The 244,509-nt window shown below is 40.9% G+C and overlaps 6 protein-coding genes across 9 annotated transcripts in view; 1 reads left to right on the forward strand and 5 right to left on the reverse strand.

Annotated features, from left to right (window-relative positions):
• The window catches only part of LOC116324082, a 3,055-nt gene extending 318 nt beyond the window's left edge, over positions 1-2,737 (reverse strand). The window contains exons 1-10 of the mRNA XM_039617275.1: positions 2,656-2,737; positions 2,440-2,574; positions 2,206-2,283; positions 1,876-2,024; positions 1,526-1,662; positions 1,354-1,447; positions 899-1,231; positions 640-820; positions 323-450; positions 1-221 (exon numbers count right to left, since the gene is read on the reverse strand). The exon at positions 1-221 is cut by the window's left edge and continues 318 nt beyond it. Coding sequence (XP_039473209.1) covers positions 1-221; positions 323-450; positions 640-820; positions 899-1,231; positions 1,354-1,447; positions 1,526-1,662; positions 1,876-2,024; positions 2,206-2,283; positions 2,440-2,574; positions 2,656-2,737 — 1,538 coding nt within the window. The remainder of the gene's footprint in view (positions 222-322; positions 451-639; positions 821-898; positions 1,232-1,353; positions 1,448-1,525; positions 1,663-1,875; positions 2,025-2,205; positions 2,284-2,439; positions 2,575-2,655) is intronic.
• A 13,818-nt stretch (positions 2,738-16,555) lies between these two features.
• Positions 16,556-164,943, reverse strand: ptprn2 (protein tyrosine phosphatase receptor type N2). The gene is made up of 22 exons (XM_039617623.1): positions 164,625-164,943; positions 144,539-144,589; positions 133,303-133,416; positions 126,855-127,111; positions 123,816-124,269; positions 123,405-123,701; positions 123,103-123,143; positions 122,142-122,566; positions 117,674-117,760; positions 110,689-110,768; positions 73,589-73,653; positions 45,702-45,917; positions 42,649-42,852; positions 36,910-37,057; positions 33,925-33,998; positions 30,069-30,146; positions 26,899-27,018; positions 25,663-25,829; positions 23,122-23,175; positions 22,042-22,106; positions 20,019-20,092; positions 16,556-18,000 (listed from the first exon to the last, which is right to left on the reverse strand). Exons 1-22 carry the CDS (start codon positions 164,734-164,736, stop codon positions 17,929-17,931), a joined length of 3,255 nt encoding a protein of 1,084 aa, XP_039473557.1. The 5' UTR covers positions 164,737-164,943; the 3' UTR covers positions 16,556-17,928.
• Positions 164,944-166,623: 1,680 nt separating this feature from the next.
• Positions 166,624-179,828, reverse strand: ncapg2 (non-SMC condensin II complex, subunit G2). 2 transcript variants are annotated; one of them, XM_039617622.1, is made up of 27 exons: positions 179,425-179,828; positions 177,456-177,559; positions 175,988-176,170; positions 175,684-175,798; positions 175,134-175,291; positions 174,851-174,985; positions 174,634-174,728; positions 174,400-174,556; positions 174,205-174,297; positions 173,865-173,990; positions 173,375-173,554; positions 173,054-173,206; positions 172,634-172,856; positions 172,440-172,537; positions 171,386-171,559; positions 171,228-171,298; positions 170,962-171,112; positions 170,273-170,446; positions 170,054-170,170; positions 169,409-169,561; positions 168,559-168,658; positions 168,014-168,213; positions 167,788-167,922; positions 167,552-167,655; positions 167,371-167,471; positions 167,181-167,280; positions 166,624-167,087 (listed from the first exon to the last, which is right to left on the reverse strand). In XM_039617622.1, the coding sequence occupies exons 3-27, from the start codon at positions 176,123-176,125 to the stop codon at positions 167,036-167,038; spliced, it is 3,303 nt and encodes a 1,100-aa protein (XP_039473556.1). In that variant the 5' UTR covers positions 176,126-176,170; positions 177,456-177,559; positions 179,425-179,828; the 3' UTR covers positions 166,624-167,035. The 2 variants fall into 2 exon arrangements, with proteins under 2 accessions (XP_039473556.1, XP_039473555.1); XM_039617621.1 differs by lacking the exon at positions 177,456-177,559.
• A 228-nt stretch (positions 179,829-180,056) lies between these two features.
• Positions 180,057-219,229, reverse strand: esyt2b (extended synaptotagmin-like protein 2b). The gene is made up of 22 exons (XM_039617549.1): positions 218,152-219,229; positions 212,300-212,341; positions 211,652-211,786; positions 211,339-211,415; positions 210,871-210,943; positions 208,367-208,456; positions 203,185-203,240; positions 198,479-198,599; positions 196,846-197,022; positions 196,556-196,638; positions 196,121-196,169; positions 195,027-195,116; positions 194,833-194,928; positions 189,036-189,110; positions 187,550-187,636; positions 187,291-187,440; positions 184,733-185,085; positions 184,367-184,465; positions 184,015-184,146; positions 181,897-182,002; positions 181,732-181,781; positions 180,057-181,619 (listed from the first exon to the last, which is right to left on the reverse strand). Exons 1-22 carry the CDS (start codon positions 218,551-218,553, stop codon positions 181,550-181,552), a joined length of 2,613 nt encoding a protein of 870 aa, XP_039473483.1. The 5' UTR covers positions 218,554-219,229; the 3' UTR covers positions 180,057-181,549.
• A 139-nt stretch (positions 219,230-219,368) lies between these two features.
• On the forward strand, positions 219,369-229,424 carry dync2i1 (dynein 2 intermediate chain 1). Of its 3 annotated transcripts, none has more exons than XM_031732418.2 (23): positions 219,369-219,486; positions 219,715-219,768; positions 219,870-220,536; positions 220,613-220,680; positions 220,779-221,057; positions 221,165-221,230; positions 222,060-222,113; positions 222,357-222,591; positions 222,730-222,832; positions 222,986-223,115; positions 223,210-223,321; positions 223,400-223,494; positions 223,579-223,708; positions 223,868-224,040; positions 225,336-225,498; positions 225,799-225,912; positions 226,622-226,683; positions 227,202-227,253; positions 227,362-227,422; positions 227,850-227,955; positions 228,058-228,189; positions 228,631-228,854; positions 228,946-229,424. In XM_031732418.2, the coding sequence occupies exons 1-23, from the start codon at positions 219,472-219,474 to the stop codon at positions 229,118-229,120; spliced, it is 3,270 nt and encodes a 1,089-aa protein (XP_031588278.2). In that variant the 5' UTR covers positions 219,369-219,471; the 3' UTR covers positions 229,121-229,424. The 3 variants fall into 3 exon arrangements, with proteins under 3 accessions (XP_031588278.2, XP_039473480.1, XP_039473481.1); XM_039617546.1 differs by having other exon boundaries at positions 227,856-227,955; XM_039617547.1 differs by lacking the exon at positions 221,165-221,230.
• Positions 229,425-233,959: 4,535 nt separating this feature from the next.
• On the reverse strand, positions 233,960-237,644 carry si:ch73-174h16.4 (leucine-rich repeat-containing protein 14). Its single transcript, XM_031732546.2, has 3 exons — positions 236,960-237,644; positions 236,033-236,881; positions 233,960-235,717 (listed from the first exon to the last, which is right to left on the reverse strand). The coding sequence occupies exons 1-3, from the start codon at positions 237,235-237,237 to the stop codon at positions 235,150-235,152; spliced, it is 1,695 nt and encodes a 564-aa protein (XP_031588406.2). The 5' UTR covers positions 237,238-237,644; the 3' UTR covers positions 233,960-235,149.
• Positions 237,645-244,509: the final 6,865 nt, after the last annotated feature.

Raw genomic sequence — 244,509 nt, forward strand, 5'->3', positions numbered from 1 at the left:
AGGCTGGACAGAGCGTCTTCATATTTCACACTGAAAATGAAGTGACACTTGAACAGCTCATCAAATGCACCCAGTGATGTGCATGACTGACATGGAAGAAGCTTTCGATCCAAGACTATGTAGAAGCTGAAAACCTGTGCTTTTGAAGTCCCTGTGGCCAGGAGATATGGCTGAGGGTTTCCTTCATTGTTCATGAGGTGATCCTCAAGGCTCTGGCAGGACTGAAACACAGTAAAAAGCATCACTTTATAAACCCTTAGGTTAACAAAAAGTGTTCCATGAACCACAGTATCTGGAACTGGATCACATTATCTTGACAAACCTTGTGAAATTTAACCAGATGATCTATTGCCTCTCCAACACTCATCTTCTTTGGCCGTTTCCTTCCAGCTGGTTGTGGTGTGAGAAGGTGCAGCAGAACAAGAAGAGAAGCCATGTCGCTGTCCCACTCTGCAGACAGTGTTAAGGAGTTAATGGGGAGATAGAACTGAACTTCACTAACATATAACAACTAGTTGAGGGTATGAGCAGAAAAGAAGTGATCCATACACACATTATGCACACTGCTGCTTTTTTGATAACTTTTAAAAATGAAAACTAAAATTACTACACTAATAAAGTGTTACTTTAGGACACTACCTGGCTCATCAGCATCATCCATTTCTTCGTTCAAGGCAGATTTCAGCAATCTTTTCAGAAGACAAGTCTCTTTAAGGTCTCTGGCTTCCCTGGCAACCTTGTCTTTAAAAGTGGTGTTCCATTTTTCCAGGAACCTGGAAGCCGTCTCTACTCCAAACATCATTGCAAAGTCCTGCAAAATCTAACAAAGGAGAAGTATGTCCATTAAAATCTATTTTTTTAAGTCAAGTATTTTTCAGATTCCCATTTGTTCACCTACCAGTCCTTTAGTGTCCAAAAAACGAGGAAACATCTGAAGAATGTTTGCTGATTCTTGTGGGTCATGCAGTATCTGCTGACGATAGTAGAATGTCTCTCTCATCTTCTGGAAGACTATATCTTGGTCAGTGGTGTGATGAAGAAGAGACATGGCTTCCATACATTGATCTCTTGTTTGCTGGTCATTAGTTAAACCAAACGTTCTTCGTGATGTGGGCCCTCCTTTCAGTTCCACTCTGTTCTGTGATGCAGTGGGGGTTTTGAGTTGACGTTGCACAGTCTTGATACGCCACTCAAGAAAACCTTTGTTGCTCTGAATGTCATAGAAATGCTCCTACAGAAAGAAAGAAATTGCATACATTGTAGAGTGTGTATATATTTATATATATATGTGTAGGGAGAGAGACAGAGAGAGAGCAAGTCTTATTACACACTACAGTTGCAGAGCAAACTCACATATCCCTTTTTGGAGTACGGATCCTTCAAAGATGGGAAGAGTGACACGATTCCAAGCGCATGAAACTCCTTTGTTGCTTTACTTACAGTTCTCCTGCAAAAGCAGAAGTGTTTTTGTGATAGGATCCTTGCAAGTTTTAAAAATGAACAGAATAAACATCATTCCTCTTACCCTTCTTTTTCACGCATGTGAGCTACAATGATGTTCACCATTAATCGCCTGGTGGAATCTTTCAAACTCCCAGTTTTTTCATACTCATGGATGACAGTCACCCCTGCTGGTTTGGAAGTCAGAATCTGCTCCACTGTCTAAACACATTTGATACAAAGAACAAAACAATTGACAAAAAATGAGACAATTTTAACCCAAACAACGATTTCAATCTGTGGATTATACATATGAAATACAAGAAATACTATATCAAATTATTTTTCTCTTATCTGTTTTATCTTCATGTTTAAGCTTTTTCAAGTACTGACAACTAAAGAGTCAAGTATAAGTCTATTAAGTAATGTATCTACATTTCTTGCATGTATGCTCTCCAATAGAGGCTGAACCAGTCCGGCATCACTTGTGTCACTGCCCTGACTGCTGGTGGTTGAGACAGACAATGTATCTGTTAGACTTGGAGAGGAGGGCTCTTCCACATGTTGCTTCCGGACAGTCAAATCTGAGGGTGACAAACAAAAATATTAGAATATAAGGCATATACGATCAAAAATCAACCACAACAAAGCTACCATTTACACACATAGGGCCAGTAAACTGTATGCTTTGATTAAATTATACTTTTTCCCAGGAGAACAGATGGTTATTTTGTATTTTATTATGGTAATATACAATTTACATACCACAAGGTGTGAGTGTCACATAGTGTGTTAGGTCTGAGCAGTCACGCAGCTTCTTGGATGATTCTGTTTCCAGGATGTCTGAAATGCATGTGATAAATCCAACTTACTGTTGAGCCATGAAAGCAGCATTTTGTGATTGTTACCACAGGATATTAAACTAATTAAAAATGTTTATTTAGAAGTAACTGTACAAATCAAATCCTACAAAATCTATCAGAGCATATATTTACTTACCTTCAGCTGTATAGATGACAAAACACACCTCTTTGACTCCTGCAAGTTCAGGAAAGACATCCTCATCCACCTCTATACCCTGCTCATCCGTGACTTTCAGTGCTGCAGTTTCTGGTATGAGAAACTTCTGCTGTACTGAAGTAAAATCATCACTTAGTTAATAACAACATTATCCTTTCCTCTTTAATGACTTATTACGAACCATGTATAACTTACCTGCACTCATAAAATCTGTGAAGCTGACTTCTTCCAATTTGACATATTTCTTTATCTCTCTGTGTTTTACTTTTATCAACATCTTGGCCACCTACAGAAAAAAAAAAAAACCTTTACTAATATGAAACACAACATGTGGAAGAAGAAGAGGCTGTTTATGGTAACTTTATGTGAACTGTGTATAACTTAATCTATAAACACTTTCTTACATTGAGTTAGCCTGTCCACACAAGCTACTGCTTAAAATCTATTTAGCTAGGCTAGGTTTAGCAGACAATGTGACCGCATGTTTGCCGTGTACTTGTCTTTTCAGGTCTGGCGACAGGGTTGCGTGCATATCTCAGTGTGAAGCAAGACTAACTGATGTTCATTGACAACGTGAAATGTGTATCTTCAAATACAGTAAGATAAGTTAGTTAGCTAACTTTTAACTAATGTTAGCCTAGCTGCTATCACCGAATCAGCATAACATGCAGAAAACACGTGTAGTGATAGTTAGTTAACTTAATATTTTACTTATGCATCCATGTAACCAAATATATACAAATAACGTCACACCACACACAGAAAACCCCAAAGTAAATAAAGTATTTTTACCTCCTACATGTCGGTGTCCAAGAAACAAGCACAGATAGGCGGGGTAACGGTCGACAGACAAACAACACCAGCAACGTGTTGAATTAGACTCCTTAGCACTCAGTGAATGAACACCTAAATATTACACCGCTTGAGAGTACTCCCCAACACTGACTGTAGTATAAGGTGAAAAATAAACTCCTGGAATGTAACTCTTGCGCACTTTTATACCTAACTCCAGAATATTTAACTCCAGAGATTTGCTGTGTAGTGAGATTACTCAAAAGTGGAGAGGAAGACATCAGCTTGATGTATTATCACACTGAATATTATCAGAGCATTTGGACCTGCTTAGAGTATGTCCCTTTGAAGTGAAGATCAGGCCTATCTGACATCAGATGATGGTGGAAGCGCTCTTTGAAAAATGATGCCTGATTACAGTGAAGCAGGTGAACAAACATCCCACACTTTTGGATCATTTACATGTGAGAGGAGTCTGTTGTAAATCAACACCATCATCATTATGTTGCATGTGGGCAGCCTAAGAGACATTTGTAACAAAGTAGAAAAGACACAAAGACTTTTTTAAAAAATGTGCATGCACTGAATGAAAATAAGAGAGGTCTTTTTTTAGCTGGGCTAATCAAATAAGATCACCTTTTCCTCAGAGACTAACGATATAATCACCACAAAATGTCTGTGGAACAAAGGCAATTGTGTGTTTGTATGATTACATCAGGCAGTTAGCATACAGCCAGTGCATGCACGTTTATATAAGGTTTGTGAACATGAGAGCGACTTGAACTCCTCCACTCGGGGCAGCAACTTGGGCTTGGAGGTGCGATGAGGCTGCAAATGAAGGGCCAGTGTGAGGAGACTACTTCTCAGTGAAGCCAACAGAATCACATCATCTGCAAAAAGTGAAGACTTGACCCTGAAGCCACTAAACCAGACACCCTCCTCCCTTGGCTACTATAAATTTTGTCAATAAAAGTTATGAACAGAACTGGTGGTAGAATCCAGTGCTAACTGGGAATATGTCTGAATTACTGATGGTGTTGCAGACCGTCACCAAGCAAGCAATATATAATTCTCTGTCAAGATGAAACCGCACTGATTCAGTAATGCTGAGCTCCAGGCTCTGGGGAGGCCAATCCATGACTGATAGTTTTCTATTGTGTGCTTTTCTATCCAGGTATGCTTTTACTGTATTGGTGGTGTGTTTGGAATCCCCGTCGTTCTGAAAAATTAAACCGTTGCCGATCAGATGCTTTACAAAGATCAAAATGAGTGCTGTCAGCATTAGTCACGTTAAAATGACGTATTAACGTGACAAATCTCCGTTAGCGAGTTAACACGGATCGCTCCGTGCGTGGGGCTGCACGGCGCTAACTTGTTAACGAGCTAACTGCGCTAATGCGTTGACGCCGTACAGCCCTCGCACGGGGCGATCTGCGTTAACTCGCTAACAGAGATTTGCTGCGTTAATGTGGTTATGGCGTTAGCATCATTTTAGCGAGACAGCACTAATCAAAATATGACTGTACTTTTCTGTGTTCACAATTCCATTAACTTTGATCCCCAACGCCATTGGCTAAAATGGAGACCCAAAGCATGACAGAGACTCCACCGTGTTTTAAAGACGGATGTAGAGACTCAGTGTTGTACATTTATCCTGACCACATATATCAACAATTATTTGAACCAAAAATGTCAAATCTGGATTTATCATACCATAAGACATGTTGCCACTGATTTTCAGTCCAGTCCATACCTTAGCCTTTTCGCTCTCTTTCCCTTCCCTAAGAATGGTTTCATGACAGCCCCCCTTGTTAGTATTACAAATATACTATTTTATGCCCATCAAATAGTGTTATCTTTGCCAGTGTTCATAGATTGAACTAAAGAAATGGTAACAAATTGTGTTTTTGTGACAGGCTGCTACTATTGCTCAAGTTTGGGTCCTTGGAAGCAAAAAAATAAAGAAACATGAGGTGGCTCAAGACATTTTGCACAGCACTGTGCTGTAACTGCGACGACTACTGCACAGAAACTTCAGAAAATGCTTCTAAAACACCATCACATAAGTGAGGATTTTAGTATCACACATATAAGTTTTACAAACACACCCCAGTCTCACCAGCTGCACAAGGAAATGCATCATCATGCTTTCCCAGTGCCCTCCCCTTTTCATTGGCTAAATTTTGATCAGGCATCAAAGTTCCTGATTGGCTGCTGCGGTGGTGGAGAGTTGTTGCTGTTGCTAGGATCCTGTTGCTAGGACAGTTGCCATCGCAGAGGCTCAGCAGGAAACATGTAATGAATCATGGATGGTTGATTTTTCTCTAAGCGCCCTAATTTGTGATGCAGATGAGCCCAAAGCTTGCCTCCCCCGACTCCACCTCTCAAATGCGTACCCACCCACCCTCGCTCCCCCACCTCTGGTTGGGTTCATAAAAAAAAACAAGTTTGGGTTTCAAGGGCTGACATTTGAGGTTGCCATAGTGGGGTTGTGGAATACTGATGTCAATTCTCATGCAAAAACGAAAGGGCAAAGGTCATTACCAGTTTATTTGTTGAAGGAAAGCCAGAAGGGAGACCACCGACGACCCTGCCTGACCCCCGAGATTATTCTCCAAGCTGTGACTTGCTGTGAAGTTTGGACAGGCTCTTGAAAAGGGGGCAGACAGGTGCAAACAGCTGACGTGTTAACTACAACACCAAGAGTGCAACTTGGCCACTGTTTCGATGCATCACATCGTTTTAATTGCAGTCAGAAAAATAAGAGAAACGGAGCTAAAGTGTGCAGCCAAAGACTCCACAGAAAACTGTGATTTACTTTTCCGCTGCTCACATTTTTCACGCGGCTGTTATTATTCTACACTCCACCGTATGTTTTGCTTTTGAAACTCGTGAAAAAGCCTCGTTAAGATTTACCAAAAGGTCATCCATCGTGGTGCAAATGCGCCGCTGTGACTTAACAATCGCTGTGGGCATTTTTAATATCATGCTATTAGACTGTGCGGAGGGTATACAGGCCTGTGTTTAGCAGAGAACGCAGGGAGGGCATTTCAACCCCCAACTGAACCGTAGCTTGCTTGACTTATTTATTTCTGTCCCGTAAAAAGAGTGCAGCTGTTTCATATAAAGTGGCAAACAGTTAAACTATTCACACGAAACACTTCTCGTATAGACGATGAACATTATCCACAGAGAGTAAGACAGTGTAAAAAGTGGTAATTACCGACAACAGATGACAGACAATATGGGCCCGCTGCTTTAATGGTACACAGCAGAAATGCTGCAATGAGCAGCTACAGTGACTCTGCTGTATGTAAACATCTTGTGTTGTTCACCACTGTGGATTTTCCTTCTACTGGAGCAATATTTTCTTTGATGTAATTATATGTTATATTTCAGGCTCCGCTCCTCATCCTGCATCCTGCTGCTCCACCACTAAACTTAAGTCCTTCGGGTACTCTCTTCACATCTGACTGCTATTTGTTTTTTTGCTTTCTTCCCTTTATATATTGACAACACTTTTAATTAGCCCCTTTTCAAACAACACTTTAAAATACAAAACAACATCACTACCTCTATATTTTCCATCTTTGGTCTTGTTCCTTTATGCAAAAGACTGACAGTCTTTTCCCAAGACCACCCTCTGCCCTCATCTTTCCTCACGTCATGTCACTGAAGGGATCCTTTAGAATCTAGTTGTATACTTGATGCTAATACCTTCTGACACATTTGTTCGCCGTCTCTTTATCATTAATAATTATGCAAAGGAGATGCGTCCTCAGTCGAGCAAAAGAAAGCAATCTTAGTATGCAAATGGTTAAGGTCCCTGCGGAGTGTGGCGATTAGATGTGTGTTGATAAACTCACTTATGATGAGTGACAGTGAGCAGGATTGAAGTCGTGCTGGTCATCTCCGCTGCAGACACTGATATAAAAAAAAAATAAAGCACTGCAGCCAAATGCCAGGGTATCCCCAGATGCATGATGGGACAGGGATTAAACTGTGTAAAATGTCATTGTGGCTGCTGTACATTCATTAATAGCCACAGAGAAGGAAGCAATGAGGGCAATAAAAGGAGATTTGCTTCCTGATTGTCTTTGCATTTTCTACTCGGGCAGACGTTGACTGTGACTGTTCACCTTCATCTCAGAACCTTTTCCAAAATCTCTTTAAATGTTACGACTGGTCCATGAATCCTTTAAAGCACCCATCTGCCCCTGCTACACCTGGACTGAGTTGCACGAGCAATTTCTTTCACTTAACGCATTTGATTTGGTAACAAATGAAGCCAAACGTGCAAAAGTGCAGAAAACTGTGACCACTTGAAGCTGACGCCAAAAGTGAATCAATCCCTATAGACCCCCATCTTGAAAAGTCTAGATTTACAGTGGAGATAAACATGTTTACAGCCCACCCCTGTCTGCCCATAACAACTATGCAGGGTTGATTTCTTTTTATAACTTACTAGTTCATATATTATTGAGGCCTAAGGATGACTTTAGTGTTTATAGAGACTCATGTCTATGTAGGTTCCCAGTCATCCAGGTCATGGTAGTCATAGTTCCTTGAATTGATGGCAACTGGACTTTTTAACTGGAAATTTTGGGAGAATTTCTGGAGAAACCAGGGACAAGGCTGAAAATCTATATTGGCTGATGATCTCTTGACCCTCATGTGGCACTGCACTAAAAACAGGCACAACTCTGTCATGGAAATCACAGCAGGGGCTCTGAAACACTTAAAAAAAACAGTGCCTGTGAACACATGTCATTGTGCCATCCGCAAATGCAGGTTAAAGCTCTATCATGCAAGAAGAAGTCACATGTGAAGGTGAAAGATCTTCTCTAAGTCAAACCTCATTTAAAATGGACTGAGGCAAAGTGGAAAACTGTTCCTTGGTCTGATGACCTGAAATTCTTTTTGGGAAAACATGGACCTCTGGACTAAACCATCGGTCTTGTTATTCATGCTTCATACTTCAAAAGTCGGCATCTCTGATGTATGAGGGTGCATTAGTGCCTATGTATTTGGCAGCCCACACATCTGAAAAGGCACCATCATTACAAAAAGATATATGCAGATGTTAGAGCAATGATGCTCCTATTAGAAGAGGTTTTTTTCAGGTGAGGCGTTTGCATATTTCAGCAACAAAATGCTAAACTATTACAGTATGGTAATAAGTATAGTAGGAGAGAATTCGCCTTCATGCAGTTTACCAACTGTAAACGGTCCCAACATTTTTGAAATGCATTACTACCATTAAATTCAAAATGAGCTCATAATTTTCATTAAATAGCATCATGTCACTGATTATTCATTAGATATTTCCTCTCTTCTCCTGTCAATAAAATATGGCTTCATGAAATCACTGAGTTCTGTTTTTGTTTAATTTGTTTACATTTTACAAAACCTCCAAACTTCATGCAGTTACCGAAGTTTACCCCTCAAATGCATTTGTGGCGTAGCTTCTTCTTTAACATTTGTAATGCAATTACCTGACAAACAAAACCACTCAGGCTGCGGTTATTTAACTAACAGCACATTCAAGTAGCCTGCGCTCCATTTTTGGCACGTGAGTGACACTTGGCATGTAAGTGGATGCATCTTGCTAATAAAGTTTGCCAGTACTACCTGATATTTTAAGCCCCTTTTCCGTTAGTACCTACTTGGATTGACTCACCACTGATCGCCACGATTCGACTCGGATCAACTGGTTTTCCGTTGCAATCCAGTACTACCTGCTCGGATCGCTTGGAACCGTGCCAAGTCGATCCGAGTAGCACTCCTAGTAAATTAATGAGTCACTGCACAGTCTCACAGTAACCCTGATAACATACGTGGTTAAGAAAACAGATGGATGACATTTAATAAGTCAGATTGCATCATTATAACCTAATAAAAAAAAGAGGAGTTAAAAACAGAACAAAACATATTCCTTTAAAGATTTAGCCTGAAGCTACAGCACACTACTGCAGTGTTAAGATGTAATAAAATCAGATCTGTTTCCATCTCACTTTATGTGCATTGCTGCCAAACATCACACTTAATAAGGTTTTTAGCATTCATATACACTAAAAAAAAAGCTTGTGTGACCCGGTGGGGGTCCACATTTTAGACCACAATTTCGTGCATGCGTTAACTATTGGTGGAAGATGAGTTTTCTTAGACTCAGCAATTTGAGGAGCAGCAAAAGTAGAAGAGGAGAGTCACTAGCCGGCAGTGCCAAGTTAAAAAGCTTGTTTGTTTCTTAAGAAGATCAAAGGTATTGAGGCCTTGGACAGACATGAGAAGAACAGCCTCTGCAATCTGCTCTCCATTCACTCCCAACAACACCAGCAAAGAAAAACAAGGCTTTTCTCTTTGGAGAAATCTTGGAAAGCATCCCAGACAGTGTTTCAAACAAGCAAACGCTCTGGGACTTCCCAACCTCTCTCCATGGGGAAATGACATGTTGGTCAGCATGTTGTTTGCTATCACTCAAAACTCCAGTAATCTGCAGGTGTGGTTTTTGGAGTCAGGAAAGCTAAATTAGCTTCCAAGCCTTGCACCCCAAAACTGATATTTAAAAAGTATGCTGCCTCAATATCCATTTGTCCATTGAGCCCATCAGAGCTAATATAACAAGTCCGAACTTCAAAGCATCCGATGCAGCCGTTCCCAATACATTTCTGTAACCAGTTTGGATTTGCATCACTACCACTTAGGCTGGCAAGTGTTTCATTTCATACGTTCATATAGTGTGCTCATTTTTATGCAGTCATCAGCTTTACTCTTTACAAATAAAGAAGCATCTTGATGCACGTGGTAGAGGCGGAGATCAATGCAGATATCGATCATATCAATGCCAACGCACGTAACGGTACTGGATCGATACTTTCTCTCTTCTAAGTTCAGTATGTAGCTCCCTAAATTGTGTTAAATTATGGAAATGAAAAAATATACCACAAACATGCACTGTGACAGTCATGCTGACTTTATTTAGAGCTTATAGCACACTTAAAACAGAAGCCGACCCAAAGTGCTTCAGAGACAGACACATTTACGTTTCAGTTTCAAAATAGGCAAAAAGCTGAAAGGTGTGTTTTGCTGTATTAAGTAATTATTGTGGAAAGTAAATATTACAGTGGTCATTAAAACGTGTTCAGAATTTGCAAAAAGACGATGATTCATCTTATAAATCATGACACACACACACACACACAAGCTGCACTTATGAGTTAAATGTATGAGTATCAGCAATACTGGCCCTGTATTTACTTGGTATCATATGAAGACCAAAATTTGCAGCATCACAGAGGACTAGGATGCGGGGCACCAAACTAGCTGATCTTCACTTTTAAAAACAATATTTATATATATTTTTTTGGCCACTTGGGGCAACAATCAAGTAAATCACGTGAAGAAGCACCCCATCCTGGGAAATAGACAGCACACGGAAATATTCCTTGTTTTAATTAGCAAGCATGGTGGTACCAAAATAAGAAAAATAACTGAAAAATACTCATAGACAGCTTAAAATATAGCTATACAGACAACACATTAGCATATTTTTACCTTTTATGGCAGCCTGTTAAAACGGCTATTCATCTATTGGCTGTAATTTTGTTCTTCACCATCTCTTGAAAAAATCATTTGACTTTGTGCTGTTAATCTGTTCGTTTCTAACCTCTTGTGTTAAATTTGATGGCAGGTACATAATTGTTTCCATACTAGCTGTGATGTGTTAAAATGAAATACTTAAGCCTTTGAATTATGACAAGTAGAAAGATGCTTTCAAAGCTCTTCAGAGCTGAGGGAAAAATCCAGTTCAAAATCATTTGTAAGACTTTAATGTAAATAAAACAGCAAATTAAGGCCTCACATTTAACTGACGCTATGAGAGGCAACATATTGACTAAGAAATGTTCTTGTTTATGTGCTCACTTTGAATTTGACACTAGCAACACATACGTTTGAGACAGAGACAACAGAAGACTGGAAGACTTTAAAAAAAAGCACAACTACTGGAACAGATCAGAGCTAATTAAGTGTAACTGGAAACAGGTCAGTAACATGATCGGAAGGAGGGTTCACCACTCTTAAAAATAATTCAGCATTTTAAAAATACCTTTTTTTTCCTCATCATCAGATTGGTAAGAGTTGGTTTTCAGTAGTTCCTGTTTTTTGGTATTTGTTTTGAAATAATACATTCAAAATGTCTCATTACAAAATACGTCCATCTCACTTGAAACATTTTGTTATTTATTAACATTTGACACACCAGCTGCCCGTGTGTCTCAGTGCTTACACACTACAATATTAATTACTGTTAGGATATTATTGGTTATAGTTACAAACTACAGTGTTGGATGTGTTTGTTTACTGTGAATAGCTTCTTGATAAGTACATTCTGAGTAACTGGTGCAAAAATGCTTAAAAGTTTAAATGTTAAAAAAAGCTCAGTTTCTTGGACAACAGTCTGTCCCCCACTCCAGATTTAAACTCAGAGGAGACTGAGCACTCTCTGTAACTGTGAAACAACATTCCCTTCACATTCAAATCTGATCCTTTCACAAAGTCCTTTAAAACTAGACTTAAAATGTATTTTTATTCATTGGCACATTGGTCTGATTTGCTTACCGTGTCTCCTTCTTTTTTGACCATGACTGTACATGTTTAGCACTTACTTTCACGTTCTTTCCTTATTTCTTAAGTATTCCCTTACTTATTTATTTGCTCGACTTCTTATACATTGGTGACAGATGTGCTAAAGTTAGCTACAGGTCCTGCGCTATATTTAGCTTTCAGGCTATCAAATGGAGACTGTGCTTCTTCTAGTCATAATTTGTGTTTGATCAGGTGTTTCCTAGCATCAATTGATTTAGTTTGAACCAGTGCTTAGTAGCAAAGAGGTAATTTATCTGGTGCTTTAGAAAGTAGTGCATTCGGTAGCCAACCCTAATCACCAGTTCAAGGCACTTTGACATCTGTGAAGGGACCATTAATGCTGAAGGATGAACAAACTTGCTTGCAATATTTCCCCCCACCCAAAATGACATCCATCCATCCACCCACCAGTTTTCTTCCACTTATCCTGCTTATCGTGACCCTTTATGTAAGGTTCTCGTTCTTTCTTTCACTACCCAGAGTTTGTGAGCTCAGGTGATGGTAGGGGCGTAGATTGACCAGTAAATCGAGAGCTTCGCTTTTACACTCAGCTCGCTTTTCAACACAACAGAGGAGGAATTTAAGTATCTCGGGGTCAATGACTATCTGGGTCATTTAACAAAGACAAATCCAAACTACAAGGATTGGTGGTAAGAGTCCAGGTACAAAAGTGTGCTTCTTGCACATAGGAGGCGCTGAACTCTTTAGAATCTGTTTTGTCATTGCAGGTTGTTCCAGTGTTTTGGGAAACAGGGACCTATAAAAATGTTAATTATGTCCATTTCTGTGTCTGTAGGAAATAGAAAAGTGAGCCAGGCTTGCTGCTTATTCTTACCACAATCATACCGCCCTCATGTAATCCTTTTTTGTATAATTATTTTCTGACTGAACGTAATGTATGCATATCTAATATATCAATTATGTATAAAAGACCCACAAAAAAGTAGCTCTGTGTTGGGAATAGAGCTATCCAAAGAGAAACTGATGGTAGGACTTGCATTTTCTAAAACCCCATGAAGTGTGTCAGAAGCACTGAGAGCCAGCCGTGATTACAATAAACCACAGAGACATCATCAAAGAGTGGGCAGGAGCTGTAAGACTCGCTGAGGTCCGTGGCTGAAAAGGCCTACTCGACGTTGTTGGCGGTGTAGAGGCCCCTCCGAGGGACCGGCGCTCTGTTTTAATCTGCTCGTTTCAGGACTGAGTGATTCATCGGCTTTGAGATGGCTTCACTTCAAAAGTCTCTCCTACAATATGTGTTTCCTCATTTCATGCCTGTGACTTTTCACTTTTGTGTCATTCCTGCAGTTCGCCTTCCATCTTTTCTCTTTGGTGGCAGGAATTTAGCGTCTTGCCAGGGCGGGTATGTGAGTATTTTCTGGTGGCATCATGATTACACAGTCATTTGCCTACTTTACATACATTTATATCCCTGTGATATGCCAGCACTCTTTTACAACAGCCAGATATGCTGATTTTGACGGATCTCACTCCAAAGACTTATCCGAGCTTAAGCAGCAATTTAGAAATCCCTAAATTAAAAATCACTTTGAGTTAAACCGAGCATCCAAAGAGGCGATGCACAGTATCTAATTTTGACTTTTTCAGAACGCATTAATCCTCCCAAATGGGAGCTGACAGGATATCACAAGCTATTGTAGCACACCAGATACCTCAGGAAGCAATTACCATGAATACATTTTCTAATAAACTTGTACCCATCAGATGATAAGCAATTAAACATGCGTAATTATGGCTTCCATACAGTAATTTCTAAGCTGATTAGGTTTGTGTGCTTTACAACCTGAATGGGAGAATATTAATAGTGCTTTGGTTTGGGGTTGCTGGTTAGTGGTGGCAGCTCATCAGCGAATCATATGCAAATGAGGCCTCAGGAAGTGCATGAAGCCTCATTCCCGGCTATTAGAACTGTCAGGGGAGGGAGGGACATGTCACCGGGCAACGCACACATGCATGAATATCCATTCACACTTAAAGAACCCCACGCACCCATTGTTGAAAGGCAGGAAATTATATATTCTCTATGCATGCTTCTCTATACTTTTTGTAGGCTAATATAATCCTTATTGTACTTTCTGTCCAAGTCCTCTAGTTTTACAGTTTTTAATGGGCTGATAAGCAGCCAGTGTGTTGGCTGATTTATTATCAGCGGTTTCTTCTTGTTTTATTTTGATATTTATTTTGGCATCAGTTTCTAATAAAGTAACTTTAACAGAAAGTTCATAAACCGTGAGTAATGACTTTATTTGGATCAGTTATAAACCCTAAAGGATCCTGATCTTTAGATCATCACTTGATGCATGATTACTTATGCTCTAAATGCATGATGTCATAGTAGATTAGCACAGTCGTCTTTGGATTTTGCCTGCACTTGAACTAACCACCGAGTGGCAGTGAACCTTCCTCAAGTGATTCATCATTGGGCAGCTGCACTGAAATGATAGAACAGTTCAAATGTTTGTCTAAATGCTTGATTTCAGACAAATCTTGGCTCTGCATGATGTCAGTAAGACCTTGGATCCCTAATATGGTCATTTTAGGCACACAGCACAGAAGCCCCACCCACTTCCTGTTCAAATTTCCTCTTTGAGAGGGGCAACCAATCAAATGAGAGTTGACTCAAAGTGGACATGAGACACTACATGTGCTAAGCATGGATTCCCACCCTAAAAATTTATGACAGCTTTAACACTGTCTTTAAAATGGGTTAAAAAAGTAATTAGAGTTACATCTTTTGGAGGAAGTATATCATCACCTCATCCAAGTACAGAGTATGACGGCACTGGGTTGGTTAGCTGCTGTTAACAGTCCTAATGGTAAATGGACTAACAGTGTCTTGTACTCAATTTGAGTTTGAATTTCTACTACAAGTCTCATTTACCCACACACATTGATATGGTGCTTTTATCTATACCTAAACACTTTTATCTAACATTTACACACCGCACTCCGATTGATGCAACAATAAACTACTAGGCGTTCAGTATGTTCCCCAAGGATACTTTGACACATGGACAGGAGGAGCTGGGGATCCATTCACCGATCTTCAAATTGGTAGACAGCCCACTCCATCACCTGACCCTCCCACAGTCGTTTATACTAAGCCTCAGTCACATTGGCCTAGTGACTGGCCGTTAACACCACTGGTGACCTCAGGTGGCTGAGGAAAATGTGTACTCTCCGTCTGGCTCGTTTGCTGGAGGTTACTGACTGTTTCCGAGTGAAATCAGCCCTTCTTGTAAGTGCTTTGGTTGATAGCAGATTAGCACAGTCGTCTTTGGATTTTATCTACACTTGCTAACTAACCAGCGAGTGGCAGGTAACCTTCCTCAAGTGGTGGGTGATCAGAGGGCCTGCGTTAAAAAGGTTTTCTATGGGAACGTATTACACAACCTCAGCTTGATAAAAATCATATTAATCAGACCTCTGATAGACCAGTATCATCTGAAACCTTTGAGAGGGGCAACCAATCAAATGAGAGTTGGGCTTTAGTTAAATTTGATCCATGAAGCATTTTTAAACTATTAAAACAATCATAGTCACCCCTAGTCAACATTGCCTTTTTAGAAAGAAAGACTTTTATCTTATATTACTATTATTTAATTAAAGACTCATGAGATATACATGCTACTCATGTGTACTACATATCACGCTCTCTGTGACTTGTAACATAACACTGTTGCTGCCTCTTTAAACACACTTGTATTATTGCCAGTCCCTGTATCACTGTTTATTGTCAAAATTTAAGATGAATTCAAATGCAGTAAACAATAATTTGTAATCACGTGTACTTAAGCTACACAATAATGGATAAAATTAGCTCCTTGGTGTGTATCACTGGGGATCTCTGGGAGATGTGGCCAAAAGCTTCTGAGCACCAAGTAAGTGGAGATTTTAAAGATTTTTAATCAAGTCTGTGTCCTTTAGTTTGGCATCAAATGATTCTTGAAGGGCTCCCTTAAAGATTTAGCGTGTCACCAATTTGCGTTAATATAAGAAAGAAAACACAAATGATTGAAAATACCCCGAAAGGCACACTTACGACTGTGTGACTGTCGTATATTAGGAGCAAATTTGTCTTCACAAAAGACTCTTTGAGACAGTTTTATCAGCCATTGTTTGCAGGTGCAGCTGTTTCAAGCGATTATGGTCTAATAACAGATTGTACACCACCTCCCATTTCTAACAGCAGACAGACAAACCCCTGCAACAAGAGAAACTGCAGACGAAACACACAAAAATAAGAAAAGAGGCTGTCTGTTGTCAATTAGCTGAACGTGGCATCCTCCAGTAAACACTGATTGAGGTGGACTCTGACTGACTGAACTTTCTCCTCTCTGTAATATTGCAGGAGGACCTCAGTGGGTGAAATACATGACTGATTTCATTTCAAATCCCAGCCACTTTCTCCGCTGACAGAGCTGGTGAACCAAACATTTCATCTGTACAAACCTGCGACTCTCTCCCAGATACAAACCCTCGGGGAGCACCGTATAGCTTTTTCTCTGTGACTTTACCAAGGCCGCCATTCAATCAAGTGACTCTGGCTGTGAGGGCAGCCTTCTCGCTGCTGTTTGTGTGTGCGCGAGTGTAGCAGACGTAACATCACACACGAGGCGGCAGAGCGGTATGGTCCGTTCGGATTTATTATCAATCTGAATATTACTTCTCACACAAAATATATAGTTCTCATTGAGGCTCTCAGTATACATCTTCAATAGCACTATGTAAGTTTTCATAAAGTCTTTCGTCGTCTATACATGGAGGGATTAATCGGTCATGTTGCACAAAATGTCACAATATACCATACCAGTGATGGAGGGACAAAGAAATTTAGCAACAATCCCAATATAAGGTCTTCTTAAATATATTATTACTATCCATACAGCATGACAGTATTTCTAAATAGAAGCAATAACTATCTCAGTTAGTATATTTCACATTTACTATTAACAGAGATGTTTATGCAACAAACAGTTGGTGGCGTCAAATGTAAAAACAATACAATGAGGAATAAGAGAACAGCTGATGTGTTTCACAACAATCGTGACGTGTGGGGGGCTCGGAGTCGGAAAACCTGTGGTTTAGTATGACAGTGAGATGTCTTGACCCAAAGTACAACAACGCACACGCTTCAACATCTGTACACACGATGTAGTAGCTGATTCAGATCACAGAGGAGAAACGTGTGAGGAGCTCCAAAACGCTACATCGATTCATTTAGAGGATATAATCTGTACAATAATACGGGTTTTACAGGCAGGAAGTTCATTTACTTTACATAGCACTATAGTTTAGAGCTGCAGTGATTAGTTGGTGGAGTAAAGCCAAAAAAAAAAGAAAAGAAATGCCAATAAAACTTTCTTTCTCTGATAAAACAATGATTTATATCTCAAGATTTCAGACTGTTAGTCATATTAAAAAAATACATTTTCTTTTTTTTTATTAACATTTCCTAAACTGAACGATTAACCGGGAAAATAACTGTTAGTTGCAGCCTTATCATAGCATGTTTTAAATGTGCCGGAGATCATTTTCTAAGCTTTTTGCATCAGTTTTTTTTCTTTTTTTTTTGCTCATTTTGGAACAAAAATCTTCACTTGACATCACGTAAACATCTCGTCAGTGGCACTAGGATGGTATGTTCAAAAAAACCGACGTCACAGTTAAAGAGGACCGGGGTTCATACCGACAAAAAAAATCTCCCAGCGCGGCCGCTGATCGGACAGCACCGACTGATCGCGGCTCAGCGACCGTACGCTGAGGGAAATTTTGTGTATATGGATCCAGCTGAGATATCTGGCACGACATTCATAAGTATACAGTATATATAGAGGTGAAGAGGAGGCAGAGGGAGAAGAGGGAGAAACAGAGCGAGGAGAAGGCAGGCCAGAGAGAGATGTCAGTCTTGAGTGGGCAGAGGAAACCGGTGCTCAGCGAGCGAGAGGAAGGTATATGTGTGTATGTGTGTTGGGTGTGAGGTGGTGGGGGGAGCGGGTTGCGATGCCTTCACTGAGGAAGTGCTTTCAGGATGGCGTTCACCTCTTCTGCCACGGCTGTCAGCGCGAACTCAAACTGCTCCTGAGGAGGAGGAGGGGGAAGGAGGATGAGGAGGAGGGGGAAGGAGGAAAGGACGCAGGGAAGGAAAAGGAAGGATAAAAGTTTTACTGTGTGACCAAGTGGAATGGCATTTCAGAATGACTGGCAGCTCCCGACCCTGCCCCTGATGTGCTTGGCCACAGTCTAGAGGTGAAGGTGAGCCTCTCTGAGCTTTCAACTTAAAGTGTGTGAGCAGCCGGGACCAGCATCGATCCAGCCAGGTGTGTCTTAAAATGGAGCTTTTGAGTCAAGCTGTCTCTCAGCTTTCTCTGCTCGCCTGTGTGTATGTGCGCGCCCGTGTGTTTGAGTGTGCATTTGTTTGCGAAACCGACTCATAGTTTTCCCCGAGGAGCGCAAAAGGGGCTGATTGATGTTTGCCCCATGGACCTGGTGTTTTTATATTCCTCTCCTCTCTCCAGGCTGAGGGGCCACGGGGTCCTCTCACAGAGAAAAGGTACGTAGGAGTTTGGAGGGAACAGCCTTTAGATGTGTCAACACACAGGCTGCCATAGTCTGGCCTGAGGATAGGCTAAATCAATACAGAGGAGTCACTGGTGACCGTGCCTTTCGCTTTGCAGTGGAGATTATCTGGAGTGCTGATGTTTTCTATTTTTATGTGTCTTCTGAAGTTGTGATGGGGCCAGAAAATATGTAAGTACATCCATGTTTATCTCCATCGCAGTTACAGGTGCCCACATCTATTCCCAAGTTAGGTTTAAAGTTTTGTGCTTTGGAAGAGAAAAAAAACAAAGATACTTCTAAATATGAGGCTTTGTGCACGCTGTTCACCTTTACGCCACTGGGGGGAGATCAATCTCTGCTCGACAGATCACAAACGGATGTTAGTGAGGAAGGAAAAAAAAACGGTCACACATGTTGTAATTACTGCGTGTTGATGTCTGTCAAAAATTAGTAACCAGAATAAGGGGAGAAATTAATGCCCCTTTTGTGAGCTTTGTCCAAAAATAAAACGGCAGCATCACGAAGAGGGGGGAAAAACAAAAAAGAACACGATTGGTTGCCCAATCCTCGAAACCTAACTCTGAATTTCATACCTCATTACAATCTAATTTCTGTGTAGACCCAGTATGAAGCCACAAAGTGGAATCAACAGCAGTCTGATATAATTTCACTTAGACTCTTTTGAAGAGAAGAAAAAGCAGAGAGTGCCCGGAAAGCTTTCCTGCGCTGAGCAGAGCAGGGCCGTAAAAGCAGCATTAATGAACCATCGAGGAACACTCGAGTCTGTTAGCATAGCACTGGAGTCCATAAATATTATCACCCGGCTCTGCGTGGAGGTTCGCCTTTATTATTTTTATTATTATTATTCCTTTCCAATTACAAGACAGAAACAAAAGACACTTCCTCCCTATTATTTGCATTAGTGGATAAGAGGAAACGCTTTGTTCACAAGCTAAACTGCTCCACATAATAGTGAGAGGTGAACGACCCGCTGTGTTGGAAACTGTTTAGACTAGACAGACAGATGCTGTATGAGACGAAGACAACCTAAGAGAACAATTTTGATTATTGGTTGCCATTTTTTATGCAATATCAGCTGATTCCTCCTAAAAATGACTCAATATCTTCTCATTTATATTTTATTTGGTTGTATATTGTCCATGTTCTGGTTTTGGACTTCGTCAGACGTTCTGATGGACATTTCTTTTGACATTTGAGATGTTACATGCTCAAGTCATGAATCTTACAATGCTGCAGTTTTATAAATATTTCTATGAGATATCTTGGCCATCCTTTTATTTTTGCGGCTCGTGAAATGTGGACTTATTGTTTTACAAGACAATGTCATTCAAATCCCGACGCAGTTATCAGTTACCCCATCGTTTCCCCAGAAATGATCCCATGTGCACGTGAAGCAGACAATCCTTGGTTTTGAATGGCTGCAAACCCTCCTCCCGCTCTCCTTTCTCTGCTCTCCCCCCCTACTTCTTTCTACTCCCCCCCCACACACTTCTCTAACTCAAAGCCGGGGACCTTACCTTTGTCTGGACCATGCCAGCTCTCTGGTCTCTCAAGTGCTCCAGGGTAGCGGCAATATCAATCTCTTTAGCACCTGCAACAGACCGAAAATTGGACTGAGTTCAAAGCAGTGGAGTAATCCAGCTCACATCTGTCAATCTCTCTTTATACTGGGCTCCCTTTGGAAGAGCGCAGCGATTGAAAATTATTACATTCATCCCTCGAAAGACTTGGACAAGAGCCACTGACTGTTTCTCGATAAAATATGCAAGAGGATATTTTTGGGCCCTGGTGCAATAATGCATTCAAACACACCACACACTGGCTTCCATGTGAGAGTCGTGTTCAAAAAGCGGTTTAGATGATGTCCATGTAGGCAGTCCACTAATATCCAAGAGTGTGCACGTGCACATATCAGCAAATTAATTACAATGATTTATAGCAGATCTGCAGCAGTCATTCTGATGATTAACCCATGCAACAGTTGCCTGCCTTCAGCAGGGATCAGCTGCTGTTGAGCCTGTTTTGGCTTCACAAGTCTGTGAAGTTAATCTGGAAATCTTATTCCACTTTCAGATTTATGGATTGCGAGCAGCATGCCAGAGCTCATTTGAGGAAACTGACATAGAGAGATGTAGAGAGCAAAGCCCGAAGAGAGAAAAAGGGAGAGAGCCCCTGAACTCTCAAGATGGTTTTCAAAGTGCGGCAAAGAAAGGAAGCAAAGGAGATGGAGCAAGAGCGTGAATGTATGTATGCGTGTGGGTGAGCGAGAAAGAGACAGAAAAAGCGGGATTTAATGCGGCTGGACTTAGTACTCAAAGTGCTCCAGTGCTTTGACAAGACTTTCATGTCTTAGATGGGCTGAATTCCAAAGTTAGGCTGGAGAGAGGCTCTCAGAGAAAAGGGAAAAAAAGCTTTGGAGAGCAAGATTATGTACATTTCATATATCTGGTTCAAGAGCAGAAAAGAAAGGGTTAAAAGAGACCTAGTGGCACCTTTCATCAGCGCGGACAACAGCGAATTCATCACCGAACTACATGAACTTAGTGCTGTTTTCCAGAGACATGAGGGGAAGGTCTGCGCCCGTCTAACCTGCTCTAATGGAGCTGGATTGCAGGGGGAAGGCGAGCAGGCAGTGAGGGTAGAGGGCAGAGGTCAAAGGATAAAGGGCAGGCTAACCTACGGGGGGGCTTAAGGTACACAACAATAGATGTTTATGTCTCAAAAGAACTCAATAGACAAAGCTAACTGAGCATTTTGATCATTCATGAACACTCTCTAGTCGACTCTTCTTTTGCTGGCGTAAAGGTTCAACTAAAAACTAAAGTTTTCTTTGTCACAGCGAGATTAAAAAAAACAAATCCATCCTCAGACTCTTCCTGTTTTACATGTAATGACACATCCACACCACAAGGGTCATTTTCCTGTTGGTTTTTTTTTGCCGTTTTTAATATAAGGTACTAAGATTTGTGATTATATTAGAGACAAAAAACACAGCCTGAAGTCCAAATGACTGACACGCTGATGATGTTCACAGTTTATGGTTTACATCGGTATCAAGCGGGAACAAATGTCAACAATTCTCAGAGTGAAATTAGAGCGAAAGCCGCAGACCGCTAAGAATAAATCAAATCAAATTCAATAAGCACAATGCTGCCATTAAATATTAAATATTGATTCAAACCACTGGAGCAAATTGCAGATTCTGATTTAAAATGTATTTTGCCTTTAAACATTTTATTTCCATGCATGTGCTATCTAAATTCATGTCGCAGCTGCTGAAGCAGGTCAGCGTGGCGTGGAGGTAGCTTAAATAGATAATTACTAATGTGGGTTCCTTTCTCATTTCCCTTTTCTCTGTTTTCTCTTTGTTCTGCTCTCTCCACTCCTCTCCACGGCTTCGGTCTTCGCTGCCTTTCCAGGCCTCAGAGAAAGTCACCCTCTAATGCATCCCCAAGACCCTCTGTGGAAAATGAGAGGCTTTAGTGTTGCCGGGGCAACACTTCAAGCAGAAAGAGTGAAAGGGAAGCCATTGATCGTTACCTTTAGCCATCCTATTGAGGACCATGTCAATCAGAATGTAAGTCCCACTCCTGCCAGCTCCATCACTGCAGAGAGTCACACAGAGAGAGAGAGAGAGATCATTAAGGCGGCAGAGTGAGATGCTTTAATCTCAGAGTGTTTTTCTTATAAGGAAACAAATTGCTCATTTACATCTGCATCTGCGCGCAGACTGTCGAGTATGTTTAAGCACAAATTAGCCCGAGCACACAGACGTGCGTTTCTCCGTTCGCGCGTCACGTGGTGGATAAAAATCAAAAAGGCAAAAATCAATAATCACACTTAACATTCTTGTGAAAATACCTGAGCACATCTGAATATTTGATGATGCAATGAATGTGATTATGTTAAACCTTTGCACACAAGCGTACGTGTGGTCTTGAGAGCTGCATGGCAATTGGAGAGAGGGGACCGGGTTTTCTAAGGCACACTGGGGACAAAGGCTTTTAAATGCATGCACCTCAGGAGCAGAGGAGAGGTTGAGAGGCCAGGGGCGGTTCGAGAACAGCTTTTTGGAGAGCCTTGCTTTTCCATTACTCCAGAGATAGCCCCATGAAAAGGCTTCCTTTGTGCCCACCGGCCATTCAGCGGCTCTGCATGTTAATTGCAAACAAGGCGTGGACATCGCTCTAATAAAGGCAAAGCCAATAAAACAGGAGAGCGGCCCGAGCGCCACAGCTTCATTAATCCACTGCTAGACACTCAGTCCACTCTCCCTCCTTCAGAGGGAGAGCAGGCTTACTGGCCCCACGCATGACTTAACAGGATGTGACTATTAAAAGTGACCAGACAGATACCTGGTGTTTAATACGAACCAATCAAGGCCAGTTAACTAACTCAACCAAATGGGAAATGGGAGTGTATTCGGCTGTGCCATGTTATTTACATAAGAACACAGTGAGCGGAATAAACAGCAGCTCCGGTGGAACCAGATAGAGTGAATGGACTGAGCGGGTTTAAGTAAACAGCCTCTCTCCTCCAACACATAGGCCACGACAAACACTCTCTGTCCCAAAGCAGCAGGGTCAGCCGCTGTCACAGGGTTCAAACGGTTATACTTGCCTGCAGTGGACAATTATCGGGCAAGATCGACCTCTGTAGCACTTGTTAACCTTTCTGAAATAAAAAAAAAAAAGAGAGAAACGTTATTGTTATTGCAAGCTTGGCATTAAGCTGTCTTAAGTGCACAGGCTGCTACATCGATTCAGGAAACAATTCTTTTATTTATCTCTTTTTCTTGAATAATAACAATAATAATCAAAACAAATGTGACTCGTGAGGGACTTGGGGCGCTGTGGTCTGGACGAAATTAATGACGGCAATAATCAAAGGGCCAAACACAACCACGAAAGACGCTCCCTCCTGTCAATCAATCACGTTAATTTGAGCGCAGAGAGAGAGAAATCTGTGTCGCACCCTCGTAAATAAATTGAGCATCATTTCAGGCGGCGTTATTGTGACATGTGGGTGATGGATGTGGTGGTGCGATGTTGTGATTTGCCGACCGCCGACGCATTAACCCGAGCCAATTACGAATGTTATACACCACAGGCACGGCGAAGGCCAACGAGCCTTTTCACACCCCGCCGTTGCCATGGAAACTGACTACACCGAGAGCTTCCGCGTCTTTCCATTTCCTCTTGTTTCCCACCTTTCAGTGACAAAATGAGAAGTATCTCATGGTATCTATAGCTGATCTAAGCTTGCGTGCACTAATATGTTTCATATAGTAATTATAATGTTTTGCATGAATATAAACATTGATAGCTTGTGCTATATTTTTGTAGTTTTGCCATGTGAATGCTGTATTTTTGACCACAATTCTTAATAGTAATTAACATGTTTACCAGCATTGAAAAGCACAGGTGTGTTTGATTTAACGTCATTGTGATCGGTGCTGTTTATCTGTGAAGGTTCCAATTATAGAGGACCAAAGCAGCCAAAATTACAGCCCCCCAAAAATTAAAATTAAAATAATTAAATAAATAATTATTATTTTGATCCCCTCTTTGCCAAAGCAGTGATTTATGGAAATCTGATGAAGATTATCAACGAGTTAAAATCTGAGAAGAAGTCAAAATTGATCAAAAAACACAATATTTAATAAAATACATAAAATAACACAAATAAGTGAATAAATATGGATATTAATACAAAGGTAAAAAAATGCGCAAGAAAAGTAAAAATCTTATATGTTTAGTTTAATGCATTTAATGGCATATTTTGTTTGTTTTGGCACATTTGGTCCTCCATACTTGGTGACTGAAAGTTTATTAAAATAGATGTGCTAAAAAATTGGACATGATAGAACTCGTTGCAATATGATTTGATGCTTATTTGGGAGTTGAAGTGTTTTCTTTTTGATGCTTTTTTATTCTTTGCAGTTTTTATATGAAATCACATTGCGTACTAATGCATACGTTTTAAAAATCTTAGATCGTTTGATATCGAAAGTATGAATAAATCAGAACACGTCTTCAGTGTAACAGCATACAGAGACGGTTGGAGTTCCCATGCAAGCCAGAGGAAGGAACAGTGTGAGGCAGAGTAGGAGGAGGAGGTGGAGGAGGGAGACTGAGAGTGGAGTGAGAGAAAGACAGTTTGTGCACAGGCCTGGCTGAGGAGACACAGTTTCCAATGATCACTTTTGTGACTATGCAACTGGGCTCATATTACTAGCTGCAACATCACAAAAATGACACTGGCAACCGCAAAATACAGAGTTGGCCAAAACCACGAAACCGTGAGTGTTGAGTGCATCGTGCAGATCTGAGACCTCTGAATCGCCAGAGAGCTTTAGATTCCCAATAACCTTCAGCAGCATTATTGGAGTTCAATCACGGCAATTTAAGCGTGAGGGAGATCTCAACAGCAGGGCAAACAGTGTATATGTAATCAAAACACAAGAGAAACCATTACAGCAGTATCTTAAACGTAGCTGACTGCAAGCAGATTAATTTGGAAGAATGGCAGCAACTCTGTCGAGAGAGGATGACACGATAAAACTACGGCTCCTCTTTTTCTTTCATCTGCATAACAAACCAGAGGGACAGGCTTCCATCTACAAATCAGATGCATCTATTCTTGCGTGGAGGGCTTTTCCTATCCCTCCTGGGTATTCCCAGAGGTGCTACTGCCGCTCTTCTGCCAGAACATATTATATGGAAAACAGAGTAAGGTTATTCAGTCACTAGCTCTCCCCCTCTCTCATGTTTTTAGTGAGACAGCTCTCGTTTAATTGGGTGTTTGAATTAGGTGGTGGGTTTTTTTCTTTTCTTCCCAAGCCAAGCCAGGCAGTGCGGGGCTGTTAATTTGCTGCATCACATGTGCTGGAGGGAGGTGAGGGAAATAGGCCCAAGATGAAAGGGATAGTACAGAAACACAGTCCTTATTAGAACAACCATTCTCTAGGACACCAAAAGGCAGAGGGGCAAAAGGGAGAGGGACCAGAGAGGCGCTGACAGAATACAGAATATAAGGGAAGGTGATTAAGAACAAGCTCGGGACAAAGGCTGCTTAGAAAAAAAAAAAGGTGGAAATCTGTCTGAAATCTGCTAAGCTGCAGTGTTTTTTGAGGACCAACCGGCTGGATCTCCACTCTACCTGCGGAAGTCTAAGAGGGTCCTGGCTGAGCTGGGGATCCCACGGTCCATCCAGGACAGGAAGTGGAACTGAGTGACGGTGCGGGTCTCGTTAGTCTGCAGGTTCTTCAGGTAGAAGCTCCGTACCAGGAAGTCCTCACACCAGATGTGCTCAGACACCAAATTCACCTAAACGCAGACAAACAGAAAAGCAAAATGTGATGTTAGGTTAAGGAAGGAAATGGGGAACATAGACATCTTCTTATAGAAATGTCAGGGTTTGTTTTATACCAAATATTTCAGTTTTCATTCACTTTTTAAAGAAATTAGAGGTGCACAGGTGTAACTCAGAGACATAATAAAGATCTCAGCCTGTCAGCAAGTGGGATGGTTTGGTGTCAGTGGGCTATTTGTCATCTATTGCATCATATCGCTTCCACCCAGGCTAAATATTCAAAGATGGTGTAACGATTGATGAAGGCGGGGTTGTGATTGTGAAACATCAGTATTGGTGTCGTCTCAGAATTTCCCTAATACAAAATAATACAGGAATCACAGTTTTGTGTGCTCCCTGCTATTAAATTAGAGACATTTTGTGGTGAAATGAGATGTGACTAAGACACCAAAGCACGTGGGAATAATTTGGCCATTTTGATTGAACTGGTGCATTGTTATTGTTGGTATTATTATGATAAAATAAGAGATTATTATGTTTTATAACCCTTTATGATTTTAAGACTAAGATCCTGGAGGGACAGGCTCTCATACTGCTACCACAGTTTATAAATGCTACTGCTTAGCATGGAGTTTTAAGAATAGTATGAGTAGATGTGTCTTATTTTTAATGCTTCTCTTTACTTTTGGAGATTTTTACCCCCATAACTTGCTCTTTTTTGCCCTTTTTTGATTGCTACTCTACATACAAAGTTGACACACCAGCTTCATCTGGTGAGGAATCATACACGGCAACTTCATTTGCAACATAGGAGGGTTGACGTTTTGAACTTCCATGAGTGCCCTATGAAAGGTTAAAGAGATTTGCCACTGAGACCACTTCACTTCACTTTAGCGAAAGTAGCTGCACTGACGCTGTTCACTAAATGTCATTTTTGCAGCGCTGTTAGCACCACAAAGTAAATTATATTAAAGTGGTGCACAAACTTCAGCGCATAAAATCCAAACCTGTGTGGTTAGAAACCAGCTGAAGTGGGAAAACATGTCTTTCGTGACCCTTCTGTTTAACCTCTTTCTCAATCACCTCGTATATGTGGTAGACGTCGGATCCCTCGTCGGGCCAGTAGTGGTGGCACTGCTTCACTCCATTCTCCGACAGCGGGGTCAGCATGACGATGACGACGCAGCCGCTCTCCCACACCATCTACACGCCAGAAAAGAGACACCCATCAGTCACACCCTGAGACGACGAACCCTTTCATATGCGACGTTCCAGTGGCCCTAATGTGTAGCTAACCCGCAGCGCTGAGAGCAGCGCGTTGAGCGTTAGTGTTACACGGCAGCGTTGTATTACAGTGAAATTGATTTCTTAATCTTCATCCAGGAAGTATGAATAAATGTCACCTCTCCGTGTGTGACAAATGATAAATGTTGGGCTCGAGCAGCAGGAGGGCGCGTCATGTGTCGCCCTCTCTCTCACGCTCTCGTCTGAGCGAGATCACAACATCTATTGCTCTGATGCTCCATTTCATCTTATCACAACCTAATGTGTCCTTGGAAAAAAAAAAAAAAAAAATCCAGGCCCACGGCAGCCATTAGGAAAATGAGGAGGAAACGTGGGTTTTATGATTGCTATAAAAACACAATGGCCTTGACTATACACTAATCACAAGCTTCTGTGATCCAGCCCAGTGGACACATTACACGCCAACTGTGCCAACTGTGCCAGGATGTGATGAGATTAGGCAAGGTGATAATGTGGAGGGGGGGGGGATATTATCCATTTAGTCTTGTACAATTTAGCAAATATTTGATGGTAGAATGTAAAAGAGCATTCATATTTTCCACCTCTTATCTTCCTTTTTTTGTTTTTGTAATGGGATTAGCAATTTACAGGCTCCAAAAAAGGCATACACCAGCTACGCTTGATTTGCATAGACAAAAAACAAAAAACAAACGGAAAAAAAGCCTGAAAATGACCTGAGTTGTGCCTCTGTGAACTCATGCATGGCTTTTTTTTTTGTTTTTTGCATTCTGAGAAGGAGGGAGGAAGGCCCAGCAGAGCTAAGGTAATAGCCAGGGAGGTGGAGATAGATGGAGGAGCAACGGATGAAGGGATGGAGGAATGAGGAGTGGAGGATTAGAGCAGAGCTGCCTTTCAGAGCACTGCCTGGGGCCGGTGTGGATTAGATAGGACACAGCGAAGAGATTTGCACTCCTGCACGGTCCATTTGCATGAGAGTTGCCAGTGTTACCCCCGTTTGTTTACTTTTAATGGGGTAAAGAGTGTGTTTTTCCCTCATGCCACAATCCAAGGTTAACCATACTGAATAATGAATGGCTGCTAAGCATTCCCAGACACAGAGCTGATGTTCAGCGTGTCAATGTGTGGCTAATTTTCTATTATTTTTGCTTAATTGGGAAAGATTTAAAGATGAGTTAATGGCTAAGTAGCATTAGATAATGGAAATGGATTTATTCACCTGTACGGGAAAAAAACAAGCAAACAAACAAACTAGCAGACACACGAGAAAAAAACAAAATTATAATTAATGCCTTATTCATTTGAGGCACATTTTATTCCTATTTCAGCTGATGTGGCAATTAATGTACAATTTTCAGATAAAAGCCTCTGAGTTTTTCCTTTTTAATTAGTTTAAACACCACATGAGGGCAAAGCGTGTATGCGTCTAGGTTTAAGAAGTCATTTTACAACAAGTAAGTATTCTCTGTTTGGTGTACAGCACCAGACCATGCTAAACTTGGCTTCTCCACCCACCGCACAAATCGCGAGCAGCCTCCAACGTCTGTGCAAACACAAAGTCAGCACTATCATAATGATTCAAAATGAGTATCCGCTCAGTACAAGATGCAGAGTGCAGAGTGCAGGGCCAGCTGGTCTGTCAGGATTTATGCGCCACACTTTTACATCCTGGTCACGGCTAGCTGGAGTTGCTTCAGCATATGGAGGTGATGGGCCCACTAATTACAACAGTGCTGTCCTATTAACACATAAGACTGCCATTTGGCAACCATGCATCATTTAAGGCACACTTCCGCACAAGTTGACATGTTTTACAATAGCCTAAATCTGCTGATTGATTACAGGTTCCGCTGACATTTATGGACATGGAAAAGAATGCAAAATAGGTTTGAGGGGGAAAAAAGCCCCACTAATATGAGCAAATATCAGCATTATTTTAAATAACATTAGGTCTCCTGAGGCGTGTATAACTAGATCCTTATATAAAACCAAAAAGCTTCAGGTCTTGTGTACATATTCGGCTGCTGACACTTTTTGATTGATGAGTAGGAGCAGCAGCAGCACCATTACTTCTCTACCAAGTTTGTGCCTCTCATGAAATAACATTACATTTGAATGTAAGCATGCATTTTTCCTAAAAATATACAATTACCCTTCATCTTACCTCTGTTTGAGGGATGATTATGCTGTGCTGGAGCCATGGCTCCTATCACTCTTTCCAGTGTGTAAACAGGAAGTTTGTTTCCACAGACTGAGTGGGGTGAGAAGTGACTATGGGCTACAATTTCAGCAGCTTTCTCACCTTTATTTGCTTACATTTGGGGCAAAGTGACACCATTAAAAAGACATCAAATTAGGGATCACACTTGGATCACTTGGATGCAGATAGAAATCTGGCAAATCCAAGGAAACTTATGGGAATACAACGACCTCTTTTGCACCAACGTGGTGCCAATTCTGCACACATTTCTGCAAGTTTGAGACCCTTGGCTTACAGAATCTGCGAGCTGAATATGCCAATATTGTTGGATTTCTTGTGGCAGACCCTCACGTAGCCACTGAAGCCAGTAGTTCCAACTTTGGGCCGGTGCCAGCTTTTTGGCACCAGCACTGGTCTTTTAATAGTAAAAATGAGTGGGACCAGTTCTAGATTAAGCTCTGGCATTGTGCCAGTGGAAACAGCAAAGGAGCATCTTTTATGATTTCTAAATAAACTTAAGGATTCTAAATTATTAGCGGTAAGGATATCATTGGTAAAGTTTAAGTCACTCTAAATGCACAAACATGTGTTTAGTGTTGGTGTGTTCAGCTTGATTTCCTCGCTGATCCACCACAGTAATCTTGACACGCCTTTCTTGGACACTCACTAGTTGGAAAACCAAATAAAACCTCTGGGTCAGACACGGAGTACCTCTGCTGTGGTTCTTCCCTCACAGCTGTAGACACAAACAAATAAAAAGATGAAGGATGGACAGTTAATAGAGTTTTACCTGCCAGAAGTCCGCCACGGTGGAAGCTAGGGGACCCTGCGACGCGATGTAAGTAGGGTTGCGAGGGTCATGGTCCATCTGGGAGAGAGGGAACAGAGTGTGACATAGTGTGTGGTTGGTGACTGGTGGATGAAAACATATTGTCTGGTAAAGACTTCCATGAAATCGTCCATCTGGATGCAGAAACGAAATGAGATCAGCATCTATTGATGAAAACACTTGGCTTTCATTCCTCCTGCAAACCCTGTCGTATTCAGGATGTGAGTATTATTACTGATTAGAGGAAACTGGGACATGGAAATAACTGCATGCTGTTCGCTGGAAAAATGTGGATGTTAACACAAGCTGAACACATATTTGAAGGATAGGTTTGTAGCTAAAAAATGTTTTTAAAAAATCGTTCTTTTAAATATATTTGGACCTTGAACTTTCCTCTTTATCTGCTAGGCAACAGGCACCTCTAATGTTGAACACAACAACTCATATTCAACGATTCTCTATGCGAGCAAATAACTGAACCTCTCTTTTTAAAAGCTATATATGGTATGAAGAAAGATTCTGTAGCTTCTCAAGGGGATTAGTGAAAAATCTTATTTCCAACTACCTGAAATTTGCAAAATAACTTCAATTCACTGTCGCTATTTTTCACTCTTACAATATCGTTGTGCCCTCAAAGACTTGATGAACTGCTTTCAGAGCTCCTTTTTTTCATGCTTAGCTGTGTTTCTACATGAAACACGACACTGCTGTGGGACATAAGGACACAATTTGAGGGATGTGATTGAGATTTGAATGAAAATAAAATCAGCAATCAGATTTTACTGAATTAAGTTTCTATGGTTAACCTCTCGTGTCAGGCATACCAGTGGGGAACATGGTGACTTATTTTGAAGGGAAAGATTCACAACAATGCACTCTTAATGTATGTTTAACATCATAACGATAGATGACTCACTGCCTCCCTGCAGTAAGAAAGTTCTGGGTTCAAACCTCTTCTTGATTAGCTGGGTGAAGGTTTAAATGTGAGCATGAATGGCTTATTTCTCTCTGTTAGCCCAGACTGGTGACCAATTTAGGGTGTATCCCATCAGGCTACCCTGCTGGGATCGCCTCCTGCCCCCCTGAATTGGATAGGCGGGCGAATGGATGGTATAATTGAGTCATTGCTTAATTAATCTTCCACTGAGTGACATCCACCAATGGAACTGAGTGCTTTTTTTGCAGCACTGCCCTTAAATCTAACTGGGAGAGAGGGAGACACCTTCAAGCTGAACATCACAGTGACAGCAAGTGACAGGGTCGACTTTAATGGCGTTTTGATTTTTTTATGAAATCCCTTTTTTATGTTGAAGAACAACTTGTCAAGGACACTTGACATGGCCTTAAATGTTAAAGATCTAGTTTTCTCATTTCACATCTTTGCAAATTTCTTAAGCTCATTTGTCTCGCTCATGGACCTTGACACGCAGCCTTAAAAGGAAAAATAATTATGGAGGATTTCTCCATGGCTCTAATACTACCATGACACTTCTCTCATGCTTAATATCCTGAACGACAGGATTAATTCTTAATGCTTTGAAAAGCTGATAAAAAAAACAAGCACGCAAGTTTAGTTGAATTGTTAAGAAAAATCAACTTCTTTGTTATTAATCCGAGTGTGTTTGGAATCTATTTTTTGTCCATTTTTGGTGGGTTAAATGCGTTAAATTGTTTTGTTTATTTAAATCTACTCCCAGGCAGTGACGTAAATGTAAATCAACCTCAACAGAAGCAGCATTGTCAGATGCCAGCTGTTGAAAATCATCCTTGGTTGTGTAAATTATTATTTTGGAGATTTTGGTTTTTTGGAGTAGTGAAATACTTCACGCAGCAGATTCTCCTGGGATTCACAGTCGATGTTTATTTATGATTTATAGTTTTTATCTGTATAAGATGTCAGGCAGGGTGTCAGTTTTCATTGTATATGTAAGAAAACAACCAGCGGGGAGCAGAAATGAAGCTCGAAGCTGAACATGCTCACCAACGCACGCACACGGACCAGCTGAAATTGAAAAATGTTGACAAAAAGGACTCATCAATGAAAGAAACACTGCGTTCATTACCTGCTGTTACACGTCAATTAGCCATGTCCGCTTTCTTTTTGTCTCTTTTTTGAATTCTTCACACGGTTTGGTTGAAACAAAACAAAGCAAAAAACAAATCTCACCCGCAGAAATAAAAGGGTGATGTCGAAAGCTAGTGCCTGCACTCCGTTTAGCCAATCTCAAGGACACAGACATGCTGTAGCTGTGTGCTGACATCCCTGCATGAATACTAAAGCGCTAACATGAAAGAAAAGTCCTGCATTTCAGCTGTAGTCTCCCTGCCATTGTCGGAAGAAGATAGACTACAGTAAGAAAAAAAAGAAAGAAAGCAAAAAATGCAAAGAAGTGCTCTTTGGTTTGAGGTAAAATAGCTTGTTCGAAAATAGCTCGCACAAATATATGTTCACCGTGAAGCGCTTCAGCTTTCAACACCTCGCTGTAGTGCCTTGATCCCTTTTTTAAAAAATATAAGATTGAGAGCTCAGAAGCTAACTGCCAGCTCGAGCTCATCTGAGTTTGAAAACAAAAGCGAGGGAGAACAGGCGGGAAATCGGGAAAAGCCAGAAAAGGCCAGACTAGACAAAGACGAGCGGCCTTTGACCACTTCTTGCCGCTGCGCATTCCTTCAAACCATTCCTCGCGCTAATGATGATGTACATCTGGGAGCGCTGGTTTGTGGTCAAGCATTAACCATTAGCCGAGCTTTTCACCGAATGTGCGTGTCACCCGGTGCTTCGCAGGGAGCTCAGATCGCCCCCTTCCCTTTGCCTCTCTGACCCCGGATTCCCAGGAAGAAGCGACAGATTATTTACTCGTAGGCCACTGCCCCTGAAGCTAATGAGGAGGAAGAAGCCGCATTGACAGACATAATTATCACAGTTTTGCTGGGCTCAGCCAGGGGTCCCTTTTGTGGTGTAATTACTGTCCTTTCATCCACACACCACTGCATCTGCCATTACTGTATTTCACCCATCTTCAACATCCGCCTGCATTTCTGCTTTAAGCTGCACCAAAACAGTCTTGCAGAACTTTTTCTAATCGAAAATCTTTCCCTACCTTCTTCCTCTGATTGATCGACGTCATTGCAACATTATTCTATAAGACGTTGCACTACAGTGCTGTTTAAATAAGCTAAAAACCTCTATGAATATGCCATTAGTGAATACGGAGAAATAAATAGACCACCTAAAAGTCTCCATTGTTTGTTTCTGAAGAGTAATAGGCTTTTAGTGCAGCTGCGTGCACCCCGCCCCTCCCTCATCTATCTCCTCGGAAATTTTGGCACTGTATTTGAAATGCATAGTTTCCTGTTTCCCTTTGATGGAATCCCTTTTCAGCAGCCTCGGGGGAAATCATGACTGGCAATGTTTTGGGGGAGAGATATTTAAAAAAAATATAACCATAGCCCTCTCCAGTAGTCAGATCTTTCTGGATTTGTATGGGATACGTTTGCTTAGTCAAAAAAAATGCATAATTCTTTTTAGTGTGAATGAAAAAAAAGAAAAAGAAAGATGGGTATCTCCAGGGAGCAGCCATTTTGAAAGCAGTAAAAGTAGCAAGGCAATTCAGCAAGACACAAGAAACCCACAGAGGTTCTCAGCATGGAGAACAAAGTTAAAAAAAAGATCAATGGGCTTGGATCAATCACTACTTTTCTCTCAGAGTAAAATCCAACCACAACAGGTGCTCCTGGTACTAAAAAAGGGGTGGTTGGGCTTCAGAGATAACATATTAGCCAAAATCTAGAACCATAATGAATAAAGAATACTCACAATTGGACTGGCATTGATGTAATCAGAGTTGCTGTGGTTGTTCTCCGCTTTCAAGGTGATCCTGGAATGATCGTCTGTAATGGAGATGCATAATTCATCGGTAAATATTTCCCCCCGTTTTTACTCCCTGCACAATAACAACAGAATTTTGAGCAGCAACACAGGAATATGAAGCTGAAATGGCTGCGGGGACTGCAATTTCACCAGACTTTCATCATGCGCACGCACGCTGTTCTAAAGTCCTGAATTGCTTCACCTTAACTGAGGAATGTTCCAAGTGAAATAATAATAAACTGTTTCATCTTAAGAAGTGTGCGAGTTCTGAACTTTCAAATCCTGCTCGTTCTTTTTTCTTTTCTTTTTTTCCTAAACAAGTGAAGCTGTTGCAAGAGTCATATAATGTATTTGTAATGGCCCAGAACCCACTTTGATTTGCTTGGACTTAAAGTCCATGATTTAAAATGTTTTCTTATATTTATGAACAAAAAGGCGAAATCAAGGGAAATAAAACTTCCTTATGTGTTATTTAAAAAGAGTTTAACACTTTAAGCTGGTCAGACCCGCGCAGGTGAGGTCAGATTTGACAGTAACCAAGCAACACGCCGCCTGTCATCAGATTGCAGTTCAAATGTAGCTAAATCCTGATTGGTGCATGACACCGTGTGATACATAGCTACTGTTGCTATGCCCTGAGCCCTCTACAGAGTGTTTCCTTCCTATTTACCCCACTGCACTGAAATTGGCAGAAAGTCACCTGGAGGGTGTTTGTGAGAGATTCCCAGAGATATATATATAAATATATATATTTAAAAAAGGCACTTGGAGAATCCTGAATGGAAATTTATGAGAGAGTTGTGCAACAAGTAAGACAGTGTCAGAAATAAAGCTTTCTGACACCCAAAACCTTTTATGGGTCAAAGTCAGGAAGATTTTTCAGTGTTCAGCATCACATTTGAATGGTTGGTGTGTACATGCAGGTTTTATGTACTGGTGATTATTAGAATATATATGACTCATAATAGATTAACTTTAACTAACAGGAAAATCCCAGCAAAGCGAGCTGTGGCACAACTTTCACTGCTCTGATTTCACTCTTCAAATGAGGAGGAGTCAGTAACAGATGCTACTTATTCACATGTTAACCTCCTGTTTTGATTTAACTGCGATTCCCAGTGTTTGTAGTAGTTGTCGTTTCTCTGGCTCTCTTGCACAGTGTGTCTGTTTTTTCCCCAGTCTCACTCCCTTCACTCCCATCCTGTCGCGCTAGATAGCTGAGCCTGGTTCTTCCAGAGGTTTCTTCCTATTAAAAGGGAGTTTTTCCTTACCACCGTCGCCAAGTGCATGCTCATAAGGGGCCGTCTGATTGCTGGGGTTTGCTCTGTATTATTGTAGGGGCTTTAACTTAAAATATAAAGTGCCACGAGGTGAATGTTGTTGTGAGTTGGTGCTATATAAGTAAAATTGAATTGAATTTCAAAACTGTGCTGTCAAGGAAGGACATCGAGCTGTAAATCCTTAGCTGCCATACATCAGCACACTGCTAACAATTTATGGGCCAACTCAGCTCCCATGTAAGATAAACAAACAGACATCAGTATAATGTAATTTCAGTTTGTCTAGAAGGAGGTGTAAACAGTTAATTTTGCTGTTTGGCTCCATTCACTTCTATCTCAGGTGCATCATTTGGGTGAATTACAGCACATTTTGGTGCAGGTCTGCTTGTGTTCATTTATTTTGGTGGTCACATTATAAAGCATGATTTACATTTACTTTAATAATATTATAGGCTTTTGTACAACTGTTACAAATACTATAAACGGCCAAAGTTTCAAAAAATGACGTTGCTTTATGTGCACGTGACCCCTGTAATCCAAAAGCCCAGATTTCAGACTGCTCTGACCATTTTTTTTCTAGTCTTGGATCCGTATGACTTCAAAGAGAGAGGATATCCCTAATATGGTCATCTGAGGCACACACACAGCTGTGAACAGAGGTTGTTTGTGAGGTGCATCTAATCAGAAGAAAGCTGGCTTAAAGCGAAGGGAGCTAAAATGACTGAGATGCTGCATAAAAGCACTGCATAAGATAATACTTAATATTTATTTTGAACTGTGAATCATCCAAAAAATCTAGAGTTTAAAAAGTAAGGAGAGCAGGTCGGCTTTAAAGAAAGACTTATTCACCCTGAACTAACTGACAATCACAGTTCAGTGAGTGGAATTTCTCCACTATTGAGAAATTCTCAGCTCTGCCTAACAAACCTTTTGTCGTGTTATTGTGTCTCTTTAAAACGTGTGAACTAATGCTAAAATGTATTGGTGGGCTGAAATAAAGCAAAGCTTTCTCATGAAATAATGTTTGTGTACCGCATGGTAAAGCTAGCTAGTAATAATACTTTAATTACAAGGGATCATTGTTCATTTTAACCTTTGGATGGTTTTGATGTGTCCTTTGGATACACTTGCAAGAATTAGCCAAGAAAGCAGTTATAGTTACGTTCAAACTGCTTTAAAATCATAAAAACATCACTTCGTCCAAATTTTATGGAGCTGCTGAAGTCCCAGTAAAACTTTCAACTTTGGTGACTCCCAAACAGGTATGCATTTGTCCCCATTGAAAATCCTCTTTGGCTTTAATTGAGAGGATGCAAGAGATGCAGCAGGGAGTCTCCTCTCACTACACTGACAGACATTTATGGGGTTTCTGGAAAAAACAGTTTAAATATCGCTCTTTGGCTAGATTACTAATTACTAATTATTTGTTCATGTTTGAAGCATATTTTCCACAGTGTTGCTTTGGCATGTTTACCCAAATGGTTTTATGTTCCTCTTTGGAGCATCTGTTCACAAATACATCAACAACATTTATGAAGATACATGACCCTGCTTAGACTGTTCCAGACTTGAGAATCGTATTAACATTCCTGCAGAAAAAAACACCAAAGCAGACAAAAAAACCCAAACCAAACAACCTGAATGGACTCACATGCGACTACGGCGTCAGAGCGGTTCCTCTTGGAGTTCTGCTCGCCTTGGCCCACGCTGCAGGCGCTGGGCTCTGCCTGGTAGGAGCACAGCGCCTCCCACTCACGCTCCAGACGGTTCTTGTTCTTCAAGTGGTCCTCCATGTATGACTAGAGGAAAACAGACACCACCTCAGCCACCATTTCAAACGACAAGCCAGAACCGTGCAAAAGGAAGCGGAGTTCAGCTCGAGATATGGCTGCAACAAAGAAATCTGATTTGTTTTTGCACTGAATTTGGTTTAATTAATTAAAAATAACACAAAAAAACCCCCACTTCACCTTTACCTCACTGGAGGTTTCTGGTTAATGCTCGATGTTAATGTTTCATTGTATTTTCTAACCCATAAATAAACTAGAGCAAAAACACTAAACCTTAAACAACAGCATCCTCCTTCAAGCATTGATCAGCTGTCATGTCGCATTATTATTCTAAGCTGCTGTACAGCATGGCAGCTAAATGAGGAGGAGGCTGCTGAAGATCTAGGTGGGGAAGGTGTGCTAAGGCGTCTTTGTGTGTTTGTGTGTTTGACCGAGAAGAAACAAAAAACACACACAATTAAGACTCCCTGAAAGGTTTGTCTGCATTGGAAATACTTCAGGGGTGTTTCAATCACGTCCCTCACTGCTTGCACAGCCGCTGATAAGATTGTCTGCATTTAAGCTGTCGCTTGGAGAAGACAAAATTGAATTCGCTAGAGAGACAAAGATGGAAAAAGAGAAGGGGGAGGGGTATAGGCCTCTGTATGTGCGTGTGTGTGTATGTGTTCACCCAAACCAGGGCAAGTCTTAGGGAGCTTAGAGGCTGTAGCTGGCAAGAAGAGTCTTTTTTAGCATAGCAGTGTTGCACTTTCTCTCCTGTATCATGGCTCCCCTCTCGGCGGGGTTAAATGGTTTAGTCCGCTATTGTGTGAGACAGAAGATTACAGACTCATAAACTGATGTCAGGGATCAGCTGGCTAATACAATGAAAGTGATACCCAGATGTGCCGGGTTTTTATCCCGTATTAAAAGCAGTATAGGTAGGCCGAGCAGAGAGCCGACGCTCCATTGTCACAAATCCGACTTATTCACTTCTGCCTGTCATCGAGAATCCAAGTCTTTGCAGCATAGTATACATTAATATATATATTCATAGATGATAATCACAAATAAGCTTGTCCAAAAACATAATAGCCAATTATTCTGGTGATGAAGTCAGAAGTCGTCTGCATCCCTGAGAACAATATTAGTGCTCAAAAGAAAATTACAAATCCTGCACACAATGGAAATCAGAGTTTATTGTTGGCCACAGAAGCAAAAGGTGTTACACACGACCAGGCTGAGAACAATAAAAAAAGCAGCTCTTGTGGTTAATGCAGCTCCATAATGAGAGAAAATGGTGGCACAGTATGCCCTATCTGAACCCATTAATGACAATAAGTGATCGTCCTAAAATACTGCACTAAATTTCTACTCTTCTACTTCCCCGTCTGAATCTGCTGTTTTATGCATGCAAAAAATTCAATTATTAAAAAAAAAGTCAGTTCTGATAGCAGCCAACACATGTATATTTGCATGTGTTGAGATGTGCATCGCCTAGAACACGTGCACACACACACACACATACACATCGCTGTCTTCCCAGGAAAATGACAGCATGCCATTATGGCCACTTGACAGAGCCTGTCACCACTATGCTCTTGTCACCCTGTACAAGTACTCTCTGCTTGCCAGCCTGACAGCATTCCACCTCCCCTACCAATATTACATCTCCATGTACTTGATATATCCACTCTGAATTGCATCCCATTCTATTCAAACGATGCCCTGAATCGATTGCATTCCAAATTCATATTTTCGCAGCTTAATGCAATACAGCCAGCAGGCCCTTATCAAGCCCTCCTGCTTCTAGGGGGAGGCAGTGGACCACGGCGTATTCCAGAGACAGGGTAACGAAGGTTTAGTGAATGGGGGGATTATGTCTGCCAATCAGAGGGCTGGGATGGGAGGCCTGGGTGTCAGGGAAACAATGTCTAATCCTTCCTAAGCAGTCTCCTCAGCAGCAGAGGGTGCTGGGTGAAATCAGGATGAAGGGACGACCAGGGGAGCCAGACACAACAGGTAACACATTACTGTCAGGCTCCGCTGTCAAATTAAAACAAACAATGGCGGGAACAGTTTGTGCAGGGACCTTTATGATACGTCGAACAGCTGCGAGACGTGAAAAAGAGCATTAACGTGTACTGTGATTTGTGTGACTAATATTAGCTACATGAAAAGAACTCATTGTGTTGCTTTAAATGGGGCAGCAAATTGTCCCCGTCCCCCCCACCCAACTAAATATAAAATTGCAAAGAAAAAACCCCACAAAAACGCTGAGGGCAGAACATGTTGCACGAGTCAGTGGCTATTTTTCCTTTGCCTGAGTCTATTCTCCTGTTGAGCAAATAATTTATCATTTAAAAAAAATGAACAATAACAACTCAACATAATAATAAAAAAGGGCCTCCAGCTACTTAATTATTGATTTCTTTCCTCTCTTTTTTTCAGTTTTTTTTTTAAAGAGAGAGGTGATTAAGCCAAGGGAAAACTACAACAACAGCAACGGCATCAACATTTTGACCCTGTTGCTGCACAGCAGGAAAACCTGCTCAGAGGTGTTTTGCTGCGTTTGCAAAGGCGGGAAAACAAGTTTGGTGCCTGTGAACCCCTGTCCATGGTGCTGAAAAGCTGCAGAATCACAGAGTGGCACATGCTTCCTTGTTACACATCTCTTAACTATTTTACATACATAAAATGCAGAGGTTATGGCATCTCAGTGCAGCTGAAACAGAAGAAGAAAGCAAGTGTAAGACACCAGAGGCGTGCCAAAGCTCTGGAAAGCACAGCAGATGACTCAGCACACAGAGGCATCCAATTTCGGTTTTGAAGTTGGAAGTCGTTATGCAAGTCTTAAGGTGGGCCACACAGTGGGACACAACATCGTAGTTCATTTATCCTGACGGCACTCTCGTAGAAGTGCTGTGTGTGTGTGTGTGTGTGTGTGTGTGTGTGTGTGTGTGTGTGTGTGTGTGTGTGTGTGTGAGGTGTTTGGGGCTCAAGAAGAAAAAAAAAAGAACCCCCAGCATGTGTGCTTTGGAAAGCTGGGTATTCATCATCCTTCTCCACACGGTGTGAGCTCCAAAGAGCGGGAGCGGCGAGATGAGAGGAGAGCAGAGATCGGAAAATATAGGTCTGAGATCAGTGATAACAAGGCAATCTCACACATGGTTTCATGTGAGATGGTGGAGGAATTTTAAAGAAGAGGCCCCTATAGGACATCTCCATGTCAATCACGGCCATGAAAGAGAAGTAAAGGCCCCAGAGTGTTTTACCTTTTCACAGTGTAGTGCCTGCGTTGCTGCTGCGAAGAAACTAGGGCTAATAATAACAGCTCCTAGAAATGATTCACAGTGGCTCTTTTGTTATTTGCAAGGCTAAATGCTTTTCTATTGTCAATGTTTTCAAAAGAGGCTTCACAAACAAGCCTTGACGAGTGCAACAAAACCCATCTATTACCAGCAATACAAGGCATTACTCAGATACACTCTCATTCATTATAGCCTCCCAATATAAAAGCTAGACATGCAGTGTGATGAATGCTCTCTCCATTAATGGAAACACTGCAAGGCATCTATCCATCTCTTTTATCAAGCTTGTTTCAAATGAATGAAGCAAAAGTTGTGCAAAATCAAACCATGCATTGTGTGTTTGTGGAAGTATTGGCAACCAAGAGCTTTTTCAATCAAATGAAAAAAAAAAGAACAAAATTTCTAAAATATCCAAATGACAATCAGATGGGTAATGATATTTCACTTTTGTGCCGCTCTCATCACGCGAAACATTGTCTACCTTATTTTGCTGCGGCGGTAAGAGAAAACAGAGGCGGTAAGAGATGAAAATGACAGAGAGGAGAGAGAACGGGACGGAATGATGAAGAGGGAAAATGACACAGAAGTAGGAAGAAAAAGTTGGAGGAGGAGAAAAAAAATATAAAGACGCCAGAGCCGAGATAAAAGCAGGAGGGAGAAAACAGCAGGAAGAGTGATGAAAAAAACAAAAAACAAAGATAACAGGGTTCTGAAGGGAATGAGGTGAGAGAGGGATGAAAAACACCATCCAGACAGATAAACAGACAGAAATAAAGCTGTCGGTATTCATACAGGAAGTCTTAAAATCAGACACTAGCATATAAATTCATCAAATATATAAAAGCTAGTGACAGCAAACATTTTTCTGTACTGGATCAGCTCCAGTATGCCAGAATATTCCAAATTAGGTGCAGTACAAAATACATTACACTGGTAATCTTCATTTAACCATGCAGGCACTCTAAGGGGCGTGACGTATAACAGACATTACCTCATGGCTCCTCAAGGTGGAGCTAAAAAGCGAATGAGTGCAAGGATCTTAACTGGCTTGCAGCAATAAATGCATAGCCTGAGAAGCAGCAGGCAGCCAGGGAAAGCAAATCAGAGCGCTAACCGACTGAAGCGACACACAATGCCAACACTTGTATATTAATGCCACAATGCAGTGAGTAAATATATAATTCTCTCTTTGGGGGGTATATCGTGATGTATTGTAGATGACTGTATGGCCATTTATCGAGTATCGCAGAATCACATACATATGACATCATAAGGTACTTGAGTCAGTGTTCATTTTTTAACATTAAAATGTGATTTTTAAACCTATTAATTATATAAAAGTAGATATTTCAGTCATTGATCACTTATTTTTGTTGTTCTTTCAAAAATTCTTAAACAATTTCTTTAGTGTCAACGTATTTATTTACTTGAAAACATCATCAGACTTCATCCCACCACTTTTAGCTATCGATTTGTCTATATAATGACCCTAAATAGTATTTTTCCAAGCATTCATTAGGTACCACTAACCCTAACCCACTGGCTCTCAAACTGTGGTGAGGGACAGAAACAGGTGGATAGAGTTTGCTGATGCTATTTCACTTTCAGCTTGGATCCTTTTTATTTTTTATGACTGTTAAAAACTGTGGGGTGGGGGTGTGCGTGTGAACGTCCTTCTGAAGTGGGGTATGCCAGGAAAAACTTGAGAACTGCAGCCTGAAACCATCACTCTCAGCTAACAATTGTCACCTCTCAAGTTCTCTTGCTAGTTTTCACAACAGACTGCGTTTTGCATTTGATCACAGTTATTTCATTACACAGACATTACTAAACGATCACTCAGATCTCATTAAAGACATCCCGTGTGCACTGTTGGAGCAGGTATCTGTGGATGGCAGCTTTTTCGTGCTTTATGGATATTTCTGCCATTCCTTAGAATCAAATCCTGATTTGTACCTTTTATGATTAATGTAGCAACTGAACACTCACCATCCTCTGGTGAAGTGCAGTACCAAAGGCTGGGAATGTCTGATGTAGACTTGTGACTGTCTACTGAAAGTTGACCTTACATAGCTTAGGAGTCTCACACACTCGACTAAACCCACCCTGGCAGGTTAAGTGCATATTTATGAGACATGAAGGGATGTTTGTGCTTGTTCAGTTGAAACAGTCAGACGCTAAGAACCACAAACGCTCTCTGAGGGCTGGACAACAAGCCATGTTACCAACCAACCTCCATTTAATAACTCATCTCCTTCTTTGACCCTTTTTCCACCATTACTTAAATCAAGTCAAGGCAAAGCTTCTTACCAGTATCATGTGACCAGTGGAGATGTCCATGTTGGATGGGACTGGCTCTTCACACCAGGAGGAGGTGCTGCTGCGGGTCGACGGGCTGGCTGCGGGGCCATCGCTGAACTGAGATGACACGCTGTTGAGCCGAGAGTGGCGCAACGTCTCCGGCCGCTCGACGCGCTCCGATGTTCGTATCGCCATCCGCTGACGACACAACTCCTGTGGATTACAGGAGACGACGATGGTGAAGAAGTGGATAATGAAGAGCGCAGTTCTTCCTCTTCACAAGCTCTTGTGCATTTATCTTCTTTTCATGCACGTAACAATAGCTTTATGTGCTTATCCTTGCTGTGAGGGGCTGGTTTCTGTAAATGCACCTTGTGAAATCCTGCATCTCGGCTGAGTTGATCTGTCCTCACTTAACTGTAGATTAATGGCTTATCCTCGTGGATTATGGAGCTTATACTAATTATGTCAAAAATACATGGTTGAGGAACCCTTACAGAATAAATTCAGTATGTCACACCTTGCTGCCACACAAACAACTCCCTTCAACGCTAAAGAATGGATCTTTCACAGCATAATCACCCCACATGCACACGGTAAAGTCAAAGTCTGCACAGCAAGAAGTGCACTACTTAAAAAAGAAGAATCTTTTTTTAAAGGATATTTGTTTTGCAGAGAAGCAAAGGAGATACAAAATGAAGTGCCACTATTGCAAAATAAATGAATAAACATTTCCTGTGGCTTAAGAAGCCACCTCTATTAAGACCACAGGTCTTTGTAGTCTTAATGAGTCAGTTTTTCTCCCATCATGCCTCAGTGCAGAGACAGAGGATTAACCCTCTGAGATCTAATTTGTCATCCTAGCTCCCCAACACTTAGCCTAACTGTACCCTGATGTTTTAGTGACAAAATTAAATTAAATGACTTTTTAATGCATGTCAGTTAGAATTATTATAATAATAATAATAACTATTTGTGTTATTTCCCTTATTTTATTTTCTAAAATTACATATTCTGATGGTTAGGACCATCACTATTGGTTACTTAGACCTCAGGGGGTTAAACACTTCAAGACTGAGCATTACCTACTAAAATGACCACCACAGGGTTGCATGCCTCGGCCAACAAGCCACGTTGGAGTTTATATTCATGCCCGTTTAGACCCATGGAAGACTTTAAAAGGTGGATGCCAAAGATCAGTTCTGCATCAGTAAATTCCAGAAATACAGTCACAGTCTCTTCCTCCTTTTCCCGAGTTATGGCTGGAAAACCATTATGACTTCTGGATATAAAATGTAGCTGCATTATGTTAACTTGTTAGACATTTGTGTGAAATTCTCTCCCTAAAAGTCTCTTGTGATGTAACCTTGATCTTTGACCATCAAACTCTCACAACTTCACCCTCTACTGCATGTTTGTGCCACATGTAATGAAACTCCACCCCGTGACGACACTCTATCTCACTCAAAACACTCTGATGATAGTTTATTAAATTTGAAGAAATTCCCAGAAAGCGTTCCTGAGCTATTGTGTTCACCGAAAAAAAAGATGTACGAATAAATGGGCAACCAGAAATGATAACGCCTCTGGCCATGCCTGTTGGCAGCGCTGAAGCATAATAAAAAAATATATAAACATAAATATATTTATATAAAAGCAAGAAAATCTGCTGGATTTATGCAAGCTTACATATTACATCTGCTTCCCCACAATAAGGTGTGGCCTCACTGGATATTTCTGCGTTAAATTTATAATCTGTAAGCCCCACCATGTTTAAATTTGGGAGGCAAAGCAGTCAGCTCCACAGAATTCATTTCCATACTCAATTAATAACAGTCAGGGCAGGGCGGGCCAGTGAAAATGCCTCGTGAAAGCACATGCTATCTCATGATGAATCATAGCGATATTTCCCTCTGGAGCACAGGCCTCTCTAAGCTCTGGTCTTGGATCAGCTTTTCTGCCATCGGACTTTAATGATTAGAGGCATGAAGCAGTGCCCTGGGCCTTGGCCCCAGGGCACAGTCCAGGTCCACCTCATAATTCATCCTACTTCTCAACATCTCTGCAAAGCCCTGTGCTGTACCAGCGCTGAGAAATGGTCCCATAAGAAGGGAGTGGGATGCAGTTAGTGCCAGAGGAGAGAGACACACGGAGCCCAGGGAGAAGCACAGGTCGTGAGATTACACTCTCCCCGTTACCCCCTTCTTTCAGACAACTAATCAGAATGAAAACAGGGCCAAGGGGAAACAAAATCTACAGTCTGTGCTGCCATTTTACAATAACACCCTCCCACTGCAGACAGCTCTCCCTGAACAACTCTGTATGTCAAGCATGGAGTACACACCCACAAGACAGCAGAGTGGCTAGCAGAGGACGAACAGGTACCGAATTTCACCTTAAATCTGCACCGATTTTCATTAATTTATGATAATCAAAGAGTGAGATTCGGAATGCAGAATATTTTTACATCTATTCTTAATTTGCATATTTTTTATTTGATATCTTTTTTAATGGTCATCACCATAACACCTCAGCCTTTGGAAATCAGCCTCGTGGAAACCTGATTAAATATTGAAAATGTTAACGTGACATGCAGATAAATGTGTTCTGAGTGCCACGCTGGGCACAGCTGAGCCCCAACTCTGAAAATCAATACAGCCCAGGCTGCCTGTTGCCCTGGAGGAACTGAGGGAATAGGTCACAGTGGCGGTCTGCTCCCTGTCTCCTACGCAGACACACACAATTCACATGAAAGGGTAAGCATATCTATTGGAAAAATGCTACTGGCAAAGAAAAAGGAAAGATTTAAAAACACATGACAATGTTTTGATGTTAAACTACTAAAACATTTAATAGCACATAAAATAAAACAAAATCACTGCATCAAAAATTGGTCCCGAAAAGCAGGTGGAACAAGAGTCACTCAAACATGAGCAGACAAACTCTCACAAACCAATTGGATAATCGGCCGTATTTGAACAGAGCGTGCTTCCCTCCAATGGCAAAGCACGGGATAAGAATCCCGGCCTCTGACTGGCTCATAGCAAGGAGGCTGGTCTTACCTGATAGGTTGCAGTGGCATCAGTACTGGTGTCAGTCCCCAGACTGGCTAGCTTCTCCTTCATGTGTAGGTGCGAGCGCTGGCGCACGCAGAAGAAAGTGGCCGACACTGCCACGGCCACCAGGATGAAGAGCATGCAGAGGACGGAGAGCAGCAGAAACTGGCCCGACTCCACCCTGGTCTCCTTCACCACGGGGATCTGGGTCAGGCTGCCCCTCTGGAGGACACGCACACAAACAGAGAGAGAAATACGCTGTCAAGAGCGGTAAATGATGCCAGTCTGTCTTTTTCCCAGACTGATGCAGTCGCTTTTGATTTACAGCAACCTCCATATCAGGTCTGCAGTGCATCAATTTTCACCTGAAGGCTCGTGTTGGGGAAAAAAATGTGGATGCAGAAGTGATGCAAGTGCCTTGTCACCTTACCTCCACTTCTTCTCCCACTCTTTCCTTCCACCCACTGCCACTGTCTGACTGGCCATTCTCATTAGAGAGCTCTAACTCTGGCTTGATAATATGCATTCAGACTCAGTCAACCCCTATTACCAGCCCCTGTCCAGTCCTGTCTCCTCACTGTGCCCCACTATAGATATTTACAACCCCATTTAGTGCTGGCATGGCACGGGCTGGCACTGTGCAGCTTCAGGAGGCCTGGATACTAAAAGCTGTTGCTTAATTAGCTCCTCTGGTCCTGAGTTTGGCTGGATTAGGCCCTGGCCCAAGCTGCACAGCTAATGGCTACCAGGACTAGGGAGACACAGGCGGTGCAGACTGGACCCTCACACATACACCACTATCACCAGTTCAGTAAAAAACAAGAAAAAAAAAAGCTTTTCAAACATTCACACCAACGCTGCATGTTAATTTAGACAGTAGTTTCTACAGCAGACCAGGTTTAATGTGGTGTAATATCATCTGAGAGATTTTTATCAGTGTAGGTTAAAGAATAGGCCCTATGCGTTGATAATTGGTCCACTTGTGGCCATTTACTATAACGATAAATCCCCTGTAGGCCTCGCCGATACATATTTTGAGAGCATAACAGCGATAATTAGGAGCAATAATGCGGACGGATAATTAAAGATACCTAAAATGTAGCTGCTAATAAGACTGCCTGTGCTGATTGCATAGGCATCCTGTCAATTTGTTTTTGCTTTGAGCTCTGCAAAACAGAGGGGTGCAATTTGGCCCAGCACAATTTGCCTCACATAAATCATCCTTACTGTCCTCTGCGATTGACGTAAAAACATGGCGTTTCTGTAAAAGCCAGCTCTCTGCAGATTTTGATCTAATTTTACCAGCTGCACACATGCCAATAGCTATGCATCTGCAAAAGGGCAATATCAATAACAGTGCACGAATACATCAGCAGGCTCCTAATTGTCTGCATGCAATATTGAAAGATTGATGGGTGGAATGAATCAAATCCACAAAAAAAAAAAAAAAAAAAAAAAGGAGCCAGCCGAGCTCTGACATTTAGCCTGAGGGGTCTAATGGGCCGGCTGAAGGATGACTACATCTTGTTATACCATTTTCAAAACAAGACACTTCACCTCACACCAGTAACAATGCGGTTTGACCTTGTGGCTCGTAATTGCCAATGTTTTAGCTGTTGTGCCGATGCCCGGGTCTTTTCGATTACTGTGTTGGGCCTGACGACAGTTGCTGTTGATTGCAATTGCGGTGACTCGAGCATGTAGTTTCAATCAAGCATTAAGAGGTTGGACAACAACCGAAAGGTTTGAAGAGGCTCATATACGGTTAGAGAGGGGAGAAATGGCCTCCATCCAGTGAATTGTCTCTCGTTTTTAGTGATTCGAATGAATACACGGACAGCAGCAATGTTTTAGAAATGAAAACTATTTTCATTTGCTGGAGTACTTATCTTACCAGATGCATTCTAACATAATCACACACACACAAAAAATAAAAATATCGAAGCTTAAAAAGCCTCCTTCCACTTTGCATCCAGCATATCTGGCACCATAGGATGCTACACTGATTCAAGCCTCTGAAATCAAAGTGCCTACTGATTCAGATCTGCCTCAACCTATTTCCAGCAGTAGCACAATAATACAACTCTATCTTTTATTTTGAAAAAAATAAATAAATTAACATTTATTATAAAGTTCATCACGAACGGGGCCCTTCGTAATACGTGGCTTATTCTCGAAAATGATTTACCTGCACAGCTTGAAATGAATAAAAACGTTTGGGAGCGAACAGACTTGAAATGCAGTGTGATCTTAAAAGAGTGTTTGAAGATGGCAATCGAACTGGAAGGAAACTAAAAGAGAGACAGAAAAGGAAAAAAAGGAGGAAAAGGGGGGAGGAGATGTGCCGCGAAGAATTACCTTTTGAGTTTTGTTCCTCAGCTTTTTTTCAGCTTTTTATAAATTACATTTTGTATTAATTTATTTTTCCCCCCATGATTGGAGTCTGGTTCAACTAAAAATTGCTTCAAGATTTCCCTCATAACTAAATGAATAATTTTAACCGAAATTATTCCTTTAAAAAAAATCAAAGGCAATCACATTTAGAATTTTACCCCCTTTTGTTTTATGTGCATTTAATAAAAAGATCACCTGGTTGAAGCATCACAGAATAAATTATCAGCTTAGTTTTTTTTTTTATATCTTTTTGGAAATGTATTTGTTAAATCTCTTGAACACACACACACACAAATGATTTTAACACCATTCCTATCTCTGGTTATAACTCTGCCTCTAACAGGCTCTCTCCCTCTGCTCTCCTCTCCTCTCTGCTCACATCGCCCCTGTCTGGTGTGGTGAATTAGCCAATCTGAGAGGAGACAAGGGGCAGATGGATTTCGGTCCTCTGGATTATTCACATAATAAGAGGGAAGGTCAGGCAGAGAGGTGCTGTCGGGGCGAATGGCCATCCATTCACTCACGCCACAATACCTTTAAGAAGTACGAGAGGAAAATCCTTCCAAACACCAAAACGCCAGACCTTAAATCAAAGTCTTTTCTTTTTAAAGTTGCAGCTACTATTGCAGATTTGAATGGTATGAAATCAGCTCCATGTAAGCAGTATTCATGAGAGAACCTGTGATTAATAAAAGGAAAAAAATCTCCCAAACTAAAAGTGTCTAATGTTGTTTAAATTTGGCAACTATAAAAATAATTTTTAGACTTACTTTTATTCATTTATTTATATATACAATATATGTGATTTTTTTAAAGTCAGCCAGCCCTAAACTAGACTTAAATGATGAAAATAAATCTAGGAATGAAAAAGATATTTGTGTCACAAAACACATGATTAAAAATGAATATTTGAGCAGTCAAAGAGGGGAATTACCAGTTCCAGTTCTCAACATTTAAGAGTTGGAGCTGCCGGCACCAAAGAAGATGAACCTGCTTCGAAACTTTGTCCCCTGCAGCCAGATGTGCTCCCATCAAAGCAGCAGACTCAACACACCGTGTCCTAGGATTTCTTTTTCTTAATCTTTTTTCTTTCTTTCTGTAAGATTAGATTTATTTTTAATACACTGCAAGGCAAATGCTTTCGATGCTCGATCACATTTATGCCATCAGCTTTTGATGATTCGGTCTTCAGCAAACTATCGCGCAGAAGGAGCGAAATTAAATGTGCTCAGACTGAAACCAGAGCTCCTAAATTATTCTGCATCTCGATGAAAAACAGTTTTCGCTCACGGGCTTTCACCGCAAGTTTTTTTTTTTCTTTTGTTTTTTTTTTTTTCCAAGCCAATCTTTTCTCTCTCTTTCACCGTTAAAACTTGTACACTGATTACAGCACAAAACAGACACACGCGTTTTCAAGCCAGGAGATAATTACCCAAATCCATGTCGCCGGGCAGAGCGCACATTTCGCAGTAAACGGAAGCTGATGCTGCGTCTTGTATTCCAGAGAGCACGGATAACCACTGACGCTCGCCGCAGCTCCAAGATGCGTTTGCGCGTCCCGGCCGCCCACTCAGTCCGCTTCTCCAAAAGTTCCCCTGCGATGGTCCCATGCGTGCCCCCTCCCCAGCCCCAACAAAAGACCGCGGCTTCAACACGTAGATGAAGAAAAAAAAAGAGAAGGGGGCAAAAAAGGGAGAGTCGAAGAGAATAAGAAAAGGGAGAAGAATGTGGGATATGCCCGCCTGATTTTCCGAGCCTCGGAAGAATGTGCAGAAGCCCCACTAGTGAGTCCTTTCAGCGCCTCTGTGCCAATGAAAAGAGATGGGGAGGTGGTGGGGTTGGGTTTTTTTTTTTTTTTTTTTTTTTTTGCGATCATTTAGTTAAGGCTGAGCCCCTCCTTATATTCAGCCGCTCAGGAGTCCCCGTCCATTGCACATGTCATATCCACTGGTTGCTATAGCGATGCCTCCACATGTTGTCGACAGTGAATGTTCGAGGAGCGATGCCTGGCTAATAGGCTTGCGGGCCGAGGGGCGATATGAATGGACATAGGGCTAGTCACTCATTTGTTGAGCTACTAGGGGTCTCTGTGTTTGGTGTGTGAATTGCTGTTTTCTCAGGCTCTGCTTTTCCTCTGCTCCCTCTCCCAGGGATTCAGTTATGTGAGCAGAATAAGGGAGATGGGGTAGTCTATTCTTCAAAGTAGGCTTTTGCATTTAAAGCTGAAGTAAGCGCTATTATTGGAGGCTACCACACAGTACAGTAGTTGTAAACTATATGAATGCTGCATCGGAGATAGATTGGGTGCATTCTGGAAAAAAAAAAAAAAGCTCAACCTAAAGTAAAATTGCATATAATTGGCTGAGTCTTTTCTCCGCTTCCTTCCCAGTGCTGCCAAAATGAAGTGAAAAGGAGGTGGAAATTGCAAGTTTAACAAGTTTTAAGGATAAAACTCAATAAAATGCTATCCTAATTAGCAATCAGTCTGAAAAAAAAAGATCCAATGGAGAGCAACAGCTGCACTTAGCAGGGAGAGAGAGAGCGAGAGAGAAAGGGGGATTATGGAGAGCACAAGCAGAGAAAAGGAGAAAGCAAAAGAAAAGGGGCGGTGAAGAGAGGAGAACGGGGGTCCTGTCAAATGCAGATGACGAGTCGTGGGGAGGGGGGCTGTGTGACGGGGCGCTCTCCAGTTTATTTTTTCCATTCAGAGAGCACCCCCTCCTCTCCTCTATTGTCCCTCAGTGTGACAGCTGGAGTTGGCAATGTGAAGGGGAGAACAAAAACGAGCTTGCTGTCCAGCCTGGGTCTGTGGCCACATCGGACGCCGCCACATCTCCCCCCCACCCCAAAAAAAAGCAGGGCCAACCAGACGGGCCCCGCGGGGATGAAACCTGAAGCAGAACACACTCCGACTGACTCGACAAATTTACAGCATCCCCAAAAACTCTTAAACGCGTAATTGTACCAAGCAGGATTAGCTGCAAAACTAAAACTGTGAGTGCATTTAGCTTTCCCCTTTTCTCATGGCCACAATACGCGTGACACTTCTCACGTCGTGTTCTCTGCACACTTACGTCTGCAAATATCAGAAAATTATTCAGAACCCAGACGCTGTTTTCTCTCCTGCCTGCGAGAGGGCACGCAAATGCTCATGGCCTGCAAGGTAAATTTTTCTAACTCGCAGGATTCTGATTCAGTTTTGAGCAGATGAACTCATTCTTTCTACAGTGGCTTGCTGTTGCAGCAATGCACGACAGATGCAGAAGTAATGCATGGTGGGAGACTTTTATAACGACTGCCGGTGTGTGGGTTTTATTACTGGTAAGAAATGAATAGTGGCCTCTGAAGTTAATCCCCAGAAAATCAGTCCCTACATTAAGTCGGCGATCATATCTGTCTTGGTCTCTGGTGGATTGGAAGAGAGACCTGTTCACGCTTTTTCATACAAGACACCCTGGTCACACACCTGTCAGCCCTATCTAAACCCACATTCACCCAAACAAGAGTACTCCCTTGACGCTCAGAGGATGGAACAGCCCGTCCCTTTACCTTTTCTTTGAAGGAAAGCCTGACTTTGGCACATGCCGTTTTCCTTTACTTGAACTCTTCGTAAATGGACACATTTTCACACATGCCGTCTGCTACGTGCCGCACAGTGCCATTTCACAACTCGTGTCACATCCCCCCAGTGAGGCCAATGCTAATGGTTATCTCACCAGGGAGGTCTGACGTGCATCGATTCATTCTCTCTCTCTCTCTCTCACACACACACACAAAACCCTACAAGCAGTCAAATTCAGGATCGTACTGAAGTAAGTCGCTCTCGTGGTCACTGGTGATAATCGTAGATGCTGTCTCGCCTGCGTGTCCCTCCTGTAAGTACTTCCTCGGGGTAACACATGTTCCAACAGCCGCCTTGAGTCCTGCATGGCTTATCTGTCCTCCTCTACTCTCGCTGCTAGGCTGTTTGCCTCTGTGACACATTTCACATTTCTAATAAAGAAAAAAGACGGAAAAGCAACGAGTGTGTTTAAACAGTGGCAGACAGAGGTATGCGGCACTTCACCATGTCACCAGGAGAGAGGTGGGGATGAGAAATGTTAAACAAATGCCAGGATCAAGTGCGCTACCTGCGATGGCAGAGCACAGACATCCACTGATGCCTCTGTGTAAGTTCAGAAACGGGTTGAAGAGACAATAACTTGCTCAGGTATTATCTTTGCACCTACAGGCTGCAGACAGCTGGGCATATTGACATGTCTGTCGCAAATGCGCAGGTGTGCTTCAACAGTCCATCTAACGGTGTAGGAAGACCTTCACCTGGACACACAGAAGTCTGAGCTTTTAATATTTCTATTTTAGCAAACAGAATAGAAAGCCAGCTTGCAGAGGACAGGGAGGCAGCACATTGGTGGCGCACACGTATACCAATCACACTATAATGCTATCAGTGAGAGCTTAATGTCATTTACAGTGCTGCGCAAGAAACCAACAGCTGCAATGTGTACCTGCAGACTTAACTAATGTGAGATAGTGCTACACCAAAAATAGTTAGGGGGGTGTTCTGCTAGGCTTTTTGAAACAGGCTGCAATAAATTATTCATAATAATATGTGAGAGAAGTGGTTTCTACTGCTCAATTTGGGAAGGTGTTGGAGGATTAGCTTCAAACTGTAGCGCAGAGAGAAATGTATGCAGTACAAAATACATTTGGGTTTTGTCTTCCTTTTTTTTCCCACCCCTCTCCCAGATCCACCAGCTGTTATCGTTATTGCCGAAGTGATATTACACGATACGTGCGAGAGGGAAATCTCGAGGCTCACCTGGGCTTTTAACTCTTCTGTTTTTAAGCGTTTGATTTACACATTTACCCTTATACTTTTTGTCATGAAACAAAGCTCTCATAAAGGCAGGGGCAGAGATGCGAGGACGAAAAGTTTGGTTTGAAAGTCTGTCTGCTTGCATTCACAGTACACCGATGTCATTCTGGGATATTGTTAGTCGCTACACTGCACTTTGATTTTGCCCCCCAGACATGAAATTATACGTATACAGAGGTAGACTATAAAAGGTGGCACTTTGCGCTCTTGTCTAAGCCTCTTTTAAAATATCACTTAAGGTGCAGAAAGTTGACAGCGAGGTGAATGTCTTTAAATGCATTGTGTCTGTGTGTGTGTGAGAGAGAGAGTGCGATAGAGAGACCATGTTTTCCAATGGAAGATGTTCAAAGACCCAAAAAGGTCCCATTTCTGGGTTTTACTTAAAACATTTGAATTGCTGTGTCTCATGCTCATCACTTGCTCAGAGAGGAACCATTCAAAGCCCGTGTGTGTGTCAGCCATGTCATTCTGGCATTTTCCCCAGATGAGCTTGTTCAAATAGGCCTCTTTCTTATGTGAATCCCAGCCCAGGCTTTACCAGTGCCAAGTAGTTCAAAGCAGTAAACATCAAGGTAAATGCTATGCCTGTCATCCTGACTATATTCAAAGCATAGAGGCAAACCCACACACATGCACATCAGCGCGCACTTCAAAATGAAATAGTGTTGTGGCGTCACAGCCCGGAGTATGAAATCACAGCACATCTGTGAAATTATAGAAAGTGTTGTAATCTATTATGATATAAGCAGAGTGATACATATTATGTCTTGATTTAAATGGTTTATAAATACCGATCATGTACACATACACTACTGTACGGATTCCAATCGCTACAGGTGAGGGAGAATAAAAAAATCCTGTAACTGTTTTAGTCGAAATAATATTATAACACAGAACCGTTTCTCGTCAGTCCCCCTGCACTCAGCTTTTTAAGGTACTTGGCAGGTAGGTTATTCCAGACATCCTGGACAAGTTGACAACAATATTTGTGGATTTTGGCTGCCTCCCTGTGTCTTTCTAGACCTCCCAGACTGACTCCCGGGTCTGAGATCAGGGCTTTGTGTGGGTCATATGAACGTTGCAAGACTCCTTGTTCTTCTAACAGATGAAGATGGTCACACTGTGTCCTCATTCAGCTACTTCCCCTAGTTCTCTTCCATGAGCACTCTTCTCTGTAATCAAGTATGGAGTTGTACATTTAGCTTTAATCTTTAACCATTTATCTTTAGATTTATTTTTCGGACTTTGGCCTCTAATACAAAATACTGTTACACTAAAGGAGACAAATCAACAACCATAAACAAATCAAACTTTATTTATAAAGCACTTTAAAATACCCAGCACAGGACCAAAGTGCTGGGTATTTTATTAAAAAACACATCTGACATCAATGTTTGATTAAAAAGCAGACCACTTTGTAGGTTGTGTTGGCATTGCCATCAGTGGATACGTATCCTCCTACTGTCTGAAAATTCTTTGGTGGTCTGGCTGCTTTGGCTCCATACAGTACACTAAAAAAAACTTCAAAAGAACAAAACAAAAAAACATCTACCAAAAATGGCAACTTTAACTGATTAGCTCTTTAAAATAATGTCACATTATTAAGGTATTAGTAAGGTGTTAGCGAGTTCTTAATTCATCATTTATACAGCATTACTCCTCCTTAGTATGCCATTTATAAATACAGGCATAATATTATGACAATAATAATGATTATTACAAGCAGTGATAACATTCTTCTTGAGTCTCTCTATGCTGTCTGTCTCTATGCTTGTCTGTTATCTCTGTCTCTATGCTTGTCTGTTATTGTGAATGACTTCATGTTAACTGGGAGTTCTTCCTTCCCATTGTTGCCAATTGTCGCCAAGTTATTGCTTATAAAGGATAATCTAATTGTTGTGGGTTTCCATTCAATAGTGTAGGACCTTTACTTTACAATTTAACCTCCTGGGACCTGGCATCCACATATGTGGACATCACATTTTGGGTTATTTAGACCAAAATATTCAATTTTGCTCTACAAGGGCCTGATATCCACTTACGAGGACATTATACTGCTACTGTTCTATCAAAATATTAAACGAATATCCTCATATGTAGCTCTCATTTTTCTTAGAAACAAAAATCAGGTAAAAAAAAAAAAATCTGGTAATTCTTTGTTTTTACATTCATCGGGTCCCAATCAGCCCAAATATCAAAGAGAAATTAAAAATGCATGCCGTGGAAGAGTTCGGGCTTTAGGAGTTTAAAGCACAATGAGGCTACTTTTTTGAATAAATTAAATTAAAATCAACTGAACAGAATTGGAAATGGTAACTATTAAGGTAACTAGTGTACTCGTTTATTAGTGTATGGAAGAACATGATTTCAGATGCAGTCTGAAGCTCTGTGTTTTGGCTTGTGTGTGCTATTGTTTGTTCAATCAGCATTTAAATCTAATATTCATTAAACCTTTTGTATGTTGAGCAAAAGGCAAGTCAACATTGTGGATAATCACGATCTGATGGCACTAACTGTTTATCATACAAGTCAGATGGCAGATTACCTAAAATTGTCAGTAATCTTTGAGAAAATTGTCATTGATTTTAGAAAATGGTAAACAGAAGCAGCTTCTCCTTTCAAGGCTGCAGTCATTGATTTGTCTGCTGCAAGGACATGTGTTAATATCAGAGTTTGATTGCTGTAGTAAGCTAATTCAACTTACTATATTTTAATTATTGTATCACTAACACTGCTCTTTACAGTGTTCATATGAAAATGAAGACTCTGTAAGCTAGGTCTTAAATATGTACTTGATGACTGTATACAGAGCTTTCTTTATATTTTTGTTCCAAGGAGCCAGACTCTTGTAATTTTAAAAAAAGAGATGTTCGGTAATAGTTCCTCAGGCTTTCAGGGGTCTGTCAAAGCTTTTCTTTCCTTCCTCTGACCATTTTCAGAGGATTTTTTTTTTGTTAAACTACTTAACACTGACCTATGGATCATTCAAGCATAAAATAAGCACCTACCCCAAGAGCTGAGCCAGTGTTGTATTTACACGTCACATACAACTTAGATGTTGAATTTATGAAAACAGAAACACACCATCACATTTTGATCCACCGTGCAATACCACCTGAGAAAGATCTGATTGGTAGTCGCTTCATCTTTTATCATTTCTTTCTGCCAATGCAGTGAAACCATACAATGCAATTATCATGGATTGGCTTCCCCAGAGCTCAGATCTCTCTATTATTATCTTAACAGAGAATGGAACAAAAAGCTGCAAATATCCAAAGAAGAGCATTGCATGTCTTTCAAGAAGTTTGGATATTCTTGAACTACTACAACTTAAAGAAATTACAAGAAAGCTTGGCTAAGAGAGTTCAGGCCGAGTTGAAGACTAAAGGTGTTCATACCAAATATTTAGTTACAGAATTGCTAAAACTTTTTAGTTTTTGTGTTTATATACTGCATTTGTACATGTCTCAGTTTAAATCACTGCACATATTTCCCATTTTCCAAGCAAAATATAAATGAATGAAGGGTGGGCCAAGACTACACAGTAATGTGTTTTGTATCCTTAAAAATCAGTGCTAAAGCTGTCCATCACAGTTAGCATTCTAATTATTTAATGGCACTGAAGTAAATACACAGCTTGGTTCTTGTATGATGTTAGCTTTAACGCTAGTTAGCCTTAGAGCTACATGCTAATCATTGCAGCTTAAAGCACATACCACTATCAAATACTTTTGTTTAACCTTTGACCTTGTTTTTTGGTATAAAAAAAGGTTCCTCTCTAACCTCTAAAGTTACAATATCAATCCAGCCGTTTGTACACCAGTTTATTTCAATAGCTAATCACTGCTAAGCTATGACTAGCTAAATCTGTCTGAATGGTCTCTTAAACTGAAGTGCAGCTTTAAATTTAAGCTCTGATCTTCTTTTTAAAAAGCTGGCTTGTTAATTCCACACAAGACAAAGCTGTCAAGTGTCTGAGAAAGTTGAGCTGATTTATTTTAACTTTCTATTTTTTTAATTTGGTCAAGGTGCAGCTTTAATTCCCAACTGGTTGTAGCTGACAATAATGATCCTTTCTCCCTGCAGCTGTGATGACAATAGCAATATGTCTGACAAGGATGATTGTGTTTGCTAAAATGCCAGCCAGAATTAATTAAACAAGGTCACCAAATGGTGCTCGTTGCTAAAACTTACGAAAGTCTGCTCGGTATCAGTAAAGATGTTTGCACTGTGGCCCGAGACAAAGTAAATTATGCTCAGATTTGCATTAATCACAATGACAAGAATTATTTTCAAGATGTAATGAGCTTCTGATAGGGGATATTATAATACTGTAGGTGAAAAGTCATTAGACACCAAATAAAATGGCCATGCCCAGAGTGTGATCTGAGTTTGCTAAAACAGAAGCCAATCAGGAAAAGTAATTGAAGGTAATACTTCATTCTCTTGTGGCAAAAGATAAAACAAGAGCCACCACTAAAAATCATCCGCAGTCAAAAAACAGTGAGGAAAAAACACTGTGGTTTTAATTGTTTTGTTTGAATAGAATCCACACTACTTTTAGACTATTGTGTTCTCAGCAGGCTTTTTTTTTTTTTTTATCTTGGAGGGAGATAAAACTGCAATTAATTTTGAAAGGGGCGAAAACAGTGAGACAATACATCAAGTCACACATGAGTGGTGGCAGGCAGGGATATGTGGGCTGCAGCGGAATAACAGAGGTAGTCAAAGGTAGCATTCATAATTGAAACCCCTGTCACAAGAGACTTAGTGGGCTGGGAGCCTCTGATACTGAGACTGACAGTAAAGGGACAAAGGGAAGTGTTCAGAGGAGAGCACTGAGCGACTTCATAGGTTCAACAGGATGGGTTTCCTCCACACCTGAGTCCTCCTACTATCTTAAAGCCCCTGAAACATTTTACTGCTCTATAGCTGCTGGACCATTGCACAGTGGTGCTCAGTTTCATAGTCCAAAGAGTTAAAATTCACCCACAATCTAAAAATAAGTTGAATTGTACTTTTCAGTAGATCGCCCTTGAGCCAAAACCTGCACAACTAAACTTACTTTTCAGCCTAAATGTGTTTTCTCCCGGTAAGGTAGCATTATCGTGACTTTTGCAGTATGATGCAGTTTAAAAAGAAAGCTTACATTTGAAACACGAGGGAAATGCTGGATTTTCACAAAGGAAACTAGGGGTCAAGTCCTGTGTGGGATAGCTACTTTAAGAATGTTGTTTGGGCCAGAGGTCTTGAACATTTAGCTATTTTCAGGCTTGAGGAGACCTTGACAAAAAAACAAAAAGAAAAAAGAATAAACAGATGAACAGGTTTTTAAATGATCTATCCTTGGAGGAAGCGATTCTTTGGATTCTTTAGAGGTCAAGATAAAAAAGAAACAGCCTTGAATGTCACTTGGTGCCTTATCCTCTTAATTTCGCTGAAGGTGGTTAGCACGGATTTATACCGGTTAGTGCTGAGTGGTATAGATTTAAAATCCCAAAAAGAAGGAACATTGTGGAGGAAAATGAAGAATTTAACAGTGTGTGAAAATTACTGATATGCCTGTTCCAAAACCAGCCTGTTTCTTTTACTCTTTTTAAAGTTATTAGGGTGCTCAATACTTTAAAAAAAATTCTTATCAAAGAGAGCTACTTTCACTTTGATTCATTTGCACAAACACCCTTAGGACTCAAAGTGGCCTTCGAAGCTTTAAAGTTACAGTTTCCTAATAGTGTCCAAGATACAAAGTAACAATATGCTCAGCTCCAAATCTTTGAAGGCGTACAGGGTGCCTGGTTTTAAAGCAACAAAGAAGGGAGAGAAAGTACCACTACTCTCTGATGAATGTATCTCACTATATTTATTAAAGGCCAAGCTTCATAATTACTGTTTCCTAATAGATATTTTAGATTTTAGATAGATATGTTTTGCAGCTTTTTTAAGGTCAAATATTGCTCAAAATTTGGTGTGACACAAGATGACAGGGATAGGGTGAGATGGAGGCAGTCAATCAAAGATCAACATAAGCTACAAATATCTTTGCAGTCAACAACAAAGTGTTGGCAAAAATCAAATATGATGGCATAATTTGACATAATAACCATTTTTATTAATTTTTTCCTGGTTTCTCTATAAATATGCCTTTAATTGAGGGTGACATGCACAAAGTGGTACCATAAACTATCATAAAACTACATTTATATATACATTTATACTGAACAGTATTTGACTGTGCAAATGACCACACTATACCCATAGTTAAACAAGTGTTCACACTGTGGCCATCAGTGCACTTCAAACGAATCAAATCTGGCATGGTCTCAAACGCTACTGGGCCGCTGTTGAATATGGCGTCCCGAGCAAATGCCAGCACACTCAATGAAACCCTGGGCCTGTTTGTTTAATGGCATCCACGCCTGATAGAGCACAGACAGAGCAAACAAAGCAAGAAATAAACCAGAACAAGCATCCCAAAGTGAATAACCAGCCTTGACACTATTGGTCAGTTGAAGTGTAGGGCGTATTGGCAGGTGGTGAGAACGAGATCGGCCACCCACCCGGCCTGTGCACGTTGTGGCAATCAGCGCTTTTTTATAGTCACATTTCTGCCATTTTGCCTGTCTGAAAGCACCAAATTAAATATTGTTTATAGTAAGCAGCCTCCCTAATACAATTAGATTTTAAATTGGCCCTTTGAGAATGCCTCTCAAGACGTTAGTAGACAATTATTCCTCTAGTTTAAATCGAATGAAAACAACGCACATTTCTGATCACGTTTGATTATGTTTATTGGACAACCAAAGCCTCGTGTCGCCGCCTGAGCTGGTGCTGGTGGACCCGCAGCATATTGAGGCCGCCTGCCTGAGCATACGCCCCGATGATCAGCTACAACTTGTATAAGTGAAGATATAGATGTAGAACCACAGGAGGCAGCGCGTGATGGGCTAAGGGTCATATCCCCTGTAAATGCACAGAGCCACAGCCTCATAAATTCTCATCAGTGTCTTCATTAAACATTTTCCCCTGTTATCACCATGACAACAGCGGGCCAGCGTGTGCCCGCAGGGAGAGGCGTGTGTGTCTGTGTAACCCCGGGGGTGACTTTGGGGGGTAACTTGGCACAGACACCAACAGCCCATACCTCTCCTCTGGACTCGCTCTTAGTATAGGGACCGAGGGGGGGGGGATTGTGGAGTGGCAGACAGCCAGGAAGGCTAGAGCTGTTCCACAGCGATCACACTTGACAGGCACTGGCTGTGTCTGGACTGGAGGCAAGCGCTCTGATTTCTCTCTTTAATTACTGCTAATCGGAGGAGCCACAGCCCATGCTAATGAAGCCACACCAATCAGCTGGGGGAAGAGTCATGGGCCTGGCGCTGCAAAACAATCCTCTGCACGGAGAGAGCTGACACTGCCTGCCCAGCACCGCAGCGTCCCTGTGTGTCTCGCTGTCTGTCTGTCTCGCAGCTCCGGCAGCTTTATACGAGTAGTCTGCCCTCGAGCCAAACCAAGCAGCACCGCTCGGCAAAAGAAACCTCTGTGAATCTCTAATGAGAGCGCTGCCACAGCTGTAGTACGGTATCAGCCTCCTGTTTTCAGCTCACGTCTCCCACAGCTTCACACCAAAACCTCTGACAACAATGCGAAGTATGGCTGATCAGAAATTCTGAAGGCAAAATTAATTATGATTTATGCCAAGATTTTGATGGTTCTGTAACGTAATAATACAATTGACGGCTCATTATTATAAATGCATATAATCAATCTAGCCAATTTTCACCCACAAACATAATTACACTCTATGGCTTTTTTAGCGGGGCAGTGAGGACGTCTTTTTTCTCTTTCTTCAAAGGGAATAAAGTAATGAATAGTGACAGACATGTGATTGCATGTCTTTGCGGGCCTGACTTGCAGAGATACCTCTGCCTTTTGTTATTTCCAGCATTAAAATGTAATTCCTTCTATATGTCCTTCATATTGTTTAAGCTGTGAAAAATTACTTTGTCATGTCATATTTATTTAGAGACTTACTTTTTTTTTGTATTTGTTGTCCAAATGTCAGGTAAAATGCACAGAAATATACAGATATTAGATTAAACTCTAGGTATCTGTTATGAAAATCAAACTAGTATATAGTAATTATTATTAACTGCACATTACTGTTTGACATACATTTTTCAGTTGTGAGCATGTAACTATTTTCATGTGTGTAAATTGTAACCCATCAGTATCAAACATACAGCCCGTAGACTAGAACAAATCCCAAAGGATAGCTCGGAAAAAACAACAATAAAAGAAAATGTACTGCTCTTGCTGGTGTGGTGCTGCCAGCACAAAACAGGAATGAAAATGTATAGAAAGTTTAAAGTAGATCTAGTACTACTTAAAGTAGTTTCGCTCGAGAGCAGTAAGATAACATTGTTACCTCTATTATTACCTCACTTTACAGGTTCAGTCTTTGTGCCTTAGTACAGTTAGGTCTTTAGGTTTTTGGACACTGATTTCATGTTTGTACACCATCACAGTGGCTTTTTTTTAATCAAACAATCAATCCTCTTGTTTTGTAAATGGATGGCTGATTGCACAGGGGCATACTTAGAATATATTTGTAGTTATTAACATAAAAACTTGAAAGAAGAATATATATTGTATAGTTGTGGTCAGAAGTTTACATATGCTCATCGGGGGCAGGAATGTCATGGTAATTTGGGGTTTTTAATGATTTCTTTGAGCTGTTTTTTTTTTTTTTTGCAGGGTGGAATGATTGCACAGCACACATTTTTAATGGCTTTAGAATTGGGTGCACAAGTTTATTTTGGATTTTCTCTAACAGCTGCCCTAAAACCTGGTTAAGTTAAATCTCAACCAGTTGCCTTTGGACATCTGCAAGCTTCTGTAATAACTCTGGCTAGACATTTGACCACTCTACTTGGCATAATTGGCAGAGTTCATTTAAACTGGTTTGTTTCCTGTCACAGAAATGGGATTTTGAGCACACTGCACAAATTTCCAATAGGGTCTGAGGTTAGGGTTTGGGAAAGATCATTTCAGAAGCTTAAGGGAGCACTTGTAAACAACTGCAGATTTCACGATCAGTTCAAAGAATTGTACACAGATACTCTGATGTTATTCTGATATGCCATTACTTTGCCAAGGTCTGGAAGAAGACCCCAACTGTTACGCTCAAATAAGAGGAAATTGATTAGGATTTTCAGGAACAACAGGAACTACCAAGGCTCAAGCTTGCCATGAACCGGAAGCTGTCGGAACACTGGCGAAGTCCACAGTGAAGCAAGTTTTCAGCATGGCCGTGAACTGAGAGGGTGCCGACCAAAAAAGAAGGCCCTGCTCCAAAATCAGCACCTTCAAGCCTGACTGAAATTTTCACCTGGACAAGCCAAATGCCTTCCAAAGAAAATATTTATAGTCAGATGAGACAAAGATTGAGATATTTGGCCACAACAAGATAAGAGGTATGTTTTGGAATAAAGGTAAGGTTCTCAAACCTAAGGAAACTGTACAGGGTGTCAAGCATGGTGGTAGTAGCATCATGGTCTAGAACTGTTTTGGTGCCAGTAGTACTGGTACGCCGCAAAGAAGATGAAATAATGAAGGAGGACTACCTAGAAATTCTTTAATTTCATCTTGAAATTGAAACTTGGCCGCAATTGGGTATTCGAACAGGACAATGATCCCAAACACATGTCAAAATTGTTTTTGTAAAGCAGGGTAACATTAAGCTTCTCAAAGCCCCAACCTCAACCCTTTTTGTGGACTATCCTTAAAAGCCAGTGCGTGCCAGAAAACCAACCAGTTAAATCAATTTGACCAATTCTCTCAACAACAGCGGTCAAATATTCATCCAGAAATGTTCCAGAAACTTGTTGATGACTACCAAAAGCAGGTATAACTGAAGGCTGACCTAAACGCACATGAAGCATAAGGTAAATGAAACCATGAAACCAAGAAACACAGAATATTCAAACCCTATAAAGTCCAGAAACCTAGAAACACTGGGTCAATGACCCAGAACAATGACTGGGTGTATGTATGCACTTGAGCCTGTGTGGATTAGAGAAAATCCAAAATAAATTAAAATTTGTTCACCCAATTCTTGCTTTTGCCCAAATTACCATGATATTCGTGCCCATGATGAACGTTTGTAAACTTCTTACAGCAACTCTAGGTCACTGTGGTCTGGTCGAGTTTAGTTCGACTATAAATGGCCCAGTTTAATTCTTCCGTTGTTGCCCATAGGACAAAGGCTTTATAGATGAAATACCTGCTGCAGGTATCTACCACAACCTGCTGTGTATTTTCCTCCAACACCTGACAGGACGAGCCTGCACATACATGTAAACAGGCATCTTGGCAGCCATATACAGACGAACATGGCTGCCAACAAGCCAACTGTGATATGTAAAGCAAAAATCCCATCACAGCAGGACTCTTCTCGAGTTCACAGACGACTCTCAGCATCTGATCTTTGCCGCTGCCTTTTACCTTCACGTGTCTGCTGTGCAATGATTGCATCACATATTTGGATGAAAGATAACATATATTACTCCAAACACATTAAAGAAAGGCCTTCAGTTTGTGGCTAAAGGGCCTAATTAGACTCAGATATTGAATGCTATCAGATTAATATTTATTAATGAAAATTAAATAGCTGGCAGAGATCAAGCAGGAAAAAAATGCATGCAGGTTTCCCATATAGACTTATTTTAAATTATGTAAATTGTTATTGGCCCAAGAAAACCATGCCTCAGAATTATTTAGAATTTTCATTAAAAAGAAAAAAAAAGAAAAACAAGAAAAACAATAAAAACAATGTAAGGATTAAGGAGAATATTTATCATCTTAACTTAAAACCTATACACCTCTCTAAACATTGCTTCAAACAAGGCTTTGCATTAATATGATTATTGTACATTAATTTAAATTCAGAATTTCAGACACCTCCAAACATGGAATATTCATAATTTAAACATTTATTATTATATCTGAACACTGCAAGGTCAATGCAACATACTCTTTTTGAGCAGTGACCAGAAGTGGTAGACGTTGTGAAGCCACTCTGCACCAGACTGGTCTAGTTTCATTTCATGGTTTATCACCACAGATGGAAGATATTCATACATCCTCCCAAGTCAAGGTCATCATATAAAAGACCATAACAGCTCATCAAGCAATTTAGTTGACCTTGCCATGCAGAAAGCAACTAGCAGTTACAGCAGGATTCACAATTACACTCAATTAAAGTCAATAAAAGATGATATGACAGTTGATTGCATTTAATTTACTGAGAGCAATGCGGTTTTCGTGTTTTGCGCCCACTGAGCAATAATTATTCGACCGCACAGCTATCATAAATTGTGGTGTTTGCTAAAAACATGCCACATTAATGTTTTAAGATGAAACTATATTCATGAAACTATATGCACATATTTATATCTTTAAGATATTATCTTTTAATGTTACTTACAGTCCCGTAACTGGAACTTTTATCTTCCCTTTTGGACAACTAGAGACTGTAAGACCAAAAAAACCCCAATGCAGTCAAACAAATACTGCAGCCCCTAATTTTGCTGTAATGTTAAAAAGATTACCACGGGCCACTGGTTAGCCTGCAGCAAGGGCTTTTCCTGCTGCTGTCAGTGCTAAGGTGCCAGATGCGCTAGGCAAGTAACCACATGATAAATGGCAGAAGGTGAGAGCTCTGTGGCCGGGACCTGGAGCACCCTCTCCCTGCATCCTGCTGCCAGTCCCTTGGCATGCGGCTTGTCAGGCCAAATGGCAGCCACATCCTCCTTTCAATGTTGACATTTAAAACCTCTGCCATGCTATCCAGCTGTGGACACCGCAGGCCTACCCCCCCATGTATCCTCAGCCTCTCCCAGGCACCCAGCCCTCAACCCAACAGTTGCCGCTCCCAGACAGCAGTCAGCTAATTTCCATAAACGGTCAGAGCGTTTGTTCAAACAACTGTGGAATTTTTTAAAAATTAAAGGGCCAAATGTTCTCATAGTGGAAGATGCAGATTATTTTCCTTATGCTTTAAAATGTGCAGAATATTATTTTGGTTCTCAGATATGCTGTAGGAGTCCTTTTTAATGTAACCCGTGTGTTGCTTGTGAAACATTGTTAGGCTTCTAATCATGCTGTGTAGTACGACTAACTTGGTTTGAGCTTCATAACATAGAGAACGAAACATAAAACATCTTCAAGATGGAAATATAGTGAAGATGATATTGCGTTGCCTTGGGCATGCAGCCTCAGCCTCAGTTAGCACGCTAACATTAGCATCTTTAAAACAACCCCATCTGACATATTAAAAAGTCTTCCAGTCAGATTTTTAAAACCAAAGTTGGCTGCAAGAGGAATAAAAGTACTCACAGAAGCAGCCTTTAGAAATTAATTCACAAGCACCAGGCCTCTCCTTTAGTAAGATCTAGGAGGGTAGTTGAGCTTAATCACCACCATATTGGGAATAAACTGTAGTGAAGCGGCAGGGCGTACAGTGATTATTGCTTCTTAAAATCTAACCAATCTTCTCAACTTGCATCTGCGTGGATACCAATGTAAGAGTTGTAGGGGCATCCATGAGCTGAGGTCTCGATATAATTTTCAACTTTTCAGGTGGAAACAGTCGAAAGATACCAACAACAGTTTTAGAGTCTTTTGGTCGAGATGTTAAATAATTCTGGTTCTTATTTAAAGGAGAAGAAACACAACTCTGTGGTGGTTATATTTTATTATTAATAACGTGCCCTATTCCTGTGCCTCTAGTCTGTAGGAAACTGTCCAGGAGTAGGTACTCCTAAAGGTACTCTTTAGGAGCATGTAGTACTTTGAGCTGACCAAATACGCAGTGATCAGATTCAGATAGATTTGCATCAGGGTATAATAAAAGAAATCAGGTTGTGAAATAAGTAACAATAAACTCAGATGAACAATAACACATGCCATATTAAATTTTGATTAAATATATTTAGGAAAAACTAAGTCATAAATACAGTAGCAGTGTGTGAAAAGCTAAGTACACCCCATTATTTGATAGCTTTTAGCTTCTGGATGACTATATTAGTCTCTTACATCATTTGGCCTCTTGCTTCTGTTCATTTGTTTATTCAAAGCTTCCTTGTGGTCTCATCACAGCATTTCAATCAGGTTGAGGTCTCGACTTCAACACACTGAAGTCATTGCAACAGCTTGAGTCTTTCTTTTTTTTTCACTCGTTTTATTGTAGATTTGCTGCTGTTTGGACCAAGCATTAGCTGTTGGATAGATGTCCTCACATGTGACTCAGAGGAGTTTATGTTGGACTCAATGACTCCAAGGTCCTGTAGCAGCAAACAAGTCAAAATCATAACCCCTCCACCGCTGTGCTTTACAGTTTGTAAAGTTGTTTGTGGTGTTAAAACTAAACATGGGACTGTGCATTATGGCTGAACATCTCCATTTTGGTCTGATCTAGCAGCAAACTAACACAAATTTCAGATTTTATAGGGATGCTCACACTTGCTAAAGATAAATTAATCAAGCGAATTTAATTAGCAGGGTACAATTTACTCCAGTAATTCCTGTGAATGCAGTACTTTAAATTATTTTTCACACACTGCTTCTGCATTTGAATTGATTATTGTGTTTATTCTGGGCTGGCAAAAGTAGCAGACTTCACTGCACAGTGGTGAAAACGATGGCAGTATGATCTGTGAAAACGTAAGAAAATCAGTGAAATAAGGTGAATCACTCACACTCAAAGTACAAGTGCTAGAAAATTATTTAGTAGCACTCCATAAAAGAAACCAGGACTGAAACAGTGCCAGGGCTAACGGTTGTGAAGCAGCAGTGTTACTGACTGAACAATTCCTAACAGTGTAAGGTTTTTCACGAGTGCATTTTTTTCCTTTAATTTTATCTAAACCCTCATAATACCTCCAAGGCCACCCCGACCTTGTTATTTCTCTTCCAAGAAGAGATGAGTACACCAGAAAAAAATCTCTTATTTAATACCTTACCTAAGGTGAAAGAATTGCCCTTCAACAAGCAGAGTAAAAACACCACTGTCAACTACACACAGTAACCGTGCCTCTCTTTAACAAAGGCAGCAGAACATAAAAGAAGTGAAAGGTAGGAGAGTAAATACTTTACATTCTGATACTCATTAAAAACAGACAAGTCTACCCTTACCCGAGGGAGAGCACACGTCATGATATAGAGAGAGGCAAATACCAAACTGCATGGCTTGGTATCAAAGGCATTTCTGCAGTCCAAAGGTCAGGTGATGGTAAAAGGTTGCCGGGACACGGGGCTGCTGGACGGGCTTTCATCAGTGGGAGGCAGCTGGAGTCTCCAAAGAGGGAATGCTACACGGGGCTGCAGGCTCAGTGGGGCTGCTCCGATATGACATTTCACATCCAGATCTGCCACAGTAATGGCATTTTAGCCACTTTTAAAACAGCCAGATTGGCCTTCCTGCACTGTTGAAATTTTTATAGGCAGCAATTTTTGATTGTTTGGGTTTATTACAGTCTCTAAAGAAGATAGGATAGGTTGTCAATGTAGAAAAAGGCAATTGAAGGCCAATGTGGAATTGATTGGCTGATGGAAAGACATACTTACAGGCCACACAATATGCACACTATACAAGACGTGCATAGGCACAGCATGTACTCCAAAGTGCAACTTAGCCACTCTCATTTCCCTGGAGGAGCTACAGTCATGCTTAAATAAGAATAAAAGATCCCAAAATTAACATAAAAATGTATTTTCCCCATCTTGTGATTTTTACAGCTCGAAAAACCAACATGGGAAAATATGTTTTGAAGTAAAGCATATTCCCATGCCGTTACAAGATCAATTTGTAGAGCTCTTGTCACAGTTATTTATTTATTTCAGCCAGGGTATCTCTTCTCTCTGGTAGGAAATGGTCAGTGTAGTTTTCCTTTGAAGTCTCAGCTGAAATTATTTGTCCCATTCCCTCTGAGAAATTGCAGTCGCTGCTGGTTGCACATGGTATTTGTTGTTAAGTGGAATGTGCTACAATATTCAGGCTTTGTTAGATTAAAGGAAAGCAAAATGCACTGATTTTCCTTCATATCAAAAAACATGGGAATAAATATTCATGTGGAAAGAGAGTTCCGCCAAAACAAAATGCAAATTTACAGTGATTATCTCTGAGCTAAGAAGTTATCGGAGCCAGTTGAGTGCATTAAGATGTAGTGTTTGCTGCCTAAGTTTCAGCTGTCTTGTATCTGGACGTAACAGTGATGCATTAAATCAAACGTCATTTATAAGACATGAAGATTAACACAACCCTGTAAGTGTGTAGATGCTAACTGCTGACCTGAACATGCTAACATGCTAACACGCTCATGTCATCGAGGCTACTTCTGTACTTACAATCAATTTTAAATGCAAAAATGTCTTCTGCATTACGATGTTACCTTTTGATAACCTAAAAAGTTTAAGTATTTACTCTGTATATTTTTCTGTATAATGGAGGGACCATCACCGAACTATTAACTAAGTGGTTAAGTATACATTGTCAGCACATGATGCTAATGCTGGCAAGCTAGCCAAGAGCTAGTAATTTTTTAGGCACTAATGTTATATTTCCTGTTCTGTTGTCTTGCTGCCTTTACTAAAGTTCAGATTATTAGGCTAGTATGTGTGTTCAGAGTATATGTAAGCTAATGGTTTAATACAATAATATTTATTTATAGACTTGTGACTAGATAGTGGTAGATCGGGTCATCTCTACGTAGACCCAGATAAATTGTAGGAAAGATTTGGAAATCTGTCAAAAATCTTTTTTAAAAACAATAAACAAAAAAACCCAATATTGTTATTTTTTAGGTAAATAAAAAACTTTTGTTTATACCCAAATTTGGGTATAATACTAGGCTTCTCTGATATGCTTGATTAATTTCTTGCTTAACAATAACTAAAATTAATTTTTCTGTTTAGGTATGCAAGTAAATAACTGTAATTTAATCTTAATTAAAAATTATAATTTTATTATCATTATTATTATTATTATTGTAGCTTTGTTGTGAAATGGTAATTTTGAAAATAAATCATGCACAATAACAATAATCATATTTTTGGAATTAAAAATTTAATTCTTTAAGATATTTAAAGTTTTTAAAGAGCTTACATATACTACTGGGTATGACAGAAACATAAAAAAATAATTTTTGTTAAATAAAAATATTTTGGTTATAACCACTACAGTTAATTTAGGTCAGCTGTGGCATAAACCTTACATTTTGGGGTCGGCAAGCCAGTGCAAAAGTTGCAAAAGTTAGTTTAGTGTCATAAAATGTATTGATAAGAACAAATGACCTTCAAGACTGACAAGGTTGTGAAAGGTAGTTTGCTAGTTTGCCAATGTGAAGCTGAATTTCAGCACAAATTATGGGCTAAAAAAGAAATCTTTTATTTTTCCTCAACTCCAAATGGATTGTTATCTTTTAACACTAAATGTTGGAACACAATAACAATAATTTAAAGTTCCAGTCTATTGCTTAACTTGTATGATCAGATGTGATTTATAATAGACTGTTTAATAGGGTTGCATAACTAGGTCCATATCTGGCTAATGGTGCTATTCAACCACACATTCAAAGAGATGTCGAAAATATAAATACATCTTTATGTTTGTTTAAAAGAAAAAGACTGAAACAACACAAACATGAATAATTAAAAATATTCAGCTGTGGCACAATAATCTATTTGTAAAGGAAAATTATAAATTAGTTAATAATAAAAGTATCAAACCCATTCAAACTGATCAAAGAAGTGCAAAGAAGTTACATCAATGCTGCAGATTGGCCAAACTTGAACTCGAAATTACACATCCAGCTGTTAATGGCGACTATCCAAAGTATTATATAGTATTTTACCTTTTTCTTTTTTTTTTACAGGAAGTCTGTCAGAACATTCTCATGTAGCATTAATTATGGTTCAGGATATTGGAAGGAAAGCCTTCAAATCCATTGTGAGGGGTCATCATTACATGTGACCTTTCTCTGAAATGAGTTTTGCCTCTGTGCCTTAGCACTTATTCATTTCATTAGAAATATATCGTGGCCTCTCAGACATCATAAGATGATGGCATTCTCCCGCTGGGCGTCTAGACTGACACGAGAGGATATAACCTATCTACTTATTAAATAAAAACAAAATGGAAAAACATGTGAAAACACAGGTGCAAATATAGAGTCAGACATCTGAAGAGTGCGCAGAAAAAAAAGTGTAGAATTGAGCCCTAAACAGTGGTGAGAGGTTGTGTAAGGCCACTTCATTAATACACCCCTTTACTGTAAAAAACGCATAAACACACACATCCTCAGCGCAGAGACTCCCTGTCTGCCATATATGATTTACATTTAGTGGTTGAATAATCAGTTGACACGTAGCTCAGGGAATTCTCTGCTTAATGAGCACCTCTTCACATAAGCAGTTTGCCAGAGTTATTTGGAACATGAGACTGCTGTCAAAATGTCAATGAATCTCAATTTAACTACCAACTTAATCACATGGGGATCATCTGATGCAGGCAGGATGAATGTGGAGCTACGTCCTTGGTGCGTTTTCTTATAAACACTGGCACAAGTAGAACAGAAAACTGGGAAAACATGATTAGAACGTTTCACATGTCATTAGGCATTAATTGCGAATGATTGTTTTGAGAAATTTCTAATTAAGCAGGTATACTGGGGATATTAAACTTTAGTTAAGAAAATGTTGATATGGAGCCCTGTGCTGCATTTTTCTCAGCTTCTCTTTGGATGGGTGTTAATTATGTCAGCTGTCAGAACTGTTATTTCCTCGCAATTTTTAAAAAATATTATTTTTTCCTTGATGAAAGCTTCTGCATACTCGTATCATGTGATGCAAACTCTTTAATTGAGATTTAAGTTTTTGATCAGATCCTAATTGACTGAGAAATACTTCTTACAGGGAACCCTTAAAAAATTAAATAATGCCTGACAAGCGGTAAGATTTAGTCATCGTTCGCTCAATTTTTCAAAAGACTGGAAGTTACTATTTTCAAGCCTTAGATTTGTATTTTGACCTTACATCTGGCAAGCAATCGCTTCTAAAAAACATTCTCAGCCTCCCTTTTATTCCCCTGCCTCTCCCTACTGGTACCAGTCATGCTGTGTCTATGGCTGTCAGCAAAAGCAACCCCTTTTCATGGTGTCTGGTCGCTGCCAGCTTTGGGTGTGACTCACCTCCTGCGCAGAGGAAGAAGATACGAGGAGGTGGTGGTGGGGGGATGGATGGTCACACAGCTCTGTGTGCCTTCTAGGAACGATGATGTTAGCGGAGCCAGTACGTGGTACGATCTGTCGGGGTTTATTTTCTACACGTAGAGTAGTAAGAGTCTGAAAATAACGTGGATGCGTTCGCTCTGGATGTTTTCAGCGTAGCATGAATATAGACGGCGGAGTCGGTACGAGCTTGACCACGTCAACCGTGAATTTTTTTCCACTTCGCTTCTTTTCTTCCTCTCAGTTTTTCACACATTTACGGGCTCATAAATTGCTGTGAGGAAACCTCCATTTGCCTGTTGGGTTTTCACAAGCGTGCAGCTCCCACTCGGGAAACAGCTGTTAATAAGAAAGATACTCAGAAAACAATACACTTGCATACACTGTGTAAGAAAACCAAAGTAATCATTTTCTGCCCCCCTGCCTCCCTTGGTAAGCCAACTTCTATGCGATCTATAATGCAGTAGATATTGCTCGGCCTATTGATTGATGTCTCCTTCCTCCACTTTGACATTTGCTTATCCTCGTCCGCATCTACTGCTATTGACGTTCGCTCTATCTGGACATCTTCCTAAGCTGTTTTGTCATTTGTCACCTCTTAAATAAAAACGGAGGTGGGTGGGAGTTGTCAGTGATAAGACTTAATGATACCAACCGCTGTGATGGGTTTATACAAGCTGAAGGAAAGAATATCGCGGGGACGAGTGGTACCGCTTAATTTTCAGCTCTATACCTCTTATGGTTTCACGGAGCAATTTTACCCAGCCTATTTCTATTTCTGTCACTAATAAGCAGACTAAAGACGACCCTCTTTGCAACCTCTAGCACACATTCACTCATAACTGTGGTCAATTTAGTGCAAATTTACTGAAAGCGGGCTTTCGGTTTAACACCTTTTCAACTAATGTATTTGAAGGGCCCACTCCACAGGCTCTCCTGTCAAAAGCTACTATTTTCCCCAACTTACCCCCAACTCTCCACTTCCAGGATGCAAACTGGTGAGATCAACACATCCACATTAGAGCATCACTGATAAAAAAAACCCCCCCAAAACACCCTCTGAGTGAGTTTTCAGGATTTATACTTTGCCAAATCACGATTTGTAGTAAACGCTGTGCTTCCTTAACGTGAATTTCAAACAGTCTGGCGTTGATTTTCTCCCCATGAGGTGGAAGACAGATCCTTCCTTTCCTCCCTCCCTCTTTCCATCCTTCCCTCCCTCACCCTGGCTCCTGTGGAGAGGCTATTATTGCAGCTAATTATCTACAAATAGGCCCAATATGACAAACACAGCCCTGTACCAGTGCTAGCTAAGTGCAGGAATCAGTCTAAGTGAGAATAGAAGAATAAAAAGGAGGCGAGGAGAGGCGGACAATGAATAGGACAAAAGTCACGGAGAAAAGAAAAAAATAGCAAAAAAAAATATGAATCAGACATAATTGAGATGAACATGATGAAGACACAATGTGGAATGAGATGAGAGAAATTGGGGTCCTAAAAAAGATATAAGTGGGAGGCAGATGGGCGAAGAAAGGCAGTGACACCAAAAGAGAGACAGCGCAGGGAGAGACTAACGCAGGAAAATGATCTTGTCTATACAGTGTGTTGTTGCCATTGGCAACTGTCCTGCTATGCACAGACCACATCCAGTTAACTCCCAGCATGCCTTATGATCAGGGCAGCTCAGGGGTCTGAGGCTGTCGGTCTCATTTTCATAAAGAAACTCATTTACCAGGCAAGCATGGAGGGCTATGACGCATCAATAGGTGCTTGATTAGATCCTTACCTTTGATACATATGAATATTTATCACTGTTGAATAAATACACGTTTGCTCTTCTTTCATCTGGATCATCCAGAGAGTCCTCCTGTTCTCCTCTTAATTTCTTCCAATGAATATGTCACAGGAGCTTCAGTGCTCCCTACAAAGTGACAGCACTCAAGATAATCTGGTTATTGTTGCTCAGAGACGTGATCAACACTCACTTTAAGTTTCATAAAATGCACTGGGGCTTTTGTCTTGTTTTTTTTGTTTTTTTGCATGGTGACAACAGCTCTTAGAGACCTAAAGGAAATGAGTAAGGGGGCAATAATCACTGGAGCGGGCTCAAAAAGATGTGTTTGGAATTCGTTGCTGCAAAAGATTAGTGTTTGGCTGCACGACTGAAGCTGCAGGTGTGATACGGATGCCAAGACAAGTTGAAATCACAGAGTTATTCCTGTTTGATGAGCCCCAGCACAGAGAAGGCACACAATCACTTAAGCACACCCACTCTCTCGCTCTCTTTTTAAACACACAGAGCTGGATAGCAGATATTTTTAGTGAGTTTTACTTACATCACTAACTCCAGCCTCCACTATCTTCAGGCCCGTCTCCTTCTCCAGCTGCTGCTTCTGTTGGACTGCACGGGGAGACAAAAGCAGAGGAGGTGTTGAATATGAGCAGTGGATGACAAAGTAGCAGATTTTTCAGTTCCTGCAGCAGAACAAGTGGACAGTGAAAGTGAGAATGATGCAATGGATGTATCAGGCTGAGTCAGATGTCAAACTGGTCATAGAAAATGTACAGCCCACACATAGAGCCAGACAATCTTCATCGAGAGGGAAGGAAAACAGTCTCTGGGGTAAGACAGCAGTTGACAGCAGTCTATTGTGGTACTTTGGCAGGAATGAATTGTTAGTAGGCCTTTAACAGGTAACAAAACAAAAGTCATTTCCACACCTGAACTTTGGGATACTTTCCACAGTCTTTGGATTTCACATGTAGCACAAAGTGCATTGCAAACTATTGCACTGATGAAATACTTGATGTGGTTTAACACTGAATATAGTATGCAGGTTGCACAACACCTAGTTTCTAGTGCTAAATGTACTGGAGTATTGGCTGTATTGTTATACAGTTAATTTACATTTATTTATATAGCGCCAAATCACAACAAGTTGCCGCAAGACACTTTTTACACCCTACCATATTGTGGACAAAAACCCCAGCAATCAAGTGACCCTCTTATGATTGAGCACTTTGCAAGAGTGGGAAGGAAAAACTCCCTTTTAACAGGAAGAAACCTCTGGTAGAACTAGGGTCAAGGAGGGGCAGCCATCTGCTGCGACTGCTTGGAGGTGAAGGGAAAGAAAAAAGATAAAACTAGACCATAAGAAGAAAGGACAAAACACAGAGTAAGGGAGAGAGAAGACAGACATTCCTCATATACACCTTTGTGTATGCAGGGCCTGGTCAGTGCTCTAAATATGGCTTAAAGGTTTTTCAGTTTTACTACTGATTCAATCACTGCCGCCATCTTGGATTGCTAACTTGGAGTTGGTGGGCCTGCTCTGTCTTACTGAGCAGGAAATCCGAGTTGAGGGGGCGTTGAGGTTCAAACTCTGACTGGGAACCAGATTCTGACTTATTCTGGAGCGCAACATGAGACTGGACTTGGACACAGTGATTGTATAAGCTAATACTAATAGTTCCAGCATGCTAATAGTGACGTGCAATGATATTTAAGACTAATACAAAATGTGACCAGACATCCTGTTTATAATGATAGCACTCACCATGCAATGCCTCTTTTGATTATTTGGACTGCAGATCTGTTATCTACTGTGAGTCTATGATTTTTGGGGGGATAGGGCAGCATGATGTAGCTGAAAGGCTTATGCATATTGCATAAACTGCATAAAATGAAGCTGTGGCATGCATAATGTTCAATATCCTATTTTGGTGTGTATGTTAACCATAGATTGCATATAAAAGGCGGAACTTCTCGTTGTGCAAATCTGCATTGTTTTTAATGGTCACCAGGGGGGCGACTCTTTAGATCGGAAAATCTGTTTGCATAGAAATCTGTGAGAAGATTTTTACTTGACATGTGATCTGTATAAATATTTTGGTCTTAATTGCTGGTTTCAAGTTTTCTTGCATGTTTGCAAGAAAACTGTTGCATGTGCATGTTTCAGGGCTGCACTGTGTGAGAGCGAAAGTGTCATCAGGGTCAAAATACTCAAGACAGGAAAACACAAAGTGACAGGTGATGTCACGGAGGCAGTCTGTTATATACAGTCGTCGATGCTAACATTTTTTAATTGACGTAGCTGTCGCACCATTTTTACACCATTGGGAAAAGTCAATGCAACATGATGATGACGCCAGACGTTTTTATGTCTGTTACGTTTTTATTAAGTTTTCAATGCATCCATAGTCACACTAGAGCTGAAGTCAACTCTGTAATTTTCGAGAAACCCCAAATATAAAAGTAAAAATATCAAGGCTATCAGTTTTATAATGGAGAAAAGTGATGGACAGCTAGCAAGCCTAAAACGATTGTACCGCTATCCTCAAGCATATCATGCCAGACCTACTGAAGATTATCAGACAGCACATGAAGTGCTTGTGGAGTCGCAGCACACAATAACTTGAGCTCCTGCCTTTGTTCTTCCAGTAATTAATACACCACCCGAGTTTGATCCTCAGATCTACTGATCTAATCAAATATGGCATGCTATTTCCAAAGCTTTGTTCGCCAAGGATATTCTCATGCAAATCAAACTAAAGTGAGGCAATGTTAAATATCCATCGTCCAAGATCACACGTTCTGCCGACTTTTTCCGCCTCCCTGTGCTTAACACCCCTTCCTCACTTTGATAGAAACATTTATATTGGAAAACAAAATCAAAGGGGACCTTAATAGATTATGCCAAATTATAGAGTGAAAGGGAAAATAGAGCATAATATTAATTGAGTTGGTTAGCATGTGAATGTGATTGGTAATGGGAGGGGGAAAGGAAAAAGAGTGCAGTTAAAGGGAGAAAGAGAGCAGGTCCTTTAAATCCCATTTCCCCAGATGAAGGCTATGCAAATGACCCTGAAGAGCTGAACCCCACCTCACACTCCAAATTCGGCAAGGGCCTGTTTAATTAGTATTTTAATCTATCCCAGTGATTCCACTCAGTCCACAATGTATGCAGAATTCTATCTAATTAAGGACGCTACTTTTAGGATAATCATCCATCTCCCTGGCTCTTCCTCTGTCGCCTTTTCGCTGTCTGGTTATTAAGGATCCTGCAAACATTGATCATCCTATCATCTCATCAACATGGCAGCGAAGGGGGCATCTTATATTTTAGTTGTCAGCCGGGGTTTTCTGAAAGATGGCTAAAAAGGAGCATAAAGAAGGCTGAGAGAGAGCCGGAAAGGTCAAATATACATTCAAAGTCTCTGAAGAAGAGTGCCACATAAAAGAAGACAAAAAGGAGGGGAAGAAAATCTCCTGCCATTAGTGAGAGGAGAAAAGTCTTCAGCTGGCATGTCTCCAAGATGGAACTCATTTTCATTTCATGCTGCCACCCCTGTATTTAGTCACAGACATATTGGCTCTCCATAGATAGCGACAGTACCTGCTCAGTCCCGGTGCTGTTTAGAAGGGGGGTAATGAGCGAGGTAATTGGGCCCAGCTGGGTGAGGGCGTAGGTGGCGGAGGGAGGTGAAGCTGCTTAAAGGTCATGCAGCGTTTTGGTCCTAATGAGGACCCCTCTGAGGGTCACAACACATCATGAGTCAAACTACGAAAGATTAGCCAGGAATCAACATGTGTCACAGAGTCTGCAGCTCAGGTTTGACTGACAAGCTGACATTAAGCGTCTTCCAATGAAACCAAAGAAGCCTGAAGGTCAGTATACTTGTGAATCAAAGCTAAAACCTCTCCAATCAACCTGAGGGGAACGACAGTCCAACAACAGCCACTTTAAATATAAATACAATGTACTTGCCAAGCTCATTAGCTGGCGCCTGGATGGATCTGGGCTGCAGAGAGAATCCAGCCAAGGGGTAGCTTGTTCTCTCGCCGACTGCACCGATAACAGCCAACCGGATCTCTTTCTGGTCACCCCTTATATTAACCTCCCACTGGAGCTCACTCTCTTTCTCTTTTTCTCAAAGACACACACACACACTGATTTTGTAGACTTCAAATTAGCCACCAAATAGTCCTGACAGACTGTGGAAAAGAGATGTCAGGTCTCATTTCAGAGAGGCTCCTCCAGCCATTTTAATGGACATTGTCTGAGTCTATTTAGTCAGATCTCTAATACTGAGATCTGATCCCTGCTGTGCATTTGATCTTTTTGGTTTCCAAGTCATATTAGCCAAATCATCTCATGTTTTGTAGTTTTTATATGCATTTGAATGTGCTCCGTTTTCAAGTGGCTTTGAGAGAAATTATGTACAAGGACAATAGTTTTAAAAGAAAATATTAAAAAGACTTCAGTATAAAAGAGAAGGTGACAAATTTATCTGAAATACTGGATGCAATTTTTTTTTTCTGCCTTTTTCTTAAAACTCTGGTCAACAAAAGGAGTACTGTGGGCTTTTCAGTACTATTCATTAGTATTGCAATATTCAACTGAACAAAAAAATGAAAAATGAATTGCAAATTAGTGTACCAGTACTTCGTATGCACTCAATTACCCTAAAAAAAATCCTATCAAAGGGAACCCAAGTCTTGTCATGCAGTCGCTTGATGGTGGGAATTATGAAAGCAAGACACATCAAGATCAAGGCCCTGACTGACAGCAAAGATTAATGAGAAAGAAAATCAATCACCTTTTTGTGCAGAACAAACCACAACCAACCACCAGCTAAAGAAAAGAGAAAAACAAGCAAACAAGCAAACAAACCTTTGGCTTTTGCTGAAAATGGGGAGGTCAGCAGCCTTCACCCTGAGGGGATCCTGTGCTGGGAGAAGCTAGCTAATGCTAACAAGACTTTGAGCAAGGGAAGGAAACCAACATCTCCCATGAAAAAAAAAAACTTAGTGCAAAAAAAATGCTGTATCTGTGTCAGAGGCATCAAGGCCATGTGCTAGATTGTGTGAAAATCTAAAAGAAGACAAAGAAAGAAAACAAAACTGTATTACACTATAGTATTCTAGTAAGTCCAGATGCTGCAAATGACCCGTGTTACAACTTCTGTTGTATTTAATTTAAGATCTGCATAGTGTGGGGAGGGTGGATATGTGGTTGGTGCAGCCAGTGCACAGCTTACAGATGATTGGCTTCATCCTGAGGTCTATCTGGTCTTTAAGTGATGACGTGATGAATCCTGCTTCCGGACCCAAACTACTCTGCGCCTAATAAGGCTGTTGTGTTTTTAACGTTTTAATGCTTTGTATCTCGTTCTATTTAATCTCAACAAGCCCCTAAAAGCAGTCTGTGATCACTGTCGGTCTCTCTCAGTTTTTATTGCTGCTATTCGTTTTAAAGCTCAGTTTTTAAAACCTTAGGATGTAACTACAGCCCAGCCCATGCAGCAGTATATTAATGACTAACTTCGTATTGTGGATGGATTATCTCAGTTGTTCTCCCGACTGAAGTTTGGTCCATTTACAGCATCCCGACATGCGATTGCATTTGTCCCTAACCATCGAGTGGAAAAAAGTTAGCATTCCTCCTCCAGCTTCACTGTTTATATTATGCCAACATAGCTGTGTCGCTAGCGATCACATAGCACATCATTATATACCAGCTAGTCCAACTTCAGTAACCCTACAAACATCACTGCTGTTTACTTTCCTGTCTTCATTTATGTTGGAAGTGATAGCAGAGCTGTACATCTTCATTTGTTTCAGAAATCTCTCAGTCAGAACATGGTATATTATATTTAGATGGAAAATAGCTAACTTCCTGCTAACTTCCTGCTAACTTCTAACTCCGTTAACTTTCATAAATTCTGTTTTAATGGATGCCTGAATGTTAAACTTAATTGTTACACCTAATAGAGCAGCCACACTGATCATTTTATTACAGATGAAAGAATTTAGACAGTTTTTAACTCTCAGTAATGCTGCAGTGATCGTTTGACTTTGGGACCTGCAGCGGAGTTTGGGCCCAGACACGGCTAATGACGTCAGACTTAAAGACCGGATAAAAAGCTAAACCAAAATGACCGCGACCTGCAGCAAAAGAGCGTTCACTTCCCCATCTCTCAACCAGCCACACTGATGCTGGTTGTAACCTGCCAGTGAAGGATTAAATAGACGTGAACTGCCCTTCCTTTATTTTTGGAACAGTTTTCCCTTGTTTATGTTCATTTTCATATTTTGGTTTGTTTCTATTGGTTAAGTTAGCTTAATTCATGTGGCGCTAATTTATACTCGTGCGTTTGTAAGACTGTTGATGAATAAATACAGCTTTTATTGTATGTTAATAAGTTGCTTTTGTGGCTGCTTGGGGCTTGGGTAAATGGATGCTTTTCATGTTTTTGTCACAGCCCCCCTAGACAGGATGTAAGAGGCTGTCAAAAGTGCCTTCATCTGACAATACAACCCACAGAAGGACTGACGACATGTCAGATGACACTGTCTTGAAATTTCGTCTTGCCCTTTGATGTCCCTTTTTGTATAAAATGCCTGAAAATCACCGATCTGTGTAGCAGCCTTAGCTATTACTGTGCAACTGTAATGTGGGTACAGGAAAGGAAAGGAAATTTTTAATTTTTGTGAGGGCGTAAAAGAAGAAGGAAGATAAAGGAAGATTTCCCAGTAAGGTAAGAATTTTTCAGTGCCCCACTGCTGAGTGGAAAACTCCACGCGCCATATGGAACATGAAATCCGATCACAGCTGCAGTTAATAACAACTGCAGGTTAGTTTGGCTGTTCTGTAAACTGAGACACCAGTTTTTCTGACATAGTTGCTGTTCAAGGAGTGCTTTAAAAAAAATACATGGAGTGGTCCCTATTTTCAACATTGTCCTTGTCCTTGTAAGTATAATAAATAAGAGAGAAGGCTGCAGTTAAAATACACAAAGGTCATAACTGAAGATGTTTCGCTAGACAACTTGACACAACACAATGGATTTCATATAACATGTCAAATTTGCTGGATTGTTTGGAAAATCCATTGAAAATTAGAGTTGGTTGTTAAAATTTCAGAGTACTCTAGGATACATGCTTTGATTTAAACCCTCGTGACCACTGCTCTCTGTTAAAAATCACACAGTTCAGCTAAGTAAATAGAAAGAGTGAAGAAATGCTCAAATTAAAGTTGCCAAGGACTTGTTAAAGAAAAGGAAAAGGCCAACTCAATCAAAAAAATTGGTTCATTTCCTCGAAAAACACGCCAAAAGAAAATATATATTAAGAAAAAAAAAGAGGCAAGCAAACATTTACGCTTGATTTTATGTGACCTTTAAATCTTTAAATTGCTCCGTAGCACATGTGCTCGACAAAAATTATCCAGTGGCGAGATTTAATTTGATTAAAACGTTGCTTTTCTACACCATATGCTGAAAACTGGAGCAATTGTGCTTCCTCATCATAGATTCTAATAGCGATTCAGAAATGATTATCATGAAGTCATCAGAGCTTAAAGTCATGAATATACATATATATATTCATTTTCCTGATTTACGACAGGGTTGTTATTGTTAGAAGCAATATAAATTCAGCATCAGGAGACAAATCACCCACTGGAGGCTGTAAGTATTTTGTATTTCAACACAGCACAGCAGCCGGCACTGTCACATGATCGTTATGTTGCCTCTTTGGCCAAATGGGGGTATACAGTTGACAAAATGCATATTTCACTAGCTCCTGATTGATCTGTTAATATTGAATAACATCCACAGCCGTTCCATCTATCTATCCGCCCCTCCTCCCTCCTCTGTTCCTCAGGTCGTCCATATTCACCACCTCCATCACTCCATCCGTCACTCCAACCAAACAAAATGAAAGTGTTTATTGCAGAGGAGGGCTGACGCTCACGCCTCTCCACAGCCGTTAGCCTTATCAGCAGGCAATCGCTCCGATATTAAAGCTGCCATTCCGCCCATCACTTTCCCCCCGCACATATGATGACTGTCTCTACCTATCAGAGGTAGAGACTGGAGAAAGGAGGAGAGGGGTGGGAGGGAGAGGGAGGGGAGATGCACCTGATCCCCCTGACAGATAAGATGCATGGCAACCCATTTTTCAGTCAAAAACCTGGGCGGAGAAACAAAAACAATAATATTCCTTCATAGCTCGGTGTACGACGAGCCGTGGCGCTGATTTCCGCGCGGCAGCATATTCATTACACGTATCGTATGTAACATGCATGTGACCCCTTTACATCGGTACGCAGATGCTTATCAAAATGTAAATCAGCTCACGGATATTGCTGTTGCGTTTAGAAAGCTTATTTGTTCATCCTGTCTCTCGCTCTCTCTATTTTTCTTCTTTTTTTTTTTACCTTCTGTGAAATTTATCAAAGGGAATATCGCGCAGGAGACACAAACATCCTGTAAATAACTGAATAAATACGAGTATTTGAGCGCAGGCACAATTTCTCTTTAGAGAAACCCACAGAGAAACTCCGCTCTGCCTTTCCTCGTTCGCGAGCGCCGATTGTTATTCTCCTCCTCGGCTTATAAAAAATCAAGATGCCAAATCAAAGCAGCTGCACCTCTGAGGAAACCTACAAATGAAAGAGAGGGACAAGGCAGGAGAAGAGAAGAGCGCGTCGATAAAAACAAGACACTTTAATGCCACCGCTGAGTGACATTACGAGCTAACAGATTAACTCACGAGCGTTACATCAAAACTAAAACACAGAAAATCAAAGCAGGTGCATTGAAGATCGCACGGTGTAAAACTGTAAAACACAGTAATCCCAAAGTAATTAAGTAAACTAAGTACTTAACGTTTCTATTACTCAAAGCTGAATTGACATTACCAACTTCTAACTTTGCTCCACTTAAAAGTACGTCCAGAGTACATTTATTTTGTTGTGTGCATCCACTCTAGTCTGCACTTGTTTATTAACACTGTTGTACTTTTAACGTATTTTAATATAATTAAGTATAATTACTGTACTGCATCTGCCTAAAACTTGGGTCAGCAGCCTTCACTAACAAAAGAGCCATTTCTGACCTAAAGAGTCTGAATGAAACCATCACTTCACATAGAAACAGAGTCTATTATACATAAGTTAGCTGATCAACATTAATAATAGATGCAAAGAATAAAGATTTTATTACATTTTTACCACTCTGCCGTAGGATTTTCACGATTGTTTGGAGCTTTAACTTTGCACTTTCGTTACAATAATATGATGTTTTTGTGGAATTTAGAAAATAGTGAAACATAAATGTCTAAAACATTTTACTTTCCATCGCCTCACAACAACAAGGTCCTGGGCTCGAACCCACTGGCCCACTCGGGCCCAAGTGTGACACTGCACCAAAAAAAATCAGCGAAACAGCGAGGGCGCGAAAGGTGAACTGCGTTATAGCGAGGGACCACTGTACCTTCAAAATTTGTACTGCCAGGAGAATAGAAAAATTGTGCAGTAGAAAATATCTAAGAGCAAGTATAGTCTTACTTTGAAGCAGAGTAGCCATGAAGCTATGAAGGACACTCTGAGTCCTGCCTTTGTCTGGCTGAATCAAATTAAAAGGAGCCCAATAGAAACATAACCAAAACATATAGCAACTGAGTAATGCCAGAGTTGAACTGATGTCTGGTTGTGCTCTCTTTCATCCCCAGATGGATACTTTTTAGCAAATGGAGCATGAATCTAAATGTAGATTTACAGTGAATACGAACCGATATATACCATACACATTGTTAAAGTTGGAAATAAAAAAATAAACATGTAAATATTAAAAAACTAACTATTTTTTCTCTTCAGATTTATATTTATTCTTTTGTTTTATTTGGTTAAAGCCACGGGCAGCTAACTTTGTGATCTCTGCCGTAAAGTGTTGTAATTACTTCTTTTGTATAATTAAAAAATTAAACAATCAACTAAGTCCCGTTGACTAAAACCGTTTGCAATGTGTTAACAAGCAGCTTGTAATCAGAATATTACAACTGACTTTTAAGTTCATCAACTTTTAGGACTGTTTATCAATTCAGCCAACTTTTGGACGTTTACGGTGTACCTTTTTTTCCAGATTTAATCAAAGACTTGATTAATTGTTAAGTTTATTAAAAACATTGAAATCAGACTTTCCAAGAACCAAGATGTCTTCAAACTGCTTGTTTAGTCAGACAATCAGAAAAACATGAAATGATTAATCCCATTATTCTGGCGATCAGCAGGAAAGCAAAAATCTTTGTCGGATGCTTTTTAAATGTGAATATCTGTTGATTTTTTAAATTTCATCATTTTATGAACCAAACACATAAAAGAGATTCGGAATCATCGAAAACATGTGTAAGGAGAATTTTTATTTAATGTCAGACATTTATTTATTTATTAAAAGTATTATTAAATTTTCAAACAGACTCACTCTATCCACTCAGTCTTTAACACTATGATCCAAATAATGATCATATAGACTACTAACACTAAATAATATAGCAGAAAAATCTTCCTTCCAAGCAAACCCAACATGACGATACCCATGACATCATTAAACTGTAATGTCCAATCAGGAGTGCCAATCATATACCACCATGCCTGTCACATGGTAGGACCATGCTGTTACTAGCAGGGGTCCTGGCTCGCTCGCTGTTTATTCACCCCGATCGATCGCTTCCTGCGGATAAGCCAACAGTGCTCCTAAACAAACCAACTGCTGTTATTCAGCCTAAACCAACACACCGGGAACCTTTGATATCTAGCTGAATTCAGCTCATGAACTCTGCCGCAAAATATTGCAAATCACGGAAAACCAAAGCCAAAGTCAAACCCTGTTTTCCGGTTAACACATTGCAGGTGATGTTAATAAAGGAGATGTAGTTTGCTGCCTGATTTCAGTCGTGCAATCAGCAGGCGCTTTGTGTCTGCTATGGACCCTGCTGCGGCCTTTGCTATCAAATACTCTACAGGCCCTTTCCTTTTTACAAACTGAGCACATGACACCTTTATAATTGCATCCACTCTTATTAGAGACCCTTTTCAATGATGGTTGAATAATACACCGAGATGAGTGCAGATGTATGAGTGCCCACAGACACGCTTAAACGCAAATACACACTATCTGTTTCTTTGCCGGCTGGTTGATTAATAGATTGTGGCTGCTCTGACACTCTGTGTAGAATAGGCATTTTGCCTTTGATAGGTGCTGACACCAATTCTTCACGGACTGCAGGAGACCAGCGAACAGAAGCAGTACTGGCAAATGACTTGGATGGCAGACACCTCCAGATGTGGGAGAAACCCCACGGATGTCACTCCGCATTCTCCTTGGGTACACGTTTAGATCGTTTACGCCGCCTTTCAGAAATGACAATCTGCAGATGTGTGACATATGCGACGCAAATCACATCTGACAATCACTCAAAAACAGCCGATAGGTTCGTGGATCACAGTGAGCGATGTGGTAAACAATGCACATCTGAAGCAATCATGGTCATCAGAAGTCCAGCCTGCTTCAGAGCCACGCCGCTGAATCTTTGGGTGACCTTTTCCAAAAGCACAAGCTGGCAACCCTTCTGCATAAAAACCATTTACTGCGATCTTTAGGGAAACCTCAACAACTGAATAGTGTTTACACATTTAGCACCAGACTCCTCCCGATACAGAGCACTGCATATACTCATGCAATATGTGACATACAGCTAAAAGCTGGAGGATTACTAGGAGCTCTTTTCTGGGGTTAAAAATATCCAAATGATTAAATGATCCTTGATGTATTTCCTCGGATGTTTATGTGATACAAGATGAAAACATCTGGAAGGCTGCCACTGTCTGAAGGGAGCCTACTGGGGAAATGCTTATTGGAGGAAAGAATGGTGAAGCTGACACACACACACACAGACTGACGAACCCGCTCCTTCCCCAGCTTCCCCACTGAGGGAACTCTGACAGAGGCAGCCCTACCTGTCACTGTGGCAGCAATTATCCTGCAGGCTCTCTCCACGGACTGTCTCCTGCAGGTCTCCACATTACTAACCACATCACTGAGCACACACACTTATTGAGCATGCACACTGACGCACAGGAGGGCACACTGCACACCCACGAGTACACATACTGTACATATTCACACACACACACACACACACACACACACACACACACACACACGCACATATGGCTGTATGTGCGGTTGTGCTTTTCATCCACAATTCGCTCTGCACAGGCTAATGGCTCGAACGAATCGTAATGATGTGTTAGTGCAGACATCCTGCTCAAGCCAAGAGAAACACACAACATTGTGTGGATGTGAGTGCTCATGCAAGCAGGTGCACATATCTCTTATGGGTTCTGCTAAAGATAAATATATTATCAAAGGTGAGAAGTCTGCAAATACACACATACATGAGAAAAACTAACAAAATAAGTAAATACGCTCAAGCCATCATAAGGTTTAAAAATGAGAGGTGGAATTAATATGAGACCAGGATATAAGCTCTAGTGAGTCAAGAAATAATTTGTGGATATTGGAAGGGGGGTAAACAGACATGCTCAAGAGAGCAGGGTGTCCATTTTGGCTGCAGGGAGGTCTTCTGGAGGAAGCTTGTTTCACGCCGGTTCACTGGAGCTCAAATGCAGAGCTCAGTCTGAGTTTGAGAAACAGGTTGACTGTACAGAGCTGTGAAGGGTGATTTCAGCGAAAGGGAAGGAAAAAAAACGAACCTAATGTGACCTCATTACTGTAGATTTGTTCCGACTGTCATTAGGAATCACAAACGCCATCACTCAAGTCAGCAATATGAGGGAGAGGATGGTGGAGGGGGTGGAGTGAGCAGGGGTGGGCGGGTGGGTTGATAGTAATCAAGTGGATTCAATCTTAAAACAAGATCTATCATCAAACAATCTATAGATGACAGAGAACATCAACACATGTGGTATGATCGCCCAGGCGAACGCATGTGGCCCAAGGAAGCAGATGCGTGAGCAATAAAAGACAATTAACACCACGACCATGACACATTAAACTGCATTATTACGCTTGAGCCACTAGAAGATGATGCCCAGCTGCTCAGGCGCAAGAAACCTGGGTTTTTTACAAATGAAGGAAATATTACAGTGATGTGCACTTTATTTAATGTTAAACTGTCCTCATAAAAAGGACAGTACCTCAATTATCCACTGGCAACAAAAAACAACGTTATTATAGAGGAGCAAAGTCCACTAGATGAGGGGTCAAGGTGTGTTATAGATTTGTTTGTGCTAATCTGTAGATACACAACTGTTTCCTGCACATAACCAAGTGGCTATTGTAACTTGATTAACTGTAACTGAAACCATGAGCTCCAAGCAGCTTCCATTTTATGCTTTAAGATAAATAAATATGTACTCAGTGTTGCTACTCACTGTGGTGAAAGTGCAGTGGTTCTTGCTCCTTTGGGGTGACACTGAAGCGTACAGGGTTAATGCATAAAGAGCTATATTTTGAGCCAAACTCAACTCTTTTCCTAAAGCTAACTGAGCAGCTCGAGTAAAAAGAAAAGGCAAAAAGCATGCGAAGAGGAAACTAATCAGTGAGTGAAAAACACAAATCTCCCAACCACAACACACCAGTCTCCAGGCTGAGAAAAAAGATTTATCGCCACCCGGCCTGCCCTCCTTATATGGACCTCAGTGCTCTTTAAAACTGGGCCATTAACTCTCAGAGTCCAATGCTGCCCCGGCAACTCCATGAGAACACAGAAAAACAAAAGAGAAGCTACAGGACCACTTAAAATGAGCAACTTTGGAGTTCTTAGCTGTGTCCAAAATTACTCTCTTTAATTAATTTACTTCTTTTTACACCTAAAGTCACACTAGGAAAACTGCTGGATGGCCAGAATGATTACAACAGTGTTCAATCAACTCGTGATCTCTGATCCCTTTGAAATTGACGCTTCAAAGACGAGGACTAGGTGCCATCTTCAAACCAACTTTGGTCCATCAAGACAGTTAAATAAACTCTGCTATCAGTTTTTGATTGGATAGAGTGAAGTTTGCAATAACATGCAATCTGTTTGTGATAATACTGCAGTTAATTGTAATAAATGCCAAATATGTTGCTGTCCACACATCAGGCTCAACCGTCTCTCAGCCACACACTTATAAACTATAAATTTATAAACAACAGAGATAGCTAGACTAGTTGTAATCATTACAGCTATGACTGATTACAACATATTGGCAGTCTGTCTGCGCTTATTCATTAAATTAGATGGCAGTTAATTGCAGACCTCCGTCAGCCTGTCTGAGAGTGATTGCCTGCAGTCTAAGTCAGACCAATAGAGGTTGTGTCCCATCAGGCAAACTGTGCAATCGCCTTGTAACGAAAAGTGGTCGCTCATAGATTGAGCGTGCAGCACTCTCAACTTCTGGGCAACCAATTGGCAACTACTTGCAACTAATCAGATAGCAATAAAATGAAATGAAATAAAATCATTTAAAAATTCAGTGCAATCAGTCATCAACTACCAGCTTTTCCTGGTTGCATGGAGGTTGCTATCTTATTTTTATTCTAGTGTAATCGAGGTCTACCACACCCCTATTTTGAGGTGAGCATTAAAGTGAGATTTCAGACTGTTTCATGCCGTTATCATCACTTAGTTACTTCCTATCTGTGCTATAAAGCAGATACTGATCAGATTTTTAACAACCAGCGCTTTCTTGTTTTCTGGTAAAGCTACAGAGAGAAAAATAAAGGCCCACACTGAACTGTTGTGCTTTTTCACTCCACTCCTAAAATGCCACTAAGAAGTTAGCACGACTTTGCACTAGGGTCACCTTAAAATGACACACTGGTCTCTAATGACTGGTTAGGGAAAACTGAACCCCCTCCCACGTGGAGGTTGGTCAGAGTACAGAGCAGAGCAACTGTCAGGCTGAAGATGGAACGAGTGTAATGACTTCACAATTATGTCTGATATCAGGCTACAGGCTGAAAATTTTAGACTCAGTTCAGACACACACACACTAGACACTTTATTAGGTACACCACGCTCAGACATGGTCCATATTGACACGACAGGATCAGCAACAGCTGCTATAGATTTGTCAGCAACACATTCATGATGTGTATCTCTCGTTCCCCCACGTCCCAAAGATGCCGTTTGAGTACACTGAACGTGTTGTCATGTTCAAGAAACCAGTTTGAGATGATCTGAGGTTTGTGACATTATCCTGTTAGTGAAGCTACGCTGTGGTCATCAAAGGATGGACGTGGTCAGAAGCAATAATCAGCTAGGCTGTGGCATTTATGATCCTTAATTAGTACCAATTAATACTTGGCACTGCTGAAGTGTGCCAGTTATTACACCCCCAGCACCACCTTAACTGTTGACGCATTGCAGGATGGATCCATGTTTTCATGTTGTTTATGTCAAATCTTCTATTTGTAGCTTCAGTTTCCTGTTCTTAGCTGACAGGAGGGGCACAAGGTACGGTCTTCTGCTGCTGGAGCTCGTCTGTTTCAAGGTTCAGCATGTTTTGTGTGATGCTCTTCTGCATACCTTGGTTGTTAACAGCGGCTATTTGAATTACTGCGGCCTTCCAAACAGCTTGTAGCAGTCTGGCCATTTTCCTCAGACCTTTGGCATCAACAAGGCATTTTTACCCTGAGAACGGCTGCTCACTGGATAGTTTCTCTTTTTCAGACCATTTTCTAGAAACCATCCTACATTCAAAGTCACTTAAATCACCTTTCGTCTTCATGATGCTCGGGTTGAACTTCAGAATATGAAGTGGGCACGAAGAGCTCATTACAAATGTATTATCATGCTTGTCAATCCTGTGTATATGTATATGCTGAAATCCCATCACTGATGTGTTGATTGATTGCTGATTATGGTTGCAGCTAATGAGTATCTCTATCATTAATTACTCTGATGGTTACATTGTTAGAGAATCACTTAATCATTTCATTTATAAGATGCCAAAAATAAGAGGTAAATGTCCATCTCAGATTTCAGGGTGAACTTTTAAAAAAAGATGAGCTCTATCGTTTCTTAAATTAAAAACAAAATAAAAACTCAAAACGAGTCAGTCCAAACAAGGCACAGAAAAGCAGGAAAATCTCACAATTTATGTGAAAGTAAGAAAAAGACAAAACCAAAAAACAGCGGCGAAGGAACAAAAGTTATTTTTTCTGCCTAAAGGTTTTCTTGTAAGGCCGGCGCTCTCACTGAATACATGTGCCAGTATGAGACTGTTAAAAGTTGCCACTATCTTCCAAAAAGGATGCTAAATCAGGAAGAAATATATGTTGAGCTGCTAATGTTGGTCTTACAGTAAGTCCAGATTCATCAAACGAACAATATAAGAATACAGAGCTTCTGTTTACTCTAGCTCCCCCCATTTCCATCTAATGCACTGTCTGAGCACCTAGATTAGATTTGCGAGGCTTCTTTTATTATTTGAGAGAGTCGAGATGCTTTCAGCTCGAGGAGGTTAATGTCAAAGCGAAAACATTTGCTGCCAGCGGCCTTTAAGTAAATCCCTCCAACCACCTGTACAGATGTTAGCGGACATCTCTCCTCAGAGAGTGGATAAAGCGGCCGAGCGCCACGTACGTCCGCCCGCCCGCCTCTCTTCGTCTACGTGAAGCACCCTGGCTGCTCGTCAGATCGCCCCGTTAATCTCGCCGCGCTGCCTTCCCGTGTACAGCTGGGAGTGGTGGGTGCAAAATGAAAGTGTAACACAACAGCCTCATGCCAGGTGTCAAAATGAGAAATATGACATTTCCCTTTTGAGATTTTATTAGTTGTGATATCATTTTGCATTCAGCCTGCTTGACATGTCACCGAGCTCTCTCTCTCCCTTTTTTTAAAAATTTTTTTTATTACTATTTTGCTTCGGGACAAAATGTGATAATCATTATTATATGTCTAAAGCAGAGCAGCTGTGACTGCAAAGAGGAAAAAAAAACGCAAAATGCATTCAGGAAGGGGCGCAATTGGAAAATCAAAATACACAGTTTGACTAGTGTGTTTGCTATCGCATAATTCTCCCCACTCTGAATCAATCATCTTACTGCAGAGTTTCTCAAACAATTGCTTTTAAAAGTGAGGCAGCACAGCATGATGATTAAATCTATACACCACAGCAGCGCCGGCACGCAGTTGGTTTTTTTTGTTTTTTCAGGATTAATTTCATAAATAACTGCACAAATCTCTCTATATGTTTCAAACTCTCCTGTGACTGAACTTTCAAGTAGTTGGAGAGGGAAAGACAAGGCTGTGTAAGCACACCTCCCTGCCTTTTTAAGGACACCTGTTGGGCTGCATGGCTCATCTCCTCCTCATTTAGCCGTCTGTCTGGGCTCCGTGGGGCTGATTACCAGGAAGAGCTGATTCCAGTTGCAGTGCTTATCAGTCTAATTAGAGCCCCTGGCAGGTGACTTGAAGGAAGTTGTATGTCTCACGGATGTTCAGGCGGAGCAATTTGTACAGGGATGGGGGCTGGCACATGACAAAAATGCAATATCAAAATCATAAAACGGAAGGGTATGAAATTGTGTTTTGAGAATTGCGGTGACAGATCAGTCTTGGTAAAGGTGTTTCAGTGCGGGGGATATATTTTCAGGGCCTTTTCTGGGGAGCAGAGGGGCGCCTGGAGGAAGTTAAATAGAGTCTTTTGCATCACTTTCATCATGCAAAATTTCAAGCGGTGACAACAAGTCAAGAGAAAGAGGTGACATCTTGAGTAACATCTTCTGGTGAAAGTATCAACTGTCAAAAAAAGAAACAACACAGAGAGACAAACTCAGACAGGCTGTGTTTCCACAGAAGAGAAGATGGGAGATGGAAAAAAAAGATTTAGAAAAGAATATAAAACACCAGAGAAAGAAAGACGCACGAAAAAGGGCAAACAGAGTGAGAGACAGGGGCGGAAAGACAGTGAGAAAAGTTGAGGACAGCGTACAGGAGGAGAACAGTTATCCAGGTAGTGTATCAGTCACCGGTAAAAGGTCAGTAGTCTGCTGTTCGCACATCCAGGTGCTAATGCAACACCTCTCACACCTTCCTCAGCTGCTGGTGTCTGTCTGCCTGCAGGTTGGTGGGCAGAAAGACTGTTTGTGCTAGAATAATATGCTGTAATCCCCCATCTCAGATGTGGCCTTAACACAGGTAATTGGACTTGGAGTGTGAGGAAGCCTGTGGCTAGACACACACACACACACCGCTGTGAAACAGGAGGATTGTAGTCTGATTTGAAATATGAACAGAATTGCTCATTTTCTCAAGAGAGATAAGCCCTCTTTTATTTTGTTTGTTTGTGAAGCAGAGCTGCTTTAGTTGTGATGTTACACTGTTCTGTTAAGCTCTGAATGTGTTTTGAGAATGTTGTATACAGTAAGACTAAGACTAGAGGATCATGGCTTCTTTATTATCCTGTTTCCTAAACCAAAAATCAGAAGAGCAAAAACTAAAGGAATGTTTTTAATCTGTTTTTTTGTTTGTTTTTAAGCTTTAATGTAAGCAGCATTTCCAGCTAACGTACAGCTAATACAGTCTGAGCCATAATTTGTCATACTTTGGTAGTTTTGCCTGTTTTATAGCCTGTTTTCTACATAGTCCTTTATTTTCAGAAGCTTGAACTGAAGACATAATATCTGAAGTTGATTCAAAATGTTACATTTGCATTCTAATCAAGTCAAGGATACTCTGAAGGAGATAAGCGTATCATTGTCAAGGTCTACAATCAAGTGGTGCCTTTATAAAAACAGATAGAGGGGGTTTACAGCAAAATGCAAACTGTTTACACTCGAGAACAAGAAGGCCAGATTAGAATTTGAAAGAAAGTGTTTAAAAGAGTCTGCACGCTTGTGGACAAAAAACTCTTTGGACAGATGAAAGCAAGATTAACTTGTACCAGAACGATGGGATGAGAAAGGTATGGAGAAGGAGAGAGAGAGCTCGTGATCTGAAGCACACCCCATTATCTATCAAACATGGCGGGGGCAATGTTATGGCAACTAGTGTGTGTACAGGGCTATACTCTCTGCTCAGATTCAGCCAAACGCTGCAAAACTGATCCGACAGTGCTTCACAGTGCAGATAACGTTTCTGAAGGCAAAGCAATGTGATAGTCACAGAGCAGCTTTTCATTTAATGATTACAAAACTAAATGCTGAGATACCCACAAACAAGCAGCAACTGATGGTGGCTGCAGTAGACCTAGCAGAGCATCGCAAAGAAGAAACAGAGCATTCAGTGATGTCATGACTTCTGGACTTTCTGAATTTACCATTATTAAACTTAAAAAAAACAAAACGCATTACACTATTAATAAAAAACAGCTTTTGAATGAAGGCTTGAGTTTGTCAGTTTAGCTTGACCATAGTTGGACTTTGAAGTTATTATATACTGTTAGAGTGCTTGATCAGAAGGTGTAATTATAGTAGTAATATTAAATGGTTACTAACACTGATTAGCAAAAAAGGTGTTTTAAAACAAAACATAAAAGCAGAGAATTTTAGTCGCCATCTTGTTTTTTAGTACAACAATAATCTGAAGATTCCTCTAAATATGCCTAACTTTAAGGATTAACTCTGGATTAACGAATGACTGAGTTATGTCTGTTTAAAAATCTGCTCCTGAACAGCTAATATGAGGGGAAAACTGATAGTGAGACTAGATTTTTGAACCAGTAGCCCTCTTTATTTCTGGTCTGAAACAGGGCACGTTAACATGGGAATCCATGCAGACTGGCTTAGAGGTCGCTGCTTCAGTGGATGATGTATTAAACACAGATTGTTCAATGGTCAATCAACAACTCAATATTTAACATATCCGCTGTAAAACTGGTCAAACTTGTCAGAGGTTTTATCTTTAGCAATCATAATTATCGTTGTGCTATTTTCAAACTAGCATTAAGCAAAAACAAACTGCTTAGAAGATACAAAAAAGTACCATCTGTCATGTATGTAAGCTAACCGGCACAATATTTTTAATACTCATTTTCAAACAAGTCCCACATGAGGCTAGCATTAGCTTAACTAGCAGAGGTTTTGCAAAATTTGCTAGCAAGCTGTTTTAACTTATAAAAAATCAGCAGCTGGCTACTAAAACACTACATCTTTATGATATTAAACTTCAAAGAAAGGATTTCAATTGAAATAAACCTTTTATAGAAGCCGGAACATTAAACATTTTACATTATCTTTCTTAGTAAGATGTCTTTACAAATTGCAAAGATACTGTATAGCTGCAGGTATTTAGGCATGCTCAATTTCTTCCAGAAGAAATGGTGATCACACATCTATATATTCCTTTCCTTTGTGTCATCCCAAGTCAATCTGAGGAGGATATTGGAGTTCAATTGAAAGCGGGTGTCCCTTAAAGAGAGGTTTGAGATAGGAACGAGTTATCGCCTCCACGGAGAGCTCTGGGAGACACTGTGCTCCTCTGTAGCAGTCCAGCCTGATGCGTACAGGCCACTGACCCATGACAGTGAGCCCGTATCGATTTAAGAGGAGGCAGAGGACACAGAGAAAAAGAGAAAGACAGTTGGGGGGAGGAAAAAATGAAAAACAGTGAGGAGGCCAGGGAGCAATATCCCTCTTAAAACTTATCCATAATTCATTGTCTATTCCTTCTTTCTTTCTTTCTTCTATATTGCGTATATATTCTGTCTTTTTCAAATGGGTGCACGCTAGAGGAATGCTTATTTTCACAGGGGATTAGCGACAACCTATTTTGAAATACATTCCCAACCCAGACACACACAGAAAGAGCCATGGCTACACAGCCAGATAGCTAGAAGAGATGTACACAGAAGATACAGTAAAGAAGCTAATTTTTAATACTCATAATGTAAAAGAAATATTAATAATTTTATGTATTTGATATATTAACACCAACAAAATCTATTTTATTCACAGTGGGTCATTCCATTTTTCATCTAAATTGTAATGTAAGAGGAGAGGGTATCTATCTTCTGAATCCAAACTGGCGTCTGGGTCTGGGGTCACAGGAGAAAGGTCTGAAGCTGCTGAAGCCTCTGCTTCCCATTCTACTGTTAGAACCACAAGTAAGCCCGCAGTTTGAGAGCAAAGTCTTTTCGGGAAAATATGGTACTATGAGATCTTTCAGATGTGACGGTTCCTGATTATTCAAGACTTCTTATGTGAGGAAAATAATTTCAAATTTAAGTCTGGATTTAATGAGGAGCCAATAAAGAGACTAACATAGGAGAAATATGGTCTCTCGTCCTTGTCCCTGAGAGTAGTCTCGCTGCATCGTTTCGGATTAAATGAAGGGAACTTTCAGAACAGCCTGATAATAATGAATTACAAGAGTCAGAAGCAGTGTTGGTCAAGTTACTTCCATCCATCCACCTTCTTCTGCTTCTCCGGGCTGGGTCGCGGGGGCAGCAGCCCAAGCAGAGATGCCCAGGTCAATTTACTTGAAAATAGTCATTAGTTTTGAATTACTGATTACTTCTCCAAGAAAGTAATCCCAATACTTCACTGATTACTTATTTTAAAAGGTAATTAGTTACTTTATTACTTAGTTACTTTTTAAAAGAATGATACACAACCTGAATACGTAATAAATCAATATACCTTTCAGCCTAGTTCTATTTTTTCTGCATAATCCATCATATAAAATGTAATCAAATGAAAAATTCTCATTTTAAAAATTGTTTTATTCGTTTTAATCTTTTAACTTTATGCACATTGCATCAAGCAAAAATGTAATTATATGCAACTGTGTTTGACTTGAAGAAATTTGTTTAAAACCTATTTTCTGCATATTCCAGCATATAAAATAAAACAATGTTTTGTGTTTACACTTGCTCTTTCAAATAGATGCAAGTAAAACACAGCAAAAAATAAATAAAATCAAAGACTCAGCGCCGTTCTTAAATCTATTTTCACTGGTTTAGCAGGAGTGGGGCGGGTGGAGGTTTGCCCGGTGTCGCAGCGGTCATGTCAGTGGAGGATCCGGGGGTTTCTCTGTGAATTCCACATTCCCGTGGCAGCGTGCTAGGTGCTTGCTCAGATTTGAAGTTTAATTTTTCGCTGTAGAAAAAAGTTTTCTTTGTACGCAGAGTGTACAGTGGACGCTAATGTTTTTGTCACTTTTTACGGAATCAAACTCAAAGTAATGTCAGTACGTCCACGCTTTAAACGCTGCACGGTCATATTCTCTCCTGCACTCCATATCCATTGTTGATCTACACACATCTGTTGATGCCACGGATGTCGTACGCGCTTACGTCATTGTCATGAGACACTCTCACAAACAAAATCATGGTTTAGTAACGCAGTAACGCAGCGTGCTTATGGGAAAGTAACAGCAATCTAATAACTTTTTTGCAATAGGTATCCCTTTACTCGTTACTTGAAAAAAGTAATCGGATTACCCCATCTGTGGTCAGAAGTAATCAATGCATGAGCTATTTTTTCAGCATCACTCTGTAAAACTAGTTATCCTGATTAAAAATAACTCCCCGGTTGATCAGAGTGCTGCTGGAGTCCAAGGTAATGCCATCATGAGTAAGTATCTTGTTAAACACCATGTTTCTAAGATTTTTAGGACCAAATATAATAGCTTCCGTTTTGTCTGAACAAAGTTGGGTATCATCTGCATAACAATAAAAAATGTCTGCAGTGTTTTTTTAATAATATTGCCCAAGGGAAGCATGTGTAATGTAAGTAATATTGGTCCCAGCACAGAACCCTGTGGAACTCCACAACTAACTTTCATGTGTGAAGAATTACATGGATTAATTTGGAGTGCAACAGCTTTTATACCAACAGTGTATTTTAATCTCTGCAATAAAATATTGTGATCAGCTATAATGACTGCTGCACTGAGGTCTAACAGGACAAACACAGAGATGAGTCCACAGCCAGGCAATAAGAAGATCATTTGTTACCTTCACTGGTGCTGTTTCTGTGGTATGATGAACTCTGTATCCTGACCGAAACTCCTCAAGTAGACCATTCCTCTGCAAATAGACAGTTAGCTATTTGACAACTAACCTTTCAAGAATTTTTGCAATAAGAGGAAGGTTGGATATTTGATATCTAAACTAAGATAACTTGCTCAAGTGAAAACTTTTAAAGCTGTGATTTAATCACAGCCACCTTGAAAGCCTGTGTTAAGTTTCCCGTTGGCAGAAATTCTAGTAAAGCTTATGATAGTATGAAAACATGGGTTGTTAACACTACAACCTCTGCTAATGGTTTCCCTGTCAGTTAGCCTTGACATGTTAACTTCTCTTCTACAACACCTCCTTATTTATTCATAGAAATCCAGTGTAAGTGCTGTTAGAATAATGCAGAAAATCCTGCACAGAAAATCTTCTTAACCTCTTATCCAGTTCAGACTAGCAGGGGGCACATTGAGAATCTCTAACACAATAATTTTCCACCTGATATTGATAAAATAATTCCTTCTTTGCCTTTGATTTCACCCTACAGGCTTTGAGGCCAGTGCGTCCTTCATTAAAGCCCAGCCTGAAGTGCTTCAGCTGCCTCGTCTTAACTACAGCTTACCTATGACATATCATGCGTAAAATGTAATCACTGAATGTAATTAGAAGAATGTGCCATACACTCTGAAGTGCTGGCATTAGTGAATACTTAATTCTTTTACCTTACTAATTTCGCATTAAACGGCATATGAGCAACTAATTATTGGTTAATAAAGTCTGATGCAGTTCAACATTATGTAAATAATTCTCACATACATCCATGACATTAAAACCAGCTGCCACATATTGTGTATGCCTTCATAATCCTGACAAAAGCCCTAAGAGCTATCGAGGAATAGACACGGGACCTCTTGTGGTGTCCTGTGGATCCTTTAGTTGTGCAGTGGGGATCAGGTTTAATGGAATTTCAAAGAAAGTTGTTTCTTTGTTCTTTGTTTCTTTGGCCATTCCTGAGCAGTTATTGTGATGTGCTGGGTTTTATTGTCCTGATGGTAGAGGACACTGCCATCGAGGAGTGCTGGAAGTAATGCAATGACATTTTAATGGGTACACATCAAAGTGACACTCACAGGAATCCCAGAACCGAAGATTTGAAACCAGCTTTTTTGGCTTTAAATCAAATTAAAGTATGTAAGAAAAATATTTCAAAAGTTTATATGCTTGATGTAAAGACTAGCTGATATGACAACCATCCATGTTTACTTGATTTAGTCCTTTAATCACTCAGCAAATCTATGAATTCTTTAATAAGCTCTCTGCACACTGATGTGTTAGTTGGATGTTTGGAAAGATCCATGCTTTGTTTATTAAATATTATATTAAGAAAAATTTTTTGTACTCCTTAAATTTAGTGCAGCACGGTGGTGGTGGTGGTGTACGGTTAGCTCTGTTGCATTACAGCAAGAATGACCTGGGTTAGAACCCAGCCTGGGGTCTGGAGATTATAAATTGGCCGTAGGTGGATGCAGTTGTGAATGGTTGTTTTGTCTTGTTCTGTGTTAGCTCTGGCATAGACTGACAGCCCGTCCAGAGCACTAATCTTGTAAGGTCTTGTATAAACAATAATCAGGAGCATTAGCATCAAGTAGCATGAAGTAAATTGCGCTCAGCTTTTAGAATTGGAACCAAAGTAAATGATTTTCTATCATAACCGTGCATCATGTCATTATCTTAGCCCAGTCCAGGATCTTTCCAGCCGCAAACTTTTCACTACACAGTACTTGTCATTTTGCAATATAGATATCCACCTGCAGAGTTCAGTCGCTCCCACAACTCTGCTGTCAGTGGGGGGCTCATGTGTTTTGTATGACAAGCTGTACAGAAGCTGCATGTAAATACAGCTGTGCCGTGGGCAGGTCTTGGCATTCATGCTTCTCACGCGTCTCATGATGACTGCAGGACTGAAATATCACTCTTTGCAACCAACATCCCCAGAAAAAAATAACACTAGAATGGTTCATTATGGTTCATTATTTCCAGATTTCTTTTTTTATTCCTGGGTAAAGCTTTCTGTCTTGTTTCCTATTTAAGATGCTGCACTCAACAGCAACTACAAACACTTCACTCGGACCATATGCAAACCGAAACACGCACATCAACACGAAGCTGCACCCGATGGTTAGTCATGCCCGTGACTAGCTTTAATTACTGCTGCTGCTGAACTGCAGGGGCCTCGCAATCTGCATTACAGGTAAAAGGGGGCAAAAGTGGCCCGTGGACACACAAACACATATAAAGAGATGCACAAAGGAAGTGAAAATTGAACATCTGTCTTTTTTTTCCCTTTCAAGCCCCCTGCCAAAGAAAGCTGGTGCTGCACCTGGACATGAATTATAGAGAGGCACTTGGATGAGGTGGGTGGAAGAAAGAGAGAAGAGAAAGAGAGGTGAATGAAAATGAGGGGACAGGGTGGATTTCATGTCTCCCCCATCTGGAGACACTCACCAAGGGAGCTCAATGGGTCAATGATCAATTCACTGCCAATAGCTGCCAATAAGGACTGACACAGTGATATAGTATATGCTGCATAAAAAGTTGCTTTAAATTATGCATAATAGCAAATAATAGTGGCACGGATATATTTAAAAAATAATAATACAAAAACAGACAGCTCATTGTGCACCCTCTATTGAAAATGTTATGAAATGGCCCTCAAATACTACTCTATGTTTTCAGACAGCTGTAATCCTTTAGAAAAAAAAATATACTCAAAGAGGAACTACAAAAGCAAATAGTGCTTTGAAGATGGAAAGCCCGAAATGTCACCCACCCGCTTTGAAGCTCCCTGGCTCTCTTTGTTTCTCTACACTTGTAGCTCACAAAACCACAGGCAGAGCACACTGCATTCAGGGGCCAATTTAGAGCGGATGTACCATTAAGGGAGAAAACACACACACACACACACATACAAACACATGCTCATGAGCTCAGACAGTGATATACTGTGTAGGCCGAAAGAGACAAGCGCGCGCACACACAGGTGAACACACACCTGGAAAGGCGACATTGTACAGCATACGTATGGCCATCTCCCTTTGTTTTGTACCGTCTCTTTGTAGTTTCGAGCACTTTAAGTGTCATTTGCCGCCTCTTTGATACACACGTACCTTCTGGTTAGTCCATTAACAGCCACATCCAACAGTGATGATTTATGTTGCTTCAGTATACTCAAATTCGACATTTTTGCAACTCACCCTTGACGCAGTTTTGAATCTTGTAGAGCTTATTTAGGGGACACGGAGTGAGGGTGAAAAGCAAGCACGGTTAAATCAGTCAGAATGACTGACGGTGAAAATTTAAATGATCATTTTCCCGTTATTTCTAAACAAAGCATTGCTTATTTGGAGATGAGTAGCACAAAATAATCAATACCAATTACCTCTTTAGCAGATTTTGATTTGTGCCTGTTCGTCTTTTTAGTCAGCTTAGACATGTTTCCCTTTTTTAAGGCTCACCGTCTTTAGACGGAGCAGAAGCAGGAAGGAAACAAGTAAAGAAAGAAAGAAGATAACGTTCTTCCTACATTATAATTAATATTTATTGCAATATACATAGTCTACAAGATAGAAATTATTAGTCTATTAGCAGCATGACATGTAAAGCCACTGAATGAACCAATTTTTGTCATTTTATTTTTGGATATTACAAATAAGTCTGATGATGATGAGAAGTTTTTAAAAGCACGAGATGGCAGCATACATCAAACACTTCCGAAAATTTCCTGAAGAAGCAGAAACCACTTTACACAAAGAGTAAAAACATCATTTGTAAAATATTCTTTAGCTTCTTTATTTTGTTGATATAGAAGAAAAGGTTGCTTTCAGTTTGCTCAACGACCGAGTTTAAATCCAGTTTACTTAAACCAGACTGATTGTTCATATTTTTTACTTGTGGGCTCTTTTAGAATTGTTTTGCTTAATTTGCAGATCAAAAACATTCCTCATTTATTTTATTCTGGACCTTATTGCGGGGCCTCAGTTTATTCACTGTCTGAAACAAGCTGTTTTAATTCTTCTCCTCTAATTGTTCAGTCACACTAGATGACCTTCTCTCTGTAAGTAGGAAAAATGGGTGGTTGGCCAGTAATTGGACACCGACTGAAAGCAGTTGCGATGACCAACTGCCCAGAGGTTGAGAGTGTTTGAAGGACCACCTTCAAACACAAGGCGATTACACCTGTTCACCTGTTGAGAGGCAACTTACCACCTCACAATTTGCACTCTGACTCATACTGACTGAAATCACTCTCAGACAGATTGCTTAAGGTTTGCAAATAATTGCCATCTAATTTATAAATGCAGACAGACTGCCAAGACATTGCAATCAATGTGAGCCAGTCTGCACTGATGAGCACAGTTTGTCTTTGAAACATCTCTTTGCAATAACAGACTCAACTTAAATAGTTGCCAACTGGCTGTATTCTGGTTACACGCCTATATAAAAGCAAGGTTGACCCCTGCCCATTTCATTTAGCATTTAAATCGCCGCCCTGCAGCAACTATGTCACTATTTTTGGCAGTGAATTTCTGTGTATGCAGACAACAACAGAGTTGCAGTTTTTGCTGCTTTATCACAGTTAATCGCTGTATTATCACAAACAGATTGCATGTAATTGCCAACTTGACCCCATTCATCAGAATCGGAATAAGAATAATTTATTAAGTATTATTCAAGTGCAAACTGTCTTATTGCTGTTTTATCACCGTCTTGATGCACTAAAGTTGCTATGAAGATGGCAACTGACTGCAAGTGGTTGCAAGCGTCCTCATCTTCAAAGGTCACAAGTTCATCACACATGGTTGCAGCAATTTGGCTGTGTCACAGTCTCCAGCCACTGTTTTCCCTGTGTGACTGTAGCATAAGCTAACTTTCTTTTGATTGGCTGCCTCTCACAAACACAAGCTCTGAACTGCAGGTGGTGAGATTTGCCCTTGTGCCTTAAAAATATCCCCCCACCCCCACAAACAAATAAAATAAAAACATAATGTAAATGCTACAACTAAACTTTTCTCTCAGTAAAATATTCACAACTGCATGATGGGAGTGATTAAAAAACTAAAATACTTTGATTTAATTATGGTTCATAGCAGGAGTTGGAAAGAAGCTCATTTCCGTAGCTGTTTGTGTCTGCTGCTTCATAAAGTGGCATCCATCGAGTATACAGACTGCTGTGCGTACAACAAACACGATGCACGAGTACCCGCTGTTCTTGACATTAGGGCCGTCGGCACACGGACTCTCTCGTGGAGTAGCATTTACTGCGGGCAGACGAGGAAGATGAAGGGACGAGGGAATATAGAGATGGGGGTGGAGAGGTCGAGATGAAGCAAAGGGAGAATAAAAGTGTTGCTGGTGGCAGGACTGAAGAGGAGGCTGGATTTTCTGCTCAACATGGTGCTTAAACCCACAGCACCGAACATGTACCCACCATCTATATGGCCAGACTGCCTGTGTGCCGGTAGATTATAGAGTAGTGGGAAAACTCTACATCTCTGCTGGGTTTAGTTGGTCTTTTTCTGGTGTTTGTGAGCAACACTGATGGAAAAGATACTGCACTGACAATTACGTCCCTTTCACTTTGGCACAATCTGTTTAGACAGAAGACTGCGACGACTAATCGTCTTTACGACTTTGTGGCAAAACAAGCCATTTTGTCAGTTCATAAAACATGAAGCTAGTGAGCCATTCTGTTATTATGCTCACCACCATGTGTGAGAAAATGTGCTGTTGCCAGCCGTCCTGTGTGGCTCAGCTGGAAATTAGATCACGGAAAAGTACTTGGTTAAATAAAAAAATTGCATCATCATCTCTGGCTGAAATCCAAATGAGATCAATTATAAAATTTGGTGTCACTTAATAGCGATAACCTGCAAACTGGAACAAGCAAATACACAAATAAAACGCCATATTCATTAGCCGTGTCTGTACACCTGATGTGACTGCAAATCTCCAGAGAAACAAAGTGGCGGATTATTATCTCCAGAATCATATTTGGCAATAATAATATATTTTGCAACACGGGAAGTTTCCTATTAGTCAAGATGAGACGGTTTGATATCGGCAAATCCGTTTAAATGAACATGAAGCTGGAGCACAACACAGATGTGGCAGAAGTTCTGCTAGGCTGACTATGTTCACTGTCCTTAAAGGGACATTCAGTCTTACTTTGGAAAGTTGCCCCACCCCCAGCTTCGCACACACACCGTTAACCATGTTGGATTTTGAGGCTGCGTCCAACCATTTCTGTAACTTTCCCAAAAAAGCGACAACCTGACATTGACGCCCACGTTATGCTGTGATTGTCCCAAAAGAGAGGTGGGTTTTAACTTCTTTTTCATGTGAAGAATCAGGAACGTTTTTCTGACTGATTAAGGTCTGCCTCATATTTCATATTTCCTTATGTTGACCATTGTACTCTGCAATGATTACAAAAGAAAGGAAGTGGAAAGCTGCAGAGCAATAAAGTCAAAGCTATATCCTGCTTGGAAAACTGGCTGAAAATCCTGGTTATATTAAAGTTATACACTCGTTACACATCTAGATTACCCATCAGTCTATGTATTTCATGCCTCTTGTTCAAGTCCAGGTCTCACGGGAAGCGGTGCAAGCGGAGAAGCCCTGATCTCCCTCTTCCCTGGGTCTCCTCCCAGATGGACAAATAAGAACCAGCTCAAGTAGCTCCTTTCGGTTAGTTACTCTCCAGCTCTCCATCCATCTTCCAGTGTTTTGGATTGATTTATTTCATTTCTACCCACCAGGCCAACGGTGACCAAGACAAACCATTGGCATCTCATCCAGTTTGCCGGGTGCGTGTCGATGCTTTGTGCACACCACATCAGATGTTTTGGGAACCAGTGCAACCATGTTCACTTTTTTCACTTCCAAACTCTACCAAAGAGACTAAAGCAACCAATTTGTCTTCTTTTGTCACATATAAAGCAGCTTATGTTGGTGCATCAGAGCATTTAAAAGACAAAATCTGTTTTTGTCTGGTTTAAATAGATTTGTGTGGACGGATCTTTTTTCCCCAAATACAAATTAAAGGGTTTAGATCCGTTAGATTGTTATCCATTCATACTATACGTTAAGACAGAAAATATGTCGATTCAGTCTAAAAATGCTAAATGCCGATGATTTACAGAGAGGCAGCACCTTAATGGCTCAGCGTCATGCCCTGACACACTTCACATTCAAACGTATCGCTGTACATCCTTGATCCATGTCCGTTTCCCGATTCAAAGCTTTGCTTCCCACCACCGAAACAATGCATATTCAATTTTTGTTTACGAACTCAGGGTCTCTGCGGGTGTCTGAGAAAGGTTGCTCCGTCGTTCCAATTTGCGTTGCGTTTCACCCCCTACTCATTAATCTCCCTCCATTCGCTGATAGCTTCGTTTCGTCCACTAGAAATCGCTTTCAATTATTCATGCCTATTTTCCACAAATACCTTGGAGATGGAATTAGCAAACAAACAATGCCAGGCGACACTAATCCTCGTCTACAGCAAAGATCCTTTAATGCACTGGAGATCAGGCCGGCTGTTGACAGGCACCTGTTACTGTCTTCAGCTGCTTCGCAACAGCAATGTTGACACAGTAAATATGTTTATGGGAGCAGCGCAGCCCTGACCTTACACTAAAGGTGCGGGGATAATGCAAAGGAGAGAAGAATACGTAAGAGGAGGAGAGCATGGAGAAAGGACAGGAGAACGACTGGCAAGGATAAACAGGATAAAGGCAAGTGTAAGACTCGGCCCGATTCGTGGGCTGGAGCACTCTCAGCTCTTCAACGCAATAGCAAATGTTGTACCTGACACCTTTTTTTTGTATGAGATGAACACAAAAGTCAGCGATGATGAAAGCTCGCTCTTCGGGCCAGGGACGTGGATAAAAACTAGATGTTTTAAACCGATTTATAGACACCAAAATGCCCTGATAAAGCATTTGTAATAGCTGTCTTTGACAATTTGAGTGCTTTTTTTTTTTTTTTTTTTTTTTTTTTTTTACTGGAGGCAGTTGAGGCGGCAGGAAAAGAAAAAAAAAAGAGGATGAAGCGTCATGACCTTGGAATTAAAAAGACATTTAATACCCTCGTAGAGAAAGAAAGTTTCCACTAAAACAAAGCAAAAATATTTAGCAGCTTACAGTGAGTAACACAACTCTGGTTATCTAGCGCCCTGCAGCTAGCAGGCACACAGGCGCGCGCACACGCGAGCGCCTGTGTGAATAAATTTCGGTTTACCTAGTGCAACAGACAGCGGCCGTTTCTGAGATCAACAATGCATAAACGTTAAGACAGAAAAGTGAGATATGTCATATCGAATGAGCATCACTGTGGATTTATGTTTGTATGCGCGCATGTGTGTGTGTGTGTGTGTGCCCTCTAGCAGACAGGGAGATGATGCAAGGGAGCCTGGAAAGGTACTACTGAGACTGAAAGAAGATAGTGAGAGTGACGGTTTAGACGACTGAGTGCTGGGCTCGTAGCTGAATGACACACACACATTTTCTCACACACGCATGCACAGAGCCAGGGGCAATGCAGGAGAAGAGACTGAGGAAGACTTTGATCACCGAACTGAGCACATTCAAGCACTCAACCAGAGAGGGCAGCCAGTGATGAGGAGGAGAGAAGAGAGCGCCCAGGGAGGGAGGGAAGGAGGGAGGGAAAGAGGGAAGAAGGGGGTAGGGTGGGTGGGGGAAGAGAGGGATCGGGTTGTTTTCTGACCTCTACGCTCATTGATACAGATGTTAAGGCATGAACACACAGACAATCAGGCATCCGACATGGATGCTACCAAGCAAAAAAAAACAAACAGCTTTTCTTGACGTGTTTCTTGATAGTGGAAACCCATGCTGACAAAACTAATTTCATTCCACCTCTATGTGCCTGGACATGAGCATACCAAAGTGGAGGAAACGTTCGGAAAATTTAATTCACACTTATTTCTTTAGCCTCTGGCGGCTTGCTGACTTCTGAATGGTAAATATTACAATATCAAGCAGAAACCAGATACACAAACGTGTCGCTCTGGAATCCCTGCGGCTCATGTTACCTTTGCTGGCGGCGTGTGACCGAAAAAACCACCCAAAAAAAACAGGCGGCTGTAGCACTACGGAGCCGTCCTGCACGCCTGAGATGCAGGTGGATAAACCATTGTGCTGTTTGCGAAGAGAGCAGGTAATTATCGCTGGCATTTTGACAAGTGTTTGCCAGAGTGAAGGTCAACTCTGTCTGCGTGGGAGATCTATGCTAATCTGCTCAGCTGGAAAAGACTACCACTCACCACTCAAACGGTAGCTAGCACTATTATGCAGCCACAGCTACTATGTTTTCACTTCAGAGTTGTCTGCAAGGGTGTGTGTGCAGAAGAGTGTGTGTTTGTGTGTGTGTGTGTGCCTGCAAGCAGAGAGGAGAGAAGAAAAAAAGGAAAGAGAAAAGACAGACAGAATCAGACAGGAAGACAGACAAGTGGAGTGAGATGGAAAAGGAACCCGGTTAAATTTAGGCTGGCTCTCTTATGGTTTTAGAAAAAACACCAGTCAGTGTGGTTCATTTCATATCGTGTAAAAATCTCTTTCTTTTAAGGCAAATGGCTCAGATTTCCATCCAAATGAAGACAGAAAAGTGAAAAATAAAAATCCAAACTAGTGTACGTCGCTGCTCTTTAGCCTTTTTTTGGTGAAAAATAGAGTTGGGTGCATAAAGAATAAACAGCTGGGCGCCTTTTTTCCAGTAGGATGTCATTAAAGTCTTGCAGAAGAAGGAAGCGCAATGACATGGCGTAACTGAAAACATATCAGGCGAATCTCAAACAGTGGAAAACAGTGATGAAATGATGCCACATTCTATTTGTTTCATGTATTAATCTGAATGTTTTCTGCTCCACACAGAAAACATCTGATGCCATTTTTTTTTAAAAATTTTTTACGAATAACCATTTATGAAAATATAGAAGGGGCCGCTCATAATGTCGCCTACGGGGGAATTATGAGCTGAATCTGCAGCTCTTCCTGGTTTTTTATGGCTCTTCACAGTGAGATTGCGCTCTTTCTTTAGCTGTCGGGCTCCTAGAGAATCGTTTTCATCTGCAGAAGGCAGCTGTATTCAGTAAAAAATAGCAACTTAAAACAACTGTACACTATCTACTCGCCCCTGGCAGCTTTTTGCTTGTGAACAAAGTTGAGAATTAGGCCCCTGAAGAGTTCTGATGTTTTCCTCGGGAGATGGTAGAGACCAAAAATAGAGCAAAAACAGAGACCGCTGGCCTTTGATTGGGAAGACTGATCATAATGTTGGTGGTTTAATGGTTTATCATACCAGCATACATGACAATAGTCTGCTTACAACCTGTCTTCATATTAAAAAAGTCTACTTACTGTTTTTCAACTTTTCTGCCCCATCAAAGAGCAAGCACTTTATTTGGGGAGGGATTTTTAGGTGGATAGCAATTCAGTTTTCCTCCTGGTAAAATCCTCAGGAATTTTCTCACCATCATCTTCCGTTTGACTCACCAATCTCCATTCTGCTGTCACTTACATGTGAGTGAAAGAGTGTGTGTGTGTGTGTGTCAGAAGCGGAGGCAGAAACATGGGGGCAGACTTTGTCTATGTCCACATCTCTGCGTGTCTGCCTCGGGTGACAGCCGTGTGTCAGGGTCTCTGCTCTCTGCTCCAGATGGCCCAGCAAGTTGCTCCCGGGGTCCCCAGACTCTCAGTGCTCATTGACCAAGGCTGGGGTTCTCACGGCCTGGGGGCCTGCGGACTCATTGCTTCGGCCTGGCCTCTGGGGCCTTTGAGGCCTCCGAGGGGCTCCGGAGTCGCCCAGCCGTGACAGCCAAGACAATAGGAGTGTCCTCACCCTGCTCCCCACCCACCACCTACAGCCCCTCTCAACACACAGTCACACACCCCGGTGTTTGGCCTGGACATCCTCGATCCCCGCGGGCAGACAGTTGCCGTGTCATCCAGCATCAGTTTTCATCCCAGCTAATCAATAAAATACTTTAAGGTGTAGGTATGATAACTGTGTTGCAAAAATGCATCATATCTCATCTTTATCAATTTAAAAAAAAATATATATATATATAACAAGTCATAATTATAGAAGCTTTATAAAACACCCTTCCTACACATAAATCCACCACCTCACTGTGAAGAGCGCAAACATGTAAGTGGATCAAATCCATCACCAGCTACAAAACGTTGCTTTTCGGTGAGCAAAAGCAGTTCTGACAGATCTATTTCCCACTGACTGAAGGTGATTTACATGTTTAGAAATCACTGAGAGGAAGCAAGAAGGCAAAAAACAGAAAGAAAGTGGAGTTCTAAACAACACATCTCAACACTGGTTTTAACAGCTTGGCTGCCACTTCATCAAATATTGAATAAATCATTTTCTTGGCACAGTATGAACACAGCTGCAAAAAAAAAGAGAGAGAGAGAAAAGAACAAAATCACACACACCAACACGCACACGTCCGCACGCACACACTAACACGGACACACAGAATGCCTTGTAGTTTTGATAAAGCAGCAGCTTTCTCTTTTGTTTTGCAGCCGAGCAGGGATTAGGCAGTGCGGGCCTTTGTCCTGCGGTTTTCCAGTTGAGCAGAACACAAGAGCCTCTACCTCCACTAATACAGTCAGACCTCCCAGCAGGCCTTTCACCACACAGCCGCTAAGAACCTGCTGCCTAAAAGATGCTTTTCAATGAGTTATCAAATCTCCTCTATACTGTCCATGCCTTTCAACCGAGTCTCTTTGTCTATTCTTTTCAATGGAGCATTGAACACATCAAATAGAACTGATGGGCAGATAGATGGACAGCAGAATGTAGCAGAGCCATATTAACCTCTTTCAGACACTGCTGAGTACAGTAAAGGTACTCGGTTTAACATATAACAAACCTGACTGAGAACTTGCTAAATTGGAGGCGTTTTACCATTTTTATTTAGCCACAGGGGACAGTAAACAGTTTACTTGTTAATCTAAAATAATAAGGAAAAGATTTGTTGACAGTGGAAATGATAACTTGTTGCAGCTCTGACAGTAAGCAAACATTATTCGGAACAGCATTAAAACAATATTTTAGTCCACAGGAAGATTAATCGCAAGTCATTTTCAAAGCAAACACTCTCAACACTTATTCAAGCGCCTGAAATGTGAGTATTTGCATCTTTTTCAGTTCATTTTATTACTCTAATTTCTTTATTGCTCTCCACTCTCGGAGCATGTGAGTCACATTTTAACTTCTGCTTTTTGGGACCAAACTCTTTAACGAATAATCAATAACGGAAATATAGTAATTATTAGTGGAAGCCCTCAAAACCAGTCTACAACACAAGTAGTGCTGACACCATCAGATGTTAGTCGACGGGGAAATTAGATGGCAACAGCTTCTCTTCATGCAAAATATCAAAAGCAGTGCATGAAAGCCGTCATTTAGTCAACAGTGAAATTGAAGAAAAACGATTCTGATTGCCACTGAAGTCATTTACCAAGAGCGATCCTGAACATTTATGTTTATTCGCTCCTCAGTTGTAAAGATTTGCTTCTTTTTCTATCATTTTAAAGTGAAAATCTTCTTGTTACTGGTGCATTTCAAAGAGTCTCCTGCAATCATCGCTTGCAGCAAATTTATTGAGGAAAATTGACTTGTGTTTACGGGCATCTCTGTTTTCCCTCATGTTGGTGGTAAATGACTAATTAGACCTGTTTAATGGTTATTGATCTGCTTCAAAGAAAGATGATTTTGTTACATTCTCTCCATCGTTCTTGGGTTTTGTCGTTTCACGACTGCCATCGGGCTGGATGTGGAGGCTCTCAGCGGCAGGTTGGGCACAGAGTACAGCAGGGGTTTCGATGAGTTCATTAGGAGGCCACGTCATTTATGCACAGTCACACATAAGGCAAAGGTCAGCCAGGATTACCCAGGTGGCCACTGCATGTGGGTGTCAGTTTGATTTTTAGACTGCACTTTAACCATGCTGTTGCTCCACAACCTGGTAACCGCTTTGAAATCACCACGCCTTTGAATTCGGTGTCACGCATGCTCATTTGGAGCTGGGAAACAACTAGAAAGCGACAGTTTGTGCATGCACTTCAGATTGCTTTTAATATCGGGAGGAGAGTGGGAAGTCCACTCCACTTCACACTGTGGTGGAAACAGAGGGTGGGCAACAAGGTAGGAGGGGGCGCAGGGAATAAAGCTCTGGTAGGATTTAATCTAAGGTCAGCGGGGGGACACACGAAGCTCCACGGAGAGAGGATCCAACCACTCAGCTATCTCTAAGTGCCATTTCTATACTTTTTATACATTTCAGAGCTGAAACTCTTCGGTCTACTGGGATAAAAGAACAATGCATCCAAGGGGAAGTAGCTTGATAAGCTCCGTCTGTTCACTTTTACAAATTGCTATTCAGGTGGGCTGTATTCATAATTCATCAACATGGGTCAGGCTCATGATCATGTTGACTTAACATTTGGTCTGACATTTCAGCCCTGCTCACGCCTGTCATTAGCTCTCGCCACACGCTACCTCATCAAAGTCAGTCACACAAGCGAGGAGGGGAGGGAGGAGATGAAGAAGAAAAACAAAACGTTAAGACAGAATAAAAAAAACCCAAACGATACAGTTTAAAAATAATACCTCGTGCATACGAGGCCCGCAATATTTGTTCATTTGATCGTTTTGTTAAACAAACATTGCAAAAGTGGGATGACGGCGCGGGATAAAGATAGACACACACCGTAATCCGGCAAACACACGCGCGCGCAAAAACGCACCCTTAAACCCGCTGAACCGAAGCTCAGCCCCCGGCTCAGGCTTTCTTGCGGTAAATCTGTATCATCAGCCATCATCCAGCGCTTCCCTAATGGGAAACGAGTTGGTGCCAAAAAAATGTCGCCGCGCAGAAAAACTGGAGCAGCAACACATTTCTGCCAATAACAACACCACCATGTTGATTCCAGTGGGGTGATATTGGATGATATTGACTGTTGGGAGTATTGCTGTGCTTCTCAAAGTCATTTCCGACCAAAGCAAGGACATCGACACACATCCAACACACAGGCACACTTGCTGCACGCACTAACACCAACGCCGGGCTAATCGGAGTGCAGACGTCGAACAGGAGAGTGGAGGCAGCGCATACTGACAACCTCCTTTCTGTGGGTGACAGCTCTCCATCAGTCTACATCAAACAAGTGCATACATGCAGGCACACTCACACACAAGTGTACACTCCGTCTGATTGGCCGTTGCAAACCTGTTTCAACCTGCCACCAAATAAACTGTGGTGTGTACTGTATATGTGTGTGCGTGTGTGTGTGTGTGCAGAAATGGCAGGTGTGCGCGCTGAGCTCATCATCTCTGTAACTGATGGTCATCTGTCATCGCCCGGTGTTGATAATCTTCTTAGGGACGGGGGTTTGTCCGAACAAGATGAACACCAGCCTATCTACTGTATCAGGAGAAACTAATCCGTGCTCTCATTTACTGGAGCCCAGACTGTAACAGAGTGGTCCGGCTGGTAAAAATTAGATGAATTGCAGTGAAGGTTGTCAATGGGATGATTGTGTGAGGGCGACATGTGAGGAAATACGGACCGCTGCTCTTACCTGCAACTTGAACTAGATCTGCAGTGGTGACGTTCTTGGGGTTCGGACCGACTCTGAACGTCAGGGCAGGGCCAAGGACGCTGCAGATAAACAGCAAAGGTGGAACAGAATGAGCAGGTTTTTGGAAAAATGTGAAGACGCACAACAGCTCAGGTCCATGATCTGTGAAGATCGAACTACAGGTGAGCTTAGCATAAAGACTGGAAGCAAGTAGAATCAGCCATTGTAGCTCGGTGTTTACAAAAGCTCTAACAACTACTGATTACTATAATATTACGCAAATAAGAAATATCATATGAAACACCTGTACTGCTGCTCGTAGGTTAGGTTTTTACACCTGTAAAAAGAGATCTTTATAGTTACCTTAATAACAAAGTAGGAATAGAAAGTAACAACTTTTCAAAAAATATAAAAGCATGCAACAGTAAAACCAAACTATAAAATGCACCGAATAAAACTTTGAAATTACTTCCACCCTGTGACATGTAAACCGCTCTTCTATGGGGCCACCTGTTCAAGTGAGAGTCACAATATGGAGCCCCCTAGTGGACGGTGAAGTCACACACATTTTCATAGAGTAATCAGACTTAATTTTTCGCTGTAGAAAGAAGTTTTCGTCCCACGCAGAGTGTACAGTGGACACTAATGTTTATGTTACTTTTTACAGACTGAAACTTAAAGTAATGTAAGTACGTCCACACTTTAAATGCTGCATGGTCATACTCTCCCCCACGCCACGCTCCATATTATCCGTTGTTGGTCTACACATGTCTGTTGTAGATCAACAACGGATAATATGGAGCGCGGATGTATGTCATTGTCATGAGACACTCTCACAAACAAAATCACGGTTTAGTAACGCAGTATTGCAGTAACGCAGCGTACTTACGGGAAAGGAACAGTAATCTAATTACTTTTTTGCAACAGTAATCCCTTACTTTACTTGTTACTTGAAAAAAGTATTCGGATTACAGGAACGCGTTCTCTGGTCTCTGGTCAGGAAGGGCATGTGTCGCAAAAATGCCCAATCAAAACAAGTGAATCCATCCACATGAGAAATAAAGGAACAGCCAAAAGTACCAAGTGTTAAAAGCAATGTTGCATGTAGGAATAACGGACATCAGCAAGTCTTGTATGTTAAACAGAGATGTGATTAAGTGTTTGGGAAAGCAGAACATTTTGGGGGAATGACTCCTATAAGCAGCACAGCAAAGGATCATAAAGATGCTAAATATTAACTCAGAAGCCCTCAGGCATATGTTTCACTAACAGAACAGAAATATTAAGAAGAGAAACTGTACATTACCCAAAAAACAAACAAAACCTCCCCCAGAAAATATGTGGAGTGATCATGATTTCTGTTTTCCTTTCAAGCCTGAAATTGGCCAAAGAGCAAAGTACAGTCATGAGCGGTGCGCCTTGTTTTCCCTTCACCTGCGGTAACCTGCCTGTACTCTCTGCACCCATTCTCCTCTGTGTGGTCAGGAGTCAGCAACAGACTTCTCCCCCTGGAGGAGAATAAATGTTGAAGGTCCCCGAGGTTAGCCATAAAATAAAATCTAACAACCCCAGCAGACTCAGCGAGACCGCCCAGCAATGGTCAGGGGAAAAGAAAACCTGTGAAGCAATGTGTAAAGAAAAAATCCTACTCATGTTTAGTGTAACCTCTTAAGATCCCAAATGAAATGATTTTTTCAAGAAGCAAGAAGGAGACCATTTTTAACAACTAAGAGAGCAAACACACATCGACTGCACAGCCCCGAGTGTGGCTCGCTTTTAAACACGGACCAGCAAAGACCCCAAGTGGGAAAAGGTAACCAATGTAGCAATGAGATCATTTTCCTCAAGACTCAACATTAATATTAAAGCAGTGACGACTGAGACGCCGACAATGAACAAACAAACGATCATCACTTCCCAAATTTAGTAAAAACCTGAAAATGCCAGAATGAGCAATCAGCTTATTATCAAGTACTTTTATTATTTCATTCAGTCACAAATGGCTAAGCAAGCAAGTGAAAATTTAACCACCGAGGTGCGAAAATTTGCACCTGTCTCTAATACAAATCCGCTTATTTGAACAATTTGTACAATAAAGACCAATTTTCTTTGCTTCTAGCGTAGTGCTAGGCTTTAGTCTGTCTTCTTTAAGATATTATTACTGTCACATAAAATTGTTCTATTTCTTCTTTCTTTATGAGTACATTTTGTCACTTGTTTAAAGAAAACAAGACTTCTGGAATAATGAAGTAATTTAACACTGGTACACAGAGGAACCTGTTACAGATTATTTCTGTGTTAGAAGTTTGTACATGCAGTGCAGATTTGTCCATGATGTGAATCTCCTTTTCCACCACATGCCAAAGCTGCTGCACTGAGATCTGGTTACTGTGGAGGGCACGTTCAAGAAACCAGTTTGAGATGGTTTGAACTTTGTGACACGGCACTGATGGAAGCAGCCATCAGATAAAGGTGATAAAGGGATGGACAACAATCCTCGGGTAGGCTGTGGTGTTTTATACAATGCTCAGTTAGTAATAAGGTGCTGAAAGTGTGCCAAGAAAATATCCCCTACACCATTACACCACCACCAGAAACTTTAATGTTTGGTACAAGGCAGGGTGGATGGATCCGCTGTCCAACATTGGTGATCCTTTGTTAACTGTGCCCTCAGTTTCCTGTTTTTAGCTGACAAGAGGGACACCAGGTGTGGTCTTCTGCTACATCTTGTGCATTCGGGGATGCTCTTCTGCATACCTTGATTGTAATGAGTTTTTATTTGCGTTGGTGTTGTCTTCCTATCAGCTAAAAGCCATTCCTCTCTGAGCTCTGAAATCAACAACGTAGTGGTTGGTGTGCCTCATTTTAGGACTAATCTCCAACACCTGTAGAGATGGTTGTGTTGGGAAATCTCAGTAAATCAGCAGTTTCTGAAATACTCAGACCATAACACATTCATTTCACCTAAATCACCCGTCTTCCCCACTCTGATGCTTAGTTCAGACTTCTGTATGTTGTCTTGACCATGTCTACATGTTTACATCCATTGAAGTTGCGGCCATGAGATTAACTGTTTAGCTAATTGTGCTAAAGAGCAGTTGAACGTTGAACTTAATGGGGGTAAAGGGGTACTTAATGAAGTGATTGGTGAGTGTATAGTAAAAGTGATAAAACCATAGACTTATTTAGTTGCATTCAGACTGAGCTGTATGTGGCTGTATTTTCTTCTCCCCAGTTTTTATGCTAAGCGGAGTTAAGCTAACCAGTTAGCAATGCTTATCTTACTCTCTAAGTAAGTGAAGAGAGTGGAGATACAGTTTAAAAGAAGTCCACTGAGTTTGAAAGAGCTAAAATTGAGGAGATAAAATGTGTTTAGTGTATATGACTTATATAACAACACATGTATTTGCACATGTTTTGTCCATAATTTACTGACAGACGACAATAAGTAACACTGAAAAGAGAGCGTAGGGGTCCCATTTTTGGCATTTCAGTACATCATCATGTCGGAATTGTTATATCCAGGAAAGTGCATGTACATTTCTAGTGTACTTCCTGCCAGACTGTACAACAGAGAGCGAGATTCATCACACTGCCAGAGTGCTGTGACCCAGACCCACTCACCATCAGTCAGCCTGGTACAGAGGCAGCAACGCTCACTCGGCCAGGAGCAATAACACGGGCAAATACTGCCAGACAGACGGACCCAGCCGCGCACTGATGCATTTGTGATCACGCACACACACACACACACAGGTCTGAAGGAAATATGTCCTTCTCTAACGCCTTCACCTGGCCTCTGTTTGCTCTCGTAAATGTCAATGTTTCCACAATCTTTACCCCTGCCTTCGTTCTCCTTGGCCGAGGCTGTTCTGCCTGAGATCTCAATGCATCTCAAATTGAACTGACGTGATTTCTTTTTCCCTTTTTTTTTCAAACCACACAAACTCTATTTAAATATACTGGGAGGCGGGGGGAGACTGCCACAGTTGGGAGATGAAGTTAAGATAGATAAGTTATCTAGAGGACTTCGCACTGCCTCCTGTGTTATCGGATGTGTGAGCTTGGACTTCATATTAGCTCTGCTGGTGGGACACGAGGAGTATGTACGTGCGGAGCGCTTGGCGGGATATTGGCAGGATGTGTGTGTGTGTGTTCTTGCACAGACTGAGTGTGAGGATGGACCAGTGAGTGTGTGTCCCACTCCCCCTAGTGTTTCTAAAGAGTAAAACCCTTACGTCATCTGAAAAAGGAACATTTCATCCCCTGCCCATCATCATCCAGCTATTTCAAGTCTCTTTCGAAAGGGGAATATTTTATGCTGATTACCGTAGGAGCAAGCTCAAACATAATTGTGTTCGGCATCTCAAAATCTTAACAGCGCCCAGGCCTCCTCTTCTCATACTCTCTGTCTGAAAGTCTTTTCTGTCTGCCTGTTGTCGTATTTGAGTGTCTCTCCTCCTCCTCTCTTACCATCAGAGCTCATCAGAACGAGTGTGAAAGAGAGACCCCCCGAAGCAGGGCGGCGTGCTCCGACCCAGCTCTTGTACTCCAGCCGACTCGTATTCAGACAGAGGCTTTCAAACACTCACCTGTCGAGGCCGCACAGCACGAGGCACAATAAGCTTGCGTCATGTCCTTCGCCTCGGCTGTTTCTACATGAATGCGCTTTCATTACTTTGTAAAAAGGAAAAAAAAAGGACGCAGATAAACAAGTCAGACAAAGAGGAAATTTGCTGTATTCTTTCTTCCATATCAGTATGACGTGATGTGTTTCGGAAAGCTTTATTTCAAGCAACTGTGTGGTTTTCACACTGGCTAAATGACTATAATGAGCAGGCACCATTGATACTGTACACTCACAGAAATGCTGAACCATATAACATTTAATTCTCTTTTATGAATATTATGAATTAGTTATTAGTTGCAATGAACTCACGTACATGCAGAGAAATACTGCCGGGTAAGTTTTACAGTGTAAAAAACAATGATGATGGTTTTTCAAGCATCTGTGGCAACATTCGTGGGGATATTGATTTTCAAAGGACACTGGGGACAAAGGTATGTGTGGTTTATTCCCACTGATTCTAAAAACATCTGTATTATTTCTCTGTGTTATCATTATGACTCCAAAGAAGAGGACACATCATTATTTTTACATCTTTAAACTCAGCACAAAATGTCTTGTATGAAACCCCCACCCCCACCTCACTATTGTGATGTAAGAAAAAATTCACTGCTTGTTCAAATATAGTGAAAACTTGGGTTTTATGAACTTATGTCTATGCCTGTTGTTACGTTACGTGTAAATCAAATTACAGCAACCAATCTGATAGTTTGTCTTCAAATTAATCAAAGAAGGTTTTTATTCCCTTTGTAAGTTAAACTTGTTTAAACATTATATATTGTAAATATTGTATACTTCTTTATATTCTGTAAACAGATTACACTCAATGTAATCCTAATTGACACTACATTTTGTGGTGCTCATATTCAACTCCATATTTCTATTCTTGGACTCTACTAGAGTAGCTGTGCATGAATCACAGTTTATAATAATCTGTATTCATTTTTATACTGAGCCTTAATTGGTGCAGTCAGCTTAGTGACTGTCTCAGACAAACTGTTTTGGCTCCTCTCACTTCTTCTCATTGGCTGCCCCTCACAAACTAAAGATCTGACCAGCAGGTACGTCTGCGCTCACTGCCAGAGATGACCATATTAAGCATTATTATTCATCTCTGTGACAAGATGAAGGTAGAACTGTGTGCAATCGGGTGTTTAGACCAGCCTGACAGCATGTGGCTACATGTAATATGATTACTTCCTATTGTAATGGTATAGATATGACAGGAAATAAAGAAAAGCATAATAATTGCACCTTAAGTAGCACTTTAAATGCAGGTACCTGTGCTGTACTATCCTGTAGTCAACTTTCACTCGGGTCTTTCGCCCCTTTCTAAACGAATGATAGTCCACAGCAATAATACCCTGTAATTGTGTTTGAGTGTCAGGAGTTGGTTCTGAGTGATATGAAATGACAGGTATAATAACAAAATGAACGAAATCAGCACCGGCACGATGCTACGTCCTCCTCGTCCTCCTAAACCCGAAGGTCGGATTTAAAGATCGAGATCAGAACGCCTCCTTGGCTACATTTATTTTAAGGCCCCTGTGCGCATTTTGGATGCTTAACAGTAGATACAGAACGCTCTGATAGTTTCACCCTCTCAGGAACTATTATCTGAGCCCGAATACTCTGTATCTACAGTTTCAGTGCAGCCTCACGCTGCAGTGCACCGGCTTTGGTGTTCATATGCTGCGAGTGTTACTGAACCACCCAGACTTTACTCCTCCTGCAGGAGTGTCTTGAAAGGCTTGTCAGATCTTAGGCGAACATGTCTCCTCTGCCTCCTACATGGTCTGACACCAAATGTACAGCAGAACCATGGTACAAGCACAAAACAGCCTGGGTTCAAGGACAGTTCGCCTGCTCATTAATATATTAACCGCCTCCTGCTGGACTACTTTCTCTTTTTCCAGTTCTCTATTCACTGCTTGCTTCCCTTTCGTTCGCTTCCTCTCTTTGCTTCTAACAAAAAATCGTTTGATGGCTTGACTGCTCTCTTTTTTTGACAAGGCGTACAGTGACAATAGCGGCTAGGCAGTGTTTTGAATACAATGGAGACATCAGTATGTGTCTGGAGGTAATTAGGCCTGATTTCGCTCCCCGCGAGAAGTCAAACACTCCAAAAGGTCAGAAAAACAACAAACGCCTACAGTTTGTGGCAGTGTAGCAGAGCATTTTCACACAAACAATGCTCACAGCAACTGGACAACCTTCATTCTGCTTCCTCATCCTCAAAGGCACAAAACAAAACATTTCAAATGAGGCCAATTATCCTCTGTTCGATGTATGGTTTGTAAACGGCACGGTGAATCATTATTTGTGACAATGTGGGATGTTTTTTGTGTCTGTACATACGAGAGCTGGGTGAGGTCTGCAGCGTGGAGGCTCAATCTCTGGGTCAGATGCTCCATCAGGTCCGTGCCCTGGTCAGTGGTGAGGGAGCTGGGGGTAAACACACACACACATACACGGAGAGGCGTCAAATTTTTAGGTTCACACCCATACAGCGTACAACCATTTAGCCATTAAAATGCAATTTTTTTTAGGGAGATACTGTCACAATTCATACCCACAATTGGGTCATTGCACACAAGCGAATGCTACGGTCGTCTGAATGGATGTGCTGCACGCATTTGCAGACACATACAAACACAAACAAACACACAAAGCACCGTGCCGAGGGAAAAGGGATCAGCTGCCTCTTCAGGCTTGGTAAATCACCTGCTTTTTTCCAGCAATGAGACAAACAATAAGGTGCAAATGGAACCTGCATGAGGTGTAATGGCTGTATCATATGGACGCTCCTTTCTCTCCCTTTCCTTCTCTCATCTTTCTTCTTCTTCTTCGCCTACATTGGCGTTCGCTCCCCCTCTCACCGACGCGCACGCACACTCAAAGTAAAACACGATAACACAGAGTACACAAACAGCCGGGCACGCACGCGCCCTCACGGTGAGATGAGAATAATAAGGTGCAAATGGAACGGAGGTGAAGTGTAATGGTGGTCTGATAAAGCCATGCCTCATCTCAGCTCAGTCCACGGCTGCTCTCTCACTCGGAGAGTAAATCGGCAAGGAAATAGACCAAACAAAGGCAATCTGCTGGCCAGCGCGTCGTATGAAGAAATGAGGAGGGCATCCACACAGACCCACTCAGAAAGCCACTTTATTGTTGACAGCTTAACCTGGAATCACTGCCGAGTAACTGCAAGGTGACACGCAGGACCAAAAAAAAAAAGTCATGGATCATAATGAGACATCGTTCAAATTTTGTTACCACCTCATTGCGGAGAAATGTGAAATAAACTGGGAAACAATTTCATGCTGCACTGGATATTGAGTGCAATATCACTTATGTGTGTTTTTTTGTTTTTTTTTTAAGATACTCGGCATCATCTTGAAGTTTAAAAAAAAAATTTTTTTTTCCTTTGGACATACTCGAGTCAGAATTATGCTGAAATATTTTGTTTAGCCTGCATTTGACACCACATTACAGCAGCTTTTCTTCAGCAGAACAGTGTGCTGTGCATGAGCGGCTGATTCACTCCACCTTTGAGAGAGTGGGAGGTGCTTTCTTTTTTTTTCCCTACACTTTTCGAAGGGTTTTGAAAGTTAAAGATTCAACCAAGCAATTCCAGACACGTCTGCATCCCTCTGTGGTAATTCTAGCAACAGGAGTGACTTGGTTGTTGATGCTAGCACTTTTCCCCTTGGGTTTCTCTCTGTCTCCTTCTCTTCTATCCATACCTTTCCATTTCCCCCTCCACATTCACCATCCCATCCTCTTGCTATTCCCCAAACCCCCCACTACCACCGCCACAATGTCAGGAGCTGTCAGATAAGCAGGTTTGCGTAGCGTCACTGCAGGGTGCAAAGAAGCCGGGGATAACAACTGTGCAATCATGAGGTCTGCAGCAAAAGCACAGACACCTGTACAGGCCAACTATAGGCATGCACTAGGTGGGCTGAGGATAGACAAGGAGGAGGAGGGGCAGACATTTCACTCAGAAGGTGACCTGTTTCTTTCCCCTGGCACACACTCACCTACTAAATTGTGTGTTGACGTCTTAATCTGCTATTCCTATTTGTGTGGCAATAAGGTGACAAAGACTGTACCCAGTGGACCTTTATGAGAGTACGTGTGTTGAACAGGTGAAGGACAACCCTCTGACACTGGACTTGATAACGCTATAAAGGGATTTGAGAAAGGGCCAGGGGCGAAGACAGAGTCGATAGGAACTTATCTTTGCTGAGCTTGAGAGGTAAGAGAGAAGGAGAGAGAACTTGGCTGCCTTTGCTGACAAAGTATCATCATTAAAGCTGTAATACAACACAGTAATACCTACACACTGAGGGATTTATCAGCCCTGCTTTTGTAATCAGGTACAACACACGAAAAGGATTTCAAACTACAGTATCCTGTAGCATAGAGAAGTTCACATGTGGGTGGTTTTGATAGAGGGTGCATGCAGTTTAGGGTAAGCTAACAAAGAAGACATTTGCTGAGTATCAAGATCTGTAAAACAAGTCTGTCTTGAAAGAAGTGCATCACTGAATCACCAGTAAATGGAGGCAGCTGTAAAGTTATAATTATAAAAGCCCAATGAGGAATAAGACAGGGACTCGTGCTGTTGCTGATGTTAAACACAAATGTTATTGATGATGGCTTAGGCAACCGACATTACTGACATACAGTGGACCAAAGTATTTCTGAAATTTATGGGTCTGCATTGCACTGCATTGTCAGGGACAATCATGTCATCCCTTTACATACTACAGCTCAATGTTTTTCTATCCTATACTGCAATTTATTTTTGTGGAGATGCAAACTGCAACATCCAGTGTCTCATCCCATGACATTCTTCTCTAGGTTGGCATAAAAACACCACAAAATACAAAATACATCATGCATTATAATGCAATTTAATTTAAATTCTAATAAAGGCTTCTAGTTTTTTAAGGCTAGTCAGATTATACATATAGTAATGTGAAGTAGCATGAGGCACTGGTGCTTACCCTAACATTAGAAAAAACTGAACAATTAATAAAGACTGAACAAGTATAGGCTGTTTAGAAGGGATACCAAGAGAAATCATCTAAAAAGAACATGGCAGCATGGCTTAAGTTTGAAAAGTTGCATCTGAACAAACCAAGACTTCTGGAACAATGTCCTTTGGACAGACGAGACCACAGTGGAAATGTTTGACTGTAACACACAGCACCGTGTTTGACGAAACCAAACACAGCATATCAGATGTCAAGCGCGGTGGTTGAAGGGTATTGATTCGGGCTTGTTTTGCAGCCACAGCAGCTGGGCACCTCTTAGTGAGTGAGTTGACCATGAACTTTGTATAACAAAGTATTCTTGAGTCAAATGTGAGGCCATCTGATCCACAATTAAAACTCAGCCCAAGCACAGCAGCAAATCTACAACAGAATGGCTAAAAAAGAGAAGAATGAAGGTGTTACAATGGTCCAAACTGCAAACCTCAGCCTGATTGAAATGCTGTGGTGGGATATTAAGAGAGCTCTGTAAAGAAGAGTTGGCGAAAATTCCCCCACGGTGAAAGTGAGCACTGCTAAAGGTGGTACTAAATCCGTTGAATTTCACATTACTGTAAAGTAAAAGTAATACGTACACTCAAATTCCATCAGTCACATCCAGCCTACAAGTTTTCTAGAAAAGAATCCTTCATTTTCTATATAATCTTCATTGTTATTATTTATATTATTATTTATGTTTGGAAGCATCAATTGAATTTTTCCACATGTGTGGGTTTTCTTGGCCAAAGAAAAAAAATCAATATAATATAATGTAGAAAAAATATTAAAATAACTGAAAACATAGCAGTGATAAGTATACCTGAATGTTTATCTGGACAGATAAGCATATTAGGCACACTATAACCTTGCCATTCATAAACTTTCCGACTTAATTTCTCTGCCACACTCTGATAAAACAAACCCCACATTCACAACCATGATCAGTGTGTGTGAATGATGATCATTTATCTAAAACAGGAATCCCACTGGGCTTTGTTCTTGGCCCACTTCTCTTTAGTTTATGCCTAAATGACTTACACAGAACAGATTTTCTCAGCATTTGCAGTCTATCACAGCAGGATTTAAAAAGCTCCTGTCTTACACGTAACATCCCATTCAAGAAAACAGCACTAGTTTGGTTCTCTTTGTTTTAGAGATGTCAACTATTCCAACCTAAAATTTGAGAAAGATATTAAAATTGTTCCAAAAAGTGGGAGAAACGTTTCTCCCACTTTCTACCACTTTTTGCGATTTCCTTACCTGGATGATTGAGCATGCATCAGGACATTAAAATTGTGCACTTTGTTGCAAAAGCAGATTCAGTTATTAGTTATTAGGGTGATATCTGGCTCCCAAGCAGCATCTCTGTATCAACCAAGCTTAATTTAGTGATATGTATTGAGCAACTAAAAATATGAATAGGAAGGTGATAAGATAAGGTCGCAGTCATGTTGTTAAGGAAATTACATTTAACATCATAAACTCAACTACCTGTCTAAATAATCACGTCTAAGGTGTTCAGTGACCTGGTGGCTCTTATCAGGACATCTGGCTCAGTAAAACATGGAGCCACTCATCCATAAATCCTAATTTAGACAAACAGGGTTTTCTGGTCAACTGTTTACCAGCAAATCAAGGTACAGCATTACTGTGATCTTCAGAAGGCTTAGGGTTTAGTTTGGATTTCACTTCACCAAAACCCTTTTGTCAAGTTTAGGAAAATACGAGAGGTAATAATTTCTTATATATGTATAAACATCATATGTTTGAATCATACTTACTCTGTGCCGGTGATGATGTAGCCAAAGTGTCTGTCCTTCCCTCTGCTGGAAAACTCCTTCACTCCCACATGGACCAGCTGGGTTTTGACTTTCATGTCCTTCTTCTGTGGCTCCTCCAGCTGCTTCCTTCCTTCTGGGCCTTGAATCCTCTGCATCCACTTGTCAATGTCAGAATCGACCTGTACGTCAGGGTCCTCTGCCCCACCGGTCAACCGCAAAGTGGACCCTTCCTTCGCAGGTGCTGTCATGGTCTTCTCCTCCCAGCGGTGGGGGACGGGAACTCGATCTTGCGTTGTGCGGCTATGCACGGTCTCCAGTCCTACCATTTTCTGGAGCGGGGCTGGTGGTCCACTGTTGACCTCTGGAGCGTTACCAAAGGGCTCCATGTTGAGGTAGTCCAGCAGCTTGGAGAAGAAGGCGGTATGCTGTTGTGAATCAAGAATGAATTCTCTTTAGAATAGTGGAGACATTTTCTTTTTAGGTCTACGTACACATTACTTTTGTCTCCTTACAAAAGAGAATTAATCAAGAGAAGCTCTGTTATCAGCAGCTGAAAAGATATGAATTTGTTCTGCATTCACCAGCGTTTCTCAGTCTAACTGCCAGTCCAAGGTCTAATAAAATCTTTTTATTTTACCAATTTTAAAGGCTGCTTAGTAGATTTACTCATTTACCATTGTTAAACAAGAGTTTCGTGACATTGTGCAAAATAATTCTGATTTCAAAACTGTTCCATCCAGCGAAAACGCTGAGGTCAGACAACAATCAAGGAATTTTCTACGTTTCTGCGGTTGCGAGTTTGCTTTCAAGTTCTAATAATGCCAAAGTAAATGGTAGTCTGCACAACTTTCAAATCATCCCCGTTTGAAAAGTGTTCAAAAGAAAATAAAATGCAAGTTTGGACATGTCTCACTCCCTGAGAAACCAATTTGTTGGTTGGGCAGATTAATTTTACATTCACCTTGTCAACGGGCTCTTTGTCTGCGCCGTCTATTTTCTGGCCTGGAAACAAACACAATATATGTGAGCAGATTGTGTGAAAACTGAAGTACTCTTTTGTATTTAGCAAGGAAAAACAGTTATGACTCAAAATGAAAGACTCAAAAATACCTCTGGCAGCACTTTGAACAGAAATTACATAAACAAAGCCTTACTAAAGCATCTTCAGCTTACAATGTCTTATTCTCTCTTACATTTATATGCTCATAACTACCCTGAACGCTGCAAGCTTTCATTCTCTCTTTCGTCAGTAGACATACAGACCTTGCTGTTTCATTCTCAGTGTGTTTTTCTGGTTTAGATCCTGCTCTTTATCTGATTTCAGGTCCTGGTCTTGATTCAAATGCATTGCTGCCTGGGGCTCCCTGTTACCCTCCATGTTCCCCCTGGAGTCAGTGGCTCCTGGTCCTGACTGAGCTTCAAGCGCAGGCCGCTCCACATCCACCTCCCGCAGAGCTCCTGTGATGACTTCAGCCAGCTGATCCAAATCTTTGCCCATCAAAGCATCCATGTTGATGCTGTGCCTCCCCAGTTGGTTCACCAGATTCTGGATGAATCGCTCTGGACAGGAAAAGAAGGGTTGATAGAGCATTTATAAATGCATTAAAAAAGCACCAAAACTCTAAATTTTCCAGAAAATGTAGAGGAGAAAAAAGCAACTATAATTGATCTTACCATCCATGGCCCTAAGAGGCTGTTTTGCGGTGAGTCGGTTCGAGTCAGTCTTGAATAGCGGTTGGTTTAGATTTGGCTTTTGGGCTTTGGAGCCAAAAGCAACCTGAGTTTGTGGCTCTGCGTGGTTGTTTAAAGCTGGTTGCACGTAACTGAGGTAGTGGAGCTTTCCTTTGGGCCACATCGCCTCGCCACCTGGACTGCCCTGCTGAGTGCCTGGTGCCCCGGAAAGAAGCCGTTCCATATGGCTGGAAAGCAGCGTGCTCTTTCCTGGGTTCTGGTTGGAGTAAGCTTTACTGAGCTTGGGGTGCCTGCCCTCTCCACTCTGTGTAACGACTTTGGTGATTGGAGGCTGGCCGGCTCCTTTCTGAAGACTATAGATTGTGGTCTCCTTCCAGCCCTGCTTGGGCTTTGGCTGGCTGTGCTCTGAACGGTCATCAGATTTGATGTCTTCTTTCTACACACAACACAATATACTCAGTATACCACATTTACAGAATTGTCAATATGTCACACATTTTCACCAAGCTAGCTGTAATGGATCGGTCTGTTAGTAAGTTGTAACTATGACAGAGTGAAGAAAACTAACCTCTAAGTAATATCATCCACCAGATCCACCGTGGTCCATCTAGGAGTAGGTTTAGGCTTAAGAGTAGGGTTTGGGTACTATTAACATTGCACCCAAACCCTACATGCAAGCAATAATGAATGGATATTTACTATTGGGTCCATAATTGTTTAGGCAAAGACACTATTTTTGTAGTTTTGCCTCTGTTCCTCGCTATAAACCGCTTCTCAACTGAATTTTTAGCGCCTGAAATTGTGGGACTGTATGTAAAAATAGCTGTCATTCCTTAACATTCATCCATCCATTTTGTGCAAAAAGTTTTGTTCAAAAAACCAAAAAACTTAAAGTCTACCTCCTGAGCCACAGCCACTCCACAGTGGAAGGGAAAATAATTAATGCCTTATGTGAAGGTGGCTCTTTGTCAGCTGTGTCAAATACCTAAAAGCATCCGTGTGCTGAGAGGCGCTAACAGGGTAAATGATCCAGAATTATTTATTGTATAAGCTCTCAAAACTGAAAAACTGAGGCTTTAAGGAGACAAAACTGGATAGCCTACCAGCAGACAAACTATAACTTCCAAATGTCGGCTGTAGGGTGCTATATTTCTTATTAAGTTAAGCTAAAGCTAAGGTCATATAGCATTTTAAGGTTAAATATATCCAAGCTTTAAGCAATATTTTTGTAGGGCTGTAGTTTGAAAAGTGTCTTTTTAATGCTAGTTATGTGTTAGCTTAACTAGCATTATCTTCCTACTAGCTAACCTACACACTGGGTGTTAAAATAATGCTTAGACATAATGAATCTTTTTATCCTGCTAAAAGTATTATTAGCTTTAGCCCTTAATGTATAGAGTATGATGATTTGAAGCCATGTCACTATGCTATCACTGTTAGCATGCCTAAATACAAGAAACCGCTAGCATGGCTGTAGAGTTTGTTGCGACATATCAGTCATATGATAAGTATAACCTAGTATTTTTTTTCTTTGTGACAACATTAAATGGGTTGTACTGGGTCAGCATTGTTGTGACAGGCCTCAGTATAAAAAGAGAAGCAACCTTAGCTCGACGAGACGGGACAGGATATGAATGGGGAATCCAGATCAAAGACAACTGCTCTTGGAAATTGCATTATGGAAATCATAGATGAGATAGTGTCACTCAAAGAGTAATTTCATGCATTTCCACAGCACACAACAAACTTTAAAAAAATATACCCCCTCTATCTGAGAGGTAGCAGCAATGCCTTATCTAAAGAGAGAGAAAAAAATTGAGTCATCTGATTTAAAAGTTCGTCATATGAGTATATATTTGACACATGATGAATAATGTATTTACATTAAAATGACACAAAGACCTTTAGAGGCATTTTAACCATTTGTTATTGTAGCTGTTATTAATATTGGCACCAAAATGTGTGATTGTGCTCTAAGAGAGGAAGAAAAATAATTCCTCTCGTGTGAATCATAAGAGCCCACGCTTCAGTTCAGCATACAGTATATCCATTCCACTGAACAGCATCATTATCCATGTTGCTGTTGCACTAATACTAGCTATCTCCCTTGCCATTTTCCGTCCTTCAAATGTATATAGAGAAAATGTCAGTCTTTCCAACCCCACCGTACTGAGAGGTTATAATGGCATTAGCACAGCAAGATGGGGGCTGCTCTGCCATTCATGCTAACCATGTTTGCCTTTTTCCATCACACCAGACAACAAAGGAGCTCATTTCATCAATAAAGAAGGTTCTGAACTCTTCAACTTTGCATTATGGCTGCACTGACACAGCAGCAGGAAGCGGCTCGGCTATGAAGGATGCGGAGCACATTTCACACAAAGCCAGGGTTCCACCCTAAATATAAGGACTGAATAATGTAAAGAGGTGATGGAAGATCTTTGTATAAAAAGGCTCCCAGCTCAGTGGGAGAGGAAGCGAAGACAGAAAGCAAGAAACAAAGGCAAAGTAAAGACAAGAGGGCGACCCCAGCAGAAGAAGGATACTGACACTTTGTCAAAAGAAGTGGGAAGAGGCCCTTCTATAATTTAGCCAAGAAAATGTGACGCTTTATGTTTACTTGGACAATATGGATTCCTAAATCCTGACCTTAATGTTGCACCTACTTTTACATAAGCCATTAAAGCATATTTCAGTTTAGTATGTCCGTGCCATAAAGTTGAAGGACTAGCTTGAAACAAATTAAATGGCAGACATCCTGACCTTTAGTCCTGACACTACTTCCTTCTTCATCATTTTTCAATCATTTAGATCCAGTTGCTTCTTAAATGCCTTTCACACCATACGTTATCAACCCGTCAAGTAAGGTTCTGCAAAATGCTAGAATTAACTTTAACATCATCCTACCACAAGCCTTTTTTCAGCCCTTCTGTTGTTTTTTCATTTTTATGTGTTTGTTACTGTTCATTTCACTTAGATGCCCAGCGGCTCCTACACATTTACTCAGAGCTGGATTCTCACTTGAACATTGGCCACCTCATGTTGGACTCCCAGTTGTCCATCTATTTCAGCCCGCGGCAGGAAGCCCAGTCCCGTGAGGTACTTATGAAGGTTTCTAGTCAACTCATCTTGTCCAGGCCTCAGTTTCCTGTCTCTGGAGCTGCTGTAGGTGGCCAGGAGGCTTGGAGGGGTGGCCTGATGGCGGAGGGGGATGTTCTTCAATTTGGAGAGCTCTCTGGAGATGACCTGCTGAGTGATGTCATCCTGCCATGTCAAACCTGTAGAAAAAAAAAGAAAAACGAAAAAGAAGTAATATTAAAAAATGATTGTTTTATTATAATGTTGCTTACACTGTTCTGCTGTTCAGCACGGAGAACTGTTCAACTGTACAAGACTTCAGAGAAAGTGTTATACTGTAGTTCTCTCAGCACTGCAGAGTAAACATTATGGTACAAAACAGCAAAGATAAAGGATGAAAGAATAGAGGAAGTCCAAAATTATGACAAGCTAAACTGAAGACATGACTGCACGTGCACACATGCAGGGACACATGTCTGCACATGCATGTACAGACACGCACACACACATATGCGCGCACAGCACAGCCCATCAACAAGCCCGGGGAGACTGTCGCACAGTGGCCTGACGCCGTGCCAACATCCTTGCTAATTGCCAACACATAGTTGGGATGCAGAACTCCTGGGCAGGGGCAAAGCACAGTGGTGCCAAGACCAGATGGAGCTACCCAAGCAAAAAAGATACCCAAAACATGGCCCCATTCCCAATGAGCCAAGAGACACAGGATTCCACTAGCGGAGAGCACCGAAACACCAACCATATTATACTTTAAAAACAAGAACACACAGATGACACGGCAATTCCAGAGTAAGAGTGTTTTACAATGAGAATCAATTAATTGCTGCCACACATCGAACTTTTTTTACCAGACTCTAAAGAGGTGTCTACCTAAAGAAGCCAATGCTGCTCTTGGGTTTAATAAGGAAACAGACTGTAAAGTAGAAATCTGTGAAGGAATGAGCGTTTCAACACTGCAGAATGTCTTCATTAGCCGGGTTTCTCACCCATACACGCTGGATATTCTCATAGATATTCATAAGCACCAGATGAGGATCTGAGCAATGCAGAGTAGCTACAGATGCCTCTAGTCATTCTTGGCAGCAGTGAATGGAGCACAAAGCAGCGTATGTTGTCACTGTTCTGGAACGCAGCTCAGCCATCCATCCGTAGAACAATGACAGTTAACTACCCGTGGCTTACGCAGTGTGGTGTATACTTGCTATATATTACAGTGGTGATCATCATTTATGCCACCATCAGCGGGCGATGGGAGGATCGGGCCTGGCTTCAGCCCTAAAGGATCCATATGGCACCTGCAGTTTACTGTAGCCGGTTAAATAGGTTCAAGTGGTAAATGCGCGATGGCGCCGCAACAGGATGAGGCCGGCTTCATCGACTGTGACACCTCTATCCCCTCCGTCTCCTGGGGGATGCGTTCATTTCCATACATACCAATGTTTTGTCTGCGTGCGATGGGCCCCACTTGAGGAAAAAAGTATGCCGGCGCAAATTACAGAATCAAAATGAGGCATTTTATAAAAGAAAAAAAGTCAGGGAGAAAAGTGGTGGGGCCTTTACGGTTGGGCTCCTCTCAATCAACCTCTCCGCTGATTATCCTGGCACTGAGGAGCTAAATGTCATGCAAATTCATCTGTAAGTCCAGAGAAAGAGCAGGTTCCATCATCAAGTGCTGCCGCTTTTCGCCTGTTAAGGATAGCATCCCGTCTCAGGCAAATGCCTCAGTTAATTAACGCCTTGCCATTAGTGCAACAGCTTTCAAACAAGCAAGATATTTCTGTTGGCCTCCTGTCTGTTTTCTGTGTGACAGAGGGAGAGGGAGTGTGTGGGGGGGCTCCTAAATATTCAAAGCCTATTAGATGGGATCCTGTCTACATGCCTTGTTGTTTCATCTGGTGTTTTTTCTTTTTTTGAAATGCAGATTTTTCCCTTTCCTTCACTTCTTTGCACTAACTGATTTAAAGGCATTAATGGAAAAGGGCTTGAATTACTTAGCAGCAAGTTCTGTTTAATTAGTCAGAATGAAATGTGTCAATCTGAATTTGACAAGTGCATTAAATCAATGTAGGCTCTGTTATATGAATGCACATGCTGTATGAGTGCCATTTGTAACATACTGCTGCATTTGCTGTGGGGTTCATGTTAGTACTCAGAACTCAGTATTCTCACGCCTTAATAAAATAAAATTTAATGAAAGCGTAAATGCTCCAGCCCCACCTAGATTTAGTTATTCTTGTCCCGGTTAAATGCTAATATATGTTTATATGGTGCATAGAACATCTACAAGAGTGCAAAGACATTTAGTTAAACTGCAGCAAATAATTTGCTCTGAGTCAAAGTCTGCAGCAGAAAGTAGCCAGAGTCACACTGAATGATTCAGTAGATCCCCCGTGTTTTCCTTATAACAACTCCAGTTTTCACGCAGCACATTAGCGTGTAAGTGTATCTTTTCTCCCCGCTGCTATCTAGCTAGGCTGTGAAGGAACAGACAGAGTGGAACATGGTGAACAACAACAGCAGTTTTAGTTGCTTGTCTGTCAAGGAAAGCAGGTTTGCGCAGGATCCGAAGGAGGACCATGAGTAACCTGTTGTTTCCGTACCGCTGGAGGGACATGATGTCAGTTTATGGTCACTGAGTCTCCCTGACCGATGATTCCTGTCAATAGAGCTAATGCAACTGTCACAGTGCATCATCTTACTTGACTTGTCTGTATGAGACTATGTGCTGCTCTACAGAGGGTCGCGAAGTCAATCAACTTTAGGTTACTGCAGTTTGATATGCTCCATCAACTTTATATAACCAGTCTTGCATTCTGACATAATTCTTTCTGATGTTTAACATGTGGCGCTCGAAAGCATAAACACTGATCTGGACCTAGTATGAACTGTACTCACCTTCTAGGAGCACAACTGCTTGCTAAGTCCCTCCTCCTCCATAGCTACGGTTGCTATGTCTATAAATGAATGGGGTAAAAGTAGAGCTACACTCGCTCTAGCCAAGGCTAGCTTGCACTCTATCGACACTAAACTTCTAGCATCTTCAGGAATTTCAGTAGACTCAGGCAGAGATTGTTTAAAAGACCCAGGTATGAGTTGCAGTCAAAATTTTTGTAACAGCACCTTTAATAACAAAGCAAAACCTTCTCCGCCCTTCAAGGTCGTGTGCTGCTTGGGAGAACTCCTCCTTTGTTCTTTAGCTAGCTCCTTGGTCCAGTTTTGGCCTCACTTGCACATGTGCGTGTATTCATAATACCATGGCCTACAAACTTGTATCAACTTTTATGTTAAACTAACCCAAGTTTTATGCCAAGGATTATCGTAGGTGATGATAGCTGGGCCTTAGGACAGAAAGCAAACGGAAGTCACGAAGAATGAGCATCAGGTAAGGAGCACAACCAGGAGATTGCTTGTTGTTTTTCCCAGCTTAAATGGATTCCCTCGCCATTACACTGGCAATGTGGACATCTTAAAACATCTGAGTACAAACGACCCGAACTTCGATGCATTTGTGCGCCTGCTCACAGCATAGTTAAAAGGCATGAGTTTTTCTGGCCACAGCAACACAGTCATCACCCACCATCTGCTCTACTGCACAGATTTGGCTCTCTACAACGTCTTCCTCCTCTCCAAGATATAACTCAAATTTCAGCATTGCTGTTACAGAGGAGACGTGGATTACAAAAGCAGTATATGTGGCGAGGGCAGAAGCACTGCGAGCAGTGTAGCGGTTAATGGGGAAATTATGGTCCAGTGATGGTAGCGCGTGGGCAGATAGATGGGCAGCTTTGGACTGCCTATCTGTCTGCAGTGGTTGAAAACTCCTCTCTGTAGACTCTCCGCAGACAAATACCTTCGTAAACGAAAGGACACATCTGCAGTGGCATAAATCAGGCATCAAAAGCAGACGACCACAAAAGAGATAGTGGTCAAGTTTATGGGTTGAGTTCCAGAAGTTGTCCGTTGCACCTAATTTTGGCACACTTTCAGCTGACTTATTTCTCTTAACATCTACTGGGAGAACTTTATTGCACTCTCTCTGTGACCTTACCTTCAGTTCATCTGCTTTGTTAGCCACTCCCATCACCCGGTGAAACAGAGACCAGAGGAGAGGACAGAATATAACATGACTCAAAAAACACAGGAAAACCCACTGCCCTCCACAAAGTAGGGAAAGCACTGCTATGATTGGAAAATTGCTGTTCCAGTGAGGGCTTTAGAGAACGGTCAATTAAATACTTCATCATTTGAATATATTGAACATCAAATTCAAATCGCTGCAGTAACTGAATTAGCTCCTGTGTGTATAGTCACACAATCCAAGGCTACAGCAGCACACATATTTAGCAGAGCCATAATGATCCCAAAGCTGTATGACAGCAGTCTAGCTATATGAAATGTGTAGGAAGACTGCAGCTGTGCACGGTGAATACTAACTAAGCTTTAGATGACGTGTAATATAAAAGTCATTTGCAGCTGGATGACAGCGTCTTGCATTCAAGAGGTATTGTGGTGAAAATTTAATACCAGACAATGTGCTCTGCCAATGGGGGCACATCCAGACAACCCAAGCCCTTTTGTACAAGGGTCAATTTCTATTGATCTGAATGACATTGGTGTTGTGCATTGAGCAGAGATTGTGTGATTTCTACCTGCTCTGATGCAAGATAAAGAGGATTGTAAATCGATTCTATTGATGTTCCCCCCGCGTTTTTTTCCCTCTCCTTCATCTCTTCAATTTGGGTTACAGTACAATGGTCTCTATAACCCCGTCTAGCCTCAAAAAAGGGTCCCCGATGTCTCAAAGATGACACTTCAATAGCTGTTGAGCTGATAAGAATAACGTGCCACCGAGCATTAACAGTGCATTGTGGACTCATCCGAAGATAATGCTCCGTGTCTGTGGATGTAATTCTACCAGACAGAATGGGCGAGCATGTTTCAAAGTGATGATGTCATGTTTGTGGTGGGAGTCTTAAAATACAAGGTCACCGAAGAAGTCTCATAATGAAAACCATCTGAAGAATTAAACACCTCTTAAAACAGAGCAGAAAAAAAACATTTACACACCGGATCTCTTCTCATCCTCCTCGCTCTCATTTGTTTATTTCTAAGCAGTAATTAGAATAAATGTGTGGTCTCGCCTGGCTTAATATTCATCACTCCATTTTCTCCCTCTTTTTTTTCTTTCTTTTTTTTGTGATTTTCTCTGGCCGGCTGCTTACTCTTAATGATTTTCAACACTGGTTTACGCCTGTTAAAAGATATTAAGCTCAGAGTGGCCTGCAAAGCCAATTACGCTTGGAGGGCTGAGCGGCCGGTCACGGTCTGTGTTAAAGGTGTCTACTGCCCCCTGGTGGGTCATAGCTGCAGTTACAAGCTGTTAAATGCTGGAGAACTTGGAAGATTTTTTTTTTTTTTTTTACAAGGAAACATGTATTTCCTTGGTACCTATTCATTTTAACGTGTTTATAATGAACGTTTCCGTCTATGCTGAATTGCAGACATGTTTCCTCTTTTTGCATGTTCAGCTGACCTGCTGTGCACACGCTCAGGCATTTAATTGGATGTAATTAATTAGGAACGTACTGCCTGAACATGTTGTGTCTACATTTATACTTATAATGAGTACCAAATTACATATTTGCTTCTAGGAAACATGCTATTAAATTATTAAATCACAGGCCCATGAAATGAAATACTACTGTTTGCTTCATATTTTCCAATGTACACAGAATTCAAGCTATTTTTCCCCTCTGATTCATGCTTCCTAATTAGCGCTGGCGTTCACACTGTATCAGCAAGAGAAGACTTTGTTCCCCACAAGTAGTATAAGACATGAATATCAATTTTCCCACATTAGATGCACTGATTATACAAAATCCAAAGGAAAGCCGGCATGTCTCCATGTTAGGAAACAAGAAACAGATATTTGGAATTCCTACTGATTTTCATCTAAATTAAATGCACATATAGTTAGTTCTTATGTAATATATCTCTGAAGATGTATACCCATGAAAAAATATATATATATATATATATCACTGCCAGCTGCCAGTGAGCGAGCAGTAGAGACTGTCTGAAGTGATTACACTGCACACCTCACAGCCTCTCATCCACAAAATTAGCTTTAAATGTCTGAGCGGCATACGTGCTGGTCTGATTGGCTGCCAGAGTTAGGCGATGGGGGCACAACAATGGCCTGATATGAGTCAAATGACCTGTTCTAGCTCTCTGGTGGTGCGCTGCGCCTAGCCAAAGAGACAGCTTGGCTTATTTGGCTTGCGTCGCTCCATGGCAGTTGACAGGCATTTGCTGCGACTGATGCCGAAGAGACAAAAAGAAAGTTGGACGAAGATGGACAGGCTGTTTGTACCTCTGTGAGCCAGTTTCTGGAGGACGATCCTGAGACGTTGCAGAGCAGAGGGAGAAATATCGTACGTGTGCAGGTCTGCACCGGCCAGTTCTTGGCACCTTCCAAACACTCCATCTACAGAGAGGAAAATGGTGAAAACAGGTTCATGAGTGTTTTTTATTTTTACAGCTTAAAGTGAGAAACAAACGCACACACACAATTTTACAGCCCCTTTTTTGTGGCTTTGATGATGTAAAGCTGCCCAGGTGAAATGTTATATTTGTGTGAGGCACCTGCCGTGCCTCGTACCTCTGATTTCCTGTTTTTGGGGAGCTAAAAGCTGACATTTTTTCCTCCGACAGCACCACGATAAGCCGGCGTTCATGGCAGGGAGGACTTTATCGGGAACCCCAGTAATCTCCCTATCAGCAGGCCTCCTGCCTCACTCAATACAAGTTGCTAGGCAACCCACGCCACAGAGCCCCTATCAGCCCCATAATTCAATGGATGGTGTAGACCTCTGAAAGATGCCGAGGCTCAGGGGGTCAGGAGGGAGTGTGTAGATGCAAGGCCTAGAATATAAATGACCCGTGTTGTCACCTTCTCTCAGCTTGGAAGATAAATCCATGCGTCTTGTTTGCTAAACTCACTAAATGAAAGTCTAAGAAGATCTCTGGAGATGAATCCTGCAGTTTCAATCTGAGCTACTTCCTCCGCGAGCGTGCGTTCATATGTGTGCAATCATCTATGCTGCCACGTGAGAGTATGTGTAAGGGATGCCGCTGTGATTAGCTGGGATTTAATGATGTGAATCAGCACTTGGTCATGCACCACAGCTTCCCGTTAATTAGCCCCAAGATGTCGGACAATGACAGCAAACATCAATGCTATGAGTGATGTTTAATGACACATCGGGAAACAAAGAATACGCAAAAACTGATGTCCATTACATACTGCAATTTTCTGCCTAGGGTTCTGAAAACAGACAAGTGCAAATCAAACGATTTATGATAAATTATATTTTTCAATCACAGACATGGGTCAGAAGTTTCCTTGAGCTGTTCTTTTTCCAGGGTGGAATAATTGTACATTTAATGAAGTTACGCTCAGTGCAATCATTTGACACCGTTCTACACGTCCAATTAGCAATCCAGTCTTATATGAGGCTCAGTATTTTGAGCTGCATGGGCCTGTCTGAAGTTACTGCATAACTGCAAGCCACTTTACAACCCACCTCCACCCTAGAACCTCCTTTTTCCTCCTCTTCACTTCTTTTCATGCTTTCTCTGGATTAATCGGTTCTCCCGACTCCGTCTTCCTCCATATACAAGTGGACAGGGACTGGGTGTGTCCCACAGCACAGCCATACCACCAAATATAAATGGCTGCAAATGGAAACAGCAGTTTTCTGTTGGCTACAGTGATTCTGCATGAAAGATAATAATGTGATGTCTAACGACGCTCTAAATTGAATTCTTAGTTTTAATGAGATGCGGGTGTGTCCCTCTCCAGCTTCCCCCCCCTCTTCCCTGTGAATCATTAAATGACAGCTCTGTACAGGAATAAGCCTGTGGGAGGAGGTGAATTAGCATAGACAGCACGGTGCAACGCTCCGGAGTTATTTCGAGATCTCCAACGGCGCAGAGGAAAACTTCCCACCTACAGACTCAGATCATCACAGACGTGTGTGCATCACAGAACGTCAACTGTCTCGTTCCTCTTTGCCAACAATCCCTCTTTTTTTTTTTTTTTTCCCGGGTGTCGGGTTAATATGATCCCAAAATAAGAGTGTTTTGTGATATATTTTTCCCAGTTATTACACTATCAGCGCCTATTATGTAAGAAATAAAGGGAGGCTGGTGACATAACAAGTGACGGAAAACTGTTCAATGTTTGATGCTCTGCATCCTTCACTGGTTTCCATGGTGATGGCACATGTTACTTCCTTCTCTGTTGTCAGGGACATTCCCGATAGCAACCAGATATGAAAACACACACACACACACTGTGATTTAGTGCATTAAACATAGAAGTCAGGTGTTTAACAACAAAGAAATCCTTGTTTGGCAAATATAACAGTTGACTGGTTTATCGAGGTGGTGCCGAGCCATTCAGAGCCACATGCGCAATGAATCACAAAGCATTATCCTGTCACTTTAGTGAGTATATTTACAATATTGAGGAGATCAAAACAAGCAGGAATGGTTATTGTAGCTGACAGCTTGAAGGAAAACACATTTTTCTTTCCTTCTATTTTTTTGACAGATAAAAACAACATTTTAATTCCAGGCCTGGAGGTTCCCAGCGTGTGTTTGGTATGCAGAGGGTTGACACGTGGGAATCAATCAAACAGCAAAATGATTTTCCTAAAATATGTCACTATGAGTGGAACGGATCTACGAATGTCCGAACCGTCCAGCTGAAGTCTATTTGCAGTGATTTTCTGATGATCTCCTGCGAGGCTTAAGGGAACATTAAGCTGACGATACATCAGTATGTGCTGTCTTGCAGTGGCAAGACTGCAGCGCAATTAAAGCTCAATCAATGTAATCCATAATACATAAAGTAGGCCACAGAATCAATCAATTGATCAGTCCTCAAATGCACCATCCCATAAATCGGTGATGTTCATTATAAAGAGAAGCTGTGACTGGATAAGCAGCACGTTGGCAGGAATAAAGAAGATTTTCAGCTGAAAAAGGTGAAGCGCTCTAAATCCAGACACGTCTCTCCTCTCGCTGTGACAGACAGAGAGACGCCCGGCTGCTGCTAAAGCTATTTAAACTGTGAAAGCTAATGCTCTTGGATAACATGAGGAAACACTAAAGCTGACAGCAAAGCATTTCCAAAAGACTGTACATTCAGAAGATGAGGCAGACGGACCCAGGAGACAAATTAAGATGTATTGGAACAGGTGTATTAGCGTCGCAACTCATGTTATGAAAATAAATAGACTCAGATCAACGCACCGAGTCCGGCCAGATGTAATCTGCAAATAAGGAACGGTATGGGAACAAAAGCTAAAGTGATCAGTATATGATTAATGAAGTGTTTACAGGTTATTCTGGGCTTCCTGTGTGGCAGTTGTGGCTTTGAAATGATAATTATATTTATGCATGCTCTGTAATGCACATGGAAATACAGAAATGAATAAAGATAAATCAGACTTTCAGATCAAAACATACCGCCTGTTGAATATGGCTGTGGGGCATAAATCATCTCTATTATTACATTTTTCCTTCCCCTGAAGAGCTCGTGTCTTTTGTTAAACCCGCTGTAACATCTTTTAATACTTACAGTTACTTTACTCAGCACTTCATACCTGATTATTCCTGGATTTGCCTCCTGAGCTCTGGCGCTCTTTCTCTGTCCTTGCAGATATTTTTTTGTACTTTTTTGATATGATGGATTTTGTAGTGGTTACTTAAGGTGTTTATGCTGCAGTTGCGCTTGTTGCTGATCAATAGAAGCATCACCTAAACAGCTTAAATCTGAAATACAGTGTGGATGTTTCAGACAATATTGGCCCGAGTGGAGGAAAGATAACCGCCAATCGATACCACACTGTTGGTTAAGTGTTTAATAGTGTGCCCCGAGGGAAACATGTAGCACTTATCCGCTGTACTTTAGCCTAGCTTATGATAGCAGTAAGCCACAGACTTTGGAGAGCTGCATCAAATTAAAATGCATTTCCCGGGTAATCACATATGCTTTTAGAACAACGTCTAGAAAAGCATTCCCTGAAGACGAGAGTAAAGATTTGAAGCATTGCATTAAAAATGAGACATGACGGCAGGAAGTCAGATGGTATGTGTAAGGATATTAAATGATCTACCTGATCTACAGTTCGTACTGAAGCATCTTTGTTCAAAATCTTCTTTTTTTTTATAAGTTAGGGGTTTTCAGTGGATAGCTTTCATGTATTATTATCTCCAGTATTCAACCCACCGAGGTCTCTTTGAAGACGGGAAGATTAGCTGGTGAGCATGCTGATACCTGTTGCAGTCTTTTATTATATCATAATTTTACAAAAATAGGCAATATATGTAAAAGATTACACTCTTTTACGCATACTTTATTTTAAAAAAATTAAAGTCTCATCGCATATTAGCTCATTCTCGCTAGCTACAGTTGATAAAATCTGCAAGGAAGCAGTTAATTGTGATTTTAGTTGACAAATTAATGTTAAATTATAAAATATTGTCATTCTAAAGCTCTGTGTGATCAAAGTAAGTGCAGCTGAAACGTTTAGACAATCATTTGCACCAGTGGTTTACGTTTGTCTTAAAAGGGGGTGAATATGTTGCTATGGATGCGGTAAATTTTGGGTCTTATGTTTGTGATGAATAGAGATTGATTTGTAAAGAGCTGTTTTCATGCTGTTGAGTGCATAAAGAAGAATGTGTTTTCATAAGCACTGAAAACGATAGTCAGTCACATATAAAATGATGCAACCCTCCCCTGCCCTCAGCCACCCTGCATGGCAACAGCCCGGGTGAAGAACGGTTGGCCCAGCCCAGAATAAACCAGGTTACTCCTTCGGGGACCTGAGGAAGAGTTGATGTGGCAGACCTAGTTACTCCCACACATCATATGTCTGTGCAGTGGATGCTGCTCATCAGGAGTCCAATGGAGAGTGACAGAGCTAGACTGAGTGCGCCGATGAGGCAACTAAATAATGTTTCATTACTTGCATATTAGGTACAACATTAATCTAACATTAGTCTTTTTTGCCTGTATATATTTTCCTACAGTGAACAAGCACAGCGCAGTAATTGCATTTCGGTTGGAGATGAATTCTGTGAGCGAGGCAAAATAAATAAATAAAAGCTAAAATGAAAATACGACTAGAGGCCAATCTTGCATGGGGATCACACCGGCTACACGCTGACGCTCCAACCTATGAGTACGCAGAGTTCATTACTAAACGGTTATGTGATAACATGAGTACTCGGTACCCGTGGGCTGAATTTGGTCTTCTTTTTTAACTCCTGGTAAATTTTGAGTATCTGGTCACAAATCTGTCCACATCCATACAAACAAACACGCGAACACCTGCCAAAGTACTCAAAACCATATTTAGATGTTCCTGCCTCGAGGTGCCTCGAGGATCATATTCTGCCATGATGACGCTCTCACACACAGACTCACAAGCTGTGCTGCGGCTGATACAAACAGACAAATCTCCAAAGAAATGATCATCCACATTACATTCTTCATGAGTCTTCATATTCTTAACTAAGACACTCTCGTCTACCTCGGGGTATTTTATTGTGAAGGTGTCAGCAGTTTTTTTCTATTTTGCTTCCTTTTCCCAATGCAGGCCGTGTAATTAAAGTTTTTTTTTTATATATCTATATTCTTTTCTGTACTCTCTTCTTTTTCCCCCCATTTCCTCTGAAACTGGGTTAGTATGGAAATCAAGGAGGAGGTCTCCCAACTTGTGCTAACTTCCAAAGTCTACCCACTCCCTCTCAATAGAAGATAGTCCCAATCCTTAAAAAAAAGAAAAAGAAACATCTCAGAACAGTGCTTCAGCATTTCTAGAAATAACTTTATCTAGTTTTATTCACTTCGGTGCAGAGTCAACAAAATCAGCCAACTAGTATTTCCAGCCCTTTAAGGATTTCGGGTATTCATGGCCTCGAAGCTTGAAGCAGTAGTAGCCATCAGTTTAACATTTTATTAAATAAAGTCATGTCTGTTTCTTTTTTATGGAAGCCATGTAAGAAATACACAGGACTCATGACGAGAGCAGGAAGTCAAAAAAAGGAGCACCCTAGAGAAAGTGGTGGTGGATTTTCAAAATAAAAGATCTTTTGCAGATTCTGCTTCTAAGCAGTGTGGAGTTCTGCAAGGGTCATTGCCGGAGGCATGAGATCACAGACACCCACCCAATTATGTGGCATTTTAGGTGTAGTTTTGTGCTAAAGTAAGCTAACTATAGATGCTAGTTGTTGCTTGATATTTCTAGTGCAGGCATGAGTGGCATCAATGGTCTCATCTTTGTAAAATGCTGAACAAATCTTCAATGATACGTCTCTCTTCTCCAGGTGTGTGGTTACTGCAGCCACGCTTATTAATTTTGAACCCTTTTAGAGTTGCCACAGAGTGCAAAAACCAGTTGATTAATTGATTAGTTAGCTGACAGAAAAGTAAAGCAAAACAATTAGGATGTATTTTATCTGTTACTTGAATAAAACCAGCCACTGGATGACTCACTGGGCTGGAAAACGTCTCAGTAATCAATAATGAAAACAGTAATTAGTCGCAGGGCCAATAAAGTGTCCTGACCTGTGTATCAAAGCATTAAAAGTCATTCTTTACTTAAACAAGAGGTGTTATGTCACAGCATGATGTCCATTTTTGAGGGCCAGCTGTGGATATGGAGGTAGGGTGTTCTGGCCCAGACATTGAAACCGGTGTTGTTCCTGATGCATAGTCAAAGTTAGGTTAAAAGCACTTAATACTAGAAAAAAGAGCTTACATGAATGTACAGTGGCTTGCAAAAGTATTCAGCCCCCTTGAACTTTCCCACATTTTGTCACATTACAGCCACAAACATGAATCAATTTTATTGGAATTCCACGTGAAAGGCCAATACAAAGTGGTGTACACGTGAGAAGTGGAACGAAAATCATACATGATTCCAAACATTTTTTACAAATAAATAACTGAAAAGTGGGGTGTGCGTAATTATTCAGCCCCCTTTGGTCTGAGTGCAGTCAGTTGCCCATAGACATTGCCTGATGAGTGCTAATGACTAAATAGAGTGCACCTGTGTGTAATCTAATGTCAGTACAAATACAGCTGCCCTGTGACAGCCTCAGAGGTTGTCTAAGAGAATATTGGGGTCAACAACACCATGAAGTCCAAAGAACACACCAGACAGGTCAGGGATAAAGTTATTGAGAAATTTAAAGCAGGCTTAGGCTACAAAAAGATTTCCCAAGCCTTGAACATCCCACGGAGCACTGTTCAAGCCATCATTCAGAAATGGAAGGAGTATGGCACAACTGTAAACCTACCAAGACAAGGCCGTCCACCTAAACTCACAGGCCGAACAAGGAGAGCGCTGATCAGAAATGCAGCAAAGAGGCCCATGGTGACTCTGGACGAGCTGCAGAGATCTACAGCTCAGGTGGGGGAATCTGTCCACAGGACAACTATTAGTTGTGCACTGCACAAAGTTGGCCTTTATGGAAGAGTGGCAAGAAGAAAGCCATTGTTAACAGAAAACCATAAGAAGTCCCGTTTGCAGTTTGCCACAAACATGTGGGGGACACAGCAAACATGTGGAAGAAGGTGCTCTGGTCAGATGAGACCAAAATGGAACTTTTTGGCCAAAATACAAAACGCTATGTGTGGCAGAAAACTAACACTGCACATCACTCTGAACACACCATCCCCACTGTCACATATGGTGGTGGCAGCATCATGCTCTGGGGGTGCTTCTCTTCAGCAGGGACAGGGAAGCTGGTCAGAGTTGATGGGAAGATGGATGGAGCCAAATACAGGACAATCTTGGAAGAAAACCTCTTGGAGTCTGCAAAAGACTTGAGACTGGGGCGGAGGTTCACCTTCCAGCAGGACAACGACCCTAAACATAAAGGCAGGGCAACAATGGAATGGTTTAAAACAAAACATATCCATGTGTTAGAGTGGCCCAGTCAAAGTCCAGATCTAAATCCAATCGAGAATCTGTGGCAAGATCTGAAAACTGCTGTTCACAAACGCTGTGCATCTAATCTGACTGAGCTGGAGCTGTTTTGCAAAGAAGAATGGGCAAGAATTTCAGTCTCTAGATGTGCAAAGCTGGTAGAGACATACCCTAAAAGACTGGCAGCTGGAATTGCAACAAAAGGTGGTTCTACAAAGTATTGACTCAGGGGGCTGAATAATTACACACACCCCACTTTGCAGTTATTTATTTGTAAAAAAAATGTTTGGAATCATGTATGATTTTCGTTCCACTTCTCACGTGTACACCACTTTGTATCGGTCTTTCACGTGGAATTCCAGTAAAACTGATTCATGTTTGTGGCTGTAATGTGACAAAATGTGGGAAAGTTCAAGGGGGCCGAATACTTTTGCAAGCCACTGTATGTTTGAATGGGTGAATTAGACTTGTAGTAAGAAAGCAGTTTGAGTACTCAAATAGAGTAGAAAGAACTATATAAGTACCAGTAAGTTTACTATTACCGCGATAAAAGACCACATATTGTGACTTTACAGTACTAGTGGTTTCTGTCGTTTCTAGTCATTTCTAGTCGTTTAATGTCAATATGCAATAGTTCCCATGTACAGTATCACTCTTATAGGACTTTGTTCACAGGCAAAAAAATCAGCTTCCTTACAAGTAAACTGTAAATTCATTTGTTTTCCATGCTAAATTATTTGGTATCATTTTGTTCTTGGTAGCTTCAAGTGTGAAGGAGTTTTGGCATCAGTTTCAAATCCGTGTTCCTTCAATAGTATGCAAAACTATGCAGGAAGGTTTTTCAAAATGTAATCAGATCATGCATGAGTTATCTATGGTGCACGCTGGCTTCGTAATCATGTTTACAAAAATCTGAGGACATACACAAAGTTCAAAATCGAATGTTAACTCGGGTCATTCTCATCCTCTTCCTCTTATTAGCATATTAATAGTCAGTTTGATACTTTGTGTTCTGTTAGCTGTAGTTCATGTTTTGCATATAATTCTGCTGCCTGAGAAAGTGCTCGTCTTCCTCTTGTTGCCTTCATCTTGTTTGTGATACAGATTTCAGGATGAGTCTGCAGAAAGTAATTGAAAGGTGCAGACAAACAAACAGGCTCAAAGCACAGGCATTTAATCATTATGCCTGCAAGGACAAAAACAAACACGTGGACATGAAACCGCTCCATACACGTTTGACCCTTCCCTGACTTCCTGCTGCTGCTGTGTTGAATACATTAACCTTTCCCGACGACTTTCCGCGGAGACGATCCTCAATATCGACACGCTATCAATCCCCTTTAAAATTACAGCCCGCTGCGTGATCCGCCTGAATGCCACACAGTGAAAAGCTATGACATTTCCCCTCTGTTCATCCGGTGACGCGTTGTCATGGCAACCACCGAGACAGACAGGTCCGCGCTCCATGGCGAGAGGGTTTGCAAATGAGGTCATGTGTGGTTTGGAGAAACCTTGGAATCGGAAGGGGGGAAAGCAAGACGCCGGAATCAATCATGAGATGAATGAGATCAGAGAGCTTCTGTGTGTTTATATTGTGTGGTATTATTGTTGCAGCCTGGCTCACATTCATCGTTGAAGCTTTTCTTAAGTATGACTCATGCTGTATGTCTAAACTAAGAAGAATGCTGTGAGCGGGACCTTCAGTCTCCATCTATCTATATATAAATCTGTGAGCGATTAAAAATAGCTTAAGGCTTTATCTGCAGGTTCGGGGATGTTGAGACTTTAACTCCACTTTGGTGAACCTCACATTTACAAAATTTAAAGCACAAGCACTTGCAGCAGTGACTCGAAAATTTCACTTGGTGCAGAACTCCAGTTTCATGATCAGCACCAACATTAAAACTGCTGACAGGTGGACTCAATAGCATTTTGTTACAATGCGACGTTTCGCTTGAATATCTTGGATGTGGACATTCATGTCAATGTAACTTAAACATTGCATTGCAACCAGGTAAATTGACATTTTAACACAGTAAGGAGTGTAAGGCATTGACCCGGCATCCCTATGCGATCGCCATTCGAGGATTTGCTGGCACAAGTCTGACTCATGGAGGCTCCACTCATCAGGATTTTCATGACCCAAGGGATTCACGGCCAGTGTCAGAGTGTCCAACACCCCGGGCCATCACCAAGAGAGCAAGCGTCCATGTCTACAGGCCAATTCCGTTTTGGCTTATGGAGGAAACTACACAGTGTTGGATTTTATTGTTGCAGCTAATTGGTGTAGATACAGCACCGCCTTACTGAGAGCTTTATAATTAGCAGACTGCATTTGCTATAATATTGTGTACCACAGACAACCAGCTAATATTATAAGAAACCAGGGGTCTGAAGTCCTTCCTCCTCCTCTGAAACAGAGTCCAATTTGCAATACAGGCATGCACAATACTGTACTAGTTTCATATGGAGCATGGTTGCCTAGAAAAAGCTCCTTTTAATAAGGAAAGTGGAAACACATCAGAATACCAGAGTATTATTTTTGTTCGTGATTCAGTTATGATCAAGTGACCAGACCTTTGTTTTCTTGGTCTCATTCCCTGTAAAGAAAAACTGAAGCATAAACAGAAATCATGGAGCAAAAGCTGTGATATAAAAGTAAAAATAATTTCTCACACACAGTTTAAAACAAAGTTTAGTGAACTATGACTATTTGTTGACCTTTTGTATATCTAATGCATTTATTGTATACACAGCGATCTTCTATTCTCCACAACCAACCTAAGGTGAAACTACCAAAAACCAAGGAAAAGATAAACATCCTACTGATTACTGAGGTGCCTGTTCTGTCTGAAACCACGCCCCCCTCCTACAATTTGTTTGATTAGATTTGAGAAACCTGGATGAGCATTTTTTTAAAAGACCTTTTTTAATGATTGGTTTCAGAGATTCATGGTCATTTGTAATGATAATTACAGTCTCAGTCATATAGGCCTATAGACTGGTTGGCAACCCTCTGGCAACCTCAGGTCATCAGGGATGAAATGTCTATTTCCTCACTGGATGCCGGGTTAAACTGGTCGCAAAGTGGATGCTGCATCAAAACCCTCTTTGTGATTGCGTTCCATACTTTGCATGGAAGATGCCAACTTGTCTGCAAACATTTGCCAACTGCTCACTAAGTGTTGGTGAAACTGTAACAATGAGACACAAACGGAAACAGAGAGCATTTGCCATTGAAGTTACCCGTATTGCTTTTTTGCTTGAACCAACATGTTTCAAAAGGTGTAACCTTTACTTTGACGGCCTCTGATTCCAGTTTGTATTGCTTTCTTCACAGTTTTACTAACCAGTTTGCAAGCACTCTTGACAAGTGAGCATCTTCCATGCAAACTGCACGTCACCGCAGCAGGTCTCCACCAACCACTTCCCAACATGTTGGGTAATACACAACTTTCCCTAGCAGTTGGTGGTCTCCAGCGAGTCTTTATGCCTGTGTGACTGGACTAAGGACTTAATTTTGGATAAACTTGATAAAACCTTTTAACTGTCCTGTATATGATAAAAAGAGGTATGTGTACATGAAGGTGGACTTACCGTTGACGCAGAACTCATAGGGTGTACAGAGCTCATCTTCAAACAGGCAACCTGGAGGTCAGAGAAGGTGAAACAAAGAAGAGAAAAGAAATGAAAGCAGCTCAAGTCGTTAAAGTGTTTCTCTTTGCTGCGGAGAAAATGCAATGCAAAATTAGCTAAATTTTCTAAATATGTGGCAGAGCTATAAAAGTGCAGCTTAGGACTACATTAACTCTAGCCGTAGGCTTTGCCGCTAATGGCAGAGCCATCAGTCATCAATTAGTGTGACTTCCCCTATCCTGTCTCTGACACTGATACCCCAACTCCATGGGCAGCGCTTCCATTTATGAATGTTGCATGAATATTAATGAGCTTTAATGCTTGGACTAAGAATGGGTGTTCCAGACTAATAAATGAACAGATGGCAGAAGCATTATGAGTAGCTGTTCCCTGTGTTCATATCTCTCTCATGTGGGAGTTGCGGCGAACAGAGGACTGATTGTTCTGCTCGCCGATCTGCACAGGTGATCCTCTACATTTACACATTTCCAGGAAAAGACTGAGGCGTGAAAAAAAACAAAAAAACAAAATTAAAAAAACTCCTTCTGAAGTGTAATTTTCTGTCTTGTATGGAGGAGGTGTTCACACATTCAGGATCAAAATTAACTACACAGAGCACAAGATTAGGCTAGTTCATTGAGCCCATGATACACTTCATGGCGTTTGCAGTGCTGGTAACACACGGAGAGTCTGCAAACAACTAGGCTGAGCCTCAGTCCTGTTTCTTCAACTCTTTTATCTTTGTTATTTCCCCTCCCTCCTCTCATCATGCAGAGTGACGGAATTGGATGCACCCTCTTGGCCCGGTGGCCTCGATGGACAGCAATGAGCAGCTTGTGACCGTGAATGAAGAACAGGCTGAGTAGGAGGAGAGGTGTCTGTCAGACTTCTTTAATAATGAGAAGAGATAGTTGCGGGATGTCGGATAATCAATTGGCACAGAAAGGGCAGATAATAAGGACAGGTGTGGAAGAGAGAGGAACTTTTCAGGCTTTACTTATCCAAAGTTTGTTCAAGTTTCTTCTCTCCCAGTTGGACGTGCAGGTCATTATTCTGTTGCATTATTAAAGGCTAATCTGCGTGGGAACTGGAACTTACAGGCACAGTGCACAGCCATTTTGTTTAGGAGTCGAGGGCACATTTTATGAAATTACTCTTTTGCAAGGTAATGGCTTCAATATGTCAGCAAAATTGCTATTTAATGATGTAGAGTGGGGCATCAACACAGAGCTGTAAGGTCGCTCAGCTCTCTGGAACAAAACTAAAAGGCAGAATGTCCCGAACTGAAGAAAAGGAACTTACTGCTCCAAAACCGAGACCATGAATTGCTTTTCCAACTCATTGTACCTGAATATTATTCTGCATCATAACGAGTATATACCTCATTTTAATGGTTATAGGCTAAAGGATGCCTGTATATGCACCATTATATTTTTGGAAGAGTCATTTTCAGTTACATTTGCAATATACAAATAACTAAAATCTTAACTCTAATGCTCATGGTTTAAAACCTGGGGTTTAGTGCAGGGCTTTTCTGTCTTATATCAGAGGGTTTGAGACAGAAAATAAACAGATAATAAACTTTCTGCATGCTCCCTGACCAGCACCAGAAACAGTATCTGACGGATAAAAAGCCAAATATTTCCATATTTGGTGGAGTTGGTGGAGACCAAAAACAGAGTGACAAGTAGAGTGAATCATCCAGACTAGAGGCCTGAAACAAAAATCCATATGAATGTTAATGGTAAATAGTTTCATCTGGAGGTTTGAGACAACTTCATACAGTTTTATCAATTTTAATATGGCAGGGTTGTACTTCTACGGCGAAAAAAAAAATAGCCCAGAAATGGAAGTGAACACTGGGTCTCATCAAATCCAGGCCAACGTTTTCCAATCATTGCTTATTATCAACACAGGTACATTTAAAGAGGCTAACAAAAATCTAAAAAAAACCCAAACAGTTACACTTTTGCTCAAGTTACTCTTTATCGTGCAGGCCAATACTCATTGGATTACAAATCTTGTCCTTTGCAAACATATTCTTCATATTCATGCTTTATTATATATGAAACACATACAAGTTTATGGAGATTCAGTTATCATGTACAAAGAAAAACTCAACAAATGCCCGTCGAGCAGAATTAGGCGGATACTTGCTCAAAATTAACATTCAAAGGAGCTCCATCCCCCCAAGACACCCTCACTCCCTCAAGAGCCACTTATGCCAGCTGGTGTTGAGACTGTGTCCACTCAAACACGCCCCAACAAGTCTCACAACAGCACTGCTTACCGAACACAAGTCAGAGCGAACCCAATCATCACACAATGCGAAGAAATTTATCGGAAAGACTGGAGAGAATGAACTAAAAGCCAAAACAAATTCGAGAGATTATGAATTGGCAGAAAATCCCTTGACTGTCAGAGGCAGAAATCAGAAACATTCTAACCAGGCATAAGCTCAGTGACCATAAACCGGCAATGGAAGATACAAACAGAAACAAAACTGTGACAGGTGAGGTTAAAACAGAGATGCATTCCCTATTAAGATGTAAATTATTCAGTGACGTGAGGACCACTTACTTCAACCAATTCAGATCTGTATTTCAGTGAGCTAAACAACATGACAAAATTAGAAGCAGTCCAAGGAGAAGGACACGGGGCCTATCTGGCTGCCCAGCATATATCAAAATGACACAACCTGAGGGACAGTGAGGACCAGGACTGATATACACGTGCACGTGTTGTACTCTATAGCTGTTTACCGAACTGAGTAGAAATTAAATGAATTGATACTGATACTGTTTTTCCTATTCATATGTTTTGATGTATTTCCAAACTTTATGTATACTGTGAGTGAATGAATATTGAATGTTGTCATGTTCCTTTTCCTAACGGTGCTATCACTTGGTTTAGCTACATGGCTGTCTTCCCCTGCTTGTCCGCCACTGCTATGTCCAGTCTGTTAGCCATCACCAGTTTGTCCAGCTCTATCCTCTGTGGAAGTGCCACAGCATCTGAGCTTTGTCATTCTCAACCACCCAATGGGGCGTGGCCTATTTTGACCTTTGGAATCTCCAGGCCATACCCAGCACAGATGTTCAATGTCAATGTCAGTTTGTTGTTTCCACAAATGAAACAATTTTAAGACGTCACCTTGGGCTTGAGAGAAAAAATGTTCTGACATTTTATAGACCGCACAAACAATATTCACCTGCCAGCCCTAATTTTCACACGACTCTGTTTAACTTACCAAGACTTTCCCATTTAGCTCGAAGGTAAATGAAAGAAGAATTTACACCAAACTTATAAAGCAGTCACTTAGAGCTGGAAGAGTCAATCCCTCTTGACCATGCGCATCTCAGCACTCCGCAATTAGTGTCAGTCCATTCAACTTTACTTCCTCATCACTTCCCTGCTTAATTCATGGGGTTCTCTGGGAAGCCTTGTCAGCTCTCAATATTAATTACAACTTTCCACTAATAACGCGTCCAGTCGAGCATAGTTAGTCAGACAGTATGTGTGTGCGTGTCTGCGTGTGAGATAGGCAGGGACATAGAATTGATAACAGCACAGCTCCTTTCTCCAACACCGTGCCGAGATGATTAAAATGGCGCCTTTTAATTAAAATGCAATCACAGTGGATGCTGCTGATTACCTCAGGCAGAAAAAAGGACTTGTCGATGCTGAGGGAGAAAAAAAAAAGGAGTCCTCGCTATATCTTAATGACGCATCCTGACAAAGAACAGCCGCGCTCTTTTATTCAACCCAAGGCCTACAAGATAATTTCACAAACACAATGACCTTCATGAAAAAGTGTTGCATTTGGTATTAAGTACTGAGGCCGTGTCAGCCTCATCACAGATCAATCATGGCTTATCTGTAGCCGCTCTTCAAGTCAAGTAAGTGCAGTTACAGACGCATTTAAAGGGAAATGATTTGTGCTTTTTAGCCGATTTTTAACTTAAGCATGTGACTTTTTTTCCTTCGACCCGTGTGAGCAATGCAGCAAAAACGTGTCATATATGCTCACCTTTCAACCTGTTATCACTTATCTTAGTTATGCCGTTACAACAATGATTTAAAACACACCAGCAATTGTGTATCCAATCAAAATGAAGGTTTTGGAGCGCCCCAGTCACAGTCCAGACTCATATCTGATTGAGATGCTGTGGAGCCCATTCATACCCCAAAACCCTCCAATGTGGGTGAATTTAAAACAATTCGGCCACAAACGCTTGATTAGGTTTGGGTTTTTACTAGAGATGGACCGATCCGATATTACGTATCGGTATCGGTCCGATACTGACCTAAATTACTGGATCGGATATCGGCGAAAAATAAAAAATGTAATCCGATCCATTAAATATCAAAAAAGCATCGCACAAAACTTGCAACACTGCGTAACTCGGCTCATAACCGTAGCACGTTGCAGCAGTATGCCATGTGATAGAGCCCGCTACCAAACCAGCATTTCATCTCTGAGGAAGTTATCCCAGAGAGAAGTAAAGCAAGTGTGTAAGTTCATCTCTGAATGTTTGTAAAGCATTCCCACGTTAAGCTTAACAACCGATATATGGAGCGACTGCCTCTCCCTCACCTTCCTGCCTACTTCAATCGTGAAACTGCTTAACGATCAGCTGATCGGCTTTTCTGTCGCTAGTCTGTCTCTCTTCTTTGTTTTTGGCCCACTTTGCACCAGAAAGAGGAAACCAGCGGCTGAACAACAGCAGCACGTTTAACCTTGATAAGCTGTTGTTAGAATTTATTTAATATTACTTTCTACACCAGGATCCTTTTCTACGCAGCTGACGGCTGGTAACTGTGCAGGGGCGGATCTAGCAAAGTTTAGCCAGGGGGGCCGATAGGGCATGAACAGGGAAAAGGGGGCACAAAGACATACTTTTCTTTCTTATTCTCATTTAAAATATCTAGCTTTTAATAAATAATTATCTGAATCTTACTCCCAAAGTTTTAATCTGATGTAAAATGTATAGAAGTCCATTACGGTTGCCTCCACCAGTGTGTGAATGTGAGCATGAATGAATAATGTCATTGTAAAGCGCTTTGGGTGCCTTGAAAAGCGCTATATAAATCCAATGCATTATTATTATTATTATTACTATATATAGTAACTCTTAAGTCTATATACCCTAGTAAGCTATAGTACTTTTTCCTTTGGGAAGGTACCATCTGTGAATTCTGCAATTCTGTTGAAGAAAGATGTTGAATCTATTTAATTATTCTTGAAAAATAATTTGTTTCTGTGCATTTTTTTCACCCTGCATCAAATTAAAGTTGATTACATCGATTAAGCATCATGAGGTGGAGGGTGGGTGGTTCCCTATTTTTTTTTTTTTTGCTGGGATTTGCAACCCTATTAGGTTGCTTAATATTTCTGCTAAGTACTCTTTAAAATACCAGAATAGGAGGGATGGAGTAGGTTTAAGTTAGGTTTTAAGTTAGGTAAGGTTTATTAGATTGATCAGTGTTGCTGAACTATGAAATATTTGGGGTGCAGTGTATTTTTTTACACACAGGTATAACAGAATAGCTTTAGTGTTGTTGTTTATTTAAACTTGAGTATGAACTTATACAAAATGCAGCAAGATATTAAAAAAAACAGTTTTATTGATTAAAAAACACACAATATCGGATTCATATCGGTATCGGCAGATATCCAAATTTATGATATCGGTATCGGTATCGGACATAAAAAAGTGGTATCGTGCCATCTCTAGTTTTTACACAGGATCAGGTGCATTTTGTATTACTCAGGTTATCTTTGTTGATGATTTGAAACATTTAGTGTGACAAATATGCAAAAAACCAAGAAATCAGGACTCTTTAGAAACTAATAGCAAGATTTAGAGATATTGAAAGTAATTGTTAGTAGCTGCACTAGATGAGAGCCGACTACAACTGCTGTAAATATGCAGAAGTTTCCGCTCCCAAAATAGATGCTTTGTGACCTAATTTACAAATGCTGTATGAAGGGAGACTCCAGAAGGTCACAGGAGTTACTTCACAGTTTTTTAACAAGATGCAACGGTAGTTAGAGGCCTGTATTCTCAAGAGACCATAAAATAGGAGGTGTATCAGACAGAAGTGCATAACTACATGTGCTGCAGTCACTGTTTGTCTCTGTCTGCCTTTCAAAATGACATTAAAACATGCTGTGCAGACTTTGCATAAATAACACCTTCAGAAAAGCATGCAACAATGGGAACTTGGACGGGATCTATTACCCTTTCCGAGACCTACATGCAGCACAGAAACACTTTCCGAGGATGTGCCCTGTCTACTTTGTTACAAGTAACTGCTATTTAGGGCAGTGAGCGCACCGACCGTGTAAGTAAACAAGGAGCAGCACACCAACATGCAAAAAACTATTCACCTATAACTAAAACCACCAGCGTGTTGGGACACAACAGCGTGCGTATCTCCCCTTGGGGTGTGAAATCAGAGAGGAGTGAAAGGCTTGTTTGAGGAAAAGCAATTACATAAGTTTCTCATTAGAAAACAATATAACCACATTATCCCACAGTTAATCTCCACCTGAGCATTATAATGCTATTCAGTACACATCCCAGTGCACATTTAGGTCTCTAAACGTTTAGCTGTGATTGGCTGACCTTGCCCGGAACATTAACTATGTCCCTACGAGGCAAAACCCAAAGCTCAACAAGAAGTCAGAGGCCTGATCATCCACTTTCCCTCACAGGTGGTTGGCCGGTGCTTGGGTACCATCTGCGATGTCTGAGGGGCCAAGGAGAACGCTGGGAGCCTGGCAGCGAGAACAGCCAATCCTGAGGCCTGCTGCAGTTAAGGGCATATTTCATTCACTCTCTGGGGCCACCAAAGTATCTTTTATTATAGATATAAGGTGCGACCAAGGACGCCTGGCTCATTTTTTAAATTCATGCACAACTGTACCGTCAGCCAAAAAAGCCATTTTAGAATAGCGCGGCGGGTGACAACGGCAATAAAAGTGCAAGTGAATTGAAAAGGGAGCGTGGCTGGAGCGGGGACAGCAGAGAAGAACATCACCTGCAAGCAAATTAGCATCAGCTTGACACCATGTCCGCAGATTTAAACAGCTTGTGTCATTAAGGCGCTCTCCTGCTAAAATTAAAGATGGCTCCAAGCTTTTCTCTGCTCCAGAAGGTCTGTTCTTGTCAAAAGCTGCATGCTATGTGTCAGCAACTGAGCTCTGGTTACCTTATCACGATCCTCGATGTTTTTATACATTCCCCCCACGCGTTTTCATCTGAACATGGCAGGACGCTGCTATAACAGTTGTTTCAATAAGACAGTGACATTTTGTTCACCCACATTTCATCGGGAAACTATTTTCTCTGGGGTGAAGGACAAAATGAATAATTCACTTTAACACCACAAGAAAATACAGTAATTTTACTATTGAGGCTTCACTTTTATCTCTGCATTAGAGAAAAACGACCCTTTTATGTCTAAAGGAACAGTTTTCTTCTCAAGGCTGAGCTGAGAGCTTTCTTATGTGTCCAATGTTTGTGAAGCAGCCAGTTAGCTTAGCTTAGCTTAGCATGTTTAGTTAAAGCACTGTAAAAGCTTTAGGTTGTTAAATGCTGATCGATCATAAGGATTAAAGGTTTCACAATCACGTTAGTGCAGCTGAAAACTCTTCTGAAGATTAAAAAAAAGTAGTCAACTGGACCTGGAACATCAACTTCTGTGTGATATATAAAGTGTCGTATTCAATGGCTAAAAAGAACAACAAAAAATCTAATTAAGTCTGCTAGGTATCTGTCTCTCAGACTGCTTTCTCCATTGAGCACATTTCTAATTGACCTCCAACTTTTAAGCTGTAGTGTTTACCTTGTTAATTAGTGACCTTTAAAGTCGGTGCTGTTGGGTTATTTTAAAACACAGCTAGCTGTTTGCCCTTGTTTACAGATTTTGTGCGAAGCTAATTAGCTTTTAGCCGTAGCTTTTTTAACCTGTAGCGTAATTATCATTTTTATGGTGTTTTTGTAAAATATTTCACCCAACAATAATCTTCATCTGACTTTTAGCAAGATGGCATATATAGATATTGTGGGACTTTTTCTTTAGTTCAAAGCATTTAACAGAAACTAAATCTAAAAGTGTTTAACCTGAATTAGGAGCTTGGGGCTCAAAGTCAGGGGACTCTGGGGTCACTTTGACTGAAGAGAGATCCTGATGTGAAACCACCTGGCATCCAGAGGAGTGTAACCAGACACAATTCCCTCAGAATTCCCAGGCAGGCAGGTCACTCTCAGTCACTCAGCTGCCAGCTCCAGGCGACAGCCCAGACAACGGCTATGAATTAAAGATGGCAGCATCACTGCGGCAACAGAGGACCCAGAAATAGGCCGGGTTGACCTTTTTCCCGACCTGCACTGAGTGATTCAGACATTTGATTTTCTCCCTTCTCCTGAGGTGTGACTGAGTGTTGAAAAGCAGAAGTGGAGCGAGTGAAACAACTAAGCCTCCTCTTTCTTATATTCCAAGGAGCTCGAAGTGAACCAACACAAACTGCCCTGAGGGGAATATCTAATCCTGCAGGTGAGGACAAAGGTTTAACTCTTGAGTGCCAGCTGAACCTCGATTAAAGTGCAGGTCAGTACCACGCCTCGGTGTTTGGACTTTACTGTCCTGCAGATGTGACATCGATGACATGCAAATGGGAGCGAAATGACATCTTTGTTGGCCTCAAGTCATTTATGTGCCTGAGTGGTAATTTCACAGCTTAAAATGAAACTACTCAGGTGTACCACCTGTGGAATTAAACGCCTTCAGATGCAGATGAGAGGAAATTGATATGAAACTGTCTCCATGCCTCTCCCTGGTCAGAACACCTCTCATCACTGAGGGATTGGCATTTTTATGGCTGCAGTTGGTGCAGACACCCAAAGGCATCACATTTCTGACTCCGTGAAAACACTGTGGCAGTGGGGTGTGGTTTTCTGGCTCAGCTGTGAAGAGAGGAGGGAAAGTGATTTGTTTGAGGAGGGTGGCACACCTGGCGTGCATCTGCTGATTAACCTCTCCTCTTATATATAGTAGGGCAGGAGCACAGCAGGCGCTGAGAGAACCTCTGAAAAGAATGACAACATAAAGCGGAGCGGGCATTGATGTGTATGAGTGCGTAACAAAGAGGGCAAAATAAACAGGGTGTGTGTATAAACTGGGACTGGCCTGGCCTCTTTACACTGAGGAGAGTCCTCAGTGTAAAGGCTACAAACACACATAAATTGCACACATAAAGCCCTTCTCTTAGCTGACTTTAAATTTGGAAAAAGCAAATAAATATAACGCAACATAAACTGAACAAATAGCATTCCTGCTCTAATATTTTACCTTACATGCTTTATGGAGGAACAGATTTTATATTTTATGTGAGTGTCATGTGTAATGCTTCTGCATAATCACCCCATTGCAAGATGAATATCAATATTAGGCTATCCAAAAGGAAAGGCAGTCTATATTCAGGTGGATTTTAAATGCTGAGGCATTCAGCAGTATCCAAGTCCCATTATTTAAATTTGTGGACCGCAAAGGGGGTTAAAACACACTCATTTTAAACTATTTATGCTACCAACTAGTGCCATTTGTCAACCCTTCCGTCTTTATGGCAGAAATATGGATGTTTATGTCCTGGTAGAAAAAACGCTTTTCTCTTGATGGATGGTTTTGGTTGAAAGGAGCCAGTTGAGGTGGTTTAGGTATCTGACTGGGATGTCTCCTTGATGGGTTTCGGGGAAGGTGACTGGGAGGAAGCCACAGGGCATACTCCAGACTGAGTCGAGAGATCGTATCTTTCAGCAGGTTTGGGAAAGCCTCAGTGTTTCCCCTGATGAGCTGGAGGTAGTAGCCGGGAGAGGGAGGCCTTGACGTCTCTGCTGAGACTGCTAACATCGTAACCTGATCCCAGAGAAGTGGCAGAAGATGGAGGGATGCACGGACGAACAGTCGTTTTTTCTCATTAGTCCTCTATTTAAACTGTATTAAGCTCTAAAGTCATGATATACTGAGCTAGCTTATGATAGCTGTTAACTTAGCACTACAGCTTCTTATCAAAACACGACCACTTCTGGCACCAACAAAACACCAGGGTGGTGACCAAAATGCCAAATTCTTGGCCCTAAACAGAAAGTAGTCCATCAGCCAGGAGGCAACTTGGCTGATGGACTACTAGCTATATTGATCTTTTACAGACACAAGACAGACTGTGATGAGAAGCTGATTTGCAAGAGAGTCATTGACATTCATTAGGATTTGTGTTTCTGGTGACCTGATGAAAGGAAGCACTCTAATCCTGGGCCTTCTTTAAACCTCAGTTCTCTGTTAAATGCTCCACCTGCTTGCTGCTAATTGTACGTGCCATGTTGTTCTTTGTCTTTGCCTCAAAAGATGCTAAAAACCTACTGATGAGAGAGCTTAGCAGGATGCTACCCAAACTTCCTAACAGATAGTAGAACTAGCTACTGAGTTTAGACCTCATCCACTGAAAGTAGGTGAAGTTGTGCACCTTCTTTGTTGTAGACATCATCTTGGGGGTTTTACAAATAATGCTCAATGATCCTTTTTCAAGAGCTGGAGGAGATATATGTTACTAATGTGCTTCAAATGAGACAGTTGGTCACACATATAGGAAAACACCCATCTCTCTGTTGCTTTTTTCCCTTCGAACAGTCATTTTCCTTTCCTGCTGCACTGAGAAATGGCCCAGAGTATTAATCAGCATCCCCCAAAGGCGAAACCGGAACGTTACTGCTTTAATCACAGCTGAGATAGTATAGATTAATTCCTGTGCTCAGCTCACAGCTTTCAGAATCCTCATTACTGTGTTATTGTCCTCATTATAAATCTTAGCTCCGCCACACAGAGGTGACCTTCAGTCTGACCCCCTTACCAACACCAGTTAATTTGAACCTTGAGAAACGCCGTCCACTCCTCCTTGTAAAAACCGATGATGTTTTTAACACTCGCCGCGTCACGAGGCGGCGAAGCTCAGGTGTGTGCAGAGGCGAGAGAGTGCAAAAAGGAGCACGTTCTTTGCACTGTTGTTGGCACGCAAGCGGGACAACGCTTTCTTTGTTTGTGTTTTTAATCAACGTAAAGGTCCAAATGCGTCATGTTCTTACACCTGACAAGTCTCAGAGGAAGAAAGAGCCTCTACTGAACTATAAACTAATTTTAGCGTCTAAAAGAAAAGCAGACTTCCCCTGGAACATCTCGCCTTCCTCGCCTCTCTGGCGGCACTCCTCCTCCTTGACCCAGAATAGCTTCAAGGTTCACCTTGAACTGAAGAGAGCCTAACGAGATGTATCGTCTCGACACGTCTATCTTGACACAATTCTGACTGCATTCCTCTAAAGAGCTGCCGACATTTGTCTGGAAAGACACAGGAACAGCCAGCCGCCGTGCTCCCAACACACTCCTCTGAGCATCTGTTGAATCACAAAGAAAATCCACACTCCGCCTGTTATCACACCAGCCGTGGAAGCAACCCAGGCCATGGATACACAGCCTGCTTTGTTTTGCATTTTTTTCTTTGCGCTTTCAAGGGTACAATTGTGAAATCCACTAAAAACTCAAAAATACCAGTTTCCCAAACAATCTGAAAAGCAGCGTTGCTCAAATAGCTTATCAGTCTGCGATTCATGTCATCCTCAAAACAAGACTTCCAGCAGCTGTGTGCCTGCATAGTGCGGCTGAGAAGAGGTCCTTTACAACACCGTATGCGCTTTATTAGCGAGAATCAATAGATATATATTATATTCAGCAACAGATGATGGCAGAACTGTTAATGTTAGATCAGTTACACTCGTACTGAATGCTGCAGCTGTTGAGTTTATTAATTTGGAAAAACAGGCTTTGCAAATAACACACCAAATGCTTATTTAACCATCCTGTGCTGCCATGTGCATGAAGAGGGGGATGTACTGCACAATAAAAACTCATCCAATAAATGGTTTGCCATTTATTAGATGAGTCAAAGCCCTTAGTGAATTGTAGAAGGGCTCCTCATACGAAGTGTCAATAAAGGCTGAGCTGAAGGCCGGCGCTTTGGCCTGACCCTCCAACAGACCAGTCAAGATGACTCAGACGTCCTGCGAGAAACGAAAAATGCACTGTGACCTTTACTGAGAGTAGGAGAGCCATCAAAGCCGGGTTTTATTAGTCTGGCAGTCATATTAGTTCTCGTCCTTATATGAGTTTTAACTTAATTAGGAATTTTGGTGGCAGAGGAGTTTTCATTACTAGAAAACTCATATACATACATGCATGAGGTGTTTGACTATATGTTCTTCTGCTTTGGCCCAAAGTAAAATATCTCAGCAGATGGATTACAGTGAAATCTGGTGCAGATATGTTTGTGCAGAAGGTCTTTGATCACTCCTTTGCTCCCTTAACTTAGCTCTTCTCCGTTTTAGGCTATACACCTGTAAACATAATTGCCCATATTGCCACTATGAACTTGTTGTGGTTTAATTCAAAGCACCAAAGAGAACCTCCCAACTCCTCTTCTTCATACTTTTTTGTCAGCAGCAGATATTTCTGCATCAAATTTATATTTTCTTTGTCCGTGTATTTATGGAAGTATTGCCTACTTGGTACATCCAAAAGGAACTTTATCCACATTCATTTTCAAATATGCGCACGTCAATTTCAGGGGCACGCCCACTTTATCTGACAGGTGGATGGTGACACAGGTGGCTGCTGTGTGCGAGCTAATTCGAGCTACTGACAAGGACCTCTGGGGTGGGTGTCGGAAGTGGTACTGGTGTTTTTAAAGGAATTATCCGACAAATAATATGACTTTCTGTGTTTTAATTGTACTGACAGCTAGGGGTGGAGGCTGTAGCCTCAAAATTATATCACAAAATTTCAAGGAAATTTGCAATGATGATAATTATGGTGATTGCAGCTTGCAGGCAGCAGCATTTATTAGTGCAAATAAAATAAAGGGCGTTTTCCATCCTTCTTTTCCAATGAGCTACTGTCAGTGATGACAGACTACCTCATCTGAAGTGTGCATCTATTGCCTCAAGCAGGAGCAGTATTATAGTGCAATAGTAGTGACACACCATTATTTATAGTGACAAAGGATAAGTCAAAAGCAGAAATGTAGCCCAGGTAGTGTTTTCTCTGGAAATTTTAAGTATAAAACAACAGCTTAACACTTTAGTGTGAGAGTAATTAAAGTAACTGAACCTTGCAACTTTTATATTGTCACATAATAAAATTAAAACTGATGTCGTTTGTTAGGTTGAGATTTTTAACCAGCTGCTTAAAGCTCTGGTTTTCCATCATTTAACTGCATCAGTAATTCCCATCCATCGTTTGGTCTTTCTGTCATATTGAGTGCAGTGAGTGAGCGCTCCGGTGACACTCTGCTGAGTCATTTGTTTACTTTTGGGTCGCACATCACCAGCTGCTAGCACCTCCTCCTCGTGTGTCTTCATAGCTTAGTGGTACTCCTGGTGTTTTTTGTTTTTTTTCAAGTGGTGAAACGAGTTTGTTGTTTCCACCTTTATCAGGAACAGGTTTTTTTGAATAGTGTACAAAGTGTAGCCTACTTTGTTGGAGGTTGATGAAGCAGTACCGCTCGAGACCGGCACCCGCTCTCGCTCTCAGACGTTCTCGGGCTTGTGTCATTGTGTGGGCTAGGAAGCAAACTCATGGTCTTGATAAACCACTGATATCATAATATTACACTTTTTTTGATCATGTAAAAATTTATTTATACCAGTATTTCTGGGGACAATATGATACGGCACAGCACGCTCTAGTTTTTAAGTGAAATTTCAGTAAATTCTAAATAAAATGGTCCCAAAAAATTAAATGAAAGCAGCCAAATTATTAAAATTGAGACTTAAAAATGTCCAAAGCCTTTCTACTGTGTGATGACTGGGTTGATCTTTCATATACAGTCTATGGCAGGGGTGTCCAACTCCAGGCCTCGAGAGCCGGTGTCCTGCAGGTTTTAGATGTGTCCTTGATCCAACACAGCTGATTTAAATGGCTAAATTACATCCTCAACATGTCTTGAAGTTCATCAGAGGCCTGGTTATGAACTAATCATTTGATTCAGGTCTGCTGACCCAGGGTGATATCTAAAACCTGTAGGACACCGGCCCTTGAGGCCTGGAGTTCCCCACCCCTGGTCTATGGTAACAGCTTCAAATACACTGCACCTGCTTCTATTGAGGTTTTGCATACTGCACTGGTGGACAAGTTAATGTGGCATTAACTTCATGGCAGTCACTGGGAAAATGATTGCTCAGTCCAGTCACACAGACCTACAGACTTGTCAGTGATCACCCCCTGGCAACCACCTGTTGCTAGGGAATGTGTATTCCCCAACTGGTGGCAAAAACGTCCTTGTGTTTGCTTTGGTCGCTAGCATGTTGCTGACGTCATAGTTTGAATGGAAGTGACTTGTCTACAAACCCTGTCCAGCTACTCTCTGAACTATAGCGAAACAATGAAAAGTGCGACACGGAGTGGAAATGGCGAGTCAAAGTTGTGCCGACCTGTTTCAAAATTCATTTGACACTTTTTTGAGTTTTTTAGTTAGCAAGTATTTGCAGAGAAACATGAAGAACTACAGACAACCACAGCATTCTACAACCAAAGCAATGTCAAGTGGTTTTTGGTGCTTTGCATTGTTTGCCACCCAGTTCACCCAGTGACACCGAGCAGCCTCCAGAAACCGCTGCCAACAGGTTGGAGGAATGCACATTTTGTGCCCTAGTACCACATAAAAGAAGACATCCTAAACCACGCAGCATAAAGGATGAAAAAAGACAACTTCCACTGAAGCAAGATGTCCTGCTTGTGGATGCAGACTTCACCATGTTCATAATCTGTGCTGTAGTAAAATATCAATCCTAATACTGCTGCACATTTCGATCGCCTCTGTTGATTTATTACCACTATGAGATGCTTGATTACCACTCAGTCCTGATATCTATTGGATGACAGAGGGCTGTGGCAAAATACATACAGCTCAGCAGCCAGTTAATCAAATCCCACTTGTCTGGGTATGTTAGGCGGTGGCTGCTGAGAGCCAGCTGTAAAGAAAAAAACCAGACAGCGCAGCCTTAAAGCACATCCACAATGTACACATTGGAGAAAGGTCACGTATCAATCAATATATCCTCTAACACTCCTTAATTTGTGTGTAAAAAGGAAGTAGGTTTCCTAAAGTGCGTTGAAGGGGGGGTGGAACAGATTTGCTCAGAGGCTGTCACAAGCCCCGCGTGTCCATGTTAAACTCTGCTCAGTCTGATCTCAGTGTTCCTGCTAGATTTGTGTGTGCATTATTAGAATCGTGACAACACCTCGGTAGCAGCTAGACTGCTCTGCTTTCCCTTTATTAGATCCTCAGAGCTGCTCATAACCTTTAAAGGATTAATATTTCTTTCTTTTATTATTTACATATACAAAGTGTTGCTGAAAGTACATTTTTTCTCATAAACAGCACAGCACCTGCAAGCTGGAGAAAAGCTACCTGCATAGCTAACAAACACTGGGATTTTTTCAGTAGTTGTATTGGGATTCAAGTCACTGCCAAACCTCTGCAAACAAAGCAGAGATGCTGAACAGAATTTTAACAACAATCCTGATGGAAATACTGATCACAAGGCACTAGAGTGTTAATGCGCAAAAGTCGGTTTCTGCTAATTTTCTATTGGCTACAATCTCTGCAGGAGTCAATAAATTCATTATTTAAATTCCGCTTTTTCTAACTTTGTGTAAACAAGGCATTAACCTTTCAGCACTCTTCAAATAAAGATGAATAGTTGCCAATCCTTTGATAAAAATCTTTCTGACTCTTTCATCAATTACGAGCACAGCAGGCCGTCGCGTACACTAAGGCAAAATTAAAGTGTGAGAGTGCTGTTAAGCTTTTTAAATGCCGCTGCCTTTTGGTTAATTTACAAGTGCTGTGCTTGTGAATTACATCTCACTTTCAAGGCGGCAGACTCAAGGCTGGTTAGTGAGTCACCTGGGTGGGAACAAGTTGGAAACGCGTTAACCAGTCCATGACCTCTCCCAGTCTTTGGAAGAACAGAGCGTCCTCCCAGAAGAAGCCGCTCAGACGTCAGCAGCTGGGTCAAGGCGACGAAACAGCACGCTGTGTGAGCGAATCTAAACCAATCTAAAACTTTAGTGCATCACAGAGACGACGAACAGCAAATACAGGAGGAATAAAGGGTTTAAAGTTTCAACAGTGGTGGGTAATGGTGGCATGTTTTAGGCTATTTTAGGTATTGTAGCTGCCAGGAGAAAAGATCATTTAACTTTGAGGAAAATTTACTTTTATCTTCTTTAGGATTCAATTTTTGCAGCCAAAATAGTTCATGTTAGAAAACCTAATAGCACACAGAACAGCTGTAATTTAGTTTAGTGTTATGCTTTTAAGCTGATTAATTTAGTAAATTACTACAACATGAACCCACGAAACATCAGTTGCTTTATACTTTCTTTAAAAAGTCCATCTACCAACAAAGCTGCTAAATGGACTCACTCAGTTTTCCTTATTTGCATTTCATTTACATTTGTAGGCATTCAATTTTTATGCTAGATGTATTTCTGACTCTGTTGCAACCAATTCGTTAAGGCTTTATAATTACAACTGTAAACGCTTCAAAAATTAAAATCCGATTTAAAACCACTAATATTTCCTAGATATTGCTTCTCTTCTTATCTATAGACAGTATAAAACATGGCTGTAGCTTCTAGGTCCAGCAAACAAAGCCAGTGCAGAACAGCCACAAACCTGCTGATGGCAATAGCTGTGGTTGTAAAAACACTTCCAGTTCTATAGTCTGTTGGAAAACAGCTTTCAGTCTTGACATCTAAAACACTTTCCTGCTAAGTTTATGGGCCCAGTCACACGTTTCAAGACATAATGAAAAGAAAAATTGTCTCTGTTGTAAATCTTGGCCATACTATGTTGCAAAACGGATGATTATCTGTGCACCGAGCGAAGCAGCAAAGAGTGAGTTTATTCTAATCTTGTGTTTCTATGTTTTTGCTGTTGTTATATTATTACTAGGGGTGGGAATCGAGAATCAGTTTAAGTAGGTTCAGAGGTGTCCAACCATCAAAATCCTGTTCCTCCAAGCTTATCAGGCCCTTATTACAATGCTGGCATGTTTTTCTGCCAGTTGCATTGATTCATTGATTGGGCCACAGAGTGTACAAAAAAAGGTGCTTTCAGCCTCTGGGTCTGGAAGGTGAAGCCAATAATGACGCACCCTATATGGACAAACATACTGGTGCACCTACACATTACATCTACTGGAGCTGTTCGGTCATTGAAACCCATGTATTGAAGTTCCCAACACACAGTTTTGGTGCTGATGTTAAGGATTATATTAAGGCTGAGCCTGTTGTCTCTAGTTTCTGTTTGAACTCTAGAATCTGATTAGATTTTAGTTCTTGCTACTTTTCTAATCCATTGCCCTATAAAAAAAATTTTTTTCTAGATTACTTTATATTTGATTCCCTGCATTTTAGTTCCAATTAGCCTTCCTGGAGTCATCCTGTACATTGCTGTCAAGTGTTTGTCTCTATTATGCAATTTGTTGTGTCATTACTTTCATTTCCTTCAATATTGCCAGAATTAGTTTCAGCTGTGTTTTGTTACCCCGATGTTTCCAGTCTCCCAGTATCTATTTAAAGCCTCCGGTTTCCTTAGGTCTTTCTTGAATCATAAGGTGTTCTTGTCCATCCTTCTTTGTGCGTGGGAAATGAAATAACATAAATTCTGTGTTACTTACTGTATTTTTTTCCTACTTTGTTTTGTTTTTTGTTTATGAAGTCTGCCTCAGAAGTCTGCATTCGGGTCTGAAACCTGCAAACCTTGACAACGTAGTCTGCCTCTTTGTGACTCAGTTGTTGTGCTTCCTAAACACTCCTACTTTGCAAGAATATCTCTTACACTTAATATATCTTAGCTGATGGCAGACTTCATGGCTAGGTGCTTGATTTTATACACCTGTGATAACAGGACTGAAAACACCTGAATTCAAAGATTAGGTGATGTTATCCAGATACTTTTGCCCCCCACATAATGCAGCTTAAACCTGTATTCTTTCTAATAGCTAGCAATGGATGACTTGTACAGCTTTACCTGATCTATAACCTCAGTAACACTCCCCCAATAAGTCAATGGTCTCGTCACCAGTTTTAAGTCTTCTTTAATGTATTAAACATATTTATTTAAAAACAACCAATCAAACAGGGTGTGCCTATCTAGTGATGTCATAGTGCCATATCAGTCTTTTATATACAGTCTTTGGCGTTGGTCTTTTCATTCTACAAAGAACATTTATCAGGAATCAATAATTGAGTTGACCTGTATGCAGAATTGATGAAAACACTAATGATCACTAATGCTCATCTCTTTTTCCCACACAGCCAATAATAGGTTTGGATAACTGCTGAAGTGTCTCAGGGGTGGAGTCTTTGAGCCAATGTGGAAAATGTTGTGCGTATGGACATAAATTCACACCACTACTTAAATATCACAGCCATTAACTGCATTTTCAGAGCTTGTAGCTGCAGACTTATTTTCGCCATCTGGCTTTCATGTGCTCTCAGACATGCAGGATGTATACACCCACGCACAGCGTGCTCTCACCGTCTCTCCCACACAAACACAAAGATGTGGTTATTTTTAGACCAAGACACACATATATATATTGAGAGCTTTACATATGCTATATAAATAGAGTCACATCATGAGTGCACTTTGATCCAAATCTTCCCTATGACATGCATAATCCGCAGTGGGGCTCATTAAAAACAATAACCATCCCTAACTCTCAGCCACACTCTGACAATGGAGACCTCATTCACACACACAGAAAAACACTCTGAGAATTCAATGAGAGAAATGCACTCGGGGAATATGAGCACTGACTCATTCACAAGATTTTGAAGAATAAATTAGCCAACTTGCAGGGAGAAATACCCAGTGAATAAAAGGGTAAGTTCTAGGCTTTCTATATTATTGTATATGTTAATCTAATCACTTAGAATGTGTGTGTATATATGAGAAAATAAGAAAACAGGTTACCAAAGGGCTTCCTCCTGTTCTAAATATACAGAATATGATGCAGCTCAGTGTCTGTATGAATCATCAGAGCAGGAGAGGCGACCAGAGACCTATATTCGCCTCTAGCTCATGATAAAGTTTATGATGATATGTGCTCTGCCTCCTGATCCTGGATCAGTACATCTGATTTTTTTTTTTCAGTGTAAATTAGCTCACACACTACTGAAGCAGGAAAATGAATCATTTAATCTCTCATCTGTCTGAACAAACGGACACAATTATCACTGCGGCCGCTCCAATACATCACTCTTTGGACATCTGCCACTCTTTTCTTTCAAATCACAGAGCAGTGTCTGAGGCAGGGCTGGAAGAACAAATCAAGGGTAATGAAAATTTACCTCAGCCAAGTCTGAATATGAAACACAGCAATATGAAATATGCCCTCTTTTCCCGGGGAGCATATAGGATGTCATCAAATATTTAACTGAGTTTAAAATTGCATGCTCCTTAAGGGAACGTGTGAGTAATTTTTATGTATTGGGAAACTGTTAAAGGCATATGAAATGGGATGCATTGCTAGTGATGTAGGAGGTAAAAGGTGGTCACACACACAAAAAGTGTTACAGGAAAGATTGTGTCCATGAGGCCTGAGAGGTTATGTAACTTTTCCCTGTTCAGGTTTCATCCAGTCTTGCCCACGGCACAGGTAAGTTTGCACGAAGATGGTGATATGCTGTTTGCAAATACCGACAATATGAGTCTCAGCATGCATTTTAGGAACTTTTCTGCAAAGAGAGCAACTGTTTATATTAGAGATCCAGCCAAAAGAGGGCAACTCGGGAGGATTTAGCACCACGGACAGAGCCTGTGAGCGTATTTACAAAACAAAAACAACAAAAAACCCAAAACACTTGATATGTTAGGGGAAAAAAAAGCAATAAAAGAAAGTGGAGCGCAGCTGCTTACCAAATTTTCTGTCGGCGAGGGCAGGTGAGAAGCAAAGGCTGACAGCCAATGCAGCGAAGAGGACGGGACACCAGACTGAATCCATACCGCTCCTGCCTATACTCCAATCCATCGCTCACCTCCGCTAAAACAGCATGTTGTTTAACGCCAAACTCAAAGTGTCGGCCGCTCGGAGGAGACTCTCACAGAGAGAGCATGTCGGAGGGCTCGGATAATAATAATAACAATACGAAGAAAACGGGTAGAAACTGGAGCCGAAGTGGCTAAACGGCAACACAATACAGGCGTTGTTTCAGCACCACAAACAGCAACCAGCCTCACGGAGGAGCCCCTCCTAAGTTTCTGACGTCAAACACACACATGGTGAGGAGGGATGATGCGTGCAGCATGCAACAGAGCCGGGAGGGGTGCATGGATGGAAAGGAGAGCGGAGATGTGAATGATCACTGCCCGAAAGCCGTGCAGCCAACATACAGAAACCGGGGAAGGGGGGGTGTAAAAAACCCTGCAACTTCGGATTGATTGATAGATCTGATTAAGATGACTGGGGGAAACAAATGACGTGCACTGCAGGGGAGTTACAGAAATACTGCACATGAATATCAATGAATGAGCTGCTACTACATTTCTAGAGTACAGGTGCGGAAAAGCCACTTCCCCGAGATACCAAAAGACACAAAGCCCTGTATTTATATTAACATAAATACAATATAAATTTATATCATATTTAAAATAAATAAAGGGCTAATTTTAACATAATATATCATATATATACATTAAAAAAAACATATTTTATCAAGTTTTTTTTTCAAGGAATAAAATCGCCTTACCTTTACATTTTTATACAGTACTTTTTTATGTATCCTTTTGTGTTCATCATAGCTGTATTCCTTTTCTTTATCTACATCAGATTTTCTAAAACATCCCAGTGGAAAAAAATTCAATAAAACTTAAAGTGATTATGTATTACAATCTGCTAGGTTCATTTTAACCCTGAAATTTAGATGAACTGGTGACATCAACAAAATACGGCCAAAGCACATAGTTTGTTCCCACGTGGAGGACAAAAGATGAAGCAGTGAATCTAAAAACTATCTATAGCAGATGAAACGGATCTGAAATACATGTCCTTAAAAAACTGGGGGGGGAAAAACCCCAAAATATCAAAGACCTGACACAGGGCCTGAGAGATGCATCTGGCCCTTCAGCTGACCCATCCATCTACTGTTCAGTGAAGCCTCATCAGAAAAGATCTAAGTGGACGGGAGGCTCTAAAGAAGCTGTTCTTCTGGAAGGAAAACAGGGAAAAGGCTGAGGCATGCCAAACTACACAAGAACTGGACTGAAAATCTGTGGTAACAGGTCTGATGGAGATCCAAATTTTAAAGAGAATTAAAAAAAGTTATGAGGAAACATTTTAACAGATCCCAAAACAAATATACACCCAGGATCATAAATGAGTGCACAAGAAAGAAGAATATTGTTTCCTATTGTAACGCAAACACTCTGCTATACTAAAGAGAAAACCCCAATGATAATATGATCCCTTGTGAACAAGCACTTGACAGTGGCGAGGAGAAAAAAAAAAACCCTTTTTAACAGGAAGTGACACCAGTAGACCCAAAATCAGTGAGAGGAAGGCATCCAGGTTTAGGATGAAGAGGAAAGGGGGGTTACTGGAGACAAACAAGATAAAAAAAAAAAAAAAACTGTAGTAGAGAGAAAATAAAAGCAAATAAAAAAAAAAATGCATCATTTGCATCAAAATTCCTAAATTGTTACCTCGTGCCACTTTTTGAAACTAGAAGCTTTGCTGTCCCCAGTGTGAACAAATATTTAAGAACTGTATGTAAAGTCTGAAAATGGAAGCGGTTCTCTCTCTGAGAATGAAAGGAAGTGAGCGGATGATTTACGGCTTGTTTTCTCTGTTATTACTCTGCAAAGTGCTGCGCGGGCAAGAAAACATCTGAGGAGGAAATAAACATCAAATTTAGGCTGATTGATACAGTCTGTTTTATTCTGATTAGCAGCAAACTGCAAGCTGACAGAACAGCAGACACATAAACAGACATACGATGAAAATATGGATTTCAAATTGTTTTCAAAAAAATATAGCGAGTGAAAGCTTAAAAGAAAAGTCCCACCATATTTCTTAAGTCAAGTACTCAATTTGTATTTGTTAACATAAATATAGAAAGGTTGAGACACGAACTGAGTAATGTATGCCATTAAGAAATAAATACAATGCAGGAGTTTAGTGAGCCTTGGAAACTTTGTATTCCTGGTATTAATCCAAACCCTTCAAACAAAGGTGGCTGGGGAAGATCGACCTTCAGGAAAGCAGACCAAACAAAACAAAATAAAGCAGAAAATACATCACATAGAAACCTTTTTTCTTTTAAAGTTGGAACTCATAAATGCAGAATCTCATTCAAAGTCTTCACAGAAGATTCATAAATAACCCTGTTGGGGGAAAAAAAAAGACGATTAGCCAAATTTAATTATTATTCTTCACAAGTTATTAAAACAAAAACATCGGATTTCCTCCTCGCTTACCTCTGGACGTCTGTACTGTCTGCAAAGGTGACTGCATGTTTGTAAAGCTGCTGCTGGACGGACACAGCTGCGCTCTTCAAGCCCGCTTTAGACTGTCCGGCTAACAGGCAGCAAGTACGATGTGTCGTTAGGAACAGAGGGAAAAATATTCAGTTTTGAAGTTTGACGTTTTTTGGTTGTGGAAGCTCACCGTGTTTGATGACCGCCAAGACGTGCAGGATGGCTGCGAGTTCAACGAGATTGCCGATGGCCTCAGAATCCACAGATGTGCAGACCTCTGCCAGAAATGCACTAAAAGAAGCAACAGCAAACCATTACACTCTGGAATACTCATTCATGGAAGTTAATGAAAAGAAACTTTCAATACTGACCTGGTAACAGGTTGTGACTTGAGGATGACAGACAGCAAGATCCTGGACAAAGGAGGCATGTCGTCCACTGACTCTGGGATGATCACCGCCTCAGGATGCTCAATCTTTAAAAAACATGAACACAGCTGCTCATTAATATTTCCAATAAGTCCCACATCAGTCTCGGAAAATGCAGGATAACTGTTTATAATCTGAGTGCTTCCATTATGCTGCTACCCTCCTCTGTCAGCTCGCACCTTCTGAAGCAAATGTCTCTTCTCCACGACGATGACAGCAAATAAAGTAGAGAAGACCCCGCTGAGAGGTGCTCGATCCCAGAGTTGGGCCACCTGGAGGAAGTCCGTCAGACCGGGAACAGCTGAGTGACAGAGCTGCATCAGAGCAGGAAGAGAGAGGTTAAAGCTCAGTTACCGGAACAGCCAGGTCCATCAGAGACTTTAATAAATAACAATTTTGAAAAACCTGTTTTCCTTCCTCTGGATCCTTCCTAAGGCGACGGGCCAAGAGCTCTATAATCTTCTGGAAAATGTTAGACACCACACCTAAAATAACAGTGGTTGGATCCTCCTGATTCTCAGGCTCCTTGCTGTCCTCAGGTGCATAGCTGTTTGCCACCTCCTTCAAAATTGGCAACACTGCAGGGATGCACAGGTAGCCTGCCTCTGAAAACACAAAGCAGCGTTAATTTCATTACTAAATCTTCAATTTTCGTCAGTTTTTCTCAACAACCTTTTTTTTTGCACTATTAAGTTGTGTAGAACTGCTCCGGGGAAACCAGTGCAACGTTTTACCTCCCACTCTCCCCGTTTTCCATGAAAATGCGATGGGAGGAAGAGAAGAGTAGACATGTGGATACATTTTGCATTTGATGTCATTAAAAATAAGATGCTTTGTAAACCATGTGGAGCAACTCTCTACTTTGGGTGATGTAGGCTATTTTCAGAGAAACAAAAGTCCTGGCATTTCTCAGTGTACCTACAGACATGCAGACCATCTGAAACGCTCACCTGAGAGGAGGATGAGCGAGCACAGGTGTAGGATTTGACCCCTGAATGTCTCATCACCCAAACCCACGAGCAAAACGTCACGGCATACTGTCAGGAAGCTCTGTGAAGAAAACAAAACAAAAACAACACATAGAGATTACACCCACTCTACATGTTAGCGTAATGCTAATTTTTATGTCCAACACAAGCAGGTTTATTTTCAACACTCACAGTGACAGGCTAATAAAAAAATGGAAACAAACAGATAATGCTAAAATGAGATAATAAAGCTATTTCACCACGGCAGTATTAACCGGAGGAGGCATGTACAGAGTGTGTGTGGACTGAGGCAGAACAATCAATGAAGAGTCTAAATTTACCAAGCAGAACAGAAAGTCCTGGGAGCAGGAGGAAAAAAGACTCCACAAAAACCTAATGTTCTGGATAACAACATAACTCAGCCTCGGCTCTGTGTGCCCGGGTGAAAATGAGTGAGTTAACAATCGAAAGTGGCAATTTATGCACGAGGAGATGTGATTTAATTCGCCTGTAACAGAAATCTTTTGCTTGGATTGACTTTACTCGTCACGTAAACCACAAACAGACCTCGCATCTCAATTTATGTCTGCTATCCTTTGAAATAGCTAATAGGTATTTCTTTAAACAGACAGGCTGATGACCCATCATGTGAGCCTAAATCACACATTTGTGCAGAATGGAAACGAGAGTCTCGTCTCCTTTTAATGGAAACCACACACATTTTCCTTATTTGACTAAATTAAATGCCTCAATATTTTCAAACCTCTGCTAAAAAAGAAAAAAATAGCTCTTGATATAAACATATGTTCACAAAATGAACTGTGGAGCTCACCTCGGTTATCTCTGCAGCCAGCGGCTGTGGCTGAGATTTCTCAGAGTCCTCGCTGTCATCATCGCTACGTTTCGCTAGAAAGGGCAGCACCCTGTCGGCTACCCATGCAGCCACATGCTCCAGAGAGAGCAGGTAGTCACGGCCATCTGACAGCTGAAAGAGAGAGAAAAGGTTTCATTTTCTTTTTTTTTTATTCTTTTTTCACAATTAACGAGAGGGGGGGCAGGGGAATAAAAAAAAAAATCAACCCATGGCCACATTTAGCTCACAAATCTAATGGTGTTTTCACACCTGCGCCTTTTAAATCAAACTCTGGCTCGTTTTCCCCTTTGGCGCAGGTCATTCCTGCGGATGCGAGCACGGTAATTACACTCAGGTGTAGACCAAAACACCTGAGCTGAGACTGTTTGACGGAGTTAGTCTCAGTCCAGCTCCTAACAAACTCCAGAGCAGTTTGTGAGAACTTGATCCAACATAACAACAAAATATCTGCTGCAAATCTGAGCTAAAAGCCTTCCCATGAGGTAAGCTTTGCATTCTGGGATGCGACGGCTTACTACAGATGTGTTACTACAGTCCAGTGTTGCCTGAAATATTAACTATTAAGGTGGAGAGTATAATGACAGAAAGTGCTATAAGCCTCACGTTATGTTGCAGATGTGCGCCGAGGCGGCCGTGGTGCTTGAAGGCGTTCAGTGCCGTCTCCACGCTGGCATGTTTGGGGTGTTCTGTGGTGGAGCTGAGGTGACTGTAGAGCACCAACTATGGAGACAAAAATGACAGAAAACACACTTCTTATGGAGGAACCGTTCACATTTTTCTGTCATTCAGTTCAAATACTGTACTGAATGACATCCATAATACCTTCCAGTTCCCCAGAACTGTATGCAGCTGCTTCAGTGGTTTCGGACCGAGAGCCAGGACCTTCTCACGTGTTGAAGTGTGGCTGAAAAGGTGCTCCAGGTAAGCCAGCGCCAGGTCGGGTTTGGCCTCCACCGTCTCCATGATGCACACCTTTCGACCACTGGTCGCCTTGTCCTTAAGATGACCACAAAAAAAGAGAAAAAAATTTAAAACTAATAGAAAATCTAACTTTTCTTTCATGAAAAAAGAAAAAAAAAATTATATTCAGAACTAATTTCATTTTACTTTTGAGTGCCAATTTCTACAATAGTACAGAGAGAACCCAACAATGCTGTGAGCAAACATTTGGTGACAGTGGGGAGGAAGAACACTCTTGACAGAAAGTTAAATCGTGGAAGAACAGCAATCTGTCACGAAAGGAAATAAAAGATGAAAGAAGAGGAGCACAGAGAGACCACAAACAAACAAGATATAACACAAACTTTGTGAGAGAGTGGTCAAAAGTTAGAGGCAGTCACTGTAGATGAATGCAAGAGGAGTGAAAGAGCAGTATATCTAAGGGGAGGTTCAGGGTCACCTGATCCAGCAGTAATCATAAGCTTTATTAAAAAGTCTAATCTTAAACTTGTGTGTTCTGGAGACAGACAAAGAAGACTGCAAAGATGTCAGGCATGGCATAAAGTGACTACCTTCTTGGGCAGGGAGTCTGTGAGCCAGTCAGTGATGAGCTCGAGGATGTTAGCAGCCTGGCCCCAGCTACAGATGCAGTCGAGCAGCTGGCTGTACTGTGTTGGAGCAGCTCCCGAGTCCATCCTCCTTAGTCTGGACATGACTCCACAGCTAGGAGTAAGAAAGCAGGATGAAGGAGAGGATTATCCAGGATCTTTTTGGTAAAAGACAAAGCAAGAAAAACATAAAAATCTGAGTCAGGAAAAAAAAAAAAAAAGCTGTTCACCTGAACATTGGCACTGCGGTCGGGGGCATAAACGAGGCCAGCTGTATGAGAGGAACAGTAGCTCGCTCATCCTGGAAAACAAATCATGACTGCTTAGATTTATTCAGGGGACAAAAAAAAAAAAAAAAAACAACAGCACCACACTGCAGTGGATGTACCTCAAAGGCCTGGAAATACTTGGACATGACAGACCCAAACTTGGCACAAGTATACTTCTGGGCCTCTTCATTTTGTTTCAGGGCTTTCGAGACACTTCTCCACAGGATGACCACGACCTCCAGCAAACTGGACACGATGGCCATGTCTTTCCCCAACAAGGCAGGTGACGCCTGCTGAGATGAACAAACACACACAGAGGACACAGCCTGAGCCCGTGTTTCAGCACATTTTCTTCTTATCTCTGCAGTTCCACTAGTGGCCACACGAGGCTGGATTTAACCCTTTACAGTAGAAATAAACATGTTTACACCCTGGAACCAAAAGAATTTCACCTCTGTGAAGTCCTGATAACTGCATGGGTGGTTATTTTTACACATCTCCTTCAATTATATTATGCCAAGGCTTAAAATAATGAATTATTAAGTGCAGGGCTCCTCTGACTGACAGGTGGATGCCAACACAGGCGGCTGTAGCCACTACCTGTCTGCTAGGCCTCCCCTCCACTAATTAAAGTCAATGATGTGGACTTAGAGACATGTTTGTGCCATTTGTGGCTTTTGAAGTGTTTTAATGTAATTATGTGACTAATAATAATGCTTCCTATGGAGTTAATGGCACAGCTGGTCCAAGAAGTTTCTGCTCAGTTTTTTTTTTGTTTTTGAGTAAATCTTTACTATTTTTTTTTTTAAATATGTTAATACTCATGTGCAGGTGTCTGTGTGAGGCACTCATTCAGTTTGTGGATGCAGCTTTTTTTTAAGCACTACACTTTCTATTCTAATTATGGACACTTTTCACTGTGAAAAACAAAAACAGCAAGAGCCAATTTGCTAAAACAGGAAACAAACAGTAGGTGGCAACGAGGTGGGGATATTAGTCTTTTATATACATACTTCCCTGGTCTATTGTTTCAATCAATCAAAATACCATCTAAATAAATTCAGATTTGACTTAATGCGTGCACATAAAATGGTTTAAATTATAAAAATCAAAAGCTAAATTTTGGGAGATGCTTCCCCTGTCCTAAAGTCAATCTGTGTGTTTCCGTCTTACTGCGCTGTTCTCTTTGTTGCTGTCATTGATGTCAGTCATGTCACAGTCAACCTGGATGCAGCTGTTCAGGACGCGACGAATGGCCAACATCAGCTTTACTGGAGGAGAAGATAAAATGGTACAAGCAAATTTTAAATACTAAAATCACAGCATGCAAAAATAAATCAGGTTTTGTTGCGTTGCTGTGCATTTACTTATGTTAGTGGGTGCTGTGTGTCTGTAAGCAAACTGGTAGAATTTCCTGGCAGCCATGGGGTTCATCTGGATGAGGGTGATGCAGCGGTTACACCACTCCTTCTCCGACTCGTTGACCGGGAAGAACGACTTGAACAGCAAGTCGACGATACGCTTGGAAACCGAGTGTGAGTCAATAGCAAGGCGGGCCAGCAGGTGGTCCATGTTGCACACGTCCCAGAACTGGAGAACAGGAGATAAATGAGAAGTAAAATTTGTGTTAACAGGCATCTTTGGATTCCTCTCTTTCAATGAAGGACAGTAAATGTCTTCAAAACTTTCCCTTGTATCCAAAAATATTTAAAAAAAAAAGCTTCCATAGCAACGTCACACAGCGACAGCCTGTTTAAGCTTTTAAAAAAAACCTACACATACATTACCTTAGCAGCACGCACTGCCTTGACCTTCATAAGCATGTCGAGGAAAGCTATCCGGACTTTCTCTGAGTTATCATGAAGGCTGTATTTGAGAGTAGGTAAGAGTTTCTCCAGAAGTGGATGGCTGAGAGCGTTGTCCAGGACAATAGTCAGACACTGGAGAAGGAGGGTAATAACACAAACCACAAGTCATTAAGTAAATTATCCATGACTCGTGCAAATCCAACGACAGTTATTCTGCATAATTAACTCAATACTGGCAAAATGTCACGACAGCGATTTCTTTCTCTTCTTTCAGGAAGGGAAAGAAGCCACATTTTCCACCTTGAACACTGAGCAGCGGACATCAGGGGAGCTACTGTCAGCCGCCAGCTCCGCCACCAGCTTCTTTGCGAAGTCTGTGATGATTGTAGGTGGGAGGAGCTCCCAGCATTTAGCCAGGATCTTGCAGACACCCAGGGTGGCGTTGGAGCGCACTGTCGGGTGAGGATCATCAAGGAGGTTCTGGGGATGGCAACAAGTGACAGTTACGATTGTTGTTGCCATTTTAAGCTGACTTTAAAGCCACATAAAGACCATACAGTCCGCCTCGACTTATTTTGTAATTTGGCTGTAAAATTACAAATTCATTTTCATCTTCTCATCTTTTAGGAACCATTTGAAATTTCTGTCGTAGTTTGAAGTGCACGTGCTAAAATGAAGGTGTGCCTGTATTCTGTCTGTGCTCAGGCAGCGCTACCTTAGAAATGCTTTGTGCTACTGAGATACACCGAATATTCCCTTAAGGCCTGGCGGGGGTTTGAGAGATTCTCACCATTGCTGTGTCCAGTTGCTTTTGAATGTTCTCGTCTATCTTCTCGTTGCTTTCACTCGGGTCGTAAAATGGGAAGGCCTCAGTGAAAAGCAAAGTGGAATTTGCACGCACCTCAAAGTTAGGAGCCTGAATAAATCAAACAGAAACATATTAGATTAGAATTAAATGCCCCAAATTCAGGGTTCAGCTGGCTCACGATGGGCCTTTTGGGAGTGACTGTGCACATAATCTTAACTGGTCTGTATTTACTTAAATGTGTGGATCTTCCTTATTAATGAATAATATTCTACTTTTTTTTTTGCTTGAAAGTGAGGATAAAACCTGTATGAAGGACGCATACACTGAGAGCTTTCCAAAGTATGGGCCTGTAGAGATTATAGAGCATCTTGTCCACGTTGCGGCAGTCCTTCCTCATGTGGAAATAGCTCACAATCTGCATATGAGACAAAGAGAGCAGAGAAAGACATTGCATACGATGAATATGAGGACTAAAAAACATCTTTAAAACAGGCAATTTTTTTATTTTACAGTCTACCTGTCGGACTTTGGAATGCACAGGAGAAGATCTATGAAGGAAGATCGCGTTCTGCATAAAATCCTGAATGCATAAGCTCTCGATCTTCTCCAAGAACTCCCCACTAGCCTTCTTCCATGCTCTGAAGTAGATCTCTGCAATATGAGTAGTCATGGGCCTGAATGGAAGAGTTTAGTTGTTATTAACATGAAAAGAAAAGTGAGCGTGTCGGCGAGAAAAGAGTGGGGTTCTTACTTGCTGTAAAACTCCAGCTGGTTTTTGATTGTGCCGTGAATAACCCAGATGAAGTTGACGTTCCAGCTGAAAAGAAACACCAGGAATCGCTTTCCCTGTGACAATATACACATCATCAGACAGACAGCTCGAGAGGGAAGCCACGATGATAAAAATAAATAAATAAAGCAGGGAGTGAATCGTGAAAACAAGCACACAGCGGCTGAGCATAACTCACATCATCGTTTCTAATGTGAGCAGGGCGGTGAAAGCACTGAAGCAACAAGTCGATTATCTGCTTGTTTTCTTCTGATGTGTAGTCAAGACTCAAAAGCACGTCATGGAGCCTCCACACTCTCTGGATCTCAGCTCCCTGACAAGAGACAAAAGATCACAAAGGTTACCAGTTATCAGCAGACTGCTGTGAGACGCACTGGCTACTGATGGAAAACATTTCTTTCAGAGTGAAAACATGCTGAAAGAGCTGAGGAGCTGACATGTGACTGAGGGGTTACACTCACTGGTTTCTTGAGAATGAAGCTCTTCTGCAGAGACACAAAGAAAGCCGTGCGCCCAAACCGTTCTTTCTCCTGCAGCCCTTTCTTCCACCAGGCCTCACACAGTGCGTGGATGTGGTTCTGCAGAGGTGCCTCTGAGACAGGAAGCGACACCAGTACATCTGAAGGACACACACACACACACACACACACACACACACACGCTTATTATTATTTAAGCTTTTCTGAAAAGGCAAGGATCCTCACATGGCAATTAGACTGCAAGGATAAAACATGTGACTTTCTGGCCTCATTGCAGAATAAAAGCATTTTCACTGAAACGTCCACAATTCATCTCATAAACTAAGCAATTATGATGGTTTCTCAGGTTGTTTTTTCATAACTGGTAAATGGATTGGTACTTATAATAGCTGTTTTCTACTCTTACAGGATAATCAAAGCTCTATAATGTACATATTTATAAGTTAGGTATAAATATCTATCTATCTGAATGGGAAGAGCATCATATGCAACTCATTTGCCATAAAAATGTGCAAAAAACACAAACACTCACCGTGAAGACGTCGGGTAATTTCCAGAAGGGGGCTATAGGGGTCATCGTCTTGTAAAACCTGCAGAGACACTGTAGAGACGAGCGTCACGCCGTCCACAACAGCCACAGTGTGTTTCTAGGAAAAAAGTTAATGCACCAGATGTTAAAAAAAATACAATTAAGCAAAACGTCAAAAAGCTTAAAAGCAATGTGATATTACAAACATCAACATAGGAGTGCTTTGCATACATCTAGTCCTTAATATTAGAATAATATCACTGACAAAGACTAAGCATGGGGTCAGTGAGCTGATCCTTTTACTCACAGAGTCTGCAGTGGGCTCCTCCTGCATGCCCTCCTCCTCCCCCCTGCCCTCCCAGCGCTCTGGTGGAAACTCCAGCAGGATGTCCTGAAGCAGAGATGCCAGTCTCCTCCACAGGGCCTCTCTCTGCTCTCTGGGCATCTCCTGCAACACCTCCTCCACATCGAAGGGCTCAGCTTTGTCCTTCTGCTCAGATTTATAGACAGACAGGCACAGCTTTGACTGGACAGCCACATGATTTGTACATTTAATAAAAATATAATACCTGAAGAAATGATTTTTGTCTGTTTAATCAAACTATAATTCCAATGTCAATTGTGACCTCCATGTTTATTAAAACAAGATATTTGAGAGAACAGGATGATCAGGATGCTATTATGCACATTTTATTTATACCTTTCAGCACATCCTTTATCTCTAAATAAAAATCCACAATTTACTTCTCACCAGGCTGAGTCAGAGTTAGTTTAGGACAAATTTCTTCCTTTTTTACTCCACCGGATGCTAAAACTAGCCTGTTTTTAATATTCTGAATTCACCATAGCTAACTCTTACATACTGTTCAGGTCAAAGGTTTTGACAAATTTAACATTTGGCATTTCTTTTAGACCTAAATTTGTTGACTTTTTTTTTTAAAGTGACCCAAAATACACAAAAATATAATGTTTTAAAATGTTGCACGGCTGCTGCTCTGGGACAAATTTGACCCACATGTACTGAGACGGATTTTAGATCCACTGAGGTTTTAGGGAATCTTGAAGCATCTCTCTGTATTATTATTTTTTTTAATGGGGCAGTGGTGACAGAGTTGTAGGGGGACCTGTCTATGTTCCCACCATGCTCGGGTTCCTGCAGAGACACCTGCTGGTCTATGAACGGTCATGGGGGGAATCTCTACAGTAATTCTAAAACAGCGGAGGAGACATCAGCGATCATAGTGTTTGATCTCTGTTCTTGAGAATGCACAGACTAGTATGGATTAAGCAATATTGATTTAATACAGATATAATGAGAGATGGTAGTTAAGGATAAGGATATTTTGATGATACAGTGAAGACACTGTTTAATGGTTGTAACAGATGGATAGATAGTTATATAATAATTCCCGGCACTTCCAGAATGTTCCTTTTATTTTCACTTTTAATAAAAGCTGAAATAAATCATCATTGCTGTTATGTTTTCATATTGTGTTTGATATTGTGTGCTGCAAAACTGGAAAAGTGACGACCATCCAGTTATTAATCACAGACTGGTTATTTATACACTCAAACTGTATCTGTAGTTCAATCTGTAGACAATTATTAAGAGGTAATCCCTGGCCCCTGTCAAAATTGACCCAAATTATACTGCGAAGCCATCAAATATGAACTATAAATGAGTGTTAAACAGGCTTATTATCAATAAATTATGCTGGGTGGTTTTGCCTTGCCTCTCTGTAACACTTGTGGACTTGCGTGGTGTGATTGCTTACTATCCATCTGTGACATAACTCGGCTCGGGCTGCAGTGTGAGTACTGACAGGAAGTAGAAAGAAAGGTCATGTTCCTCTCATTTTGGCTTCTCTCCATTGACTCCCTGTTAAACCAAAGGTAGAATTTAAAATTGTCCTCCTCACATTCAAAACTCTTTAATCACTGGGCTCCATCACATTTTAAAGACCTCACGGTGTAAAACTGAGCACTTTTATTTCAGAGTACAGGCCTCCTACAGCTATAAAAGAGTACATTTGCAGAGCATTCAGCTGGATTCAGGAAGCATCTCTGCTTTAAAGTTGGGCTTAAATTATAGTTATATACTAACGTTGCATGACATCAACTTTGTATCCTGCAGTTTGGGGGTTTTCCTCCCTGTACCTTTTTCCAGGCTGCTCGTGAAGCAACCAATTACATGACAGCAACTCAGTGCATTTAGACATGTAGACACACAACATGAACCACTGAAGTTCAAACGGAGCATGTGGAAGAAAGGTGATTTAAAATACTTTGAATCTGGCGTGGTTGTCTGTGCCAGACGGGCTGGTCTGAGTATTTCAGAAACTGCTGATCTGCTGAGATTTTACCACACAGCCATCTCTAGGCTTTACAGTGAGCTGCATTTCTCTGGGTGAAAATGCCTTCGTGACGTCAGAGGTCACAGGAGAATGGCCAGACTGCTTTAAGGTGATAGGAAGGCAACGGTAAGTAAAATAGCCACTCATTACAACCAATGTATGCAGAAGAGCATCTCTGAATGCACCACACGTCATACCATAAGCAGATGGGCTACAGCAGGAGAAGACCACACCAGCTGCCAGTCCTTTCAGCCGAAAACAAGAAACTGAGGGTACAATCTGCACAAGCTCACCAAAATTGGACAGTAAAAGATCAGAAAAACGTTGCCTGGTCTGATGAGTCCCGATTTCTGCTGTGACATTCAGATGGTAGGGTCAGAATTTAGCATAAACAACATGAAAGCATGGATCCATCCTGCCTTGCATCGATGGTTCAGGCTGCTGGTGATGTAATGGCCTGGGGGATATATTCTTGGCACACTTTGGACCCATCAGCTTCAGTTGAGTATGGTTTAAATGCCACAGCTACTGGAGTCGTGTTGATGACCATCTCCATCCAATTATGAAAACAGTGTCCCCATCTTCTGATGGCTGCTTGCCATGCCACAAAGCTCAAATCACCTCCCACTACTTTCTTGAACATGGCAGTGAGTTCACTGCACTCAAATGTCCCAAACAGTCACCAGATCTCAGTCCAATAGAACAACTCTGAGATGTTGTAGAACAAGAGATTCTTATCATGGATGTGCTGCTGACAGATCTAAAGCAACTGTGCATCGCTGTCATGTCAACATGGAGCAAAATCTCTGAGGAATATTTCCATCATCTTCTTAAATCTCTGCCACAAATAATTAAAGCATTTCTGAAGGCAAAAGCAAGGTGTACCTAATAATAACAGGACTTAACACGATGAGTCTGTCTTAGCTTATTGAACAGGAGTGCGTGAATTTTCTTGATATTTCTGATATATTTTATGCTTGAGTAAATCAAAGCCTATTAAAAAATAGTCAGAAAGATTTTTATCGTCGTCCTGGTGATTTTTCCTTTGGTGTAAAGCCAAAACCTCTTTGGTGGGTATTAAAAAAAACATGTAGGAGGGAAAAATGCTTACTTTACAACAGACAGTAAGTTTATCAAAATTGGGATCGAAACAAGCATTTTCAAATAACTGGACTCCTTTTTTTATAACCCCCCATGAGTACACTCCGCATCTTAAACTTTAAATAGCATTTAATAGTGAACACAGCAACCATATTATTTGCATCTCATGTTTAGGACCTGACTTGAACACTTTCCTGTACTACTTACAGCTCACAGCTGTGTTAAAGAGGCTAAACAGGAGACGCTTCTGGGTGTTTTAGGATTAACTCGCATTGAGTTAGCTACTTACGTGAAGCTGAATAAAGCGAAGAAAGTCCTCCACATTTTCTTTACAGGTTGCTTCTAAAAATGCCTCTCGCTTGGACATGATTCCTGCTTCCAAAGCGATCCGAGGTAACCGTAAGTTTTCCTGTAATGCTGCTATGAAGCCGCTATAGCGTTAGCTCGCCTCGCTGTAAGAACTCCACAACAACAAATATGGCAGTCCGTTTGTCGTTACCGTCAAAAGTGCTAATTGCAGACGCCGGGTTGGGTGGTATTAAGGCTCACAATGATGCGCATTTGAATTAAGCAGCATTTCCTTCGTCCGTTACCTTTTTAGTAAGGCTTTTGTGAAAAGGAAACAGTGAAATGACAGCAAGCCATAACAACAGTAAACCCGCGCAAATTTGGATAAAGTCGGTTCCACACGTCATCACGTTTGTTTCGACGCTGACGTACAGTTGCAATTCTCTGCTTTTGCCACTGGATGGCGGCAAACTACTACAGATGTTCTGTGTCTCAACAAGCGTAAACGAGTGACATTTTCGTATTTCTTTTTCTGTGGATGATTCATATTATGGATTAGACCCCAGTCAAGAGAAATTTCTTTGCAAGGCGCACACCAAACCTCACATAATATATCGTAATTCAAAGTGTTTATTATTCAGTCTTTGCTAGATTTACTATGCATTCAAGTGATTTCAGAATAATCGGAAAAAGGACAACTCGAAAAAAATCACGTCAATGCCAACTGAAGATAAGAAACCCCCCCAAAAAACATTTAGGAAATTCCCTTAATTGCTTTTTAGGTACGCAGAAAGCGACAGGTCAAAAGTAAATATATAGTTGATTGTAAAAATTAAGATTAATGCTGCGAATTCATGTACCATTTGGCATCGTTTTGCTACCAGCTCCTTTGTATTATGGTATTAAATTGCTACTACTAATCTAAAAAAAATATCAGCTTAGATTAAATGCACTGGTCCTTGTTAACCTTCCCATATGACCTGCTCCACCTCCTGAGCTTCAGCCAACCTGAAACTTAGCAAATACATCTTGTTGTTCAAACGAGACCAAAATACAAGACATCATCCGTTTGATTTTCATATTCCAAATTTAAACACAACTTTAAACACAACAAAGTTGCAAAATTTGGGGAACATCACAGAAGCAAATGAAAATGGGGTAATAAAAAATGCACACCAACTTTCACAAGATAAAACATGTATTCATCAAAAGCCATCCAAAATAATAACAATAAGAAGGCAAGTAAATTATATTTGTGTGGGTTTTTTTTAAGGCACAGGATAGATAACCAGAAATGTATTTAACAGCTCCCATGAAACTCATAACTGCATGGCAAAAACATACGCAAGCATGACACAGATGCATGATCTTCACACAGACTCTGGCAGCCCTGCTCATAAAATGCGAAAACTATTCATGTTTTTCAGTTTTTTCAACTTACATTTGGTTTGAAAACAGTCAAACCCTTATTCAAGTATCCTTTGCATAATGCACAGAGCTTGCTCATAGCCCTAAAATGTCCCCAAGTCTCATTCAGAATCAACCACTATTGCACAAATCTCCTAAAATATACACAGCACAGCAGTCGTTTTATTCTTTGCATATCAGCATTCCATGTTCATAATCAAGCATTTATAACGAGAGGTAAGCGATCAATCAACACTGCGTGACAAAGGAAAATCAAAATCTCAAATCAGGACTGCTACTTAAGCCTACATTTGTGTGCATCAATTCCTTTGGTTAGAGTTTTCTCAGACAACAAATGAAAATTCTTCACATTTTAACAAACCGGATACAAAGTCATAAGAATCGTGACAGATTTCAACACGACCCCTCCAAGGTAAGTATAATGCCATGAAAACCCCTGCAAATTCTTATAACTATATATATTTACATTAAAACACTGAAAACAGAGACAAGGCAGTAAGTGTGTTTGAACACATTAAAATATTTTACAACATCTTCCAATCAGGGTCATGAAAGATTAACAGGAAATTTTGACAAAAATAAAACTAAACATGCTGAAATTATTCCTGTTAACTAAATGGAAATTATATATGAATACAACAGAAGGATGTGCCCTTAGGTTAACAAGATAACTATGTTACAGCAGAGAGGTGGTGCCACTACGTGACGACGGGGTCTTGGATACTTTTTGTGGCTTGAGACGACAAACTATCTTCACTTAGATCATACCTGCAACAGAAAATGATGAAATTAGATATTTAAGGACAGAAATTAGCATTTTTTTTTTACCCCCAAGAATCAACTCAATGTTGCACAGGAAAAACATAAAATGCTAGTTTACCACTGTGTGATTCCTTTTGCTATGTCATCTCCACTTAAATCCACCAGAACCTGCAATTTTAGGCAAAAAACAAAGAAAAAGAACAAGAAATGTTTAGAATCAGCACCTGGAGTGAAGGCTGGAAAAGTAATAAACTACACTAGAGGGAAAACCTGCAGGAGATACCTTTCCCAGAAGCCCTTTGTGTTTGGACAGGATGCTCCCTCCATTCTTCACAGCAACATCCAGAGTTCTCCTGTGGAGCTCCACAATAGATACACTAAACTCAAACCTGCAAACACACACACGCACACAAACATAAGCATACACTTTTTATGTTTAGCATAAAATCCAGATTGTGTGTGGTCATTGTCTGGGCCTTCTCTACGTTTTCCCTTTTGTCCCTCTGCATTTTCTTGCAGGGTCCTGGTGGGTGAAGTTAATCAGTGTAAATGGGACCACCCGGCCGGTCTGCATTTAAGAGCTGCTTGTCTCACGCTTTGCGCTACCTTGCTCTCCATCCACTTAGCACCATGCAATTTCTACGGCTGCCTAAAGATTCAGACAGTGCTGACTAAAGAGAGTGGGGACTAACAGCGATGTGGTGAACAGAAACAAAGACACTTAGCAACTTTGTAGCTGGCGGCACAAAGTGGACGGGCTCCAAGTTAAACTTTTCTCAACTTTGGGGCAAGCCATGAAAGTAACCCGCAATGAGAGGATACTGTCGATTGATATAAGACAAGGTGGTAAATACAGTACAGGGATGCCAAGGAAACTGGAGCCGGGGATGTCCACTAGTGACCAACTGTCAACAAACAAACTGATGTGTGACAAATGAATTGTTTTACATGTGGACAGGGCTTAATCAGTCACGTATGGTCACAAGCTTTTGGGTAACGACTGAAAGAAAGAGATCACAGATACAAGCTTTCTCCGAAGGGTGTCTGGCTCAGCCTTTGGCTCATTTGAGAGGGGGGTAGAGTAAAGCTGCGACTCATCCACACAAAAAGAAGGTAGATGAGATAGTTCAACTATCAAACTGGGATGCATCATGGATGAGGTGTACTGTCCTACTGGGTGGAGGCAATGGGGCAGATCCAGGACATGCTGGAGAGATCTGGAAGAGCTGGAGAAGGTGGCCCTGGAGAGGGAGGCCTGGGTATCACTGCTTTGACTAACAGAGCAGCAAAAAACGGATGGATGGATAAACAGGCGATTGAATGGGTTGAAACTGGGTCTTAGTCATGGCTCCGTGGCCAGACTATGACAAATATGGGGATTGTTCTGGTCCTTTAAACAAAAGGTAAGTCAAAGAAATTTGACTTACCTTTTGCAAACTGTATTAAATTATTTGACTCTGAATTCACAACAAAGCAGCATATACTAGTGTAAACTTGAGGCCTTGCATGGTTTGTTTGGCTTGCTAACCACATTGTGGAGAGACAGATAAGTTGGTATTTCTGATTTGTGATTTCAACATGGTGCCAGTGGAGTTTAAGTAAGTGCCAGCAGGTGCTTGAGTGTTTGTGTGAGTCCATAATCTCTTTCTCTTTAACCTCAAGTCTTCTGTTCTAGCCACTGCACAGCTGTTGTTAACAATTTCATCAGCCTCCCCCGCTAATAGTTAAACTGCAAACCAGCATCAAGTGTTTCTGACATGGGCATACTGGCTCTCTAAGTTTGCACTAAGTCATCAAAACTTTGAAAACCCCTGCAGGCTCAAGATGGCTGATAATCAATACAACTGCATCAATAGTCAGCAGGACTAGGAAAGCACCGACGTGCTAACTCCAGCCTACACGAAGGAGCTGAATGATGCGATCGGGTTTCATCCATGAGGCCAAAAGATTTAGTCTGAGCACTGAAGCTCAACTGCAAACAAAAGTGTCCAAAACAAACAGAAACTTGAGGTGATGGATCCACAGTGGCCACATGTGATACGAATCTCAGCTCAGCAGGGTCATATCGTCTGTGCAAGCTCTTTTCTTCAGTAATAAAATAGCTCTATTGCTAGAAAAAATAAAATATTCCACAACTGCACCCTTGCTTCGTGTCTGAGTTCAAAAAGGACCCTGAAAATATAACTGAACAATAAAACTGGAAATAAAAGGAAAGCTTTGAAGGACTCTCAAAACACAGCCAGTTATCAAATTAATACAGCGGCATAACTGCAGCTAAAGGCAGAAATGTTCTCAGAGCTTGTAACAATCGGACACAGGTGAAGCAAAACAGCAGATCCTCAAAAATCACATTACGTTACAAATCTGCAAGGCATCTCAACAAGTACTGATGCAAACCCACGTCTGATCGTAAACAGGATTAAGAGTCCTCTTCATTGTGCTCGTCTTCCTCCTCCCCGTCCGACTCTTGTCAGGCAGCAAATAGAGGCGTATGAAGGGGTCCGAGCCGTCTTTGGTGAAGGCTATCAAGTTGCTGAGGACACACAGGACAAATGTGTTTTCACTCACATGTTGCCAGGCACGTGTTGCTTGTTAAATCTCTACAGTTAGCAGCTCCACAGGAAAGAAAGTGATTTGAATACCAAGGGATGAATCTGCACAAACTCAAGTTAATGGCACAAAGAACCCAGAAACAAAAAGTCCTTCAAACCACTTTGTGTAAATTCAGTGTATTGTAGCAGTTTGGAGCTCACCGGCAGGAGTGCACCACCACAATGAGTTTATTCCTCTGGGAGCTGTGTCGAACAGTCAGCTGGATCTCACCCAGGGGGTACTGGCTGGGGGCCGAGCCGCTATAAACACACCAAAGTCAGTCAGTGTCACGTCCAGGCGCTGCGGCCGAGTTTACAAAGTGCATGCACACAGGGACTGATTAATTGTTTGACGGGTAGGCTGATAAAATATTTATAAAGATGAATATTCAAAAATCACGATGACATTTAGATGGAGGCCACAGCAGAATTTAAATGAAGTTGATCGAAAAACAATAAGAAACCCTGAGATGAGCCAAGCTGGAAAATAAACAATAATAAAACTAATATATCATATGTGCCATTTACTTCTGCAGCTGATGAAGCCTTTGCTGAAGCTCCACGGTGGCAGTAGGCAGGGAGATATCCGATGCCAGGCTGGCTGTGGACTTGTTGTGCGGCAGGTGTTTCTGGGAGCTTGACATGGCGGTGGTCAGGTTGGTGGTACTGGAGCGATGGCTGGCTCCGTACGGCTCGCCGTCCCTGTCCTTGAGGTTGAGAGTAGAAGCTTCTATAGGATGCGAATGCGTGGGCGGAGGCAGCGGCAAATCTGAGGCTGATGGTCTCAGGGACGAGGCTGGGGGTGCCTGTGGCACGCCGGACTTGTTGACCTGGACTGAAGAAGGCTGGTCTGGGGACACTTGCTTCTCCAAGGACAGGATCTAGAGAAAGACATGAAGATGTTTAGTCGATTGAGAATAGAAAATAAGAAGTTAAAGTTAATGTAAGTGCTGTCATTTCCTGTGAAAAGTCTCTAAATTTAGCAGACCTTTCTAAACTGTTTTTTTTTTATTTTATTATGTTTTTTTAAGAGTCTGCAAATTAATTTCTCTTCTGAATGTCTCAATATGTTGGTTGTGCTTCAATATGGAGAAACTGTTTTAGAGCAGGTCAATATTTTGATGCAGCTGCATTCCTTTTTTTAATTGGATCCCAGTGATTCAGTATAATATACTTCATTTTGGTCTTAAGAAGGGCAATGCAGTTTGCTTGCTACAGCTTCCTGTGTTCCCAGATGGGAACAGGAGAAAATATCCTCATTAGCAGTATGTAATGGCTTTAGTTAAGGCTGAACTAAGCTATGGATGACAATGAGGCAAACCACCAAAGACTAACTGTCAAATCACTGGATTTAGTGCCTCAGGCAAAGAGATATAATTTTAGCGGCGCATCGTGAAAACGTCTACAGCACAAACAGCAATCGAATCAGAATCTGACTTCAATTTTCAGCGCGGTGATGCTGTGACAGCAGAGATGACGCTACGCCTGTTCCAATTTTCATTAAGCCACTAAGCCCCACAGTTTCAGAGTGAAAAATGCTGTTGACTAAATAAAAGAGAAATAAATCAACTCCAGAGTCTCAGATTTTCCGGAAGACTCACAAATGAATCCTGGAAATATTCCTCCAGAGTGTCAAACACGCTGACATCACAGTTCCCTCTAAATGTGAATCCTGCAGCTTCTTATTTAAACTTGTTGAACTGCACTTAAACACCAGGGCTGTCTCTGCGTCATCCTGGATCTGCCCCATTCTGAAGGAATGTTACACACGCGACTTGTTGGCTTTGCAACTGATGGGCTGATAAAGACACACACCTGCGTGAAAAGGTCAATCCCAACCTGACTGTCTTTTACTGCATCATTCACAAGTTAGAACCTGCAAACATGTGGAACATGTTCCAGAGCCGAGTCATTTTCATATATGTATCGACTCTCAAACTTCAAAGTCTGCTGCTGAACTCAGTAAATGAGCCGGGTCACTTTGTTCCCTGTAGGGAGAGTTGCAAACTACTCTGTAACTGCTACACTGACAGCAGTAATCAATAGCAAATACCCTAACAGGCTTCAGAGTATGCAGGACCACTCTCTTTCCTGAATTATTATGATAATCATTATCACAGGAAAAAAACATATAATCAGAATATTCCCAAAATTCACAGTCTATATAAGATATACTGTGATGTACTGCAAACAAATTAAACAGTTTATCTTCTCAAACATGACATGCAATCAGCACATCCAGTTAACAGTTTTATTTACAGTTGAAGCTAGCCAGGGGCACATTGTTAACTAGATTAACTAACTATAGTCGGTTTCCAGGTTGCCACTTAAGTAAAAATCAATTTGCAAGAACAGTCACTGTTTTGTGTTTACACACTTTGTGAAAGTCGGGCTTTCAGGGCAGTGAGGCGGCTCTATTCTGCTCTTAATTGGGAGTTTAAACTCCAGCAACTGCAGTAAAGACAGTGTTGCTGAAAAACGTCCCAAAAAGCCCGGCATTACCAGTCAAAATATACTGCATTAAATATAAATACTCAGAGGAGCCACAGAGGTCGTTAATTCCAGTTGGATTTTTTCTCTTATTATATTTATAAAATATGATGATTATTAACCAAACCTTTGCCGCTAACTTTTCTCTGCTTAGTCTAAAATGCGTCAGATAAAACGTTTTCAACCAACCTCATGACATGGCTGGATTAATTGCTAACTAACCAGCTCCAACTGACACTATAAAGCATAACACTATAAAAACTGCCGGGCCTTTAAAGTGTCCAGAATTTGGATTCAGCTGGGAGCTTTTCTCAGATTTGACTGACTTCCTATGGAATGAACCCAGCCGTTACTTCAGCTGGTCGTGGACTAGAAATGAGATTTTTATAGAGGTAAATCTATCACTATTGTAAGCTTTTTCCAATTTATTACATACTCAATGCGCTGTATCTTTAATTTAGACATACTGTATCAGTCAGTTCTATTTGAATTAACAGATTGTGAACATCTGTTCTGGTCTCCTAAGCCTGAAATGAATAACCCATCCATCCTTAATGCATACAGGAGCAGTGAGAAGAGATTCAGCCTGTTTTTACCCTCAGAGCCATCTTAAGTTTGACGGTGGAGCTGGGCCCAGAATTCTTGAGGGGAAAACGCTGATTCAGCGTCATGTCCTTCTCCACCAGCAGGCTACTCAAAGGCACCGTCAAGTTACCCAGAGTGCATTTGCTCTTGTCGTCTTTTACCTGTGCAAAAAGCAAAGATCTGCTTTTAGAAATGTCAGTTACTTAATCTGTGTCAGTGTACGATCTTATAAAGAAAACAGATGTTGTCAGTGACATTTTGAAGAGTTACCTCCACCTCGAGCTCCTGCCTCCTCGGGTTATGGACCAGGAATGAAAAACAGTCTTCCCACAGGGGCTCCTTAGTCTTGTACCGGATCTTTATGGGCAGATAAGTAGCCATTTGCTGGTTGTTAATACAATGACAAATCTGATCTTATGTCTCATATAACATTTATCCTCTGCTTGGTCTTCTACTCTCCACTCCAGCAGTTCTGTGTCTTCTTTTAAACCCCTAACAGTACTTGATTTACAACTTGAGGTTTCAAAAAAGCCCGATTATTCAGTTTTACATACGTTTAACCCCAGACAACCAAACACCTCACACTAAGTGAGGAGAGATTATTTTTATGGCTAAACTACCAACTTTACCACTGTACTGTATCAGTCATGTGACATAAGCTGAAGATGTAAGATGATCTGATAAAGAGATCTAAAAGTGCAAATCAAAAAAACATTTCTTGGCTTGGACTGGAAGTTTGTGAATCTAAAAATGTGGCTGAGTTTTTTTATGACTCATGTGTCACCAATCATGCAATCACAGAGTTAAAATTAAGATTACACAGTGCCACGGGGTTCATTTTACACAAAAGCAATAAATCCGGTGTCCCGCTTTCATCCCAAATGTAATGACAAACTTTTGAATTTGATTTGATTTCTCACTTAGTTTTTTTCTCTTTTTATGAGAATATTATTAAGAGAAAACTTGGAAAATTTAGAGATTTGAACCAGCAGCCCCCTCTAACCATGCAACTCAGCAAAAGTTTAATGATGTAATTTAATCATCTGCATATCTACATCAAACCTCTGTCTGTCTAAATTAGGGTCTAATGAGTAATTTAACACCTCTCACCCAATTACTTCCTCTCAAAAAAGTGAAACACAGCAATCATTCCTACACCCTCATACTGAAGCTGAGGATCGGCTCATGGTTTCATTGCTTCATTTTAAATCCAAAGTCCTGGAGCACAGAGCCAGTTTGAATATGAACGCAGGACTGTGTTCATACTCAAACACTTTCATAAGTGCAAACAGGCTCCATCGCAGTAAACCAACAGCTCATGCCTGCGGTAAAATCAGTCCAGCAGATCTTCCTCGTTTACATTTCCCTTCTGAATGCTAGGATAGAAATTTCCCGTGAGAAACAGCCAATCATCGTGTCAGACTGAAAGCTCTTAAGCTGTGCAGTTACTGGGTGTTGGTGGTAGCAATTCCTCATTTAATGTTCTTTATTTTACAACAACAATTTCATTTGATCTCTTTTTTAATGCTACAGTCAGAAGGAAGTATATCGCTAAAAGAACGCCTCAAACAGTAATTACATATAACAGCTTGATTGCCCAGAAGTCTTTTTTATGACTTACTAAGTGACACATTATTCTCAGAATAAAATGCACAACTGCGAAAAAAAATAAAAAATCAACACGACATTCCAGGAATACAGAGCCACGATACAATGACACAGCATAATAACTTTAATGGATACTTCTATGACTCACCTTACTCTCAAGTGTTTTATGTCCAACTCTGAAATGAACATAGGGGCTGGGGTCGCTGGTATTCTTCTTAGCAGACTAGTAGAGAATCAGACAGAAGAGTGTTAGCGGCATGTACCCCACTGTGGCACAAAAATCAACTGAGGGACAACATAATTGCACTCAAACATTCAAACAGCAGCTCAAGTGGAGACTCAACCAAGCACACAATGGTGAGAGAGCCTGTAGTTCAAACAGGAAGGAGCATTACCGTACATTCTGACAAGCAGGGCTGCAGGCAGAGCGGCAACCAAGGAGACAGCCGAGCTTTGTCTCCTCTGCGGGCTAAATTTAGCATGCTGGGCTTTGACAGCCACGTATTATTCAGTATTCCTCTCAGAATAATAATACCCTACATATCTCCAGGCCAAAGTCTGTGACAACAGAGGAAAAGCCTTAATTTTCCCATCATCTAATCCTTTCTCTTGAGGATGCCACTTGAGTTTGACAAATGTTTCTCACCAGCATTACAATTAAGCCTCCCATTGAACATGCAGGCTGATAATAAAGACACTTTAACGCACCACGTATTGAACAGAAATACACAGAAATACTTTCACAAGGTTTTACATAATTCATACAATATCTGTTTTTAACTTGTTTAAACTACATGTCCAAAAGTATTGGGACACACCTCCTAATCTTTGTATTCAGGTGTTTTTAGTCCCCACAGCCACAGGTGTATAAAGTCAAGCATGCAGTCTATCTTTACAAGCGTTTGTGAAAGAACGAGTCGTTCTACAGAGCTCGCTTAGTTCAAGGGTGGTGCTTTAACAACATGCCACCACTGCAACAAATCAGTTCACGACATTTATTTTTCCTACTTCTGATCATCTCTGTAGGGGTATTGTGCAAAGTGGAAGTGTTTAGGAATCACAGCAAGTCAGCCATACAGTAAATGAGCATGTAAAGTTACAGAGCGGGGTCTCTGACTGCTGAGGAGGATAGTGTGTAATAGCTGCAAATGCTCTGCTGGCTCTATAAGAGTCCAAATCCTCCTCTGGCATTAATATCAGCATATAAACTGTATGCTGGGAGCTTCATTTCATGGGTTTCTATGATCAAGCAGCTCCTCTAGGTGTAAAATGTAGGTAGCCTAGTACTTTTGTCTACATAGTAGATATTCTGTGTTCTATGTATAAAGTGTACTGTGAACGAAATGAATTCTTTCTGTGAAGGCAGAAACCCTGCTGTTCCTCTTTATCCATTTTCTTTTGTTTTTCGTTCATCACGCATGAGTTTAAATGTGTGATTAGAGAAAATCTCTTCTCCTCTGCTGGATTCCAGTTTGTATCTTTTCAGTTGTAACTGACTGATTCTGTTTCCTTTTTTGACGTTATTGGAGGAGGAAACAGCTTTCTGTGACTGATGCGGTGTCAGACAGTGGAAGATACAGCAATGGTAATTAAATGTCTGACATGCATTGTTTGATTTTGTATGAAGTATCTTTGTTTTGCTGTTTATTATTGCTCAATTATTAATAAATGAGAATCAGAATTTTGTGTGTATCGTTTTCAGACTGTGACACGATGCTCATAGTGATTCTATTATGCACTAACAGAAACAGTAAGAGATTTTACATTATGTCTATTATAAAAACTTTTACAACCTACAATGATACATATTAACCTATAACCAAATCACATATATGTTTCTACATTTTTGTCAAATTAAATAATAACTAAGAATAAAATAAAATCTTTTTTTTAAATAACATGAAACATATGAGCCAATCAGCACGGGGTATGTGCATTAGGGGGTCCCATTACACTCATGCTATACTTCATGCACACGTGAGGACATAGAGGTCTTCATCTCATAGATTTTATAATCACAGTTTGCAGATATAACTATACCCACTATTTTTTTATGACTTGCTGCACAGACCCTACACTGCATGGGCACCAACTGTGCATATGTTCTGTGAGCAGTCAGGAAAGTAGTATAATAAAAACAGCTAAGCATCCCCGGTGTCCTCAGCTGTCCACAATCACAAGGGAGCATAATCGGGGCCTCAGACTCTCATTGAGGTGCAAATGTAAATAAGTCAGGTGTGAAATGCGTCCTAGAGCATTTGCTTCTTTTCTTGTTTGTCTTAAACACACATGTGAAAATAGTGCAGACGTTTTTGGCACTTGCTGCTCTTTCCTCCTGTTTTCTGCATGCATTACAAACATGTGGAGACATGTGCCCATTAAGATTTAACACATGACCTACTACACAGAGGCAGCATGGTGTATTAGCTCTATTTTTTCAGCAACCTTGCTGTCAATCTTGCTGTCCGGACTGGCTGGTGAGCCTAAAAATTCCCACAGCTTCCAATGCTTTAAACTCTAAGTCATTATATTGGTAAAGCACCCACAAAAACAATTTCACTTGAATAGATTTTTATCTCAGCATGGACAGGCTGAAGGAAACAAAACGTAAAATGGTGTCAGACTCACAGTGGTTTTAAATTCATTAATAAGAAAATAAGATGCAGCAGCTCAGTCTACCATCCAGCTAGCAGACGGCCCTGCTGTCACGGTGACACAGACTGAACGACTGAGTGCAACAACAATCAGGAGTGTACTCCTGCTGCCCTGGAGCACCTGCTAAAACCCCAGCACAAGGCTTCAGTGAGTTTCACTGGCTCATATCAAACAAAGGGAGTGTCACAGTCAGTGTGATACAATAGGAGGCTTTAAACTTCCTAGAAGTAGGAAGGTAAATAAAAGGAAACAACTCGTCCCGACTAGAATTATGCAACACTGATTTTTGGAATGGTGTAACCTGAAACTAATCTCTGCTATGAACTGCTCTGTTGTAACACACTAGATCACCTGTTGTCATCACTGGTAAACAAGATAACGAAAGCCGGTTTCTACTTCTACCAGTCTCCTCACAGCTGCATTCACATAACATTTACTTAGACTAATCTGTGTCACTACCTAGTGTCTACTTTATCTGTGCATTTGTCAGGCAAATATGAGCTACAGCAGAAGAAATGTGGAAATGCTGGCCCAACGAGCATCTAGTCCTTATCCTGAATTCCTGAGCTTTAACATGATCAGGTTCTTCAACACAAAGGCACAAAAGGTGTTCTCAGAACTGTATTGTTCTATAGATGCTCCATTGTTAACTGCCTTTTTAAACAAAATTAAAAACACAAATAACATCAAGTGAACCATCACTTCACTTTAGAAAAACCTGAAACCAATGTTATACGTCTGCATGCAAAAGTAGGGAAAATATGACAACGATTCAGGACGACACAACAAAGGCTCAGACGGTCAGTGCGATCATCCATCTTCATGCACATTTTTTCAAAACCCACAGTTCACTTTGCACGTTCACTTTGCACGTCTGATAGCCATCACGATCACATGACTCTGGATGGTGCACTTGAGGACCGGCACAGGTGAGACACAGGGTGTACGTTCTGTACATGCAGTCCATTTTTCCCACATTACCTTCAGGGCCTTAAAGACTGAGACTTGCTTCAACCCGTCATAGGTGAAATCTGACAGGTTGCTCTTTAAGCCACAAGGAGATTTGGGGGAGAAAATCACACCCACAGTTAGTAGGACGGGAATGACTCGGCATGGTTAAGAGACATGAGGGGGGGAAAAAGCCCACAAAAAACATGTTGAAATTTGTGCTGAAATATGAATAGCATGGATAACTGTTAAATAAATCAGACGCAGCAGAGATTGGGCTGATATTGTAGCAGGGCATAGAGCTAACAATGAAAACATATGTCAGAATAATGAGGATGTTACCTATAGGGAAGACTTAAAGGTGCTGGATGTATTTTTTTAACAAGCTACAGACTTTCTGTATCTGTACAGCTACACACTAATGTGAAACATCATTATGAGCTCTGCCAGCGGGCTCTTTGTACTCCTGACATTTTATACTCGGGCCTTGAACTAAGCAACTGATTAAGAAGAATATGCTGCAGGCTAACTAGCAGGCACAGTATAGCTGAGTCCTTCAAGTGAAGTGTCTGCCTCATGTTAATGGTTACTTTTCAGTAAACGTTCCAACACAACCATGCAGCTAACGCATGCTTTAAGATTCATGTTTGCACCGGCTCCTGTTATCGTTCAACCCAACCCAACATTGCATACTGCTAATGCTAGCACTAGCACTATAAAGGTGGAAAAGTACCGGGGGAACTCACACATATTGTTTTATACTCTGAGGTATTGCTCTCACAAAAGACTAGGCCAGAAGCTCTCCTCTCACTTAAGTTTCCACAGCCTAAGCTGCCTGAGAAGACGCTCTTGGGTGAAGAGGAAAGAAAATGAAGAGGAAACGGTGAAGTTATGAGAACTGAAAGAGCTAAAGTATTCATGTAATAAAGGTAACAAACTAATATCAGACAAGAGGTCAATTTGACCAATTTGGGTATTATAAAACATTTTCTAATCTCATCACATAAACTTCAAAAATACATTTAGTCAGCATTTTGAAGGTTCAAGTTTATCCTCTAACAAAGCAAAACAATATTGCCCAATATAGCCCTAACACAGAATCCTTGAGCTTTACCGACACTTTATTAGGTATACCTTGTGAGTACCAAGATCCCATTTTGGCTTCAGGAAAGCATTAATTGATGGAAACATTCCTCTGAGATTTTGGCAAATACTGACATGATATGCTGACATGAAGACTGGCTGACTGAACACCTATCATGGAAATCTTCTGTTCCACTACATAAAAAAGGTGCTCTATTGGACTGATATCTGGTGACTGCAGAGACCATTTGAGTATAGTGAACTCATTGTCATTTTCAAGGAACCAGTTTGAGATGATCTGAGCTTTGTGACATGGTGTGTTATCATCTAGGAAGCAGCCATCTGAAGATGGATACACTGTGGTCATAAAGGGATGGACATAGTCAGCAACAATACTCAGGTAGGCTGTGGAGTTTAAACGATGCTCACTTGGTACTAAGGAACCCAAAGTGTGTCAAGAAAATATCCTCCACAATCTTGGTTTCCTTTTTGTTAGGTCACAGGAGTGGCACTCAGTGCTGCTGTAGCCCTTCAAGGTTTGACGTGTTGTGCATTCAGAGATGCTGTTCTGAACACCTTGGTTGTAACGAGTGGTTATTTGAGTTATTATTACCTTCCTACCAGTTTTAAGCAGTCTGGCCATTCTCATCTGATCTCTGGCATCAACTAGGGATTTTCACCCAGAGAAATGCAGCTCACTGGATATTTTCTCTTTTTCAGACCATTCTCTGTAAACTCAGGAGACGGCTGTGTGGGAAAATCCCCGTAAATCAGCACATTCTGAAATACTCAGACAAGCCTGCCTAGCATCTTTCTTCCCCATTCTGATGCTCAGTTTGAATTTCACAAGGCCAACTTGACCATGTGCACATTCCTATATACATTGACCTGCTGCCATGTGATTGGCTGATATAAATGAGTTAAACAAGTGTACCCAATAAAGTGTCTGGTAAGTATATAAAGTCCTGAAAAAATATTTGAAAATGCTTTTTGGAGTAGACAAATGCAATCACTTCAGTCACAAATAAAAAAAAGAACTACAATAAAAGTATGTGAATCTTCACTACACAGACCACTAATCCTTATTCAAACAAGAGCTACACTGGCTTTTCTTACTAAAGCAGTTCACTCTCGTGTGTATGTTTTGGGTAGAGAACAAGAAGCCTGTGTACGCCTAAAGCTATATTTTTGCACAAGCTACAGGATCAGAACAGCAGCAATGCCAGCGTCAAACTAAAGTGAACATTGCATCATCTTACTGGCAGGTTCTTTGCCGAGTCCAGGTAGACCACCAGCAGTGCTGATGACAGTCCGTCGTTGGCAAGGCTTCTGTCTGCGCGCACGCTTTGCAGAACCTAAACAAGAAGGACAAGTTAGACAGGTGTTACAGCTGCAAATACAGAGAATACGTCCTTGTGTTAAAGCGATGAAGCCTCATTGTTACATGCAGTACCTGGTCCAATTTCTCAGAAGTGGAGAGCAGCGATAGCCACTCCAGTTTCAGGTGGAGTTTCCCAGTAGTTGCTTCTTCAAGATCAAACCACTGCAACAATGCGGCCAAACAAGTACGTCAATATTTCCATTCAGTCGATGACAGGAACAAACCAGGCTTAAAAATCATTTGTAAAGCTTTTAGGGGCTGTGCTAAAACAGAACAATTTGGTGGTTTAGTTTACTGCGAAGATTTAGATGATCAGATCAGTGCCAATCTCAAATCTGCATGGACTCTCAAACACCTTAAATCCAAAGGTAACAAACTCATAATCACCTAATCATTTCTATCATTACTATATATCAGTCAACACATCCAGTGTTATTATAGTTAGCTAAAAATAAACTAAAAAGTAAAACTAGAAGTGAAAATAAAACATTTAAGTACTAGAATAAAAATAGAAACTAGACTCTTAATAAAAAAAAAAAAACTGAAACACTTTTGTGAACTTGGAAAAGCAACTAAGGTAAGATAAAAATATAGTGGAAGTTTTAATATTTGTTACTTTAGTAAAACTTTATCAGAAAGTGCCTGATTAGGCTTTGATGGACGTTTTTACTCAGACTCCAGATGTCTACAAGACTGTGAGTCAACTGCTTTCAAAACGTTCTGCCTCTGACATATGGCTACCATACCATAGCAATTAAAAAACTAAAAACTAACGCTCAACTTAATAAAAGCTGAAGTAAAACTAAGCATTTTGAAGCAATGAGAAATACAAAATAAACTCAAACAAGCAAAGCTGCTGTGCTCACAAACTGAAACTAAGCAGGCGTATTCTCCAATAATCCCAGTTTTTACAGGGATTATGTGTCACCACAGTAACTTCCTTTAAGGCTGGCAGAGGGGAGTCGACATATAAAGTGTTAACGAGTGAACTTTAGAGCTGCCGGTGGGTGTCATTCATGGCTAAAGTCAGGTTAGCTGTTTACCTCTCACATCTTACTCCTTACAAGAAAGCAATATGACTGAGTCCGACGGTTAGTTTAAGATCTATAATGTATACACTTTAAAGTAATTAAACTGATAATATTATTGCGAACAAAGCAGCTTACCATATCAACTTTCTGTTCTTTGTGCAGCTCTGTCATGTCAATCATGAGGCTGTAAATAAGGACAAATAATTACGGAAATTGGGACAGCAAACAGTAAACAGAAAAATCGCACCAATTAATCTAAACACAGGGGGTCCAGATATCGATTGACTGCTTTGTGTTAACAGCACTGGGTGTAGCATTACAGCCTTGGGGTAAAAATCAATGAAATTTGCCCTTGGGCTGGTAACTGAGGATAACACCTCTACACTTCCGTTATGAGTGATGTCCACTAGCAAACATAGCTTTATTTATCTTCATTTTGTTGACTATATCTCCCGCAATACATCAAAGATTGCTCTTACCAGTTATCAGCGCTGGTACACCAGAGCTTTGTTTTGAATGAAATAAGTGCAATAACATCTCAGCGGGTTAGGAAATGACAAAGAGACTCACCTCCCCAGGAAGTCATCCTGGTCCGGATCCTCATCAAATAGCTCAATCTCAAGATGCTGACCTGAGTGCTCATACACCAGTGCCTGATGAACACAAGAACAAACTGAAGCTCATTCAAACTGGCACAGGAGGTCAATAAATAGATTACCTGTCATGCAAACCAGCAGGAGGCATACATAAGACAAGTGGAAAACAATGGCACATAACAATAGGAAACAGACTAGCTTTTTCGATGGCAACAAACGACCGTAAAAGCTCTTCCTGCTCTAAAAGACATCCCCAACTCTCACCTCGTACACTTCGTTCCACTTGGGATTAAGGCTTTCCTTAATTGTCTTGCTCTGAAACAGCTGGTTGCCGATCTGCAGGATACCATAGGGGTCAGACTTGCCTTTGATCAACCCACCCAGAAATGTATCCTTCCCTTCCAGATCTTGAGCCTCCAGGAAGTGAATCCTTAGGACTCCCTGTGGAGCCATGCAGACACATGTGTTAAGGAGAAGAGCACTGAAAAAGCTTACAGAGGTGATAAGACGTGAAGATTTCTGTAATGGGTGGAGTAAGTAGTACAAGAGGAAACATGACTTATTACCATAATAAATTAATAACAAAAATACTAATTCATTTCACAATTCACAATTTAGCAGACTTTATTTAAATGTGTGGTTTGTATAAAAGCACCACAATAAAATATAACAGCTACTTTAATATTTAAGAAAAAGAAATGCAAATTTATGTCAATTTAATAACCTTTACCCAACCGTTACTTACATACACATACATATACCTAGACTATATTAGCAAATGTGTGCATATATGTATGTGTATATATATCTCATGTTTACCTGGATAAATAGAGGACTAATGTAGAGTTTCTACTGCAGAATAGGGCTTTTAATTTTTATTTTATTTTATTTTATTTTATTTTATTTTTCCATTGTCAAATGCTTTTCTTTCTTTAATATTTAATAAAAACATTTCCCTGAAAGAAAGCAGTAAGACTTGCCACTGATATATAAAATTTATTTTCTTCATTTATTTTCTTACTTAAGTATTGTACGGCACATTATCTACTTTTCACTTTCCTACTGAGTTTTTAATGGATTAACATATTAAATGTCCTTGTTTTAAAATACAAGGCCTTCTCAACCTAACAGTGATGGTGGACATAACAAGGCTACATTGTTATCATGGAAATCCACACCACATATGCTTCCTTGCCAGATAAAAGGTTAAGTCTCTCTATACCAGAGTGAAAGGTCTTGTCTAGTAAATAAAGATGACCATTAAAGCCAAGGAGGTAGAAGGACCTGTTGCTCAAGACCAAAAAAGTATAAGAATTCTGGCTCCTTGGAAGTAAAATATATATAAATAAGGGGTGATTCAGAGTTTAGCACAGTACTGTATGTCACAATATGTAACATACAGTACTGTATGTTGGCGGAACAGCCAACATACATTCTGATATCAGAATGACAAGTTCATTGTTATCTTTTCAATGTCTCCTTTTTTTGAAAGGCTTTAACGAATATTTGGTGTGTGGTAAAATTTTAGCTGTTTATCTGTGGCTTCTATTAAGATTCCAGCTTTTCTTTTTTATTCCTGTTTTGAACTCTTGAAACCTTTCTAAATATAATAAGGATGTGGCCTGCAGTGAAACTTTTTTTCATTTTGTTGCCATGGATACAAGTTCCAGGAACACAACCTTTGCTGCATTTTTATTGTTATGGTTCTTTAGTTTTATTCTGCGTTAGCACTGAGAATTAACTACAAAACCCTGACAGACACTTTATTTTACTACTGAAGAGCTTTAACATACTAACCATGAGCTACTTGTGTGAAACCGTCTGCTTATCAACTAATAAAAACACTTAGAAGAGCAGCTCATCCTTATTGGATGTATTGTAACAAGTGCATTTGTACCTTTGGCATTGGAAAGCGCAGCTTGGCCAGCTCCACCGTCCCGACCAGTGGGATAGTGATTCGGTTGGGTAATACCAAATAACTGTAGATAATGTCTTGAATCAGACTGTCAGAGAAGCCACTGTTAATACAAGGGGGGATGAGAGGGGTGGGAGAGAAAATAAACAGAATGAAGCAATACATTATTTAAAAGACAATAAGGGTGCCCTTGGGTTATAAATGTTCTCTTTTAATCTAAGCTTAGTTCAGTATGTTTCTGTTTAACGTGTGCGACGACAGCAGGAAAATTGGAGTGAGTTCAAGCATGCTGCTGCTGTTAGCCAACAAATGTCTGAATGTCTGTCTGATCCACTAATGATTCAATGGTGAATGACAATGACAGTGAGGTCACAGGATGACATTTCCATCAGATGTTTCCTTTATTCATTTACTTACTGTGGCACAGCTGGAAAATTGCAATCATGGCTAGAAAAAAAAATCAAATTACAATAAAACTCATCGTGCTGGGTTATTGCTCAGCATGTCCCTCGAAGAATGATTATTATTATTATGGCCCAGATGTCCATATATACCATAATGTGACCATTGTAATCAGGGGCATTTGTAAATTGTCTAAGACATCACCTGGAAGTGGATGTTTTGTGAGGACACCTATAAACACAATATTTATAGTCTGCAAAGAAACAAAAGTACAAAAACGTAAGCTGATGAAAAGTAGGTGAATTTTTGTTTTTTAAAAACTAGACATTTGCAAACACACACCTGATGTACCTGTGCTCTGTGCTTTCTAGGTGACGTACAGCAGCTGGGTAACAGCCTCTATGTAATTGGTCTTATAAATTTAGGAAACTTGCATCATTGGTGTCTTACAGAATTAGGCCCAAGATATTTTCAGGTCTTCAATGAAATGTTATTGTGCGACAGAATTTCGGCTTTAACAGTAAAACTCTACTTGCTACAATGATCACTGCATGGAGAAACTACAGTAAACTCCATACTTAGTCAAAGTTTAACCTTTTGTTTTGTCATATAGAAATAACAACACAGACATGTGTAATCTTTAACAATTAACAGTGTGTGTAATTTCAGAAGAACAGAAACATAAAGGTGCAATGACAAGCTATCAAAATATAGCTAGCTTGCCACAGCATTAGCCGTTTCCTGTTTATTGTAACTTAAAATTTAGCTGTACTGGTTAATCAAAGTAAGTTCTACCACATAAAGTAAATCTTGAAACAATCAAGAAAATAATGTAAAGTGATCACTGGGGATAAATGATAAATTCTAGCTGGTGAAAACTTCGCTAAGGCTAATTTAGCCACTTTTCTCTTGTACCCTGTAATTAAAAACTTTAACTTATTGCTCAAACCGCCTAGCATATGGGTGGTCATACCACATAAATAAGGCATTAGTTAAATTAATTTAGAATTAACATAAAGTTTTAAAATAAGATAAAAATGGTTTCCTTGACGCACTGAAAAACCACATTTGTATTTAATGCATGTTTAGGCTCTTTCTTTTGCTTCTTCTAAAGTCTTTGGTGATTATTAATGATTACTCTATATTAGCTAGGTTAACTCCTTTCCTTACTTTTCACAATTTAATTTCCATGATTATTAGACTCACAACCACTCTACAACACTCTAACTCCTGTGACAGCAAACCTAACCCTAACAAGCATCACCAAACACAGGCTAAAGGCCAAATGATCCATCAGGCTGAAAACATCGGTCCGCACAAAGGCCAAAATCCATAGCAAACACTGGGCTCAATTACATTTTTGTACCAGTCATAGGCTGCACATTGATTAAGCAAAAGATTCAAATACCAAGAAGTAAATTAAACTACTTCCTAAATATCGCACAACTCAGCTTTCAGAAAATTATACATCTTCAGGAGCTGTTTGCCATTTCAGAGTAAAAAGAATGCCCAAGTTTGCTGGATTGTCATGTAGTTGTGAAGGTTATGAACCAGTTACATTAGAGGACAGTTAAAGCTCATTTATAAATATCTGTAATTCGTTATAACCTTGCAGGAATACATGTAATGCGTCAGGAATCTCACCCTGTACTGCAAAACCAATAAAAACCTTCAAAGGAAAAAAAACTCTTTTGTGATACTAAAGCTGCACAGACACCAGATGGAAAAAAAATAATTTTAGCTGTGTTTGTCTGGAGGAACATTCATTTGATCAATCCTCAGCTTCTCTTGAGGTGAAAAGCACGCATGGACATTAGGATTCAGTGGCAGGGTGCTGATCACAGCTGGAGCTTTTCTCCATCTAAGAGCTGAGGGTGTAAAGGGATTCCTGCTGCATCAGCACTATCTCTGCTGCTCCCTCGGCGTAAACACTGGAACACCCCCATGTCCCTGCCTTTGTGTTTATCTATTCACTTTAGGACTCTCAACACTCAAGACTGCACACTCAACACTTATAATGCACACATAATGCACACTGATAATGCATTTTACCTTCCACTGACTCACATCAACAGCAAATATCCATCACTGCGATACAGTGTACAGCAATGCTTCAGCCATGTTAACGTTGTTCTGGCTGATTGCAGAAGCAAATGACCATTAAACAGATTGCCATTAAATTCTACACAGGCATTTGTGATCCCTAAGAGATGAATCCTAACAACTGTAGTGATTCCCAGCCTTTTTCTCTTGCACAATTAGCCGGCAAAGGATTTCACTGATCCAGTAAATTATTGCCACATCTTTTAAGAGATTAGCACTTTAGACTCTACAAATATTCATGGTCTTCAGAGTAAGACTTTAATGACTTTAATGATCAGTGACTTTCCCTCCACAATGAGGTTGAAATTTGGAGTAACATGTGCCAGCAGCTACTGGATAGATTGACACAGTAATTGTCACAGACGTTAACTGCAAATCACTTCAGAGATCACTAGAAGTTTATACTACTCTATACTGTGACCGCAAAACAACTGACAGTATATAAATCATAGTTGGATACTGTGGTTGATTACAACCCACAGTGAAGTCTCAAACTGTCTCGAGTTGTCTTGGTGTTTTGAAAATGGACGATCTGACTGAGAAACCTTTAATTACAGCATGAGACCATAAAATTGAATATTTCCTTTCAAATACAAGTTGAGATATAAGATGAGTTCAGGATCAAAAAATACATCAGGAAACAAAAATAAACAAGGACAATATTACCCACCTTTAAAAAATACAGCCATCGTGGAAATGCCTTAGACCTCCATTCTATCTGAACACCATCAGACGGCACTACTTGTGGTTACAAAAAGACTTCCAGTCTTATAGAAATCTATGGGTATCACTTTGGGAATCACTGCACTAGCACCCTGTCAACTCTCAGTTATGCCTGCCGTTAACGATATCCCAGTTCATCCTTTTTTTCCCCTCTAACTGGGAGCATAATTTATGAGGCTAGCACTGGGTTGTATTAAATTATACTTGAGGGTACAGATGAAGGGAGGAGAGCTAATCACATTTCCATTAGCCTCAACTTTGTTTTGTGCTAATTCACAACATTAAGAAGTTGATTATGGTTAATACTGGCTCCACTAAACAACAACATGTTATCAGAGCTACTAGTATGATTAATGATGGTCTTAATATTATTAACAAGGTTTAAAAGAGGCCAACTGGGCAAGTCTTCAAGTGGACAGCTGATGCTGCGTGCGCTGTAGCTGTGATTTGGACCACACAGACCCAGCTAACCCCTCACCCACATCAACACCCAGACTAACACGCCCACGTCTAGGCACACAAGCTCAGTGGATCCATTTCACCCCCACAGAGACCTCAACAGAAGAGAGTCCACTGAGCTTTGCCTGTGTCAACATGTCTGTCAACGTCAGGGGGGCGTTCAACAAGCAGCTGTAATCCCAGAAAACTACATTCAATATTCATGCCTCTGTCAGCTTTTTTTTTCAGCTGTAAAAAAAAAAGTACCACTCAAGATGGCAGCGTGTAATTGCGTTGGGCTGTTAGCAGCTCTTAATCAGCTCTCATTTATTTTCTGCTCAGCCCACACAACAACCCGAGGGAAAAAGACACTTAATACAAAGAAAACAAAACGGGTGAGGATAAGGAAAACGGCGGAGACAAACACCGCTGATCCGGCCTGTTTTATTCCAGTACGAGCATTAAACTGTTGTCTTAATCCTGTTTTTCATGATGTGTGTGCAAACAGACACGCTGAAAGGAATGCTGTATCGTTTCACTTGATCTCACTGTTTGCTTCCAAATGTCTGAAAAAGATATGTTTATCTAAATGAGCTCAGTCTAGCAAAACTTTGCGATAAAGTACAGCAGTAATAAGGACAGGAACACCCGAGGCATCGTGCAGGTAAGGAAACCTCATTAGTGGAAAATACTTTCTCTACAACTGGTGAGATTTAGCCTGCCAGAAACTGGACAATAAGACAATATTGTCTGTAAATATAACAGTGGAGACAAATACTAGTGTATGTATATTACTTTTGGTTTCATCAATGCTGAAGATATTAATAAATGAAATGCGACTGAAACTCTGAAAATTAACCTTTTTTAACATAAAATGTGTTTAAACAAAACCCTGAAATTATACAACATCTAGACACGTGTCAACATCACTTAAACTAGAAACTTCCTGCAAGTCCTCAAATCCTTTAAAATCACAGCTTTGTTTCTTGGGGGAAAAGAAAAGCAAGTTTGAATTGACTTACTTGAGCCCAGGAATATCCAGTATATTGGAGAGGCCGGTCCAGTTTATGTCCACAAGCTGAAAAGGAAGTAAAAATGAAAGCGTGCCCACGGGTTAGACGGTAAGAATAGAAAGCGTGAATGACTTTAAATGGAGTCAGAACACTTAATGTTATTGTTTCCTGGCCCTCTATTACATTTATGACTCGCTTTCTGGCCAACAATCCTAACTCGATAACACCTGCAGAGACAGCAGCAAACTTACATGCAGTAAATCAAAAGTCGTGAGGATAGATTGACACTGTTTCGCTTCACCCGTGACATTATGCTGCACTGGTTATTTAGGAGGCGTCACACTGCTACGTAAATTAAGTATAAAACAAACATTTCCTGTCTTATATTAAAGCTCATTTTTTTTACCTTTTAGTTTTCAATTTGGGGTCCACTGACCTGTAAGTGTTTAAATGCATGCGCTGTGTGCACAATTAGCTATAGTTTATGAGTCACAACGGGAGCACAGAAAGCAGTGATCCTTGAATGGGAATGAATACAAAAGCACCTGCTTCCTGAAAGATTTATTAAAGCAGCAGCATCTGTCTGGGGTCTTGGTAGTTTACAGAATAATGAGGCCGGAAACGTTGCATTTTCTAGTTTTGTGCACTTTTTTAGAAAATCTAGCAGCAGGTCAAATGTTGATGAGGTGCTGTGGTCAAAGTAAATCAAAGAGACCTGAGACGCAGGCATATCCTGCTTCTCTCAGTGGGCTTGGATCGGCTCTTACCTCCAAGCGGAGGGACTTGTGCTTTTCTAATGAGCCTTTCCCACCCTACTTTTTTGTCCAACCTGCTCACACTGCAGCAGATGCACTGAGCTCTGCAGGGACGAGGAAAGCACTGCAGGGCTGTAAATGATGTAGGGGATGGTGTGGAAGGACACACCCATCCCTGCATATTGTATTCACAGAGTCATCAAGAGACTGTTGATGTATATATGAATAACAAAACTGCTGATAAGAGCACTGTCTTTAATCTAAGTGAATCAATTAAATCAGAAAATAATATCTGTTTTGAAAAGCTTCTCAAGTGGGAGTATTTCCTGTTTTCCTCCCCTTCGTACATTATCATTTTAATGCCTTTGGGGTGTAAGACTGTTGAAAAATGAGAAAACTGCACAGAATAAGCCTGTTTTCTGGAGCTGCTCTTACACTCCCAGTGCAACCCTGAACTCTTCTAACACTACCCAGCAGAGCTGTATGCGAAAACACAGTAAATAGAAGCATTGTGGATTGGACAAAAAAAAATGATTCTAGCCATGTGAGGCAATGTAAGACAAGAGCAGGTAACCTCAACAGGTGTCATGTGTTCTTTATGCTCAAGCGTCATACAGCTATGGAAGAGGGTTAAGGCCACGTAATTAGGGCCTCTTTTCCAGAATTCTGAGACTAATCTCAGAATTCTGAGATTAATTCTGAGATTAAAATTCTGACATTAATCTCCCAATTCTGAGATTAGGTCAGGTCTGAGAAAAAAGTCAGAATTCTGAGATTAAAGTCAGAATTCTGACTTGAATTTCAGAATTCTGAGAAAAAAGTCATATATATTAGGATAAAGTCAGGATTTTGACTCTAATCTTAGAATTCTGATTTTAAAAAGTCAGATTTGTGAGATTAAAGTCAGAATTCTGTGAAAAAAAGTCAGAATTCTGAGATTAATCTGAAATTATACAGAGATTAATCTCAGAATTCTGAGAAAAAATAATTCTGAGAAAAAAAGAATTCTGAAAAAAAAGTCAGAAATCTTGGAAAAAAGTCAGAATTCTGACTTTAATCCCAGAATTCTGAGAAAAAAAAGTCAGAATTCTGAGATTAAAGTCGGAATTCTGAGAAAAAATAATTCTGAAAAAAAAAAGACAGAATTCTGACTTGAATTTCAGAATTTTGAGAAAAAAGTCAGAATTCTGGAAAAGAAGAAAAAACAGACATGCCCATTTTTTTTCCAGTGCCCCTAATCCTCTTCCGTATTCAACTGCACCTCCTTGCTGAAACCAAATATATATTTTGCAAAGACAATCTAAAGCAAACCTTCTCCTGATATATGCTACATGTGATAAAAGAGCAACTGCACACAATGTCAAGACTCGATTTTACAGCTTTTTTTTTTTTTTTATCAGGGTTCGATGGATGGCCTGGATTTGGTTGCCCGCCCCCTTTTCTCTATTTACAGGTGAAGGTGCTGCTCGGATTTGGCATCACTGCTCCACCCTGAAGAGGAGTTGTCCAGATGGAGCTATTCTTCACACACCTCTGGGATTAAGCAGACAGACAATGAGTATATCTGGGCGGATTGGTGGACTGGTGCCACAGTTCCTCACCTGTTCACCACTGCCTCTATGCTTGCCTAGAATCTCCCTGTCTATTCAAACCGTTACTCCTCTCTGGGCTCGGACGTCACCAGCAACGCTCAGTTGCATTTATGTGCTGAGTCCTGCACAGGAAGGACACTCCAGCGCTTTGGATGTGCCACCTCGCAACCTCTGGAAAGTCCCCTAAATCTGCTCAGTAGGTCCAATTTAAATGTAATCCTGACACTTTCAATCTTTCAAAAGTACTCTCTAATGTCTGTACTTGAGACATGATAAGAGAGAGAGACGTGACTCTCAAAGACACCTGAATTGAGATTTATGTGAGTAACTCTGCTTCTAAACCTGTTTGCCTTTTTTGGCAATGAAGTCTAGGCATGCAGTTGTCGCATCTCAGTGACCATCAGAATTACACTTATGGATCCCTCCCGATTTACTTAGACAGGGGCTACCGAAGGTGTTACCAAGATGGCTGATTGCTTCTAGAAGGACTTTATCTGCATGCTCAATATAGAGCTAAAATCATGTAATGTTCAGCTCAGCCTAAACTCTGAAGATTGACATAAAACAGGAAGTATGGCTTCGTTACTCACAGGTCAAAAAACACCTGTCACAACCATTGTTTGCCTTGATTTTTTTAAGCCTATAATTAATCTTCTCAGCATCAACTTTTCTTACATTTGACAGGGCTAGGCTGGTTGTTTCCAGCCAGAAATGACTCAATAAAATGACTGTAATTAGTAACTGTCAAAACTATCTCTTTTTAATAAATTGATTTTCGACAGTCTAACCATTACCTCAGCAGTTTTCAAGCCAAAATATCAAGTCACACCTCTATATCTGCAGGAAAAAAGCCTCTCTGTCACCTGGAATTGTATTTTAATATGAAAATATTGTATTTTCAGCACGATGCCTACATTTTTACCCATTTCGTTTTTCTTTCAGTTTATCTACACTGGAATAAAGTTGCCTCCATCATCTTAACAGATGCTTTAATACCATCCAACAAATATTTTTGCCTCCTATGCTTCAGATCCTTTTACAGAATTTCTTCAAAGTGCCTTTTTAGCTTGCTTGACAGCATTTTGGCATTAGCTAACTCCAGAAGCTGAACAAATGTCAGCAGCTGAAGGTCGCTGACATCTCTGATCTAGCTCAAGCCGTGAGACAGGTAGTATTCTCAGTAGTTTTTCCCTTAGTAGATGCTTTTTTTTAGTTGGTTTGGTGTGGTTTTTCTCCTCATCAGTGACCAGATTTACCTCCTCACTTTCAGTCCGGGCTATCTAATGTGCACTAATACATATATTTAAATCCCAGCTGTTCTTTTCATGGAGTTAAATAATAACACTGTAGATATAAAATCCCACGGAGCAGCAGGATTTGGCTCAAGGCACATCATTTGAGAACCACTGCATAAACTGACTGAAAATCGGATCTGCCAGGACATTCAATCAATGTAACTCTATTGCTTGTCTTTGTGTGTGTCGTGCAAACATCTCACACACATCTACTAATTAGTACTTACGAGAATTCATAGCAATAATAGCCGTGTTTGCGATTCAGTCACTGCTTCATCGTTCATTCATTACATAAAAGTATAAAACTGTCATCTGAGTTGGAGTAGATGAATCTCTTCTGCCTCACTGCAGAATGTGGTGCATCTTTTTATTTAGGCTGCGCTGAGTTGCATCAGTGCAATCACACCGTCCAGACATGGCCAAGACCTCTTATGGTCTGGAAACGTGTCTGTTATGTTTGGCACCCAGCCTCAGATCTTGTATAACACAAAGGGAAAAAAGAACACGACTTACTTCAAGTCCAGAGAACACAATGTTAATATGTCAAAGTCAATAATTTGCTTTATTAATTCATTTTCTTTTTCCTCCAGGAACCCAATGTGATGTTGCTGGTGTAGGAGCTGAAAGAAGACTAAAACACCTAAATGCATGTGTGGATATCTTTACATGTGACTGGAAGCTGCTTCTTCCTTCAGTCTCCAACAGTAATGTCTCCACCTTGAGCTTTAGTTCAGTGCCTGGGGTAAAAAAATATGCCAAAGTAGGTCTGGCTTGATCTGCAGCTATTTAAAGCACCGCTACAGCTCCACTGGGCCCTCGCATTTGATATAAATCGGTCAAACGTTTTTAAGCTGTGCAGCAGTGGCTCTGGGTTGAACCAGGAGAATGATGGAGCCTCAACTGGAAAATAATGGATGCGTAAGCAACTGGAAATGTAAATGCAAATCATGTGAACACTGCTTGCACTGCAAGAGCACAAACAATGGCCGACAGTCAGGACAGCGAAGTAAAAGAGACTGAAATTACGCTGGAAATTAATGCTGCAAATAATAAGAAACACATCCTACTGTGATCCAGTCGTGACTTTGACTCAAATGACCCTTTTTAGCTTTAATTTATGTCTATTGTATCTGCATTAAAAGGCAAGGGAATAAGTAAAGCACAAAAACAAGATGCCTTATGAGGTGAAATGTTAGGCATAGTAAGAATAGTGAAATACTCAGGGGAGCATTTTAAATATTCAGGACAGCAGGATAATCAGGCCAACCTTGGCCAATTTAGTATTATTATATGTAATAACATAGAAGTGGAGGAAAGCATACAGTCTAAAAGTTGTCCTTTCTTTCTGAATGTCAACTGAGAGTATAACCCTGAATTAGTAATGTGCTGAACTGTGATGCCATCTTGGCTTTGTGGTTAAACAGCCTCCACTCTATTCATGCTGCATTTAATCAAACTGCAGTGTCATTATGACCTCAGCTGCTCCTCTGTTAAAGTTATTCTAACTGATAAAGTTACTCAGTTAAACATTATTAGCTTATGCACTTACTGGCTTCTTCAGGAAGAACAAAGACAGAGCTCCGACCAGAGGTATATCACCCAGCAACGGCTCCATCACCACTCTCAACACACCGTGGATCTATGGAAACATAAGAGAAACAACACGTTGATATCCACAAACACGAACGGAGAGCTACAGGGAACTCACACCCTGCTGACCCCTGACATTCGTAAGCAGCAGTGCTGCTGGAGCTCTAGCGCATGACAGGTTGGAAACTCTATCGCTGCCTGACTTCACACCTGCCCTGTGCAATCCTCCACCTTCTTCAAAACATATTATGACAATTATGAGGATTATGGTTTTGAAAGTGCTTTAGATTTATCATGTGGAACACCACACAGCTGCTCTAATCCTGCAGAATGGCAACAAAGGAGGTTTGAATTCTAGCACCAGTATATTTGTTGTGGAGTTATATTCCTTTTTTTGGAGGAATGACAGTCAGAAAATGTTGTCCGAATGGAAAGTGAATTACGCCAGTAAATCCGATACTAATGACTAAAGCCCCTGTGAAACTAAACCAATAGTACTCTTGTTTTTGTGTTTGCAGGCAGTTCTTTAGACTTAAATGTATTTCTCTATTTCCTCTCTCGCTCTGTTAACTGTGAGATTTAATCAGCTCCTTAGAACATAAAACTTACACAAAGCCGGGACAGTAAAATCAAGTCCTGGAACGTCAAGGAGGACAGGTAGAAAACGTTAAGCTTCATTTGGGTGCAATAACTTGTGCAAAGATCACACCAAGAATAAGTGGTGGTGTATTTCACACTGAGCCGTGGCAGTTTTTGCTGGACTCCGGAGTATTTATAGCAATATTGACAAAACTGTCCAAAGGAATAATAATGGCTTAAAGGCATGGTGACCTAGGCCGGCAGGAGACTGGCAGGGGAAACAACAAAATATGAACATTTAAAATAATGGACCTGCTAAAAAATACTGCAATTTAATACAACACGTGATTTATTTGCAGGTTTAATGGGCTATTAGTGTAAAGCAGCAGTGGTTAAAAAGTTTAATCCAACCCTTCCAAGCTTAATATAAAGCCAAGCCCACCTTTGTAATTTTTGTAATATAATGCAGCTCAAATGTGGACTAATGTATGAGTGGATGATTATAGTCTACAGAGATACAGTATGTAGGTCTGCCTGGGTTTCATAACAGGGCCAGGGACAGACCTGATGGCACTGGGTCTCCAAGGAGGAGCACAGATTGCCTTTTTTTCTGCCTGCTGCTACTCGACAGCAATACACACAGGGACAAAGGAGCAGCAAGAATAACAACAACACACAGACACAAAATACTTCAGAGTAATTGGGCTGTATAGTCAAAGGCAATCTTCTGAAGCAACATTATTAAGGTTTAGCTGTTTTAGTTTGTTTAAAACTCTGTTTAAGAGACACGTTTTAAAAATAAAGGTCCTCGTGACCAAATCAGAACAAACAGAAAAGCTTTTGAAAACACTATTTGTCTGTTCAAAGTCTGAGAATGTTTCCTTTGAATTATGATCTGTTTTTCTCTTGTTGTGATTTGTAATAGCTTCATTTTTTCCCACTGATCTTTCCTTGAGTTTGTTAGTATCTTCTCCACATGTGTCTGGTATGCTGATTGTTACTTATTATGTCTTGTCTTTGTGGTAGTGCCTGCAAAGTTTTCTGGATTGCTTTATTTACGTTGTTTTGTTACTGGAGTTTGATAAGAAACAATCGGCTTCCATTATAAGTCATTTTCCTTTTTTCCAGCACAACACTAGTAGCTCTCAACATCAGAAACCCCTGATAGGTCTTGTTATATATATATGAGAAAAGCAGGATTATTAATCCTGTAATAATAAAAACAAGAGCATGGATATTTACTTGGCTCGAGAGTGACAGCTGAATGACTGGAAACTAGGGAGAAAGAGTGGTGATGGTGGTGACACACAGTAAATTCACTGGCTTTTTTCTTTTGGGAGATATACCTGTCAAAAAATCAAAGGATGATTCGATCATAATATAATTTTCTTTTCCCTAATTTTGTGAGTCATGGTTAGTAGGTCCTATTAATCATGGCCTCTTCACACCACCCCTGACAATACTACATAGTTTTAGCACTCAATGGCTCGAAATGTAATTTAAGTTCAGCAATATGAGAAAGAAAGATGGTCTCTCTTGGTTAAATTTGATGTGTGAACCCTTACAACTGCTTTTCATATGAGCTGTTTAGCTGAATTATATGATTATTCTGTTGTTAAGTATGTAAATAATACAAAACTTCAACCTCATCCCTACAAAGACATCCCCACACACCTGAATCTAGACGTTTACCAGTGTGTGTTTATGCCAGAGTGAAACTGTAAACTTAGACCTGACAAGATCACCTCTTACTTGAGTTAACAGTATTTTTGTGCATTGCTAACTGCTGTGTTTCTCTTTCCAGTGTGCAGTCCTTATTTCTTACCAAGGGAAAGTACCTCTATGAGGATATGAAACAAATCACAAAAAAAGGGATTTCCTCACCTGGATGCTCTTGATGCCAGCTTTGCAGTAGTAGCGTTTGATGTCTACTTCGATCTCAGTGTTGCCAACAAAGCTGGGTGATAAAAAGCAAAAATATGTCTCGTAAAAATCCTCTATCAGGGTTCCATCACTTTTTAAGACTTTGATTCAGGCCTTTGAAGTTACAATCCCTTCCAGGAAATGTGAATTTAATGCTGTTTGCTGTGTATACTATTCCTACACTGGATTCTCGTGTGCACAAAGCAGAAGATATTAACTTGCACAGACCTGGATGGAAAGAGGCTATTTACATACTGACCTCTGCATGAAAGCAATGTGAGTTTCTTTAGCTGCATTGAAAACAGATACTCCAGTTGTTGTCGTGTTGTATTTATAACAAAAGAGCCGAGCAAGTACTGTCTATAACTATAATGGCAGGAGAGAGCGCTAGACGATAAACACTTTTAGACAGTGATCTGGTTGGCTCACCTGATCTGCAGGTCCATAATGATCTGACGCTTATCCACGTTTTCCGTGTAAACCTTGACCCCGTTGATCCTCAGCGGCTGCAACAAAACACAAGGAAGCATTACGGCCACTCCATCACCCCGCCCCTCCCAACCCCCACGTGGTTAGCACAAGGTCGACCCCTCTGCAGACCCCCGCTCGGAAACTATTTATGCAACGAGAGCATATGTCAGCGACATGCATGCACGTTCATGTTCTAGCCACGGCGCACCCTCATCAGCTGACCCACGGCACCTGCTGCTAGCAGTTTGTTTTGTCACAACGAGATGCTCACTTTGTCTCCCATGTCGAACTTGGCGAAGGAGAAGGTGCTGAGGTGGGCGTTGGACTCCTTCACCGCCGGCTCGATCACATCGTGGAACAGTTTTTCCACAAACTGGCAGATGTAGGGCCACATCTGTTTCACAGTCTAAGGGGATACAGAAAGAGAGAAATCAAAGAGTTTTGGAACAAATCAAAGAAAAATATGAATTATATGATTATTCTAAAAGGATATAAAAATGTATTTGCTCCAGGACTATATAGATGGAGGGGTACATCCTTTACAGTAAAATATTCAAACTGTAGCTCTATTTAAGTCTAGTTCTATTTGTCAAACCCATACACATCAAGCAACAAGACTAACACATGAATGTTTTAAATCTCCAGCTAGCTCAGTTTAATGTATACTCATGAGTGACTCCAAATTTACATCCTGGTTGCTATCATGGGATTCGCAAGGGTTAATGCATTTCACAGCGTTGCAGGAACGGGCCTGCATGTTAAGTCAGATGTGCTGCAGTGTGGCAACAGTCAGCAAGAAGAGGAGAGCTAGCAGAAGGGCGACAGACATCCCATTTCCCCCAGTTTTTACAAGGCACGAAAAAAGAGGAGGGCTTCACTCAAGCAGGCAAATTCAAGAGACAGCCGCTCGATTCGTTACCTTGTTCAGCCACTCCACCCGCTCTACATCTGGGAAGTGGACCTGCGATGGAGAAAACAGAACAGATCATCTCCTGGTTGGTTTCAGAAAGAAAAGATGGAACATCCTGTTCGTAAATAGAGCATAGGCGGATAGACAGATAGCAGGGTTGGCTAAAACTGTCATCCATCCATCCAACTTTTAACCGTGTATGCAGTTCAGGGTTGCTGTGGGCCTGGAGCCAAACCCAGCAATCACAGGGCGAGAGGAACCTTCTAGCTTTGATGCAAAAGCACATCAAAGTGCATAAAATGACCATAATCATAACTAACATGATGACTACCCAAAGGCCTAATGACTGGCAGCTGAAGCTGTTTCCAGTTGTTGTCTGTTGATGTGTTTTTACAGTTTTAGTTTTTTTGTCTTTTTCCAATATTTAGTTTTTGGATTTAGGAAGTAAAAACCACGCTCAGTGTGGGATCTGTCATTTCTAAACCTATCTCATGTTAAAGCTGAGAGTCTTCACCTCGTGCATTATATAACGGCAGCGCGTAATCAAAACTAATCAGCCAAACACTTTCGATTACGATTTGTTAACATTTGTGTGAACCCAAGTAGATGTCAGACTTCCTGACGTTGCCATCTTTAGAGCCATGCTGCTATTTCAGCACAGCTAAATTTACCAATGTAAAAGATTATGGTCTAGATACTTATTTATTATTAATGTTTGCACTGAAGCTAAGAGTAAAGAGCACCCATCTCCTCCAGTACAAGCTGTTCAAAATATTTGTATCTGGTGGCAATTTAGTGTCTGTGGCTAATGTCATATTTAATTTTAAGACCTTTCAGGCTGTAATATCACATCAAACAAGAAGCAACAGCTTGAATATCAGAAATTTAAATTGTTGTTTTTGTGTTTTCAGGCAGTTTAATTTTGAAAAAATGTTTATAACCTCACTACTAAAAGTTTCCAAAGGAGGAGGAGGAGGATGGAGTAACGTGTTTCTATTCTGATGCATGAGATTTACAATGGTTCGATTTTTGCTATGCAGTCTGTGCTGTAGGTGAAGAAAAAAGATGAAAATGCTCTTCAAAAATCACTTGTTTCGCAATCCATTTTTCTTCTCTACCTAAAGAATGTTTCCATCATATGCCCTTTCCTTTATCATCATGCAGCCATGCTACATTTCTAACTAATCTTATACTCACAGATACACAGCTGAGGATTGAAATAAATCAGACATGACTGATAGCATTTCCATCCTTCTCTAGTCAGACCTTCTACATAATTTGTGCTCTGAGTCTGCTCTGCAGTTTAACTAATCTTACTGAATGACAAACATAAATCACTGACTTAACAGGAGCTAAAGCAGAAACAAAGTCAATACGATGCATAATGGTGTTCAGCACTGCAGACACCAGCATAATAGAAAACAGATGAACCACGTCCTCTTTATCATTTTAATTTAAGGTGTTTACACCCCAAGTTCAACAGAGCCCTAATCAAGGCCCTTATGATGATATATACTGATGGCCACTTCATTAGGTTTACCTTTGAAACTGTTTCTTAATGCAAATATCCATTCTAATCCAATCACATTGCAGCAATTCAATGCATTTAGGCATCCAGACGTGGTCAAGGGGACCAGCTGTCTGGGTAAAAATGCCTTGTTGATATCAGAGGTCAGGGGAGAATGGCCAGACTGCTTAGAGCTGATAGGAAGGGGCCGCTTGTTACAACCAACGTATGCAGATGAGCATCTCTGAATGCACAAGATACCGAATCTTGGAAGCAGCATAGGTGGAACAGCAGATTGACATCATGGATGCGCAGCAGCAGTTCAGTCAGTTTTCAAAGAGGGGTCAGTCGTGCATTGATGAATATTCCCCTACTTCCTGTTTCCCTGGTGCTTCATTAAACTGCAGTTTGTACCTCGTGTTGGGCTGTCTCTCTATATTTTGTTGTGTTCCGAGTTTTGTGCTTCTTAACATTTATAGTATGGATTGTGTTTCTTATTGCCTTTTACGTTTCAAAATCCCATCTAGGAAAGTACACTACAAACTAGCTCAAGATATAAATGCTGTGATGCGTGGCATGGTTCATATTACATATTTGCCCTATAAAGATGTAAAAAACAAAATAAAGATGAAGTGAGGCAACTGGCTGGACCTATGGTGAGACACGATATGTGAAGAGACAGCACCATTTCTCATGGATTCAGCAAAAGTGCTTATCCGGCGTTTATGCCAGAGTGTGAAGAAAGCAGTGACATGAGCAGGGCGACAGAGAAGAGAATGTCACAGCTAGTATAAAAGATTGCAGAAATAATATAATCCTGTGGAAGAGATGCTGGAAAAAACCCCATTAATACCCCTGACACAGTGACCTCATTCACAAATGTAGGTGAGGTAATGATGAGTCACTTCGCAGCAAATGTTTCCTTTTAAGCGCTGAGCTGTGCAGCAAGAGTCAGGGAAACATATCTTAATTATTTCGTGTTATGCCAAAGAGTCGCTGAGCTCTGCCTCTTAAAGACATAATTAACAATTTGCCTGGGTTTTGAATAAAAGATGGTTATTCTCACTGTCTTCAGACTGCTTATCATGACTCGCTGAGTCAGAGAGGTGCTCACGTCCTGAAGGAAAACACATGCTGCAGCTAATAACACGGGAAAATGTTAAAGCCTAAACACAATGTCAGCAGCAGAAGCAGCAGAAATGGGGTTCAATTCAGCTGATATGGTATCACGATTTCAGCCAAGTAATGCCGTCCTCTGGCAGAAGGTGCATGTTAAGGTCTCATATAATGCAGACAATCTGAGCCCTCTGAACGACACACCTACACCTCCACACACCTAAGGTCCATCTCAGTTTGTACAGCACATATTGCTCTTTCACTGCTGCTATGTAAGATCAGAGGAAACAAACTGTACAAATAAACTGTGACCACAGGGCTCAAGGAAAACACGACTATATCTACTGCAGCTGTAGTACAGTTCTGTGCCTGTAATATTCACTGGCCAACTTCAACAATGCAATAAATAAGTTTGCAGTTTTTAACTTACAGCTTATATTCCCCTTCATATAAACTGTTTGGGTGATAACATTTCTTTAATAACTCCTTCATTTGTTAAAAACAAACACTAATTATTTGAACTTGTGGGTCTTAATATACTTTAAATACCCTTTACTACTAAACAACATCATGAAAAACACATGATATAGTGGAATTGTTTTAAAAACCCTCAATTTGATCTAAAAAGGCATACGCAATGCATTCTAGGTCGGTGACGTAAACCGGTGGAAGTTCAGAGCTACATTACTTTTTCTAACAAGCTAAAGTATTCAAAGTATGAAAGAAATGCCACAGTGTGCAACTTTTGTTTTTTTCCACTGCAAAGGAACCAAGGCAGGCGATATTAGTCTTCGCAGTGTTCCTGCTGATAGGAAGAGGTGCAGAAAATGCTTCAACAACTCCCCAAATCCTGCGATCTGTGTTCTCTGCACTCCTGATGGATTTAGTCCATTTAAAAGAGCAAACCAAAGCACCGTGTCACCCATTTTCTCCCATAAGTAGCCTGATAGCAAGTCAAAATTGCTTTGAGATATCCAGCTGGGCAGCAAGCCATCTTCTCTGACACTGAACCAAGGTGACTATCTGCCAGTTCAATCAGCTCAGCAGTCCACAAGTGTTCGGTGTTTTCCAATTAAATCTGATTCAGTGGCTCAGACAGATAGAGACACGTCTCATGTCAGCAGGTGCGCGCAAGCTGGGAATAATGGCCATTGTTTACAACAATGAGAATGAAACTACCTTGGAGAAAAAAGCAAGGATTATATAATAGCAGTTGATGATAATCTCTATAAAGAAGTAGAAGAAGACAGGTCGATCTATGTGCTGACCTCTAACAGCTGACGCTCTTGCTTTTTTATCTTCATCTTGATATAAAGTTTGATTAATGTCTGGTATGTTTTCCTCATTATGCTCTGTTACAAATTGAAATAGCTGAACAGATACATCAACGCAACGACATCACCACCCTGAATGGCGGTCTACGTGTGAAAAGATTTTTTCATTATTCCTAAAAACTAAGACAGAGCATACAATATTGTTTATATCAGATATTAATGACTAATGCCAATAATAATGAGCTCTACATGAAGGCTAAAATATTCAGCTCCAGGTGCCATAGCTGTCCATCTTTTATGTACAGTCTTTGGGCCTCACCAAGGGTGAATAGTGGTACTGACTGCATTTACCTTTCATTTTATAACCATTTTCTTCGTCTAACAAAATGCTTTTTAAACAAGAAGAGCTATTTTCACCTGAATGCTCAAGGTTTTTCATTCGAAGTCTCAGTTCAGTCTGTACCGCTCAGACTGTAAAATTTAGCCAAGAGCTATGTGCAACACTGTTGTGACGCTTCCACAGACACTTTTAGTGTCAGTAGCTGCCACACCAGCTGACCGCTGAGTCACCCTGGACAAATACAGGTCAGGACATAAACTAAACTGGATAAACTGGAACCGGCAGAAGTGCATTTTAGCAATTATTTTGGGGTGTGGACGCACAAAAGAACCAAGAGTGTGAAAGAAATGTCATCTTTATGTGCGTAGTGGGGAGAAATCTGCAACAGCCAAGATTTAAGAGCTATAACTGGAAACAGTGAAATGTGCTCAGCTTGTCAGGCTGGAGGTTGTCAATCATTGTGAAGCCCCAGAAGATCCATGTTGATTTCCCATGAGGACACAATCCTGCTGCTGGTATGACCACAGTTTCATAAAGAACAGACTTAAAACAGGGGGGGTGCTGAAGCCATTTAATAATTTCTCTTTCCTTTAAGTGGGATGCTTTCCCTCCATCCCATCTAAGTCCTCCACCCCCCTTTTAATGGCATCAATGCATCCTCAGCCATGTGTCAGCAGAATAGGCTTTTAACTTTTAGCGAGGCTGCACAGAACGCCGCAAACCTCCTCTGAGTCTGATACAGAAAGTCTCCGTTTTGAAGACCTACAAGTTATTCAGTCATTTAAATTTAAAGTTTATTTGAGTTTCATATTTTTGCTGAGAGAATACGGCTTAAATTAACTCAAAATTGATTACATGAATGGTCTGGACCACCCAGACCCTCCGGGGTCCTAAAGGAGGGTTCAGTAAAGCAAATTTCTCTTCTCCTTTTGAGTTTTATAGAAGATACAAAGTTTACTCATAGATATGATCTTTTACAGTCACATTATTTCTCTCAAGTGACCCCAACCTTTAATGTTGAGACCCTTTGAAAAGCACCAGTCGTGAGAAAATCCATGTGTGAAAAAAATAGCCCTCTTCCAAAGCCTGGAATTAACCTGTGATTTTTTTTTCTAAATATAAATAATAACTGTGGAATTATCCACTTTGCATTTGAATTTAGACTGATTAAGTATAGCTTCTTACTGGTTTATAAACTGGTTTGCCAAATTAAACCCTAAACTGTTAAATCCAGCAAGGAGAGGCAGCGACCTCTGCTCTGTCTTAACATTTTGCCAAGATAACGTGCTGCAGAAATAGACTGACTTACTACAAGTGACATAGCCAGTCTGAATCCCAAAATAACAGAGACCCCGTGGGCATGTTTCCTTCCCAGCGTGGTGTCTCGTTTACCATTGTACCCTGCTGTATTTAGACTGGGGCTCTGGTCTAATGTCACTGCTGCGGAGACAGCTGCCCCATCACAGCTTTACAGCTCAACTCTGCTCTGCTGATCCTGTCAGCTGATTGTGTTTTCTTGGAAGCTCAAAAATATAGTTCACAACAATACTACACGCCCTATTCATAGAAGTGGCTCTGTTGGGATAAACAGCTCCGTCCTGCTCTGATTCAAAATGTGCCTTACCCATGGTGGTAAATCAGAGGTGGTGAGAGCACATTTGGCACTTTGCTCCTCTTGCTCAAAGAAAGCTATTGCTCGGCTCAGTCGGTTTTGCTTTCCTCCTGTGTTCCTCCTCCACCAGAAAAAGATCACAAGTCCAATAAGCAGCCAGCTGAAACTGAACTCAAAATAACCAAGTGCGTAAATGGGGAAAATGAGCACAAATGTCTTAGCAAAGTGGACCCAGGTCTGGGTCAGCTCGCTGGTGGATGACGCCGGGGTATCGTCGGGTATGGTCGTCTCTGAGGGATGGGGAAAGTTGGATTGAGGTGGACTCGGCGCAGTGTGCCCGTTCTCCTTGGGTAAAGCTGGGCTAGTGTTTTGTGAATGGCTTCCTCGTACATCTGTCATGCTGTCTCTTGACATGTCACTGTGGCCTCCTCAGGAGAGTGTCCTTAAAATGTCAAAATGCGGAATGTCACAGCTCCCATGTGCCAGCGGACCAAAGAAGTCTTCCTACGGGGATCCTGCTCTCACGTCGGTTCACCTGCACACCAGCCCATCGCCCCGGGAGAAACCGCTGTCGTTAACCGTCTTAGTTTCCACTCTGAAGAGCAGCTCGCGAAGACATTCCGCTGATTAAATAGGTCTGCTTGAGATAGTCCAGTCCACAGCTCTACTTACTCTGCCCACACACAGGGTGGGTATGACCAGTTCCAAAAACGCACAGGCATCCAGTTGTGTGCGATCCCAGCGGCGTCTCTAGCGCTATGTATAAAGCTAAGACATCGCCATCTGGTGTTTACTAGAGGCAACTACATTATTATCACTTAGAAAGCGTCAAAGTCCAGTGAAACAGATATTCTTAAAAGTAAATATTTAAATAGCATCCTGCATTGGCTGTATTTGAAACAATTATATTTAATAGTGCCTCGCTAGCTTGTTAGTACAGTATTACCCTTAAACCCGAAATGATGAGCACTGATAAATCGCTACTTAGTCTTTATTGATAGAAATATGAACTCACATACAACTAGACATAACAGGGCGAAACAACTAACGATTATACGCGTTTGAAGCCCCAAACTTAAGATATTTCGCCAAAACAAAAATGTATGGACAGTATCTTCAGCCGCTGCCATGGCAACTGGCTGTTGATTTCAGCGATTTCTCTGCTGCGGATTGATACGGCTGTTGTCAAGCCGAGGTGACGCGTTCTCCTTGGATTCGGCAAACTGCGCCTGCGCGCTGGGTCTTAACCATCATGGCGGTGTCTCTACAAAAATAAGAGCTAATATTCGGTGATTGAAGACAACCAAGAAAAAAACAAGCGCAAATGAGAACATGTACACAGATAAGGTACGTGCTTCAGCTCTGACTTTACCGTGTGTGAGCCAAAGCTGAGAAGTGTTTATTTTTAGTAGAAAAAGTCGTGTTCGCTATGAATGTTGTCAAACGCTATCTCAGAGAGTGAATGTTATCCCGCTGACTTACATGGGTCTGGTTCGACATCATACAAGTTATATAAAATGGTGTCTTTCAATTAAAAATGTCATCAAATGAACCTTAAGAAACGTGTTTGTTTAGAAAATAACAAAGGAAGACACATGGAGACCTGCAGACCTGAGGAGACACATCGGGGTAAGTTGCAGAATTTTCTGATTCAAGCTCGATTTGTAGCAATTAAATGCAACAGTAGATGATGTAATCGTATTTTTATTGGTTGTATTTATTTATTCTAGGAGGAAGAACGCGGTGGTGACGATACCAGGAGGCGCGATGGCTATGATAGAAGGTACCGTGGTGGGGAATCCACTGAGAGACGCCATAGGGACCCAGAAAAGGAGTCTAGACGTGAGAAGGAGAGGCTCAGGGAAAGGGAGAGCACAGGGAGAGAGAGAAGAGATGAAGGGAAAAAAGACAGAAGGAAAGAGGGCTCACAAGATAGGAGAGCTGAGAGAGGAAATGAAAGGGAGACGACAAGGGAAAGGGAGAGATTTGTAGATGTAAGGAGGTATGGTGATGACTACAGAGAAAATAAGGAGAAGAGAAGAGACCTAGAGGAAAAACATGAAAGGGATAGGGATAAGGAAAGACACAGAGATAAGGAGAAAGAGAGGGTAAGGGACAGAGATAGACACAGGGAGGAAGACCGGAGTAAAAGGAGGGATGATGGAGATAAGGAAAGAAAAAGAGAGGAGCGGGACAGAGAGCTTAGGGATGATGGGGAGAGAAGAAGACACAAGGAAAGCAGGGAAGGAAGAGGAGCTCAGATAGAACAGCACCACAGGGAGGAGAAAGATCGGCATCGGGAGAGAGAGAGACACCAAAATGAATATGAAGACACAAGGAATGCCAAGGAAGAGAGACACAGAGACATGAAGCATTCGGAACAGAAAGAGGACAGAGGTAAACATACAGGAGTGTGCGTATTTAGAGTAGCATGTCCATGAGATGTTTAATGTTTGAATGTCTTTGATTTCAGAGTATAAAGAAGAACATAGAAAACGTAAAGAGGAGAGAGAACGGAGGCACAGAGAGAGAGGACATCATGTAAGCTTCTACAGTAATATTAATGTTCACGTATTTGAATTTTTAAGGAATGGCTTTGATTACATAGATCCTCTTGCTGGGATTTTCCTGCTATTTAGGAGGAGAAACAGAAGCACGACAGTGAATACAGAGAGCATCGAGGGGAAGAGATCAAACATCATCGTGCTGACAGAGAGCGGGCTGAGAGGGACAAACCCAAGGACAGAAGGTACAAAGAGGGAGAAGACCCAGAAAACAAACACAGGGAGAGAAGGCACAAACATGAAGCTGACGTGGAAAGGAAACACAAAGAGAGAAGGCACAGGGAGGAAGACGATCACAGAGACAAGAGATCATCATCTGGCAAGAGTCATGAGAGGAATGTGGTAGAAACAGAGGTTAGTTTGCGTGTAAATTTCCCTCATAGCTCTCACAACGCTGATGCATTACTATGGATTATCTGATTGTAAACCCTTTCCTTGCATTATATCCTTTCACAATATAGGAAGTTGACTTGGTTTCTGAGCAGTGGATACCTGCTGTGAAACATGAAGCAGACACAGAGGAGCCTGTAAGATGCTCAGTTTGGTTATAGCCTTCAAAGGCAACAAATGCACTCTTGCATGTCTTTGAACTTCTTCTTTTTTTAGCATGGGGGGGTGTTTCTGCTTATTCCATTTATTTCACTGAACCTAAGGAATATTGTGTCTTGGCACCCTTTGTGGAGCATAATACATCAGCCTGACCTTTCTGTGCTTGCATGAGAACAAACCAGGTTTAAGCTCAGTCTGCAGCTGGTTTGTCTGTAATGCTCACAGTGAGCATTAGAGAGAAGCAGAGACACTATGTTGCATCATTTCTCCTAATAAACATAAAATATATTAAGCAGAATTTCCCATTTATAGCTATGTAACACAGACACGTATCATATGGAGTTGTATTTTTTATTTGAATTTAGATATCGCTCTCTTTTTTTCTTCATACATGTGTTTTCATCCTTGTTGTTAAATTGTTGACAGTGTAGCTATTTGGACTTCTGAAACACTCTCTGTGATGCTGGTTTTGTATCCAGTACTGACCTTTTGCCAGACAACATGATCAGTTGTGAAAAGTGTCACCATCACTCTTATCACATGCTTTTCTAGTCCTTTGTTGCCCGCTCCCAGCTTTTTTCAAACATGTTGCTGACATCAAATTCAAAATGAGTATGCATTTTTTTGATTGGGCTTAACTTTGAATGTTTTCTAACCGAACCACCTTTAATTACATTAACGATTTGGAAATTATTAGTATTGCATTCAAGTGTTTGGGAAATTGGTGTTAAAGCAACACGAGTCTGTGCACAAATAATCAAAGTTTCTTAAATGATTCTCCCACTTTATGCTTTCTGATCAACTCAGCAAGTTGTCAATGATGAAGATTTGGCTGACCAGGAATATGAAGACGATTTTGAGGTAATTACAGAGGCTGCTTTTACAAAATATGCCAGTTTCGATTTTAATTTCAGTGTTGTTTACACATTTCTTTTTGTGTTACTTTGGCATGCTCTAATCGATTTACATTGTAAGAAAATGGTGAGTGGTCGGTTCACGTTTCTTCTTTTAGGATCTAGCTTTTGTTCATCATGGTTATTTTTCTTGTTTCAAATCAAACGCGTTGCATGTGCTCAGTGATGAACGGGAATGCTCTATTTAAAGGATTATGAAGAGGATTTTGAGGAGCTGAATGAGAGCACTAATGAAGATGAGGATGAGAAGGAGCCATTGCATCCACAGGCGGGTGAAGCAAAGGAGGAGCTTTCAGCACAGCGGAGAAAGGAGATTGAAGCTATTCGGAGAGCCATGGATGAAGAGAATGAGAGAATTGGAACAACACAGTCCAGACAAAGTACAAGCAGAGAAGTGGAGGAGGAGAGGCCTAAATGGTCCAGAGGTATATTCTTACCCACAATAAATGTTTTAAGTGTGCTTCTTTCTTTGTGTATAACTGAAAGGCACACTCCTGTTAAATCCAGGGTATTTTGTGCAGGATTATCCTGGATTTAATGCATCATTACTGCCCTGTTTACAGACACTGAGAAGATCCAGAGCAGAGCCTCCCAACGCGGAAAGTTTATTGACTTCGTAGCTGCAAAGCAACGCGAAGTCAGCAAGAAAGTTGCCAGTAAGCAAAAGTAAGTTTATTTGCAGAAAACATATTATGTTAAATGGACACTTGTGGTCACTTAAGTAATACTTTTCACATAAGCATAAAGCAACCTCGGGCAACCTGACAGTGTGTTTATTATTTAATTAAACCTTGAACGTATATTTGTTGCTGTCAACAGGAAGAGAAGTACAGAGCTGCTTCGTTTAATCGATCTGGATTTTTCCATGACTTTCTCCCTTTTGGATCTGCCGCCGGTCAATGAGTATGACATGTACATCAGAAACTTTGGAAATGCAAACACTAAACAGGTTAGCGATTATTTCTGTTGTCTCCTTCTTAATCCAAATTATAAAGAGAAACTGCATATGTCTTTATAACACGTGAGATCATCTTCTATTCTAGGCGTACGTTCAGTGTAATGAGGATAACACAGATCGAGACATCCAGACAGAGGAAATAGAGATGTCTGAGAAGTGGACGCAGCATCCTCCGGAGCGCAGTGGAGCATGCGGGGGTAATAAAACAATAAGCTTCTGATAAGTTAAATGTGTAGGCTATATGGTGAGTTTATTAATAGAATTTCCCTGCACAGATCCAAACCTCTCTAAGGAAGCACGAGACAAACAGAGAAGTGAAATGAACTATGATTCACAGCGTCTGGCATCATTTCTGCGCTCAGCCTCACAGGTCTTTAAACTATTTGTTAGAAGTGTATGCATGAAGAACTTTTTGTCTTGTTGTTAGTTCTCACTGCTGTCATTCCAAATCAAGGTCATGGTTGTCCTGCTGGAAGAGGATCAAGCTGAGAGAAAGTCCCTGGAGAAACTGAGCACTCAGTCAGACACGCTGTCTTTCAGCGATGGAAGTTTACAGCTCAACACTGAGTTGCCTTTTCTTTATGGTACAAAGTCCAACCAGAGAAACTCATTTTGTTTTTGTTTTTTACTTGTATCTCACTGTATTCTCATTGCTAGTTAGTTGTTACTTGTCCTCTGTGGCTGCAGTAGCAGCCTTTCAAAAACTCAGACTAGATGTTCGTGTTTTGTCTTGTCAATTGCAGATCATCAGATTAGCATGCTGCACTTCTCTCAGGTCCAAAAGCACACCATGCTGTCAGTTCACATGCCCACGACTAAACCCAGCGCCAAGCATCTTGACAGCTGTACCATCATCTGCATCTGGAACATCTGGGAGCCATCCAGGCCTCAGAAGATCCTTGTTTATGAGTCTGAGGTGACATTTACAACTTCTAGTATTCAGTTTTATACCATTTTTAGAGTTTGGTATCAGCCAATTATTAGACAATTGCAAATTGGATATTTAAAAAGTAATTTCAGACATGGGAAAAACACCATTCAGCCATTTAAGGAGTTTTGATATTGTTTGTACACCAAAGGGCGCTCTTCAACTTCCCTGATGGCTGCACATTTGTCACAAACAATAACCACCAGTCAGGCAGAGCAGTAAAGAGTAAAAGAATAAATACACATGACAAATATCAGTGAAACCTGCGGAAGCTTGTTTCTGCCAATGAATAAAACGTTTTTTGCCAGCCGAAAGAAAAAATTTGGGGTTTTTATCTCAAGATTTCACCCTATTAACTCAAACTTCAGAAAAAAGTGATGTACAATTGAGAAAATAAACAGAAATTTTAAATGAAAAAAAAAAAATCAGTGGCAGAAAAAATTGGTTCATGTTTTATGTCCCTGAAAGAAAGAAAAAAATATCATATGATATATTGGAATATCGGATTTTGAAATCAACAAATCGGTATCAGTCTTAAAAATCCTGCGTCAGTCAGGCTCTATTTAGAGAGCATTAGTGTTTATCATGAATAGTAAGCTGTGTTAAACTGTAGCTATTTTTCTGCATCACTTAATCAGAGCAGCATAATCAGTCTTGAAATTCAGTGAGAAGCATCAGTGCTTTGCTTGCCCTCCAGAAATCAGCAATCAAATCAGGCTCGTCTTACATGTTGGTCACATCAGAAGGGTAATTGCTTGTTGTAATTGTTCCTCCTGCTTGGGTGACCGACGTAAGAAACAGCAGTCCCGTTCCCTTCGTCCCACTACGTTCAAAAGTTAACACTGCATGACCTTTACTTTTCTAATAGATGTGAGGAAACCTAACCTATAACTCTCTTTTGTCTGCACATTGTCCCACATAAATATCTGTCTCACATTAACTTCAAATTTGGTTAAACTTCCTCAGCATGTACAGTTTTGTTGTAAACAATCCAACACAAACCCCCATGGTTGTTTAACATATTAAGTTTTCATTAGAAAAATCTGTAAAGCCTCCATCAAACACTATTTACAATATTATGAAAAGACAGTAAGGTTGGAAAATAAACACTTGATTTGTCTCTACATGTCTAAATAGCGATATTTACTTTAGCTCTAATGAGGAATGTGAATCTGTCCTTTTACTGATGTTATTTGTGGACTTGGCATATCGCTTCTTAGTGAAACCAAAGCCACTGAACCTCTAACATCTACACTAATCCCCCGTCGTTTTCTTTGTTCCAGATCCAGTGTTGCTGTTTCAGCCCTGGAAAGGTCACGCTGGTGTTTGCAGGCACATCAGTCGGCTCTGTGGTGCTGTGGGACCTTAGGGAGCAGTCTAGTAACCACTATAGCTTAAAGATGGGGGAGGAAGAGTGGACATTCAGGCAGCCTACCTTCTCCACTGGTATGTCAGCAGAGAATTAAATTCCAGCTGTGCCAAATATATAAAAAACATTTTTCTTACATTCTTACACCTAACATTTGTTTCCAGACTGTTATTCATCTATTTATTTTAAGAATATAAAGGCTTTTGGTCTTACACAGTGACACATATTTCACTCTTTGCACCCCAATCTGAGGAGAAATGAATGTCAGCACTCCCCTGCCCTCTCTCACATAAACTTGAGAGGCTGATTGTTTTTTGCTTTGGTTTTTGAACTCAAGTTGTGCAACTATCTTCTTATTTGTCACCTTTTCAACACAGATGCAGTGTTGGCCGCCACAGGCCATTTCTCATCTGTGACCTCTGTAGAAGTTGTCCCCTCTGCACTAGCAGGGGAGCTGAGGGCAGACGTCCCACTGTTGGCATCCGAGGAAGGTATGAAATGATTAACCTGAGGTGTGAATGTTGCTGTATGTTTTCTGCCATTCACATGTTTCTTCATATTTTGCCAGGAAATGGGAAATAGTCACTCAGAGCCAAGGCATACCTCAGCCATGTATCCATGTTTCTCTTCCTTAAGAATGGCTTCTTGACAGCAGCTTTGCTTAGACCATTTCTAATGAAGCTACAGCAATCACCTTATTGATCACTTTGTTGGTGGAAAAATACTATTTTATACCTGTCAAACTGTTATGTTTAGAGTTTTTCATAGATTCGGCTAGAGAATCTAGCACACACTATTTGTTTTTCTGACAGGCAGCTACTAACAAAGTAACTAATTAACAATTAAAAATGGTTCTTTGCAACGTTGTCTGTTATGTGTAGACACAAGGCCAGTTGATCCATTGAGTTCGGAGGCTTTTTATGCTTCTATGATTCATAGGTCAGTGCTAAGTGGCTAAGCAAGCAAAAAAATCCCCTGAAAAGGGTCAGTACTGGGACAAGTACTGGACTGAAAATGAGTGAGAAAGCAGCCAATATCCAAAGAAAAGCTGTCCTTCAGAAAAGCCTGGAGCCTATTGCACTTTAAAAACATTACAACAAAGTCTGGCTCCTTGGAAGCAAGACATACAGAAATGGAGTGTCCTGAGACTTTTGCACAGTACTGTTTATTTAATTAAATGATGTTCTTTTCCAATTGTAGAGTCATCAGGACTGTCATTCCAGCTGGCATCTTTGGATGAAAGTGGAGTTTTAAATTTTTGGGTAGGTTGAGCAACTAAGTAGATTGTACATATTTTACATGTATGTTTTTTTTCTTTACAAGGAGCAGGAGTTGGGAGTGGGTTTTATTAGAGAGGTCATGGAGAGAGATACATGAATTGGAAAGTTTGGAAAGCCCACTGAGGACTACTGATGTTATTTTAGATTCATTGTGGCTTGCATTTCTCCAGGATTTCCAATATGTCCATCCCTACTAAGTATTCATTGTTCCAATGATTCTACATCTGTTTTATACTGATAAAAGAGTCACTGCAGGGCAGATGGGTGGTACAATGACCAAAAGAAAACATATGCTAAACTAAGTTTAATAATGAGATTTTTGTGGGGAAAATATTTGTTTCTATTGCTTCTGATCTTCAGTTCACTAAAATTCAGCTTTTTTGCCACTTGTTTCCTATCATTTTAACTCAGTGGTAGGGGAATCGGTTTCTGAAGTTTGGGGACTGCTGCACTGTAAAAATGTGAATTTCCTGTCATGATTTCCCCCATGTGTCCTTTAGGTGGTGGTAGAGCTCCCAAAAGGCAACGAGGCAGGCTCTCCAACAGATCTGGGTAAGGCAGTCACAGTATTTCTTTGAGTGGGCTCACCTTTCTGACACATGTGGCATCGCTTTCAGCCCCGCTTCTTTTCTTTTTTTTTTTCCCTCTCCCCTCTTGCAGGCCTCCGGCCTGGCGGCAAAGTGAAGTTGCTTCACAGCTCGTCCGTCCTCGCTGCTGAGAGGTGAGACTAACAAATGGCTCATGACGATCATCTGTCACTGGCAGCCACAGGGCTTAAAATACACCGCAGAGTCTTTGCCCAGTGGAACACAGCTGTTATGTTTTGGTCACTCGATCCTGTTTGTTACATGCTGCATGCTCTTGATTTTGCCACCTCAACATTTGATGGAAACATACCTGCGGTCATATACATGTGTTACACAGAGAGGTGTGGTGAGGAAAACATCAGACATCACTCTGTCTTAACTGAAGTGTTTACTTTATTGTCTCTTGCCAATCTCTTGCACATACAGACAGCAACTTCCCAAAATGGCCCACCAATGTGATGCAGTGTTGTCTTCCAGTTTGTTCCGTTGTTGTTTGTTTGGGAGTAATCTAACCTCTGACCTCTTGTTTTATTTTTCCCCCCTCTATGCCCCTTTCCAAAGTCTCAGGGGGTCACCGCGAGATGTAGTTAAAACAGGGCCGCTGCACACGCTGCTTTTAAAATTCCTTCCAACAGACTCCAATCATTTTTTTATTGGCACCAACATGGTGAGCTTAATTCATGTAATTTCAAATAAATCCTCTCAAATATTAAAAAAATTATACTCCTGTAATATGTAGTGAAAGTGTACTAATGTCACTTGTGTGTAGGGGCTGGTCCACCATGGAACGAGTCACGGTTTGAAGGCACCCCCCAAATTTTACAGGTTTCGGGATGTTGAAGTGCAGCCTGTCGATGTCACCTCAATCCACTTTTCTCCCTTCAGACCACACTTGTTCTTGGTGAGAGTCATGCTTATTTACATCACATCTATTCTGGGAAATATGCATATTTGAGATTTAGGTGAGAAGACCACTTAGATTAGCTTAGATAAAATGAGTAGGGACAAGAAGTGTACCTGCAGCTCTAAAGCTCAAAAATTAACACATCATATCTTGTTATTGTAGGGTCTTTATGTCACAATATAAAGCACCTTGAAGCTACTCTGGTTATGATTTAGTGCTATATATACATAAAACTGACTAGAACTGTAAATTCAGTTTGTATAAAGAAAAAAGGTGGGTGAGTAACTGAATATGTTGAGTGACTAGTTTTGTAGAGAAAAGAAAAGTTTGGAGTTTCACAGGAATGGCATGAAAAGACTCAAGAAACAAAACCATGGAGACTTATACCACTGTAGCCTCGAAAGGGTATATTTCAAATATTCTCTGTCCTTGTTTCAGGTGGGTTGTGGCAATGGCAGCATCAGGCTGCATGTAGTCAGCCACGAGCAGCCTGTGGCACAGTGGAAGAACAGTACAGCTGGTGAACCGGTGGTCTCCCTGCAGTGGGCACAGACCAGAGCGACGGTCTTCTGTGTACTCGATGCTGCATGTAACCTCCACATATGGGACCTGTTGAAAGATGACACACAGCCTGTGGTCACTGAGAGAATGAGTGCTGACAGGTAATGCCACACACACGCAAGTGATAATTAAGCAAATTAGTTTATGTTTGTCTTGATATGTGTGTTTTTTTTCCATTTTTTCCATTGTCAGGGTGACAGACATGGCTTTGTTTGGACAATCTGGAAAACAAAACACATATTCAGGAGTAGCACTGGCACATGAGTCAGGGAAAATCGAAATGCAGTATTTCAGAAGAGGTTTAACTGTGTCCAGCACTGCAGAAGAGGAGAAGCTGTTGGAGAGAATGACGACTGAAGCCTTTTGAAATGTGCTGTTTGTGAGAGCAAATACATCATTTTATAACCCTGTCTTCTGTCGCAGTTACTTTCTATAATAGAAGACCTATTTTTTTGTTTTGTTTTGTTTTATTTGAGCCAATGTCACCACGCACTGAAACAAAATTTACATAGTTGCGAGAAGGATGTAGCTAAATACCAAAGATCTTCCACATTCATTACCATAAATATAGTATATAAAACATATGCACATTTGCTGATGTAAATATTTCTACTTTTTGTTTACATGGAATATTTCTATGATGTTTCATTTTATATAATAAACTATATAAAGCTGTGCTCGTTTTGTTGAATGGTTTGATGAATTTTTCCCATGGAGAGTGAAGTGCTTAACCTCCTGCAAACACAAACGAAACCAACAAATAATTTCAATTTGATTGTATTTTATCTTAAAAAAAACTTGAAATTGGCTAAGAAGCAAAATTTAGAAGAATTAATAATAAAAAGTTTCTTTTGCTTTTGAAAGGGTGCGATAGGAAAAATAATGTAAAAAAACAAAAATCACAATATTTTGATTTGGTTGTAAATTTTCTGTTGAAAATATTATTTCCAAAATATCAACTTAAAAGTAGCAAAAATGATCATAGCTAAGTCTAAAAACTGTTGCTGCGATCAATAAAATTAGAAGTCACCAAGTCCTGATGGGAGACAACACACAGTGGTTGAGAACAACAGGGTTAATGTTGTCTGGGACTCTAGACAAACAGCTTCTGGTTAATCAACATGACATAGTGGCATCATAGACTAAAGGTCAGTTGGATCAGATTTCTAAGGTAAAGTTCAGCGTGGTTGCAGTGGTAAGAGGAACATTAGAGGCTGTAACCCCCAAACTGGAAGAGTGACTCCCACAAATTCCAGGCACAACATCAGAGGTCTCTTTGTGTGCAGTCTAGGAACAGCTAAGATACTCCACAGGACCTCTAAAAAACACACCACACTCTCTACACTACTTATTTAATTATATGATAGGATTTTAACAATATTGGCAGCTATGCTCTGCAAATACCAAACTTTTTAATTAGTAAATATCTGTATAAGCAGTATTAGTCTGGCTCTGCAAGCGAAAGCAGCAGCTGCGTATGTTTTGACATCTTTTCGGACTGCTTGCTTTAGGGGTCGCTATAGTGCATCATCTGCCTCTTTCTCATCCTACCCTTAGCCTCCCCGTCTGTCACACCAGCCCTGCATGTCCTCCTTCACTACATCCACAAATCTTCTCTGCAGTCTTCCTCTTTTCTACAATCCAGCTCCATATTCAAGATTCTTTGCCCAGTTTATCTGCTATCCCTAGTCTGCAGATGTCCAAACCATGTCACCCTTGCCTTTCTGACTTTGTCTCCAAACTGCTGGCCTGCTCTGTCCCTCTGATGTACTCATTTATAATCCTGCCAATCCTGGTCACTCACAATGAAAACTTTATCAGCTTCAACTTTGCCAACTCAACCTCCAGCTCTGCCTCCTGTCCTTTGTCATATAAAAAAATATCATATCTAATTTTTTTGTTTGTTTTTCTAAAGTTGCATGAGTGGCAAACAGTCTTGTGTAGAACAAGATCGTGATGGAGTGCCCAAGAGCAACAAACACAAGTACTGTGCTCTTTCCCAGGCGCAACCTGAGGCTGCTGTCCCAAAGGACTGACACCCTGACATTTGAGGAGCAGAAGTGGCCTAAACCAGATGTGGCAGAGCATATAAGAAAGGTAGACTAACATGATATTGACGTGTTATAAGCTCTATCAGGGTCTTATGCTTCAGAAATTCCTCCTCTGTGTCTCCAGGCAGTCCACTTTCAGCACCTGGAGCATTGGTTCATTCATGGACTCTTTCAGCATGGAGCACAATAATCTCTTCTCATGGTGTGAAGTAGTGGCCAGTTAATTAGGTATAATATAATGTACTGTGGAAGGTGTGAATAACATTAAGGTTAATAAAAGTTGTATGATTGAAGTCATAGGGGTGGTTTTGTAAAACAGAGAGACGTGAAATTGAATTATAATCTATGGCAGATTATTTTTGCAGTACCAAAACTTTATTTGAGGTAAGATCAGTAAATTTTTAAGTTGCATTTTTCCAGTCATTTGGCTGACGAGTCTCTTCAGAATAACTTGTGGTAGCAATGACTGTGTTATCCTCATGTAAGTAAATAGAGACAACAGAACTTTAAACACCTGTCAACATAACGTAGTCCCTCGCAACAGTAACTCAAATTAAGTCATTTTTATGTATATAGTTCTAACTCATAACAAGGTGCTTTACACTGTGAGTTAAAGATCCTACGATGTTAGAAGGAAAAAAAATCCAACAACAACAAAACTGAACATTTTGATGTGAGCAAAGATGAAATTTCGTGAACACCTGTGTTATTTTGCAGTAGATTGATAAGGTGTACTTAATAAAATAGCCCAAGGAGAGTAAGAGGTAGGAGACTGACATCTTTCAAACTTTCATGATGAATTTGTCCACTCCCCACTGGATGCGACAGATGACTGCCCCTTCCTGAGGCTGGTTCTGCTAGATGTTTGTGCCTAGTAAAAGAGTTTCTCCTTCCCACCGTAACGAAAGTGCTTGCTCAAAAGGGGTCATCTGATTGTTGGGGTTTTCTCTGTTTTATTGTAGGATCTTTACCCTACAATATAAAGCCCCATGATGCAACTGTTGTTGTGATTTGGTGCTATATAAATTCAACTAAAATGAATTGAATTGAATTTTTGAACATAAATATTGACAAATTGTGTTTTACAGTGATGTCACTGCAATCACGTACTGCATTCAGCTGGACTGTTTGATGATTGCTCTCCGTGACCTGTCCATCAAGGTATGGAGTTTAAACTGGTGGCCACATAGGACCCTTTTAGGCCATAAAGGTATATTATGACTGAACTGCTCCATATATCTACTTCTGCCTGTCTCTGATTGGTTATCAGTTTAATTTTCTTACATTTCTTGTCTGTTGTTTTTGTCTTTACATGTGGTAAATTCCTTGTTTTACCACTCTGGATTAAGGATGCTAATATCTTCCTCAGTGGATGGTACCATCTGCCGCTGGGATCTGGATGAGTGTAATGAAGCTGACTGCATCCATACAGATCAGAAAAGCCCTCCATTGTGCTAGAAAGTACTAGAAGAGAAGACACCTTCATCTCTTTTTGAAACCAGGGGTTGCACTTCTGGACCATCAGAAGACTGTACACCATCCACTCAGAGGTGATGAAGGCTCCCCATTGAGACAAATTAAAGTCCCGTCAGTTGCTGCTCCTTACCCTATGCAAGTCCTTCTGCATCAAGGGGGACAGAAATCTCACTCTTGTGGCTACAGAAACTGGAGCAGTGTTGACCTCTTTCAAGGCAAGGAACAGGATTTTGTGTGGTGACTACTGCCTGCACGAAGAGATTCTGTTGGCCTTGACTGAGGCAGTCGCGGTGCTTCAAGCCAACACACTAAGTAACCAAATCACTTTGATGGAGGAATGGAAAGGCAGAGGCGAGGGACCCTGGAAGGACATGGAACGCTTGATGGAAAATGATGATGCAGGTACTCTGACGATCCCTGGCCCAGCTTGGCAATATACAGCTATGTGGCAGACACACAGAGAGCTTGAGAGCAGTGGAGGAGGTTACAGGAGAAGAGGGGGTGCAGTCTCAGAGACAAGGCAGCACTCGATGACCCAAAGAACAAGTGAGCATTGTCAGTCCAAAGAAAATACTTGATGGTGCTACAGGAACTCCGGGATTGCCAGAAATCGAATATATTTCTGTGTCTGAGACAGGTGTTTGATCTTTCTTGGTAAAAGGGGAGGCTGTGTGAATAGTGAATAATGGAAAGGTGTTATGCCGGATGCCAGCACACAACGGTCAGAGAGTCACCACCGTGCAGGTGGATGTCAACAACAGCTACCTTCCCTCCATAAGTATTTACAAATGCAATGCCTTTTTGAATAATCATCACTCATTACCTGATGACTGTATCCCAAATGCCAAGGTGAGGACTTGACATTGGTGGTCTGGAAGGTTAATCCCTACATCCATTTACTTGAGGTCATTTACTGTGACCTCAATTGCTTTAATGTTTTTGACTGCTAGTGTAAGTGGTTAACTACAGTCCCGCTTTCATTTCCACACCACCAGGAACATAGCAGCTATCTCTACCTGAGCAGTAACACCAAGTGGACACCCCCGCCATTCAGTGTGGTTGAAATGCTCAATTATTTCTGCTCTGTGCAAAAGGACCAGCACAACAAACCCAGAAATGCCACACCTCCTAGTCGCAAAAACACAGTGCTTTTGCCTATTTATGACAGGTATGTGAAATTAGTGCACATATTAGTTTCACTTCTTCACTGTAAGCTAAAATGTTTCATTTCTGATTTTTTTTATTTTAGTAGATTTCAACCAATTCTTCGCCTAGGAGAAACATTCAGCATGTTCAGAATACGGAGAATGCCAGCCGAGTTGTTACCGAACTTTAACAAAAATTTCTCATTAAATGGGGAGATTTACATTCAGAAAATAACCGTCTAATGTTGATCGTCATTCAGGTTGAATTCTGCCTCCCGTGCGACATTGTCCCTTCCTCATGCAGTTCCCCAATTTCATCACTTTGCCGTTACCTCAAGTGACTCTCGGCCCGTTTCATGACTGCTCAGAAGAAGACTGACGGAAGGTCTCGACTCAGTCCTACTTTATTCAAGAGCAGTCTTGGGTAGAGTACTACAGATGATGCCTTTCAATCTGTAACAGACTGTAACAACCCCATTAGGCTCAGTAACCCACCTTTGTTGTAAATCAATTTCCAACAGCCGAATAAAATCCTTGGCTTCATAAGTGATTTATTCTGACTTTCAGTGTATAAGTGCATCTGTGATGCACATAAGGCTGATTTGGCACACTTATTTCTTAATGCTGGTGACTGAAAAGATTTGATTAGAAATATTTTTAAACAAACATTCAAGGAACACAGTAATGCGGCTTTGAACAGCAGAGACGCAAGACAGCATGACTTAGTGACTACAAGAGGTACAAACATGATGATGTAACAGGATAGTAAGCAGTAACTATCCTGTAGTTTTGGTTGCACATACATCTGCTGATCAGACACTATGTGAATGAATTGTATACAAAAGTATTTTGCTGCATCCCAGCTGTAACCTGATTATTAAAATGCCAGTGATCACCCGTACAAATCCTGCACTGACTTATGCTGTACTAACATTTATAAAGTACAACAAGCAAATCAATTAAATTAGTGCAGCAGCTTCTGACTGACTGACAGATTAGTGTCTGTCACCTTTCAGCAGAGGTTATCACCTCATCCTGTACATTTATTTAGAACAACCAAAAGTCAAGAGGAGGGAAATTCATCTGAAGACCTGCACTTGTTGATTTGGTGGCTGAGAAATCTGGAAAACCATCAGCTAACCTGCTGACTTAGGCAGAAACATCCAATTTTCTGATGTAACCAGAAGATATCTGAGGAAAGACTTCCATTTCAGTCTCCTGGTCATTGTTTATGATTGCAGCTAAATGTTTTTTTTTTTTTAATTAACAAAAAGTGAGCTGTTTGTTTGACAACAAATGGATGCATTTCAAAAATACAGTCCCTCTTTTGGACTCTTTACCTGCACTGAATCAAAGACTCGACAAACGCCACTGATCTTAAAGCTACTAAAAATTTTGACCCTTGCCACAGAGTCAGCATTTTTATGTCCATATCTCTTTAGAGAAATTAGTGGCTGAGTGGCAACAATGCAATCCCTTTCCTCAAACCCAGACACTTATTATGTCTGTATTTTACTGAGTAATGTCTTGCTACCTTCATTTGCCTGTTTTGGACTGAAAAAGCTTAATTGTGTTACATACACAGCAGGAAAAGGCTATTTAAAATTAAAAAAAAGAAAAGAATACCTAACCATTTCTCAGGTGACAGTTCGATTGTTAGGCTTCTGTACATTGCTAAGGTTTGTCCGTGAACAAGCATAAGAAGCACCTCTGCTTTATTCCCTTTATTCCACCATGTCTTTATCATAATTCAGCAAGTCACAGGTCAGAAAGATGTCAGAGCGTCCACTGTCAATCAGAACCCTGTTGAGCTTGTTGCTGGTCAGGTTGATGTCTGAGGTTTCATCTAGAGGCCAGTCTAAGAGCTGAGCACTCGAGGGCAGGTCGGGAAGGCCTGGCTGGTAGTCCTCCAGGGGGTTGGGGTACAGTAGCTGTCGTAGGGAGGGCATTCTTACAGCCATCTTCACCAAGTCCATGAGACCAGCCATGGAGAGCGGGTTCAATGCCAGAGCCAAGCTCTTTAGGGCCCGGCAACCTCCTAGTGAGGGCAACAAGAGCCCCAGCAGGCCATCAGTCAGACCACAACCGCTTAAAGACAGGTGCTGCAGGCTGCCCGAAGCCTGGGAGAGGAGGCGGCGAATGGAAGGCAGAGTGTTTTCATCCAGACGGTTTTCGCTTAGATCCAGCTGCTGCAGCGTGGAAGTGTGATGACTGCAGGACAGATAGGCAAAGTCAGCTGGACTCAGGGACAAATAGGGGAGCTCCAAGATCTCTAGAGGCTGAGGCAGCGAGCTGTATCAACAGAAAAGAAGAAGAAAACATTTAAATAATGTCACCTCATCAAACACTTTAGGTTTCATTGTTTGCGTTCTAGCTTTAATGGCATTATTTTAAAGATGTCTGCTCATTTGCTTTGAAATAGTGACTTATTACATAGGCAAAATGCTGATCTTGAATAACTGGTTAACTTAGTTAATCTGTTATAGGTTTAGTTTTTAAACTGTAATGAAATTTAGAAAAGTGCCAATGGCATTTTGAAAAATCCCTGACTTTGTGTTTGTCAATGGGTTAAATGCAAAATAATGTAATGAGGTAAACAGGCCATACCTGAGCAACACACGGAGCTGACCAGGCAGGCGCAGAGCAGTGAGGCTGAGGTGTCGCAGTTCCTGCAGGCGTGCCAGACCCTGCGACAGCTCCGCCAGTGCCTCTGACTGGCTGGGATGGACTCTGCGAAAATCCAGGTTACAGTAGTGCAGGCGAAGGGATTTTAGTGCAGGAAATGTGGAGAGCAGAGGCAGCAGTTCAGCCAAGCCAGCCACCCCAAGACTGCTGTAGCGTATGTCAACGCCCAGAAGTCCTCTGCGGGGGAGCAGGTCTAGCAGGGTTCTGATACTTGGCACTGCAATCTCTTCCACACGCAGGTATCTGCACTGAAGCTTTAGAGGTCCAGATGTCCTTAGAGCCGAGTGAACACGCTCCCAAGAGCGGCCATTAACAAAAAGATCAGCTCTCACATGCACCACCACATCACGATCCATCTCTTTTTCTTCAGTCTCCCTCTCACTGCTCCCTAATACTGTCCTCCCTCTTTTCCTCTCCATCTCCATCCTCCTCCTGACTCCTTTACTTAGGTCCTCTTCACTCACAGACCCTGAAGATTCAGTCCTCTCACCAACATTGCTTGACTCATTACTGTTTAGTTCCCCATCTCTTTTCTTCTGTCCCCTCTCTCTTTTTAAATCCCTCTCTCTTTCCAGAGCTGAAATCCGTTTTCTCTCTTGGTCTCTTTGTTTCCTCTGTTCCCTTCGTGTCCTTTGTGGCCTTCTTGTCCTAACGCTGGCCTTAAGGACCATGGTGCAAAGAGCTACTGTCAGAGACCAGCCTCCCATCGGGTCCCCCATTCCTCCTTCATCTCCTTGCACTCCACAGAGGTCCAAGAGTTCCAGTGAACACCTTGATGACAAAGCTGATATGTTACTCCCAGAAACAATGCTGATATTAGATATCGTGATTCAAACTACTACTACTCACCTGTGGTCTGTCAGTCCTCTAACCACAGCAAGCAACATAGACTGAATACAGAGTCGATTTGGCGCAGTTTGTCCCGGTTTCCTCCGACCTCCGACCCGCAGTGTGAGCTCAGGCCACCGCTGCACCAGCTCACCCACAGCCAGCGGTCTGCAGGTGGAGAAGGCGGCCTCCAGCAGTGCTCTGTACAGATCTTTGGGCATCCACTTCAGCCAGGAGTGCGACGAGCTGTGGTCACGAACCACCTCCTTGGCACAAAGACTCACCAAGGAAAGCACCATTTCAGCACAAAGCTCCTTTAGACTTCAAAGAAGTAAGAGGGAACTGGTGCGAAGCATCTTAGAGTCAACTAGCTGATTTAGCTCCAACGCTAGGATAAATTTTATGACAGGAACTTGACACCGTCTAATAAAGCCTCAAAAAAAGATTTTACAGCATCACTTGACAGCTACTGTTACACTACTGATAGTAAAAACTTGCCGGGACGACTGAAAGCTCCCTGCAGCTGACAAATTTAACGTTCGGATGTACGGTTAGCTAAAACTGCTGCTAACTGTTTACAATTACAGTTGAGGCTGACGCAGGCTTGTGACGTAGCACGCACAGGAGAAACGTCAGTGCTGTAGAGTTTTAAGCGATGACTGTAGACCGACCTTTATCAGCAGACCTACTACGGTGGCATATTAGGGCAAACTGCAACTAATATTAAATAAAAATAATAGAACAGGCGAGGAGGTTAAAATTCATTTAAAAACAAAAACAAAAAACAATTACAACTCAGATTAAAGTTCTAATTTTCTTGAGCAAAAATCTAAAAAAATACATATTATTTTTAAAAGGTCCCTAACCTTAAAGTCATGAACTCAGAATTAAACAGGGAAAAATGCACAACACAGTCATAAAAGTGGCAGGTACACATGTATGTGAATTTAAAAAACAAAAAACAACAACAACAAAAAACCCAACCCAAAGACATAGAAAACAATACAATACATAATATAGTTCAGATTTGTTGCATAACATGATTGCGTTTGATGCACATAAATGCCATCCAGCATTTAACAGCTTGTTTTCTTCTGAAAGGCCAGTTTCATGACATTTTTCCTATAAAGTTTGGACGACAATATGGTAATTTAGGTTTATATTCCATAAGTATTTATTTATTGCTAAATTTAAGTCTAATTATCCATCCATCCTCTTCCACATAGAAACCCAGACCTCCCTTCTCCAAGCCACCTTCTCTAGCTTATCCAAGGGAACACTTCCCAGGCCAGCCAAGAGACATAATCCCACCAGTGCCCTAGGCCTACCCCAGGGCTTCCTCCTGGTAGGACATACTCAGAACACCTCACCCCAAGAGGCATCCTAGTCAGAACCATCTTAACCTCAATTTAAAAGCAGAATAATGCACTGCAAGTTGCAGCATGTGTGCTGTAATGAAGTTAACCTTGCAAATTGAAGCACTAGTTTTATTTTACTAGGATTCTTTTTCAAAAGTAACCTATAACAAAGTTGCAGTATTGATCTGCTCATAGGTGATACTCGTGGGAAATTCTTTTAACATAGGGTTCAATTTTAGTAAGTCTCCACATGAAATACTGGCAAAGCACCATCATTGTTGACAAATTTCTTGCAGCTCAGCAGGAATATGCTGTTATTATCAGCAGGGACTTGTGATATATAGCCACAAAAGGAATTTCTGATCACTTCAGAATTGGTGAGTTCAAGCCTGTGACACTTCGAATAAATGTTTGTGTTTTTTTCAATTGCATAAGGAACACGCGTAATGCCTGACTACCAGATAGTGTTTTCTGCTGTAAGATTACTATTTAAGTCACTTAACTTTTTAACTCCCTCATATTTTTTTTTAAATACAGGAGATAGAGAGAGCTTCTTTCAAATGTTAGGATTCATGACTAGGAACCACTACACTATCCAGCCACCAAGTACAGCAGATAGAAAAGTAACATTTTCAGGTCTGAAAAAGACAAATGCAAAAAGACCTGACATGCAAAACAGAAGGAGTAGATATTGGAACATAGAAAGATAAAGATGGAAGACTAGGACACCCAGAAACACAAAAGGGAACTAACCATCTTAACCATTACCAAAATAAACCAGGAAGACAGCTAACAGAATGGGAGAACCACAACTAACTTGGAGACTAAGTCAGAAAAGGAAAGATAAGGGAGGCAGAAATGTATAGGGACTCAGGGAATAAAATAAGATAAGAAAGAAAGAAAAGAAAGAAACTCAGAATGAGCAGAGCTGCTGTAACAGGCTGCCGCACACGGGGGGCGCCGGAAGTTAAGCTGGAAGTTGGAATAAAATACAAACCAAACTGAAACCATGAAGAGAACTATGGAGCCATAAGAAAAAAATACAAAACTCAAAACTCTGGGTCCAGGACCCAAGGACCATGACACCAAAGGTGGATCTAAATTGGCTGTAGATGTGAGTGTGAATGGTTATCTGTCTCTCTGTTAACCCTGTGATAGATTGGTGATCCGTCCAGGATGTACAATGCCTCTCATCCCATGACAGCCAGGATAGATTCCTGCCTAAGAGGAAAAAACCTGATGGATGTTTGGAACGGTCCTTTTTACCAGTAATTCTGAGCATCAGTGCTTCGAAATATACCATAGAGTCAACAGGAAAACACTAACACTATAACAAAAATGAGCAATGGTATGGTGGATGTTTTATGTATTTTCAAAAATTTATTTTGGGTCAGCAGTCAAAAGTCATATCACCATATGAGACTTGGCTATTGGTAAGTTATAGCACATCGATGGTCTCACTTTCCAGTCATAAATCTCTTTGTATCAAAATAATTTGCTGCCATATTTATATTTTAACACGTGTATATATTGCTTATATGAAGAAGCATTTGATCAGAATCCATTAGACTGATGAAAAAAAATTAATGGTAAAGTATAATATTTCATTCTAGAATTAAAGGAGGATGATGTACAAAGTAGAAAAATACTTGAATATCAAACCTGATCTTTTCTTGTTTTTTCTGTCATTTGCACATAACGATCCCCAGATTATTCTGTCTTTCATCAAATATGAGCTATAAATCCATTTTCTTTGATTTATTGTTCAGGGTTGTAGATGATATTTATCTTGTTTTGGGTGCACTCGGCCTTCTAGCAGAGGTGTCCAAAAATGTGTACAAACTGAAAAATAGTTTTCAGCCCAGTGATAAAAGAGGCCTGGAGTGAGTCACCATACAGTGCTGGTGCTCAGGCTGATAGTGATACATCACAGAGTCTGTGCTTCAGTAACTTCTAGTAGAGTCCACACTGTACCTCAACAGATTCAGTAGAATAAGTCAATAAGAGACCAAGCAGTTAAAACGAGTACAAACAGAAGCTGAATGGATCTTGAGCATGAATTTATGGACCAGGATTAACAAAAACTTTTTTTTAAGTGTAAAGGGTTCTGGGTATTGGAGCTTAAAAGCTTAAGCGGTTCTTCAGTACACATTTTGAGGGACTTTCAATAAGCCATTGGATCAAGCTTGATATGGTCCAGACTTGCAAACAAATGGTGTGCATTGGAAGTTTTTCAAAGGCAACCTTATAGAAAAAAATAACACATACCTCTCAAATCTTTCAGGCTGTGAAGCCCTCCCACATTTTTCAGTTAAGATTCACTGGTGAGTTCTAAAATCATCATCTGTAATATGCCCGAGGGAAGATCGATAAACAACATTCAGGGGCTTCAGAGTGAGAACAGGGGACTACCAAAAAAATCACATTACTATTATCCAAAAAGCAGAGAAAAACATCATCAACTTCAATTCATCAAACTCCCTTTGTGTGGATTTAAATGCATAATGCACATTTGCACAAAGTACTCCTCTTTCTCAGTGTATAATTCCATCTTACTTTGAAGCAGCCTGCTTTGTATCCAATACAGGAAATCACATACAGTGCACTATAGTGTGAATAATCACAGGTTTTAACATGCATCACAGATCTTTGAGAAGCAACACCTGCCAGTGTCCTATTCTAGAGTCACTGCATCATCTTTCCCTGACTAAAACTGAAATGCAAGATGAGAAAGAAAACAATTTAAGGTCTTTGCATTTTACCAATTAAATAAATATGAATTTGGCACAGACTAAGAAGTGATGCTGTACAGCTGTCTATGAAGGAGACAGCATACAGGTATTCAAGTAAAAAACATTCACTTCCACTCTCACTTTGCACAAAATGTGTACAAAGTATCTACAGCCCCTTGAAATGCTGTAAATATTAAATCCAAAAACACAACTCACATTTAATTTGTGCTCAAGGACCTGAAACGAGAGGATAAGCCAGTAGATGGCGCTAAATGATAATGGACGAGGAGTGCTCTTGATTTCAACAGGAAATAAACATCCTTATCTGTACAGTCCTCGTACATAAAAATATAATATAAAACAAGACACATTGTTAACACAAGTGTTAAATATGTTTTTGAGTTTAACACAGAAATCAACTGCTTTCAATTAGTCTTTCACGCGTGCTCTTTTTATTTTAAAGTTCTCACTGCGTGACTTTTTGCAAAACCTCACTCAACCATTATTACATCACTGTGACTGTCCTGCTCTGTGGAGCTGATGCCACATCTGTAGAGCTGTTTCTACTGTTAATTAAATGCACTTTAAGCTGCTGGTGGTTCAGGTAAAAGTGTAAACCTCAGTAGTGCTTCTGTTCGATACTGATTAGGATGAAGATGAAGATGAATGTTGTGTTAGTAATTTTATGGTGCATGCAAAGAGCTCAGATTTTCCTCTGCTCACTCGGGCTTTAAATGCATTTCTCTGCTGTAATTGATGCTTTGTTTGTGAAAGTAATCACTCTGCTTTGTTTAGAAAGGGCACGAGTATGCACAGCTATTAATATGCTCGAAAATCACACAAACACACACATACACACACAAAAAAAGCTTAAATCCTTTCAGATGACAGCGAGGATGTTTTTCCCCGTCTCGTTACTCCTCCTCCCTTTGATATAAAACAGCTCCTTCATCAAGTTTAAAAAACTTGATGAAATAAGAGTGATTTGGATGATGACTCCTCCCATGCAAGACTGCCACAATCTCCTCAGCTAATGTCTTCAGCTAATGACTTGAACTAAACACAATTGCAAAAAGTGTCATTGTGTTCAAAAAGTATTGGACAATAGTTTTAATGGCACACCACAGTAAAAGCCAATTTTACAAATGAGCGTTAGATCAAAGGCACTGTCAAGGTAACAACAGCTGTAACAGAGGATTAGAAAACAGGGAAATAGAACCATTAAGTCCTTACAGTATCCAGCTTTAATTACTATTATCATTCATAGTTTGTCAAAATGTCTTCAGTGAAAAATGTCTACCATTACTCACATTCGCTTTGACACCATTATACATATCCACCGATTCTTTGGTGTGGTTTCCTTCCCTTTATTTGAAATGTGTTGTGCTCAATACACCCAGTCCCTCTTTTTTTTCACACGTGTTGACTGTTAAGTGTTACACGAGGTGTTTTTAAAAAAAATTGTTTTTCTCCCTTCGTAAAGGGCGGATCTGTCAACAGAAAGTATTAAAAATGGTGAAATAAACACAATATGCTCGACAGACTGCCAGCAGGGAAGCCAGAATGAAACAAACACATTCCTTTGTTCTTCTTTTGCATTAGAAAAAAACCCCCAATGCTCTGCTTATTAATCTAATAGTGCCCCAAAGAAATCATGACACAAGATTGAAACTTGTAAAAGTTATATGAAAAAAAACTCCTTAAAAAACTCTTATATGCAACATGATGCGAGCAATGTGCAACCTGGTTTTATCAGTAACTATGCAGCTGTATGCTCTGCGGTCAGGGATATTCTGCTTGCTGTGGCTTCTCCTCTCAGTATTTTCATTCCCTCCTGGATTTCTCTGGTGCTGACTGAAGACATTTAGATCCTTGCCGCCTTTGTGGCTAATCTCATGTAATTTAATTTGACACAAAACTCCTCCTGCAGTTTTTAAACCCTCAAACAGCCACGCTTATCTCCCTGACTCCTCCCACCACTCAGTCAGAAACACAGTTATGCATTTCTGTTAATACTACCAACTTCTGCTCTGAAATAATTACACTGCCCTGACTGCCTATCCATATAGAAGATGTGTCAGACAAATTGAATAATTATTTAACAATACAAGATGATAAGATCTGTACCTTAAGTCTCACAGGACAATAAAATTAAAAAATAAATATAAAGCATTTGTAGATGTACACAGTCGTGGTCAGACGTTTACATCCACTTGTCATGAACATGAACGTTGTGGTATTTTGGGGCTTTTAAATGTTTCTTTGGAATCATTTTTTCTCAGGATGGAATAATTGTACAGCATACATGTTTAATGAGGTGAAGCTCTCAGTGAACTCAGAATGAACTCGGTGAAGATCTAAGAAGGTTTCTTGAAGCCATTTCTAACTGCAAATTGCAAGATCACCAGTTCAAACAACTGCATGTCAGTAAGCTAACTTTGCCAAGGTCGGGAAGAATGGTAAATGGTAAATGGCCTGCATTTGTATAGCGCTTTACTCAGTCCCTAAGGACCCCAAAGCGCTTTACACTACATTCAGTCATTCACCCATTCACACACTGGCAATGGCAAGCTACATTGTAGCCACAGCTGCCCTGGGGTGCACTGACAGAGGCGAGGCTGCCGGACACTGGCGCCACCGGGCCCTCTGACCACCACCAGCAGGCAAACATGGGGTTAGTATCTTGCCCAAGGATATTTGGCATGCAGCCAGGACGCAGCCTGGGATCAAACCACCGACCTTCTGATTAGTGGCTGACCTGCTCTGCCACCTGAGCTACAGCCAGGTGTCACCCTCAAGTGAGAGGAAATTGATTAGGATGTTCAGGAATGACCCAGGAACCACCGCTGGAGCAATATCTACATTGTTGACAGTGAAGCATGTTTTAAATCACCATTAACTGAGAGTGTCCCAACCAGGACAGAAGCCACTGCTCCAGAATCGGCACAGTCAAGCTTCACTGAAGCTGTAGCCGCCCACATGTATAAGCCAAACAAGGAAGAGAAAAATTGACCATTTCAATTACAAGAGGTATGTTTGGAGGATTAAAGGTGAGGGTTTCAACTTTAAGAACATTGTACCACCCATCATGCATGGTAGTGGTAGCATCATGCTCTGGGGCTGTTTTGGTGTCATTGGTACTGGTGCATACAAGGGGATGAAATAATGAAGGATGGCAACCTCTAAATTCATCAACTTCACCTCAAATCAGCTACAGACACAATTCGTTATTCCAACAATAAAATGATCCCAAACGCATTAAAGAAAATAGTATTGGAGTAGATAAAGCAGGCTAACATTAAGCTTCTGGAATGGCCTTACTGAACTCAAACCTCAACTGTTCCAAGAAGAGTTGTCAAATATCCAGCCAGAGTTATGCCAGAAGCTTGTTGATGGATACCAAAAGTCTCTGGTTGAAGTAAAACTTGCTAAGGGATATTTTGACCCTTAGTATACTTTTGACCTTGTGTGGAGAAAATCC

This window comes from Oreochromis aureus, linkage group 9 (genome assembly GCF_013358895.1).
Source record: "Oreochromis aureus strain Israel breed Guangdong linkage group 9, ZZ_aureus, whole genome shotgun sequence".
Lineage (NCBI taxonomy): Eukaryota > Metazoa > Chordata > Actinopteri > Cichliformes > Cichlidae > Oreochromis > Oreochromis aureus.

Coding starts and splice junctions, on each gene's coding strand:
- ncapg2 (XM_039617621.1), bottom strand. CDS start 179,502: ATGTCCAAGCGAGAGGCATTTTTAGAAGCAACCTGTAAAGAAAATGTG. Junction 175,799..175,987: donor AGGAGCCCACTGCAGACTCT/GTGAGTAAAAGG, acceptor CTTTTTTCCTAG/AAACACACTGTGGCTGTTGT. Junction 167,472..167,551: donor AAGTCACAACCTGTTACCAG/GTCAGTATTGAA, acceptor TGCTTCTTTTAG/TGCATTTCTGGCAGAGGTCT.
- dync2i1 (XM_031732418.2), top strand. Junction 225,499..225,798: donor GCAGCCTACCTTCTCCACTG/GTATGTCAGCAG, acceptor TTTTCAACACAG/ATGCAGTGTTGGCCGCCACA. Junction 228,855..228,945: donor GAGAGAATGAGTGCTGACAG/GTAATGCCACAC, acceptor TTCCATTGTCAG/GGTGACAGACATGGCTTTGT.
- si:ch73-174h16.4 (XM_031732546.2), bottom strand. CDS start 237,237: ATGGTGCTTTCCTTGGTGAGTCTTTGTGCCAAGGAGGTGGTTCGTGAC. Junction 236,882..236,959: donor AGAGGACTGACAGACCACAG/GTGAGTAGTAGT, acceptor TTTGTCATCAAG/GTGTTCACTGGAACTCTTGG. Junction 235,718..236,032: donor CAGCTCCGTGTGTTGCTCAG/GTATGGCCTGTT, acceptor CTGTTGATACAG/CTCGCTGCCTCAGCCTCTAG.
- esyt2b (XM_039617549.1), bottom strand. CDS start 218,553: ATGTCAAGAGACAGCATGACAGATGTACGAGGAAGCCATTCACAAAAC. Junction 210,944..211,338: donor ATTATGGACCTGCAGATCAG/GTGAGCCAACCA, acceptor TTTATCACCCAG/CTTTGTTGGCAACACTGAGA. Junction 185,086..187,290: donor AACTTAAGATGGCTCTGAGG/GTAAAAACAGGC, acceptor GTCTTTCTCTAG/ATCCTGTCCTTGGAGAAGCA.
- ptprn2 (XM_039617623.1), bottom strand. CDS start 164,736: ATGGATTGGAGTATAGGCAGGAGCGGTATGGATTCAGTCTGGTGTCCC. Junction 122,567..123,102: donor ACAAAGAGCCCGTTGACAAG/GTGAATGTAAAA, acceptor GATTCACAACAG/CATACCGCCTTCTTCTCCAA. Junction 23,176..25,662: donor ACCCTCTTAGACTTCCGCAG/GTAGAGTGGAGA, acceptor TTTTTATTTCAG/AAAGGTTAACAAGTGCTACA.